This window comes from Trachypithecus francoisi, unplaced genomic scaffold, assembly GCF_009764315.1.
Source record: "Trachypithecus francoisi isolate TF-2019V2 unplaced genomic scaffold, Tfra_2.0 Lachesis_group10, whole genome shotgun sequence".
NCBI lineage: Eukaryota > Metazoa > Chordata > Mammalia > Primates > Cercopithecidae > Trachypithecus > Trachypithecus francoisi.
Window position 1 is genome coordinate 42,721,690 of NW_022681455.1, and position 246,680 is coordinate 42,968,369.

Sequence of the window (246,680 nt, forward strand, 5' to 3'; positions counted from 1 at the left end):
ATAGAAATCAAATCAGTTTACACTACAGAATCACCCAAAAGGCTCAGGAATGGATGGAACCACTTATCTTTGGAAATGAAAGAGAGATAAAACAAAGCGAACTGATGGAAATACCATTGAAGAAGCAGTTAGAGGCCTGGTACAGTGGCTCACACCCGTAATCGCAGCACTCTGGGAGGCTGAGGTGGAAGGATCACTTGAGGCCAGTAATTCAAGACCAGCCTGGGCAATATAGTGAGACCCCTCTTGTCTCTACAAAAAAAAATAGCACACACCTGTAGTCCTAGCTACTAGGGAGGAGGAGGTGGAGAATTGCTTGAGCCCAGGAGTTCAAGGTTACAGTGGGTTATGATTGTGACACTGCACTCCAGCCTGGGTGATAGAGCAAGACTCTCTCTCTAGTTAATAAATAAATAAATAAATAAATAAATAAATAAATAAATAAATGCAAGCAGTTAGAGCCTTAGATACCCTCCCAACTCCCTGTCTCCCCACAGCAACGGATTGGTGGTAAATTGCCTAAAAAGTGTAAACTGGGGGTGAGGTTGAGGTAGATGTCTGGTCTGGAGGACACTAGGCATACTTGACACTATACAGAAAACAGGATGCCCGGTGCGGTGGCTCACACCTGTAATCCCAGCACTTTGGGAGGCCGAGGCAGGCAGATCACGAGGTCAGGAGTTCAAGACCAGCCTGACCAACATGGTGAAACCCCATCTCTAGGAAAAATGCAAAAAAAGTAGCCAGGCGTGGTGGCGCATGCCTGTAATCCCAGCTACTCAGGAGGCTGAGGCAGGAGAATCACTTGAACCTGGGAGGCAGAGGTTGCAGTGAGCCAAGATCGTGCCACTGCACTCCAGCCTGGGCATCAGAGACTCCATGAGGAAGAAAGAAAGAAAAAGAAAAAGAAAGAAAGAAAAGAAAGAAGGAAGGAAGGAAGGAAGGAAGGAAGGAAGGAAGGAAGGAAGTAAAGAGAGAGGGAGAGAGAAAGAAAGAAAGAAGAAAGAAAGAAAGAAAGAAAGAAAGAAAGAAAGAAAGGAGAAAGGAAAGGGAGAGAGAAAGAAAGGAGGGAGGGAGGAAGGGAGGAAGGAAGGAAGGAAGGAAGGAAGGAAGGAGGAAGGAAGGAAGGAAGAAGGAAGGAAGGAAAGAAAGAAAACAAACAGGATTAGGTATAAGCACTAGAGGCAGAAACTCTTGCCTTCTTCCGCCTGTGCTCCTAGAACATTGGCAGCCTGGCTTGCACCCTTCCAGACAGAGTTGGGAAAGGACACATCTGGGGAATCTGATCAGCTGACAAGTAAAGACATAAAGGTATAGACCTCAAGAGTTCCTCCAATGAAACCATCCAACCGGAACACTCTATAAATCCTTCCTTGCACTGTCAAAGCTTCCAATCAGCTTAAATAGGAGCAAACTACCGAGGATCACCTGTGGCATCTGAGGAAAACTTCTAACATGAATCACTAGAAACTAAAATGTGCAAATAGAAAAAAGAAACTTGGAGAAAATGAATTATGCAATTACACAAGGAGAAGAAAACAAAAACAAAACATCTTATCATTAATGCGAATATTAGGATTCTCCAGAGAAACAGAAACAATAAGGTAGATGGATGAATAGATAGATAGATGGATAGATAAATACATAGATACATAGATAGATATTTACCTGGTTGTTCCTGCTAGTAGCAATAAATAAATAAATAAATAAATAAATAATAAATAGATGTAGATATATAAAGCAGAAATTATTATAAGGAATTGGCTTACACGATTATGGAGGCTGAGAATTCCCCATATCTGCAGTCTGAAAACCTGAGAACCAATAGAGCTGATGATATAAGTTCCAGTCCATGTCCAAAGACAGAAGCCCAATGTCCCAGCTCAAAGACCATAAGGTAGAGAAAGCAAATTCTCTCTTGCTCAGTCTTTTTGTTCCATTCAAATTGAATACCACAGATTGAATCAGGCTTGCTCACATTGGTGAGGGCAATTTGTTTTACTCAGTCTACTGATTCAAATGTTAATCTCATCCAGAAACCCCCTCACCACCCTGCCTGCAGATAACCCAGAATAATGTTTAACCAAATATCTGGGTACCCTATGGGCCCAGTCAAGTTGACACATCAAATTAACTAACACTATGTCCTTAGAAAAGTTAAAAGCAATTGCAATATCATATCCATAACTAAGTATTGAATACTACAAAGAAAAAAATATTCACAGGGAAAAGAATGAGAGAGGGCCCTTGGAAATTAATGACATGATAGCAGAGATTATTTTTAATACACAGAAAGTTTGGAAGATGATGTTGAGGAAATCTCTAAGTATGTAGATTTCAAACACAAAGAGGTAGAAAATAGGAATGAAAAGATAAGAAAATTAGAAGCCTAGTTCAGGTGGAACACGACCCAAATAGTGAGAGTCCCAGAAAGAATAAGTAGTGAACATGAAAGAAAGGAAACCGTTAAAGAAATAGCTCAAAGGAATTGCCCAGAAATGTATAGTATGAGTTTCTAAATTAAAAGCATCCAGCACAAAGAATTAAAATAGACCTATACCAAGGTACATCATGCAGATTTCACAATGGGGACAAAGAAAAAAATCTTCCACATTTCTAGAGGAAGCTAAAGGACCAATAAAAAGATCAGGGACAAAAACGGCTTCTGACTTCTCAACAGGAAGCTGGAAAGCAAAAGAACAATGCCTTCAAAATTCTAGAGTAAAATGATTTTCAATCTAGAGAAACCATGTCCAGTCATTTTTCAAGTATGAGAGGAAAATAAAAACATTTTTAGATGTGAGAAAATTTACCTCCCATGCACCCTTCCTTACGAAGGTACTGAAGGGTATGCTTTACCCAAACATGGTAGTAAACAAAACAAAACAAGGAAGACAGAATGTCCAGGAAACTGGAGCTCTATCACAGGAGACAGGTTAAGGGAATCCCAGGACACCAGGACAGAAGACAGAGGGATACAAAATGTGCACCCATCAGGGAGAGCGGCAAGCCCAGATTTTTTTTTCAGGGAGACAACGTTGAGAAGATAATCAATCTTGCAAAGAGATTTAGAAGCTAGCGAAGAGTTTGAAGTTGAATGAATGATAATGACATTAAGAAAAACAACAGGAAATGGAGGGAAAAAATGACAATTATTAACTCCAGGGAAAACAAATACTAAATACTAAAATGCATTAAAAATCTACCTTATTTGTAGCAATTTGGTGCTGGTTCAGAAATATGGACCACTGTAACAGATTAAAGAATTCAGGAAAAGTACCATATACAAATGAGGATTTAAAGTGTGATATGAGCTGCGCTTCAAATTAGTGGGAAAAAACAGATGTTTTTAATAAATCATGTTGGCTAGTCATTTCAAGGGGAAAAAAGTCTTTCTTACTCTTTATTCACACACACACACAAATCCCAGATGAATTTAAATAGAGGAAATAAATCCATAAAGGTACTAGAAGGTAAACAGCATATAAACTTGTTGTAAGAAAGATCTTTCTATATGAAATATAACATTTAGTGTCATAAAGGAAAATATTGATAACTTTGACAATGTAAAAACGTAAAGCATTTCTTCAGGGGAAAAAATCATTAAAAAGTCAAAAGATAAACAAATCAGGGATAATATCCACCACATATGTAATAGCCAGAGAGTTGTTTTTAAAAAACTTATCCAAAGAGTATTAGCAAATCGGTAAGAAAAAGACCAATAGTTGACTTTGAAAAATGAGACTAGGGATTTACTCATAGAAGAGCATGGTATTTATTGCTTTATAAATGTACAGGAAGATAAAAGTTGTTTAACCTTGTTCATAATTAAGAAATAATAATTAAACAAAAATGAAATACTATTTCATCTGTAAGATGAGCAAAGATTAAAAAGTGCCACAATTTTCAATATTGTCAAGAATATGGAGAAACAGTCATACTCACATACTTTTAGTGGGAGTGTAAACGGATATATTATCTTGGGAGAGGAAATTGGCTATATTTATCCAAACTTGTAATGCACATATCATTTGGACCAGGAATTTCACTTATTGAAACTTACGCTACAGATATATATTTGTATGTTCACGAAAGCATATATACAAATTTTGTCGTGTTAGAGAGATCCCTTCAGGATTGACTCCCAGGAATAAATTCCTGAACCTTGTTACACATGTGATGTGGATTGAAGAATAGGCTTTAATGGAGAAAGATCAGGGTCAACAGGAGAAGGCCTATGACTCCCTTCAGCCCATTAACCACTGGACAGGTATGCTGGAATCAAGTAGCTTACTGTATATGCAATACGGGGCTGTGTTTCATGGGAGGAACCCCATTCTTTGAAGGGCTCCCTTCTTTCAAGGCAAGCACCAGAACCACTTTATTTATTTAATTTTATTTATTTATTTATTTTGAGACAGAGTCTTGCTCTGTGGCCCAGGCTGGAATGCAATGGCATGATCTTGGCTCACTGCAACCTCCACCTCCCAGGTTCAACCAATTCTCGTGCCTCAGCCTCCTGAGTAGCTGGGATTATAGGTGCACACCACCACAACAGGCTAATTTTTGTATTTTTAGTAGGATGGGATTTTACCATGTTGGCCAGGCTGGTCTGGAGCTCCTGGCCTCAGGCAATCTGCCTGCCTTGTCCTCCCAAAGTGCTGGGATTGAGCCACCATGCCTGGCTAGAACCACTTTATCAATGGTGTTCAAACTTGGACATTGTGCCTGCCATCCAGATATGGTACCAGCCAGAGCCTGGACTTATAAAGAGGCAAATGAGGCGCTCTCCCCTGGTGCAAAATGTAAGGTGGCACTAAAAATCTCAGTAATCAAGATGTTATATTTCAATGAAATAGGATTTGAGTGGGGAGTTGTTTGTTTTTGAGACAAGGTCTTGCTCTGTCACCCAGGTTGGAGTGCAGTGGCACAATCAGCTCACTGTAACCTCAAACTCCTGGACTCAAGGGATCCTTCTGCCTCAGCCTCTCAAGTAGCTGGGACTACAGGTGCATGCCATTATGCCTGGTTAATTTTTAATTTTTTGTAGAAACTGTGTCTTGCTTTGTTGCCCAGGCTTGTCTCAAACTCCTGGCCTCAAGCGATCCTCCCACCTCGGCCTCCCAAAGTGCTGGGATTACAGGTGTGAGCTACCATGCCCAATTCAATGAAGTATTTTTTAAAAATACGAATGAATGTAAAATCCAATATGACTCTGTATGGCACAGTTGTTAATCCTATCTTTAAAAGCTTGTTATTTGTCCATCATTAATTTTGTATTAATATCAATTTTTTAAAATAGTGCGTTAAAATATTACTTATCTTGATTACTGAGATTTTGGTGTCCTCTAAAATTTTGCATCTAAACATCCTAGCCTCAGCCCTTTGCCACTGTTTGCCTTATTGTCTGGAGATGCCAACTGCCAGCACCTGGGTGAGGGAGGCGCTGGCTTTGCTGACAGTGATAAACTGCAGCCCTGGGTACTGGAAAAAAGTGAGGGAGGGGGAGCTCTGAGTCCTGGCTGGCTCATTGTCCAGACTACACAGAGGAAGCACTTTCATACAATCATTTCACCACAAGCGTGTTCACTGCAGCAATATTCAGATAGAAATGTGTTGAAAATCGGAGCTCCAGTGGTGCAATCGGTTAGCACACACGGTACTTATACAGCAGTACATGCAAAAAAGTGTTGAAAATAAACTAAATGATCAATAGGAACTAAGTTTTTAAAAAAGTAATCATATGTATCCGTGAAAAAGAATAAACAAGATAAAACTTGAAAAAAGCAAGGTATACAACAATTCATAGAATATGCCTCCATTTTCAAATTTTTAAGACATCATATATATTAGTGATATTATTTGTGTATGTTGTGTGTGTGTGTATGTTTGTTGTTGTTGTTGTTGTTTTGAGGCAGAATCTCACTCTGTTACCCAGGCTGGAGTGCAGTGGTGTGATCCTGGCTCACTGCAGCCTCCGTTTCTCGGGTTCAAGAGCTTCTCATGCCTCAGCTTCCAAGATGGGGTTTTGCCATGTTGGCCAAGCTAGTCTTGAACTTCTGACCTCAAGTGATCCGTCTGTCTTGGCTTCCCAAAGTGCTGGGATTACAGGCTTGAGCCACCGCGCTCGGTCTAGTTGTCATTATTGATAATAATTATTGATAACAGACAATCATTCAGTGCCTTCTAAATGCCAGACTCATTTAACCCTCATTAACACTCTATGAGACAGATACTACTATTATCCCCATTTTACAGGTAAAGAAACTAAGATCCAGAGAGGTTAGGTAACTCTTCCAAGGTCACTCAGCTAGCAATCGGAGGAACCAGGATTTGAACATACATAAATATTTGTGTATATTCATGAATAGTTTATGGAAAGACATACCCAAGCCAGGTGCAGTGGCTCATGCCTGCAATCCCAGAACTTTGGAAGGCTGAGGTGGGTGGATCACCTGAGGTCAGGAGTTCGAGACCAGCCTGGCCAACATGATGAAACCATGTCTCTACTAAAAATATAAAATTAGCTGGGTGTAGTGGCGCATGCCTGTAATCTCAGTTACTCGGGAGGCTGAGGTAGGAGAATCGCTTGAACCCAGGAGGCAGAGGTTGCAGTGCGCCGAGAACGCGCCATTGCACTTCAGCCTGGGCAACAAGAGTGAAACTCCATCTCAAAAACAAAACAAAAAAGGGAAAGACATACCCAAAACTCTTAATGGTGATGATCTCTGTACAACGGTACTGAAGTTCTAAGGTATTTTAAATTGTTTGAATTCTCTTTTATAGTTAGGGTTGCCAGATAAAATACAGGATGCCCACTTAAATTTGAATTTCAGAAAAAGAACAAATTGATTTTTAGTATAAGTACATCCCATGCAATACTTGGAACACACTTAAATAAAAAATTGTTATGTCTCTAAAATCAGAATTTCACTGGGTGCCCTCTATTCGTATTTTCTAAATCTGACAACCCTACTTTTAGCTCGCCTTCATTTGGCGAGGCCAGCAATTCCCCTCATAGTGAAATATCCATTCTCCGGCAATGTGCCATAATCTGATAAAGCAGGATTTTAATAGGTGGCCTAATTCAGATACTGACGTTCCTCAGTACAATGATGACAAATTAATTAGGGGTAATTCAGAAACAACTGTGGTGAAGCTCTGTCTTCCCTTGATTTTTTTTGACTGAAAGGGATGTGCCATCAATCACGAGAAAATTCAGGCGCCCTCCTAGATGCAGTTTGGCTCTGCCTCTACCCGCTAGAGGAATTCACCCTGGACCAGATAGAGGCTTTTGTTTTTCAAGCCCCCTACCACTAAAAAGTAGGCATGGATATTAATGGGAATCTTGGATCCACATCTGGGTATTAGATTATTAGAAGGGCATCAGAATTTGCATGCGGTCCAAACCAGCCACTGCCTCCAAAGTCTTGCAGACCACAGTGCCCGCTGCCCTTCCTCTGGATCCATATCACAAATCAGAATATGAAGTGTGTCTCCTTAACTGCTGGTGACTGGAGCCTTCTGGGAATTCCTGAGGGAGAGGAAAGGCTTAGCCTGTGGCTTCTAGTCCTGAGGATGCTCCCTTTGAATGTCAGCTACCAGCTGCTTATGGAACTTAAGACAACAAGGGACATCAAGTACTTCGGGGTTCCAAGCTGTACAACGGGAATCGGTCACGTTCAAACAAAAGCTAGCTCCACTGCCGAAGAGGAACTCCAGGGATCGGAAAGCTCAGCCCGACGAAAGCTGGTCCCGCCTCCGGTGCTGCGGAGGCCAACCTGGGCAAGGGCGCCCCCTGCAGGCTCCCGGCATCAGTGCCGGAGAAGCACGGTGGACTCTGAGCTGCCGCCGGGCTTGTGGGTGGCTTTGCCTGTCTCACTTCTAAAACCTCCAGCGGTGGCAGTCCCCTTACACCCTGCCTGGGGGGGATACTTGGAGAGGAGAATGAGGGGCTTCTTCCCAGTGGCCAGAACCAAAGGCAGTACCGATGACTTGAACCTGGGCTCTAGAGAGCAAAGAGGACTTTCCTCTATTCAAATTCCCAGGCAGTGATTTAGGTTTAGGCCACTGGCTTGGCTGCCGGCTGTAGATTCCATTGACTGGCTGACAAAATTAAGCTCCTGGTTCCTCACGTGGATGCCATCAGATCCCTAGTGAAGAATCCCGTGGAACAAAGCTGTAGAGGTTCTGATAAGATGAGAGAGGCAGACAAGTGGTCACATGAACAGAGAGACTGTGGAGGAATGGTTGCTGCCCTGGCCTCGGGGAGGACCCAAGGTATTTAGCAGTCCACTCACACGTGCTACTCACAGCAGCCCTGTGAGTAAAGAGCAAGCCTTGGCCTTTCCCTACCCTCTTCTGTGCCTGGAGGCACCGACCTAAAGGTAGGTTATATTTCACTGCTGCCCAGTCCATCAGAGCCAAAACTATGTTGTCACAATTAGTGCTGAATTCGGCAAAAGTCACCATTAAGGAGCTGCACAGAAAAACAGCATTCCTGATTTCTTAGCATCTGATTTGTCAAGAATGGGTGTATCATCTGAATATAAAATGGCCCTTCCAACTTGCCCATCTCCAAGTAAAGGAGGATGGAGGCATTGACTCCTCACTTTGTAGTGAAGGATTTTCACTGACTCAGGAACATGCATGAGGAAGCCTACAGTTCTATCACAAGGCATTTACTCTCCTAATTGCTTCCAACATACAACTCCATGGTGACCGACCAAAGAGTGAGTAACAATAACAGGGACAGGTAAGAGTCCCATCAATAAATTGACAAACCCCCAAGTATATCTGGTGATGCTACCTATGAAGGGATATGATAAATACAAATAAGGAATTTTGAACTTTGCTTTGATAAATACAAGTGAAGGATTGGGACAAAGAGTGGGAAAAGAAGGGAAAACTAACAAGTAAACATATGAGTCTAAACTAACAAGTAAAGATATGAGTCTAAAATGAAAATTCCCTACACCTTTTGGGTTATACATGATGATGGTGACCAATCTGATGAAAATTCACTAAGTAAACTGGGACAGAAACTTATAATTTCACAATTCACCGGAAAGATGAAAAGTAAAAATGAAAACTCTTTTTAACTAAATGGTAAATTATGAACAAACTATCTGGGAATCAAATCATAAAGGGGAAAAGGAGGGAGGCCGGGGAAGTACTGAATATGACGATAAACACACATTTACTACCATCAATTAAGAGATCTTTGATTGAATTTATTTTTTCCAGATCAGAGCAGGGGTTTTTTTGTTGTTGTTTGTTTGTTTTGTTTTGAGATGGAGTCTTGCTCTGTCACCCAGGCTGGAGTGCAGTGGCATGATCTCAGCTCACTGCAATCTCCACCTCCTGGGTTCAAGCTATTCTCTTGCCTCGGCCTCCCTAGTAGCTGGGATTACAGGCACACACCGCCCTGCACATCTAATTTGTGTGTGTGTGTGTGTGTATTTTCCGTAGATACGAGGTTTCACCATGTTGGCCAGACTGGTCTTAAACTCCTGACCTCAAGTGATCCACCCGCCTCAGCTTCCCAAAGTGCTGGGATTACAGGCATGAGCCATCATACCCAGCCTGATCCTGTTTCTTTTTGTAATGGCACCTCCTAGTCAAAGATCAGCCCTCAATAAGCATGGGGTTATTCCTTCCAATAGGGGGCAGCACAAGCTACGACTCTAAGAGACTCCTCATGTAGCACTTGGGAACAGACTGAACCCAAAAGGAGCAGACTGGAATCTGTGTACAGAATAGCCACACTCAAATAATGCTAATTAACACTCAATCATATAGTATTTGCAGACCATATAGGTATAAACTCAACTATGGAAGAGTTCAACTATTAGCCATTGGCAAAAGCAATTGATGGAAACAAATGCCAATAAAAATTGGTGGGTAAAAATCCTAAATGACTGGGCCGGGCTTGGTGGCTCACGCCTGTAATCCCAGCACTTTGGGAGGCCAAGGCAGTTGGATCACGAGGTCAGGAGATCAAGACCATTCTGGCTAACACAGTGAAACCCAGTCTCTACTAAAAAAATACAAAAAATTAGCCAGGTGTAGTGGCAGGCGCCTGTAGGCCCAGCTACTTGGGAGGCTGAGGCAGGAGAATGGCATGAACCTGGGAGGCGGAGCTTGCAGTGAGCCATGAGTGCGCCACTGCGCTCCAGCCTGGGCGACAGTGCAAGACTCTGTCTCCAAAAAAAAAAAAAAAAAAAAATTTGACTGGGTATCAATTTTTAAGTACACGACTGCCCTTTCGGTAGTTTTTTAAAAAATGAACACATTTATCACTTGTCTACAGTAAGTTTGCTTAACTGACTCAATTTGGGAGCCTAGGAATTCTGTTCCTGCAGATTCTGACAGTGGGTGCCATATTGGATTACTTTTCTAACAGTGAGAAAAGATAGGACAATTTTACCATCCAGGCAAAAGACCAAGTATCTTCTCTGAGAAATCTGACTAGACTAAGAGGAAAGACCAAAAGATATTGGCACTATAGATTTCCTGATGAAACATCCCAGACAGATCACCCCACAGAACATTTCATAATTGATAAGCTCTACCCATGATTTCAGAGCATTTCATCAGGTTGTTAGTCTCTCATTCTTAAAAGTGAACCAACAACAACAGATCGTAGTCTCTGATGTGAAAGACAGAGTCCAAAACTAACAGAAAAAAAGAAATCTGGATAAAACAGAAACTACAGGAGGGAAGAAAACTTCAACAATACAACAACAACAACACAAAAAAATCTCCACACCTATATTTGAAATCCTCAGATAAGATATTGAAACCTCAAAATAAGAAAAATATGTTGTTTCAGAAAATAGTCAAGAAAAAAACTGAGTCCTTGGAAATTAAGAATGGAAACAAAAGGTGAAAAACTCATTAAAAGGATTGACGATGGATTCCAGGATATCTCCCAGAAAAAAAAAGAGACCAAAAGGTAGAAATAGAAGAGAAAAGATAAGGAAAAGAGAAGATTAGCCTGGGAGTTCCAGGAAGAGAGAAAAGAGAAAAACAGAGAACATTATTTTTTAAATAAATTCTTTAAAATTTTCCTAACCTGGTCGGGCGTGGTGGCTCACACCTGTAATCCCAGCACTTTGGGAGGCTGAGGCGGGTGGATCATGAGGTCAGGAGATCTAGACCATCCTGGTTAACACGGTGAAACCCCGTCTCCACTAAAAATACAAAAAATTAGCTGAGTGTGGTGGCAGGCGCCTGTAGTCCCAGCTACTGGGGAGGCTGAGGCAGAAGAATGGCATGAACCCGGGAGGCGGAGCTTGCAGTGAGCCGAGATCACGCCACTGCACTACAGCCTGGGCGACGGACGAGACTCTGTCTCAAAAAAATAAATAAATAAAATAAAATAAAATAAAATAATATCCCTAATCTTAGAAACACAGGTTTTCAGATTGAAAGGTCCCACTTAGTACCCATAACCAATAGATGGAAATTAACTCACGTCAAGTCACATTATCATGAAATTTCAGAATTCTATGGATAAAAAGATCCTTTACATTTCCAGAGACAGAAAAATAGATCATACATACAAGATCAGAAATCAGAATGTCTTTAGATTTCTCAGTAGCAATACCGGAAGCTAGAAGACAATTGGGAAATGCCTTCAAAATTCTGGAGGAAAATTATTTTCAACCTAGAATTCTATACTCAGGCAAACTATCAATCAAGTGGGAGAATAGAATAAAAATCATTGCATGATTATAATAAATTCAAAAATGAATTTCTTATGCAACCTTTCTTGGAAAGCTATTGGAATATATGACCCACCAAAATGAGGATGAATTCAAGAATGAAGAAGCTAAGGAGACATAGGATCCAGTAAATGAAAGCTTCAACACAGGAGGAATGAAGGGAATCTTAAGGATATGGAGACTGGAAATTCCGAAGTGAGAGTGAAAAGAGCTTTGAGAATGTCAGCTGTGTACCAGGCAGGAGTGGATCCAGGTCTTGTGGGGCCTGAAGCTTATACAATTTGAGGGTTCTCTTAAAAGTAAAATGCAAAATTGCAAATACAAAATTAGGTATGAAAATGAATATTTATTTACAATGAGAAAAGAAATCACAACAAATTACAAAATTTTAAAAGCTAACAAAAATACCACAGACATCACAAAATCTAGAAAGATAGAATTTATTTATTGATTGATTTATTGATTTATTGATTTTGAGATGGAGTTTTGCTCTTGTTGCCCAGGCTAGAGTACAATGGTGTGATCTCGGCTCACTGCAACCTCTGCCTCCTGGGTTCAAGCGATTCTCCTAGCTCAGCCTCCTGAGTAGCTGGGATTACACGCCCAGCTAACTTTTTGTATTTTTAGTAGAGACGGGGTTTCTCCACGTTGGCAGGGCTGGTCTTGAACTCCTGACTTCAAGTGATCCACTCATTTGGCCTCCCAAAGTTCTGGGATTACAGGCGTGAGCCACCACGGCCAGTGGAAAAATAGAATTTTTAAATGAATTAACTGCTTGATCCCTGTCTATAATACTTTTTTCCTTTGTTTTTCAGCTATATACTTTTCCTCCAACAGTGTTTCTTTTTTTTTTTTTTTTTTTTTTTGAGACGGAGTCTCGCTCTGTCACCCAAGCTGGAGTGCACTGGCCAGATCTCAGCTCACTGCAAGCTCCGCCTCCCGGGTTCACACCATTCTCCTGCCTCAGCCTCCCGAGTACCTGGGACTACAGGCGGCCGCCACCTCGCCCGGCTAGTTTTTTTGTATTTTTTAGTAGAGATGGGGTTTCACCGTGTTAGCCAGGATGGTTTCGATCTCCTGACCTTGTGATCCGCCCACCTCGGCCTCCCAAAGTGCTGGGATTACAGGCTTGAGCCACCGCGCCTGGCCTCCTCCAACAGTGTTTCATGAAAATTTTCAAACCTATAGGAAAGTTAAAAGAACTTTACAGGCCGGGAGGATGGCTTGAGCCCAGGAAGTGGAGGTTGCAGTGAGCCGAGATGGTGCCATTGCACTCCCACCTGGGCAACAGAGCCAGACCCTGTCTCAAAAAATAAATAAATAAAATAAGTATAACAAAATGTTTTTTTTTTGTTGTTGTTGTTGTTGTTGAGACAGGGTCTGGCTATATCGCCCAGGCTGAAGTGCAGTGGCACAATCTCAGCTGGGCTCAAGCCATCCTCCCACCTTAGCCTCCCAAGCAGCTGGGACTACAGGCGCACCTTTATGGTGTATATTCACTCTTGCACCCAGGGTGAATTACGACAGTAAGAGGTGGGAATATTTCTGGAGGCAATTCCTACTGGAATGGCTGACAATAACCCAACTTTATGTAGCTGTGACTGTGAACTACGTAAATAATCTAACTAAACCCATGCTAATAGATCTCCAATTTATTTCCCATTGGTCTGATCCCAAAACAGTGATGTGAGAGGAAATGTGACTGAGGAAAAGCTGGATAGGAAAGAGACAGCAGTTTAGCCAATCACAGTTAAAATATCTTACTTTGCAAATTTTATGAAACTTATGACCATGTAAATTCATTGCTGAGGCCAGTGAGAGCCCCGAAGCTTAACCTTTACTAGTTTCATGGTAAATCTACCTCTGGAACTAGGTCAACAGGGTAACCAATCCATTTTGGAGTAGGTCAGAAAACTCCAGGAGAGATCTCTACAAAATTGGGGGTAAAAAAAATGGCCGGGCACGGTGGCTCACACCTGTAATCCCAGCTACTGGGGAGGCTGAGGCACAAGAATTGCTTGAATCCAGGAGGCAGAGGTTGCAGTAAGCTGAGATTGCACCACTGCACTACAGCCTGGGTGACAGAGCAAGACTCTGTCTCATAAAAAAAAAAAAAAAAAAGAAAGAAAGAAAGAAGAAAGACAAGAAAAGAAGAAAGAAAGAAAGAGATTTTTAAAATTTTGTTTTTTTGGCTGGGCGTGGTGGCTCAAGCCTGTACTCCCAGCACTTTGGGAGGCCGAGGCGGGCGGATCACAAGGTCAGGAGATCGAGACCATCCTGGCTAAACGGTGAAACCCCGTCTCTACTAAAAAATACAAAAAACTAGCCGGGCGAGGTGGCGGGCACCTGTAGTCCCAGCTACTCAGGAGGCTGAGGCAGGAGAATGGCGTGAACCCGGGAGGCGGAGCTTGCAGTGAGCTGAGATCTGGCCACTGCACTCCAGCCCGGGTGACAGAGCGAGACTCCATCTCAAAAAAAAAAAAAAAAAAAATTTGTTTTTTTAATCTTATTTTAAAAAGAGTGACAAAGACAGGGTCTCGCTTTGTCACTCAGACTGGAGTGCAGTGGAGCGATCTCAGCTCTTGCAACCTCCACCTCCCAAGCTCAAGAGATCCTCCCACCTAAGCCTCCGGAATAGCTGGGACCACAGGTGTGCACCACAATGCTCAGCCAATTTTTTAAGGTTTCTGTAGAGACAAGGTCTCACTATATTGCCCAGGCTGGTCTCGAACTCCTGGGCTCAAGAAATCCTCTGGCCTTGGCCTCCTAGAGTGCTGGGATTACAGGCCTGAGCCACACGCCCGGCCCAAGATATAATTTATAGACAACTGGATGTGTCTCAATACAATGGGAGATTTAGACAATTGACAGAGAATTCAAATTTCATTCCCAGGAGATAATTTATATCAGTGACAACAGGTACAGAAAACAAAAAATGTTCTTCAGAATCTTTTTAGTTTATATTTATTTATATAAAGTATTTGTTTACTTTTTTATTGCCTGAGAGCTTGTTGTATACCAGCTGCTTTAGAATATTCCTACTAGAGACTAGAGGAAAACCACTTTCAATGCCCCCCAATGAGAAGAAAAAAAATTGCAATTGGCTGTCACCAAAGCCAATGTCCCTATAAAAGAGGAAGGTGGGTAACCTTGTCCCCAAGAAAAGCAGAATGTATGTCTATGGAGTTTAACCATGGATACAACTATCTTGATGTGACCCTCCTAAGAGAAAGACCTCTGTCCAGTGTTTTGAAACAATTCCAGGACAGAAAGTTCTCAATCTTTTACCCATGGCCTTTAAGAAAACCTGGCCAGGCCTGGTGGCTCACACCTCTAATCCCAACACTTTGGGAAGCCAAGGCAGTGGATGGCTTGAGGTCAGGAGTTCCAGACCAGCCTGGCCAACATCATGAAACCCCGTCTCTAAGAAAAATACAAAAATTAGCCAAGTACAGTGGCGAGTGTCTGTAATCTCAGCTACTCAGATGGCTGGAGGCAGAAGAATTGCTTGGACCCAGGAGGCAGAAGTTGCAGTGAATCAAGATTGCACCACAGCACTCTAGCCTGGGCAACAGAGCAAGATGGGAAAAGAAAGAAAGAAAAAGAGAGAGAGAGAGAGAGAGAGAGAGAGAAAGAGAAGGAAGGGAGGGGAGGGGAGGGGAGGGGAGGGGAGGGAAGGGAAGGGAAGGGAAGGGAAGGGAAGGGAAAAGAAAAGGAAACGAAGTCCAACTAATTAGTTTAGGACCAGTCTAGGAGAAGGGAGACTGGGTTTTGGCCTAATATACACGAGCTAGGTTATTTTAATTAGGAAATAAATAATTAATTGGCCTAGAAATAGGCCTCTAGGGGGAACAGCCTGGCTTGGGAAGAACATGAGCCTTGGAGGTGGTGAGACCAGATTTCAAATGCCAGTTCTGCTGCTGATCTAACAATGCAACTGAATTGATTAGCTGCTGTTACATACAAAATCACCTCAAATTTTAGTGACTTAAAAGAACAAGCATTTATTTAGATTACAATTCTGCAGGTCAGCAATTTGGGCCAGTGCTCCTGGTTTCCCTGGCCTCTCTCACATACCTCTGAGGCAGAATAGGGTGCGGTGGTAGAGAACCTAAGGCCGACTTCCTAGAACTAAATCTAAAGAAAAACCTCGGTTGCGGTGAGCTGAGATCGTGCTACCGCACTCCAGCCTGGGTCAACCCCAAGTTTCCACACCCAAGTAACAAAATAAATGACTCCCTTTGCAAGCTTCTCCTCCCCGCTACCACGCCCCGTTTTCTGCCTGGCAGATGAAAAACTGAAAGTATCTCTGATTGGTCTCCTCCTGCAACCAATCAGGCTTGTCAAGGGGCAAGTCTTCATTAGCACTGAAGTATAACTTTGTAACTTCAGCCTCTGATTGGTCACTTTTTGCAACCAATCAGACATTTGCATAGGGTGTAACTTGGCAACTGCACTTCAATCTCTGATTGGTTGTATTTACATAGCATGTATACCAAGTAACCAATGGGAAACCTCCAAAGGGTATTTAAACCCCAGAAAATCCTGTAACCAGGCCCTTCAGCTGCTTGCTCCCATACTATGGAGTGTGGTTTTTTTGTTTTTTTTTGTTGTTGTTTTTTCTCAATAAATCTGTTTTTGTTGCTTCATTCTTGCTTTGTGCATTTTGTCCAGTTCTTTGTTCAAAGCACCAAGAACCTCCACTGGTAACACCTTAAGCTACCCACAGGTCAACTAAGTGACTCTGCTTCTGGGAGTTGGCTGGCTGTCAGCTAGGTGCCTCTGTTCTCTTCCATATGATCTCTCATCCCCAAGTGGGCTAACCTGGACTTGTTCACATGGAGAAAGCAGGGGGGGGTCCTAGAAAGGGTGGAAGCATCCAAGGCCATATTTAGGGATCTAGGTTTAGAACTGTATACTGTCATTTCTGTCACATTCTGTTCTCTAAAGCAAGTCATAAGGCCAGCCCAGATTCAAGGGGTGTTAAAACAGTTCCCACTTCTTGATATAAAGAGTGGCTGAGTCACATTGCAAAGGGAGTGGAGACAGGAATGTTGTTAATTAGGGCCATAAAACTGCAATCTACCACAGTGACTTTGGCCAAGTTACCTTGCCTTTATGAGTCCCAGTTTCATTAAGTTTTTTTTGTTGTTGTTTTTGTTTCTGTTTTTGTTTTTGAGACAGAGTCTTGCTGTGTCACCTAGGCTGGAGTGCAGTGGCACAATCTTGGGCTCGTTGCAACCTCCGCCTCCTGAGTTCAAGTGATTTTCCCGCCTCAGCCTCCTGAGTAGTAGAATTACAGGTGCCGCCACCATGCCCGGCTAATTTCTGTATTTTTAGTAGAGACAAGGTTTCACCATGTTGATCAGGCTGGTCTTGAACTCCTGACCTCAAATGATGAACCTGCCTCGGCCTCACAAAGTGCTGGGATTGCAGGCCTGAGCCACCAAGCCCAGCCTATTTCATAAAGTTTTAACTGAAAATAATAGCACATATCTGAAACAATTTTAGTAAGGAATAGGAATAATATACCTATGCCTATTACTAGTGAGCATAGCATCTGTTAGTTTATCTAAAACGTATTGGCTAAAAGCTGCAGCTATCTTATTGTTCTTGGTTCAAGTTAAGTTCTTTTCACCCTCAGGGCCTTTGCAATTGCTGTTTCTTTTTGCCTGAAATGCTCTCATTTCAGATTTTCACATGATGGGTTCTTCTCACTCAGTACTCAGCTCAGCTCCCCACTTCTCATACACACCTCCCTGACCAACCTATCTAATGCCCTTACCTCCATTTTCACCTTCACCTTTTATATATTTATTGCCTTTTAACTCTTGTCAATATCTAAAAATTATATAATATATTCTTTAGCTTACTTTTTTATTTTTGAGACAGGGTCTTGCTTTGTTGCCCAGATTGTAGTGCAGTGGCATGATCCTGACTCACTGCAATCTCTGCCTCCTGGGCTCAAGCAATCCTCCCACCTCAGCCTCCCAAGTAGCTTGGACTACAAGTGTGTGCCACCGCACCTGGCTAATGTTTGCATTTTTTGTAGAGACAAAGTTTCGCTACGTTACCAAGGCTAGTCTCGAACTCCTGAGTTCAAGCAATCCTCCTACTTTGGCCTTTGAAAGTGCTGGGATCACAGGCATGAGCCACCACACCCAGCCCAGCTTATTATTTTATTGCTTGTCTCTCCCACTAAAGTGCAAGCTCTGTGAAAGGAGTAGCTTTGCCTGTTGTGTTTATTGATGTATATCCCAAAAACAAAAATGTGATTGGTACTTAGCAGGAGTGCAAAAATATTTGTTCAGTTAATTTCTTGGCTAATGGATAGATGAATAAATATGGCATTAGGTTGGGCTCTGAGGAAATGGCATATAGATTGGTTACTTTTGTAGGGGGAGAAATAGGAGGTTGAGTAAATATTTGAAGTTTGAGGTCATAACTAGGTCCAGTGAGAGGCCACAGTAGAGAACCTTAAGCAGAGAGGGGGCCCTGAATGCCTGTGAGTGACAAGTGGTACCCTAATAGGCCTTTTTCATAGTCCTGTAGACTCAGCCTCACTCTCCACCTTTTGCCCTTTTATTGTTTACATTATTCGTTTTGACTTAGCACATTTCCTTGTAGAATTTATCCTTTGGCTATACTTTAAAAGATTTTGCCAAGCTATATGAACAAGGAATTTCATTCAGTTTTTTTTTTTTTTTTTTTTTTTGAGATAGAGTCTCACTCTGTCATCCAGGCTGGAGTGCAGTGGCATGATCTTGGCTCACTGTAGTCTCGACCTCCTGGACTCAAGTGATCCTCCTTCCTCAGCCTCCCATGCAGCTGGGACCACACATGTGCACCACCACAACTGACTAATTTTTTAATATTTTGTAGAGACAGGGTCTCACTTCATTGCCCAGGCTTGTCTCGAACTGTAAGGCTCAAGTAACCGTCCCGTCTTGGGCTCCTGAAGTGTTGGGATTACAGGCGTGAGCCACTGCACCTGGCCAAAAGGAACACTTAAGAACAAAAAAGTTCTCTTAGAAATTTAAATTGTGAAAACTCTGAATAAGAGGAGTCCTGGCCGGGCGCGGTGGCTCACGCCTGTAATCCCAGCACTTTGGGAGGCCGAGACGGGCGGATCACGAGGTCAGGAGATCGAGACCATCCTGGCTAACACGGTGAAACCTCATCTCTACTAAAAATACGAAAAATTAGCCGGGCGAGATGGCGGATGCCTGCAGTCCCAGCTACTCGGGAGGCTGAGGCAGGAGAATGGCGTGAACCCAGGAGGCGGAGCTTGCAGTGAGCCGAGATGGCGCCACTGCACTCCAGCCTGGGGGACACAGCAAGACTCCGTCAGGAAAAAAAAAAAAAAAAAAAAAAGGAGTCCCAGAGAGAACAAATAAAATAAATGGGAAGAAGTTATCAAGGAATAATTTCAAAAAATTTTCCAAGAACTGGACATAAGTTTCTAGATGGAAAGAGCCCTTCCATAGCCAGCACAATGGTTTTAAGTAGAAATAACGTTATGGCAAGTCATTGGGAAATTTTAGAGCAACAGGAACAAAGAAAGAATCCTATAAACTTCCAGGAGAAAACACAAAGACTGCAGAATCAGAATGGCACTGGATGCCTCATCCTTTAAAATGTTCATTTAAGATTATATTTATTATATTTTCACCCAATATTTCTAGGTATTTGTGTTGAGAATGGTGTTGCCACATTTCCTGAATAGCTAAAATGTGAGTTCCATGAAGGCAGGGATCCTCTTTTTTCACATATGTATCCATGTTCTTAGAAAAATGTCTAAAATGTATTGAGTACTCCATAAATATTTGTTAAATGAATAAATAAAGCAGAAACACATTGATGTTTTAACCCAATAATGCTTCTTTTTTTTTTTTTTTTTTTTTTTGAGACAGAGTCTCACTCTGCCGCCCAGGCTGGAGTGCAGTGGCCGGATCTCAGCTCACTGCAAGCTCCGCCTCCCGGGTTCACGCCATTCTCCTGCCTCAGCCTCCCGAGTAGCTGGGACTACAGGCGACCGCCACATCGCCCGGCTAGTTTTTTGTATTTTTAGTAGAGACGGGGTTTCACCATGTTAGCCAGGATGGTCTCGATCTCCTGACCTCGTGATCCGCCCGTCTCGGCCTCCCAAAGTGCTGGGAGTACAGGCTTGAGCCACCGCGCCCGGCTCTTTTTTTTTTTTTTTTTGAGACGGAGTTTCGCTCTTGTCCTCCAGGCTGGAGTGTAATGGCGTGATCTTGACTCACTGCAACCTCCACCTCCCAGGTTCAAGCAATTCTGCTGCCTCAGCCTCCCAAGTAGCTGGGATTCAGGTGCCTGCCACCACGCCCAGCTGATTTTTGTATTTTTAGTAGAGCAGGGTTTCACCATGTTGAACAGACTGGTCTCAAACTCCTGACCTCAAGCTATCTGCCCGCCTTGGCCTCCCAAAGTGCTGAGATTACAGGCATGAGCCACTGTGCCTGGCCTGCATCATAATGTATTTAACCTTACTGATGAGCTCAGTGGCTCTTTCCAATGCTTCAGGTGATTTAAGTAATACTGAATGATGGCCGAGAGCAGTGGCTCACACCTGTGATCCCAGCACTTTGGGGGGCCAATGAGAGCGGATGACTTGAGGTCAGGAGTTCCAGACCAGCCTGGCCAATATGGTGAAGCCCTCTCTCTACTGAAAAAAAAAAAAAAAATTAGTTAATTAGTTGGGTATGGTGGCAGGTCCCTGTAATCCCAGCTCCTCAGGAGGCTAAGACAGAAGAATCAGTTGAACCTGGGAAGTGGAGGTTGGAGTGAGCTGAGATCATGCCACCCCACTCCAGTCTGTATGACAGAATGAGACAGAATGAGCCTGTCTCCAAAAAATAAAATAAAATAAAATAAAACAATTGAGTGAAATTCCTTGGTGACAGGGCAAAACTTTGTCTAAAAAACAAACAAACAAAAAAACTCCTTTTCCCTAGACTCCTGTACTTCTTTCTTGGATATAAAATCTTTGCTTATCTCCTCCAGTGATTTCAATAACATTTGTAAAAGTTCTTTCCAACTTTCTGACTTGTGTCTGTTTCTTCCTTTGTCGTTTTTGTTTTCGTCTCTCTTCCATAGGCTTTGCTCAAATATCTGTACACAACTGCCTGTCTATTCACATTTAAGAATGACTTACTAAAAATATGATTAGAAGTTTTATGCATGGGTGGGGTGGACTATACCATTTTATTTTATTGGGGTCTTATCCTCTACAGATTGTTTGTTTGTTTGTTTGTTTTTTCTGAGACGGAGTTTCACTCTTGTTACCCAGGCTGGAGTGTAGTGGCACAATCTCGGCTCACTGCAACCTCCACCTCCTGGATTCAAGCGACTCTCACGCTTCAGCCTCCCAAATAACTGGGATTACAGGTGCCCACCACCATGCCCAGCTTTTTTTGTATTTTTAGTAGGGATGGGGTTTCATCATGTTGGCCAGGCTGGTCTTGAACTCCTGACCTCAGGCGATCCACCCACCTCGGCCTCCCAAAGTGCTGGGATTACAGGCATGACCTCTACAGATTTTTTTTGGTGGTGGAATAGTCTACCACTCTGGAGAAGACCTCCCAAACTCTTGCCTGGGAGGTATAAGCCTGGCCACTAAGGTTCTCAGAGCCAAATGGGGAAACAGGCTAGGTTATCCCTGTTCACTATGTAGACTTTGATTCACCTCTCTTGAATGCAGTGCAGTATCCCTGTCCTCAGCTGTGTCTGGTGTCTCCCAGTCAAAAGGCCCTCAAGTGTAGTCACTCGAGAGGATGAAGCTCCAGTCTTCTTCCAGAGTAGGAAATGAGACATAACTTCTTGTTACACAGACTTTCAAACAATAAGCTTGCTTTTAGCATTATCTTCACCCACTTTCAGAGTTACATGGTGCCTCACATTTTTAAGTCTTTCAGGGTTCTGCATATTAATTAGCTTGACTCTTAGTGTCTCTACTGCTAGCCGAGGTTTCAGCATTCTCTTAGTTACTTCTCAACCACTTGCTTTCCACCAAATTTTGGTGCTGTCATCCTCTCTTCTTTTCTTTTTTTCTCTCTTTACTGTCATGAGGTATTCAATCTGCCATATTGAACTGGAAGTTGGGGCTTAGCTTTTAATGCCCCCATGGGAACAGAAAACAAGACCCTGGGTCAAAGAAACATTGGAATTGAAACTGAGATCCCCTACATAAAGCCAGGGCTTTCAAAGCAATGTAGTATCAGTGAAAGGGTAGACTAGAAAAAAACCCCACCAACTGGCATACAAAAATGACAAAGAAGCTCTTTACCTTGATTCTGAGTAGGAAAAAGAACTCTCCTTAAAAATTTATAGACAGGCCAGGCACCATGGTTCACACCTGTAATCCCAGCACTTTGGGAGGCTGAGGCAGGTGGAACGCCTGAGGTCGGGAGTTCAAGACCAGCCTGAACAACATGGTGAAACCCCATCTCTATTAAAAATACAAAAATTAGCCAAGCGTGATGGCGCATGCCTATAATCCCAGCTATTTGGAAGGCAGCTATGCTCACCGCTATACCACCAACACATCTAATCCCAGCTACCTGGGAGGCTGAGGTAGGAGAATCACTTGAATCTGGGAGGCAGAGGTTGCCATGAGTCAAGATCGCACCATTGTACCCCAGCCTGGGCAACAAAGTGAGACTCTGTCTCAAAAAAACAAACAAAAATTATAGACAGAGAAATGGCACACAACTGAATTAATACTATTAGGGAATCTTCAAGCCTAGAAACTGATGTACAATTGGTCCTAGATACAGGATACTCCTAGAGTGTCTGGTCCTGAGTATATGATGTTTTCTAGGTTGTCTGGCCTTGCAGAAGCAAATGAAAAAGTATTTTGAAAGTATTAATACATGGAGAGTCCCACCGCTAATGCTACTAATGCTAAGTGAAGATGATCTCCAAATCCAAATTCATAATTATGACACACAAAGGAAACAATCTTTTTTTTTTTTTTTTTTGAGTCAGGCTCTCATTTTTTCACCCAGGATAGAGTTCAGTGATACAATCATAGCTCACTACAGGCTTGAGCTCTCAGGCTCAAGTGATCCTTCCTTCCTCAGCCTCTCAAAGTAGCTAGGACTACAGACATGGGCCACCATACTCGGCTGATTTTTAAATTTTTTTGTAGAGATGGGGTCTTGCTATGATGCCCAGGCTGATCTCAAACTCCTGGCCTCAAGTTATCCTCCAATCTTGGCCTCCCAAAGTTTTGGGATTACAGTTGTGAGCCACCATGCTCGACCTGAAACAAATAATTTTAGGAAGCAAATAATGTTAAGAACAGAAATTGCCTTTACTGTCTATGTTAATGACTTAAATTCTATGTTAGGACACCTCAAGAGATGTTGTTTTTTCTTCTAGGCTGGGACAATCCCAGTTTTCTTCCAGGTTGACTCTGTCCTGAGTGGATCAGTGTAAGGAAGTTGGGCAAAAAAAGAAAAAAAAAATACACAGAAGACTATTTCAAGATATCTCATTATAAATATCTGTACAGATATGTGCATACTTTTTTCAGGACAGAATCATGAGAAAGTGTTAAAAATGATTTTCTTTGGGGACAGAGATTTGGGGTAAGAGGAATAGGAAGTTTTCAATTTTTCTTTTTTAAAAGATTCCTTTTGAGTTTGAATTTCTGATGTTATACACATATATTACTTTTAAAAAGTGATAACAAGGCTTACTTGTATTGTGAGGTTACAGGTATACAGATAATTTATTTCCTTTTTTAAAAAAACTGGTTAATATGATAGTATTGATTTTTTAAAAATCCCAAAACAACATAAACATAAACAAGTCCTAAACCTGGTCTGGCTCAGAACTTTTCCCCCAATATGTAATTTACAACCTACTTCTGGGAATAAATTAACACACTTGACAAAAGGTGTAAACAATTTTCTGACAAACTCCAGAGATTGAAGACTTCTTAGATGCCTAGTCACCCAGCTGTCAGTCAAGAGTCTAATTACCTTTAACTAAACACGGTTTTCTTTGATAGCTAGTCTAACAATGTTTACCTCTTTTTTTTTTTTTTCCTTTTTTGATACAGGGTCTCAGCTGTGTCACGCAGGCTGGAGTGCAGTGGGCCAATCACAGCTCACGATGGCCTCAACTGCCTGGGCTCAAGCAATCCTCCTGCCTCAACTTTCCGAGTAGCTGGGAACTACAGGCGTGCCACCACACCCGGCTAATTTTTTTATTTTTATCAAGAGGGTCTCGCTATGTTGTCCAAACTGGTCTCAAACTCCTGGGCTCAAGCAATCTGCCCCCCTCGACTTCCCAAAGTGCTGGAATTACAGGCATGAGCCACCAAGCTTGGTCTGATTATCTGTAGAAATTAAATGTCTTTATCAAGAGTAAATCTTTGAATTGGCCTAATAGACTCTTTCTCCTTTGCAGCAAGATTTGTGATAAAGTTTGTAAGTGGTCATCACTAAAGTGTTTGAAAAATGTTTTTTGTTTTTGTTTTTTTTTTGTTTTTTTTGAGACGGAGTCTCGCTCTGTGGCCCGGGCTGGAGTGCAGTGACTGGATCTCAGCTCACTGCAAGCTCCGCCTCCCGGGTTCACGCCATTCTCCTGCCTCAGCCTCCCGAGTAGCTGGGACTACAGGCGCCCGCCACCTCGCCCGGCTAGTTTTTTGTATTTTTTAGTAGAGACGGGGTTTCACCATGTTAGCCAGGATGGTCTCGATCTCCTGACCTCGTGATCCGCCCGCCTCGGCCTCCCAAAGTGCTGGGATTACAGGCTTGAGCCACCGCGCCCGGCCTGAAAAATGTTTTTAAACATGTTTTAAACCTTCAAAAACCTGGGTAATGTTTACCTCCATTACTCGTATAAAAGATGAGGGTTCCATGGATGACAGGACATAGAACCACAGGAATAGAATGTAATTCATTCATTCCTTTGACAAGTATTTGAGTGCCTACCCTATGCCAGACTGGCAAGTCCTTGAGGGTCTACCACGTGCCAGGCAGTGTTCTTGAAGCTGGGGATACAAAAAATGAACAAACGAGATTTGGGGAATAAAACTACAATTCCCACAGTGTCTTGCTCTTTGGCTTTTTTCCAGGGGGCCCTACTTTCCACGACTCTCTTCCCATGATTCTCGTTGGGCAGAAAAGCCCCGCCCGCTTATCTGCCATTTAAGCCGCGCCCCTTGGAAATGGACTACAACTCCCACAATGCATTCGAGGGCCCCCGTATCAGGGCGCCACCTCTTTCCCGGCTTTGCTGGGACGACTACAGTACCCAGAACGCTCTGCTTCGCCTCCTGGGTGTTATCGCCCCTTTCCCGGTGCAGGACACGGTAGTGGCTAGCCAGAGTGTCAGGCCTGGGGTTTTCTGTGTCCTTCCCTGGGTCAGGGACGAGCCAGTGACTTGACTCTTGGGCGCTAAGCTTGGGAGGGAGCGCAGGAGGCCGCTGTCCTTCCTTTCCGGTTCACGTCACCCTTCTCTCCCTCTCTTGCGCCACCTGCAGCCACTTGGACGGCTCCGGGACTGATTGCCTGGGGCAGGGGTGGCAGTCGAGGCCGCCGGGGCCGTCGTGAGGCTGCAGCTTCCCGGGCGGCGGTAGCGCAGGGGAGGAGGAGGAGGAGAGAAGATGGCGTCGGAGCTGGAGCCAGAGGTGCAGGCCATCGACCGGAGTTTGCTGGAATGTTCGGCCGAGGAGATTGCGGGGGTGAGTGCCGGGACCCGGGCGGGTACGTCCGCCCCTCGCAGGCCGCGCCCGCGGGGAGGAACCGACTCCTGGACGCCCTGGAGCAGCCCGGCCCAGACTTGGGGAAACAGCTGTGCCGGCCCTCGCCTTGTGGGGTAACAGCCCGGGGAGGCCACCGATCCTGCCCCTCTCTTTCCATTTTCAACAGCTCCCAGAGCTGCGCTGTGCACTAACTGCGTTTACTTTCCCTTCCTGCCCAGGAGAGCGCACGGCTCTTCCATCATACCTCCTTTCCCCTAGCCGCCCATTAAGTCTCCCAACACATGGGCCTTTGCCCTTTATATATATCAGCTGTTGGAAGAGAAGAGACGCTTCTTGTGTTTTTGGTATAATCGCCCTACTTTATCTAGTTGATTGCTTTTCCTGAGACAAGCGGAGCCGTGTGCTCCTCCGACTAAACATGCCACCCTGACCGAGCCCCTACTTTGTTTTTGGGACTGCCCCAGGCACCAAGAAGGTAAACGACACTACCCTTCATTACCTCTTTCAGTGCCCCTTTTTTTTTTTTTTTCCCCACCGGTTTGATTAGTTGACAACGTTGATGCATGTGTGGAAAGTTTACTGAGTATGAGAAAGTAGTCGTGGAGGCTGGGAAATTTTAAAAATATTTTTTCTAGGAGTTAGGGGTAATTGGATGGAGAACAAATGTTATATAACGTTGATAGAGCAGTTTTCAACAAATACTGTATAAGCTAAACGTGAGAATTGGTCACAGAGTAGTAGGAGCAGTTATGCTCCAAACGTAAAACCATTCAAACGCAGTATTGCATTAAAACTGTAATATGAATATTCTAGTGTAAATAGCAGAGTTGTAGAGTAATAAACTCGACAGCATCTTTCCCCAATAAGGACAGGAAACACCCATTAGAAGAGATTGCCCAGAATGATTATGAATGGACCAAGACAGCTTGGGCCCCACCTCTAAGACCTCCAGTTAAAAAGGCTGCTAGGAAGGGAGTGACCCGTGAATAAAACTCAGCAATCTGCATGCTACGAACAAAATTTGGATTGGGGGCACTGTGGAGCTGTTGGTCAGTGAGTAGTTATTTTGCGTGAATTGATGAGGACCTTAAGTCCGGGTAGAAGGAAATGTCAGGAGTAGAGGTGAGAACTTTAAAGAAATACGTTGTTAAATGCTGAATCTTTGCTTGTTTGGGTGTGTTTTGTTGTTATTGTTTGTTTTTGTTTTTGAGATGGAGTTTCGCTTTTGATGCCCAGGCTGGAGTGCAATGGCGTGATCTCGGCTCACTGCAACCTCCGTCTCCCCGGTTCAAGCGATTCTCCTGCTGCAGCCTCTCGAGTAGCTGGGATTATAGGCATACACCACCATGTCCGGCTAATTTTGTATTTTTAGTAGAGATGGGGTTTCTCCATGTTGGTCAGGGTGCTCTCGAACTGTCGACCTCAGGTGATCCACCGGCTTGGGCCTCCCAAAGCGCTGGGATTGCAGGCGTGAGCCACTGCGCCCTGCCTTGGGTGTATTTTTTTAAACCTACTTAGTTGTTTAGCCTAGGTCTGTTTTCATTTACTTTCTACTTAATATTGCACACAACTCGAGGAATTTCTGCCTTTCCTTTATCAGAGATTTGAAAAAAGAAAGTAGTGTTACAAGTAAACTGTTAAATAGTAATGACAGCTGTTTGCTCTCCATGCCTCTTCTAATTGATTATCTGTTGCTTACCTCAAAGTACTGTTATGGGTTTTTTTTCTCTCACTGAATTTTGTGTCTTGGCCCAGTGATAGAGGGTACAAATTCCGTTATCCCATTCTAAAAGTGCAAACTATCAGGTGATAGGAGGTTCTCCCATTTGTAGAGGCTCCTGAGAAAACTGGTTATAAAAGTAGTGCTGGAGGCCAGTGCTCCTAGTTCTTGTTAAGTGAAATTCTCAAGCAGATGCAGTAGGGAAAAATCAAGGGAAATGCAACAAAAAATTATTAATTTGGACTTCATTTGAGTTTGTGAAGATCACAATCTGAGCTACATTTTACCCTGTTTACTTTTTTTTTTTTTTTTTTTTGAGACAGAGTCTTGCTCTGTTGCTAGGCTGGAGTGCAATGCCACGATCTTGGCTCACTGCAACCTCTGCCTCTGGGGTTCAAGTGATTCTCCTGCCTCAGCCTTCCAAATTACAGCTGGGATTACAGGCATGCACCACCACGCCTGACTAATTTTTGTATTTTTAGTAGAGACAGGGTTTCACCGTGTTGGCCAGGATGGTCTCGAGCTCCTGACCTCAGGTAGTCCGTCCGCCTTGGCCTCCCAAAGTGCTGGGATTACAGGTGTGAGCCACCGTGCCCGGCCTACCCTGTTTACTTTTAAATGCCTTCTGAACAATAAAATTTGACCAACACAATTCTCTGAAATAGAGAAGATGCAAACTCTTTTTGTTTTTGGTAAGAGATGGGGTCTTACACTGTTGACCAGGCTAGAGTACAGTGACATGATCATAGCTCACTGCAGCCTTGACCTCCTAGTCTCCAAAGATCCTCCTACCTTGAAAATGAATATTAAAATATAAAATTCCTTCAACTATATGACCTTAATCTTGCCTTACTTTGTGAGGACTTTACTGTCTGTATTAAGTTAAAACACTTAAGATTTAAAACTTTTTTCAGCTTAGGCTTCAGCTTTTTATCACACATTTAAATTAATAAAGTTTTCTCTTAGGTTGAAAGTACATTTTAGGGAAGAGAAACAAGTAGAGAAAACAGTGATTGTAGGCTTCAGACCTCTGTCATTGGTAATTTGTTAGGATCACTTCCATTTAAAAATCACCTAACGAGCACTAGTGTCATCCTTCCCACGTTTCATTTACACATCGCTTTTCTTATTCCTGTTATAAGGAGGAAGAACTTTTTGTGATCCCATCCATTCCAGCTAGTATGCCTCACAAAGAAAAGCATCTAAGCTGACTCTTTAATATTTGTAAGTTTAGGATATTGCAGTGGCCCTCTCTTCTCATTCTTCTCTTGTTAGAATTGATTCCATAAGTATGACTTTCCCAACACTTCTTGACTTGGTTTACTTTCCATACTACATATGGTTATAGTGTATTCCAATGGGTGATTGTGGCTTTAAAAGTAAACATGCCGGGTGTGGTGGCTCACGCCTGTAATCCCAGCACTTTGGGAGGCTGAGGCGGGCAGATAACGAGGTCAAAAGATAGAGACCATGCTGGCCAACATGGTGAAACCCTGTCTCTACTAAAAATACAAAAATTAGCCAGGCATGGTGGTGCACCCCTGTAATCCCAGCTATTTGGGAAGCTGAGGCAGGAGAGCTGCTTGAACCCAGAAGGCTGAGGTTGCAGTGAGCCGAGATCACGCACCTGCACTCCAGCCTGAGTGGCAAAGTGGGACCCCGTCTTTTTCCCCTGAGTATAAAAGAAATATAGGTTGGGAGCACTGGCTCATGCCAGTAATCCCAGCTATTTGGGAGGCTGAGGTGGGAAGACTGCTTAAGTCTAAGAGTTTGAGACCAGCCTGGGCAACATAGCTAGATCCTGTCTCTACTAAAAAAAAAAAAAAAAAAAAGCTGGGTGTGGTGGCATGAACTTGCTGTCTTAGCTACTGAGAAGGCTAAGCAGGGAGGATCGCTTGAGCCCAGGTGTTCAAAGTTATAGTGAGCTATGATCATGCCTCTGTACTCCATCTTGGATGATAGAGACCCTGTCTCCAAAAACAATTTTTTTTAATAAATAGGAATTTGTTAAGTTTTGTAGAGTTTTAGGTCTGTATTAGTTATCTTTTTGCTGTTACATTTTTTAAACCGTTTTACTGAGATGTAACTCACATAATGTACAGTTCAATTTAGTAGTTTTTAGTATATTCAGAGTTGCGCAATCATCACTGTGATCAATTTTAGGACATTTTTATCACCCCAAAAAAGAAATCCTATACCTATTGACAGTCACTTCCCATTTGCACCTAAACTCCTGAGGCCTAATCAACTACTAATTTTTGTCTCCGTAGATTTGCCTTTTCTGGATATTTCGTATAAATGGAATTCAACATACTGTCATTTGTGGCTGACTTCTTTCTTTTAAGATAATGTTTTGAAGATTTATCCATGTTGTACCATGTACAGGTTGAGTATCATTACTCTTGCCACTAGAAGTGTTTTGGATTTTGGATTTTTTTGGATTTTAAAATATTTGCGGCCGGGCGCGGTGGCTCAAGCCTGTAATCCCAGCACTTTGGGAGGCCTAGACGGGTGAATCACGAGGTCAGGAGATCGAGACCATCCTGGCTAACACAGTGAAACCCCGTCTCTACTAAAAAAATACAAAAAACTAGCCGGGCGAGGTGGTGGGCGCCTGTAGTCCCAGCTACTCGGGAGGCTGAGGCAGGAGAATGGCGTGAACCCGGGAGGCGGAGCTTGCAGTGAGCTGAGATCCAGCCACTGCACTCCAGCCCGGGCCACAGAGCGAGACTCCGTCTCAAAAAAAAAAAAAAAATTTGTATTATACCAGTTGAGGATCCTTACTCTGAAATCCAAGTCTTTCAATGAGTACTTCTTTGAGCATGACCTTTGAGCATCATGTGGATACACAAAGTTTCAGATTTTAGATCATTTTGGATTTCACATTTTCAAATTAGGGATGCTCAACCTGTGTCAGTAATTCATTCTTTTTATTGCCAAATGACATTCCTTTGTGTAGATAAACCATATTTTATTTGTTCATCAGTTGGTGAATATTTGGGTTGTTTCTATTTTTTGGGTATTATGAATCATGTTGCTGTGAACATTCTTTTACGAATTTTTGTGGGGACCTATGGTTTTGTTTCTCTTGGGTGCATATATATATATATATATATATATACACTTAGAAGTGAAATTGGTGGGTTATATGTTAACTCTTTTGAGGAACTGCCAGATTTTTCCAAAGCCGTTGCATTGTTTTACATTCCCACCAGTAGTGCATGAGAGTTCCAGTTTCTCCACATCCTTGTCAACACTTGTTTTTGCCTGTGCTTTGATTACAGCCATTCTTTTGGGTGTTGTGCCTTCTCATTGTGGTTTTGATTTGCATTTCCCTCATGAGTCATGTTGAACATCTTTTTATGAGCTTATTGGCCATTTTTATGTCTTCTTTGCCCATTTTAAATTAGTCTTTTGACCTATTAAATTTCTATTTTTATTTGTAAATACTCTCCTTCATTTGTAGAACTCTTAATATAATTTGTTTAAATTTTTTCTCAATATATTCCCCAAAACTCCCAATTGAGCACTAGTGTTTTTATGATTATGAGCACTAGTTGTTTCATGATTAACTTACATGTTGCTTATCCTTGTTTGAAAGCAAAACCATAAGTGGTTAAAGGATACAATTTTAATTGGGTATAGAATAATAGAGACTGTAATAAAAGGCTAACCTCTAGGGATTTTCTTTTTCATTTCATTTTTATTTTATTGTACTTGCTTTCTATCCCAAGGCTTAAATTTAGCATTCAATAGAGGAAAAGCTCCTGGAAGCATTGTCATAACATGTTTACTTTAGAGGGATGAGTTGACAGTTTCTTTACTTCCCTTAAGAGGGACTTCTAATAAGGTAGTGAATGCTTATTACTCTCTTGTGCCACATGGGTGTGACAGCTACAAGTGTCTGAAATAAAGACAAATTAAAATGCCAACCAAACTGGAAATCTCAGTTTTTCATGTTGAAGAAACAGTTGCAGTTAGCATGTGTTAGTGAGAACTAATATGGAAAGCTATAGATTTTATTCTTTGGGGAAATATGTGAGCTACTTCTGAAAGACAGTCATAAATTTTTCTTGCTTTTTATATTAAGTGTATATGTTTAATCAGGTTAAAGTGCCTGTAGTAGAGCCCAAATCTTTTAGGTGATTGTGAATTTTTCATATAATGGTAGTAAAGTTTTTGTTTTTGAGACGGAGTCTCACTCTGTCATCCAGGCTGGAGTGCAGTGGTGCAATCTAGGCTCACTGCAACCTCTGCCTCCTGAGTGCAAACGATTCTTCTGCCTCAACCTCCCGAGTAGCTGGGATTACAGGCACACACCACCACTCTTGGCTAATTTTTGTATTTTTAGTAGAGATGGGGTTTCACCATGTTGGCCACACTGGTCTCGAACTCCTGGCCTCAAGTGATCTGCCCACCTTGGCCTCCCAAAGTGCTTGGATTACAGGCGTGAGCCACCGTGCCCAGCAGTAGTAAAGATTTTAAAAATGGGGAGCATATGCATGCCTTTCTGGAACCAGACTTTTAAATCTTGTTATTTATAATAACATGTAATAAAGAGTGAAATACTTGCTTGTTTTACTAATAATATTTTTATATAAAGTGAGTCGTTTTTTTTGTTGTTATTTGTTTGTTTTTTGAGACAGAATCTCACTCTGTCACCCAGGCTGAAGTGCAGTGAAGTGCAGTGGCATGATCATGCCTCACTGAAGCCTCAACTTCTGAGGCTCAGGTGATCCATCTCAACCTCCTGAGTAGCTGAGACTACAGGCGTGCACCACCATGCCCAGCTAATTTTCTTTTATTTTTAATAGAGACGGGATTTTGCCATATTGCCCAAGCTGGTCTCGAACCTCTGAACTCAAATGAGCCACCCGCCTTGGCCTCCCAAAGTGCTGGAATTACAGGCATGAGCCACTGGGCCCGGCCGATTTTTTTTTTTTCTTAACCAGATGCTGATACTAGTGTCTGAATTTTTGTTGAAGAAATCTGTGAACAAATTTGCTCTCTTGTTACAGTCACTAGACTACATAATTTTTTTAGAAAGCATCCCTTCTAAAGAAACCTTTCATTCTTGTATTAAAATTCTGCAACAGTGAAGTTTTACAGGGATGGGAACATAAAATATAAGAAAAAAACTGGTTTTTAAATACAATCTTTCAATATGTTGTAAATTAAAATAGTCTGAAGCACTTAACTTTCTAGGATCATGGAGGTGAATTATTTTGGTCTTATTGCTTAATTTTTCGTTTATAAAGAGTACATTGAATCCCAGCACCTTTGGGAGGCCAAGGTGGGCGAATCACCTGAGGTCAGGAGTTTGAGACAAGCCTGGCCGACATGGTGAAACCTTGTCTGTACTAAAAATATAAAAATTAGCCAGGTGTGGTGGTGCATGCTTGTAATCCCAGCTACTCAGGAGGTTAGGCAGGAGAATCACTTGAACCCGGGAGGCAGAGGTTGCAGTGAGCTAAGATCGCACCACTGCACTCCAGTCTGGACAACAGTGTGAGACTCAAAAAAAGTTGCTTAGGATAATTTGACTCCCTTCATTCTTGTTTTGATTTGCTGACAACGAGTGAAAAATGAGACATTTAGCTTTGAATGAGGCCAAAAAAGATGTCTTTTAACTCAAAGAATAAGATTCTAGTATGCTTGTTGAGGACTCTGCTTTTTCTTCTTTTTTTTTAAAACTTGTCCTCTTTATAATTACTGAGCTTAAAGGATGTGTATGTATATATAAACTTTTGATTGAATCACTCTGAAGGGAGAGAATACTTAAAACCTGTAGGATTGTCTCCTAAGAAATGCTGCTGCTGTTTTGTTTTGTTTTTTTTCTTTTTTTTTTTTTTTCTCCCCTAACCACTTGTCCACCAGGGAAGAAATGCTGTGGTTTTGAAAGTAATTTGGTCTCTTTCCTACTTGCATAATGTAAACAAACAATGTTAGTAATGTTTGGAAAATAGTGTAGTTTCATCTTAAGTGTGAAAACCCTTTCACTGTTTTTGGTTATAAGCTTCTATCTAGTCCCTTAACTTATGAACAAAATTTTTGCATTTTTAGTAAAAGTTCTCTGAAAACATGAAATTGACTAGAAAGTTAATATACGTCACCTCATGCATATTTAAAATCTCTCTCTGTATGTTATTTTTAGAAGGAGTGGTCTGAAGAATATACAAGTAAATAAAATAGCTAAAATGAAGACCTTATATTGACTTCTTATAATGTAACTGGAATTTAGGTGATAATCCATAGGTAAACACTGGAGGTTTTTTTAAAATTCAACTTTTACTTTAGATTTAAGGAACACATGTGCAAGTTTGTTACATGAATATATTGCACCCGGGTAGTGAGCATAGTACCCAATAGGTAGTTTTTCAGCCCGCTTCCCCCTTCCTCCTCCCCTCCATCTGTGGGTTTTGTTCACAGTTCAGTTAACTGCATTCTAGCAGAAGTGAGTCTTTTATTTTTTTCCCCCTTTGAGACAGACTCTTGCTCTGTCACCCAGGCTGGATCTCAGTTCACTACAACCTCTGCCTCCTGGGTTTAAGCGATTTCTCCTGCCTCAGCCTCTCGAGTAGCTGGGATTACAGGCATGCGCCACCACGCCCGGCTAATTTTTGTATTTTTAGTAGAGGCGGGATTTCACCATGTTGGCCAGACTGGGCTTGAACTCCTGACCTCAGGTGATGCGCTTGGCTTGGCCTCCCAAAGTGCTGGGATTACTGGCATAAGCCACTGCACCTGGCTTCTTTTCGTATGTTTTTTAAATACAAAACCTGGGTATCCACACTGAAAAATCTGAAAAGGAAGCAAAGCTAAAATAGGGAAATGGGGAAAATAACAAATTTTGGTGAAGGATGTGGGGGAGATCATGCATTCAGTTATTGAGTTGGTGCCTATGAGATCTAAGTATAATCATGCTTTAAAATTTGTTTTTAGTGGGGAGAGCAAATGGAAAAGGCCTTATAGAGAGAGGTTGATCAGAGAAAGAAAGCATAGTTGGTACAACAGTCTCTTGTGGACTGACTTATTCATAAGAGACTGGTATATAAACTCATTTATCAATCATTAAGAAATGTAGTGTATTGGCTATTCATGTTCACGATACATATTGGCTGTTCATGTTCACTGTACACTCTTCCTATGGACAAACTGGCAGAATTCGTATCACAGTGAGAATGACATTTGAGCAAAGCATTAGGAAGGATGTCAGATGAGCTCAGTGGTTCATGTCTTATATAATGATTTCTTGTAATTATTTTCTGGTACTGCCTAGAGAAGGTTGCTTCAAGAGTCATTTTGCAGGGAAGGAGGGGGGCTTGTTTCATTTTAATTTTGCTTACACTTAAAAGTAGGATTTAAAAATACTTGGCATTTTAATAGGCTAAATTTCTAACATACGGTGGTGAGTGTTGTAAACAAAATATTTTAACATGCTTTTGCCATTATTTTTGTACCTAAAAGAAAGTAGGGTGAATTTGTTCAAATTAGTGTGTTGGTGTTTCAAACCATTTCTTCTTTTTTCTTCTTTTAAAGAAATGGCTCCAAGCAACTGACCTCACTAGAGAAGTGTACCAGCATTTAGCCCACTATGTACCCAAAATCTACTGCAGGGGTCCCAACCCTTTTCCACAGAAGGAAGACATGCTGGCACAGCATGTTTTGTTGGGACCAATGGAATGGTACCTTTGTGGTGAAGATCCTGCATTTGGATTTCCAAAACTTGAGCAAGCAAACAAACCTTCTCATCTTTGTGGTCGTGTTTTTAAAGTAGGAGAGCCTACATACTCTTGCAGGTAAAATATTTTAATTTTCTTTCTAGGAGGCTCTTGTTTTATTTGACCTCTCTTTTTTTCCCTGAAACCTTAAAATTTTTGTTTAAAAATTATGAAATACCGTATCTGCTTAAAAATCCGTATTACAAATACATGCTGTTTAATACATAATTAAAACGAATATTCTTGTAATTATTCTTGATCAAAAAATATTGTCACCATCATTCTAGAAGCCTACTGTGTGCTTTCTTCCTTGCCCCGTAATTAACTGACATCGTAACTCTTGCAGTAATCACTTTCTTGCTTTTCTTGATATTTTTAGTTACAGTAATTCTGATGTTCAAATTGCCCTAGGTTTGGCTAGTGAGAGCCCTGTCACTCTAGCTTCTTTGTCTTTTTCACATGCCTTCATTAGTTTGTGGGTGCTTCTTTCCTTTCTGGCACAACAAGATGCTCACAGCTCACTTTGTACTTGCTCTGACCCGTATGTAGAATCAGCCATTTCTTTAAGGATTTTTCTTTCATTTGGGAATGGCAGTTAGAAACCAAGATCTGGGTGCTATACATACTTACTGCTATTAGGAAGACTATTCTTTTTTAAATTTCTTGATGAAAATTGAGTATACAAGGGTAGAAGATGGAGAATAAAGTGCCTTGTCCTCTTTTTGACTATCCTATTATCCAGAATTAATAATTGTTAACATTTTCCCATATATCCTTTCAGAAATTTTCCTTTTTTTTTTTTTTTTTTTGAGATGGAGTCTCACCAGGTCGCCCAGGCTGGAGTGCAATGGTGCGATCTTGGCTCACTGCAACCTCCACCTGCCAGGTTCAAGTGATCCTCCTGCCTCAGCCTCCCGACTAGCTGGGATTACAGGCGCCCACCATCACGCCCAGCTAATTTTTGTATTTTTAGTAGAAACGGGGTTTCACCATGCTGGCCAGGCTGGTCTCAAACTCCTGACCTCAGATGATCCACCTCCCTTGTCCTCCCAAAGTGCTGGATTATAGGCATGAGCCACTGCACCTAGCCTCTTTCAGAATTTTCTGTGTATATATAGGCCAAGATACATAGCAATTTTGAACCTGCATACATACACACATAAATACAGATGGGGATATGTTACATATACTGAGCTCAGTTTTCTCTTCTGTATTTAACAATAGCTTAACGTCTTTCCATATCAGCTTATATAGCTAGATAATATTCTTTTGTGTAGATGTGTTGTTGATGGAGACATTATGTAACTTTTTCCTGTAAAATTTAAATTTAATAAGCTAATTTTGGTGAAGGCCTCAGGGTATCTATGGTAGTTTTTCTTTATCAGCGTATTTAGAATATCAATAGAGAACAGTATATATATTGAAAAACTATTAGACCTAGTTTTTTGTTTGCTATTACAGAAACCACTTTGAATATTCTGTTGATGTTTGCAGCAGTAGACCTAGTTGAACCTCATGATTTACAGATAAGAAATTGAGACCCCATTGTTCAGTAATGTTCTTTGTATTCGTAGGATCTAGTTCCAAATTATTCATTTGTCTATCTTATCTTTTAATCTTCAGTCTGGAACGTTTCCTCAGTTTATCTGTGACTTTCATGATCTTGACACTTTTGAAGATTACAGACCAGTTATTTTGTCAATGTCCCCTTAGTTTGGGTTTGTCTGGTTTTCATAATTAGATTCAAGTTGCATCTGTGACAAGAGTACCACAGATGCCTGTGTTTTAACCCTGTCAGGTGGTATATATGATTTTGATTAGTTCTATAACTGGTGATATTGATCACTTGATTAAAGGGATGTCTGCAAGACTTCTCTACTGTAATGCTACTCTTTTCCCCTATGTGATCAATAAGTATGTTATTGGGAAGTACTTTGAGGCTATTAAGTATCCTCTTCATTATCAAACTTTTAATTTATTTATTTGTATCAGTATTTGTGGGGTCTCATTATTATGCTCAAATTGTCCTAGATTTGGCCAGTAGGAGCCCCTTCGAGCTATCTTTGTTCTTTTTCATGTCTCTATCATCCTTCGAGCTCTTTTTCTTTTCCTTTCCTTTTCCTTTCTTCCCCTTCCCTTTTCCCTTCTGTTTTTCCTTTTCTTCCTGGTACAACAAGATGTCCCAGGCACATCTTGAGTTTTCCCCTGCCCCAACGCTGAAATCAACCATTTTGCCAAGGATCCTATTTCTTTTTAGTGGAAAATGGTGTTGACAAATAAGATGGTATGTGTGCTTGTCGCTGTTGGTGTCATAACTCTCAGGCTGTCTCAATGGAGCTGTATTTTATACCTATCTGTATAAGTGTATTGAAATAGATACTGAAAACCGTACATCTGTGGTGATCTCTCCAGTTTTCATCTAAGGTTTTTTCTAGTTTTCTTCTTTTGCATATTTTTAATTTCCTTCTCTGACAAGAGAAAACCTGATTCTCATTTTCCTTAAAGTATTTGCTTATTTAATTATTCTCCTGTATATAGCCATTCTGCTGCTGCCCAATTCTCTCCATAATTGTCCCCCTTTACCCCATTTGGATTTTGTGTTCAGTACTGGGCCACAGTGGCCTTTCCGTCCTCTTTTTTTTTTTTTTTTTTTTTTGAGATGGAGTCTCACCCCATAGCCCAGGCTGGGTTGTAGTGGCATAATCTTGGGTTACTGAAACCTCTGCCTCCCGGGTTCAAGCAATTCTCCTGCCTTAGCCTCCTGAGTAAGTGGGACTACAGGCACACACTGACTAATCTGTCTATTTTTAGTAGGGATGGGGTTTCACCACTTTGGCCAGGCTGGTCTCGAATTCCTGACCTCAAGTGATCCACCTGCTGCAGCCTCTCAAAGTGCTGGGATTAAAGGCATGAGCCACCGCGCCTGGCCTCCCTCCTGTTTTGATAGGGCAGATCCAAAGTAAGTCTTGTTCTAGGATGTATAGTTTTTGTTATTTGTAGGGAGTCCCACAAATAACAGAGACACTCTGATCACATGAGTAATGCCAGGGATTTAGAGATTACCTCCCAGGAACCAGATCAAAGACCAGCCAGGTTCTTCATTACATTGTTGTTGAGAAGGTAAGTGAGATGCTTTGTGTGTAGTACTTTACACAATACTTGACACACAGTAAACTCACAGTAAATGGCCATGCTGGGTGTTGGGGATGAACATCTCATTTTAAAAGTAGGTGCTTCCATGAAACCCAGCGCCCTGGTAAAATGACACGGAGTCTGTTATTTGGAAAGATGAAATATGGTTATTGGAATTCTGGGAAGGTTTCTAAACTAGACCCTTCAGGATAAAGGTGACTGATATCCATAATGTGGAAGGTTTCTTTAATGAGAAAAAAAATGTTATTAAAGTATCTTTTATATATAGTACTTGGGAAAAGGATTTGTGAAGGGCATAGATTAGTTTTGCCATGGGAGTTACTTGTTCATAGTTTCTAAAATTGTATTGGTCACAAATTATTTTTCTGAAGTCTCCATGATGTCAGAAAAAAGCCATCTGGGTGTTCGTAGGCAGTAAGCTACTTTTTATGTACTTATGTACTCTATTAGGAAAAGAGTGGTCAAACTTATCTCTTGTTATTCATTATTAAATAGAAATGGTTTTAGAGTATAAAAAATCTTAGTGGGCAAAAATCTTAGTGTTGATTTTTATAATTGTATATTTTGATATTTTTTATAACCATTAAGAAAAATAAAACATGAGTAGAATATGAAATCATACTTTCATGAGTTAGGTTTTTAGCTTAATACTTCTTTTAAGATACGGAGAAGTGAGATTTTGTCCCTTTTTTTTTAGTGTAGTTAAATTGAGAACATTCTTTTTTAACATTTAAAAACCTATTGCATGAATGTTACAGATAACCAGAAATCGGCACTGGGGGCGGGGGTGGCTTATGCTACCATCAGGAGTATTTTTGTTTCTAGGTAGTATTTTGTGATGCTTTATTAACTATTAAATAATTTTGCTTAGGCTTTTTTTTTTTTTTGCTTTAATGCTGGTTTGTATTGGCATATAATAATTGTATGTATTTATGGGGTATATGTAATATTTTGATACATGCATATAAGGTGTAATGATCAAATCAAGGTAACTAGGATATCCATCACCTTGAACATTTATCATTTCTTTCTGTTGGGATGTTTTAGCTCTGATTCTGTTGGTCATGACGGTTGAGATTATGCTAAAAATGATAACGCTACAATCACAAAGACTTAAGTACCAAGATATATTTGTTACTCAGACTGTGTGACCAATTCAGATGAATGGGGTGATAAGTAGGGGATTCTGCTCCAAGTAGTTTTTTCACACCATATTATGTTTCCACAAGCTTAGTGTAATGCTTTCAAGGTTCACCACAGCAAGAGCAGAATAGAACTGGCGGATCGTGCTCAGCAAATAAATGCTTTGTCTCAGAAATTACGACCTTACCCAAATCTCATTAGGCAGAACTAGTCCTAATGCCTCTGTCCAGCTACAGAACAGGTCGGGAAAGTGTAATTCTCCTAAGTCACAGGGATAGATGAAACTGAGATGTGGATGAGCATTAGAAGTGTCTTTAGCAGTGATTTTTTTACGTTCTTTAGGGTTATTTTTCCTCCCTGAGTCATTAGGATAAAATGAAGTAATGTGTATGAAAGCACATAGGTAACTATAGATATGTGTGAGGTTTTTTTAATTGAATGCTCTCCTTCATATAAATTACTGAGCCATGAGTATATCTCAGGCAGAGGGGCGCAGATAGTTCCAGTTCCTTTTCTGTCTGGAAATAATAAAGCTCTCATATGGAAGACCTACGTATTTCCGTGAAGAGGGGTTGTTCTTTCAGTTTCTTGCTTTTTAGAAAACTTGAAGTCTTTTCTGTACTAAAAATACAAAAATTAGCTGGGCATGGTAACTCATGCCTATAATCCTAGCTACTCAGGAGGCTGAGGCAGGGAATTGCTTGAACCCAGGAAGCGGAAGTTGCAGTGAGCCGAGATCGTGCCATTGCACTCCACCCTGGGCAACGAGCAAAACTCCATCTCACAAAAAAAAAGAAAACAAAAAACAAAAACCACACACACACAAAAACTTGAAGTCTTGATCTCTTGCAGGATTCTATTTTAAAACTGAGTGTTAGACTGTTCTTGTATTGCTATAAAGAAATACCTACGGCTGGATAATTTATAAAGAAAAGAGGTTTAATTGGCTCACAGTTCTGCAGAACTGTACAAGTGTGGCATAAACATTTGCTCGGCTTCAGGTGAGGACCTCAGGAAGCTTACAGTCATCGCTGAAAGGGAAAGGGAAGCAGGCACATCACATGGTGAGAGCAGGAACAAGAGATGAGGAGGAGATGCCACACTTTTAAACAACCAGATCTCATGAAAACTCACTCTTGGGAGAACAGCACCAAGAGGATGGTGCTAAACTGTTCATGAGAAATCCCTCCCATGATTCAGTCACCTCCCACCAGGCCCCACCTCCAACATTGGGGATTACAATTCAACGTGAGATTTAGAGGGGACACATATCCAAACTATATCAAGCTATTTCTTTGTAACGTAAATAGTCCAGAGATTGGAATCAGTGTTGTGTTAGTTTTAAAACCGTTGGTTATTTCTTTTTTTGAGACAGTCCCACTCTGTCACCCAGTCTGGAGTACAGTGGTGTGATCATGACTCACTACAGCCTCCAACTCCTGGACCCAAATGTTTCTTCCAAGTAGCTAGAACTATAGGCATGTGCCACCATGCTTGGCTAACTTTTGTATTTTTGTAGAGACAGAGTTTCCCTATATTGCCCAGGCTGGTCTCAAACTCCTGGACTCAAGGGATTCTCCCATCTTGACCTTCCAAAGTGCTGGGATTATAGGTGTGAACCACTGTACCTGGCCAGCATGTGTGGTACATGCTGAAATTATACTATGTATATTACACATATGAATGAAATTACACTATGTATATTATAATTGTGGCTTACATTTTTTCACTTAACAGTTTGTTTTGGATATCTGTTCATGTCAATATATATAAGTCTACCTCATCCTTTTTTTTTTTTTTTTTTTTTTTTTTTTTCCGCTCTGTGGCCCAGACTGGAGTGCAGTGGCCAGATCTCAGCTCACTGCAAGCTCCGCCTCCCGGGTTTACGCCATTCTTCTGCCTCAGCCTCCCGAGTAGCTGGGACTACAGGCGCCCGCCACCTCGCCCGGCTCGTTTTTGTATTTTTAGTAGAGATGGGGTTTCACCATGTTAGCCAGGATGGTCTCGATCTCCTGACCTCGTGATCCGCCCATCTCGGCCTCCCAAAGTGCTGGGATTACAGGCTTGAGCCACCGCGCCCGGCCTACCTCATTCTTTATAACTGCTGTGTTTTCATAGTTAGGACAGGCCATAGTTTATTTGTTTGACCTAATAGTTAAATTAGAAATGGAGATTTCTAGGTGTTTTTTTCTGTAGCAAACAATGCTACAAGGAATACTCTGAACATGTTTGTGTACATCTCTTTGTACATTTTTCAGTAAATACCCAGAGGTAGAATTTTAATTCTGCATGTTATCATGGGGCCTTCAGTATAATGGAATTTCCCTTGTCTGCACTGCTGTCTCTGACCTGGGAAAATGACAGGTGGTGAGCAGTAAATATATTCTAGATAATTTAGATTTCTGTAGTTGTCTAAAATTAGCCTTATGTTCTTATTTTGGAGATTTGTGATTATTCAGTTTGGTGCAGAATGAAATGTAGAAGTACATGGGGATATCATCAGCTTGGCATATAGCTAGCTGTGTTTGCCTAGATGGTAAGAAATAATAGAACCATGAAGGCTTTGGGGTAATCCATTCAGGTAGGAAACTCAAATTTATATTACTAAAATTTTATCTCTTGGTGCCTGTGTGAGTTTTGAGTGTTTTTTCTTAAGGAAAAATTTACATATGTCAAAAGACAAATCTTAATTGTACTTTTTTTTGTTTTGTTTTTTTTGAGACAGAGTCTCATGCTGTTGCCCAGGCTGGAGTGCAGGGGCGCAATCTTGGCTCACTGCTGCCTCTGCCTGCTGGGTTCAAGCGATTCTCCTGCCTCAGCCTCCTGAGTAGCTTGGACTACAGGTGCATGCCACCACGCCCGGCTAATTTGTTTTGTGTTTGTAGTAGAGACAGAGTTTCACCATGTTGGCCAGGATGGTCTTGATCTCCTGACCTCATGATCTGCCCGCCTCAGCCTCCCAAAGTGCTGGGATTACAGGCGTGAGCCACTGCACCCGGCCTTAATTGTACATTTTTGACAGTAGTTAACTTGATATAATTGATATATTGTCAAGATAGAGAACCTTCCTGTCTCACTAGAAATTTCCCTGTTATTGGCTCCAGCCCCCTAGGTAACCACTATGTTGATATTTTCACCTTAGATTACTTTGGGTGGGTCTAGATTTTTTTTTTTTTTTTTTTTTTTTGACAGTGTTTTGCTCTGTTGCCCAGGCTGGAGTGCAATGGCATGATCATGGCTCACTGCAGCCTCAACTTCCCAGATTCAACCTATCCTCCTGCCCCAGCCTCCCAAGTAACTGGGATCACATGTGTCTGTCACTGTGCTGGCAAATTTTCTTTTTTATTTTGAGACGGAGTCTTGCTCTGTTGCCCAGGGTGGAGTGCAGTGGCATGATCTCAGCTCACTGCAACCTCCGCCTCCTGGGTTCAAGCAATTCTCCCACTTCAACCTTCTGAGTAGCTGGGATTACAGGCATGCACCACCATGCCCAGCTAATTTTTGTATTTTTAGTAGAGACCGAGTTTTGCCACGTTGGCCAAGCTAGTCTCAAACTCCAGGCGTCAAATGATCTGACCACCTCAGCCTCCCAAAGTGTTGAGATTACAGGCATGAGCCACTGCGCCCAGCCAACCTGGCTAAATTTTTGTAGAGACAAGGTCTCACTTTGCTACCCAGGCTGATCTTGAACTCCTGGGGTCAAGTGAGGCTCTCCCCTAAGCCTCCCAAAGTGTTGTGATTACAGCTATGAGCTACTGCGCCCAGCCTGGTTCTAGATCTTATAAAAATGAAATTATAGTCCTTTTGTGCCTGACTTCTTCTTAGCATAATGTCTGTCAGATTTATCCATGATGTAATGATTATTAGAAGTTGGTTCCATTTTATTGCTGAGTGTATTTCATTGTATAAATGTGCCGCAGTTGCCCACAATCTGTTGTTCTGTTGATGAACATTCGAGTTTTTTCTAAGTTTTGGCTATTATGAATAAAACTTCTATGACCTTCTCTTTTTTAAATATGCAACACATTAAAATAGTAGGCATTGTTATTCTGTACTTAACCATATTTTAATGTGTTTTATATACCAAATAACATAAATCTTGCACAGTTAAAAATCTGCAACTTTTAATGATACGTTTTAGGAATGTAAAAAATGTTATTTATATTAAGACACCATAAGATAGGCCTTCTAGACTGTAATAATGCGATGAATACTCTTACTTAATACCTTGGTTTCAGGATATTACTGTTTTTATTCAAGTGTTTTTATGGACATATGTTTTAATTTTTCTTGGATAAATTCCTAAGAGTGGAATTTCTGGGTAAAAGGGCAGGTATATGTTGAACTTAATAAAAACTGCTAAACCTTTTTTCCAAAATGATTTTATCTTCTCCTCTAGTAATGTACAAAAGTTCCTGTTGTTAAATATCCTTACCAATAGGTGATGTTGTCAGGCTTTTTTTTTTTTTTTTTAACAAAACAGGAAGAATGTGTTTAATACAGTATGAAATATTTCTTAATTGCAATTATTGTATTATTCCTTAGAAAACATACAAAGTCCTTAAAATAATAACCTCATTTAAATTTAAGTTTAAAGCATCGTACTATTCTAATTATCTGCCAGCATATACTACATAGACTGTTTTTTTGGGTTTTTTTTTTTTTTTTTCCGCTCTGTGGCCCAGACTGGAGTGCAGTGGGCGGATCTCAGCTCACTACAAGCTCCGCCTCCCGGGTTTATGCCATTCTCCTGCCTCAGCCTCCCGAGTAGCTGGGACTACAGGCGCCCGCCACCTCACCCGGCTAGTTTTTTGTATTTTTTAATAGAGACGGGGTTTCACTGTGTTAGTCAGGATGGTCTCGGTCTCCTGACCTCGTGATCCACCCGTCTCGGCCTCCCAAAGTGCTGGGATTACAGGCTTGAGCCACCGCGCCCGGCCTACATAGACTGTTTAATTTGCCATTCTATTTAATGTTATCTCATTATAGTTCTTTTTTTCTTTTTAAAATTAAAAAAAAAAAGTTCAGTGCTCCTTTGATATCTATAATGATACCCGAATTTTCCTTAAGGACAATTTTCGATGTGCTTATTGCCCATTCATCCAGCTTCTCTTGTGAAGTTATTGTTAAGGTCTTTTGTCCATTTTTAGGTTGTTTATCTTTTCATTATCTTTATTCACTTTTGGAGTTCTTTATGTATTCTGAATACAAGTCCTTCGTCAGACTCATTTTGTGACTATTTTCTCCTAGTCTGTGGCTTGTCTATATGGTGGCTTTTGATTGACAGAAGTTTTTAATTTTGATGTTCAGTTTGCCACTTTGTTTTTCACGATTATTGTTCCTGTGTCCAATAAATCTCTTGTCTTCTCTCAAATGGCAAAAATAGTCTCCATGTTTTTTTTGTTTTTTTTTTTTTTTTTAAAGACAGAGTTTTGCTCCTGTTGCCCAGGCTGGAGTGCAATGGTGCAATCTCGGCTCACTCCAACCTCTGCCTCCCGGGTTCAAGCGATTCTCCTCCCTCAGCCTCCCAAGTAGCTGGGATTACAGGCATGTGCCACCATGCCTTAACTAATTTCCTATTTTTTGTAGAGGTGGGGTTTCCCCATGTTGGTCAGGCTGGTCTTGAATTCCCAACCTCAGGTGATCCACCCGCCTAGGCCTTCCAAAGTGCTGGGATTATAGGCATGAGCCACAGCGCCCAGCCTTTTTTTTTTCTTTTCTTTTTTTTCTCTGAGGCGAGTCTTGCTCTATCACCTAGGCTGGAGTGCAGTGGCACAATCTCGGCTCACTGCAACCTCCACCTACCAGGTTCAAGTCATTCTCCTGCCTCAGCCTCCTGAATAGCTGGGACTACAGGCACGCGCCACCATGCCCAGCTAATTTTTTTGTGTTTTTAGTAGAGACAGATTTTCACCATGTTGGTCAGGCTGGTCTTGAACTCCTGACCTCAAATGATCTGCCCATCTTCACCTCCCAAAGTGCTGGGATTTGCAGGCATGAGCCACTGCGCCCGGCCTCTCTCTAATTTTTTCATGTAAACTTTGTGATTTTAGACTTTGTCTGGGCCTATGATCTGTCTCAAAGTCAATTTTTTATATGGCTTGAGGTAGAGGTTAACTTTCATTTCTCTACATACGGATATTTAGTTGTTCCAGCATCATTTCTTCCTCTCCCCATTGAATTGCCTTTTTGTTTGTTTGTTTGTTTGTTTTTATTTTTGTTTTTGTTTTTTCTGATTTCGCTCTTGTTGCCCAGGCTGGAGTTCAAGCAGTTCTTCTGCCTCAGCCTCCCGAGTAGCTGGGTTATGGGTGTGCACCACCATGCCTGGCTAATTTTGTATTTTTAGTGCAGACGGGGTTTCTCCATGTTAGTCAGGCTGTTCTTGAACTCCCGACCTCAGGTGATCTGCCCCCCTTGGCCTCCCAAAGTGCTGAGATTACAGGCATGAGCCACCCGTGCCTGGTTGAATTGCTTTGATATCTTATAAAAAATCACTTAACCATAAAGTGTGGGTCTATTTCTGAACAGTAATCTAATTCATCCATTGATATATGTAATGTCAAAGACATTACTTTGATTATTGCAGCTTTATAATAAGTCTTGAACTGATTAGTGTGAGTCTTCCATTTTTGTTCGTTTAGAGTTTGTTTTGTCTATTTCATGTCCTTTGCATTTTATAAATTTTAAAATTAGTCTGTCACTTTCTATTTTTAAGAAAGACTGCCGAGATTAAGATTAGGATTGCACTGAATCTATAGATTAGTTTGGAGTACATTGGCATTTTAACAATACTGAGTTTGCCAAATCCATAAACATTTTATCTCTCTCCATTTATTAAGGTCTTCTTTAATCCCTTTTAGCAAAGTCTTATAGTTTGTATATAGAAGTTGTACATGCCTTTTGTTACATTTATTCCTAAGTAATTTATGATATTTTTCCTGAATTTTAGCATCCATTTATTTTCTGCCATTATAAAGAAATACAACTGGTTTCTGATATTAACTTTTACCCTATGACCTTGTTAAATTCACTTACCAGTTCTGGTGTTTTTGTTTTGTTTTTTGTTTCTTAGGATTTTTCTGTATATGTTTTCTATGAATGGAGACAGTTTTACTTTTTCTTTTCCGATCCTTTTGCCTTTCTTTCTTGTGCTTCATTGCTCTGGTAAAAGTGGATATTCTTTCCTTGTTCCCAATCTTAGGGAGAAATTCAGTCTTTCACTATGAAGTATGATGTTAAGTATAATTTTCTCATATAACTTTTATCTCATTGAGGAAGTTCCCTTCTATTCTTAGTTTACTTAGTTTTTTTTTTAAAAAAATCATAAATGACTATTGCATGTTGTCAGGTGCCTTTACTGCATCTATTGAGATGATCTTAGTTTTTCTTTTTTATTCCATTAGTTTGGTTGATTGCATTGTTTGATTTTTCACATTTTTAATTACTAGATGAATCCAGCTCTATTATCATCAGTTATAACTTTTGTGTATTGCTGGATTCAACTCATTAATGTTGTGTCAAGGATTTTTGTCTCTGTGTTCCATAGAATATACCAATCTAGTATTCTCTTGTAATGTGTTTGTCTGGTCTTGGTTGTCAGGGTTATACTGGCCTTGTAAAACAAATTGGGATATATTTCTTCTTCCTTATTTCTGGAAGTATTTATGTAAAATTGGTATGACTTTCTTAAATGTTTGATAGAATGTGCCAGTAAAATAAATCATCAAGACCTAGGGTTCTTTTGCAAGGGAGTATTTGGTAACAAGTCAATTTATTTGATATTTATTAGGGCATTTAATAATTTTATTTCGTCTTCTGTCAGTTTGGTACTATATATTTTTCAAGGACTATATTTCATATAATGTCAAATTGACATAAAATTGTGCATATTTCCTTTTGCTTTTGATGTCTGTGGTATCTATAATGATGTCTCTTTCATTCCTGATAATAGTAATTTGTATTTTGTCTTTTTAATCAATTTAATTAATATTTTCAAACAATCAGTTTCAAGCTTTGTTATTTTTGTCTTTTATCTATTTTGTTTTATTGATTTCTACTCTTATTATTCTTCCTTCTACTTAGTATGGATTATGTTCTTATATTTATTGACCCATGGGTTATTTAGAAGTGCATTGCTTAACTTCCATGTATTTGAGACTTTCTTAGATAACATACTGTAGCTTATTGCTAACAAAGTTACACATTCTGTAAGGTTTCAGTTTTGAAATTTATTGAAACTTGTTTCATGGGCCCAGCAAGGTGGCTCATGCTTGTAATCCTGACACTTTGGAGGGCTAAATTGTGTGGGTAGCTTGAGCCCAGGAGTTCAAGACCAGCCTGGGCAACATGTCGAAACCCCGTCTCTACCAAAAAAATACAGAAATTAGCTGGGCATGGTGGAGCACAACTGTAGTCCCAGCTATGTGGGAGGTTGAGTTGAGCCCAGGAGGCAGAGGTTGCAGTGAACTGAGATTGTACCATTCATTGTACTCTAGCCTGGGTAACACAGCCAGACCTTGTCTCAACAAACAAAACTTGAAACTTGTTTTATGGTTTGGCAACATGGTCAGTCTTATTCCATGTGCATTTGAAAAGAAGGTATATTTTGCAGTTGTTTGATGTAATTGATATGCTTATAATTATTAATGTATTTGTTGATTTAGGTCTACCATTGCTATTTGTTTTCTGTTTGTCTCTTTTTTTTTTTTTTTTTTGTTCCTCTGTTCCTAATTGTATGCTGCCTTTTGGGCTAATTAAAATTATAGCATTTCGTTTTTATTCTTTTTTTGGCTTTTTAGCTGTTCTCTCGCATTTTTTAAAATGGTAATTCTAGGGATTGTAATATGTATCTTTAACTTATCAAAGTCTGTTTTTACAACCTCGTGTAAAATGAATGAACCTTGCATTTATAGTTACATTTATTCCTCTCATCCTTTGTGCTTCTTATCATGTATATTGCACCTATAAACTTTTTTTTTTTTTTTGAGACAGAATCTCACTTTGTCACCCAGGCAGGAGTACAGTGACACAATCTCAGCTCACTGCAACCTCGCCTCCCAGACTCAAGCAATTCTCCTGCCTCAGCCTCCGGAATAGCTGGGATTACAGGCATCCACCACCACACCTGGCTAATTTTTGTATTTTTAGTAGAGACAGGGTTTCACCATGTTGGCCAGGCTGGTCTTGAACTCCTGACCTCAGGTAATCCACCTGCCTCAGCCTCCTAAAGTGCTGGGATTACAGGCATGAGTCACACTGTGCATGGCCAAAATGTTACAAACCTTACAATGCAATGTTACAAATTTTGCTGTCTTTTAAAAGACACGTTAATCTTTCAAAGACATTAAGGAAAGACAGGAAAACATACGTATAACCATTAATAGTGACACATATGTATCTTGTTCCCAGGGATCTTCATTCTTTCCTGGACTAGAGGTTAGGAAGCTTTTTCTGTAAAGATCCAAGTAGAAAATACATTTGCAGTCTTTGTTGCATATTCTTCTTCTTTTAATTTTTTTTTTTCTTTCTTTTTTTGAGATGGGGTCTTGCTCTGTCCATTTCCCAGGCTGGAATACAGAGGCATAACCACAGCTTACTACAGCCTTGACCTCCCAGGTTCAAGCAATCCTCTCACCTCAGCCTCCCAAGTAGCTGAGACTACAGGTGCATGCCGCCGTACCCGGCTACTTTTTAAATTTTTTGTAGAGATGGGGTCTCACCGTTTTGCCAGGACTGGTCTCGAACTCCTGGACTCAAGCGATCCTCCCACCTCGGCCTCTCAAAGTTCTGGGATTACAGGCATGAGCCACCAAGCCCAGCCGCCTTCTTTTTTTAAATAGCTGTTTAAACATGTAAAAATCATTCTTATGTTGCAGGTTGAACCAGAAGCTGTGGACCATTGTTGTTGACTTTTACTGTGGATACTAATTGTTAGTTATCTCAGTTTATGTTTATCTGAAAATGTTTTTGTTGTCTATGGCCATACCACCCTGAATGTGCCCGATTTCATCTGAAAATGTTTTTATTTTGCACTTATTTTTTCTCCCTTTTTTCTGGGAAAAACATACTCTTTCTCTACATTCTCATGGAACACTTCTGACACTAGGTATGTGAGTTTTTTTACTGTAAGGATTTCTCCAACTCTGAATACTGGCTGGGTATCTTAAGATTTAATTCAGTTCGACTCAGACTCTACCTGGTGTTGTCAGAATCCAAAGGCTAAGAGCTCAGTCTCACAAGTCTGACCCCTACTTTAGACACCAGTTGCAATTAATGGTCACCTATACTGCTGATTGACTGGCTATGTATTGGGGTCTCCATTAGCTCTTCCTTGGATTGGATTAAGTTGCTAGGATAGCTTACAGATATTATAAAGGATACAGAAGAACAGCCAGGTGGAAGAGATTTAATAGAGCAAGGTGTGGGAGAAAGGGTGAGGAGCTTCCATGCCCTCTCTGGGCATACCACCTTCCTAGCACCTCAGTCCCAGGGTGAAGTTCCAGCAACTTGGAAGTTCATTAAACCTTGTTGAATTTTTATAGGGGCCAGGCATGGTGGCTCATGCCTGTAATCCCAGCACTTTGGAAGACTGAGGTAGGAGAATCACTTGAAGCTAGAAGTTTAAGACTAGCCTGGCCAATATACCAAGATGCTGCCTCTACAAAGGAAAAATAGCCAGGTCTAGTGGCTTGAGCCTGTAGTTCCAGCTACTCGGGAGGCTGAAGTGGGAGGATTGCTCAAACCCAGGAGTTTAAGGTTGCAGTGAGCTGTGATCAGGCCACACTGCACTCCAGCCTGGGTGGCAGAGCTAGACCTTATCCCAAGAAACAAAACAACAACAACAAAAAAGAGTTTTTGTAATAAAGAGCTTAATCCCCAGCCCCACCCCTCCCCTCTTCCCACATTTTGGTGGGTGAGTCTGAAAGCTCCAGCCCTCTTGGTCATGATCTTTCTGGTAACTGGCCCTATACTGAGGCTGTCTACAGGCCCTACGCAAGTCACCTCACAAGCATAAACAAGCATAAATTTCTCGCCATTAAGTGATATTAGCTGTAGGTTTTTTGTAGATGTTTCTTTTTTTTTCTTTTTTGAGACAGAGCAAGACTCTGTTTACGCCATTCTCCTGCCTCTCAACCTCCCGAGTAGCTGGGACTACAGGCGCCCGCCACCTCGCCCGGCTAGTTTTTGTATTTTTTAGTAGAGACGGGGTTTCACCGTGTTAGCCAGGATGGTCTTGATCTCCTGACCTCGTGATCCACCCATCTCGGCCTCCCAAAGTGCTGGGATTACAGGCTTGAGCCACCGCGCCCGGCCAAGATGTTTCTTATCAAGTTGAGAAATATTCCTCAATATTCCTCTTCTGCCGAGAGTTTTTATTAGGAATGGGCATTGCATTTTGTCAAATCCTTTTTTTTCTTCCAAAGACAAGAGTTAGAGTTGCCCAGGCTGGAGTGCAGTAGCGAGATCATAGCTCACTGCAGCCTTAAACGCCTGGACTTGGGATCCTCCAGCCTCATAGCTAGGACTACAGGTGCACCACCACACCCAGCTAATTTTTATAAACAATTTTTGCAGAGATGGAGTCTTACTTTGTTGCCCCAACTGGTCTAACTCCTGGTTTCAAGCGATCCTCTACCTCAGCCTCCCAAAGTGCTGGGATTACAGGTGTGAGCCACTGTACCGACTATCAAATGCTTTTCTGTGTGTAATTCTTCTTCTTTAGCCTGTTAATGTGATAGATTTACATGATTTTCAGATGTTGAGCCAGCCTAGCATACATGGGATAAATTCTACTTGGTCATAGTGTAGAATTCTTTTTATACGTTGTTGGATTCAATTTGCTAATACTTTATTTTCATGAAGCAGATTGGTCTGTATTTTTCTTGAATTGTCTGTGTCTGATTTTGACATTAGAGCGATACTGGCCTAATAGAATGAGTTAGGAAGTATTCCCTCTGCTTCTGTCTTTAGAAGAGATTGCATAGAATTAATGTAATTTCTTCCTTAACCATTTGATAGAATTCACCAGTGAACCCATGTGAGCCCAGTGCTTTTGGTTGTGAAAGTTATTAGTTATTGACTCAATTTCTTTATTAGATATAGGCCTGTTCAGATTATTTGTACTCATTTTTGAAGGATATTTTTCCTGAATATTTAAGTGTAGATAGACTGTTTTCTGGTTGGTTTCCTTTTCAACATTTTAAAGATCTTGATCCAATGTGTTCTGAACCCCGTTGTTTTGTTGATGTTAGCTGTTACTCGCATATCTTTGTTACCTTGTATGAAATGTGTTGTTTTTTTCTAGCTGCCTTGAAGATTTTCTTGTTATTTTTTAATATTAGCAGTTTGACTATGATAGGCCTAAATATCTTTTTTGTATTTGTTCTTTTGAGGTTTGTTTTTAGCTGATGTCTTCCACCAAATTGGTAAGTTTAGGTTATTATTTCTTCAAATATTTTTTCTGCCTTTGTTCCATTCCTAAGACTCCAGTTACACAGTAGTATAATTGAGTAACTAATTAGTACATGTATTAATATTATATAAAATAATATATGTGTAATAGGAATATATTTACATAGAGGTAGATACTGCATACTCAAAACATTTTAATAAAAGGGTGTATGATTGTAAAAGCTTGGAGATGATGACTTTAGACAAATCACTAAGGTCTCGGGGATCCTTGAGTGCTCTAGATGCACTGGCTTTGGCCCTACATACTTTTAATACAGTAGTCAACAATACTGTAACTGTACACAGTGGTCTTTTCTGTTAAATGATGGCTAAATGAGGACAAGGCTCTAGCTTTTCTTTATATGAAAGCAAAAAGACAGTGACTCTCAGATTGATATTTAAACATCCACAAATATTGTCTGTAAGAGGCAAACTAAAATAGAAAGTCATTGAAAGTAGGAAGAGAAACAGTTAAGAAAAAAAATACCAGGCAAATAATATGATACAAAAGAAAATTAAAGTAGCAGTTTTCATATAAAAGACACAAATAGACATTGTATGCTGGTAAAGAGAACAGTAGGTAAAGAAAAAATATCCATAATGAACATTTATGCACCTAACTGTAGACTGTATACAGCTTTGGTATATATCAAGTGATAACTAGTAGGACAACTAGTAGGACTGCAGGGAGAAATGGAAAAATCAACAATTCTAGTTAAAGACTTTTAACACCTTCCTACAAGAGTTTTAGGAGCCTAGTGTCAGGAACTGGGGCAGGAACTGACATAGATTTCTTATTTTACACTCCCCATTTCATTTCATGGAATTGTCTAGATTCTCTTAAGATATGATCTATAAATGTATCTAACTGGCGGTATGAAGAAAGCAAATGAAACAACTCAGGGCACCCCAAGCAACCTTTTGAAACCCTTACTCTTCAGTCAGGATAGCTCGTGGGCCATATGTGTTGTGCAAATACCAGAAATAGGAGCCATGTGAGGAGACCTATATCATCCTGTGCAGTGAACCCATAGAATGGTTAATTTCCCTTTTTAGTTAATATTTAAGTAGAAATGTAAGTTCAAATATTGTCTTCTTACGTTTCAGTTGATATTTTTGCCTTTCTAGGGATGCATACATACCGCTTTGAAGACCGTTGGTCTCAAATACCTGTTTGGAAGAAGTTATTTGAAATTCCAATATATGAATCTTAAGAATTCATAAATATTTTGAATCTATTTCATATACATCTGTGTGTTTTAATGTGTAATGTGATTTCCACAAATCTATGGGAAAACACACCATTACATTACAATTTACTGTTCTAATAATATGTACACATCCGTTATGGAGAAGCAGTTCCTTAAACTGCTTTCACTGATCAAAAGATCTGACAGATCTTTGGGAATGATACCTTTTTAAAACACCAAAAAACTTCACTATTTTCATTCTTTTAGGATGGATTCCAATTTGAAATAATTCTGTTGTGAAATATGTAGTTATTTTCTGACACTCTGATTTTTTTTTTTTTCTTTAACTTTGCAGAGACTGTGCAGTTGATCCAACTTGTGTTTTGTGCATGGAGTGCTTTTTGGGAAGTATTCACAGAGATCATCGATATAGGGTTAGTAATGTCCACCTAATAACCATGCCCAGTATTGTATTTTATAATAAATATCTTTTCTTTCTTTTCAAAATGCAAAGATTTAACACTAAAATGGGGGGGAGGGGTTTAAACCGTGTGTTTATTTAAATACCACTGGACATAGGATGGCAGTGTAGAAACAAATTATGAATCCACACTTCTTGGAGCATATGATTTAAAAAAGATAATAGAGATATCAGCTCTTCTGCATTGGTTTTCAACTAGTTTGTTTTTGCTATTTTTTAATGTTTATTAAAGAGGTATCTACTACAATGTAGGAGAAGACCCAACTCCAGCACATAAGACCCACCAGTTTATTATTTTTTCACTGCTGTAATGTTGTCAGTACTTTTCAAAAATCAGGTATGTTTGTTTGCTTTTAAGTCAGGGACACAGATAAATACAGATTATTCCAAATCCTGTCCTGGTTCCTCTATTGGAAATTGAAGACAGACCATGGAGATTCAAAGGGTAGGGAACTTCTGTTAGATGGAACTTTTCACCCTAATCGTAAAATAGAATGGTAGAGAAGGAATATTTTAATATTATTCTTAATTCAGGAGCCGTCCTGGGTCAGAACTTTTCCTTCTGTTTGTTTTTATTTACTCTACCCAAGAGTTCATAATAATGAACTAAAACAGCACAGAACCGGGCGCGGTGGCTCATGCCTATAATCTCAGCACTTTGGGAGGCCAAGGCGGGCGGATCACGAGGTCAGGAGATCAAGACCATCCTGGCCAACATGGTGAAACCCCATCTCTACAAAAAATACAAAAATTAGCCAGGCATGGTGGCACACGCCTGTAATCCCAGCTACTCGGGAGGCTGAGGCAGGAGAATCGCTTAAACCTGGGAGGCGGAGGTTGCAGTGAGCTGAGATTGCGCCACTGCACTCCAGTGTAGGCAACAGAGCGAGACTCCATCCAAAAATAAAAAATAAAAATAAATAAATAACCAGCCACAAAATTGGGCTATTTACATTCTTGTCTATTCATTAGTCTCATAAATCAGTAAAAGAGGCCCAGTTTCCTTTAAGCTGTTCTGCCTATGTTTGGTAACTGGAACAAGCACGTGTCATTTTCCAAATGACTCCTGCCCACGTTTCTTGGCATATATCTTTGCATTCCCTGGGAATAGTTGTCATTTATGGGGTTACATTAATTATATTGTGATGTATAACACAAATACTTACTTTGGGCAGAATATAATGGGGCTTATTCTAAAATTTGCTGTATCTAATACCTGTTAGTAAGCTCTTCCTCATACTGTCTTAAGAAAAGCAGAATTTCTAGTCTACTAATTATTAATTCTGGTTCTGTGACGCCAGATTTCTCAAATCATTGCCCTGTCTTAAGGAAGTGTGAATAATTCCTGAACCTTGCAGGTGGTGAAGAGTTTTTATTGTTAGGCAGTCTACTTTTGTATTTCCTGAGCCCCTATTACCTGTCCTTTCAAAGAGTGGCTATTTAGGGAGTATTAGAGAAGAAAAATTAACTATTTCTGTAGTCTTTGTTGGTTAATTTCTCCAAAGCAAATGCAGCACTCTTAGACTCTAGGCAACAACAGCTATAGGAATCTGTATAACCCTCGAGTCTGTTGTGCTTATAGCATCACAACCTGTAGCATAGATATCAGCATTATACCAATTTAACCAAAATCCAGCAGGAAAACCCTTGTGATCCTCATGATTTTCCTAATTAAGGAAGTCATATAGGCAAACATATCCTCTTTTAAATATCTGTAGCTAACATTACAAAGTAGCTTATTTTATTTTGAAATCACTTCGATTAGTTTATAAGCTTATTTAAAATAAACTTTAAAACATTGAGAGATTTGGCATTTTATCTAATTTTATGCCTCCAAAGAAATTAAACACTTAAGCAATGGTATTTCCTTAGCACTTGATATTCTTATTTATTATCTGATAGCCCTCAGTAAATATTTATTGACAAGATACTTTACAATTTTTTTCCAAGATGACAACATCAGGAGGTGGAGGTTTCTGTGACTGTGGTGATACTGAAGCTTGGAAAGAGGGTCCTTACTGTCAAAAACATGAACTTAACACCTCTGAAATTGAGGAAGAAGAGGTAAAAACATTTTCACAAAGTTGTTTTTAACCCGTTTGAAATATTTTTAGAAATAGTCATTAGATGATGTGAGAAATAGATAAGCAAATAGTACTTCCACTATTGATAGCGACTAGTTTACTTTGAAAGTTCTTTGCATTTTGTGGATGCTCTATGGTTGCTAATAGTACACAGTTGAAATTCTGGAAATTTCGTTTAATTCTGATTTTTTATTTGGTTGGGGTTTTGTTTTAAGCATACTTGAAGTTTATTTGAGTACTAATTTACGATTGAGAGGATTGTTTTTCCCATATGCGTAGACTAGTTAACTAAGTTGAGTTTTGTATATCTTTATTATTACGAAGACTTTTGGGGCCAGATAGCTTTCTTTTCTGTTACCGTACATGATAGCCAATCCCAATCATCATCTCCTGGTTTCCATTACCATTGGTTATGCGATGGGACCATGTGTGGTGGTGATAGCTCAGTACAAATAATTCCCACTGCTCACTATGTTTTTCAAATTGTTGATCCTGCATTATTTTTCTTAAATGGATTTCTAATGGAATAGTAGACTCCCACAAAATAAATGCTTAAATCCCTGCTGCTTTTTTTCAACTTCAACTCACATATTTTTCCATATATTTCTAATAACTCACATAACTAAAATTATACAATGATAAAATCTTTCAATGGTATGCTACAATAGATTATGTTTTATTATTTTTAATTGACAATAATTGTATATATTTATGGGATATGGTGTGTTATGGGGCACAGTGATATTTTGATACATATATACAGTGTGTAATGATCAAATCAGGGTAATTAGCATATCCATCACCTCAAACATTTAACATTATGTGGTATTGGAAACTTTCACCATCCGCTCTTCTGGCTATTTGAAAATATACAGGCCGGGCGCCGTGGCTCAAGCCTGTAATCCCAGCACTTTGGGAGGCCGAGACGGGCGGATCATGAGGTCAGGAGATCGAGACCATCCTGGCTAATACGGTGAAACCCCGTCTCTACTAAAAAATACAAAAAACTAGCCGGGCGAGGTGGTGGGTGTCTGTAGTCCCAGCTACTTGGGAGGCTGAGGCAGGAGAATAGCGTAAACCCGGGAGGCGGAGCTTACAGTGAGCTGAGATCTGGCCACTGCACTCCAGCCTGGGGGACAGAACGAGACTCCATCTCAAAAAAAAAAAAGAAAATATACAGTAAATTGTTAATTATAGTCATGCTATAGTGCTATAAAACATTAGAACTCATTCTTCCTGTCTAGCTTTGTTCTTGTATCCATTAACCAACCTGTGGCAGTCCCTCTTCTGCTACATTTTATGACAATTTGTTGTGTAGTTTGAGATCCTTCTTTCAGAAATTATTATTTCTAAATGGCAGGGGAATAGGTACACCCAAGTACTTCTACCTTGTTAGTAGGCCTAATACAGATTTGGGGCAAGTGGACGTTAATAGTCCTTCCTCGGCCGGGCAGAGTGGCTCACACCTATAATTCCAACACTTTGGGAAGCCAAAGCGGGTGGATCACTTTAACCCAGGAGTCTGAGACCAGCTTGGGCAAATGGCAAAACCCCATCCCTACAAAAAATACAAAACTTAGTTGGGTGTGGTGGCACGCGCCTGTGGTCCCGGCCACTTGGGTTGGGGGTGCGGAAGTGGGATCCACTTGAGCCATGGGAGGCAGAGGTTGCAGTAAGCCAAGATCATGACCCTGTCTTTAAAAAAAAAAAAAAAAAAAGAAGTTTTTCCTGGTACCCATACCCTACAGGTCAAATATATTTTATCAGAATGACCAAAGTTTTTGATGTACAAATCAAAATGTGTACAAAATGATTCAGTGCTATGGAAAACATGTTTTGTTTGTGTTTCATTTGCTTTGTGAAAGTGTTCTGTAATTTGCTATAGTAAGATGCCAAATGGTCAAGGTTCCAGATTTTTCCACTTCTATTGGAGAAGCTCCATTTTTATATGGTTGATTGGAGTTCTGTATGTAGAAATACAGGACAAATAAACATATATTTGAAAAAAAAGAATTGTGCTTTAGAAAAAGGTTAAAAACCACTGGTATAAAACTTTAGGACTGTGGGAGAAAGTGTATATATGTATATCCAAGCCATATATCGAATAAGGATCTAGTATCCAGAGTTTATATCTTACAATTCAACAGTAAAAAGATAACCCAATTTAAAAAATGGGCAAAAGACTTGAATGGACATTTTTACAGAGAAGAGATATGAATAATCAACAAACACATGAAAAGATGCTAAATATCATTAGTCAATAGGGAAATGCAAAATCAAAACCACAGTGCGATACTGCTTCACCCTCAGTAGGATGACTATTAAAAGTAATAACAAGTGTTGACAAGGATATAGAGAAATTAGAACCCTTGTATATTGCTAATGGAAATAGAAAATGATTCAGTGCTGTGGAAAACAGTTTGGCTGTTCCTCAAAATATTTAACATTACCATGTGATTCTGAGTTTCACACCTAGATATATACCCAAAAGAACTGAAAACCGAAGTTGAGCAAGTACATGCACACACATGTTGTAGCAGTGTTGTTCACAATGGTCAGAAGGTAGAAACAGCCCAAATGTCCATCAGTGGATGAATGGATAAACAAATTGTGATAATATACATACAGTGGAATATTTTTCGTCCATAAAAAGGAATGAAGTACTGATACATGCTACAACATGCATGAACCTCTAAAACATATTAAGTGAAAGACACTAGACTCAAAAGGTCACATATTGTATGATTCCTTTTATATGAAATATTCAGAATAGATAAATCTGTAGAGAGAAAAAACAGATTGGTAGTTGCCAGGGACTGGGGAAGAGGAAAATGGAGAGAAATGGCTTAGTAGGTAAGGGGTTTTACTTTGGAGTGATGGAAATGTTTTGGAACTAGATTGTAGTAGTTGCACATTATAATAAATGTACCAAGTACTACTGAGTTGTTCACTTTAAAATGGTTAATTTTATGTTCTGTAAATGTCATTTATTTGGAAAAAATTTATTTATTTGGAAAAAATAGGACTTCTGTTACCTTTTTTATCCTTGTGTTAGAGTAGACTTAAAATAATTTTCCAAGAAAAAGTTTTGAATCTGGCTACTTTTACTCTGTTGGCTTTATCCTCATACATTGTCCAACAGACTAAGCTCTGGTTAATTTCCTGAATTTTAAGAAGATGCCAACAAGCTCCCCTGCCTACCGAAAAGTCATACAATCCTTCCTGGAGAATGTGTACTCCTGGAACTAGAAAAAGAATAAAGCCTTCCAAACTCTACCATTTAATTTATATTTAAGAGTTTATTTAAGGCCAGGTGCAGTGGCTCATGCTGTAATTCCAGCCCTGTGAGAGGCTGAGGTGGGTGGGATCACTTGAGCTCAGGAGTTCAAGACCAGCCTGGGCAACATGGCAAATCCCCATCTATACAAAAATTACTAAAATAAGCCAGGTATGGTGGCGTGTGCCTGTAATCCCAGCTACTCAGGGGGCTAAGGTGGGAGGATCACCAGAGCCAGGGGAGGTTGAGGATGCAGTAAGCCATGATCGCACCACTGCACTCCAGCCTGGGCGACAGAGTGAGACTCTGTCTCAAAAAAAAAAAAAAAGGATTTAACAGAAATGAAGTCAGCCAGGCGTGGTGGCTCACACCCTTAATCCCAGCACTTTGGGAGGCTGAGGCAGGCAGATCACCTGAGGTCAGGAGTTCGAGACCAGCCTGACCAACATAGAGAAACCCCGTCTTTACTAAAAATACAAAATTAGCTGGGCATGGTGGTGCATGCCTGTAATCCCAGCTATTCGGGAGGCTGTGGCAAGAGAATCGCTTGAACCTGAGAGGCAGAAGTTGTGGTGAGCCAAGATTGCGCCGTTGCACTCCAGCCTGTACAACAAGAGCGAAACTCCATCTCAAAAAAAAGAGAAATGAAGTCTTCAAGGGTAAGACTATAAGATATTAAGATAGCATTGTGTTTAGCATACCTGTTCCCAGTAACTATTGAACAAAATTTTTTTGTCATACATTTAGCCTACATCTTCAGAAAAAGCTGAGGGAAACCTGCTGATACACTTATAGAAGTACTGTGTAAGAGTTCTACAGGTCTTCTCATATCTTTGCATTTGGGGGTGAGATACTCATTGGATAGGACAGGGTTCAGCAAGCTCTGACTCCTACAGATCACATCTTGTCTGCAACCTGTTCTTGTATCTGTTTTTAAATAGTTGAAGAAAATCAACAGAATTGTATTTTGTGACATGAGAAAATTAGATGAAATCCAAATTTCAGTGTCCATAAATAAAATGTTATTGAAGCACAGTCATGCTTAAATTTTAATGTAGTATTTGTAGCTGTTTTCCCATTACAAACAAAATTGAGTAGTTGCAGCAGAGACTCTATAGCCTGCTAAGACTAATATACTATCTCCTTCACAGAAAAAGTTTGTTGACCCTAGATGTAGGCTATTGAAAGCATTGTGTTTCGCCTACTCAGTTCCCACTCCCTGTATGTCACTAGCATCTTCCACTACAGTGACAACAAAAAATGCCTGGCTAAGTTTTCCAGTGGCCCCTTGGGTGTGGGAGTGAGTGGGGAGGTTGGTGAGTTGTACCTCTCCCAGTTGAGAACCAACACATAGTATGTGGTATCTCCTTTGTTAGTCTATAGGAGTCCATAAGGAATTTCTCTTAGGTCTCTGTATTAAGAAATGTTATGTTTCTCCTGGTGTGAATCTCATAACTGATTGTGTTTCCTTTTGTTGAGACTTCTGGAAAAAGAGCCAAATGGTTGGAAACAGTCTGCCTGTAGTAGTTGTGTGGAAATTTATATGATCTCTACTTATATATAGATGTTACCTTGACTACAGTTTATTTTCCTATCTTTATTTTCCTTTATCTGCTTTTTACATCTTTTTTTATATACCACTCTATTAGGTGCATTCTTTAAAAAAATTATTTTATTTTATTTTTAGAGACATGGTTTTTATTTCTGTGTTGCCCAGGCTGATCTTCAACTCCTGAACTCAAGCAATCATCCTGTCTCAGCATCCTAAGTAGTTGGGATGTAGATGTATTCTTAAATTGCTGTAAATCCTATTTGGAATGAGATTTAGTTAAATAAGAAATATTAACTGAACAACAACCTTAGTGAAGATTTTTTAATCTGAAATTTCACTCACAAATGCTACTTCCATCTATTTGAATTCAGATCAGTAATTATTAATAACTAGATGTTAATGGTGACTACTTGGTTTATCTCATTTAATTCCCAAAACAGCCTCATAAGATAGATAATGCTGTTACCAATATTTTATAAATAATTGACTTTTAGGCTGAGGTGGAGGGTCACTGAGCCCAGGAGTTTCAGGCTACAATGAGATATAAGCCTGGATGAGAGAGACCCTGTCTTTAAAAAAAGAGAAAAAAAGAAAAGAAAAAAAGAGAAACTTCAGTTTAGAAAGATAAAACTTGCCCAAAGTGTCCCACATAGCAAATTATGGGACTGGGATTTAAAGCCATATAGTATAGACTCCAGTAATGATACTCTTAACACAGTACCTTATACTGGTTTTAAAAAGCATTTTTGGTGGAATTATTGCGTGGTTTGGGATTTGGTTTTTTTGTTTTGTTATGTTTTTGTTTTGTTTTTTTGAGATGAGGTCTTGCTCTGTTTCCCAGGCTGAAGTACAGTGGTGCAATCGCAGCTCACTGCAGCCTTGACCATATGAACTCAACGATTTCTCCCACTTCAGCCTCCCTAGTAGCTGCGACCACAGACACATACCACCATACCCTGCTAGGCTGATCTCGAACTCCTGGGGTCAGGCAGTTCTGCCTCGGCCTCCAGAAGTGCTTGGATTACAGGTGTGAGCCACCATGCCCAGCCAGAATTGTTTTTCTAAATGAAAATTTAATTTTAAAAAGTAATAAAGCACATTAAAGTGGTATTAATAATAGATTTATTTTTTGTAAATTGAAATGTGTGTTGTTAGAAAGTCAGTTTATGAGATAAGTGAGGTTGTTTTGGTGACTGCAGCCTCTAGTTTATTTCTATATTTTTAGTTTGGCAGTATGGAGAAAATCCTCATTCATACCTACTTTGCATATGATAACAGTTTAAAATCTTTATTGTAATAATACATGCTTACATTTTACAAATTCAAATATTATAGGAATATACTGCATAAAAGATAAAGTTCTCCATAATTCCTAGTGCCCTCTAAAATAACTACTAACAACCTTTTTAACAACATGCCTTGCATTCTTCCAGCTTGAAAGAATAGTAAGTTAAAGTAGACTCACCAACAGATGAACATTCTGTAGCATAAATATAATCAGAGAGCTAAAATTATTGGTAATAATAGATAATACAACAGGATGTCATTTATTGTTCCAACTGATTTATGCTATGAAAAGGGCAATTTGAGCAGGAATGTCTGTCTTTCCTGACATTTAATTTACCATCATAACATTAGTAGACTTGTACAGGTGTAGCATCTCTTCACTGCAGAAATAATTCTTTATGATGAGTGATACATTTCTTAGAAGTTAAAATGTGTGTATACAGAGATGGCAGAAGAATCTGTCTAGGCCTGCCTCAAACTGGGTTAATGTAGCAAAAAAAAAATTATCAGTTGGTGTTCCAATATGGAATGTAACACATTTTAGAGTGTATTTTTTTCTGTTGCCTAGGGTTGGAGAAGTTGCAGTGTCAAGATCATGGCTCACTTTAGCCTCCACCAGTCAGGCTCAAGCAGTCCTCCCACCTCAGCTTCCCAATCATGCACCACTACTCTCTGCTAATTTTTTAATTTTTTTGTAGAGATGAGGTGTCACTGTATTGCCCAGGCTGGTCTCAAACTCTTGAGCTCCAGCAGTCCTCCCACCTCAGCCTCTCAAAGTGCTGGGATTATAGGCATGAAACCACCATGTTCAGCCTAGAATATATTTTGGAACTGACATTTTTATTCAAATAGGAAACACCTCTGCCAGACCCTGGGATTTTTATAAAATAGAGTTTGGAAACTATTGGTTAGGATTCTCAAGCATTGGTGGTTGTGTCTGTTCCAGGACCATTAAAGTTTTATAAACCCTATTTGTCAAACTCTGCAATCCTTAAATGTTTTTGTCTTATGGGATATAACTGTAAGAAATGGAATGACTGTTTTGTGAGATAGTAGTACCAGGAAAGCTGAATTTTGATTCCACTTTCTATTTTGATATCGTATGAGGTTCCTATTATTATTAATACCTACTCTTGTTTGAATCCCCAGAAGGGAACAGCTCTGATTCTTTTGTATACAAGTGATTTCACCATGTCAGTGATTTCTAAAGACTTCATAACAAATAGTAATAACCTTCTAGCAGAAAAAACAACAACAAAAAAAAACCTGGCTGGGCACAGTGGCTCACACCTGTAATCGCAGCACTTTGGGAGGCCAAGGCAGGTGGAACACCTGAGGTCAGGAGTTTGAGACCAGCCTGACCAACATGAAGAAACCCCGTCTCTACCAAAATACAAAATTAGCCGGACATGGTGGCACATGCTTGTAATCCCAGCTATTCAGGAGGCTAAGGCAGGAAAATTGCTTGAACCCAGGAGGTAGAGGTTGCAGAGAGCCGAGATCGTGCCATTGCACTCCAGCCTGGGCAAAAGAGTGAAACTCTGTCTCAAAAAACAAACAAACCAACCAACCTCAATGGGGCATATAAAGCAGCCTGTATGAGAGGAGTTATAGGTAAAATGTGCTATTAAAATTTGAAAAATCTGCTTCTTACTGAGAAAAGGAAGTTTACCTTCTTCAAGCTCTAGACCCATCTATTTTAGGCATCTTTGTCCTTTTTTCTCCATTCTTTTTTTTTGACGGAGTTTTGCTCTGTTGCCCAGGCTGGAGTACAGTGGCATGATCTCGGCTTACTGCAGCCTCCACCTCCTAGGTTCAAGCGATTCTCCTGTCTCAGCCTCCCAAGTAGCTAGGATTATAGGCACCACCACCACACTCAACTAACTCGTGTATTTTTAGTAGAGATGAGGTTTCACCACTTTGGCCAGGCTGGTCTTGAACTCCTGACCTCAGGTGATCCACCCTCAGCCTCCCAAAGTGCTAGGATTACAGGCATGAGCCACCGTGCCCAGCCAAGCCACCGTGCCTGGCCCATTCTTTTTTTTTTTTTTTCCCCCTTTTCTTTTTGAGACAGAGTTTCACTCTGTCACTCAGGCTGGAGTGCAGTGGCGTGATCTGGGCTCACTGCAAGCTCTGCCTCCCAGTTCACGCCATTCTCCTACCTCAGCCTCCCAAGTAGCAGGGACTACAGGCACCCTCCACCACGCCCAGCTAATTTTTTGTATTTTTAGTAGAGACAGGTTTCACTGTGTCAGCCAGGATGGTTTTAATCTCGTGACCTCGTGATCCACCCACCTCAGCCTCCCAAAGTGCTGGGATTACAGGTGTGAACCACTGTGCCCAGCCTCCCATTCTTTTATTCCACCTTCTCCATTTGTTTTATATCAGTTCCATTAGGCTCATCTTTGGTGTGGGTATGCAAAAATGTTCTGTCTCCACAGATATGTGTTTGTGTGTATGTATATATACATTCACATTAATATATACAAATATATATTTAATTATATATTTATAAAATATGTATTATGTACTTTATAAAATGTAATTATATATTTTATATGAATATTAAATACATATTTCATATTTTCCACTACATTTTATTTTTATGCATTGTGTGTGTGTGTGTGTGTGTGTGTGTGTGTGTGTATTTATTTTCAGGGATCTGCTGATTCCCATCCCATCATGTTGGAACATACTGCTATTTTAATGTGAGAAATGAAAATAATGCTACCTAGCCATTAAACTGAAGAGTTTAGATTTAAGATAAAGCATTAAGATGAAAGATAGTGCAAAACATTTTGCCAACCTTGACTGAAAATTACCTTGATTAAACATAGCATATGTTTAAAGTAATACTTTTTTACATTACCCTAGAAATTCAGTGACTCTTTCACTGTTAAATCTAATGTATGAAGTTGCCTGTTAACATGCATACACGTCTCACCCTGCTGAAAGTAGACAAGTGAGTGCTTCTTACAACATCAACGGGCAGTTTTCTGAAAGTCATGAGTTCTCACCTTTAAAACTGTCAAAATCAAGCTCTCTTTTATACCTATAAAACTCAGTATTGCTTGCCCTTCCTTAGGTAATAGTCCTTTGTGTATTCTAGAAATTGGGGGTTAGTAAGATACGAAGCTATAAAATTGGTTTGATGTTAGGTTTTTGAGATCGTGGAATACCATTCTAAAATGTTTAGATTTGTTCATTAGGCATTTGAGTGCCATTGAATATTTTGATTGAATTGATTGAATAACTGGATTATTCTGAACTAAAACTTTTAAGAAGCTGTATTTGGTAGGGTGGTAATGTATAGGATCAAATTCACTGAAGAGAAGCTGAAGCTGGAAGACCAGCTAACTTTTTACTATACTATTTTGAGGGAGGGAAGCAGAATGAAAATTAATGTACGTGGTTGCCCTTTTATTTATTTTTTATTTTTTATTTTTCCTGTTGTTTCTTTCAGGATCCTCTTGTTCATTTATCAGAAGATGTGATAGCAAGAACTTACAACATTTTTGCTATTATGTTTCGGTATGCAGTAGAAATATTAACCTGGGAAAAAGAAAGTGAATTGCCAGCAGATTTAGAGATGGTGTAAGTATAACCTGTTTATTCTTTGTGTATGAAGAACTGCTAAATTTTAACTTTAACACAACTAGTATAGGGCATAATCATTTTTTAATAATGAGTTTTTAGTAGAAGGATAACTTGATTTTGTAGTTTTAAAACGTGATCCATTTAATTGGTGGAGGTTTCTCTCTGTTTGGTTGGCTGGTTGATTGATTAGTTGGTTTATAGCCAGATTTAAGCTTTGTCGTAGCTTTAGGACTGGTTTTAGGCATAACCAGTTTTCTCTTTGACTGTATGATAAAATGATAGATTAACTTTACAACTTTACTTTTTGTTTTGTTATATGTTAATATCATTAGGGAATGAACTCTTTGATATAAATGAGGTTTCTGGTTTGAATAAATGCTCAAATTCAATTTCAATCATTTTGATTCTGACTTTTAATAAAATGTATTCTACACTGTGCTTTTTTAGTGTACATCTACCATTTTTACTTAAATTATTGAGATTACAAACTTGTGACCAGAGAACTGGATTCTGCCACAGATATGTTAAGATTAGGGCTTTATTTTCCTTGTTAGTGTGCTTGTCTCAAACAACCTTCTTTCTTGCTTAGAAGTAAGACCAAGCTTATTGGAATTAGTCGTAGTTTAGAATGAATACAAGCTGGAATAAGGATCTAAGGGACATTGGTGCCTTTTTTTTTTTTTTTTGCTTTCTCAATTGTGTTTCAGATAAGTTGTAGGTTAAGTGTTTTCTAATAGAGTTGACTATGCCTTTTTGGAAATGATGAAAATGACTTAGTACCTCATGATTTTTACTGTAGTATTGTTGTTGTATAGTATACTATAGTATACTGTAGTATCCTAGTCCAAATTAATTTCATTTGGGGACAGCATGGCCTCCTAACTGGACTGCCATGTACATTCTTACCCCTTACAATTCATTCTCTACACTGCAGCCAAAGTGAACTTTACGACAATTCTGATTATATCTCCTATCTCAAATTTTTTATTGTCCTTAGAATGGCAAAAATCAAAGTATATTATAAGCTGGCTTGGCACAATGGCTCATATCTATGATCCTAGCACTTTGGGAGGCCAAGGCAGGTAGATTATTTGAGCCCAGGAGTTGGAGACCAGCCTGGGCAACATAGTGAGACACCATCTCTACAAAAAATTTAAAAATTAGCTGGGCAGGGTGGTATATGCCTGTAGTCCTAGCTATTCGTGAGGCAGGAGGATCTATCAAACCTGGGTGGTTGAGGCTGCAGTGAGCCATGATTGTGCCACTGCACTCCAACCTGGGCGACAGACCGTATCTCAAAACAAACAAACTAAAAAAAACCATTATAAGCTGTTCAAGATTTCTTTCTCCAGACCAGACTAATGTCATACTAATCTCCCCCTTCTTCCTTATGCTCCATCTCCCAGTGTTTACCTTTGCCACCTTAGCACCTTTGCTTTCACCTTCCTCTGGCCCATGGTTTCTCAACCTTGGCACTATTGGAATTAGGGGCCAGATTAATTTTTTGTTACGGGGGCTGTCTGGTGAATTGCAAGATATTTAGCAACATCCCTGGCTTCTACCCACTAGATGCCAGCAGCACCCCAGGCCCCAGTCTTGACAAGCAGAAGTGTCTCCAGATGTTGCCAAATGGTCAGCTATGAGAGATGGAGGGGAATTTCCCCCAGTTGAGAGCTACTGATAGCCAATTCTGACTTTGGGTCTCAGATTACTTCTCCAAGAGTTCTCTGAGCTCCCAGGCCTGTTATACCCTGCTCTACCTTCTATTCTTGATAAAAACCTGTTTATACAGAGTCATATGTGCAATATATATTTTGCCCACCAGACTGTAGTATCATAGAGCACGGGACCACAGGTGAATTCTTTACAGATATATGTTCAATACCTAGCACATCGCATAGGACAAAGTAGTCTCTTAAAAAGTCAGCCTGGAGCAAGATAATAAACAAATAGGTAATTAATATATCATTAATATTTTATCCCACAGAGAGAAGAGTGACACCTACTATTGCATGCTGTTTAATGATGAGGTTCACACCTATGAACAAGTTATTTATACTCTTCAGAAAGCTGTTAACTGTACACAAAAAGAAGCTATTGGTTTTGCAACTACAGTAGATCGAGATGTAAGTAAATTTACTATGTTGATAATTGAATTTTTTTTCTTAAAATTTCATTTGTCATGCCTGTAATGCCAGCACTTCGGGAGGCTGAGACGGGCAGGTCACAAGGTCAGGAGTTCGAGAACAGCCTGACTAACATGATGAAACCCCATCTTTACTAAAAATACAAAAAATAGGCAGGCGTGGTGGCATGCACCTGTAATCCCAGCTACTCAGGAGGCTGAGGCAGGAGAATCGCTTGAACCTAGGAGGCGGAGGTTGCAATGAGCCAAGATTGCACCATTGCACTCCAGCCTGGGCGAAAGAGCGAGACTCCATCTCAAAAAAAAAAAAAAAATTTTCATTTGAATATTGGCCCAAATGTATGTTGGATATAACTATAAGCTATTGCCAGACAGAAAGTTTAAGAAGACATATAGTTATGAAAATGGAAATTATAGATGTCGAGAAGAATAAATGTTTTGTTCAAGGAAGTATATTAATGGCTTGGAAAAGTTAGCATAGCTTTGAAGGAAAATTTTAACTTATCAATGGGTAGCATGAACATTGTAAATATTGAAAATTGATCAGAGTTGTTATATGCTTAAACATGTTTGTTTACTGGTTTAAAAGTTATTAATATTGAATACAATATTTTTATAGCTTAATTTTAAATATCTTTATTCACAGGGGCGTAGATCTGTTCGATATGGAGACTTCCAGTATTGTGAGCAAGCAAAATCAGTAATTGTGGTAAGTAATTTAAAAACATGCCTATATTATTTTCTTTTAGTTTAAAACTAGCTTCATATTTCAGCATTTATGAACATGTCTTTCTGCTTTTTCGAATGAAAATCAATGTTAACCAAAAACTGTGTTTAAAGATAATGTTTCTTAAATATTGCATTATTATTTTATCTAGTTTTTTAAAGCTGTGTAGGATTGATATAGAAAATGAGTATTTAGATAAGATATATTCCCATTTCTCCATCAAAGCAGTCTTAGAATGTTTTTTTGCTTTTGTTTTGTTTTTAATTAATAGAATATTCTGTTACTTTTTAGAAATTAAAGTGGCCTTAAGCACTATGATTATAATGCAAGCAAAGTTGTTTCTTGGTACCTTATGGCAAAATATATTCCATATCCTCATAGCAATTAGTGTATCATCTTTCTAAAAGCAAACTATTCTCCACATTTGGATTTATTTTTAGAAATTAGAATTTATTTTTCACCACTCCATGTAACTGAATTTTATGTAAATATTCTTTTTAAAAAATAATTTTATCGGCCGGGCACGGTGGCTCAAGCCTGTAATCCCAGCACTTTGGGAGGCCGAGACGGGCGGATCACGAGGTCAGGAGATCGAGACCATCCTGGCTAACACGGTGAAACCCTGTCTCTACTAAAAAGTACAAAAAACTAGCCAGGCGAGGTGGCGGGCGCCTGTAGTCCCAGCTACTCGGGAGGCTGAGGCAGGAGAATGGCGTAAACCTGGGAGGCGGAGCTTGCAGTGAGCTGAGATCAGGCCACTGCACTCCAGCCTGGGCGACAGAGCGAAACTCCCTCTCAAAAAAAAAAAAATAATAATAATAATAATTTTATCTATCTTTTTTTTTTTTCCCCTCGAGGAGTCTCTGTTGCCCAGGCTGGAGTACAGTGGTACAATCTCGGCTAACTCTAACTTCCTCCGCCTTCTGGGTTCAAGTGATTCTGCCTCAGCCTTCTAAGTAACTGGGATTACAGGTGCGCATAGCCATACCCAGCTAATTTTTGTATCTCTAGTAGAGATGGGGTTTCACCATGTTGTCCAGGCTGGTCTCAAACTCCTGGGCTCAAGTGATCCACCTGCCTCAGACTCCCAAAGTGTTGGGATTACAGGTGTAAGCCACCACACCCGGCCTCAAATTTCTTTTAAATATATAAAGTAGTATGGAGGCCCCTGTATTATTATCATTTTGTTGTTGTTGTTGTTGTTTTTGTTGTTGTTTGAGACAGAGTCTTTCTCTGTCACCTAGGCTGGAGTTTAGTGGCATGATCTCCGCTCACTGCAACCTCTGCCTCCTGGGTTCAAGCAATTCTTGTGCCTCAGCCTCCTGAGTAGCTGGGACTACAGGCATGTGCCACCACTCCTGGCTAATTGGTGTTTTTTTTTTTTTTGTATTTTTGGTAGAGAAGGGGTTTCCCCTGTTATCCTTTCTCCTTCCCTAGCAATAATTACTTAATTTACTTTTTTCATTCTTGTGCATTCCTTTATATTTCATATATTAAGTATCCATCAACATTATATAGATTGATTTGGGGGTCTTTAAACATTATATAACAAGATACATACTGAATGTATTACACTGCAGCTTGCCTTTTCAGTGTTGTTTTTAGGTTTATCTGTGTTGGTACACATTGCTGCAGTTCATTCATTTTTTTAAACATTGTATAGTATTTCATGATGATTAAACCGCAATTTATTCTCCTGTTGATAGACAATTAGGATGTTTTCAGTTTTTTGCTGTGACAAATACTCCTGCTATGGGAATTGTTTTGTCTCCTTTTTGCATAGATGCAAAAGTTTCCCTACAGTATATACCAAGAAATGGAATTTCTGAGTTTTTAGGGTATGGACATTCTCAGCTTTACTAGATTTTGCCTAGTTCATCTCCAAAACTGTGGTACCAATATACTTTCCTACCAGCAGTGTATGAGAGCGCCCGTTTCTCCACATCTTTGTTAAAACTATATACTGTCAAAGTTTTAAATTTTGCCAATCTGGGCCAGACACTGTGGCTCACACCTGTAATCCTGTAATCCTAGCACTTTGGAAAGCAGAGGCAAGAGGATCACTTGAGGCCAAGAGTTTGGGACCAGCCTGGCCAACAGAGGAAGACTCTGACTCTACAAAAAAAAATTTAAAAATTAACCAGGCATGATGGTGCGCACATGTAGTCCTAACTACTCAGGAGGCTGAGGTAGAAGGATTGCTTGAGCTCAGGAGTCCAAGGGTATAGTGAACTTTGATTACACAAGTGCACTCTAGCCTGGGTGACAGAACAAGATCTTGTGTTAAGCAAAAAAAAAAAAAGAAAAAAAAAAACTTGCCAATCTGATGTGTGTGAAATTTCATCAGTCAAATTTGCATTTTCCTTGGTTTTTAAATATCTTATATTTATTCTGTTGGTCATTTAAGTTTTCTTTTTGGCAAATTTCCTATTCATATTCTAATTTTTTCAGTTGGATTGTCCTTTTCTTACTCATTTAAGTTTGTTGTGGTGCCTTTCATTGAGCAAAAACTTTAAATTTTAATGTAGCAAAAGATATATTTTTCTTTATAATTTGTATGTTTTGTGTCTTATTTAAGAAATTCTTGGCCGGGCGCGGTGGCTCAAGCCTGTAATCCCAGCTCTGGGAGGCTGAGACGGGCGGATCACGAGGTCAGGAGATCGAGATCATCCTGGCTAACACGGTGAAACCCCGTCTCTACTAAAAAAAAAAATACAAAAGTCTAGCCGGGCGTGGTGGCGGGCGCCTGTAGTCCCAGCTACTCAGGAGGCTGAGGTGGGAGAATGGCGTGAACCCGGGAGGCGGAACTTGCAATGAGCTGAGATCGGGCCACTGCACTCCAGCCTGGGCGACAGAGCGAGACTCCATCTCAAAAAAAAAAAAAAATTCTTCCTTAATGTTTCAACATATTCAATTTAATAATATATCAGAAACTGTACTTACAGATTATCAAGTAGGGAACAAACAATAAAATAGAAAATGGACAAAGGATATGAAAAGACAGATCATAACAGAAAATCTAGCTGGTCAATATACATGAAGTTAGAGTGATAAAATATCTTGCAGAGATGCAGAGACTAGGAATACATGCTTAACAATAAATTGCTGCATTTAAGAAAAACGATCTAGTGACATGTTAAAGCTTTACCTCACCTAGGAATTTATCTCATAGAGATACAAGTACCAGTAAGTGTACATACAGTGTGTTCAGTACAGTACTGCTTTTTTTGTAGTCACAGAGGACTGGAAACAGAGAAGGTGAATACCCTTCTCTGAAGGATGTTTTAATAAGTCCACACCACAGAAAATTATGCAGTCATTAACAGAAAAAATCAATGAAAGCTAAGATGCACAAAAGCATGTGTAGTATTTGATTTTCGTAAGTCAAACTAACAAATCTTTAGAAATGTGTATTTAAATATGTGTAAATGGAGAACATATACAAAAACTTACTGTGTTAATGTATGTTATAGGGAACGGATGGACAGAGAGTAAAAGAACGATCCAAAAATAAAAAGGGGTAAACACATTCTTTAAAAAGTGTTGGCCAAGCACGTCGGCTCACTCCTGTAATCCCAGCATTTTGGGAGGCCAAGGCGGGCAGATCGCTTAAGCCCAAGAGTTTGAGACCAGCCTAAGCAACATGGCAAAATCCCATTTCTACAAAAAAAGTAAATAAAAATAACAAAAGTTAGCCAGGTGTGGTGGCACATGCCTGTAGTCCCAACTATTTGGGAAGCTAAGGTAAGAGGATTGCTTGAGCCCGGGAGGTCAAGGCTGCAGTGAGCTGTTATGACACCATTGCATTCCAGCCTGGGCAACAGAGTGAAACCCTGTTAAAAAAAAAAAAAGATGCTGATAGACTTGAATAGACGTTTCTCCAGAGCAGATATACAGGCAGCTAAGATACCACCTCACACCTATTAGGATGGCTTCTGTCAAATAAATAAATAAACAAGGATAGGCATGCACCTATAGTCTCAGCTACTCTGGAGGCTGAGGCAGGAGGATTGCTTGAGCCCAGGAGTTCAAGGCTGTAGTATGTGATGATGGTACCTGTGAATAGCCTCTGCACTCCATCCTGGGCAACATGGCAAAACTCCGTCTCTAAGGGAAAAAAAGTGTTGGCAAGGATATGGAGAAATTAAAACCTTTGTACACTACTTGTAGGAAGGTAAAACGGTATAACCACTGTGGAAAACAGTCCAGCAATTCCTCAAAACATTAAAAATAGAATTACCATGTGATCCAGCAATTTTGCTTCTGGGTATATTTGTAAAATAACTGAAAACAGGTTTCAAAGAGATATTTTACACCCCTGTTCAAGCACCATAATTCACAATAGCCAAAAGGTAGCAGCAACCCAAGTGTCTGCTAATGAAGGAATGGAGAAACAAAATGTGGTATATACATGCAATGGTATATTAGTCTTAAAATGAAGGAAGTTGCCGGGCGCGGTGGCTCAAGCCTGTAATCCCAGCACTTTGGGAGGCCGAAGCGGGCGGATCACGAGGTCAGGAGATCGAGACCATCCTGGTTAGTTAACACGGTGAAACCCCGTCTCTACCAAAAAATACAAAAAACTAGCCGGGCGAGGTGGCGGGCGCCTGTAGTCCCAGCTACTCAGGAGGCTGAGGCAGGAGAATGGCGTAAACCCGGGAGGCGGAGCTTGCAGTGAGCTGAGATCCGGCCACTGCACTCCAGCCCGGGCGACAGAGCGAGACTCTGTCTCAAAAAAAAAAAAAAAAAAAAGGAAGGAAGTTCTGATACATGCTACAACATGATTGGATCTTGAGAACATTATGCTAAGTGAAATAAGCTGGTAACAAAAAGATAAATACCATATGATTCTACTTATGTGACCTAACTAGCATTGTCATATCCACAGAGACAGAAAGAGACAGAATGGTGGTTGCTAGGTGCTAGGGGAAGAAAGTAGCAGGGACTTGCTCTTTATTAGGTATTATGTAGAGTTTCACTTTTGCAAGATAAAGAGTTCTGGGGACTAGTTTCACAACAGTATGAATGTACTTAATACCGAACTGTACACATAAAAATGGCTAAGATGAAAGTTTTATATGTATTTTACCTTTTTTTTTTTTTTTGTCAGAGTTTCACTCTTGTTGCTCAGGCTGGAGTACAATGGTGCGATCTTGGCTCACCACAAGCTTTGCCTCCCAGGTTCAAATGATTCTCCTGCCTCAGCCTCCTGAGTAGCTGGGATTACAGGCATGTTCCACCAAACCCGGCTAATTTTTGTATTTTTAGTAGAGACGGGGTTTCACCATGTTGGTCAGGCTGGTCTCAAACTCCTGACCTCAGGTGATCTGCCTGCCTCAGCCTCCCAAAGTGCTGGGATTACAGGTGTGAGCTACCGTGCCCAGCTGTGATTAAAAAAAAAAAAAAAAGAAGTTGATAACATGGGCTGGGCACAGTGTTTCATGCCTGTAATCCCAGCACTTTGGGAGGCTGAGGCAGGCGAATCACGAGGTCAAGAGATCGAGACCATCCTGGCCAACATGATGAAACCCTGTTTCTACTAAAAGTACAAAAACTAGCCAGACATGATGGTGTGCGCCTGTAGTCCCAGCTACTCAGGAAGCTGAGGCAGAAGAATCGCTTGAAACTGGGAGGCAGAGGTTGTAGTGAGCAGAGATCGCACCACTGCACTCCAGCCTGGTGACAGAGTGAGACTCTCTCTCAAAAAAAAAAAGTTGGTAACATCACATCTATGCAATAAATTATTTAAATAAGTACATAATTAAGAAATTAAAACCATAAAGCGAGCTAAAACATTTAAATCATTTATTATCATTTATTATTGGTACAGCAGATTTTCAAATATAGGACTAAAGATTCAGATTATTGGCCAGGTGCAGTGGCTTACACCTGTAATCCCAGCACTTTAGGAGACTGAGGCAAGTGGATCACTTGAGGTCAGGGGTCAAGACCAGCCTGGCCAACATAGTGAAAACTGTCTCTACTAAAAATACAACAGTTACCCAGGTGTCGTGACGTGCATCTGTAGTCCCAGCTACTTGGGAGGCTGAGGGCAGGAGAATCACTTGGACCCAAGAAGCAGAGGTTGCGGTGAGCCAAGATTGTACCACTGCACTCCAGCCTGGGTGACAGAGCGAGACTCCACCTCAAAAAAAGGAAAAAAAGATACAGATTACTCATAAACTAGCTGAACCTTCATGTTTTTTTGTATGAATCCTAAGATTTCCTCTAGAAAATTAGGATCCGAATCAAATAAGGCAAGGAGAATGGTGATTTTCTTACATCCATGAAAAATTCTGTGATGATGATGGTGTGGTTATGTTAAGTAAAAATAATAATTTTATTCTGCCAGTAGAATAGCTTTTTAAGTTAATTTTTAAATGTTGCCATTTCTTTTTAAGAGAAATACCAGTAGACAGACAAAGCCACTCAAAGTTCAAGTTATGCATTCGTCTATCGTCGCACATCAGAATTTTGGTTTGAAACTTTTGTCTTGGCTGGGAAGTATTATTGGATATTCAGGTAGGTTCATAAAAGTTCATGCCAAGTGTCTATTAAAAATGAGCTTAGTATACCCTTGCAAAACTGTTTTGGAAAAAATGTCAACTGGAATAATTTCCTGCTTTAATTTTACATTTTAAAATACAATTTCAAAATATCTTTATGCAAGAAAAAATCCTATGTTTAACAAATTTTGTCCTACTGGATATTTTTTATATGCACACAAAGGATTCTCTATTCAAATAAACGCAGGAAACATTGGTTTAAACAATTGTAAGGACATTAATATGCTAATGCAATGCAATGTACATTTCACAAATGATTTTTTTTTTTTAAGTTTTTTTAGTGGAGCATTTTGCGGGACTCTTCTACTGAGTAAGCTGGAAAAATGCTGCTGTAAATAACCTAAGTGATTAGCTGTTTAAATGATAAAACACTAATGTTGATTTCTTTGTTTTGACTCCTACAACTTTTGGTTACCAATAACTTGCAACTCAAAGTTTGCAAATTGGAAGTTACCAATTTGTGTTTTAAAAAAAGTTTTCGACTGGGTGCCATGGCTCATGCCTGTAATCCTAGCACTTTGGGAGGCCAGGGCGGGTGGATAACCTGAGGTCAGGAGTTCAAGACCAGCCTGGCCAACATGGCAAAACTCTACTAAAAATACAAAAATTAGCTGGGTGTGGTGGCATGCGCCTGTAATCCCAGCTACTCAGGAGGCTGAGGCAGGAGAATCACTTGAACCCGGGAAACAGAGGTTGCAGTGAGCCAACATCACGCTGCTTCACTCCATCCTGGGCAAAAGAGTGAAACTCTGTCTCAAAAAAAAAAAAATTCCAGAGTCTAGAAATTCGATCATTTTTCTTTATGTAATGGTAAGAATTGAGAGTCCTCATATCCGCAGCCAAAAATACAAGCCTGGTGTGTAACATAAAGCATAAAACAGAGATTGATGTAAGCTGTTATGCTATTCTTCAGGCAAGACTGTGGATAAGTGACATTCAGATATTTACTGTAAAGAAAAATTTGAATACATTTGTATTGAAGGGCTTTTAAAAAAGAACATTACTACACAGAACTGAGAGTTGAAAATACGGAGGTGTGGAAGATTAAGAGAACGTGTTTACTTTAAAAGATAATTTATAAGTTATCTTTCCAGGCCAGCACGGTGGCCCGCTCCTCTAGTCACAACTCTCTGGGAGGCTGAGGTGGGAGGATCCCTCGAGACCAGGAGTTCATAGACTAGCCTGGGTAATATAGGGAGACCCTGTCTCTATCTAAAACTTTTTTTAAAAGAAAATAAACAAATATCTTTCCAATTATTTTTCTTAGCCCTATATTCTTTATTTTGGTGTTTTCCATTGGATACCTGCATGCCAAGTGTTGTGCTACAGTATTAATGAAGAATATAATGGAAGTAATATCCTGCTGAAAATTTTCTTTGAGATATTTATCAATTATTTATATATTCCTATTTAATACTTACATAGGTCTTCTCTTTAGCCTTTTAAAGGATTTCTGTTTGACAGCTTTTATAATTAAAAGTTACTCCATTTTTTAATTTTTTATTATTTTGCATGCTTGAAAAAAATGAAAACAGTGATTTAAATTATAAAGTATGGGACCAGGTGCAGTGGCTCATGCCTGTAATCCCAGCACTTTGAGAGTCCAAGGCAAGTGGATCACTTGAGCCCAAGAGTTCAGACCAGCCTGTCCAACGTGGTGTGAAACCCTGTCTGTACTAAAAATACAAAATTTAGTCAGGTGTGGTGGCGCATGCCTGTAATCCCAGGCATATGTGTGTATATATGTGTATATATATGTGTGTGTGTGTGTATATATATGTATGTATGGAACAAGTTAAAGTTTTGGTTATTTTAATGCTTGTATTAATATTTGAAGAACATTTCTAAAGTTTACATTTAAAAGGTTGTAGTAATGTGTTTTCCAGGGTCTCTCACATGGCAAGTCCACAATAAGTTTTTGTTTAATGAATGAAGCATTTTTTATGAAACATTAATAAAATGTACTGGTGTATATTATAGTGCAGAAGTCATGCATTCCTCATTTTAAATGGTAGCATGTTTTATATTTCAATTATGGAATGTATAACACTTTTACTGTAATCTGGTTTGATTAGTGCTTAAAGAACAATATTAAGTGGTTTTTGGATGTTTTTCTCTTTAGTTAAATTCATTGAAGCACAAGAGATTATTGCCTTTATGACAGGCATATGTTTTGACATTCAGGAGTAATAGTGTGTGATGTGAGATTTGAAATTCATTTCCTTTTTGTTAAAATATTAATAAAACAGTTAACATGTTTGCTTTTTCTGAATAAATTTGACCTTCAGTAAAATACTTAAAACTCTACAGATCCATTTGAACATCTACTAAAATGTCACTTTAGTATTTGAAGTTGCTATCTCATTACTATTTTTCCTTCTATCTAAAGATGGCCTTCGCCGGATTTTATGTCAAGTTGGTTTGCAAGAAGGGCCAGATGGTGAAAACTCTTCTCTAGTGGACAGACTGATGCTTAGTGATTCCAAATTATGGAAAGGTAAATCTTTTAACTACTTTTAAGGTGTGGAGGAACCTGTATAACTAATTGGGATGTGAAACTTTATCATTTGGGAAGATGTTTAATAAATGTATTTGTACTTTTAAAAATTAACATTGCAGTCTTAGTCTTTGAAAAATATAGATTTGGTGGGGGAGGGGTCCATAATCCAACTTAAATGGATTTTATATTTTGTTACAGAATTATGTTTAGAAAATTTGATTTTATAAACAGATTGCAAATATTTTGTGCTAAGGAAAACAGGTATTTTGCTCCTTTTTTGAAGGAACAGGATCCCACTCTGTTGCCCAGGCTGGAGTGCAGTGGCATGATCATTGATCACTGCAGCCTCGAACTCTTGGGCTCAAGCAATTCTCCCTTCTCAGGCTCCCTAATAGCTGGGACTACACATGCATACCACCATATATGGCTTACTTTTGTTTTTGAGGCTTAAAATACAAGCCAATCTCAGTGGTGTGTGCCTGTAGTCCGAGCTACACAAGAGGCTGAGGCAAGAGGATCACTTGAGCTAGGAGTTTGAGTTCAGCCTGAGCAACAAAGCAAGACCCTATCTCTTAAAAGAAAAAAAAAAAGCTGTGTTGGCTGGGCATGGTGGTTTACACTTGTAATGCCAGCACTTCGGGAGGCTGAGGCAGGAGGATCGCGTGAGCCCAGGAGTTTAAGACCAGCCTGGGCAACGCAGCAAGACACTGTCTCAGAAGTTAAAAAAAAAAAAACCCACTGTAGATCACATAAAACTTGAGAAATCTAATTGTTTGACGTGTCCTTACCTTGTACCATGATCTTTTTCTACAAGGTGCTAGGAGCGTGTATCATCAGTTGTTCATGAGCAGTCTGCTTATGGATTTGAAATACAAGAAACTGTTTGCTGTTCGATTTGCAAAAGTAAGTGGCTTTTCAATTTTCAAAATAGGTTATATATAGAATAACTATGCCCATAATTATATCTAGGCTTCAAAAAATTAACATCTAATAGTAATATGTCAATATGTTGATATTAAATTCTAAGAAACTTAATAAATCTTTTCATTCTCTATCAATAGAATAAAATTATAGCAGTGAGACTTCTTGTTCATCACCTCCTGTGATAACATGAGTATCCATCTATTATGCAGTGTTTATGAAATAATAAATGAAGAGTTTAAACCTATGCCATTGTGAATTGTGATATATTTTCTATTAAAATTCAGGCCGGGCGCGGTGGCTCAAGCCTGTAATCCCAGCACTTTGGGAGGCCGAGATGGGCGGATCACGAGGTCAGGAGATCGAGACCATCCTGGCTAATGCGGTGAAACCCCGTCTCTACTAAAAATACGAAGAAAAACTAGCCGGGCGAGGTGGCGGGCGCCTGTAGTCCCAGCTACACGGGAGGCTGAGGCAGGAGAATGGCGTAAACCCGGGAGGCGGAGCTTGCAGTGAGCTGAGATCCGGTCACTGCACTCCAGCCTGGGCGACAGAGCGAGACTCCGTCTCAAAAAAAAAAAAAAAAAATTCATATAAGGAAACTAATCTCAGTTTAAATGACATATATATGGATATGATTTAATATATTTGTGCATTTTAAAATTAACATTGCAGTCTTAGTCTTTAAAAAAATACAGATTTTTTTTGGAGGGGTGAGCGTGATCCAAATTAAATAGCCTGTATATTTTGTTAGAAAATTATATTTAGAAAACTTTGATTTTATAAATAGATTGCAGCTATTTCGTGCTAAAGAAAACATGTATGTTGCTTTTTTTTTTTTTTAAGAAACAAGGTCTCTTCAAAACTCTAGGTTATTGATATAGTTGAATTAAGTTCTCCATTTTAGCAGCATGTGCGTAAGCTAGCCACTTATTTTTTTGCATTCACCTGAATTAGGAAGTATATGAGAATCACTTGGAGAGCTCTTTCAAAATACATGTGTTGTGTTCCATTCTCAAATCTACTGAAACAGATCAACCAAGAATGGGGGCCCAAGCGTGTGTGCTTTGGAAGAGTCATCAGATGATTCTGATAAGATGCAGAAGTAATGAAAGTCTGACTTCATCAGAAACAGTGTAATGCTGCTGTGGTTTAACTCTACCGGCGTGCAGTGACACCTGGGAGCTTAGTAGCTGTTACTGCCTACTTGGCCTGGTAAATTGCCATTGTGCTCCAGAAGAAAGAATCAGTATTTGTACAGGATTCCACAGATTCCATAGTGAATCAATATCTATACAGGATTTTATTGGTAGAAATCATTCCAGTTATTGTTCTTATAGCAGTATTATCTTCTTGACTTCCTCCAGCACTGACTTTTCATTATAATCCTTAAACATTTGGTCAATGTGGATTAGAGGTAAATCTCCCCCTTGTTGTTTAGAATTACCAGCAGTTGCAGAGAGATTTTATGGAGGATGATCACGAGCGAGCAGTGTCGGTGACTGCTCTGTCTGTCCAGTTCTTCACCGCACCTACTCTGGTGAGTAGTGCTTGCCTTTTCTTTGTAACTGATAGCTGGCACTCCTTGCCTTTTTTTGCCTTCTTAATAGAACTATGAGCGTTTGCAGAGTGATTATGTGACAGATGACCACGACAGAGAGTTTTCAGTCGCAGACCTCTCGGTTCAGATATTCACGGTTCCTTCACTTGTAAGTACTGAAAGACTAGAAGAACTTTCTTGTTTTCCATTACCAGAAGTAAAGCCTTAAAATAATAGAGAACTAAAGTCTGTATATTCCTGAAAAAAATAATATTTTATTAATGGGTGATCAGACTTCAAACACCTTCAACTATTCTTATACTAGAATATAACCTTGAATATCAAAGTAATCTGGTGGGGCGGGGGAAGTCATTTAGACTTAATTTATACTTTCTCTTCAGAGTAAAGGAGAGGGAAACAATCTGTACTTTCTCATAGTGCTTCCCTGAGATTTTGAACTGATTAATTTACATTAAGCTGATTGATTTCACAAATTATCCTTGACATTAGAATTAGACAGCGTATTGTACACCGTCTCACAATTTGAGAAGTCCTCCTCTCAACTCCCTCCCAAAACGGGAGATGTAGCTAAGGCAATTGAATCATGATGATTGGGTGGTCTTTTACTGAGCTTCACGAGTTGCCCATGAAGGCATCATTATGTTTTAGCTCTATATACATAATTAAAATTCATGTGTAATTTGTTCAGCAAATTTAAGAAACACCTATTTATTGGGCACAGTTCTAGACTTTGAGAATGTAACAGTAAACAGTAACAAATGTGACCCTTCCCTCATCAAATTTACATAGTGGGAAAGAGTTATATAAATAGTTAATCAGAATCACAATGAAAATTTGGTTGGTTTGAGAGATAATAACAAGAGACCTGACCTTTTCCCACAGTTCAGGGCTTCTCTAAGAAAGGTGCCTTTATGCAAGGGCATGAGTGAAGGTCCATGCAAAGGGACGAGCAATTGGGAAAACTAGGAGGAGTAGGGGAGCATTACCTCTATGGCAAGTAGAGGAAAATGAGGACACTTGAAGATTCTTGAACCTGGAGTGAAACTGTTTAGGTTTAAGAGCATTTTATAGTTACTTTATTAATAAGGCATATTAAAAATAACTGAATTTTTTCCCATGTTACTTATATGTTAAAGGATATATTCTAATACAGTGGAAGCTGTCTGGAGTCTGTTTACCCGTTAATGAGCTATTATGATAGGCCAAATTAAGGATTTTGCATTTGTCTTAAGAACGTGAGAAGGCATTAAAGAGTTTTAAGTGGTATTTACATAATTACATTTGTGATTTTAAAAGATCATGATGTCTGTAATTTGGAGAATAAATTTGGACGGGGATAAAAGCGAGTGTGGGAAACCTAATTAGATGCTAACGCAATGACCCGGGCAAAAACTGATGGTAACTTGAACTGGGATGCTGAAAATAAATATGAATCATGAGGTATATTTTTAGGTGGTGAAATCTACAGAACTGGCTAAGTGGGTTGAGGGTTGTTGGACTTGCTGACAAATTGGATGCTGGGTTTGAAGGAGGAGTATAAGGATGATTCGAAAGCGTCTGGCTTGCAGCTGAGTAGATGTTGTGCCACTTGCTGAATGATTAGCATTTGTAAAGAGGGAAAGTGATGCTTTTGGTTTAGTCAGGGTTGAGTTCTAGAAGCCTCTGAGATGATCCTATGTGTTTTCGTATCTGTGCTTCCCTCCTCCATTGATCTTTTTGTCCATTTCCATGCCAGTACCACAGTTGTAATAATTATTTATAGCTTAATATTCCATTTTGACATCTTAAATCCCATTTCATTTGATAGCTTAAATCTCCTTTATTATTTTCCAGAATGTTTTCGCTTATTCTTAGGCCTTTTTCAAAAAGATGAAATAAAATCAGATTGTCGGTTACCAAAAACCACATTAGAATTTTGACTGAAAAGACGTTGTATTTGTAGATTAATTTAGGAAGCACCAACATCTTTGCAATACTGAATATCCCAACTAGGAATATAATTTGTCCTTGTTTATTCAAATGTTATTTTATGTTCTTAGTAAAAACTTCATAGTTCTCTCATTACAAATGTGTGTATATATTTTTTTTTTCTTTTTTTTTTTTTTTCTTTTTTTTAAGTTCTTGATCTCGACTGGGCTCAGTGGCTCACCTCTGTAATCCTAGCCAAGGCAGGTGGATCACCTGAGGTTAGGAATCCGAGACCAGCCTGGCCAACATGTTGAAACCCCATCTCTACTAAAAATACAAAAATTATCCGGGCGTGGTGGCGCATGCCTGAGGCTGAGGCAGAAGAATCACTTGAACCCGAGAGGTGGAGGTTGCAGTGAGCTGAGATCGAGCCATTGCACTCCAGCCTGGGCGACAGAGCAAGATTCCGTCTCAAAAAAAAAAAAAAAGTTCTTGATCTGTCACTCAGGCTGGAGTGAAGTGGCATGATCATGGCTCACTGCAGCCTTGACCACCTGGGCTCAGGCAATTCTCCTGCCTCAGCCTTCCAAGTAGCTGAGACCACAGATGCATGCCACCACACCCAGCTAGTCTTAACATTTTTAAATTAAGGTTATATGTTTTGTATTTTTTGATGCTATAGCAAACTTTTTATATTTTTAAACAAGCTATGGTAGTATGTAGGAAAACTACTGATTTTTATATGTTCATCTTATATCTATCTGGTCTATCTAGATATATATGTATTCAGATTAAATAGGTTCTACCAAACTCTTTTCCATAATGGTTGAACCAATTCATACTTCTGTTAATAACGTATGAAAGTGATAGTTGCTCCACATCCTCACCAACACTTGGTTTTACCAGTCTTTTAAGATTTTATCTATTCTAGTGGGACGTAGTGGTTTCTCATGATTTTAATTTGCATTCTTCTGGTGATGATGAAGCTGAATTCCTTTTTATATGTTTATTGGCATTTGGATATACTCCTTTGTGAATCCCTGTTAAAGTTGTCCTTTGATTATCTATTGAGTTGTCTGCCTTTTTCTTACTGATTTGTCAGAGTTTTTCATAGATTCTGCATCCATACTCTTGGTTGGGTATATATACTACATATATTGTTTCTCATACATTGTTTCTACATGTATATATACACTCTGTGTCTTACTTCCTGAATATTAAGGGTCTCCTTTTAATTACTTATTTTATTATTTTTTTTTAAGACAGAATCTCACTCTGTCCCCCAGGCTGGAATGCAGTGGCATGATTTCAGTTCAGTGCAACCTCAGCCTCCCGAATAGCTGGGACTACGTGTGTGCCCAGCTAAGTTTTTGTAATTATTGTAGAGACGGGATTTCACTATGGTGGCCAGGCTAGTCTCAAACTCCTAGCCTCAAGTGATCCCCCTGCCTCAGCTTCTCAAAGTGCTGGGATTACAGGCATGAGCCACTGCACCCAGCCAGGTGTCTCTTAATGAGCCAGAATTCATAATTATACATGTACTAATTTTGTCTTTTTTTTTTGAGACGGAGTCTCGCTCTGTCACCCAGGCTGTAGTGCAGTGGTGCGATCTCCGCTCACTGCAGCCTCCACCTCCTGGGTTCAAGAGATTCTCCTGCCTTGGCTTCCTGATTAGCTGGGACTACAGGCATGTGTGACCATACCCGGCTAATTTTTTTGTGTGTATTTTTAGTAGAGATGTGGTTTCACTATGTTGGCCAGACTGGTCTCAAACTCCTGACCTCAGGTGATCCACCACACCTGGCCATACTTTTTGTATATTGTTTAAACAATTTTTGTGTATCCCAGGGTCACAAAGATATTCTCCCATGTTTTCTAAAGGCTTGCCTTTCCCATTTAAATTCCCAATCCATCTATAATTCATTGTTGTGTATTGTATGAAGTAAGGTCTTGATTTTTTCCCCCCTACATAGTTATTCAGTTAACCTAGAAGTGTTTATTGAAGATATTTTTTCACCTGTTGCATTTCAGGAGCACCTTTGTCATAAATCAAGACCTTTATATGTGTGTGTCTGTCTTGTCTATCTTTGTGCCCCTGCTATACTGCCTTAATTATAGTAGTTTTGTGAGTCTCAGTATCTGATAGTTAAATCTTCCAGACTTATTCCTCAGAGTGCCTTGGCCATTCTTTTTTGTTGTTGTTGTTTTGAAATGGAGTTTTGTCGTTGTTGCCCAGGCTAGAGTGCAATGGTGCGATCTCGGCTCACTGCAACCTCCGCCTCCCAGGTTCAAGCGATTCTCCTGCCTCAGCCTCCTGAGTAACTGGGATTACGGGGCATGCGCCACCACACCTAGCTAATTTTGTATTTTTAGTAGAGACGGAGTTTTTCCATGTTGGTCAGGCTGGTCTCGAACTCCTGACCTCAGGTGATCCACCCACCTCAATCTCCCAAAGTGCTGAGATTACAGGCGTGAGCCACTGCGCCCGGCGAGCCTTGGCCATTCTTAATCCTTTGTATTTCTGTATGAATTTAGATTCAGCATATCAGCTTCCATACACACGAAGAAGCCTTCATATATTTTGATTGAGATTGAAATTAACCTCTCCATCAGTTTAGGAAGAATTAGTATCTTTACAATATTGAGTCTTCTGCCCCGTGAACTTGATGTATTCCTTCATTCATTTAGTTTTTTAAAAAAATGTCTTTCAATAATTTATAGTTTTCATTATAGAGGGCTTCCCACTCTTCTTTTTTTTCTTTTTGAGAAGGAGTCTTGCTCTGTCGCCCAGGCTGGAGCACAGTGGCACAATCTTGGCTCACTGCAACCTCTGCCTCCCAAGTTTAAGCAGTTCTGTCTCAGCCTCCCTAGTAGTTGGGATTATAGACACCCGCCACTGGCACGCCTGGCTAATTTTTGTATTTTTAGTAGATACAGGGTTTCGTCATGTTGACCAGGCTGGTCTCAAGCTCCTGACCTCAGGTGATCCGCCCACCTCGGCCTCCCAAAGTGCTGGAATTACATGTGTGAGCCACGGCGCCTAGCCCCCATTCTTTTTTTGTTAGATTTATTTCTAGGTGCTTGGTTTTTTGGGGAGGGCAGGGAGACACTTTGTTTTTGTTGTTGGTTTTTTTTTTTTTTTTTTTTGAGGCAGAGCTACATTCTATTCCCCCTGCTGGAGTGCAGTGGTGCAATCTCAGTTAACTGCAGCCTCTGCCTCCCGGGTTCCAGTGATTCTTCTGCCTCAGCTTCCCAAGTAGCTGGGATTACAGGTGCGTGCCACCACACTTGGCTAGTTTTTTATATTTTTCATGGAGATGGTGTTCCACCATGTTGGCCAGGCTGGTCTCAAACTCCTGACCTCAGGTTATCTGCCCACCTCGGCCTCCCAAAGTGCTGGGATTACAGGCGTGAGCCACCGCACCTGGCCTGTTTTTGGCTTTTGATGCTATGGGAAATTTTTTTTTAACATTACTTTGTATTTGCTTATAGAAGTACATTCATTTGTGTATATCAGCCGTGTATCCAGCCACTTTTTCCACATTCATTTATTCTAATGATTTATAGATTTTTTTTTTTTTTTTTAAGATGGGGTCTGTATTGCTCAGGCCATTCTCAAATTCCTGGGCTCAAGCTATCATCCTGCCTCAGCCTCCCAAAGTGCTGGGATTACAGGCATGAGCCACTGTGCCTAGCCAGTTTGTATATTCCTTTGGATTTTTCTGTGTACATAATCATATCACCTGTCATCCATGAATAATGGCAATTTTAGTTCTTATTTCCAATATTTATATATTTTACTTCATTTTCTTTATTATACTGGCTGGGACCTCAACTACAGTGTTAAATACAAGTGGTAGATAAAAGCAGAAATCTTTGTCTCGTATCTGATCTCGGGGGAAAACTTAATATTTTATCATAAAGTATGATGTTTTGCTTTGGAGTTTTGTTTGCTTGGTTTTTGTTTGATTGTTTGTAGATACTCTTTTATCAGATTAGAGAAATTTTCTCAATTCCTAGTTTGCTCTAAGGTGGTAGTGTTGTTTAAAAGAGGGAGCCTTGTCATGTTGCCCAGCCTGCCCTCAAATTCCTGGTCTCAAACACTCCTCCCACCATCTCAGTCTCCCAAGTACCTGGGACTACAGGCATGTGCCACTGAGCCTAGCTTGGTTTTTGTTTGGTTTTTGGGTTTTTTTGAGACAGAGCCTCCCTCTGTCGCACAGGCTAGAGTGCTGTGGTGTGATCTCAGCTTTCTACAACCTCCGCCTTCCGGGTTCAAGCGATTCTCCTGCGTCAGCCTCCTGAGTAGCTGGGATTACAGGTGCGCTGGTACCACCACACCCGGCTAATTTTTATATTTTTAGTAGAGACGGGGTTTCACCATGTTGGTCAGGCTGGTGACCTCGTGATCAGGTCAGACTCCTGACCTCGTGATCCACTCACCTTGGCCTCCCAAAGTGCTGGGATTACAGGCGTGAGCCACTACACCCGGCCGGTTTTTGTTTGTGTTAAATCATGAATATGTGTTTAATTTTCATGAATTCAGGAGCAGCATTGGATGGTATGATCAAGTGGTTTTTTCTCCTTTTGTCTGTTAATAAGATTATTTAATTTTTTTCAAATGTTTTATTACTTTTATGTTAAGGAAATAAACCAAACTTGGTTGTGGTTTATTGTCCTTTTTCTATATTGCTTGATTCTATTTGTGCACCCTTATTTGTGAGAGAGATTAAGTGATAATTTTCTTTCCTTGTTATAGCCTTTTGGGGTTTTGGTAGTAAGATTAAAGAGGACTCATTAATTAAATTGGCAAGTATATTCTGTTTTCTGGAAAATTTTATGTAAGATAGGTATTGCTTTTGTTGTTGTTGTTGTTGTTTTGTTTTGTTTTTTGAGACCAAGTCTCGCTCTAGCACCCAGGCTGGAGTGCAGTGGTGCAGTCTCAGCTCACTGCAGCCTCGACCTCCTGTTTGCAAGTGATCCGCCTCAGCCTCCCAAGTAGCTGGGACTACAGGCATGCACTACCACACCTGGCTAATTTTTTTTTTTAGTGTTTGTTAAGTTGGGGGTGGGTGTTGCTTTGTTGCCCAGGCTAGTCTTGAACTCCTGACCTCAAGTGATCCTTCCACCTTGGCCTCCCAAAGTGTTGGGATTACGGGTGTGAACCACTTATTCCTTATTACTTTTGTAATTGCCCAACAGATTCTTCCTGCCCACTGTACAGATAAAATCAATTCACTGAGACCACAGCATTGCGATACAGAGAGAGTTTAATTGACACGAGGCTGGCCACACCACTTGGGAGACAGAGTTTTTACTCAAAATCTCCTCCTGAAGGCTTGGAGGTTAGGGGTTTTCAAGTATAATTTGGTGAGCAGAAAACTAGGGAGGAGGTGATGCTGATTGGTTGAGGAGGGCATCATTAGGGTTTGTGCTGAGTCCACTTGTATGCTGATTGGTTGAGGAGGGCATCATTAGGGTTTGTGCTGAGTCCACTTGTGGCTGAGGGTCAAAGGACTGGTTGAATCATGGATCACAAGTAATGCAAAAGTCTGAAAAGGCATCTCCAAAAGGTCACTCTTAGGTTCTACAATAGTGTTGTTATCTATAGGAGTAATTGTGGAAGTTATAAATCTTGTGATTACTGGTTATCATTTAACTTACATTTTAGCATAATTCAGGCCCCTTTCATCATCTTAACCTTGTGGACTTTCATTAGTTTTATAAAGGCAGTTTCCTTTTGGAAAGGGCTATTATCTTCCTTGCTTTAAGGTTAAACTATAAATTAAATTTCTCCCAAAGTCAGTTTGGCCTACACCCCAGAATGACCAAGGACAGCTTGAAGGTTAGACGCATGATGGAGTCAACAATGTCAGATTTCTCTTACTGTCATAATTTTGCAAAGGCACTTTCCCCACTTAAATATTTAGAAGAATTCTCCAGTGTAACCATTTAGGCCTCAAGATATCTTTCTGGAAATGATTTTATAGCCAGTTAAAAATTTTAATAGGACTATTCAGATTTTCTATTTCTTGTTTCTCTTCTGGTAACATACGTTTTTTTCTTGGGAATTTGCTAATTTAATTTAAATTTCCATTTATATTGATTTAAATGACACCTAATATTTATCTTATTTTCTATTTAATACATTTCAGATCTGTAGGTCTTGTAGTATTTTTTGTAATCCTTTTTTAAATTTAAATTTTTCTGTTTTTCTTACCAGTCTTTCTAGAGATGTATACTATTTTTTTTGAGACAGGGTCTCGCTTTGTCACCCAAGCTGGAGTGCGGTGGCATGATTTCAGCTCACTGCAATCTCTGCCTCCCAGGTTCAAGCCATTCTGGTGCCTCAGCCTCCTAAGTAACTGGGACTACAGGCATGCACCACCACACCGGGCTAATTTTTGTATTTTTAGTACAGATGGAGTTTTGCCATCTTGACCAGGCTGGTGTCGAACTCCTGGCCTCGTGTGATCTGCCTACCTCAGCCTCCCAAAGTGCTGGATTACAGGCATGAGCCACCATGCCCAGCCTAGAGATGTATATGCTTATTAGTTTTTTCAAAGAACCAACCTTTAGTTGCATTCATTTATTTTTCCCCTTTTATGCATTTGCTTTATTATATTCTTTCCCTTTTCGTATTTTCTTTAGATTTATATTGCCATTCTTATGTAGTTTCTTTCCTTTCGTGACCACCAATGTAATTTCTTTATAGATTATTAGATCATTTCCTTTGAACCTTTCTTCTTTTCAGATGATTTAAGGTTTAAGTTTCCATGTAAGCATCTTGTTATACGGCAAATGAGGGTCGTTTAGAAAGGTTTGTTTTGCAAGTTCAGATGAACTTAGGTAATAAAGGATGCCCCTTGCCTTCCTGGAAAGTGAGAGGACACTTTACAGAAGGGAAATGTATGCTCTGTTTTTACAGCTTTTCTTGTGTCTCCTATCATCAGTTGCCTTTGCTCAAAATAATCCTTATGCCAAAGTGGCATATTTTGGAGTGGCATATTGTGTAGGGACCAGCCCCACAGGTCGGTGGGTCGTCTCCGTGTGCGGAGACAAGAGATTGTAGAAATAAAGACACAAGACAAAGAGATAAAAGAAAAGACAGCTGGGCCCGGGGGACCCCACTACCACCAAGACACAGAGACCGGTTGTGACCCCGAATGCCTGGCTGCGCTGTTAATTTATTGGATGCAAGGCAAAAGGGGCAGGGTAAGGAGTGTGAGTCATCTCCAGTGATAGGTAAGGTCATGTGGGTCACGTGTCCACTGGACAGGGGCCCTTCTCTGTTTGGCAGCTGAGGCAGAGAGGGGGAGAGAGAGACAGCTTATGCCATTATTTCTGCACATCAGAGACTTCTAGTACTTTCACTAATTTTGCTACTGTTATCTAAAAGGCAGAGCCAGGTATACAGCATGGAACACAGAAGCGGACTAGGAGTGTGACCACTGAGGCACAGCATCACAGGAGATGGTTAGGCCTCCAGGAAACTCCACAAGAGGTGGAGGAGTAGAGTCTTCTCTAAACTCCCCTGTGGAAAGGGAGACTCCCTTTCCCGGTCTGCTAAGTAGCCGGTGTTCTCCTTGACACTGACACTACCGCTAGACCAAGGAGCCCTCTGGTGGCCCTGTCTGGGCATAACAGAAGGCTTGCACTCTTGTCTTCTGGTCACTTCTCACTATGTCCCTTCAGCTCCTTGGTCACTTCTCACTATGTCCCTTCAGCTCCTATCTCCATATGGCCTGCTTTTCCCTAGGTTATAGTTGTAGAGCGAGGATTATTATAATACTGGAATAAAGAGTAATTGCTACAAACTAATGATTAACAATATTCATATATAATCATATCTATGATCTATATCTAGTATAACTATTCTTATTTTATATATTTTATTATACTGGAACAGCTCATGCCCTCGGTCTCTTGCCTCAGCACCTGGGTGGCTTGCCGCCCACAATATTCAAGTTCTCTTCAGCAGATAGAGTGAAGTGGATCACTTTAGTCCAGTCAAGGATTTAAATGTCTCCAGGTTGTTTTTACAAGACTCAATCTTACCTGTACTTTATCCCCACCCCTGACACATAACTCCCTAAGGGTTCTCAGTTGAGAGCCTGGAGTTCTTCCCTAGAATTCGAGTTCTTTCACTCTATAGGAACTTGAACACTAATGTTGCTTCCTTATGTAACTTCAGAATTTTGTAAATGTCTTTAGGGAAAAACTAGAAGAACGTTGAACTCAGTTCCCCCTGCTCTTTTTCTTACTGGGATTCTGGCCTCTCTAACACCGTGGGATGGCTATAGTCTCAGCAAGTTTTTCTCCCTAATAATGACAGTTCTGTACAGATTTTGTAACCACACAATGGGTTATCTTGCTCGCTGCCCAGATAGAGCCGATTTATCAAGATGAGGGAATTGCAATGGAGAAAGTTTCGTACACAGAGAGCTGGTTAAGTGAGAGACCAAAGCTTTATTATTACTCAAATCAGCCACTCCAACAATTTAGAGCCTAGATTTTTTTTTAAAGATGGTTTGTTGGGCAGGGGGTGCTAGGAAATCCGGGATGCTGTTTGGTTGGGTCTAGGGTGGAATCACAGGGAGTTGAGACTGTCCACTTGTGCTGAGTCAGTTCCTAGGTGGGGGCCGTAAGACCAGATAAGCCAGTTTACCAGTCTGGGTGTCTCCAGCAGGTCCTTCAGAATGCAGGGCCTGAAAAATACCTCAAACACCAATCTTAGGTTTTACAATAGTAATGTTGTCTGTAGGAGCAAGTGGGGGAGGTTAGTGATTTTGTGGCCTCTGGCTGCATGACTTCTGAGCCATAATTTCTAATCTAGTGGCTAATTTGTTGATTTTACAAACACAGTCTGGTTCCCAAGCAAAGAGGGAGTTTGTTTCAGGGAGAGGCCATTACCATCTTTGGTTTTTTTTTTAGTTTGTTTTGTTTTTTGAGTCAGGGTCTCGCTTTGTTGCCCAGACTAGAGTGTAGTGGTGCCATTGTGGCCCACTGCAGCCTCGGCCGCCCAAGTTCGAGCCAACCTCCTGCCTCAGCCTCCTGCGTATCTGGGACTACAAGTGTGCACCACTACACCTGGCTAAGTTTTTTAGCTTTTATTTATAGTAGAGACAATGTCTTGCTATGTTGCCTGGGCTGGTCTTGAACTCCTGGGCTCAAATGATCCTCCCACCCCAGCCTCCCAAAGTACTAGCATTACAGGCATGAGTCACCATACCCAGCCTTTGTTTTAAAGTCTTTAAAGTCTTTGTTTTAAAGTTAAACTGTAAACCACATTCCTCCCAAAGTTAGTTTGAGCTGCACCCGGGAATGAATAAGGGCAGTTCTGGAGATTAAAGGCAAGATGAAGTCAGTTAGGTCAGATCTCTTTAATTGTCATAATTTTCTCACTGTTACAGTTTTTGCAAAGGTAGTTTTGGTTTTTTCTTGGGATCTTTAATCCCCTCTTACCCTACTCCCAGAACAGACAAATGCTGAGGGAAAAGCAGCTGCAGAATGCTGGCTCACCTCCTTGTGCAGTTCCTTTCTCCCTGGTTTTCTCTCCTGGAGTCCTTGTCTCAGCAGCTCTCTAGTGATTTCAAACTTTTTTTTTTTTACTTTTATTAAGCTTTTCTAGGTGTTCTTGGTGGAAGTGTTGGTCAGCCTCAAGCTACTGCATCATGACTGAAAGCAGAAGAGTACTCATAGTTTTTAAAAAAAAAACTCTTAATTATTATGCACACTCCTGGTTAAAAATAACTTGCCCTAGATATTAGTGGAATGTTTTATAGCAGCGGTATCTTTTGAATCACAATTACCTTGCAATTAACACAGTCTTTATTTTTAGTTTAGTCAAGACCTTTGGTCAAGACTTAGTACTGGCTGGGCACAATGGCTCATGCCTGTAATCCCAGGACTTTGGGAGGCAAAGGTGGGAGGATCGCTTGAGGTCAGGAGTTTGAGACCAACCTGGCCAACATGGTGAAACCTCGTCTCTTCTAAAAATACAAAAAATTAGCTGGGCATGGTGGCAGATGCTGGTAATCCTAGCTACTCGGGTGGCTGAGACAGGAGAATTGCTTGAACCCATGAGGTGGAGGTTGCAGTGAGCCAAGATCATGCCACTGCACTCTAGTCTGAGCGACAAGAGTGAGACTCTGACTCAAAAAGAAAAAAAGAAAAGAAAACAGTGCTTATAATTCAAGTGATGAGTATCATAGTTGTTCTCATTTATTAAATATGTGTTCAGTCAGCATTATCCCTGTATGCTATGGCATGTTTAGTTTAAAAGTATAGGCATAGATGATGATTATTATTCAGTTGTGTTTTTCAGAGTCTTATAGGAGAATTTAGCCCATTTTGAATATGCTGTTAAATGGGTCATGAGCCTTGCAATACAAAATTGAATATGAATCATATAAAATGAATAAAAACTATAATATAAGTAAGTCATAGTTTTGTTTTTGTTTTTGTTTTGAGATAGAGTTTCGCTCTTGTCACCCAGGCTGGAGTGCAGTGGCACGATCTCGGCTCACTGCAACCTCCGCCTCCTGGGTTCAAGCAATTCTCCAGCCTCAGCTTCCTGAGTAACTGGGATTATAGGTGCCCACCACCACACCTGGCTAATTTTTTTATTTTTAGTAGAGAGGGGATTTCACGACGTTGGTCAGGCTAGTCTGGAACTCCTGACCTCAGGTGATCGGCCCACCTCAGCCTCCCAAAGTGCTCAGATTACAGGCATGAGCCACTGTGCCTGACTGATAGTGGTAATGCTTTTTAAAGCAAAGTGAATTGTAGGCATAAACATTAAGAAAGGCCAGGCACGGTGGTGCACACCTGTAATTCCAGCACTTTCGGAGGCCAAGGCAGGCGGATCACTTGAGGTCAAGACTTCAAGACCAGCCTAGACAACTTGGTGAAACCCTGTCTCTACTAAATATATATTAAAAATTAGCCAGGCGTGGTGGCACACACCTGTAATCCTAGCTACTTAGGAGACTGAGGTGGGAGGATCACTTGAACCCTGGAGGAGGAGGTTGCAGTGATCCAAAATTATGCCACTGCACTCCAGCCTAGGTGACAAAGCAAAACTCTGTCTCAAAAAAATAATAATAATAATGTTTTAGGGTGTTAAGTACAAGAAATATATGCCAAGAATAAATACCAAATAATGTCTGGTATTTAAGTTGAAAATTACTTTGAAAGGTTAGCAATAATTTCCTGGCATAAGGTGATAAAGCTGAGAACCTAAGGTCTTTTATTTTTCTTTTCTCTTTGTAACTTTGAAAAATATGCTTCTTTTGTTATCTTTTAGAAGTAGAAATGCCTGAATAACTCCGCTGGTTTTTGTTTTGGTTTGTTTTTTTGGGTTTTTGTTTGTTTTTAAGAGTCAAGGCCGGCCGGGCGCGGTGGCTCAAGCCTGTAATCCCAGCACTTTGGGAAGCCGAGACGGGCGGATCACGAGATCAGGAGATCGAGACCATCCTGGCTAACACGGTGAAACCCCGTCTCTACTAAAAAAAAAAAAAAAAATACAAAAAAATTAGCCGGGCGAGGTGGCAGGCACCTGTAGTCCCAGCTACTCGGGAGGCTGAGGCAGGAGAATGGCGTAAACCCGGGAGGCGGAGCTTGCAATGAGCTGAGATCCCGTCACTGCACTCCAGCCTGGGCGACAAAGCAAGACTCCATCTCAAAAAAAAAAAAAGAGTCAAGGCTTTCTTGTTGCCCAGGCTGGCCACGAAATCCTGAGCTCAAGCAGTCCTCAATCTCAGCCTCACAAGTAGCTGGAACTATAGACATGAGCCACTGTGGCCAGCTACTTCCCTGTTTTAATAGAACATTAGTAATGAACCACCCTAGTAGTAGTAGTAGTACTAGTAGTAGTAGTAGTCGTCGTCGTCATAGTAATGAACCACCCTATTATTATTTATTTTATTTATTTATTTTTTTTATTTTTTTTATTTTTTTGAGACGGAGTCTCGCTCTGTCACCCAGGCTGGAGTGCAGTGGCTGGATCTCAGCTCACTGCCAGCTCCGCCTCCTGGGTTCCCGCCGTTCTCCTGCCTCAGCCTCCGGAGTAGCTGGGACTACAGGTGCCCGCCACCTCGCCCGGCTAGATTTTTGTATTTTTTAGTAGAGACGGGGTTTCACCGTGTTAGCCAGGATGGTCTCGATCTCCTGACCTCGTGATCCACCCGTCTCGGCCTCCCAAAGTGCTGGAATTACAGGCTTGAGCCACCGCGCCCGGCCCTATTTTATTATTATTATTTGTTTAATTGAGAGAGTCTTGCTCTGTCATCCAGGCTGGAGTACAATGGCATGATCTTGGCTCACTGCAACCTCTGCCTCCTGGGTTCAAGCAGTTCTGCCTCAGCCTCCCGAGTAGCTGGGATTCCAGGATCCCACCACCATGCCCAGCTAATCTTTGTGTTTTTTAGTAGAGACAGGGTTTCACCATGTTGGCCAAGCTGGTCTTGAACTCCTGACCTTAGGTAATCCACCCACCTCGGCCTCGCTTGCTGGGATAACAGGCATAAACCACTGCACCCAGCCTATTTTTTTTTTCGACACCCCATAAAGACAATTAAAATCCAATCTGGAAGTGTGCAGTATGTGAACCATCTCTGTTAACATTCACCTGAAACTAAAAATGCTAATAAGTGCCTTGATTCGTGGAGGTTTACATTCTAACAATATTAAGTTGTCTCTCCACCAAACTTCCTTTTACTGCCTGCTTTAAGTCCTGAAGTTTTCAAAGGTATATTTAACTGTATAGATTTTCTACTTGTCTACTGACTTTAGAATTTAACATCTATATTAGAATACATTTTTAGTATATTCTTAGACTTCTGTCTTCTGCATTTTTGTTCCTACTTATTTGGGGTTTTTTTGTTTTTTGTTTTTGAGACAGGGTCTCACTCTGTCATGCAGGCTGGAGTGGTGTGATCATGGCTCACTGCAGCCTTGACCTCCCAGGCGCCGGTGATTTTCCCACCTCAGCCTCCTGGGTAGCTGGGAATACAGGTACATGCCACCACACCCAGCTAATTGTTTTATTTTTTATGGAGACAGGGTTTCACTGTGTTGCCCAGGCTGGTCTCGAACTCTTGGGCTCAAATAATCCGCCTGCCTCAGCCTCCCAAAGTGCTGGCGTTACAGACGTGAGCTACCGCACCTGGCCTCGTTCTACTTTTTGATGAAACTTTTTCTGTTGCTAATTACCTGATCTTGACTTATGTGAGACCTGTTTAAGTTGTCACCCAGTATCAATAACACTCTAGAATCCTAGGGGAGATTAGCTATTGAGGCTGGAAAAGGTCAGGGGGAGGATCCATGATCTTTTGTATCAGAGTAAAAAATTAAGTATTCAAAGTAACATTAGACTTTCTGACTCTATTAGGGCAGATTAACACCATCAAAATGGCAAAGAGCAAAATGTTTGAAGTTATATTGTGTTATGGAGGTTATGAAAGGGCATGGCCCACATTGTAGGTAGAAATAGAAATTGTTAAGCCTTTTTGTGGGAACAATTTGGTGATATCATTAAAATTTATTATGTGCATGCTCTTTAACCGATTACTTCCACTTGTAGGAAATTATTCTATAAATATTCCTACAACTATACACAGTGGATATTTGTTGCAACATCTTTTTTAATAGCGTAACACTGGAAACAACCCAAATGTCTGACCAGTGAAAGCCTGGCTAAATTAAATCTGATACAAAAGTAGACCTGGTTAAAAAGAATGACGGACGTTTGTATGAACAATGTATGTAATTTGTAGGTAAAAAAATGTACAAAACAGTATAATATGCTATCCTTTGTGGGAAAGAGATAGATATAATTATATATACTTGTGTATACTTAACATACACTTTATGTATTTATGCATTTTATATATGTGTGTGTTATATAGTATATACTCTATAATTTTATACATATATAAAAACACAAGCTCTGTAATTATATGTATATAAAATACATATACCCATACCATCTCTTCAAGAATATGCAAGGAGCTACTATTAACAGGGTTTGCCTTTAGAAAGAAGACCTCAGGAGCTAGGAGACTTACTGACTTACTTTTCCCTATTGCATTTAGTATCATTTACATATATTTTCTTATTCAAAATAAAATATGTATACACACACACACAGACACAAAGAAACAAAAAATAAATCTCAACTAAGGAAATTAAGAGAAAATATTGCTTCATACTGAGTTCTAGAGAATCTATGCATAAACCTCTGGATCCTAGAATAATTATACCATACCATTGTAGGTGTCTAAATGTCTCAGTTAAGGACAATTTGCAGCCTGATTCAGAGCCCCCACCCTGAATTATCTTTGAATAATGAGCCTTGGAACTGTCTTCTAACATCTTTCTGGCATCTGGTATAATTGTTGCTTCATACACGTGGCAATTGGAGTAAGTAATTGTTATTTAGAAATACACAGTAATACATTTATGATATATAGTTGTGTTAAAAAAGGTTTAAACTGACGGAGCTAAACAATGTTGGTGACTTTTTTTAGTTTTCTTAGTATGTAGTTTTTGATTACCATGCACTCTGATAAACTTTGTTTTTAGGCTCGAATGCTCATCACAGAAGAAAACTTGATGAGCATTATCATTAAGACTTTTATGGATCATTTGAGACATCGAGATGCCCATGGCAGATTTCAGTTTGAACGATACACTGCTTTACAAGCCTTCAAATTTAGGAGAGTACAGAGCCTTATTTTAGATCTCAAGTAAGTTTTCGCTTAATTATTAAACCTATCGCAATTTATAGAAAGTCGATGTTTATGTTAATTGCCACTGTCACTTTTATCTTGTTCAGGTATGTGTTAATTAGCAAACCAACTGAATGGTCAGATGAGCTGAGGCAGAAGTTCCTAGAAGGGTTTGATGCCTTTTTGGAATTACTAAAATGTATGCAGGTATGTAAAAACTATTACACTTTTCTTTTTCCTTTTTTTTTTTCCTCTTTTCTCTTTTTGTTTTATTTTTATTTTTTATTTTTTTTACGAGATAGGGGTCTCCCTGTGTTGCCCAGGGTGGAGTATAGTGGCTAGTCATAGACACAACCAGAGTGTACTATACCTTTGAACTCCTGGGCTCTGGCAGTTCTCCTGCCTCAGCCTCCTAAGTTGCTTGGGACTAGAGGCACAGGCACAGGCCCAGGCCCGGCTTCTTTGTTTTTGTTGTTGTTGTTGTTCGCTGAAATGAACAGCTTTCTGTCTGTGCATCTTTTCATTTTGTGCACATTTCCAAAAGATCAATTTGGTTGGCTGCAATTCGGACCAGGAAGCTCCTCTTTAATTGGAGATTCTTAGAAAGATATGGAGCAAAGGAGATCCCAGCAAAGATTCTGCCATCTACTGCTCTTGGGTTTTTTCTGTGTTGGTTGTTCTGTTTTGTTTTGTTTATGAGATGGAGTCTCACTCTGTCACCCAGACTGGAGTGCAGTGGCACAACCTCAGCTCACTGTAATCTCCACCTCCAGAGTTCAAGTGAATATCCTGCCTCAGCCTCTCAAATAGCTGAGATTACAGGTATACACCACCACACCAGCTAATTTATTGGTTTTTTGTTTGTTTGTTTTGAGACTACTTTTTTTTTTTTTTGAGACGGAGTCTCGCCCTGTCACCCAGGCTGGAGTGCAGTTGCTCAGTCTCGGCTCACTGCAAACTCCACTTCCCTGGTTCACGCCATTGTCCTGCCTCAGCCTCCCAAGTAGCTGGGACCACAGATGCCTACCACCATGCCTGGCTAATTTCTTTTTTTATTTTTAGTAGAGACGGAGTTTCACCTTGTTAGCCAGGATGGTCTCGATCTCCTGACCTCGTGATCCACCCGCCTTGGCCTCCCAAAGTGCTGGGATTACAGGCATGAGCCACTGCGCCCGGCCAATTTTTTGTATTTTTAATAGAAACGGGGTTTCACCAAGTTGTCCAGGCTGGTCTCGAACTCCTGACCTCAAGTGATCCACCCACCTCAACCTCCCAGAGTGCTGGGATTACAGGCATGAGCCACCGCACCTGGCCAGTTTTGGGGTTTCTTTTGTTTTGTTTTGTTTTGTTTTTTGATACAGAGTTTCTCTGTTGCCCAGGCTGGAGTACAATGGCACAATCTTGACTCACTGCAACCTCCACCTCCTGGATTCAAGTGATTCTCTGACCTCAGCTTTCTTAGTAGCTGGGATTACAGGCACCTGCCACCATGCCCAGCTATTTTTTGTATTTTTAGTAGAGGCAGGGTTTCACCCTGTTGTCCAGGCTGATCTCAAACTCCTGACCTCAAGTGGTCCGCCTGCCTCAGCCTCCCAATGTGCTGGGATTACGGGCATGAGCCACTGCGCCAGCCACTTTGTATTTCTTTGGTTTCCACTAATGTTCTTTCTTTAGAGGTTACAAGTTTATTTTTTTAATATGCTTTCTTGGAAGTATAGTCAGGTTATTTGAGAAACTAGTCATTTTTGATTTTGCTTTTTAATGTTTCCATGTTTCTTTTTCTCTCCTTCGTGTGATATTTATATAATACAGTGTAGACCTTTTTCCCCTGTTTAATTCTCTTTTTAGGAAACATCCCTATATACAAAACAGAATCTAGAAGTAGAAACGAACAGGTATATTTAACCAGTTATAACTGTAAGAAGATAGGTGACGTCTCTAAAAATCTGAGCAAGTACTATTATGATTTATTTAGTAGCCACCTGGCTTTCTTAAGAAAAGGAATGACCAAAGTTGACTTATCATTTTTACTTTTATTTATTTTAATTCATTTTTATTTATTTTGGAGGTGTAGTCTTGCTCTGTCACCCAGGCGAGAGTGCAGTGGTGGGATCTTGGCTCACTGCAACATCTGCCTCGTGATTCTTCTGCCTCAGCCTCCTGAGTAGCTGGGATTACAGGTGCATGCCACCACACCCGGCTAATTTTGTATTGTTAGTAGAGACAGGGTTTCGCCATGTTGGCCAGGCTGGTCTTGAATTCCTGACCTCAAGTGATCCACCCACCTTGGCCTACCAAAGGTGCTGGGATTACAGGCCTGGGCCACCATGTCTGGCCTGACTTATCATTCTAGTTCCTAGGTTGGGTGGTAGTTCATGGGTGTTTAATTTGTTATAATACTACTATGTTTTTCATGTATCTATAAAAACAGTAGCTACTTTGGTCATTTTTGATACTTGAAGTATTCTGTATTCTCTATTATTTAATAAGTTCTGACATACTAGAATAGGCTAGTTTCTGAACAGTAATTTTAATTAAAAGCTATTTATTGTTTTGCCTTCTTTCAGGCTCTATGAAAACTTTTAATTGCATATTAGGACATAATATTTAAACTTTAATATATTAAAAATACAGTTATAAATTCAATAACATTTTAAAAGCTTGTCACATTTCTTTTAACAATTTTTTCTATAGACAATAGAGCTAAAAAGGAAGGATTATTGCAGTGAAATATTGAAGTATTTTATTGCCTAAAACAGATCTTGGAAGATACCTCTGAAATAATGCATTTGTTGGGATTTTTAAATTTATATTTTAGAGAATGTTATATAAACACATAATTTTAAAAGCTATTACTTTTCATAGTACTTAAAGTTTCCTGTTAAAACTTATACCTTCTATGTTTTTATAATCAATATATATTTCTTCTACATTACTTCTTAGGTTTCCATGTAAAAGAACAACTATAATTTTCATTCATATATAATTTTTTCACTTCCTTTAAGGGAATGGATCCAATTACACGTCAAGTAGGACAACATATTGAAATGGAACCAGAGTGGGAAGCAGCCTTCACACTACAAATGAAATTAACACATGTCATTTCAATGATGCAGGACTGGTGTGCTTCAGATGTGAGTTTCTTCTAGGTGCGGGAGATAGGAGGAAAGTGGAAGAGGGAGGAATAAGCAGAATCCTAAGTAAATTTCAAGGAGACCTAGAGAAAATAGTGGTGATACTTAGTTCATTAAACAGCGTATTTTCCTTCTCCACCTATAAACTCAGTAAAATTTTAAAATTCTACAACCTTAGGAAAAACTTGAAAAATAGAGAAGGAAATAATCCAAATTGTCTCTTCCTAAAGTAACTATCTTTGTTTTGTTTTGTTTTTTTCATAATCCCTTCTAGACTTTGAGAATATAAAAATGGTAGTTTGTAAATTTATTCAAAAATAAAATTTTATTATTGGTACATTTGTCCTAGGTCTTAAAATTATTTTGGCCTTCCTTGGCGATAAAGTCTAGATGAGAGCCTGTATACGTTATGAGGTTAGGGAAGGTTTCTGTAAGGTCTGAACAATGTGTAAAAGTTAGTGGAACAAAGAGTAAATGATATTCGTGACTGGGAAGACAGCTGCATTATAGTCTGTGATGACAGGGACTAGGGTAGTCCTAGGAGCTATTGAAAGGTCTGTGGTTGGAGCATAGAAGTAGAGAACAGAGATTTGGGCACAGGAGTAATTTTTCAGGGCCTTGGCCATGTAAAGAAGTTTTTAATATAATTCTTTTTTTTTTTTCTTTTTTTTGAGACACGGCTCACTCTGTTGCCCAGGCTAGAGTGCAGTGGTGCAATCTTGGCTCACTGCAGCCTCGACCTCCCCAGGCTTAGGTGATCCTCCCACCTCAGCTTCCCGAGTAACTGGGACAACAGGCTCTCACCACCACACCTGGCTAATTTTTCTATTTTTTGTAGAGACATGGTTTCGCCACGTTGCCCAGGCTGGTCTTGAATTCCTGGGCTCAAGTGATCTGCTTGCCTCGGCCTCCCGAAGTTTTGGAATTACAGGCGTGAGCCACCACACTCAGCCTGCATTTTATTTGAATCGAAGTGGGAAGCGTTCAGAGATTACCGTCTCTCTATTAAATTCCCTGCTTCAACTCTTGCCTCCTTTATTCATTCTCCATACAGTGACATGATTCAATTTACATGTTTTTTTAAAATTGCTCTGTATGGAGAATGGATGAAGGGAGCAAGAGTCAAAGCAGGAATTTAATAGAGAGATGCTTGGCAATGCCTTAGAGTTACTAGAGATACAGAAAAGTAGCAAGTTTTGAGAGAAACTTAGAAGATGAAGTTACCAGCTTGGTAATAGATTGGACAATGGGGAATGGGGGAAAGGAGGGTACTGGAATAACTTCTAGATTTCTGTACTATATGGGTAAATGTATCATTCACTGAGATGGCGGACATTGGAAGAGGGACCAAGTTTGGGAGGGAGAATTGAGTTTGGTTTTGCCCATATTGTTATTTGAGGTACTTACTCATTGAATTTGAGGTGCTTATTCAATGTTGTAGAAACTCAACCTTTTGAGTAGCTTACAGAAAAACCCTCTTTTTTAGGAAAAAGTGTTAATTGAAGCTTACAAGAAATGTCTCGCTGTACTGATGCAGTGTCATGGTGGTTACACTGATGGTGAACAACCTATCACACTAAGCATTTGTGGACATTCAGTGGAAACTATCAGATACTGTGTTTCCCAAGAAAAAGTTAGCATTCATCTCCCAGTTTCTCGCTTACTTGCAGGTAAAGCGTTTCCCCTAAAATAAAACCCTAAAATTATCTTTTAAATTGTTGTTTGTGGTTAATATCTGTGAATACTTTGTGCCAGACGTTATTCTATGATTTCTACATCATTAACTTATCCAATCATCACATCGTCCTGTGAAGTAGGTATTACTATTAAGCTTCCTTCACAGATGGGAAGACAGAGGCATAGAGAGTGACTTGCTTAGTAAGTCACACAACAAGAAAGAATCATTGGCATTATGAGGAAGTTTGGCACCAAAGGCCATGTTTATAGCTGTTACACCGTAGTACTTCTTTAGACTTAACTACAGATACCACACGTTTTATCATTTCACCGAATCCAGCTTCACAGTCTGTGTTAACATTCAAATTAATCTGTCATTTAAGCAATTGCTAATCACTTGAAGCCACCCTACGTTTTCTCTGCTTTTTTTCTCTCCCTCTGAGCTGTTTCGTGTATTTATTGATAGCCTTTTATGCAACAGGTCAAGAACAGGGCCATAATGGGGTGATAATTCTTTTAATTTCAAGTAGTTGATTTATAAGCCACTTGTAATTAATTGCTGGAATGTCTGAAGCTGCCATCTTACGTGGCCAAAGTCTTTAAATATGTACTTATCCATCTCTGCAGACTCATTTCAGTACAGCTTTCATATTTCTTGATTCTAGGTATTCTTATCTTGCTCACACACTGTTGTTTTCTTTAGTTCCATTTTAACTCAAAGAACAGAAAGAAATTTTGAAGGTATTTTTACTCATTGTAAAATATGTAGTTTATGTTAAGTTTGTGGCTCAGTAGCTTAATGTGATGTGAGGGTGTGTTTTTTGTTTTGTTTTGTTTTTTTCTGGAGGAGATTATAGAGAGTTTGTTTCATTTCTTCCTTAAATGTTTGACAGGATTCACCAGTGAAGTCATCTCATCTGATGCTTTAGTTTTTGGAAGGTTACTAATTACTGACTCAATTTCTTTAATAAATATGGGCCTGTTTAGGTTATCTGTTTCTCCTTGTGTGAGTTTTGGTAGTTTGTGTCTTTCAAGGAATTGATCCATTTCATCTAAGTTACCAGATTTGTGGGCCTAGAGTTATTAATATTCCTTTGTTATCCTTTTAATGTACATGGGATCAGTAGTAATGATTCCTCTTTCATTCTGAAGGCATTTTTTTTCATTGTTCTGAGACCTATCACATTATCCCACTGATAGACCCTTGCCGTGGGTATATTATTGAAGTCATGGTAATTTAAGATAATTACTTACTTTGAGGCTTATAAAGTTGTTATTCCTAGACATATGAATATTAAAATGGTACAATAGACCATTACCTAGAATGAAATCATGATCGTAAGAAGAAATCTCTCTTATTTCTATAACTTATTCAGGCCCAGTTTTGTTATAAGTGTTTTGAGCAACTAAACTGTCGATCCTCAACACAAGCAATTGATGGCATGGTGTTGTGGAAAAGTACTGGATAGAAGGCAAGAAAGTGAGGCATGCATGGGGAAGTAGCACACAGGCGCAGTGCGGCATCCCCTGCACATGCGATTAAAAAAAAAAGCAAGAAAGTGAGTAGTGAGTCCTGTCTCCAACTGAGCCACTGATCTCTTCTGCCTTTAAAAATCTGACTGAGACTCTGTCTCAAAAAAAAAAAAAAAAAAAATCTAATTTTATGGGAGGAAGCTAATGCTGATAGTTACCTACAGTGAAAAAAGTCGATACTCTAAAAATGTACTAATTTCTGCCTAGGTTTTTGCTTCCCTCAAAGCTGTTGTGTGAATATTTTTGAGTATTCATTTTCTTATATTTGATAAACCTTAGCCTAACTGCTTATAATCTAATTGGAAATCTAAGTAAACCTAAACAGTTCTTGGACAGTTTGAAGCAAGTGCTAATGGAGTTTGAGCAGTAAATGTTGAGAATAAGCTATTAGAATGGCATTAGTAGTGCAAGTTTTCCTAGATGAAGAAAGCCTCAAACCAGGCTTGAGTAAGTGGCTAGTATATATTGATAAGACTTTAAAGGGTGTCCTCTGTTTAAGCAATAGCATAAACAGAACACATTCAGAATGAACTGAAGGCCAGGCATGGTGGCTCATGCCTATAATCCCAGCACTTTGGGAGGCCGAGGCCAGCAGATCACCTGAGATCAGGAGTTCGAGACCAGCCCGGCCAACATGGCAAAACCCCGTCTCTACTAAAACTAAAAAAATTAACTGGGCATGGTGGAGTGTGCCTGTAGTCCCAGCTGCTCTGCTTGGGAGGCCAAGGCAGGAGAATCGCTTGAACCTGGGAGGCGGAGGTTGCAGTCAGCCAGGATCCCTTGAGGTTAGAAACTAAGGAGGCTTTGATCCTAAATCGGAAGTTCTGGGGAACTTAATTCAAAGGTCAGTATCAGTGAGGACCATGATTCTGGCCAGGGCCAGTTTCTCCATTCAGTGGCTAGAAGGATCTCTCACTGCTCTACTTTAAATGGGAACAAACTCCATGGCCCAGTGAAATACAACTCTTAAAGCTGGCGTAATGTATATATAAATTGTTTTGATAGCTTTTAAAATGTCATCAGTGTATATTAGTACATACAACTAAGACTAGTTCTAAGTGTACCTTTGATAACAGATTCATGAGAAGCATTAAAAAGCCTCTGTTAGCCGGGCGTGGGGGCGGGCGCCTGTGGTCCCAGCTCCTCGGGAGGCTGAGGCAGGAGAATGGTGTGAATCTGAGAGGCAGAGCTTGCAGTGAGCCGAGATCGTGCCACTGCACTCCAGCTGGGCGACAGAGTGAGACTCCATCTCAGAAAAGCAATAATAATAATAATAAGCCTCTTATGAATATAGTTCATTTTATATCTTAATTGGTAATTTGATAGGTTCGTAAAGAGAAAAGAAGTCAGATGTAAAGTTGAGTGAATATTTAGGGTATTTTTCCTAAATGATTTTTACTGATAGAAATACTGTTTTTTGTTTCTTTCATGCAGGTTTACATGTATTATTAAGCAAAAGTGAAGTGGCATATAAATTTCCAGAGCTCCTACCTCTAGTAAGTGGTGCTAACATTTAAAAGTGAATACCTATTTATTATGTTCCTTGTATTTGAAATCACTTTGAAACACATTTTTAGTTTGGGTTCTCCAGAGGAACAGAACCAGTAAGATATTTGTGTGTGTGTGTGTGTGTGTGTGTGTGTGTGCGCGCGCGTGCACGCGCATATACATACTTACACACACACACAGAGGGAGAGGGAGAGAGAGATTTGTTGTAAGGAACTGGCTCATGAAATTACGGGGGCTGAAATCTGGCAAGTCTGAAATCTTCAGGGGAGCCTAGCAGACTGGAGAGACCCAGGGAAGAGTTGATGTTGCATTCTTGAGTATAGTGGCTGTTATAAGGCAGAATTTCTTCTTCCATGGGGGATGTCAGTCCTTTCTCAAGGCCTTCAACTGAATTGATGAAGCCCACCCATGTTTGGAGGGTAATCTGCTTTGCTCAGAGTCTACGATGTGTTTTTTTGGTTTTTTTGTTTTTGCTTTTGTTTTTTTTTTAGACAGAGTCTCACTCTGTCACCCAGGCTGGAATGCAGTGGCACGATCTTGGCTTACTGCAACCTCTGCCTCCTTGGTTCAAGGGATTCTTCTGCCTCAGCCTCCTGAGAAGCTGGGAATACAGGCACCTGCCACCACTCCCAGCTAATTTTTGTATTTTTAGTAGAGACAGGGTTTCACCATGTTGCCCAGACTGGTCTCGAACCCCTGATCTCAGGTGATCCACCTGCCTCAGCCTCCCGAAGTGCTGGGATTACAGGCATGAGCCACCATGCCCAGCCAGTCTATGATTTAAATGTTAATCATGTGTAAAAAATACCTTCATAGCAACATTAGATTGATGTTGACCATAAATGGTATACCATAGCCTTGCTAAGTTGATACATAAAACTGACCATCACACAAACATATCTTAATTAAAATAAATAAGGCCGGGCACAGTGGTCCACACCTGTAATCGCAGCACTTTGGGAGGCTGAGGTGGATGGATCACCTGAGGTCAGGAGTTTAAGACCAACCTAGCCAACATGGCAAGTCCCCATCTCTACTAAAAATACAAAAATTGGCCAGGCATGTTTGCTCATGCCTGTAATCCCAGCTACTTGGGAGCCTGGGGCGAGAGAATCTCTTGAACCTGGGAGACCGGGATCGCACCACTGCACTACCCCCTGGGTGACAGTAAGACTCTGTCTCAAAATGATAATAATAATAATAATTTATATTGTGTTTTATAAAAGCGCTTATCCCTGTCGACCAAACTTCTTTCTAGAACTGATTTTATGTGTGTGGTTTTTTTGTTTTCTGTTTATTTTTTGTATATATAGAGTGAGCTTAGCCCACCCATGTTGATAGAACACCCTCTTAGATGTCTCGTTTTATGTGCCCAAGTACATGCTGGAATGTGGAGAAGAAATGGGTTCTCTCTAGTAAACCAGGTAAGTGTTCTAATTCTATGAAGAGTTTTCGTTCCATTCTTGGCTTCTGTGAAGGTTGTAATTTTCAGTGGACTTAGTGAAAGCTGAGGAACTATATTAAAATTGTTTGAAAAGATTAATGATAAAACAAAAGTTTCTTAAAACTTTTATTCATAGTTTGTCAAGAAATAATATAAAAAGTAGAAATGAACAACAGTGGTCATGATTTTTACTTGAAATAATTTTTTAGAACAAAGTTGGATATTAAAAAACAAAAATCCAGATTTTATCTATTTAAATTAAATTGAATTAAAAGATAAAGTCCTTTTAATATAGCTGTAAAGTTGAGGTTTGACTTTTTATACACCTCACATAGGCTTGGAATGAATTTTTTTTTTTTTTTTTTTTGAAGATCAGACAAGATCTGGCACATTTGGGGTGGTATAGCTGTGAACAGATTTTTTTTTCTCCTGTTTTTGGTAGCTCCTAACCTTCCTGAGACCACAACCTTTTACTTTATTCAGAGACCCAGCAAGTTAGCTGCAAAATGTGAACCATATCATGACCACTGTAATGTGAAAATCTGTAATTAATTAATCTATACTAAGATAGTTGTTAGAAAAACCACATCACACACATGCACACATTCTTGTACAAACTTGTGCTTTTGGGAAAGGATTGGGGGAGAGAGAGCCTGAACCAATAAAAACTATTTACTCAATATAATTACTTATTTTTTTAGATTTATTACTACCATAATGTGAAATGCAGACGCGAGATGTTTGACAAGGATATAGTAATGCTTCAGGTAATGAATTAAAAGCATTGAACTTAAAGGTTGTGGGGAGTCTTTGCTTCTTGTTATTTCCATAGAATTGAGTCACTTGTTGATCACTCCCAAATCTATAACTCCAGCCTAGCCCTATCTCCTAACCTCCAAACTCACATGGCTAACAGCTGTTAGATCATTTCCATCTGTATTTCCTAGACACACTTCAGATTAAATGTGTTCAAAATAACTCCTCATATTTCCTCCATACCTTCTTCCTGTCTTCAGTTCCCTACCTTGGTGAATTGTTCCACAGTCTAACTAGTTGCTAAAGTCATTTACCTGAAAGCCATCCTTTCTTCCTTGTCCTCTGGTTCTTTAACTAATGTTAAACCTCTTAGTTTAAACCCCTTAAACTAATTTTCAAGGACTGCGATACTTAAAGTACATTGAAGTTCCCTGAATTTGCCATATTCTCATACATCTTAAACTCTGCATATTTCTTTTCCTCCCTAAGTTACCCACCCCTTCCTTTTCCATTTACCTAGCTAACTTATTTTCCTGCTTGTCTTTGTGTTTACTTTAGCATTACTTCCTCCAGGATGCCTTCCCTGACACACTAAAACTTGGCTACATGTCCCTTTTGTGAGGACCCTAGCATGGTATTTAACCCTGCCATAGCAATCACAACCTGGATTGTGATTACTGTTTACTCTTCAGCATCCTACCCCCACCTCACCAAACCATGGCAGTTATATCTTGTTTCTTTTTTTGTCCCTTTGGCCTTGCATAGTGCTTGTCACATAGTAGTTGTTCTCTGTTACTGCTGAATGGATTTAGTCATTATAGAAAAATAAAGCTGGCCGGGTGCGGAGGCTCACACCTGTAATCCCAGCCTTTTGGGAGGCTGAGGCGGGTGGATCACCTGAGGTCAGGAGTTTGAGTCCAGCCTGGCCAACATGGCGAAACCCTGTCTCTACTAAAATTACAAAAATTAGCCTGGCGCAGTGTCATGCGCCTGTAGTCCCAGCTACTTGGGAGGCCGAGGCAGGAGAATCACTTAAACCTGGGAGGCAGAGGTTGCAATGAGCTGAGATCACTCTGCTGGACTCCAACCTGGGCGACAGAGTGAGACTTCATAAATAAAGTAAAAAAAAAGTGTATTTCAAAAAAGCATTAGTTCAGAACAAAATCTAGGTTGATTTATAATTTATACAAATGGAATTAAAAGAGAATTGAAACTAATATTTAAAAGCTGTCACTTCAGTTAGTATAATGCTTACCAGAAAAAAATAGGTTAGGAGATCTTGATAATAACTTAATATGATCGATATTTTTAAAATACTAGAAGGTTAATTAATCTGCCACATTTCCGAGTTCAAACAGTGATCAGTGAATGCCAAAATAAAATTTTGGCACTGAATTCATAGGAATACAATTATTTCAAAGCATTAGAAGGAAAGAGAACTCATAGTCCGTATTACTGTGCTGGATGGGCTTAGGTTTGGGGCTTGTGTGTTTGTATTTTGTTTTACCAATTTAGATTCCTTTCCACACTTGTCTGCTACCACAAGTAGGGATTGAGGTTAAATGAGTTTTCATCTTTTGTTGGGATTGGTGAACCTTTTAGGATTGGTAAACTGCTTTCTCTTGTGCAAGCCAAACTATCTCTAATTGTTTCAATAGTGGCCCCTTTGACCTTCCTCTTTTCCTTTATCTCAAACGTTAAAAAAAAAAAAAAAAAAAAAGACAGGTGTCTCCATGATGGATCCAAATCATTTCCTGATGATCATGCTCAGCCGCTTTGAACTTTATCAGATTTTCAGTACTCCAGACTATGGAAAAAGATTTAGTTCTGAGATTACCCATAAGGTAAGAACGTGTTTTATGAAACCACAACACATTGCTAAAGAAGTATCTTTCCTCCTTTTTGGATGTGTTAATCCTTTGAGATTATACAATATGCCTATTCTTATCTCTGAACTTTATCTTCCCTCACTCGTTATAGGATGTTGTTCAGCAGAACAATACTCTAATAGAAGAAATGCTATACCTCATTATAATGCTTGTTGGTAAGTTTAAATTGAGGCATTTAATAAATTGCACTGACGTTTATAGTAGCAAATAGTTTGGAATTTCTGGCCTGTGTTTCCCTTGTTTTGAGAGGATACTCAGTCTTAGGGGAAGAGAATTGGAATATTTCTCTTTTTCTCCCCTCTGGTTACTGTAATATTGAAAGTAACAGTGCTTTGGAAGAAGGAGAAAATACAACTACTGAAGCAGAATAAACTGGAAGGCTGTATGTTGCAAGGTGGTGGCGGGGGGATTGGGGGACAGGAGAATTTAGCAAGCAAGGAATAGGATATTAAAAATCTATTTACTCTTGATTTATATCTTAACTATGTTTCTCTCCATGGGTTTGTGGTACAAAAGTATCTTCTTGACTTCAGATACAATAATTCCAAGCTAAAGGAGACCTACGGCTAATAGATGTGGATTTCTTTCCTTATTACCTATATTTTCAGTCCTTTACTACTGTTTTAGACCCCCCGTAGTCCACAGAGCAGAGAATCCTGGCTACTGTCAGGAAATTATACCAATGAAGAAGGTCTCCAAAGTTGATATTTTGTTTGCCACTAGATAGAAGGGGAAAGGAAGGCTCTCCCTCCTTGCTGCCACAAGGAGAATGGGGTAAATGCAGTTTCCTTGACCACATTTAATCCCTTCCCACATTTCTGATCCCATTCTTCGGCAACAAGAGCTCTCTCCACTGCCTAAAGCCTGCCCTCATGTGTTGGGTCTGAGACACAGAAGCATGGTCAGGAGCTGCTCTCTCCCTGGCTTATTGCCAGAACAGTCCTTACTTTCCCATTGCTCAGACAGACTTAGAGAAATATAACATGCTGCATGAATTGTAAGTATATATCACAAAAGTATTGTGATTATGTTAAATGTATGTATATATACTTTTTCATTTTTGACAGGAGAGAGATTTAGTCCTGGAGTTGGACAGGTAAATGCTACAGAGGAAATCAAGCGAGAGATTATCCATCAGTTGAGTATCAAGCCTATGGCTCATAGTGAATTGGTAAAGTCTTTACCTGAAGATGTAAGTACCTACATTTCTAAAAAGAAAACTGTAGAAACTTTTCCCTATCAGTCTGGAAGCTATAGGTTTACTTCTATATACCTTTCTTATAATTGTAAAATCTACTATCATGGGATGTGTATAATTCCAGTCACTCTTATTATAAATAATTAGAAGAGCATAGGAGTAGAAAACAGAATAGTAGGCCAGGCGCGGTGGCTCATGCCTGTAATCCCAGCACTTTGGGAGGCCGAGGTGGGTGGATCACGAGGTCAGGAGATAGGGACCATCCTGGCTAACACAATGAAACCCCGTCTCTACTAAAAATACAAAAAAATTAGCCAGGCGTGGTGGCAGGCGCCTGTAGTCCCAGCTACTCGGGAGGTTGAGGCAGGAGAATGGCATGAACCTGGGAGGTGGAGCTTGCAGTGAGCCAAGATGGCGCCACTGGACTCTAGCCTGGGTGACAGAGCAAGACTCTGACTCAAAAAAAAAAAAAAGAATAGTAATAGAATCTTTTCTTTTCCAATAAAGCCTTGAAGAAGATAAGGGCACTAAACAAAAAGTAAGCCCAAACCTCAGAACTAATGTTTGTACCCCATAGAAAGAGATCATTATAGAGTCTTTAGTACAAAGTTACTATGGGTATGGATAATGCTTTATAACCTAGTGTATTGAGGAAGGGAGTCAGAAGTACCTACTCACCTATGTTGAGTAGAATAAATAATGTTTTCCTAAGCTTTTTCCTTTTTGGCCTCCAGAGCGTCTTCTTAATGATGAGCCCTTGTTTCATTTTAGTGAATGTAAAATAATAGTGACAAAGACATTCATAGGTTAAATTGTAACTGTTTTTCCTTCCAGGGGTGATAAGTTCCCCAGCAACCTATATTTCAGCCATGGGGCTTTTCAGAAACTCAACCCTTATAATTGAGAAGGGACTTTATTTTCATTGAGGCTTTTCAAAATGTTTGCCCTAATTTGAAACATAGATCAAAACTTTCAACCTTAACATTTATTTTTCTGAGATTTCAACCTGTCTTATCTTTGTTGCACAGTAATACTTTTAAACTTTGTATTATAAATATTTCAAACATCTATAGATATTTAAAAATGTAGTTTAACAAACCCATCACCGGCTTCAACAGAGGCCAGTCTGGTTTCATCTATACCCCAACCACTAACCTCTGTGCCCCACTGTATTATTTCCTAGAGAATATTGGATTTACCATTTCATCTATAAATAGGACTATATGTATCTAAAACAGTGATTCCTCAACTGAGGACAATTTTGCCCCCCAGGGGACATCTCTGAATGTCACTACTCAGGATGGGGTGTGGGGTGCTACTGGTATCTAGTGGGTAGAGACCAGGGATACTGCTAAACATCCTGCAATACCCAGGACAACCCCCCTACAACATAACCTGATCTGAATGTCAGTCATGCTGAGGTTGAAAAACTGATCTAGAAAATGAGGACTCTTAAAAAAACCCTATCTTTATATTTTCACACTTTTAAAAACAATAATTTATGTATCTATCTCTCTAAATAAATATATAGAGAGAGAGAGACAGAGTCTGGCTGTGTCGCCCAGGCTGGAGTGCAATGGCACGATCTTGGCTTACTACAACCCCTGCCTCCCGACTTCAAGCGATTCTCATGCCTCAGTCTCCCAGGCAGCTAGGATTATAGGCGCACACCACCACGTCTGGCCAAATGATGAATAATTTCTTAATGTCACTAAATAGCTAGTCAAGATAAAAATTACTTGTACCACTTTAATGCAGGAAGTGAATCCCAAGATGTTCAATTAGGAAGCAGTTATAATTTAGCCTAAACTTTAAGGAACAATAAAATTTCAAAAAGGCATTTTTAAAGTGGTTTAAGCCTTATATAAGGTGATTGTCAGCTGGGCACAGTGGCTCACGCCTGTAATCCCAACACTTTGGGAGACCAAGGTGGGCAAATCACAAAGTCAGGAGTTCAAGACCAGCCTGGCCAACATAGTGAAACCCCATCTCTACTAAAAAAAAATAAAAATAAAAAAATTAGCCAGGTGTGGTGGCAGGTGCCTGTAATCCCAGCTACTTGGTAGGCTGAGGCAGGAGAATTGCTTGAACCTGGAAGGCGGAGTTTGCAGTGAGCCAAGATCACACCATTGCACTCCAGCCTGGGTAACAATGCAAGACTGCATCTCAGAAAAATAAAAAATAAAGTGATTGTAACTGCATTTCCCAAACATTTTAAAGAATTATTTATTCACAGAACTCCTATTAATATCTTGTCGTGAATGAGATATGATTTGGGAAGTGCTGTTGTACTGAAAATAGACAAGAAATTAGTGCAACTGTTTCATAAAATACCAGAAGTATTTTACATAAATTTTTAAAAATGTTTTATATAGTTTGTGTTTAATTATTTTAGAAAGCTCTTACCTTGATTCCATATGGTAGTGACTTTTTAAAAATCATAAAGTTTTATCTATTTTATGTATTTAAAAATAATACATCAATTTGAATGAACATCAGCTTACCAAGTAAGTGTGTCTAGTTTTGTATAAATCATTGTGTTTGCTATGGAATCCTTGTCTGTGAAAATGGAGATAAGGTGTATCTACCTTAGGTTGTTATGAGGGTCAATGAGATAAAACGCAGTGCTCAGAGTGCTAGTAGTTATTATTAACATGAAACACACTTGTGTCCTGTACCTTTAGGAGAACAAGGAGACTGGCATGGAGAGTGTAATTGAAGCAGTTGCCCATTTCAAGTGAGTTTACTTCCTATTATTTCACATTCTTTTTTACTTTTCCAGTACATTCATTTTTCTTAGAGTGTTTTCTTTGATGCAACTGAGAATGAAGTTGCAGCTTTCAGAGAGTGACAGACATTTTCAAATTATAGCTCTGAATTAGATCTCTCACTGACATTTCACTTTTCTGATCTCACCCTGTACTCAGCAACGTAAAGTGACATTGTGAGGGTTTTCATCATATTCAGAATAGGTGTTCATAGCTGATGGTTTCAAATAGTAAAAATTAACCTCAGCAGTGATCTAAGTAAATGCATTGTAGTTTCTTAAAACTGCTTTCTTTGTTTTTATTTGAATGTGCACTCTAAATTGTGGGATAGCCTCTCAATGCCGCTTTCTCCAGTGTCCACCGTCTTCCCCAGTCAATAAACTGGTTTATACCCTTAAAGATATTGAGGCAGTTTCTGAAGCCTGTTTTTTCTTTACTTCCTACCCCAATGACAATGTATTCATTTTTTTAACCCACTATAAAATTTTGAAGATAGTGTTTTTATTTTTTGTTGGTTATAAAGCCAATACTTGCTTTTAGAAAAAATATGGAAAAACACAAAGAAAAAATATTACCTATAATCCAACCACTCAGATGATTTCTATTATGTTTGGATGTATATCTTTCTAAATTTTTTTGTATACTTGGAACACATACTTATAACAAAAAATGAGTTCATTTTATATTTACTATTCTATAACCTTTTTTAAAATTAAATAATGTAATGTTTCCATGTATTTGTGTCTTTGCAGGGGTTTTGTTGTTTTTATTGTGTTTTTTTAGTTTTTACATAATACACTTTGTCAGTACATATAGGCATACTTCATCCTTTTTCACTTCAGCCTGGGCGACAAAGTGAGACTCAAGTGCAGTAGCATGATCTTGGCCCACTGCAACCTCTGCCTCCTGGATCCAGGCAGTTCTTCTGCCTCAGCCTCCCAAGTAGCTGGGATTATAGGCACCCCACCACCGCACCCGGCTAATTTTTGTATTTTTAGTAGACATGGGGTTTCGCCATGTTGACCAGGCTGGTCTCAAACTCCTGACTTCAGATGATCGAGCCCGCCTCGACCTCCCAAAATACTGAGATTACTGACCTGAGCTATGGCGCCAGGCCCTTTTTCACGTTCCTGTAGTCATGTACTGTAAGGTATCTAACCTCTTCCCTGTAAGTGTAATACATAACTTACAGATTTTCTCTTATAAACAAATATTGAACATCCTTGTACATACAGCATTAGCAAGTGTATCTTTGACTGTGAAAGTGTCTGACGATTAGCTGGATCAGAATGAAAGCTTGTATTACATTTTGATACATAACTCCTAATTGCCTTCCCAAGAAAAGTCTTCAATTTACACTCTGACTAGCAGTGTATACACGAAGAGTGCCCTGCAACTTTATCAACACTTTAATATGAGCAGTCTTTTAGTACCTTAATTTAATTTGCATTACTCTAATAACAGGGAAGTTGAGCATCTTTTCATGTGTTTATTGGCCATTTGTTTTTTCATACTTGAATGCATTTTTCTTTATGGTTGTTTGTCCCTATCTTCTTGTTCCAAAAGTATTTTTATAGTATATTAGAAATATCAATTATTGTTTAATACATCACAGTACTTTCTTCCAGTCTGTCCCTTGTTTTTTAACTTTGTGTCATTTCTGTTTTTAAAACTCTGTCTCATATCTGACTTCTGGGTTTTATAACTTGCTTAGGAAAGTTCTCTAAACCCCAATAGTGTACCTGCTTTTTTCCACTTAATAAAACTTAACACAGAGATCTTTACATGTGAAAATAGAGAAATTATCATCACTGTTAATGGTGTTCAGTTGTTTGGAGATGTTGTAATTTGTTACTTATTTCCCATTGTTAGACTTTTTAATTGTTGCCACTGCAGTGTCCATTAGGTTCTTTTGTCTAGTTAGGATAAATTCCAAGTGGATGTGCTAAATAAAACCAATGCATGTAAGAACTTGGATTTAGATTGCCAAATCAACCCACTGAAAATAGTTGTAGCTTAACACCCACCAGCAGTATATGAGAGTTCTGCTTTGTTGTTCTAATATCCAAGACTATCTCATAAATTAGTGTATGGCTTTGGTAATAATAATCTAAGGTCCTTTCTTTCATAGGAAACCTGGATTAACAGGACGAGGCATGTATGAACTGAAACCAGAATGTGCCAAAGAGTTCAACTTGTATTTCTATCACTTTTCAAGGGCAGAACAGTCCAAGGTAATTGGGAAAATTAAAAATGTGGCAGGGAAGGGTTGCATTGTTTTTCTTAAGAGATGGGGTTTCACCATGTTGCCCAGGCTAGAGTTTAGTTCACAATGCCATTATAGAGCATTGCGACCTCAAACTGCTGGACTTAAGCAATCCTCCCACCTCAGCCTCTTGAGTAGATGAGATTACAGGCATGCACCACTGTGTCTGGCTTGAATTATTTTTTCCTAAACAACTTTTTATTGCTTTTGCAGCTTGAAAAATGATACATTTTTTTATAGGGAATTTGGAAAATATATAAAGAAGAAAGTGGAAATTACTTAAAATACCCTCACCTAACATTTTGGAGTTTCCCCCTAGCGTTTTGTGCATACATATATAAGATCTGTATAATACATACCTATACATATATGGGTATAGTTTTTCAGAACAGATTTTCAACCTGTATTATAATCAGTTAATCCATTTTATGCACATTTCAGAATTGGTATTATTTAACATGCTTTTTCATAGAGATTCATGAAGCTTTTCTTTTTTTTTTTTTTTTTTTTTGAGGCGGAGTCTCGCTCTATCGCCCAGGCTGGAGTGCAGTGGCCAGATCTCGGCTCACTGCAAGCTCCACCTCCCGGGTTTTTTACGCCATTCTCCTGCCTCAGCCTCCCGAGTAGCTGGGACTACAGGCGCCCACCACCTCGCCCGGCTAGTTTTTTGTATTTTTTAGTAGAGACGAGGTTTCACTGTGTTAGCCAGGATGGTCTCGATCTCCTGACCTCGTGATCCGCCCGTCTCGGCCTCCCAAAGTGCTGGGATTACAGGCTTGAGCCACCACGCCCGGCCTCATGAAGCTTTTCTAATCATTCCTAAGTAATTAAATTTTGCCTTTTTGGCGGGGTATGTAATCCCAGCACTTTGGGAGACTGAGGCAAGCAGATCGCTTGAGCTCAAGAGTTCAAGATCAGCCTGGCCAACATGGTGAAATCCCACGTCTACTAAAAATACAAAAATTAGCCAAGCATGGTGTCATGCACCTCTCGTCCCAGCTACTCGGGAGGCTGAGATAGGAGGATCACTTGAGCCCAGGAGGTCAAGGCTGCAGTGAGCTATGATTGCACCACTGCATTCCAACTTGGGCGATGGCAGTGAGACCCTATCTCAAAAAAAAAAAAAAAAAAAAAAATCTGCCTTTTAGCAGTCTTCTCTTAAAATGATTTTTCAATAAACAGCATAACAGCATTAAACAAAACTTAAACATAAAGCTTTTATTTAGTTTTTGATGAAGTCATAGAGTTCAAACTTAAATTTTTTTTGGTTTGGGGTTGTACATGTTTCCCTTCTAATTTGAAGTAATAGAGAACTCATTTGGAGATTCTTTTAGTTAAAAAAAAAATAACCTTAATGTATCAGTTTGGGGGAGGACTAGAACATTAAGAATAGAATTTTTTTTTTTTTTTTTTTTTGAGATAGGGTTTCACTCTATTACTCAGGCTGGAGTGCAGACCTCGGCTCACTACAGCCTCTGCCTCCCAGGTTCAAGCAGTTATCCTGCCCCAGCCTCCCGAGTAGCTGAGATTACAGGTACGTGCCACCATGCCTGGCTAATTTTTGTATTTTTAGTAGAGATGGGGTTTTTGCCTTGTTGGCCAGTCTACTCCTGACCTCAGGTGATCCACCCGTCTTGGCCTCCCAAAGTGCTGGGATTACAGGTGTGAGCTGCCGCACCCCGGCCTCAGTTGTGTTATCCTCTGATTTTAGATTTTCATCCTTGGCCGGACACAGTGGCTCACACCTGTAATCCCTGCACTTTGGGAGGGCAAGACGGGTGGATCACGTGAGGTCAAGAGTTCAAGACCAGCCTGGCCAACATGGCAAAACCCTGTCTCTACTAAAAATACAAAAATTAGCCAGGCTTGATGGCGGGTGCCTGTAAATCTCAACTTCTATGGAGGCTGAGGCAGGGAGAATTGCTTGAACCGGAAGGTGGAGGTTGCAGTGAGCTGAGATCATGCCACTACACTCCAGCCTGGGTAACAGAGTGAGACTTCGTCTCAAAAAAAAAAAAAAAAAAGGCCAGGCACAGTGGCTCACACCTGTAATCCCAGCACTTTGGGAGGCCAAGGTGGGCAGATCACAAGGTCAAGAGTTCAAGACCAGCCCGACCAACATAGTGGAACCCCGTCTCTACTAAAAATATAAAAATTAGCCGGGTGTGGTGGCGGGCACCTGTAGTCCCAGTTACTTGGAAGGCTGAGGCAGGAGAATCTCTTGAACCTGGGAGTCAGAGGTTGCAGTGAGCCGAGATCATGCCACTGCACTGCAGCCTGGGTGACACAGTGAGACTCCCAAAAAAAAAAGAAAAGAATACAACAAAGATGGATTTATGTCACTAGTTTTGGATATGTTTTATATTACTAATTCCCTGCCCAAATAACTATTTTTTATTAGGCAGAAGAAGCTCAACGGAAATTGAAAAGACAAAATAGAGAAGATACAGGTATTTTTAATCTTTCTAAAAATGTCATGCCCCTTTTTTTACTTGTTAAACATTATTTTCTATTAACTATGATGATTGTCCTTGGTGGAATGAATATTTAAATGTAAGCTTTCCTAGTGAACAACTTCCTATTCAAAGGAATAATAAATATGCTAACACAGAGATAGTTTGTACTAAGTCTCCTCTGGGTTGATTTTATCTCAGATCTTAAAACCTTTCTAAGGGAAAAGACAGACTTTCTTTTGTACTGCTGCTACTTATGTGGCTCATTTTATGGATTTGACCTTGATAACATAAAATAATAGCTTTAAGGTGTGTGTTAATGAATATTTTTGAGTTAAAACTATCAAAAGTAACAAAGGGATAGTTTCTAAAGCATGTTCTGTAAAAGAAACCAATAGTAATAACAACTGTATTTTCAGCACTCCCACCTCCGGTGTTGCCTCCATTCTGCCCTCTGTTTGCAAGCCTGGTTAACATTTTGCAGTCAGATGTCATGCTGTGCATCATGGGAACAATTCTGCAATGGGCTGTGGAACATAATGGATATGCCTGGTCAGAGTCCATGCTGCAAAGGGTAGGTTTGAAGACATTTATTATTTATATTTTAGTATTTTATAGTACAAGCAAAATATTCTTATCTGTATCTATACAGAGGAAAATGAGGCCGAAACATATTGTGTTTTCCTAACTTGAATATATTGTTACTGCTTTTGCATCTGACAGTGAAAACAAGTGCCAGATAGATTTTTTATACCACATGGTTGTTACTACCTCAGTCCCACTGGGCAGTCATTCTCTCCTTGATTGGTCCTGGTCTTCATATATATGTAGTACTCTGATATTGATGTAATGTGTTATCTTTTATATATGTTTCTAATCTAATTATTTTCCAAAACAAAAAAATTTTTTTTTGAATCATCCATATCCTTATGTTGTAGTTGAAGAAACTGGCACTCATAGACTTACGGTCCTTTAGCTAGTTATGTGGCAAGTCTGAAACCTTTTTTGTGTTGTTTTTGTTTTTGTGTTTTTGAGACAGGATCTGGCTCTGTCACCCAGGAAGCTGGAGTGCAGTGGTGCAATCTTGGCTCACTGCAACCTCTGCCTCCTGGGTTCAAGTGATCCCACCACCTCAGTATCCCAAGTAGCTGGGATTACAGGCATGCATCACAAAACCTGGCTAATTTTTGTATTTTTGGTAGAGACAGAGTTTTGCCATGTTCCCCAGGCTAGTCTTGAACTCCTAGACTCAAGCAATCCTTCCCCTTCGACCTCCCCAAGTATTGGGATTACATGCCTGAGCCACCATGCCCGGCCCCTTGTTTGTATTTTACTTTATAGTTTTAATGTAAGCCATTCTTACATTATCTCATTGAATTCACACAACACCCCATGAATAGATATAACTTTCTTCTCATTGTTAGATGAGGAAGCCAAGTTTCGGTAAGGTTCCATTTACTTCCCATATCCCTCTACTAAGTGATATAACAATTATTCATTAAATAGAATGCCTACTTTATGCCTTATTCCATGCTAAGCACTTTTTTTTTTTTTTTTGAGACAGTTTTGCTCTTGTCACCCAGGCTGGAGTACAATGGCGTGATCTCGGCTCACTGCAACCTCTGCCTCCGGGGTTCAAGCAATTCTCCTGCTTCAGCCTCCCGAAGAGTTGGGATTACAGGCGCCTGTCACCACACCCAGCTAATTTTTTGTATTTTTAGTAGAGACAGGGTTTCACCATGTTGGCCAAGCCAGTCTCGAACTCCCAACATCAGGTGATCCACTCGCCTCGGCCTCCCGAAGTGCTAGGGTTACAGACTTGAGCCACCATGCCCGGCCATGCTAAGCACTCTGCATGCAGTATTTGTAATCCTCAGAACTCTAGAGGGAAACTGTTTTTTTCCAGTGTTAAAGATGATGACATGGACTCAGAGGCATTCCCTGAGGGTATATATTAATAGCTTGAAAGCAGTAAAACCAGGATTCAGATTCAAATTTTGGAGCCCTCCTCAGGAGGCTGAGTAGCTATCATTCTTTCTTTTTGTCTCACTGGCTAAGATGTGTGTATTCTTATAATGCCCTCCTAGTTATAAGCCTATTTAAAGTGTAAAAGCATGGAGCTGTGGTATACTAGCTCATTACTAGTGCAGCTGTACTAGCTGTCGTGTACTGTCAGCATTACATGAACAAAAGATTTGTGGGAAATAATGGAGAAGAGAGGTGTGAACAATATTTACCTTACATGTACATTTGCTTTATGTCACCTAGTTCTTCCAAGTCTCTGACAACCACAGTCTTCCCTTGTGGAGGGAAAGATACAGAGACATCACACACATATCTCCTTTAAAAACTGGGGTGTGGGCCGGATGCAGTGGCTCACCCCTATAATCCTAACACTTTGGGAGGCCGAGGCAGGTGGATCACTTGGGGTTGGGAGTTCAAGACCAGCCTGTACAACATGGTGAAACCCCGTCTCTACTAAAAATACAAAAATTAGCCAATCATCATGGCACATGCCTGTAATCCCAGCTACTCAGGAGGGCTCAGGAGAATCACTTGAAACTGGGAGGCGGAGGTTGCAGTGAGCCGATATTGTGCCACTGCACTCCATCCTGGGCAACAAGGGAGACTGTCTCAAAAAACACAGAAAAACTTGGGCATGGGGTAAGAGCAGTAAAAAAACAAATAGGTTAATACACTGTCTTAGAAGTCTGATTGAGAATATTTTGTGAGATACGTTGAAGGACTATAAAGTTTATAAATGATAAGGCATTAGAGATAAAAGTTTGTCTTTCTCAGATGATGAAGATTTAGTCCTTAGAGAGATTAAACTATGTAGTGTCAGAGACTGAATAATTACATAGGGGACACTTTTAGCTTTATACTTACTTGACCACTGATTCTTGGAAGGTTTTTTTAAGTCTGTAGTATAGGTATAGAATAAAACTTACGTATTATGTGAATTGCTGGTCACAGGTGGTGGTAATTTTAGCTTACCCTAAGAATTTGCAATTGAAATTTCTTCCTCATTGAAGTAGAACATTTTGTTTTCCTTGCCAATTATTGTTTGATAGAAAATGAACCTCAGTCTTTTCATTTAATAAAAATTAATACTTCAAGGCCAGGCATGGTGGCTCACACCTTTAATCCCAGCACTTTGGGAGGCCACAGTGGGTGGATCACTTGAGGTCAGGAGTTCGAGACCAGCCTGGCCAACATGGTGAAACCCCATCTGTACTAAAAATGCAAAAATTAGCTGGGCATGGTGGCACACGCTGGTAATCCCAGCTACTGGGGAGGCTGAGGCAGGAGAATCGCTTGAACCCAGGAGGCAGAGGTTGCAGTGAGCCTGGGTTGACAGGGCGAAACTCCATCTCAAAAAAAAAAAAAAAGAAAATTAGTACTTCAAATTGTTTTTAATTGCATTTAGTACTTAATAGTTTGATTTATCTTTTTCAATAATTCTTTTTTGCTATTTCTTATTAAAATATGTGCTTGGTTTTTTAAATTGTTACTAAAAGTTACAAAACATTTATTCAAGGTGTTACATTTAATTGGAATGGCACTACAAGAAGAAAAACAACATTTAGAGAATGTCACAGAAGAGCATGTAGTAACATTTACCTTCACTCAGAAGATATCAAGTATGTATATATCTTTTTACTAAACTAACTCGATATAAATGATTTTAAGGAATCACTTGGCCAGGCGCGGTGGCTCAAGCCTGTAATCCCTGCACTTTGGGAGGCCGAGACGGGTGGATCACGAGGTCAGGAGATCGAGACCATCCTGGCTAACACGGTGAAACCCCGTCTCTACTAAAAATACAAAAAAAAAACTAGCCGGGCGAGGTGGTGGGTGCCTGTAATCCCAGCTACTCGGGAGGCTGAGGCAGGAGAATGGCGTAAACCCAGGAGGCAGAGCTTGCAGTGAGCCGAGATTCGGCCACTGCAGTCCAGCCTGGGAGACAGAGCGAGACTCCATCTCAAAAAAAAAAAAGAAATCACTTAATAACCTCTCTTATTTGGTCATATGGATTCTAAAAGAGTAATATTTAATTTAAATATTTGAGGCTATATGTACTCATTTGTGTAGTAAAGGTACTATGTTAAACCCTGTTATATTTTTATAAAAATATCTAGGGCTAAGTTCAAAGTTACAGTCAGCTGTGGTTGACATAAGATTCTACAGTATTGAAAATAAATAAAAATTATAGGGGATTAGATTGTCATTTCATATAAAGAAATATGACTTTTTAAAAGAAGGCCAGGGAGTTTTTCTAGCTTTTTATTTTAAAAATTTCAAACATATAGACAAGTGGAAAGAATTGTCCAGTAAACATTCATATACCTACTACCTAGATTTAGTAGTTTGCTATATTTGCTTTTATATTTACATACTTTCTTGAACCTTTTGTTGTAGACATAATATTTCACGTCTCAAAGAAAAGCTTTTCATTTACTAATTTTCATAATCAGCCATTGGCCTGATAGTTACCTGCAATTGTGGCAACTTTGAATGTTTTTTGTTTAGAGTTTTTTAAAATATTGTTCATTTTACTTATTAAGTGTTTTGTAGTCACTTATAATGATTATTCCTTTTGATGCTCAAATTATGCCCACTTTGATCAGTGGGAGTTTATTTAGTCAGTTTCTGTGTCCCTTTTCACCCAGCCCCATCTGGGCCAGAAAGTACCACCTCACTTTCTGGCCCAAAAGATGCCCAAGCTCATCTTGTACTTTCCCTGCCACAGACCTGTAGTCAGCTATTTACTCAGGTGTTTTTTAATGAATTTATGGTGCTATGATAGGAGTTTATAAATGCTTTGATTAAAAATGATTATTTCTGTAACTGTGTTCAGTGCCATTTCTTCCTAAATGATAACTGTGAGAATTACGCTACCAGGGGACAGGGAGGAAGTAATTTTGTTTGCTTCTAGATCTCTAGTTTTCCTTTTTGCCCTCATCCAAGTAAATGAGAGAAAGAGGAGAAACCACCTTTCCCCACTGAACATTTTATTCATGAATGCCAGTTTTTACCTATTCTTTTTCTCTACCGTATTGTTTCTATGGATTAATACTGTAGTTTTTGCTTTCTTTGTTTCTGGTGTGTTTATTTTAGGATAACCACACAGAATACTCCCTAATTTCATTCACTCATCACTATAAAATATTAGGTTCTTGGCCAGGCACAGTGGCTCATGCTTGTAATACCAGCACTTTGGGAGACCGAGGTGGGTGAATCACCTGAGGTCAGGAGTTTGAGACCAACCTGGCCAACATGACGAAACCTGTCTCTACCAAAAATACAAAAATATCCGGGCATGGTGGTGGGTACCTGTAATCCCAGCTACTCGGGAGGCTGAGGCAGGAGAATCACTTGAACATAGGAGGTGGAGATAGCAGTGGGCTGAGATCACACCACTGCACTCCAGCCTGGGCAACAGAGTAAGACTCTGTCTCAAAAAATATATATATATATTAGGTTCTCTCTTACTCTCTCTTTCCTTTTTATTAAACGATCATCATTTTCCCTCAACATTACTCTTAATTTGTCTTTAGACATTTTACATAATAAGACACATGATTTATTTGCAAAGAAACCTCTCCCTTATCTAGAGTCACATCCCTAATGCACGCCACAGAGTTTTAGATGTGATAGAATATTAAATAAAGGTCACACAGGTCAATCTCTTCCCTCTTAGGAAAAAGGCATATTTTTCCAGAATGACAGCACCAAAATCAAGAAAATCGATAACTGAACATTTCTGGCTGCAGACTAATAGAAAATATGACTTGACTCTTATATTCAAATAAACAGTGAATTCTTAGGGGAAGAAATTCATTTTATTCTGAATCTAGTTTTTATTAAAGGCAATGGTCAAAGCAAATAAACATTTGTACATATATGCACTCTTAATGCACCTGTAAAATCTCAAGTACACCAGTTATTTTTAGCTGAATTTGCATGTAATTTTGCTAAAATACATTTTAGCAAATTCGTTTGCTATTAAAAGTCACTTTTGAATGCTTAAAGAATTCTAGTTGTTGGCAACTTGTTTGTAAAAGGCACATATGTCACATTCTTAAGAAGTATTGAAAATCTCTTTGGTAGAGTCATAATCAAATTATGGGCAATAGGTGTTATAAGCAACTGCATTTATGTTCCTGTGCATAGGAATAAGTACTATGAAGTGTTAGCTATTGTTACTGTGCCTTTTCTTTTTCTGACATAGAACCTGGTGAAGCGCCAAAAAACTCTCCTAGCATACTAGCTATGCTGGAAACACTACAAAATGCTCCCTACCTAGAAGTCCACAAAGACATGATTCGGTGGATATTGAAGGTAAAATTTCCTACATTCTTCTGCTTTTTGTGAGAAATATTAAATATTTGTTATGTGTACATTGTGATGATATTTCATACAGGATACTGATACTTTTTTTTTTTTTGTAGACTTTTAATGCTGTTAAAAAGATGAGGGAGAGTTCACCTACCAGTCCCGTGGCAGAGACAGAAGGAACCATAATGGAGGAGGTATAAACAGTAAAGTGTGATAATGCTAAAAAATTATAGCAAATTCAGTATGAACAAATTAAATTTATCTACAGTAAGTTGCCAGTTACAACATTTAAATTCCAACAAATATGGCACTATTTATCTCTATTGGTTGTAGCAATTTTTTGTCTGCTTTTTTCCTTTAAAACATGTTAAGGTCAACTTAAGAGTCTTTTCTCTTGTTTAAATAAGTGAGATTATAGAATAGTTTTTTAATTGGTATTTACAATAAAGATATTTCTGCTTTGGAAAAAAATGTGTGTTTTAGCATCTAATGGTCTAATTGAATGGAGCGTAATTTCAGAGTTCAAGGGACAAAGACAAAGCTGAGAGGAAGAGAAAAGCAGAGATTGCCAGACTGCGCAGAGAAAAGATCATGGCTCAGATGTCTGAAATGCAGCGGCATTTTATTGATGAAAACAAAGAACTCTTTCAGCAGACATTAGAACTGGATGCCTCAACCTCTGCTGTTCTTGATAATAGGTATAAAAAAAATTAATTTATTGACCAGTTGTTCCCAACTAGGGGCAGTGTTGCTTTTTTTCCTTGTAATATATTTTTAAACCTAAAGTAATTTATTAGAATTCAGAGGTAAATTTTGTGACCTCTATTTAGAAGATTTAATCTTAGAAATCTCTGAATATAGATATGGTAATATAGTAGGGTATTTTCTACAGAAGATCTTGGACATTCATGAAAGAATGAGTACACTACACTCAGTTACCTAGAGCGTGTGACATCTGTGTTGCAGATTAGATTGCTGTGAGAATTAAAGGAGATGGTTTTGATACATACCAAAGACTTGACAATCCAAGTTATCAAAACCATGTGTTAAATATATACATGCCTGGCCAGACACGGTGGTTCATACCTGTAATCCCAGCACTTTGGGAGGCCGAGGCGGGCAGATCACAAGGTCAGGAGTTCGAGACTAGCCTGACCAACATGGTGAAACCCCGTCTTTACTAAAAATACAAAAAAAAAAAAAATTAGCCGGGCGTGGTGGTGCGCACCTATAATCTCAGCTAGTCAGTAGGCTGAGGCAGGAGAATTGCTTAAACCTGGGAGGTGGAGGTTGCAGTGAGCTGAGATCATGCCACTGCACTCCTGCCTAAGCAACAGAGCAAGACTCCATCTCAAAAAAATAAATAAATAAATAAATAAAATTGGGCCGGGCACGGTGGCTCACGCCTGTAATCCCAGCACTCTGGGAGGCCGAGGCGGGCAGATCACGAGGTCAGGAGATCGAGACCATCCTGGCTGACACAGTGAAACCCTGTCTCTACTAAAAAATACAAAAAGTTAGCCGGGCGTGGTGGTGGGCGCCTGTAGTCCCAGCTAATCGGGAGGCTGAGGCAGGAGAATGGCATGAACCTGGGAGGCGGAGTTTGCAGTGAGCCGAGATCGCACCACTGCACTCCAGCCTGGGTGACAGAGCGAGACTCCATCTCAAAAAGAAAAATAAAAAATTTAAAATATAAAGATATATATGTATATGCACACATACATACATACCTGTAGTCTGCTATTTTATGATTATGTAGAAAGTTTTTGGGATCATTAATTATATTCATAACCTTTGTATTACAGCCCTGTGGTTTCAGATATGACACTTACAGCGCTGGGCCCCACACAAACTCAGGTTCCTGAACAAAGACAATTCGTTACATGTATATTGTGTCAAGAGGAGCAAGAAGTTAAAGTGGAAAGCAGGGCAATGGTCTTGGCAGCATTTGTTCAGAGATCAACTGTATTATCAAAAAACAGAAGTAAATTTATTCAAGATCCAGGTAAGTCATAGCTAGATCCTCATCTTCCCGATTAATAACAACCGCCAGTTAATGTGATTCATGATACATTGAGATTTTTTAAATCTAAGAATGACTCCATAGACTTGGATGGTATCTTTGGCAGGTAACTTAGGCAGGAATTCCCCACTTGGCAGATGTGGAACCACTCCAGAAAGTTATACCTGAATCATATAGCTGATAAATAGCAGGGATTCAAAATAAAGCTTTTCTTTGTGATGTAACATTATATACTTTGGCATTTCACAGTCTTTCCCATGCTTCAGTACACTTGCAAAGCCCTGGTCATTTGTTGAAACACTGAAAGAATAATTGCTTTGTCTTATTGATAGAGCCTGAGTGAAATCTCCTGAGAACAGTGGTGGAGAATTACCTATGTAAGAGGCAATCCTTGAGCCAAATTCTGACTTAGAATAGTGATACCACCACAGATCGGGTTCCCCAGAAAGCAGATTCTTGAGATACAGATTACTGTGCAGGACAGTTGAGGGCCCTCTTTCAGCAACTGAGGGAGTAAAGCAGGGAGATCCAGTCTGTACATGATTTTGTCCACCACTGACACATTTATTTCTCTGCTTGTAGGTTGTGCTCTGTGTGCAGATGCTTGAGCGATACACAGTAATTCTTGAGAGTAGGAACTGTGTCTTGGAAATTCCCAGAGCACTTCTTTAGCCCATGCCTTTCACATTGCAGTGTGAAAGGAGGTTTGAGAGCCACTTTTAGAGTTACCTTCTCTCTATAAAGAAAGTCTTTGTATCCTACTTACAAAAGATTGGTCTGCTTCATCTTTAAAAATGGTCATTTGGGCTGGGCATGGTGGCTCATGCCTGTAATCCCAGCACTTTGGGAGGCCGAGGCGGGTGGATCATCTGAGGTCAGGAGTTCGAGACCAGCCTGGCCAACATGGTGAAACCCTGTCTCTACTAATAGTACAAAAATATTAGCTGAATGTGGTGACGCACAGCTGTAGTCCCAGCTACTCAAGAGGCTGAGGCTCGAGAATTGCTTAAACCTGGGAGGTGGAGGTTGCAGTGAGCTGAGATTGCACCACTGCCCTCCAGCCTGGGCGACGGAGCAAGACCCCATCTTTTTTTTTTTTTTTTTTTTTTTTTAAAGGCCAGGTGCAGTGGCTCACGCCTGTAATCCCAGCACTCTGGGAGACCGAGGTGGGCGGATCACAAGGTCAGGAGGTCAAGACCATCCTGGCTAACACGGTGAAACCCCATCTCTACTAAAAAATATGAAAAAAAAAAAAATTAGCCAGGCGTGGTGGCAGGCACCTGTAGTCCCAGCTACTCGGGAGGCTGAGGCAGGAGAATGGCGTGAACCCAGGAGGAGGAGCTTGCAGTGAGCCAAGATGGCACCACTGCACTCCAGCCTGGGCGACAGAGCGAGACTCTGCCAAAAAAAAAGAAATAGCCATTTAAACTTGGTGCTTTATAAATTTCATTCCAGGCCAAAGACAGAGTTGCTAATTTTATTTAATTTGTTACTTCTTGAAGAAAAAGCATTAGCTGGCTATAAGTGGATTTTCTTAATGCTTTGACATTTGCACTGTTCTAGTGTTAAAGCAAATTAAAACTATTAAAGCAAATTAAAAATAATTCTAGAGTGTTAGGAAATTTCTAAGATTATATTAATTTGTATAAAGAATTCAAAAAATTCCAAAAGAAGCCAGACATCCATCTTGTTTTTCTTGATTTTTCATCCCATTTGAATATAAAAATTAGCACCAGGACACCAGGACAGAAGACTCTGAATTACTTTTTTTTTCCCCATCTGATCTGGTCTGTGCTTAGATTTTTTTTTTGTCACTTCGGCTCTGATGTGATTATTCGCTGTATGAGTGTCGTTAAGCAGTCTGTCCTCTAGGGGGCGCCCCATTACTACCAAAACATTTTTTATTAGAGATCGTTGTAACCCAGCTGTCCTGAACGCACATAAGGCAGCCCCGTGAAGAGAGTAGCTCTTTTACCTGGAGCTCAGGGTACAATGGGAGGAATTGGAATATCTCAGTACCCTGAAAGTGTGAAATGTTCAAAAGACTGGATATATTTAAATTCATAGTTCTAATTTCAGTTTACAATTTGAGAATGTTTAATTAATTTGCTGTGGATGGTGAAAATTAGAGTCCTACTTCCTGAATAATCCAAGGTCTTGCATAAATTATTGGTATCTCAAAAGGAATAAACTAGCATTTCATTTCAAATTTACAAGTCTTTATCAAAGATTTTACAATTTAAAGTTGCACTTTTGTTATAGCAAAATTAAATGCTTCACTTTTTTGTTTTGTTTTTTGTTTTTGTTTTTGTTTTTGTTTTGTAATGCAGAAAAATATGATCCATTATTCATGCACCCTGATCTGTCTTGTGGAACACACACTAGTAGCTGTGGGCACATTATGCATGCCCATTGTTGGCAAAGGTAATGTATATTCTTAATATTTTCAAGAGAAGTTTAAGGGCTCAAAATTGTTAAAATAGAGGAAATTTTATTCTAGAAAAAAGGAACTAAAAATGTTGAAAAAATATCCATATTTTTGCCTAATAAATAAAAAAACTTATTTGCCTTGTCATAGATGTAAAGTATGTCAGATATATTTTTTAATTTAGCTTTATGTCCAAGTCTCTTCTTTATCTTCCAAAGAAGGAAGTGGATCTGTGTCAGTCTGTGGATGAAGAAAAGGGTTTTTACAGTAGGATAAACCCTAGAAGGGTAATGTTGTCTTTCTTTGGGTCCAGGGTGGACAACTCTTGATTCCATAGATGTTAGTATTTGCTTTGTTACTTCCCAAAATTTTAATGGCTCCCTGTGATAAGATGAGATGTCCTGAATTTGTTCTACCTTGGTGTTTTCTATGCTTCTGAAAAACCAACAAATCAATATTATTCTAGAACTATGCTCACCCAGTTATCATGAACTACCCCTAACAACTAGCCACCTTGTTGTAGTCCCAGCTGCTTGGGAGGCTGAGACAGGAGAATTGCTTGAATGTGGGAAGTGGAGGTTGCAGTGCACCAAGATCGTGCAACTGCACTCCAGCCTGGGTGACAGAGCGACACTACATCTCAAAAAAACAAACAAATAGCCACCAGCCTTGGGGAAGTGGCAAGGGAACAGTGACACCAAGAAATTTTTGTTGCTGCTTTGTGAATGCTTTTTTACATGGCAGTCTTTTTTTAATTTTCCTGTTTTAGAACCTTTAATCCGTTTGGATTTTTAAAATCACTCAAAAATCATGTTAAAAATAATTTAGTTTAAGATTTTTCATTTTTGAACTATTTGTGGAAACAAATTATTTAAAATGTTGAAGCTTGTGGCTGTCATTTATATAAATTACCATTGTTTTGATACCTCATGTTCTCTAATTGTAAAGGTATTTTGATTCCGTTCAAGCTAAAGAACAGCGAAGGCAACAGAGATTACGCTTACATACAAGCTATGATGTAGAAAACGGAGAATTCCTTTGCCCCCTTTGTGAATGCTTGAGTAATACTGTTATTCCTCTGCTGCTTCCTCCAAGAAATATTTTTAACAAGTAAGTTTTGGCTCATGACAACTTATAACAAAGTAATAGTTTGCTTTGAAGATAATGAAATAATAAATCAGGGAGGAAGACTTAGCATAGGCAGTTGTGTAGTGTTTTCCAGATACTTTCCAAACTGGTCATTTTCTTCTAGCAGACCTGTGGAATATCATTTTAGTTTTTAGAGAGGAGCAGGTGAAAATTTAAGTTTCTAAGCTATAAAATTCCTGTGTATTTATGAAAACCAAATATCTGGTTTATTTCTAAGGATCCTACTTTTAATATCTTCCATACAGTTTTCAAGAGATGCTCAGTAAACTGGTAGGGGGAGATGGAACAACCCAAACTGACTTTATAGGACAGTCTGAAAATCGTATAAAACTTTTTGCAATGTCCTAGCCATTCATAGTTTCAAGAACCAGGCAAAAAAGTGAAAATCTGTTGCTATATTTTAAATGGAAAAATCTCAGCTGGGTGTTGTGGCTCACATCTATAATCCTAGCACTCTGGAAGGCCAAGGTGGGAGGATCATTTGAGCCCAGGAGTTCAAGACCATCCTTGGCAACATAATGAGACCCTGTCTGTACAAAAAATAAAAAGTTAGCTGGATGTAGTGGCATATGCCTATAGTCCCAGCTACTTGAGAGATTCGGGTGGGAGGCTCGCTTGGGTCAAGGCTGCAGTGAGCTTTGACCGTGCCGTTGCACTTCAGCCTGAGTGACAGAGCAGAACCCAGTCTCAAAAATAAAATAAGTGCTTGCTTCAGTAGCACATACACTAAAATTGGAATGATAAAGAGAAGATTAGCATGGCTCTTTCACAAGGATGACACACAAATTTGTGAAGTGTTCCATATTTTTAGCTCTTTTAGAATTTGTCTAGCAGACTAAAAAAAATAAGAAAAGAAAATGGAAAATTTCTGTAACTTCATAATTTTTTGGATGCTTTTAGTTACGAGTATTGGACATACTCATTTCAAGTATGAATTTGATCATGTCTGCTATTCAAATCTGAACTTCATTTCTCAATGTAGAATTATGCTGTCTACCTTGCATGCATAAATATTAAGTTATGTGAGTATGAATGATCCATTTCTGTGTTACTTGGATTCAGTTCAAAGCAAAGTCAGTTTTTTCTTGTCAGTTTTAGGAGTTCAAACTTTAGTGTCTTAGTCTATGCTACCACAAAATGTTCTTAAAATAGTAGATTTGAGTGTAAGCTCATGCTTTTTAATTTTAGAAGCATATCATGGTACTGACTTACCTGCATTTGAACTGATAAAGAAATTAATTATTGTTAGATTGAGAATTAACTGTGTATAAGAAGAAATCACTCTTGTTGGATTTCACCTGTCACTTTATTGGTCCACTTTTTGGGTTTTGCCCATGAGATTCAATTATGGTTTAGTCATATTCGAATATAATCATAAAAAGACACAGGCTTTGGAATCGTACAGAGCCAAATTTGAATGCTAGCTTCGTCCCTTATTCGGCCTTAGTCAAGTTACATAGCTCTAAACCTCAGTTTCCTCATCTGTAAAATGGGGACAATAATAAAACCTATTACAAAATGTAGTAATACAACCTATACAAATGATACAATATAGGGATACAACCTATACAATAATACTACAGTCTGAAACAAAATGTAGGGATATTTTGAGGATTAAGTCTAATACCATAAGATATTTACAGTAAAATGCTTCACTAAATGCTTGTAACATAATAAGCACTTGGTAGATATTAATAGTGATGGTGATTATGATACTTAAGAAATTCTAGCAAATTCCAGTACTGAAGAGTGAGATTTTTAATACACAGTGTTATTACCGTCATATTGACAAATAATGTATTCATTTTCATTGGCCAGTATCCTGATTTTTTTAATGCAACAAATTTTCCCTTATCTTTTTTGTTTTTAATATTTGGAGTGTGTCTAAAATATGCCTGTGATCATTTAAGGAGTCTTTTGTATCGTAAGGAACAATAATAAAACACTAAATACTCTCTATAATCTTTTCTAGCAGGTTAAATTTTTCAGAACAACCAAATCTGACTCAGTGGATTAGAACAATATCTCAGCAAATAAAAGCATTACAGTTTCTTAGGAAAGAAGAAAGTACTCCTAGTAAGTTCCGGTAACCTGTTTTCATTTTTCCCTAAAGTCCGAGGTCATCAGAAAATGTATTTCCAGAAGAAATTGTTTAAAAGTGAAACCTCCCACTTAAAATTTTGACTCATTCTAATTTTCTTTGTCTTAATAAACTAAATTTGACCTTACTGCATTACTCCTAATTCCTTAAACACACAAGCTCATGTGCAGTTTATAACAAACACTTCTCACTTATTCCCCCATTTTATTGAAGAGCTTCTGGAGGTGGGGGAGATGTAACTGAGTGTTGCAGAGCTAGCTTCAGTTCTCGGTGGGCTAACTCACCTACTGTTAGCATTACCAAAGGCTTCCCAAGTTTCATAGACCATGCACTGCACTTACGACCTTGTGGGAACGTAGTATGAACAGAATTTATATCATTGGTTTTCAGAGAAACAGAATAGCTACTCTTATTTTCGTTTTAGTGGCTGTACTGTAAGGAAAAGCATAGATAAGAAAGGGCCTTGGTCAACTAGAGCAATAATGTTTTCATGCTTCATATGGTTGTTATGCCAGTTTTTATTAGGGAATTTTTTTCCTTTTGTTTTTAATTTCTTTGACCTATATGGCTATACTTTTAGGAATATTGTCATGTATTGAATAATGGTATAAAATGCCTGTTTCTATAGATAATGCCTCTACAAAGAATTCAGAAAATAAGGATGAGTTACAGCTCCCTGAAGGGTTCAGGCCTGATTTTCATCCTAAGTGAGTATATTATTTTACTCCTTTAAAATTTGACCCGTTTGAAATGATTAAGTCAGCAGTTAGGAGGAATATGATTTGGCAAGCGAGGGAGCAAAATGTTATAGGATACTGATCTTTAGTTCTGAAGTTTAAGAAGAGGCTGAGGCAGGAGGTGTGAGCCCAGGAGGTAGAGGCTGCAGTGAGCCTTCATTGTGCCACTGCACTCCAGTCTGGGTGACAGAGTGAGACTCTGTCTCAAAACAACAAAAAACTTTAAGCATTACATGATTGTATCTATTGCAGTACATTAAAAAAATCTAAGAACCATGTGGCGTGGTTAACTCTCACCACCCTCTCCTAGTCAGCATTGCTGACCCCCTCCACACCCCTTTCTTTACCTGGCTCTCCTTGACGACATCTAATCAGTAATTCTAAACACAAACTGCTCAGCTTCCCCGAAGAATCCCACACTTCCGTCTGACTTCAGAATTTCTATGAATGACCTAACCAAGCTCTTGGCAACCCAGGATTAAAACCAGAATATTTTCCACCCTACTTTACCCCATAGCCAGTTAGTTACAAGGTATAGCATAGATTCTGGAGCTAGACTGGTTGGTTCAGTTCCAGCACCACCACTTATTAGCTGTGCAACTTTGAGCAAATTGCTTGACCTCGCTGTACCTCAGTTCCCTCATCTGTTAAGTGAGGATAATTCATAGTTGTTATTAGGATAAAGTGACATAATGTACATAGAGCTACCTGAAAGCTATGCCTGGCCTATACCAAGTAACTCAATAAATACAGACCTAGAAGACTTGAATAGAAAAAACATCACACCTATAATCCCAGCACTTTGGGAGGCCAAGGCGGGCAGATCACTTGAGGTCAGGAATTCAAGACCAGTCTAGCCAACATGGTGAAACCCTGTCTCTACTAAAAATACAAAAATTAGCCAGGCGTGGTGGTGCACGCTTGTAATCCCAGCTACTTGGGAGGCTGAGGCAGGAGAGTCGCTTGAACTTGGGAGGCAGAGGTTGCAATGAGCTGAGATTGCGCCACTGCACCCCAGCCTGGGTAACAGACTGAGATTCCATCTCAAAAAAAAAAGAAAGAGAAAGAAATAACTTCAATCTTCTGTCTGCCACACTCCACCAGTCCTGTCATTTTATTTGTCACTTCTAGTATTTACTTCCATGTTTCTAATTAGATAGTATCTTCACTGTTGACTGGTAAATTATTCCACAATTTTTGGTTAAATCTAGTTGTCAGTTTTTACATTATAATAACTGTGTTTTGGCCGGGCGCGGTGGCTCAAGCCTGTAATCCCAGCACTTTGGGAGGCCGAGACGGGCGGATCACGAGGTCAGGAGATCGAGACCCTCCTGGCTAACACGGTGAAACCCCGTCTCTACTAAAAAAAATACAAAAAAAAAAACTAGCCGGGCGAGGTAGCGGGCGCCTGTAGTCCCAGCTGCTCGGGAGGCTGAGGCAGGAGAATAGCGTGAACCCGGGAGGCGGAGCTTGCAGTGAGCTGAGATCCGGCCACTGCACTCCAGCCTGGGCGACAGAGCAAGACTCCGTCTCAAAAAAAAAAAAAAAAAAAAACTGTTTCTGCTGATACAAGTTGCATATTAGAATTATATTTCCGGCCGGGCGCGGTGGCTCAAGCCTGTAATTCCAGCACTTTGGGAGGCCGAAACGGGCGGATCACGAGGTCAGGAGATCGAGACCATCCTGGCTAACACGGTGAAACCTCGTCTCTACTAAAAATACAAAAACTAGCCGGGCGAGGTGGCGGGCGCCTGTAGTCCCAGCTGCTCGGGAGGCTGAGGCAGGAGAATGGCGTGAACCCGGGAGGCGGAGCTTGCAGTGAGCTGAGATCCGGCCACTGCACTCCAGCCTGGGCGACAGAGCGAGACTCCGCCTCAAAAAAAAAAAAAAAAAAAGAATTATATTTCCTTTCTCGTACAGTTTTATAGTTATATAAAAACTCTTATAGTTAATAATTACCTTGTCTTTTTCATGTATTTGTTTTCTATGTATGTATTTTTTTTTTTTCCTGAATGGTGCAGTAGATCTGTCCAATGTCTAACAACTTTTCTTTTTTTCTTTCTTTTTTTTTTGAGACAGAGTCTCACTCTGTCACCTAGGCTAGAGCACAGTGGCATGATCTCAGCTCCCTGCAGCCTCCCCTCCCGGGTTCAAACAATTGTCCTGCCTCAACCTCCCAAATAGCTGGGACTACAAGCATGAGCTACCACGCCAGACTGATTTTTGTGTTTTTAGTAGAGACGGGGTTTCACCATGTTGCCCAGGCTAGTCTCTAACTCCTGACCTCAGGTGATCCACCCGCCTCGGCCTCCCGAAGTGCTGGCATTACAGGCGTGAGACACCACACCCAGCCTCCTAACAACTTTTCTAAGTGCTCAGATCTGTCAGATGGTCTTCTGTTGCTGGGTCCTCCTTCCCCCACACAGCCTCTGTTCTCCTGCAGGCAGGAGGGGGCACAGCTATCACTTCTCTTGGTCCTGCTGCTCTTACTTTCTGGATTGAGTAATCTTCCTCTTTCTTAAGTACTTGCTCTTTTTGCAGATTCCTAAGAAAGGATACCTGGATGGTATATTTTCATGTTTGAAAATACGTTTATTTTATTTGTATGCTCAATTGATAGTTTGGGTATAGAATTCTAGGTTAGAAGTAACTTTTCATCTAGATTTTGAAGGCATTATTTTACTAAATTCTATATCCATTGAGAAATTAATCCCATTCTAATTCCTGTTCCTTTGTAAATTTTTGTTTTCGTTTTTGTTTTTTTGAGACAGTTTCTCACTCTGTCACCCAGGCTGGAGTGCAGTGGCACAATCTCAGTTCACTGCAACCTCTGTATCCCGGGTTCAAGCGATTCTCCTGTCTCAGCCTCCCGAGTAGCTGGGATTACAGATGTGAGCCGCCACACCTGGCTAATTTTTTTTTTTTTTTTGAGTCAGAGTCTCACTCTGTCACCCTGGTTGGAGTGCAGTGGCGTGATCTCGGCTCACTGCAACCTCCGCCTCCTGGGTTTACATCGTTCTCCTGCCTCAGCCTCCGTAGTAGCTGGGACTACAGGCGCCCACCACCACGCCTGGCTAATTTTTTGTATTTTTAGTGGAGACAGGGTTTCACCGTGTTAGCCAGGATGGTCTCAATCTGCTGACCTCGTGATCCGCCCACCTCGGCCTCCCAAAGTGCTGCGATTACAGGAGTGAGCCACCGCCCCTGGCCACCTGCCTAATTTTTGTATTTTTAGTAGAGACGGGGTTTCACACCATGCTGGCCAGACTGGTCTCAAACTCCTGACCTCAGATGATCTGCCCCCCTCGGCCTCCCAAAGTGCTGCAATTACAGGTGTCAGCCACTGCACCCAGCCACCTTTTTTTTTTTAACTTTTTTAGAGACGAGTTCTATGTTGTCTAAGTTGGCCTTGAACTCCTGGGCTCAGGTGATCCTTACACCTCAGCCTCCTGAGTAGTTGGGATTACAGGTGTGAGCCACCAAACCTAGTTCCTTTATAACTCTATTACTTCTTTTTATTTTTTTTTTTTCTTCTTCTTTTTTGAGACAGAGTATCGTTCTTATCACCCAGGATGGAGTGCAGTGGCACAGTCTCAATTCACTGCAACCTCTGCCACCCAGGTTCGAGGGATTCTCGTGCCTCAGCCTCCCAAGTAGCTGGGACTACAGGCACGTGCCATCACGCCCCACTCATTTTTTGTATTTTTAGTAAAGACAGGGTTTCACCATGTTGGCCAGGCTGGTCTCAAACTCCTGACCTCAAGTGATTCACCCATCTTGGCCTCCCGAAATGCTAGGATTATATGCATGAGCCACTGCACCCGGGCTTGTAACTCTGTTACTTCTGAAAACTGTAAGATATTCTCTTTTTCTCTTCAGTGTTCTGAAATTGTTTATGATATTTCTTGGTATATGACTCTTTTTATTCATTTTGCTAGGCATTCAGTAAACCTATTGAATCTGAACATTCATGTCCTTCATTTCTGAGAAGTTTTTATGTTGTTTCTTAAATAATTTTCTCTTGGATTTTGTTCTTTGAGGTAGTTCTGTTAGCTCACTGTTGCCCCTATTGAACTGATACCCTAATTGTCTTATGAGTTTTTTGCTTTCGATGTTGTCTCTGTTTTCCCTGAGTTCTGTTTCTCTGCTTCTTTGTTTTGGTAATTTATCTCTTTGATGCTTTCCTTAAATGTTTATTAGTCCTTGGATAACTAAGCATAAGGATACCTGGTGGACAGGTGGAGCTTGCTGACTTGTAAGCCTCACAGTCAGGTGATCAGGACACCTCCAGTCTTTTACTTGGTGACCCCCAAATGTCAGTGTGTAAAAACAACTTTCCCCTGAGGATTGTTCACTGGAAAAGCTAATCTCTGTGGCAGTGGGTATGCATTACTGCTGTTCTCAGGATGGGAAACAGGGTCAAGGATCTCACTGTGTAGTATGTAGGCTTTTGCCCAGCACCCTGTTTTCAGCCCTGTGCCTCACCCCTGCTAAATCCAAGAGTCTGACTCCTCTTGGGCAGGAGCAGTTTGCATTATCTCTGATCACTTTGCATACAATTATCTCTGGATATATGTTAAGTGGTTCAATTTCTTTTTTTTTTTTTTTTTTTGAAACGGAGTCTTGCTGTGTCGCCCAGGCTGGAGTGCAGTGGCGCGATCTCGGCTCACTGCAAGCTCCGCCTCCCGGGTTCCCGCCATTCTCCCGCCTCAGCCCCCAAGTAGCTGGGAGTACAGGCGCCCGCCACTGCGCCCGGCTAGTTTTTTGTATTTTTAGTAGAGACAGGGTTTCACCGTGTTAGCCAGGAGGGTCTCGATCTCCTGACCTCGTGATCCACCCGCCTCGGCCTCCCAAAGTGCTGGGATTACAGGCTTGAGCCACCGCGCCCGGCCGAGTGGTTCAATTTCAATGTAGCAAAGAGCTGTTAAGAAACTGAACCATTTGATATGTGCACATTTTCTATGATATTTCTTGGTATATGACTCTGAGCTAATTTATACATATTTACTTCAGGAACCCTTATTCTGAGAGCATAAAAGAAATGCTAACGACATTTGGAACTGCTACCTACAAGGTGGGACTAAAGGTTCATCCCAATGAAGAGGATCCTCGTGTTCCCATAATGTGTTGGGGTAGCTGTGCATACACCATCCAAAGCATAGGTGAGGGATTGACAGCTGTTTCTCTGTACGTCACAAGCATTTGTTGATATGAATTAGGTGTAGAATCTTGTTTTTAAATGAAATGTTTAAAGTGGGTAACAACTTGAAGAAATAATAAAAAGACTTAGAAGCAAGAAATGTAGTGTAGATTGATAGTTCATAAATTAACCACAGCAACAAGAGAACTCTTGGTGGTGATTATAGCTTCTTGTCAGTTGAAGGAATGTACTGTTCATTTTTACTTTGTAACCAAATGTAATTCTTGTGAAATGACTTTGAAGATTCTGAAACTTGACAATATTGTACTTTCTGTAGAATTGGGGGTTTTTTAACCTTTTTTAAAAAATTGTATTAAAATATACATAACATAACATTTACCATTTTAACCATCTTTAATCTGTAGAAAGAATTTTGAGTGATGAAGATAAACCATTGTTTGGTCCTTTACCTTGCAGACTGGTAAGTTCTCAGTTTATTCAGTTCCTGAAAGGGGGGCATGGAAATTAGGTGGTTCTGCTTCTTTTAATCTTACGGACCTGCAGTAGTTACTTACTACATTCACTTCTTTCGTAGTAAAAACCCACTTTCTGTAAGGATATTAGAGAAGTAACATTTGTGGTTTAATCTTTTAAATAAACTTCAAGAGGCCAGGTGCGGTGGCTCGTGCCAGCACTTTGGGAGGCCGCGGTGGGAGGATCACCTGAGGTCGGGAGTTTGAGACCAGCCTGACCAACGTGGAGAAACCTCGTCTCTTCTAAAAATACAAAATTCGCCAGGTGTGGTGGTGCATGCCTGTAGTCCCAGCTACTCAGGAGACTGAGGCAGGAGAATCGCTTGAACCTGGGAGGCAGAGGTTGCAGTGAGCTGAGATTGTGCCATTGCACTCCAGCCTGGGCAATAAAAGTGAAGCTCCATCCCAAAAAAAAAAATAATATTGCAGCCTGGGCAATATAGTGAGACCTGATCTCTACTCAAATTTTAAAATTGGCGAGGAGTGGTGGCATAGCATGTTCCTGCGGTCCCAACTACTTAGGAGGCTGAGTTGGGAAGATCGCTGGAGCTGGGGAGTTCGAGGCTGCAGTGAGCCATGATCGTGCCCCTGTACTCTAGCCTATGCAACAGAGCAAGATCCTATCTTAAAAAAAAAGAAGAAGAAGAATGTATATTCTAGCTCCACTTTCTTGCTAACCATTCGTATTTCAACTCCTGCAATTGGGCTCCACTTCTAACACTTTCTCACTTCCATGAACTATCTCTTTCCAAGTTCACCAAATGATCTCCTAATTATCATTTTGTGTGGGCATTTTTTGGCCCTTTTCTTTGAAACCTCTACTTAATTGCTCGTTCTGAAACTTTTATTTCTCTCCATTCTTTCTTCGTTCTGAAACTCATTTTTTCTCTTAATTTCTGTGACACTCCTGGCTTTCTTTCTACATCTGTGGCTGCTGCCTCTCAGCCTCCTCTCCCTCCTCCATCCTGCAGTTGTCATTTTTAAACCTCCAGAGTTCTGCCATCTAATACTCTTCCCTGATCAGCCCCATCTATGCCTCTGATTTCAGTTATATCCAAATGATCCCCACCTGTGTATCTCCAACCCAGATCTTTATCTTAGGCCTAGGTTTTCTCTGCCTGCTTTATTTTTTCACCTGGATCTCCTACAGGCACCTAAAATTCAACGATCCAAATTAATTTTTCTTCCTATAGTCCCTGTTTTAGTTAATTTCACCACTATTCATCCAGGAGAAACCAGAAAATTGAAGTGTTTTTTTTTTTTGTTTTTGTTTTTGTTTTTATATGGAGTCTTGCCCTGTCACTCAGACTGGAGTGCAATGGCACGATCGTGGCTCACTGCAACCTCTGCCTCCTAGGTTCAAACAACTCTCCTGTCTCAGCCTCCCGAGTAGCTGGGATTACAGGTGCACACCACCACGCCCAGCTAATTTTTGTATTTTTAGTAGAGATGGAGTTTTACCATGTTGGCCAGGCTGATCTCAAACTCCTGATCTCAGGTGATCTGCCCATCTCAGCCTCCCAAAATGCTGGGATTGCAGGCATGACCCACTGTTCCCAGCCTAGATACATTATTTAGCCTGGGCATTCCCATTCACTTGGCCAGCAGAGTCTGACAAATTCTCACCATGCCTTCTGCTACTTGTTTGGTTCAGCCCCACGTCATTTCTTGCCTAGATTATTGTAGCAGTTTTTACCCAGAATCTCACCCTTCTGTAATACATTATCAGAGGGGCTCCTCAAAAGCAATCCTGATCATATTCTTCATACGTTTACAAACTTAACCTGTTTCTCCATTATCACCTCCTGCCAGTTCCCAGCCCTATGGTCCAGACTTGTAGAATCACTGCCAGTTCCTCAGTGCTAGTTCCCACGCCTTTGCACATTCCGTTTCCTCTGCCTAGAGTACCCTAAGCAGACTGCTACTCTTTCAGATGCTGTTCGAGCTTCCCTTCCTTTAGAAAGCCCTCTGAGCCATGTACTGTGAGTTAGAGATCTCTCATCTGTGATGCCTGTCTCCTTCCGACTTTCTTCCTTTCCCACCCCCAGGGCTTTAAGCTCTTTGAGAGCAGGAGAGGGAGAATGGGTTTTATTTGAAGATCTTCAGAACCAGGACCTAATGTATGTAGTAGGACCTCAATATTTATTGAACCAAACATTACAGAAAATTTGGAAAATGAAAAAACAAGCAGGAAGAATAAAGTCATCTACTTATCACATTCCATCTTTTTCCATTAGCATATTTATTCTTGATTTCAGTTGGTACTCACATGTAGCTTTGTTTCTGCGGTATTCTTTAAATCAAGAGTTTTCTTATTACTGCTTATTTAGTCCTCATAACAGTTTCTAATAGCTGCGGGCACCCTCATTTGTGCCACCATCTTCTTGGACAGTTTCCCCAATATTTGGAGTATCTCTTTAGGATACTCTACATTTTAAGAAAGAGTATCCACATTTTAGAGTATCTCTTTAGGATAAACATAAGAAATATACGCTTTAGAGTATCTCTTTAGAATAAACATAGAGAAATATTGCATCCACATCTTGGCTTGTTTATTTGCTTTTTGAGATAGAATCTTGCTCTGTTTTCCAGGCTGGAGTGCAGTGGTGTGATCTCAGCTCACTGCAACCTCTCCCTCCAGGGTTCAAGCGATTCTCCTACCTCAGCCTCTTGAATAACTGAGACTACAGGCGCCCGCCACCATGCCTGACTAATTTATTTTTAGTAGAGATAGGGTTTCTCCATGTTGAACAGGCTGGTCTCGAACTCCTGACCTCAGGTGATCTGCCCATCTCGGCCTCCCAAAGTATTGGGATTACAGGCGTGAGCCACTGCTCTCGGCCTGCATTTGCATCTTGGGAGTGTCCCTTGCTTTCAGTCTGATGCATATATTCTATATTCTTTTCTTTTCCAGAGAAAACCAGCAACATGGTGGCAAAGGGATAGATTTCGTTTATTCAGCATTACACTTAGACATTTCCCATTCCATTTATCCTGTGTTAGAGGCATATCATGGAGATGTCGTAGATTTAGTTCCATACCATCTAGAGCAGTTTCATTGTGCATCCAGCTGTGCTCTGAACTAGCATTCCTGAAAGAGAAATGCTTTGCATGTTGGTTTTTTTGTTAATTGTACTGGTTTCTTTATTTTAGGATGACTGTCTTAGGTCATTGACGAGATTTGCCGCAGCACACTGGACAGTGGCATCACTTTCAGTGGTGCAAGGACATTTTTGTAAACTTTTTGCATGTGAGTATTAATACATTTATATCATGTTATGGTAATTTCTCCTCTGAAATTTTGTTTTTAATGGTACAGCTTCTCTCAATAATGAATTAAATATTTAGTAGTACTGGTTGTCTTATATATATAAATTCTCACGTATCTCACAAGAAGATAAATTTAAAGCAGATTATAAGCATTTTAACATATGTTGGCATATGAAATATCCTAATGTATTTTTCTTTAAATCTCTAGCATTGGTGCCTAATGACAGCCATGAAGAACTTCCATGCATATTAGATATTGACATGTTTCATTTATTGGTGGGTATTTTGTAGTTTGGACTTCTGTGTCATACTATGTAACTTTACCTTAGGTTTGGTGAGCAGTGTAGTGGCAGACAGGAAGGAGTTATATGATTTCCTTACCCCTTCTGAGTAGAATTCTTTTATGAGAAACCTCAAAAAGAAAATATTTAGGAACCTAGTTGAGAGACTTGACCTTGTTGTCGAGACATCCTCTGACTCTTATTTTGCTTTGTGGCCGAGGTCAGTATTTTAACCTCTCTGTGCTTTTAATCTGTAAAGAGATAAAAACACCAGCAACTGGTCAGGTGGTGGTGGCTCATACCTGTAATCCCAACACTTTGCAAGGCTCACCCCAGATCACTTGAGGTCAGGAGTTTGAGAGCAACCTTGCCAACGTGGTGAAACCGTATCTCTACTGAAAGTACAAAAAATTAGCTGGGCACGGTGTCACACGCCTGTAATCCTAGCTACTCAGGAGGGTGAGACAGGAGAATCACTTGAACCTAGGAGGTGGACATTGCAGTGAGCCAAGATTGCACAACTGCACTCCATCCTGGATGACAGAGCAAGACCCCTGCAAAAAAAAAAAAAAACCAGCAACAGAAGCACTGCTGCTGGCCCATACAGTGCTTTTGTACATTTTCAAAATTCTGGCAGTGTGGTCACACTACTTAGCAGCAGAGAGCCCCTTATAATTCAGGGAAAGCTATGTCCTCTGAGCTGGTACATCCTGGTGCTAAGACACATAGCTATCCAAATAGTGGGTAGTCAAATTTCAGCCCTACCTCAGCTGGGTTCCCTTGCACAGGATGTACTACCTGGGTTCCCTTGCACAGAGTTCCCTTGCACTGGGTTCCCTTGCACAGAGTGTACTACCACATCCAGCAGCCCCAAGTGCTGTCCCCTTATTCTCTGGACCTCAGATTCTGCACCTTTAAGTTGGTTAGTACCTACTTTATATGACTATGTCAGAACTCAATCCATGTAAAGCACTTAGAGCAATATATTCCTAATAAATGCTGGCTATTACTGTTCTCATTGTTGCAACTAAAACCACCACCACTTAGAATGCCATGCAGACAGCAGTAGGCCAACAGAGCTAGCATTTGTGTACTTGCCAGCGTTTACATATATTCACACATCTCTACCACTTACATTAACATATTGTCTCTAGTTTACCAATAGGGAAACTGAGGCCTGATCAGAGATGTTAATTTGTATAAAAAAGCTCATAAGAGGAGGAGGTAGGATTCATATCTAGATATTTATGGGTTCAAAACCCATGTTTTTTCAACTGCCTACTCCCTGGAAAGAGTTCAGATATTGTTTTTGTTAACAATAAGCTATGTATAGGGGACCCACTGGATTAATGAAATCATAGTGTCCATCAAGAGTCCTATAACTCTTAAGGCATTTCACGTAACCAGTCCTATTGGATTTTCTAACATACATACCATTTCTTTAAGAACAAAGATTTCTTAAAGGGAGGAGCTGAACTCAGGAGGGATCACAGTAAGAAAATGGAAATGTGACCGGGTGCGGTGGCTCACGCCTATAATCCCAGCACTTTGGGAGTCCGAGGCAGGCAGATCACCTGAGGTCAGGAGTTCGAGACCAGCCTGGCCAATGTGTATTCTACTAAAAATACAAAAAGTCGGGCGTGATGTTGCACACCTGTAATCCCAGCTACTCAGGAGATTGAGGCAGGAGAATTGCTTGAACCCAGGAGGTGGAAGTTGCAGTGAACCAAGGTTGCGCCACTGCACTCCAGTCTGGGCAACAGAGTGAGACTCTGTCTCAAAAAAAATAAAATAAAATAAAAATAAAAGTAAGAAGATGGAAATGTGCTTAGCTGTGAAAGGAAAGGCGATCTGTCTGATGTCCTGTGTTTGGTGCCTAGGTGGGCTTGGTGCTTGCGTTCCCTGCGTTGCAGTGTCAGGATTTTTCAGGGATCAGCCTTGGCACTGGAGACCTTCACATTTTCCATCTGGTTACTATGGCACACATCATACAGATCTTACTTACCTCATGTACAGGTAACTCTTGCCTTTTTGTCAGCTTCTTGAAGGAAATACTTGAGTTTTCTGAGTTTAAAAAAAAGCATTAGAGGAAAAGGTATTTGGATGAGAATAATACATGAATTAGGCTATTTTTTTCTGTGTATCCTCATACGAAAAGTTTTGAAACATTTCTTTCTCTTAAAATTTCCTAGTAATGTGAATCTTTCTAGTTTTAATTCCATACATTGAGTAATATTTGTGTAGGATAGTAATTAAATCTTTTAGAATCTTATGTTTTAGAATGCCAATTTTGTTTTAACTTACATGTTTGCTAATGCCCACATGAATTCATCATTAAATTATGTTTTGCATTCAAAATTCTTGTTTTTCATACACTTTTAAGACTATATTTATTTGATGTTACTTAAAACGTGCCAGCTGACTGTTTGGTTTGATGGAGATCAATACTGTGCTCCCACTTGAGGGATTAAAATTTTGCATGTTTTCTAGGAATACTTCATGTTATATGTGAGTTTATGAATATATTTGCATGTTTAATGTCTTCAGTCCTTTTGGTAACACTTAATTGAAAAATACAGAGTACTAGTATTTCCTTATCTTTCAGAAGAGAATGGCATGGATCAAGAAAATCCCACTTGTGAAGAAGAATCAGCAGTGCTTGCTTTGTATAAAACACTTCACCAGTATACGGGAAGGTGAGCTAGTTATCTTTGCATGATAATGCATTTTCCTAAATATTGTTAGATGACGATAGCATGAGAAAGGAATTCTTTTGTTAATTAGGGGAAATTGTTGTCTGTTGACATGTTTTTAAAAGAAGATGTGAGGTGATCTGCAGGGCTTTTCTGAGCTATTCATATACTAACATAATTGGAAATCTGGGAGAAAGGTGATAATATGAAGAGCTTCCCACATTTATTTGGCTGTGGAACACTACATTTGCTCAGAGGATCTGGCACAGGCTAGAGGATAAATCAAATGTACTTTGGAAAGTTGATATTCTAAAACTTATGTTGTCTCATTCAGAATGGGAATTTAAAACTGCAAGTTAAATTGGCATAATTTATTTTTAAGGTAATATTCAGTAGTGGCAGGAATAAAATGAAATGACTAGAATTTCATGTATGGTTAAGAGTCACAATTTGCTACAAATAGCAGTTCAGTTGTTTGCTTAGCCTTCAACAGTATATATGTCAAGAATCTGTAAAGTCAAGAACCTATAAAAATGTCTGCTCTTGAATAAATTATCCCATTTCTGAGAACCTACATTAACAAAATAATTCAACATACAGAAAAAAATATATAGGCATATAAAGATGGAAACTCCAGCCAGGCACGGTGGCTCACCCGTGTAACCCCAGCACTTTGGGAGAATGAGGCTGGCAGATTACTTGAGCCCAGGTGTTCGAGACCAGCCTGGCCAACATGGTAAAACCCTGTCTCTACCAAAAAAGTACAAAAATTATCCAGGCATAGTGGCATGTGCCTGTGGTCCCATCTTCTCAGAAGGTTGAGGTAGTCAGATCAGCCAGGGAGGTGAAGGCTGCAGTGAACCGTCACACCACTGCACTCCAGACTGGACAACAGAGTGAGACCCTGTCTCAAAAAGAAAAAGATATATATGTGATATTATTTATATTAGCAAAGAATTGAAAGCAATCTAAGTGTTTGCAGGAGGAATAGTTGGATATAGTGATGGATGTGTTCCAAAATATTATAAATCTATTTAAAATATGGCTCCTAGGGGCTGGGTGCAGTGGCATGTGCCTGTAGTCCTAGCTGCTCGGGAGGCTGAGGTGGGAGGATTGCTGGAGCCCAGTAGTTTGAGTCCAGCCTGGACTTTTCATTTTCTACATTTTCTCTTTATGTCACTATATTACTTTTATAAATTTTAATAACAGCATTGGAGACTATGTCACCACTTACACCTAGCGTCCTATAACACACACCCACTTGCCTGTTAACTCAGTCCTTTTAAGCATACATGCCATCAGTTCCAAATGACAGTCAAGTTTGTTTTCAAACCGTGCTATAAGTACAGTGACCTTTTCTTAGTAGATTTCCCAATAATCTTTTTTTTCTTTTTTAGTGCCTTGAAAGAAATACCATCCGGCTGGCATCTGTGGAGGAGTGTCAGAGCTGGAATCATGCCTTTCCTGAAGTGTTCTGCTTTATTTTTTCATTACTTAAATGGAGTTCCTTCCCCACCTGACATTCAAGGTAATTTATACTTTCTTTCAAAACGTAGAGAGAGTTTGTAATCCTTTACTCCAGCAAATATAAAGATCACTTGCAAAAATGAAAATTGACTAAAAGTTCAAAGCATAGCTAATTGACTATGGTGATGTACACATTTATAGCATAAAATGTATGTTTATGCATATGTCTCCATTTATTTGGATCTCAGTGACTGTTAAACTCCTGTGTAAATGTTTTTATACCTGCAAAGCACTTCTCCCGTAAAGATCGTAGTTTTGCTTTCAAATGTTAAAATGTTCAGTTATGTATTATTTATAAACAAGGTTCCTCAGATTTGAAAAGGTGAAAACTGATGATTTCATGTGATTTTTAAATTGAAACGTGCATGACGTTAAAATTTAGAATACCCATAATTGCACATAAATCTGATTTTAATGTGGGAATTCATTTGCTCTTTCGTAGTTGTTTTCCATGTTCTGTTTTGATTCATTCCATAAAAGTAATATGAAGGTAGACTTGACTGTATCTCTGTATCATCACAGTGCCTGGCACTGGCCATAGAATACCTGCATACAGTGCTACTCTCTGAAAGTTTATCAACTGGCATTTCCATTCAGCTAGTTGCTTAGGAACCATATAAAAGAATTTAGTCTTCCAGATTATTTGCAGTGATGATTAGAGTTGGTATTTAAATCCATGTCTCATGGTAAAACCAGCTTGTATTTCTTTATTGGTTGGTCCTTTTCCAGAGCACCCATACATTATTTTTATCATTTAATGTTCACAAAAACCTTGTGCAGTAGATTGTGCAGGCACACCATTTTGCAAATGATAAAGCTGAGACACCAGGACATTGGGACCAGTTTGATGTAGAAGTCGCCTGACTGCTCTCGATGCATTGCGTCATTTTCCGTGGATTCCTTCCATGTGCCATTCTGTTAACTTCCTACAAGTTACGTACCTGGCAAATTGGAACTCTTTCATCCTTTTTTTAAGCCCTGCTATTGCTTAACTCTCATGCGGAATATGCCCTTAGTTGTTATATGCACTCTTTTCTTGTTCTTCATTTGCAGTTCCTGGAACAAGCCATTTTGAACATTTATGTAACTATCTTTCCCTACCAAACAACCTCATTTGCCTTTTTCAAGAAAATAGTGAGATAATGAATTCACTGATTGAAAGGTAATGATTATATACTTTTCTTCATTGTATTAAATAGTTCTATGGAACCAAACTTTAGTTATCACATATGTAGCAAAATTCTTAAATAATGACCCTGGTAGAATTCAACACAAATAATTCAAACTGTAATGAGTAGGCCTTTTTTTTTTTTTTTTTTTTTATTTTTTGAGACAGTCTTGCTTTTTCCCCCAGGCTGGAGTGCAGTGGCGTGATCTTGGCTCACTGCAACCTCCACTTCCCAGGTTCAGGGAATTCTCCTGCCTCAGCCTCCCAAGTAGCTGGGATTACAGGCATACACCACCACACCCGGCTAGTTTTTTTGACCACCATGTTAGGCTAGTCTTGAACTCCTGACCTCAAATGATTCACCCACCTCAGTCTTGCAAAATGCTGGGATTACAGGCATGAGCCACCACACCTGGCCTATGAGTAGGCCTTTTTAGGTAAGGATCTGGCTTTTCGGTAAACTTTTTCCAAGCTAGTGAATAGCATAAACAAATTTGCATGGAAGGGGAATAGTGGTAGAAATGTTGATATCCTTACATGAACTTACTTGTTAAGGACTCTCTTCCATAGGTTTTTTTGTTTTTGTATTTAAGAGATGGAGTTTTGCCATTTTTTCCAGACTGCTCTTGAACTCCTGGGCTGAGACATTCCTCCCACCTCAGCCTCCTGAGTAGTTGGGACTACAGGCACATGCCATCACACTCAGCTTTTCTTTTTTTTTTTTTTTTTTTTTGAGGCCGCGTCTCGCTCTGTCGCCCAGGCTGGAGTGCAGTGGCGTGATCTCAGCTCACTGCAAGCTCCGCCTCCTGGGTTCGCGCCATTCTCCTGCCTCAGCCTCCAGAGTAGCTGGGACTACAGGCGCCCACCACCGCGCCCAGCTAATTTTTTGTATTTTTAGTAGAGATGGGGTTTCACCATGGTCTCGATCTCCTGACCTTGTGATCCGTCCGCCTCGGCCTCCCAAAGTGCTGGGATTACAGGCGTGAGCCACCGTGCCCGGCCTCACACTCAGCTTTTCATAGATTTTTAAAGCCAAAAGAACCCTTAAGGCTATCTAGTCCAATATTCTGAACTTTATATTTGAGAAAACTGAAGTCTAGAGAAATTGGCCTGACAATCGTGTCAAGTTAGTGACTGAATTAAATATATTGCTGTTCTGTCCACAAAATGGGGGAAAATATTTGCAAACCACATATCTGATGAGGGATTAACATCCAGAATAGGCCGGGCACAGTGGCTCACCCCTGTAGTCCCAGCACTTTGGGAGGCAGAAGTGGGAGGATCACTTGAGCCCAGGAGTTCAAGACCAGCCTGGGGAACATGACAAAACCCCATCTCTACAAAAACTTTAAAAATTAATCAGGCATGGTGACATGCACCTGTCAGGAGGCTGAAGTGGGAGTATCATTTGAGCCCTGGAGGTCGAGGCTGCAGTGAGCTGCATGCCACTCCACTACAGCCTGGATGACAGATCAAGACCCTGTATCGAAAGGAAAATTCCAGACTATATATATCCAGAATTCCTACAACGTAACAACAACAAAACCCAATTAAAAAATAGGCAAAGGACTTGAATAGGCATTTCTCCAAAGAAGACAACCAAAAAAGCAAAAGAAAAGATGCTCAACATCAGTAGTCACTGGGGAAATCACACTAAGATACCACTTCACACCCATTAGGTAGGACATTATTTTTTTTAAAGAAGAAAATTACAAATGTTTACAAGGATGTGGAAAAACTGGTATACTGATATCCTCGTGCATGGGATATAGAAAATGCTAGAGCTACTACAGAAAACAGCATGACAGTTCCTCAAAAAGATAAACATGAAGTTACCTTATGATCCAGCAATTCCACTTCTAGGTACAGATTACAAAATAACGGAAGGCAAGAACTCAGATCAATATTATACACCCACATTTAGAGCAGCGTTATTCACGATAGCCAGAAGATGGAAAGAATCCAGATGTTCAACAGATGAATGGATACACAAAATGTGTGTACACACAAACAGTGGACTATTATTCAGTCTTAAAAGTAGGCCAGGGCCGGGCGCGGTGGCTCAAGCCTGTAATCCCAGCACTTTGGGAGGCCGAGACGGGCGGATCACGAGGTCAGGAGATCGAGACCATCCTGACTAACACGGTGAAACCCCGTCTCTACAAAAAAATACAAAAAACTAGCCAGGCAAGGTGGCGGGCGCCTGTAGTCCCAGCTACTCGGGAGGCTGAGACAGGAGAATGATGTAAACCCGGGAGGCGGAGCTTGCAGTGAGCTGAGATCCGGCCACTGCACTCCAGCCTGGGCGACAGAGCGAGACTCCGTCTCAAAAAAAAAAAAAAAAAAAAAAGTAGGCCAGGTATGGTGGCACACACCTATAGTCCCAGCTACTCGGAAGGCTGAGGCAGGAGAATCCCTGGAACCTGGGAGGTGGAGATTCCAGTGAGACAAGATTATGCCACTGTACTCCAGCCTCCAACACTTGCTCCGACAGAGCAAGACTCTGTGTCTCATAAAGAAAAGTAAAGGAAATTCTCACACATGCTACGACATGGATGAACCTTGAGGACATGTGCTAAGTGAAATAAGCCAGTTACAGGCCGGGCGCGGTGGCTCAAGCCTGTAATCCCAGCACTTTGGGAGGCCGAGACGGGCGGATCACGAGGTCAGGAGATCGAGACCATCCTGGCTAATACGGTGAAACCCCGTCTCTACTAAAAATACAAAAACTAGCCGGGCGAGGTGGCGGGCGCCTGTAGTCCCAGCTACTCGGGAGGCTGAGGCAGGAGAATGGCGGAAACCCGGAGGCGGAGCTTGCAGTGAGCTGAGATCCGGCCACTGCACTCCAGTCCGGGCGACAGAGCGAGACTCCGCCTCAAAAAAAAAAAAAAAAAAAAAAAAAAAAAAAGAAATAAGCCAGTTACAAAAGGATAATACTGTATGATTCCACTTCACTGAGGTACCTAGAGTAGTCAAATTCATAGAAACAGAAAGTAGAATAGTGGTTGCCAGGGGGTGGGAGAAGGAATTTTGCATTTAATAATTACAGAGTTTCAGTTGGGAAAGATGAAAACGTTCTGGAGATGGATGGTGGTGCTGGTTGTACAACAATATGAATGTACTTAATGCTACAGAACACTAGACTTTGAAGTGGTTAATGTGGTCATTTTTATGTTATATATATTTTACCACATTAAAAAAGAAAAAATAATTTTATTTTTTAAAGTCTCACTCTGTCATCCAGGCTTGAGTGCACTGGCACAGTCACAGCTTATCCTCCTGGGCCCAAGCAATCCTCCCGCCTCAGCTTCCCAAGTAGCTGGGACTATAGGCACATGTCACCACACCCAGCTAATTTTTGTATTTTCAGTAGAGAAGGGCTTTTGCCATATTGCCTAGGCTGGTCTCGAACTCCTGGGCTCAAGTACTCTTCCCACCTCAGCCTCCCAAAGTGCAGGGATTACAGGCATGAGCACCTTGCCAAAAGAAAATTTTTTTTTTTTTTTTTGAGACAGAGTCTCACTCTGTTGCCCAGGCTGGAGTGCAGTGGTGCAATCTTGGCTCACTGCAAGCTCCGCCTCCCAGGTTCACGCCATTCTGCCTCAGCCTCCCGAGTAGCTGGGACTACAGGTGCCCGCCACCACGCCCAGCTAATTTTTTGTATTTTTAGTAGAGACGGGGTTTCGCTGTGTTAGCCAGGGTGGTCTCGATCTCCTGACCTCGTGATCCGCCCGTCTCGGCCTCCCAAAGTGCTGGGATTACAGGCGTGAGCCACTGCGCCTGGCAAAAAAAAAAAAATTTATTTTTAATATGAGTGTTCTAGCTCTAGATAATGTTAGCTTGGCATTAATATAGATGAATATAGACTAGTTTTTCTAGAGTATCCAAATTAGTAAGATAATGATGTTTTTAGCCACAAATTTTAATATATTTAAGCATTCTTGCTTTTAGAAAATATTCTCCTGATTTTAAAAGTTGTAAGCAAAATAGTATTTCTCCAGGTTTCTTTTGATGAAGTGAGTATGTTAGGTCAAGAATATTATTTTCCTCTTATTGGCTATGGAGGGGAAAAAGTTCTGGTTCTAACCCTTTAAAAGTAAAAGTGTTTTGTGGTTTTTCCCCCTCTGTTTACATTAAAGTTGGTGCCATAACAGTGAAGTTAAAAGATATCTAGAAGGTGAAAGAGATGTTATAAGGTAAGTTAAAGATCCTCAAAAACTTGATTGGGGTGGGAGAAAGGGTGGGATCAGGATGTAAGTGCTGTATTCCTTCAGAAACTCACTTCTCAAGCCTTCAGGGATTCCAAAAGGTTGAGATATGTTGCCTTCATATTTTCTTCTTCATCTAATGAGAAGAGTCTATCAAAGTCAGAATTATGAACATAAATATACTACATTCTTGGCAGAGAAAGCAAATAACAAAGTTATATTTTAGCAAATAACAAAGTTATGTATATTATATATATTATATATTTGCTTTAAAAAATATAATGCATCTCCTAGGTTTTTCTTAGCTCTATTTTTTTCTGTCTTTCATTATTGGAAAACTCTTCAGAAGTGTGAAGAGCAAAATAATGAGGCTCCACATACTTGTCATTCCCCTTCAATAACTATCAGTCAAATCATGGCCAGTCATTTCTTATTATTTTTTCTTCATTTCTTTTTACATTAATTCTCTTCTTTTTTTTTTTTTTTTTTTTGAGACGGAGTCTCGCTCTGTCGCCCAGGCTGGAGCGCAGTGGCCGGATCTCAGCTCACTGCAAGCTCCGCCTCCCGGGTTTACGCCATTCTCCTGCCTCAGCCTCCCGAGTAGCTGGGACTACAGGCGCCCGCCACCTCGCCCGGCTAGTTTTTTGTATTTTTTAGTAGAGACGGGGTTTCACCGTGTTAGTCAGGATGGTCTCGATCTCCTGACCTCGTGATCCGCCCGTCTCGGCCTCCCAAAGTGCTGGGATTACAGGCTTGAGCCACCGCGCCCAGCCCGTTAATTCTATTCTGATTCCGTAGTAAAGTGTGCTCTACCAGATCCTAACAAGATGTGTCTCAACTGTTATTGTACAGGTTGCGCATCTCTAATCCAGAAATCTGAACTTCGGAGTGTCCCCATGCTTTAAGCATCATGTTGGCACTCACAAAGTTTCAAATTATGGAGCATTTCAGATTTCAGGTTTTAACATTAGAGATAGTCAACTTGGATTAACAGTTGAGATGCATTTGTTTTGATCTGGTAGAGCATGCTTTACTACAGAATCCAAAGAGAAGTAATACAAATATTCCAAACTCTAAAAAAATTCAAAACCCGAAGCACTTCTGGTCCCAAGCATCTCAGATAAGGGATACTCAACCTATATCTCTTAGTTCTGATAAATACACCGTCCATAAAAGTCAGAAGACTAGAGATTATCTGTCCTGTTTGTTTGCTTTTACACATCCGGAAATAACACCCCAATTTTATTAGGTTGGACCACATGAAATGTCCGTTTATAAGTCAAAAATGGTTGAATATCACAATTTCATGTGATTCCACCCTGATGTCAGAAAACTCTTAATAAATGGAACAGTAATCCTCAACCAGAAGTATACATCAGAATAACCATGGGAACTTCTGAAAAAATACTCAGGCTACTACCTACTGAATCTGATTTCTCTAAAGTTAAAGCCCTAGCATGTCTGTCCCCTCAAAATTCCCCCAACTGATTTTGATACGATTAAGAACTACTGTCTAAAATAATCCCCCCTTCCGTTTAACTCCATTTCTTGTCTTGGCAATAGGTAAAGTAGTGAAAGGCCACACCGTGTTACCCGGGCTAGGCAGATATGTGCACATGGAAGTGCCGTGTAGCATAATATGACCTAAATTAATGGAGCGTTTTTTTAATTTTTCCCTTTTTTTCAGATATCCAAGAGAATCTAACAAATTAATAAACCTTCCAGAGGATTACAGCAGCCTCATTAATCAAGCATCCAATTTCTCGTAAGTTTTGCTGTTAGCATTGAACATTCCCTGCCACTGGAAACACCTCTTTACAAATAATTTGAAGGATTTTGTTGTTGTTCTTTGTTTTGTTTGGGTAGAGAAATCATGTTTTAGTACTTTATGAGAGGAGGGAGAGAAAAAAGGGAAAAAAGAAGAAACTTGACCAGGCGCAGTGGCTCACACCTGTAATCCGAGCACTTGGGGAGGCCGAGGTGGGTGGATCACCTGAGGTCAGGAGATCCAGCCTGGCCAACTTGGTGAAACCCTGTCTCTACTAAAAATACAGAATTATCTGGGCATGGTGGCAGGCACCTGTAATCGCAGCTACTCGGGAGGCTGAGGCAGGAGAATCACTTGAACCTGGGAGGCAGAGGTTGTAGTGAGCCAAGATCGAGCAATTGCACTCCAGCCTGGGTGACAAAAGCAAAACTCTGTCTCAAAAAAAAGAATAACATCTGTAGTACTCTATACTACGTAACTTATAAAAGCATCATTTCACTGTGTTTCAGAATAAGACATGGAATGGGAGTAGGAGAAGCAAGTTGGATTCATGAATGTTTAATAATTGCACTTAAAGTAATAACAGCCCTTAGTAATTTTTTTTTTTTTTTTTTTTTTTTGAGACCAAGCCTCACTCTGCCACCTAGGATGGAGTGCAGTGGTGCCACCTTGGCTCACTGCAACCTCCGCCTCCCAGATTCTAGTGATTCTCGTACCTCAGCCTCCTGAGTAACTGGGATTACAGGCACGTACCACAACGCCCAGCTAATTTTTTTTGTATTTTTAGTATCACCTCGGCCTCCCAAAGTGCTGGAATTACGGGCATGAGCCACTACGCCCAGCAGTAATTTTTAATATAGTATCAAATATTTAACATACAAGCTGCATAAAGAATAATGGGGGAGGCTGAGGTGAGAGTATCACTTGAGCCCGGGAGTTGGAGTCTGCAGTTAGTCATGATCGTGCCACTGCACTCTAGCCTGGGTGACAGCGAGACCTTGTCTCAAAAAGAAAAGAAGAATATAATAATGTAAGAGCTTAAACATTACCTAGACAGTTGAAGCTCCCCAGCTGTCTCTTCTCTGTTGCCTCTTCCTCCTCCTTCTGAAGATACCTACTATTCTAAATGGAATATTGAGCATTCCATTCCTATACATTAACCATAATAGGTTTCTATTCCTAAGTAGCATATATTGTTATTTTGCATGTTTTATTTTTCACTTTTTTTTTTTTTTTTTTTTTAAGACAGAGTGTCACTCTGTCGCCCAGGCTGGGGTACAGTGGTATGATCTTGGCTCACAGCAACCTTCGCCTCCCAGGTTCAAGTGATTCTCCTGTCTCAGCCTCCCAAATAGTTGGGACTAGAAGTGCGTGCCACCATGCCTGGCTAATTTTTGTATTTTTAGTAGAGACGGAGTTTCACCATCTCGGTCAGGCTGATCTCAAACTCATGACCTCAGTTGATCCACCCACCTTTGCCTCCCAAAGTGCTGAGGTTACAGGCGTGAGCCACTGCACCCAGCCGGTTTTGCATTCATTCAGCATTGTTTCTAAGATTTATCCGCATTGACATGCATAAATTTATTGATTTTTCACTGCTCTACAGTATTTTATTATATGGCAGTGGCACCATTTATCTTTTTCTTCTATTGATGATTTTATTTATTTTTTCTCCAGTTATTGATTCTTTTGAGTGTTTCCAGTACATGGTCTTTCTATATATGTGCAAGGTGTTTCCTATTCCTGATTCTAGGAATAAATTTGCATAGACTGGAGGATATACGCTTCTTTGGCTTTGCTTGATACTGCAGAATTCTTTTCTGGGCTGGTTTTTTCTTCACTAGCTCTTTAGCCACTCTTTAGATCAATGACTTGTGGGTTTTTTATCCCTTGGAGGTGCCCCAAATCAGGTGGTGATAAGAGCAGAGCCCCAACTCTGTGCCTTGTGTGTGGATCTCTGCTGTGCTCCCAGAGTTACTGCTGCCAGACTGAGCTGGAAGGGGAGGATGTAGGAGCCTGCACAGCTCACACCTACTCCTGTGGCTCTGGAGTGGGCATCTTCCTGAGGTAAGGACCTACAGGGGCTTTTTGGCTTTGGATCTGCCTCAGTATCTGACTGTTAAGGTGTCACAGGAAACTACTATATTGCCAGGAATTTTGAGACCACTGTTCTGTGTTTGATTCATTCCAGAAACATGGAGCTCCTCGTCTCCTCACATCTCACATTTGGCCCGTGCCAACTCTGTGTTGGTTCTTTCATTGTCACCATTCCCACTCCTCTTCCCCCAACCATAGGCGACAGTTCTGTTCTACTTTCTTCACATCTCCCGCTAACATGAAACCTCTGATTTTGTGTACAAATCCAGTCAGAATTACTCTTTCCGTTGTGTCCTCATGTCCTCATGGCTTTTGGATTTTACGTCCATTCATACATATTATCACAACTCTACATGCCAGCTTGTGATTAGTGACTACTATGTAATAGGCATTGAGAATGCAGTAGTCCACAGTGCAAAGATCTCTGCCCTCATGGATGGAGCTCGTTTTCTAATGAGAGAGAGGACAAGCAAGACTGACAAGAATTTAGATAGGGATACATGCTAAGGAGAAAAAATAAAGCAGGGAGGGGAATATGAAATGGCAGCTGTGGAGCTAAATTTGAGATTTAATTTTAGTAGATCAGGGAAGGCTTCCTAAGAACACGACTTCTGAGTAAAGCCCTAAAGAAGCAGGAGAACATTCTACTCAGAACATTCTGCACAGTTCCTGAGGTAGAAATATGCCTGCCTGCCCAAGGCAAGGAGGCTCATGTCACTGGAGTTCTGTGCACAGGTGAGAGAATCCAGGACCTGCTGTGTGCTGGTGACGTCTCTGGGCGAGGTGGAAGCCATTCCAGGGTTTGAAGCAGAGGCGTGACATGCGTGTGGGCGCCTCTGGAGCTTAGGTTGTACCCGTAGCTTAGTCATCCCCCCCAGGACCTTGACAATTTCTTATACATATTAGGTCCTCAATAAATGTCTGTTTAATTGCACTGAACTGTTAATGCCAGAAAAAGGCAAATCTCTCAAAGGGATCAGGGGCCACAAATTTGTCTCGATTCAACCTATTTCCTAGTTTGTGCACATTTTTTAATGGATAACTTCCTCATAATAGTGGTTTAAATAGCAGTACTATAAGACTTCATTCTAGGCCGGGCGCGGTGGCTCAAGCCTGTAATCCCAGCACTTTGGGAGGCCGAGACGCGTGGATCACGAGGTCAGGCGATCGAGACCATCCTGGCCTACACAGTGAAACCCCGTCTCTACTAAAAAATACAAAAAACTAGCCGGGCGAGATGGCGGGCGCCTGTAGTCCCAGCTACTCGGGAGGCTGAGGCAGGAGAATGGCGTGAACCCAGGAGGCAGAGCTTGCAGTGACCTGAGATCGCGCCACCACACTCCAGCCTGGGGGACAGAGCAAGACTCCGTCTCAAAAAAAAAAAAAAAAAAGACTTCATTCTATTTGAAACTGAATACAAACGTTGGTTACTAACGTGTAAATGTGTAATGTTTGAATGATCTCTCTACAGAGTACGGGAATGTCAGGTGCTATTTTTAGCCGGGAAAACCAAAGGCTGTTTTTATTCTCCTCCTTACCTTGATGACTATGGGGAGACCGACCAGGGACTCAGGTAAGAACCCATCCTAGTCAGCTGACTCAGGGCCCGCAGCACCCTTCAGGATGTGTTGATGTCCTGAGGGTGGAAGGCTGAGGTGGTTCTGGAAGAGGTGGCTGTGTTATCAGTGGAGTCTTCCAGCGAGGGTGCCCTGGCAGCCTGGTGTGGTGTTCTTTTCCCAGCCTTCACAATGCCATGAGGAACATCAGGATAGGTAAGGGAAGAGAATAGGACAGAGTACAGCTTTATTCCATTTATCACTCCAAAGAACTGTTTGAATTGCCATACGGCATCCCAGCTCAGAGCACTCCAGGGATGGCCCACTCTGACTTGTGTGGCCTTGTATAGAGGAGGCCCAGTGTTTGAGAAAATCTTAATTGCTAACAAATGTGCTTATTACACTAAAATCTGGGGGACAAAGATTTAAAACATAGAACAATATAACAATATTTGAGGCTAAGTTACTTCTACTCTGGTAGCTTTAGTGTATTGTAAGCTAACAATTCCCTTCTCCCAAGTACTACTAAAGAACTTCTTTTAGACCATCTCTTTTGTCTAAAGGAGATAGAAGTTTTAACCTCCATAGATATGCCTGTCCAGCCTTGAGTAGCAGATGTTGAAGGCCTAGAAACCCAAGCAAGGTAAGTAGATGAGCTGCCCCAGGCGCTGGACTGCGAGGCTATGCCCATTTGCCACCCAGTGATGGTGTCTCCCACTGTTCTCAGCATGGGCTGTTAGAGGAGGAGAGTCTGGTTAGTGAGTGAGAGGATGGCTGTGCTCAGAAACAGGAGCAGAGGTACCTGGCTCAGGGCACTGGTCCCAGGCAGGAACCCACCAAAGCTTGCACTTGTGTTTAAATTGGACCTGGAAGTTACTCTCAGTTGATTGCTTCACTGAGAGTGCGGCTGAAAGATTGCATCTGGGGAACATTTCTTTTCTTTTCACTTTTCTTTTCTTATCTTCGCGCTCTTAGTAAAATCTATAAGGAACATTTTTACTCGTATAATTCTTTCACCCTCTCGTCTGCCCCCTCTCCTTTTTACGTGTTACCAACAAAATGGACAATGAATTGGTAGTTTTAGCCTCTCAACCCAGACCCTCCTGATCTCCCGCAACCTCTATTCCCTCACCTCATTCTGGGTAAGTGTGGTTTGTGGATCTTTCCCTCCTCTTTCAGCACTTATTCCCTTTTGCCTGCTCTTGGCAAACAGAGCTGGTATTTTTGTTAATAGCCACAGTCAGCTGCCAGACAGAAATGTTGCAGGGAGTCTAAAACCAATAACTTGTAACCTAGCCTAAGTCAGGAAGGATTGGGTTATAATGGAATAAACAAGAACACATTCTAAGTGACATGTGTCTTCTCTTTCTAGACGGGGAAATCCTTTACATTTATGCAAAGAGCGATTCAAGAAGATTCAGAAGCTCTGGCACCAACACAGTGTCACAGAGGAAATTGGACATGCACAAGAAGCCAATCAGACACTGGTTGGCATTGACTGGCAACATTTATAATTATTGCACCACCAAAAAACAGAAACTTGGATTTTTTTTAGCCCAGTTGGCTTTTTAAGAAACAAGGACGTTCTGCTGAATTTGGAAATAAATTCTTTATTTAAACTTTCCTTCCCAATTTTATAGTTTCTGATAAAAATCATCTTCCATCAGCAGATTTTCTTGCACTGTTTGCTGTGCCCCTCAAATATAACGTCTTGGGTTTTAAGATCGAGCAAGGAGCTTCTTTTCCTAGATTGGATCCCAGCCCTTTTGTGGGGGTCTGACTGCATAGTCCCAGCCATTATGTGATAGTTCACGTGATTGATGGTAGTGAACTGTGGGTCTGCAGCTGATTCAACGGAGGCAGGACACAAAGTCTCTGTGATCTGTTGGGTCATACTTCCTGGTTTCACTGCGTGGCCCAACACTGGGACTGGGTTGGTGTCCCCTCCGCTGACAGGACCTACTCCTAGGAGCAAAGTGTTTGATTTTGAAGGCAGTGTTCCCTTCTCTCTGTTGACTATGAGAGAGTTGGGGGACACGCATGCAGAAGAAGCCCATGGGGAGAAGGTGGCTGGCTGGTTTTTCAGGGCTGTTGGAGGGTTTTTTTTCTTTTTTTTTTTTATGGCAAGACTTTTGGCTTTGAGAAAACTCACTTAAAGGGCTTTCCAAAAACGTAGGATGATCTTAAAAATTAGGATATTCTTTTAGAATTAGGAAGAAAAATTAGGATATTCTAAAAGAGTATGGATTAAAAATTTAGGATATTCTTTGAGAATATCCTAATATCCAGATGAGAGGCCTTCATTCATAAGATCTGGTTGTTTGGGCTGTGGCTGACATAATTGATGTTTATTTTGGCCTCTGTCACATCCAGTTTCTTTAGCTTTTAAGGTAAGCTTCTTTTGGCTTTTTTTCAGATGTTCACCAAGCTTAAGTTTAAAATAATAGGTATTCTAAAAGAGTATTCTAATTTTCTTATCTGTATTCTTTTAGAATATCCTAATGTTTCAGACAGTAATATTCTCTTGTTATTTCTAAGGCTAAATTGGCAGAGTATATCATCTAAAGTCAAACACTAAAGAAGGTGAGAACCCACTCCCACCCAGCCAGCATTTCCTGGAACAGACAAGCTGCTGCTTCCTTGCTGGCTCACTTAGTGCATTCCTGGGATGGTCTGGCACCCAGGCTTTTTATTCTTTTTGAAGATTGTTCTTACTGAGGTGCCTTCCTAGAACAAGAGCCACTTACAAAATAGCTTATAATTATTATGTACCACACAACTGCTATTGTTTGATGTGTGATTGCTGAGAGCTTGAATACATGCAGAGAGTGACTGAAGACTTAGTAGAGGAATAAATTCTGAGCCTGTCTAAGGTGGGGCTAAGGAACAAATGAAGAATAAGAGGCTCTTGGATTTTTTTAACCAATGCAAGTGACCCTTTCAATCAGTTTTCTTTGAATTACAAGTTTTGTTCCACTCAGCTACCAGTCAACTAGGCACGTTCCACAGTATAGCAGGAAGAAGGTCAGAAATCCGGACCTGAGGCTAAAATAAGTGAGGATGTAGAAGCCACATTCCTCTCCAAGGTAGTGTGTGAAAGCACCGCCCCCTCTTTAGAGGAGGATGACCCATCACCATTCTTGCTTGGGACTGACTCACCCAGCTGAGAGGAGAATCAACAGGAAGAAAATTCACATTTGAATCCACCTCTCTCCCCCTTTTTCTGGCCTTCAAAAGATCTGGTTGGTTGGGCTATAGGTGGCATAATTCATGTTTATTTTGGCCTCTGTCACATCCAGTTTCTTTAGCTTTTAAGGTAAGCTTCTTTTGGCTTTTTTTCATATGTTCACCAAGCTAAAATTTAAAATAATAAGACCAGGTTTCTCTTTCTACAAGTGGATTATAAACATTTTCACCAAATCAAAACAATCCTCAGCTTTCCGGCCCAACTTCCTAGGAGCCTGGAGTTAGCAAAGGGTGTCTCTAGACTCCATTCTCTGAGAATATCACCGAGCCTGGGAGAAGACGAATTTACATGAAATTGCACCATACACACCTTTTTATTTTCTGGTGTTGAGGTAGCTGTCTTTCCTACCTTACAAATCATGTTAGTTTTATGATTTGTTCTGCATGTTTTATGTTTATTGTAGAAATGTTTATATAACATATGCTTTCCGCATCAGGGAAAATCATATCTGTTTAATAAATTGGCTATAACTTTAATATCTGTGGACAACTTGTAAAATTTGGAATGTATCATATGTAAAAAGTTTAAAGATATCCAAATAAATGCTTTAGGTGTTGGCATTACTTTTTGTTAGCATATATCTTTCTGTTTCATTTTACACACTTACATGCCACAGCAGTGTGCCCCCTGTCACCTTGCTACAAATATAGTGGGATATCTGCATTAGCTTTAAATTTAAGAGGCTTATATTATTAGTGTCAATTATGGCCATTAGCCAAACTATCTTGACCTTCCCAGATAAAGTGTGATCATCATTTCAGCTGATTAAGTTTCATATTCGTTAGCCATGACAGCGTGTGACCTTTCTGGACCATTTCGGAACTCAAATCACTGGGAAACAGGGCACTCCAAGACCCGTGTCTGGGTTTAAACTCCTGTTCATCCTTACCTGGTGATCTCAAGGTCCGTGTCCTTACATACTCCCCACTTCCTGCTTTTGAGAGAGAGACAGGAAGGCAGCTACACTGTCTTCCTAGGGGAGTCATTGTCCATGAGAATTCTGTTTTTTTGAAATCCTCTTGAGAGCATCAAACTAAAACAGCAGGTTTCCATTGCACTCGCCCTGCCTCCTGGTCATTAACGCTGCTCCCAGCCTACTGCCTTCACTACTCTTGTCTTTAGTTCCAGGAACTCATGAAGCCCCTTCTGACTCGTTCCTCCCTCTCTACCTACTCTTGGTTTTGGTGGTGGTGGTTTGGTTTGGTTTTTTTTTTGAGAGACAGGGTCTTGCTCTGTCCCCCAGGCTGGAGTGCAGTGGCACAGCCTTGGTTCATTGCAGCCTCAACCTTCTGGGCTTGAGCAATCCTCCCACCTCAGCCTCCCCAGTAGCTGGTACTACAGGCACATGCCACCACGCCTGGCTAATTTCTGTGTTTTTTGTTTGTTTGTTTTTTGCTTTTTGTTTTTTTGTAGATATGGTCGTGCTATGTTGCCCAGGCTGGTCTTGAACTCTTGGGTTCAAATGATTCTCAAGCCTCAGCCTCCCAAAATGCTAGGATTATAGGTGTAAACCATTGTGCCTGGCCTGTTCCTACTCTTGTTTTTTAAGTCACATTTATTGAGGTATATTTTACAAACAGATTAACTTTTTAGTGTACAGTTTTATACATTTTAACAAATGCATACAGTTTAACAACCACAATCAAGAAATAGAACAATTCTGTCATCCCCAAAAGTCCCCTTTGTAGTCAGCTTCTTGCCTCATCCTGGCTTCCAGCTACCAGTGCTTTTCTCTCCCTTTGTTTTGCCTCTTCCTGAATGTTATATAAATGGAATTGTATCGTATGTAGCATTTTGAGTCTGGCTTCTCACTAAGGAAGAACGCATCTGGATCCTCCCTGTTGTTCCTTTGGATTGCTGAGTAGCATTCCGTTGTAGACTTTTGGGCAGTTGCCAGATGAAGGGCATTTGGGTGAGTTTGGATGATTGTTTTGGTGATTGCTGCAAACATTCATGGATAGGTTTTTGTACAAACTTGAATTTTCACTTCCCTCAGGTAAATAGCTAGACGTTGTCCCTTACATCTTAATCCTCCTCTTGACGCTATCCTGAGAGCTCAGCATTCTCTAATCTCTAACTTTGCTGTTTACACTTCTCTGTGATGGACAGGATAAAATGCTGTTAGGAGTTAAGGTCGGACATGTTTTTCCCCTTCCAGCCAATCTATCCACTGTGACCTGGGAAGGCACCTCTCTCTTCCCTGGACTTTCATAGTATTCGACAGACGCTTTTCTCTTCCTAACACAGTGCTGCTGCCTGCCTGCGCTGTCATTGAGAGCCATCTTTTTAGCCAGTAGTGGATGAAAAGCCCTTTCTTGGTCCACGATTGCCCCTGGCTAAGCTGCAAACATGCTGGCTTAGCATAACAGGTGCCCGAACGAGGAGGGGCAGGGGAGCGTGCAGAGCGGGCACCTAATCTTATTAACCCATATTAAGGTTACTAGGGGTTTATTTACTGGCAGCTCAGTCCTGGGCTTGAAGCATGTTGTAAAGAAGCTGTGGGTTCTGGAACTGAGGCCAGAAATTCCAGGACATAGCTTCCCAAATATTCAGGATAGTCATCACCTGTTCTTCCCTATGGAGTGAGCATTTAAAAAATGAAAGTCCTAAGGCTCTGTCTTTACCCCTCATCCCCGTCCCAGGGCTATGCTGGCAGAGCTTTAAAAGCTGGCTGGGCCAGGTGCAGTGGCTCACTCCTGTAATCCCAGCACTTTGGGAGGCCAAGGCAGGCAGACCACCTAAGGACAGGAGTTCGAGACCAGCCTGGACAACATGGCGAAACCCCATCTCTACTAAAAATACAAAAATTAGCGGGGTGTGGTGGCCAATGCTGTAATCCCAGCTAGTAGGGAGGCTGAGGCAGGAGAATCACTTGAACCCAGGAGGCGGAGGTTGCAGTGAGCTGAGATCATGCCATTGCACTCCAGCCTGGGCAGCAAGAGCAAAACTCCATATTTGCAAAAAAAAAAAAAGCTGGCTGGGTCCCTCAGGAGAAAAGGATTTACATCAGCCCAAGGAAAGACTGAAGTTACACACAAGCAAAAACCTGACAGTAGAGACTTCATGGGCACTGGTAGGTGACCAAAAGGGATGGTCCAGGTTTCTCTAGCAACTACCGGCTACCTGAGAAGACCTGTTAAAATGCAGTTAACCCTAAGCCTACTCCAAACCAATGAGTGACATATATTGTAGGGTCAATGCACTCTTGGGCCTCTCAACACTCTTCAGATGCTCAGGTTGTTCACATTTGCCCCTATAACCTGGCCCCGTAGACATATTTCCCTGTTTGAGGAAATAACATTTTGGCCAGAGGAGAAGAAAAAATGGCTTGGAGTTTTGCCTAAATTACTACATTAAAATTCCATGTATTCAGCTCTGGTTCAAACTCTAGCAAATGCTGAGATTATTTGGATATAATAATAGTCACTGCTCTAATAGTCACTGTTGTTACAGGTAAGAGATGGCAAGATGGAGTGACGTGATACGCAGGCCATGTTTATAACAATGATCGTTACCAATGCTTCCCTTTAGGGTGGGTTTCTTTTCCTTTTTGGCAAATACTAGCTGTAGTAGGGGATTCTGCGATACATGTTGTTGAATGGGCTTAGTCATTTAACAAAAGTGATTTTCATACAGTATGAATTTTAATATCTATTGACAGCTGTTAACAGCATAGTTACACTTGTGGGCCTAGAGCAGCACTTTCACCAGGGTTCTCGGCACTCTTGAGAGACGGTGAGAGCTCAGGGACCTTTGCCAAAGATGTCTGGCTCAGCATTTTTTCAGTAGGGATCATTCCTTGGCCTCAACGAGACTCAGAAATCTAATTAAACTTGGGACCAACGTCTGACGGGGTGTCCAGACATCTTGGATCTGGTCTTCTGCTTGGGGGGAATTAAGCCCAGAACATACCCCAGGCAGCACCAGTCTTATTTTCTCTACACTGAAGTTCTTAGGACAGCAAAGAACCCAAACTCAGTCCAAAGTAACCTATTCCCAAACACCATCGGTCAGAAGCAGAGGTAAATTATCTACTGTTCCCTTTCTGGTGTTTGCCTTCTGGCTGTAGTCTCCAGCCAGGTAGGAATGAGCTCTCTTGAATATTCATCCAACTGGCGGAATTATGCTGGGCCCTGCCTTGGTCTGGTCACCAGGGTCTGGGAAGTCAGCAAAATCATTCCTTCCCCTGAAAGCTTCTCTTTCCTAAAGAAAGTGAAAACTCATGTATTTGCTAGCTCAGGAAGATGGGCTACCTCAAAGAATCTCCTTAGATGCAGAAGCATTCCAGAAATAGTGTTTTTCAAGGTGGGTATCTGGGGGGAAGAAACAGAAGAAGCTCCCAGAGAATTCCTTGCCCTTTGCTGTGGACAATTAGTGTTGTCCATAGGGCGGTGATGGCCACCTGTGTGGGTGTCCCTGGGCCCACCAAGAGCTGAGGCCTGGTCTCCAAAGGGTGGACTCATGTCTGATTGTTGCTCCTCTTCCACAGCAGGGCAGCAGCCTACCCCAGTGCTTCCACAGATGAGCCACAGGAGATCACCCGGCACTTTAGGGGTGGTGTGGTGCTGGGACACGCCAACAGCCCGACTTCCTCAACCCATGGTTCACTCCAGACTCAGTGACTGAGGGCATGTGAATGGGACACAAAAGCAGGCCTTTAACTGTGTTTTTGGTAGGGGAAATAATCTCCTGCCTTGAAATTCTCTTGCTTCATGATTAAAGAATCCTGTTTAGAGCCCTCAATGCCTTACGAGTCCATTATTCCTAGAAAAGTGTAACTTTCCCCCAACTTCTGGCATTAAGCAAATGGCCAACCTGTCAATCTTGGCATTAAAAAAAAAAAAAAGACAACATGGCCATTTTTCAGACTTCTGTACTTATGCACCAAGTGACACTTTGGATATAGAGTGAAGCAACATGGAGCTCATAAGAGGTAAATTCTAAAAGGGGAGCAGCCCTCGGATACAGCCAGTGGCTGTAGGGTAGGACTAAATCCGTGTGAGAAAGACGGGTCCTGGGCTAGCCATCTGAGAGAGCCCCTGAGTCACCAGAAGGGCATATCCTAGGGCAGCGGGCCTGAAGGGAGCTCGCTCATTCACATTTTGGGCCAGTCATTCAACAACTGTGTGTTAAATGCTTTTAGGGACCCTAAACTTAAATTCCACCATCAGGGAGAGTCTCTGTGAGATGGTGCCCTCCTTGCGAGATTCAGACTTTCAGAGTTGGACGAGGGGGAGATCCGCGTTTCCTGAGTCCACTATTTCTCAGTGTTCGGGAGGGGAGGGGCCCCAGGGCCCTCAGCCAGCCTCTGGGCCCTGGCCTACGTCTGCGCCCTCGGCTTCCACCTGGTTGCCCTTGCCCAGCTTCTTCACGCTCTCCAGAAAGGCCTTCCAGGTCTCTGGCACGCTCTTCTCCAGCAGCCAGCCCTCGCTCTCGCTCTCAGGTTCCTCAGGGTTGGACACACGGTCCAGTGACGTCTGCAGATAGCGCAGCCCAATTGTAATGGTCACCTGATGGCGGGAGAAGAGATTTAGAGACAATCTGGGAGAATCACTGGGAGCTGGATCATTAGGAAACCATAGGAGCCTCAAAATGAGGGTCCCAGAGAGGACTCAACCTGAGCACTGTGGAATGTGGATTGGTGACAGCCTGCCCCACGCTGCCCTGCCCTCAGTGCTCAACACACCTGACTCCTCCAGCCTCATCTCAGACCCCTCTCTTCCTCCCTTTCCAGCCACCCTGGGCTGCTTTGGATTCGCCCATGCCCCATACTCTCTACTCTCTAGGTCTTTACCATCTGCTATGCTCTGCCTAGAACCTTGTTCCTCTCAATGTTCATCTGTTAATTCATCATCAGCCCTTGGTGAGCTCCCCTGCAGCTCATCCTCCCTCCCCACCCCCTCGGGTCGCCCGCATCCCAGGTGCATTATTCCTGGGTTCCTTCACCTTGGTGCCCCTCTACACCCTGTCGCTTGGCACATATTGTGTGGTTCAGTAACTTCTTTGGGTGGAATTAAGAGGTCACCTCCTTTTCTGTATCTGCTGTGTGGTACTGTTTTTCTTTTCTTTTTTTTTTTTTTGAGACGAGTCTCGCTCTGTCACCCAGGCTGGAGTGCAGTGGTGTGGTCTCAGCTCACTGCAAACTCTATCTCCTGTGTTCAAGGAATTCTCGTGCCTCGGCCTCTTGAATAGCTGAGATTACAGGGGCCTGCTACCATACCTGGCTAATTTGGGGGTTTTTTTGTTTTTTTTTTCGTTATTGTTGTAGATATGTGGTTCCCCCATGTTGCCAGCTGGCCTCGAACTCCTGGTCTCAAGAGATTCACCCGCCTTGACCTCCCAAAGTGCTGGGATTACAGGTGTGAGCCACCGTGCCCGGCTCTTCCATTATTTTGATGAGCACAGTGATGAGTGGATGCTGGTAAAAAAATAATTTGGATTTGTTCACTAGCATTCACTGTGTGGCAGAGTTGGTGTTAAAATGCCTAGGTTCAAACCCAGTCCTGGCACTTAGCCAGCCTTGTTACCAGGAAACCTCACTTTATTCATCTGGTTTGCAGATTTTCAGATGAAGTGGTGCCCGCCTTGTGTGGATACTGTGACACTTTAATATGTGTAAAACACACAGGCCGAGTGCATTGGCGCATGCCTGTAATCCCAGCACTTTTGGAGGCCAAGGCGGAGGGAGAATTGCTTGAGCTCAGGAGTTTGAGACCAGCCTGGGCAACATAGCGAGACCTCATCTCTACTAAAAATAAAAATAAAAATAAAAATAATTGCTGGGTGTGGTTGTGCGTGCCTGTAGTCCCAGCTACTCGGGTACTTGTGTAGCCAAGATGGGAGGATGTCATGAGCCCTAGAGATGGAGGCTGCAGTGAGCCATGATCGCACCACTGCACTCTAGCAAACACCACCACAGTACCTGGTGCACAGTAAGGACCAACAGAAGAGTCAGCTGTAGCGGATCATTAGCTTATTGTTTTCACTTTTCTTTTTTTTTTTTTTGAGATGGAGTCTCCCTCTGTCACCCAGGCTAGAGTGCAGTGGCACGATCTTGGCTCACTGCAACCTCCGCCTCCCGGGTTCAAGCGATTCTCCTACCTCAGCCTCCCGAGTAGCTGGGATTACAGGCGTCAAAAACTTGGCACCACGCCCAGCTAATTTTTATATTTTTAGTAGAGACAGGATTTCACCACGTTAGCCAGGCAGGTCTCAAACTTCTGACCTCAGGTGATCCGCCCGCCTCAGCCTCCCAAAGTGCTGGGATTACAGGCGTGAGCCACCACACCGTTTTCACTTTTCTATAACATATTCCATTAGCCACTTGTTTCTATACAAATTCCTGGCTTGCTCTCCTCCACTTCTCTGTATGGCATAGCAAACTCTCAGGGATGAAGCTACTCCCTGAGGGCAGGGATGGCCCTTACTCATCTGGCTCACTCAGAATCCCAGCACCTAGAACAGAATGAGGTGGGGGAGGGCCTCAGTAAATTTCTTTTGAATGAATACTCTGGGACATTTGATAATTATGGTAGTAGATAACAATAACTGAGAGTTTTAGATTTATGTTACTGTCAACTGGAAGTTGAATAAATATTTTTACAGCGGAAAGTCACCTCCTCCATGAAGTCCTCTTGATGTGAACGCATCCACTCTGATCCCCTCCTGCTTTCCTGAAGGAGACTCTCTGCACTGTGAGTTTTGCACTTGGTAATGATCCTCCCTTTCGCTCATAAATTAGACATCATCTCCTGACTAGATTGTGAAGCCTAGGCAGGCACAGCCAAGATCAGACTCCTAACGTTATGCTCAGCCACCCTTGGCCCATCAGACCTCTGTCCATTAAACGCTCCAAGTAAAGGGGGCATTTGAATGCCCTCTTCCCAATAAGCTGATCCTTGTCTAATGCAGTCCACTAAATTCCTGTAATAGTGGACCACTGAGAGGCAGCCAATGGAACCCCATTTTCCCACTGACATTTTCTTTTTTTTTTTTTTTTTGGAAATAGAGTCTGGCTCTGTTGCCCAGGATAGAGTACAATGTTGAGATCATGGCTCATGGCTCATGGCTCCTGGCAGCCTCGACCTCCAGGGCTCAGGTGATCCTCCTGCCTCAGCCTCCTAAGTATCCAGGACTACACGTGTGCACCACCACACATGGCTAATTTTTATGTTGGTGGTGGCGGTGGTGGTGTTTTTTTGTTTTGTTTTGTTTTGTTTTGTTTTGTTTTGTTTTGTTTTTCCTGAGATGGAGTTTCGTTCTTCTTGCTCAGGCTGGAGTGCAATGGCGTGATCTTGGCTCACTGCAACCTCGACTTCCCAGGTTCAAGTGATTCTCCTGCCTCAGCCTCCCAAGTAACTGGGATTACAGGCATGCACCATTAGGCCCGGCTAATTTTGTATTTTTCGTAGAGACGGGGTTTCTCCATGTTGGTCAGGCTGATCGCAAACTCCCAACCTCAGGTGATCTGCCTGCCTTGGCCTCCCAAAGTGTTGGGATTATAGGCATGAGCCACCATGCCTGGCCGTCATTTTTGTGTTTTTTGTAGAGATGAGATCTTGCTATGTTCCCCGGGCTGGTCTAAACTCCTGGGCTCAACTGATCTTCCTGCCTTAGCCTCCCAAATCCTAGCTAACGCCTGCTAGGATTACAGGCGTGAGTCACTGCTCCTGGCTCTGCTGACTTCTTTTATGCCTCCATCTCTGGGGCTCATGAGATCCTCCCATCTTGGCCATCTGAGTACCTGAGCTGAGTAGCTGGGACTACAGGCATGTGCCATCACGTCCAGCAATTTTTTTTTTTTTAGTAGAGATGAGGTCTCACTATGTTGCCCAGACTGATCTCAAATTCCTGAGTTCAATGCTTATGAACTTTTATGACTTCTTTTATATTCAGTCTTCTTTTTGTGTGTTTTCAGGGAATGCGGCCATCTAAATTTCCAGCAGTATGTTTCTCTCCTCATTCTACCCACCCAAGACTCTGTGTCAAGGAGTCAGCAACCAATAAATGGTCATGAATATGCTGTGTTTGCCTCAACATTAAAAGAAGGCTTTGGCCGGGCACAGGGGCTCACGCCTGTAGTCCCAGCAGTTTGGGAGACCAAGGTGGGGGGATCACCTGTGGTCAGGAATTCAAGACCAGCCCAGCCAACGTGGTGAAACCCTGCCTGTACTAAAAATACAAAATTAGCCAGGCATGGTGGTGGGTGCCTGTAATCCCAGCTATTTGGGAGGGGCTGAGGCAGGAGAATCACTTGAACCCAGGAGGCTGAGGTTGCAGTGAGCCAAGATGGCACCACTGCACTCAAGCCTGGGCAACAAGAGTGAAACTCCGTCTCACAAAAAAAAAAAAGTCGGCTTCCTGGACATACAGTCACCCTTTATTTTCATGTGGTGAGTTAAAGGAGGTGTTTATCAGCCACAGGCAGGATGCACTGGCTGATAGCATTAGGACAGTGACTCATTTAAAGGAATCTTTGGGAATCTCCTCAATGGAAAAAGCTTCCTCACCAAATGTTCCTGGCTTTGTACATTGGGATTTTGAGGTTTGGATTTTCTGCTCTCAAGGTAGCTAAAAGCACGTACCCCCAGTCACTGTGCCACCTCATTTACTAACAGTCTCTCATTCAACACTAGAGCAGTGCCTGGCATATGGGTACATGTTTAAGAAATATCTTTGACCGCACATGGTGGCTCACGCCTGTAATCCCACCACTTTGAGAGGCCGAGGCCAAGGCTGGTGGATTACTTGAGGTCAGGAGTTCAAGACCAGCTTGGCCAACATGGCAAAACCCCATCTCTACTAAAAATACAAAAACTGGCAGGGCATGGTGGTGCACGCCTGTAATCACAGCTACTTGGGAGGCTGAGACAGGAGAATCGCTTGAACGAGGTGGAGTTTGCAGTGAGCTGACATCGTGCCAGTGCACTCCAACCTGGGCAACAAAGCAAGACTTTGTCTAGAAAGAAAGAAAGAAAGAAAGAAAGAAAGATCTCTCAGCCAGGTGCAGTGGCACCCACCTGTAATCCCAGCGCTTTGGGGGACCAAGGCAGGAGGATTGCTTGAAGCCAGGAGTTAGAGAGCAGCTTGGGCAACATAGCAAGACCCCATTTCTACAAAAGACTCCACGGAGTGTGACTCAGGGCACCCGTTTTCAGCTACTCTGCGTGTGCCTATAGTCCTAGCTACTCAGAAGGCTGAGGTGGGAAGAGCCCTGAGCCCAGGAGTTTGAGGCTGCAGTGAGCTACAATCATGCCCCTGCACTCCAGCCTGGGCGACAGAGTGAATTTTTCTTCTTGTCTCTAAAAAAAAATAAACAATTTAAAATAATAAAAATTAAAAATGAATATCTCTTTAACCAAGGAGTGAATTCAGCACACTCACTGAGGATTTGCTTACATTGCAAGCCCTATAGCTTACAGAGGAACTGAGCGTTGCGGATAAGATGAGCCGACACATTATTAGACTAACAGGTAAATGGGGACCAGCATCTCAAGAAGCCCAAATCCAAACAGTACCCGCTTCCTGAACACCTGCACATGCTGTTCCTGTTGCCTCCCAATAGTCCCCAAAGCTAAGTGCTGTCACCCCATATAACAGAGAGGTTAAATGACTAAGACCTCAGTACCAAAAAGTGGGGACACAGGATGAACCTCCAAAGCATGCTAACTAAAAGAAGCCAAAAGTAATATGGGTACATTTATATGAAATGTCCAAAATACATAAATCCAGAGAATAGTTGTCAGGGGTTGGGGGCAGGTTGGGAGGTGGTAACTGCTTCACGGGTGTGAGATTTTCTTGGGGGCTGATGGAAAATTTTTGGAACTAGCTAGAGGTGGTTGCACAACTTGTAAATCAACTAGATGACACCAAATTGTTTACCTTTTATAAATCTCACTTTAATTTAAAAAAAAAATGTGTCAGTTGTGTGCGGTGCTAACGCCTGTAATCCCAGCACTTTGGGAGGCCGAGGCGGGAGGATCACGAGGTCAGGAGATCGAGACCATCCTGGCTAACACGGTGAAAACCCTGTCTCTACTAAAAATACAAAAAATTAGCCAGGCATGGTGGCACATGCCTTTAGTCCCAGCTATCGGGAGGCTGAAGCAGGAGAATCGCTTGAACCCAAGAGGGGGAGGTTGCAGTGAGCCGAGATCATGCCACTGCACTCCAGCCTGGGCAACAAAGAGAGACTCAGTCTCAAAAAAAAAAAAAAAATTTAAGGCCGGGCGCGGTGGCTCAAGCCTGTAATCCCAGCACTTTGGGAGGCCGAGACGGGCGGATCACAAGGTCAGGAGATCGAGACCATCCTGGCTAACATGGTGAAACCCTGTCTCTACTAAAAATACAAAAAAAAAAACTAGCCGGGCGAGGTGGCGGCGCCTGTAGTCCCAGCTACTCGGGAGGCTGAGGCAGGAGAATGGTGTAAACCCGGGAGGCGGAGCTTGCAGTGAGCTGAGATCTGGCCACTGCACTCCAGCCTGGGTGACAGAGTGAGACTCTGTCTCAAAAAAAAAAAAAAAAAAATTAAGTGATGGGAAAGAAACCAAAAACTAAATAAATGAATAAATAAATACAAAAGGTGGAGGCACTGGGTGGGGTTCAAGCCCAGGCTAATCTGACTCACAACCTCACTGAAGGCTGTTTCCAAGGAGGGAGGCATGCTCTCTCCAGGCCTGGCTCCCCCACATTAGACCTAAACGGGCCGGAGGCTCTCCCTATCCCCACCCCCAGCTGGCCCAGGGCCTACCTCGAAGAGCCAAACGAGGAGCGTGACGACCCCCATGGAGTTCATGAGGCTGCTGTAGTAGCTGAGCAGGGCAGCCCTGCAGCCACGCACCCACAGGTTGAGCTCCTCGGTCTGGTGGTCGTAACTGTAGTGTGCTGAGTTGTTGGTGATCTGATACTGGATGCAGGGCCTTGGCGAGCTAGGATTGCAGCAGCTGAAGGGGACGCCATCTACCAGGTACCGCCCATCCACGTTGCTTTTGATTCGACTGGAAAGGAAAGAGACAGCTGGAGATGGGCTTCCTGGGCTTCTCACCAGGGCCCACTTCCTCCCATCCCCTGCCTCTGGAAGCCTGGAATAGTCATTCACTCACACGCTTGGTATATATTTGCTGTGCACCTGCTACATGCCAGCCACTGTTCTAGGCACTGAAGACAAAGCAATGAATAAATGCCCCTGCCTTCCTCGACCTTACGGTCTAGAGGGTTGAGGCAGATGGTAATCCAAGACTCAAGTCAATAGGGAATATAGAAATTCACCCAACCATTCTGTGCTGCCAGGCCCTTTCTTGGGGCCATGCCTGGAGGGTAGGAGGAGCAGCAGGACAGGAGCTGTTGATGGGCAAGCATCTGGCTGCCACTGGTGACGCCCCAGCTCCCTCACCAACCTCATCTCCCCCTTACATGTCACTGGTGGCCAAGGCCCTTTCCAGCCAGGTGTTTCCAGAAGGCCTGCTCGGGCCCAGGGCCTGTGCAGAGGCAGGGGATGGAGACCCGAGGCAGGCACAGTCCTTGCCCTCGGAGGACTCCACCCCCAGCCAGGGTGGAGCTCCTGACTCACCTAAGGGACACAACTGCAAGCAGGTTCTCCAGGCTGATGGGCGGGGCTCCCAGCATATCTTCTGCACTTCTATATTTTTTTGTATATTTATTTAGAGCTTACCATACATTCACCAGGTTCAGAATTCAAAAGGGATCTTTACAGTGAAAAGTCTCCCCTTCCCCTCGGGCAGGCTGGGTATGTTCTACCTGACCTGGGTGTGATTACCCAGGTGTTTCATGTGTCAAAACTCACTGAGCTGCACACTTGGGATTTGTGCATTTGGCTGGGCATGGTGACTCATGTCTGTAATCCCAGCACTTTGTGAGGCCGAGGCAGGAGGATCGCTCGAGCCCAGGAGTTCAAGGCAGCAGTGAGCTATGATCACACCACTGCACTCAGCCTGGGCAACAGAACAAGACTGTCTCTTTAAAAAAAAGAAAAAAAAAAAAAGATTTGTGCACTTGACTGTGTAATTGTCATCGAAATAAAAAGTTGCAGGCAGGCGCGGTGGCTCATGCCTATAATCCCAGCACTTTGGGAGGCGGAGGTGGGCAGATCATGAGGTCAAGAGATCGAGACCATCCTGGTCAATATGGTGAAACCCCGTCTCTACTAAAAATACAAAAATTGGGTGGGCGTGGTGGCACACGCCTGTAGTCCCAGCTACTCAGGAGGCTGAGGCAGGAGAATCACTTGAACCCGGCAGGCAGAGGTTGCAGTGGGCCAAGATGGCGCCACTGCACTCCAGCTGGGATGACAGAGTGAGACCCCGTCTCAAAAAAAAAAAAAACGAAAAAGTTGCATGTAGGCCAGGTGCAGTGGCTCATACCTGTAATCTCAGCACTTTGGGAGGCCCAGGTGATCAGATGACCTGAGGTCAGGAGTTCGAGACCAGCCTGGGCAACATGGTGAAACCTCATTTCTACAATTAATAAAAATACAAAAAAAATAGCCAGGCATTTTGATGCATGCCTGTAGTCCCAGCTACTCGGGAGGCTGAGGCACGAGAATCACTTGAGCCCGTGATGCAGAGGTTGCAGTGAGCCAAGATCACGCCACTGTAGTCCAGCCTGGGCGATAGAGTGAGACTCTGTCTCAAAAAAAAAAAAAAAAGAAAAGAAAAGAAAAGAAAAAAAGTTGCAGGTGAACAATGTGTTACATAATAGACTTTTAGAACATAATAGAGAGCATAATTGTTTCCAATAGAGATTATTTTAAACAATGTTCATTGAAATGGTCACGAATCTCTTAAAAGATGTCCATGTTTCGCTTCTAAATAAAATCTCTTTAATACAAAATTAATCCCACTCCTCATCTCTCAGCCTCCAGGTCCTGACCGCTGTGGCCAGTCCCACCAGAGAGAGGCTTCATGCATGGACAAGCAAACATGTTTTCTTTTTTCCTGTTCTTTTTTTATTACTGCAAATGAGAACATTATATACATACTATCTTGAACCTTTCTTTTTACCCTTAGCAATATCTTGGAGATCTTTTTTTTTTTTTTTTTGGCAGGAGTGGAAGATGGAGTCTCACTCTGTCACCCAGGCTGGAGTGCAGTGGTGCACCACCACGCCCAGCTAACTTTTGTATTTTCAGTAGAGACGGGGTTTTGTCATGTTGGCCAGGCTGGTCTGGAACTCCTGACCTCCAGTGATCTGCCTGCCTCAGCCTCCCAAAGTGCTGGGATTACAGGTGTGAGCCACCGTGCCCAGCTGAGATATTTCATATCTGTCAGTGGAGTGTCCTGGATTTTTTTTTTAAAGAGCCACATGGTATTCCCATTGTGTGGATGGCACATGGGTCCTAGCTAGTTCCATACTGATGGAAGTTTCCGTTTTCCCAGTCTCTTGTTAATACAAACATGGAAATCAGTCATTTTGCATATTGTGACTATATGGAGCAGGTAAATTCCTTGAAGATGGATCCTTGCATGAAAGGGTGATCTTGCCAGATACCTGCCATATTTCCCCTCTGGTCTGTCCTGCAGGGGGCTGAGCGGGGAGGGGGCGGTTCACAAACCCCAACCAGCCATGCTCAGGAGAACCCGTCCTCCACAGCCTCATCCACACTGGTCAGACTTGATCTTTGGAAAACAGTATCTCGGGGTTGTTTTCATTTCCATTTTTCTCATTACGAGTGAAGCTGAGCATCTTTTGGTGTGCTCAAGGACCACGGGTGGTTCCATTTCCATGAACCGTGTTGATTTCCGTCTATTATGATTAAGACTTTCTAGGAGGGCTGCATGAGGTGGCCTGGGTCATGGCAAACATATTTCCACACGCCCTGTAATCCCTGCCCTCTACTTCGTGGGCAGAACACGCTGCCCAGAGACCAGATGGCCCTGGGTGGCATGGACAGCACAGGTCGGTGATAAGAGCAGGACAGCCTGGGTTTACTCCTGGCTTGCCCACATGCCAGCTCCATCCCTCTGGACAAGTTCCTTAACCTCTCCCTGCCTCTGCTTCCTTATATTTAAAATAAAGTTGACACGAGGATTGCATGAAGTGATACATGTAAGAGTGCTTGAAGAGTGCTGGTATTAATACATAGTAGCCATGGGCTATGAGCAAAACCACCTCACTGGGCAGCTGGCCAAGCAAGAGCCACCAGGGGCGGTACTCTGAGCACCTGGGAGCTGACATCAGGTTGTAAGAACGGAGCCCGCCACGCGATATCATATCACGGGAGAACCCTCACTGGGGAGTTGGCAGTGCAGTTTCTACCAGCCGTGGTGAAGAAGCTGTCGGCTCCTTGAGGGCAGGATTGTGCGGGGTACCCTCCCTGGTGGTCCCAACATGGAGCACCTGCCGGCTGGCACTGCCTGCCCACCGCTCAAAGCCCCACTCCAGCCACATGCGTGGGGAAGGCAGAAACTGTGTCTTGCTCAGCTGTCCCTCTGCAGCCCCTCGCTGGGGGGCACCGGGCTGTGGATGACGGAATTGGGGCAGGGGTGGGAAGACAAGCTGGAGCAGTGTGGGAAGGGCCTTCGGCTTGGGCCTCCGGCTCCCCTGAGGGCTCCCTGAGGACGGGCTGTGTCTCCCCTCAGACTGGGGCCCCCTGAAGATAGGGCTGCATGTCCCCTCAGACTGGAGCTTCCTGAAGACAGGGCTGCATCTCCCTCACACTGGGAACTTCCCAGGGGCAACACGGGTCAGCCTGGGGCAAAAGGCCAAGCTTGGTGAACACTGGGACTTGCCTGGGTCACCAGCCTGGGAACCCTTGGGGTCTCTCACTTCTGGAGCTATCCCTCCCCGACTCCAAACATCATCTTGTTTACTCAGTGCTTGCCCTCATTCCAACCACAGATTAAGGCTCCTCTCACCCTCTTAAGACAAAGCCAGGCAGAGGAGAGCGCCTTAGTGGTGAGCCGGCTATTTATATCGCAGCGTGTTTCCCAGGCTATGAATTTCACTCTGCGGTGGGGGAGGAGTCACTAGGGTTTGAAAGGGTCTTGAATAAAATAAGGCCTATGTTCTAGGCCACTCTCCCATAAGTAAGGCACATAGAGCCTGGGAAAATGATCATGTCTGAGTTTTTCTGGAAAAACCAACATAATTTAGTAACTGAATCAAATCAGTAAGGCCAGTCGTAGGGCGATGGGCAGGGGTATACCTGACAGGGGGTCACCCCAAGCAGGACGCTGGCTGAGGGACACCTGTGAGACCTTGAGAACTGGCCTAACCTCTCTGAGACTGAGTTTTCTCATCTAAGAAATGAGATTTTAAACACTTGACGGGATGGTGGACATCAGATGGGGCCATATGCGTAGAGCATTGGGTGCGCACTATGTGTTTAGTATGCTTTGAAGATGGCTTTTTTGGGTAGTGCTGTGGTTTGAATGTGTCCCCCAAAGTTCCTGTGTTGGAAACGTGAGGCCCAGCATGACAGTGGCGAGAGATGGACCTTTGAGAGGTGACTGGATTACGAGGGCTCTGTCCTCATGAGCAGATTAATGCCTTTATCACGGGAGTGGGTTCCTGAGGAAAAGGATGAATTCGGGCCTCTCAGCAGATGTGGCCCCTCTACCTTGGACTTCCCAGTCTCCAGAACAGTAAGAAATAAATCTCGGCCGGGCGCGGTGGCTCAAGCCTGTAATCCCAGCACTTTGGGAGGCCAAGACGGGCAGATCACAAGGTCAGGAGATCGAGACCATCCTGGCTAACCCAGTGAAACCCCGTCTCTACTAAAAAATACAAAAAACTAGCCGGGCGAGGTGGCGGGCGCCTGTAGTCCCAGCTACTCGGGAGGCTGAGGCAGGAGAATGGCGTGAACCCGAAAGACGGAGCTTGCGGTGAGCTGAGATCTGGCCACTGCACTCCAGTTTGGGCGACAGAGCGAGACTCCGTCTCAAAAAAAAAAAAAGAAATAAATCTTGCTCTTTATCAACTTTCCAGACTCAAGTATTCTGTTACAGCAGCTCCCAGTGAACTAAGACAGTAAGTCACTGGGCATGAGGTAGTACAGACAGTGAGGGGTGACATGAGGAGGAGACACAGTCCTGTCTTTAGAGACCCCCAGTCTGAGGGAGACACAGCCCCGTCCTCAGGGAGCCCCAGTCTGAGGGAGACGCAGCCCCGTCCTCAGGGAGCCCCAGTCTGAGGGAGACGCAGCCCCGTCCTCAGGGAGCCCCAGTCTGAGGGAGACGCAGCCCTGTCCTCAAGGAGCCCCTGTCTGAGGGGGAAATGCAGCCCCATCCTCAGGGAGCCCTAGTTTGAGGGGAGACACAGCCCTGTCTTCAGGGAACCCCAGTTTGAGGGAAACGCAGCCCCATCCTCAGGGAGCCCGGGTCTGAGGGGAGACACAGCCCCATCCTCAGGGAGCCCCAGTCTGAGGGAGACACAGGCCCATCCTCAGGGAGCCCTGGTCTAAGGGGAGACACAGCCCAGCCCTCAGGAAGCCCCAGTTTGAAAGGGAAACACAGCTCTGCCTTCAAAGAGCTCCCGTCTGAGAGGGGAGACACCCCATCTAGCCAGGTTCTAATCTTCCTGAGATGTGTACGAATTGTTTAAGAAGAGCAAGCAGGTACCTGTATGTAGTCTGTGGGTTCCCTGGGAAGAATGGTGAAGAGCGAAAGCTTGGTGCCAGCTTCTCCCTCAGACTGGGGACCCCTGGCTAGGCCTTCCTGGCTGGTAGTTCCTGGTTCCAAAATGTCTGAGCTCCCTCATGCTCTACCTCTCACCCCGAGATACTACAGCTCTGCTCATCCTGCGACCTTTAAAAGAAGTGTTGTAAACTGACTGAAGACCTCATGTCCTTCCTCATGTGCTGCAGTAAGATGCACAGAGCGGCACTGTAGGAAATGTTCTTGCCACAGCTGAGCCTGATCCAACCACATCTCGACCCAGACTACAGGTTTATGAGGAAATACAGGGAACAGAAGAACAAGTTAGACAACGCCACTTGACTGCAATTGCCCAATTCCAAACTATGGGGGATTCTGCAGGAGAATCCCAGTTTCTCTTACATACATGGCATGAAAAAGGGGCCAGTTTCCTAGTAAAACAGACAGGAAACCAAACAACCAAAGGCAAAGCATGGACTTGGTTTGGATCCTAAATTGACCAACTGTAAAAAGCATTCCGAGACTATCAGGGAAAACTGAACATAGACTGGGTATTGGTTGCTATTGCCATTAATTCTGTTGACTGTGACTGGTCTTGTGCTTATGTTCAGCAGAAACAAAAGGGCAAAAAACAAATAAAGCCTCTTTGTCTGTTGGAGATGCCTATTAAAGTATTTACAGGTAAAAGGAAAGTATATCCAGGATTTGCTTTAGGATATTCAGAAGGGGAGAATGTGTTTGGGGGAGGGTAGTATAATGAAACAGGCAAAATGTTGATATTTGTTCCTAGGTGATGGCTTCTTGTCTTTGGGTCTTTAGTTTTTGTTTTTGTTTGAGACAGAGTTTCTCTGTTGTTGCCCAGGCTGGAGTGCAATGGTGCAATCTCGGCTCACTGTAACCTCTGCCTCCCAGGTTCAAGTGATTCTTCTGCCTCAGCCTCCAAAGTAGCTGGGATTACAGGCGCTTTCCACGACACCCATGCCCAGCTAATTTTTTTTTTTTTTTTTTTTTTTTGTATTTTTAGTAGAGACAGGGTTTCACCATGTTGGCCTGACTGGTCTTGAACTCCTGACCTCAGGTGATCCACCCCCATCAGCCTCACAAAGTGCTGGGATTACAGGCGTGAGCCACCATGCCAGGCCTGTAGTTCTCAAATGATGCTCTTTTATCTTATTTTATTGCATTTCCAACTTCTATTATAGAAAAAACTCAAGCTTTTACAAAATTAGAGAGTTCAGTATAATTAATTCCCATGTAGCCATCACCTAGCCAGGTGTGGTGGCAGCACACCTGTAACTCCAGCTACTTGAAAGCTGAGGTGGGAGGATCACTTGAGCCCAAGGTCTCTTTAAAAAAGGGAAAAACAGGCCGGGCGCGGTGGCTCAAGCCTGTAATTCCAGCACTTTGGGAGGCCGAGACGGGTGGATCACGAGGTCAGGAGATCGAGACCATCCTGGTCTACACGGTGAAACCCCGTCTCTACTAAAAAAATACAAAAAAAAACTAGCCGGGCGAGATGGCGGGCGCCTGTAGTCCCAGCTACTCGGGAGGCTGAGGCAGGAGAATGGCGTAAACCCGGGAGGCGGAGCTTGCAGTGAGCCGAGATCGCGCCACTGCACTCCAGCCTGGGTGACAGAGCAAGACTCCGTCTCAAAAAAAAAAAAAGGGAAAAACAGACTGGGCGCGGTGGCTCATGCCTGTAATCCCAGCACTGTGGGAGGCCGAGGCGGGTGGATCACTAGCTCAGGAGATTGAGACCATCCTGGCTAACATGGTGAAACCCTGTCTCTACTAAAAACACACAAAAAATTAGCCGGGCGTGGTGGTGGGCACCTGTCGTCCCAGCTACTTGGGAGGCTGAGGCAGGAGAATGGCGTGAACCCGGGAGGTGGAGCTTGCAGTGAGCCAAGACTGCGCCACTGCACAGGTGGGTGGATCACCTGAGATCAGGAGTTCGAGACCAGCCTGGCCAACATGGTGAAACCCTGCCTTTACTAAAAATATAAAAATTAGCCAGGTGTGGTGCTGGGCGCCTGTAATTTCAGCTACTCGGGAGGCTAAGGCAGGAGAATTGCTTGAACCCAGGAGACAGAGGTTGCAGTGAGCCGACATGGTGCCACTGCACTCCAGCCTGGACAATAGAGTGAAACTCCATCTCAAAAAAAGAGAGAGAGAGAGAGAACTATACATCTCTTTCACTGATCCCTTGCTCTGAAAAGAGAGAGTCAGTGAGGGAGACAGCATTCCTGGATTTGGCTCCTCCCTCTGAGAGCCTCCTCCAAGTGTAGCAGAAAGTGTGTCCCCCTCTTCCTGGCCCACCCAGGACCACCAGGCCAGGGGAGCGAGATGTGGGAGGTTGAAGCCCAGTGACAACCCCATTTACCACAGGCCCTGCAGAGCCCAGGATGGTGTTTCTAGTTTCTGTGGGGCCACCTCGTGATTATTTGAGATGTTGGCACAGAAGCACTGGAATCCGAACCTAATCCATTCATGTTTTCCAACCCTGCATCATCTCTGTCCACTCCTTTCCCTGTCCTTCTGGGAGAGGAAATGGAGAACAAAAAGACAGGGAAAGGCCGGGAGCGGTGGCTCACACCTGTAATCTCAGCACTCTGGGAGGCCGAGGCAGGCAGATCACCTGAGGTCAGGAGTTTGAGACCAGCCTGGCCAACATGGAGAAACCCCGTCTCTACAAAATTACAAAAATTAGCTGGGCATGATGGTAGATGCCTGTAATCCCAGCTACTCAGGAGGCTGAGGCAGGAAAAGCACTTGAATCTGGGAGGCGAAGGTTTCAGTGAGCCAAGATCGCACCATTGCACTCCAGCCTGGGTAACTGAGCAAGACTCCATCTCAATTAAAAAAAAAAAAAAAAAAAAGACAGTGAAAGACAGGGAGAAGAGGGAGAAAAGCAAGACTTCCCCTACCCCAAGCAGCCTGGGTAATTTGAGGCTTCTGTCACTCAGTGAACAAACACTCATTTAATGCCAAAGGTATACAAGAGGTACTTTAACATCACTGGGAAACAGCAGAGTAGGGTGAAAGGAGCAGAATTAAAATCTGGCATGCTGTATAATGGAATATTATTTCACCATAAAAAGGAATGAAGTTCTGATATATGCTACAACGTGGATGAACTTTGAAAACACTATGCTGGCCGGGCGCGGTGGCTCAAGCCTGTAATCCCAGCACTTTGGGAGGCCGAGACAGGCGGATCACGAGGTCAGGAGATCGAGACCATCCTGGCTAACATGGTGAAACCCCGTCTCTACTAAAAATACAAAAAATTAGCCGGGCGAGGTGGCGGGCACCTGTAGTCCCAGCTACTCGGGAGGCTGAGGCAGGAGAATGGCGTGAACCTGGGAGGCGGAGCTTGCAGTGAGCTGAGATCTGGCCACTGCACTCCAGCCTGGGCGACAGAGCGAGACTCCGTCTCAAAAAAAAAAAAAAAAAAATACAAAAAACTAGCCGGGCGAGGTGGCGGGCGCCTGTAGTCCCAGCTACTCCGGAGGCTGAGGCAGGAGAATGGCGTAAAACCCGGGAGGCGGAGCTTGCAGTGAGCTGAGATCCGGCCACTGCACTCCAGTCCGGGCGAAAGAGCAAGACTCCGTCTCAAAAAAAAAAAAAAGAAAAGAAAACACTATGCTAAGTGAAAGAAGGCAGACACAAAAGGACAAATGTCATATGACTCACTCATATGAAATGTCCAGAACAGGGAAATCTATAGATACAGAAAGTAAATGAGTGGTTACTTAGGGCTAAGGGGAGGGGAGGCTAGGGAGTAAAGCTAAACGATGCAAGGTTTCCCTTAGAAGTGATGAAAATGTTCTAAAATTGATTGTAATGTTGGTTGTCCAACTCTGTGAATATACTAAAAACCATTGAACTGCATACTTTTAATGGGTACATTGTTTGGTATGTGAATTATATCTCAATAAAGCTGTTTTTTCTTTTTGTTTGAGACAAGGTCTCACTCTGTTGCCTAGGCGGGAGTGCAGTGGTGCAATCTCAGCTCACTGCAGCCTCAATTGCTTGGGCTCAGGTGATCCTCCCACCTCAGCCTCCCAAGTAGCTGAGACTGTAGGCACACACCACCACACCTAGTTAATTTTTGTATTTTTTTGTATGGATGGGGTTTGACCACGTTGCCCAAGCTGGTCTCGAACTCCTGGGCTCAAGTGATCCATCCGCCTCAGCCTCCCAAAGTGCTGGGACTACAGGTGTGAGCCACCACAAGTGGCCGAAACTGGTTTTTGTTTTGTTTTGTTTTTGCCTCCCCCACTTCCTATTGTGTGATCTTAGGCATGGCCCTTAACCTCTTGGGCCTCAGATTTCTCATATGTAAAATGGAGATAATAATACCAGCTGGGCGCAGTGTCACTCCTGTAATCCCAGCACTTTGGGAGGCTGAGGCGGGTGGATCACTTGAGGTCAGGAGTTCAAGACCAGCCTGGGCAACATGGTGAAACCCCGTCTCTACTAAAAATACAAAAATTAGCCGGGCGTGGTAGCACATGTCTGTAATCCCAGTTACTCAGGAGGTTGAGGCAGCTAAATCGGTTGTACCCGGGAGGCAGAGGTTGCAGTGAGCCAAGATGGTGCCACTGCACGGCAGCCTGAGCAACAGGGCAAGATTGTCTCAAACAAACAAACAAAAACTAAAAAAATTAAGACAAAAACTTCCAGGAGGGGTTTTGTGCAGGATAAATTTGGGTCTTTTCTCCCTCCCAAATGACTTGGCAACATGGTCATAGGCAGGCTGGGGATGGGGTGCAGTCACTGGGCTACTCCCCCAAGACAGAGCAGCCAAAACTCTTGTAAGGCCAGGTGCTGTGGCTCACACCTGTAATTCCAGCAATTTGGGAGGCTGAGGCAGGCGGATCACTTGAAGTTAGGAGTTCCAGACCAGCCTGACCAACATGGTGAAACCTTGTCTCTACTAAAAATACAAAAATTAGCCAGGTGTGGTGGCATGTGCCTGTAATCCCAGCTACTCAGGAGGCTGAGGCAGAACAGTCTCTTGAACCCAGGCGGCGGAGGTTGCAGCAAGCTGAGATCGTGCCACTGCACCACAGCCTGGGTGATAGAGTGAGACTCCATTTCAAAAAACAAAAACAAAAACAAAACTCTTGTAAATTCCCATAAAAATATGGAATTGTTTCTACCTAATCTTATTCATTAGATCAGGAACCTTCAGGAGCCAGTCCTGGATCTTAAAGATTCCCCTGAGAAATCTCCAAAACCTGCCCACCCCTCCATGCTTACTGAGGCTATGCACTCTATCCTCAGGTTCCTGGGGGCCCCAAGGTGGGGCACAACTGGGGAGGCCAGAATGCAGGCACCTAGCTCCTCCTCTCAGGAGATGGACTGAAGATGCCAGAAGGTGAAGACCTCAACTTTCTCTAGCCCAGTCTAGTGAAGTACCCACTGCACAGAATGGAAAGTTATTCCAGGGACAGAGCCTGCAGAAATGCCTGGAAATCGTGGCACCACACACTGCCCATGCCCCGTCTGTGTCAGCGGAGGATCCCTGTGCATTTTCTCTAGGCTACCCGTGCTCAGACCAGCTCACTTCTCCTAGGATTGCTTCCCCCACAGTCCTCAGGTCAAGCAGGAGAAAGAGGCTCACCCCAAACTCTTTGTTGGCTCATCCAAATTTGATGGGGAGAGGGGAAACAAAAAAAAGGAGAATTCTGCCTGGTATGGTGGTGGGTGCCTATAATCCCAGGTACTCTGGAGGCTGAGGTGGGATGCTTGCTTGAAACCAGGAGTTCAAGACCAGCCTGAGCAACAGAGTGAGACCTCATCTCTTTTTTTTTTTTTTTAAGAAAAGAATTTTTTTTTCTTTTTTTTAAGGCAGGGTCTCACTCTGTCACCCAGCTGGAGTGCAGTGGCGCAATCTTGGCTCATCGCAGCCTCGACCTCCCAGGCTCAAGCGATTCTCCCTCCTCGGCCTTCTAAGTAGCAGGGACCACAGGTGCATGCCACTGTGCCCTAGCTCTTTTTTGTTTTGTTTTGTTTTTGTTTGGTTGGTGTTTCTTTTTTTGAGATGGAGTTTCGCTCTTGTTGCCCAGGCTAGAGTAGAATGGCACCATCTCAGCTCACTGCAGTCTCCGCCTCCCAGATTCAAGCAATTCTGCCTCTGCCTCCCAAGTAGCTGGGATTACAGGCATGTGCCACTGCACCTGGTTAATTTTGTATTTTTAGTAGAGACAGAGTTTCACCAAGTTGGTCAGGCTGTTCTCAAACTCCTGACCTCAAGTGATCCACCCGCCTCAGCCTCCCAAAGTGCTAGGATTACAAGCGTGAACCACCTCACCAGGCGGTTTTTTTTTTGTTTGTTTTTTTGTAGAAGTGAAGTCTTATTATGTTGCCCAGGCTGGTCTTGTACTCCTGGCCTCAAGGGATGCTCCTGCCTCAGCCTCCCAAAGTGCTAGGATTACAAGCATGAGCCTGCACCTGGCCAAAAATTTCTTTTAAAAAGATCTTGGTGGCCAGGAGTGGTGGCTCATGCCTGTAATCCCAGCACTTTGGGAGGCCAAAGAGGGTGTATCACTTGAGGTTAGGAGGTCGAGACCAGCCTGGCCAACATGGTGAAACTCGGTCTCTACTAAAAATACAAAAAAAATTAGCTGGGCCGGGCGCGGTAGCTCAAGCCTGTAATCCCAGCACTTTGGGAGGCTGAGATGGGCGGATCACAAGGTCAGGAGATCGAGACCATCCTGGCTAACACGGTGAAACCCCGTCTCTACTAAAAAATACAAAAAACTAGCCAGGCGAGGTGGCGGGCTCCTGTAGTCCCAGCTACTCGGGAGGCTGAGGCAGGAGAATGGCGTAAACCCAGGAGGGGGAGCTTGCAGTGAGCTGAGATCCGGCCACTGCACTCCAGCCTGGGCGACAGAGCGAGACTCCACCTCAAAAAAAAAAAAAAAATTAGCTGGACCTGGTGGTGGGCACATGTAATCCCAGCTACTTGGGAGGCTGAGACAGGAGAATCAGTTGAACCAGGGAGGCAAGGATGCAGTGAGCTGAGATCGCACCACTGCACTCCAGCCTGGGCAACAAAAAAAGAGAAGGATCTTGTTGGATGATAACCTCACTCTCCCTGCCCTTTTGCTGGCCTCACCTCTTTGCCATCAGAATCCTAGACCCGGGGGTGTGCCGAGATAATCCAGAAGGTAAATGCTTACCATTTCTCAGGGCTTGTGATCTCAAAAATATATATATATATGACTTACATTTTTCATGGATGGGTTTTGGAGAGCTAGCTTTGTCATATAAACTTACTAAACCCTCCAAAATGAAGCCGTGAAAACGTGAACAGAAAAATGTTTTAGTTTTCCTTGGAGGTGGGAGTAGGTGCCATTCCACAGTCTCTCATTCAGTCCTTCTTTCATTCCTTCTACCAACTTTAGATAAGGGCTGTGCTCTGGTCTCAGGCACTGCCCCTCAGGCAAACCCAGCTCTGAGCAGCTTTCTGAACATAACCCCAGGAGCCTCACTTCCCTTGTGGGCCTTGTTCAGTGATGATTCATGTAAAAGTCTGTGGGACTGGGTGCGGTGGCTCACGTTTGGAATCCCAGCACTTTGGGAGGCTGAGGCAGGAGCATCACTTGAGCCCAGAAGTTTAAGACCAGCTTGGCCAACGTGATGAAACCTCATCTCTACTAAATAGAAAAATTAGCCGGAGGCTGGGCAAGGTGACTCACGCCTGTAATCCCAGCACTTGGGAGGTCGAGGCAGGTGGATCATCTGAGCTCAGGAGTTCAAGACCAACCTGGGGGCAACATGGCAAAACCCTGTCTCTACTGAAAATACAGAAAATTAGCCAGCTGTGGTGGCTCACGCCTGTAGTCCCAGGTACTCGGGAGACTGAGGTGGGAGAATCATCTGAGCCTGAGAGGTGGGAGTTGTAGTGAGCCTGGATAGTGAGACCATCTTAAAAAAGTGAGACCCTGTCTCAAAAAAAAAAAAAAAATTAGCCCAGTGTGGTGCCACACACACCAATAATCTCAGCTGCTTGGGAGGCTGAGGCACGAGAATAGCTTGAATCCAGGAGGTGATGGTTGCAGTGAGCCAAGATTGTGCCACTGCACTCTAGCCTGGGCAATAGAGTGAGACCCTGCCTCAAAATAACTATTAATTAATTAATTAAATAAAAATAAAAGTCTGTGGGAAATGATAATGTGATCTTCTCTCGGAAAAGGTGGCCCTATCAGGCTGTACCCTTGGAAGGCAGCCCATTGCGGTATGAGGTCACTGGAGGTTTTGAAAAGGAGAAAAGCATTTCAGTTCTAAGAAACCTGTGTGCTATTTATGTATTTATTTATTTATTTTATTTATTTATTTTTCTGAGATAGGGTCTTACTCTGTCACCTAGGCTGAAGTGCAGTGGCATGATCTCAGCTCACTACAACCTCTGCCTCCTGGGCTCAAATGAGCCTCCTGCCTCAGCCTCCTGAGTAGCTAGGACCACAGGTGCAAGCCACCACTCCTGGCTAATTTTTTTATGTTTTGGTTTTGTTTTTTTGTTTTGTTTTGTTTTGTTTTTTTAGAGTCAAGCTTTCATCATATTGCCCAGGCTGGTCTCGAACTCCTGAGCTCAAGTGACCCTCCCACCTTGGCCCCCCAAAGAGCTGGGATTACAGACGTGAGCCACTGATCCCAGCCCTAATTGTGTCTTAAGACCAACTTTGTGGAAAGTTAAAGCCAAAGGTCCATTTTTTTCCTGGAAATTTAGCCTAAGGGAAATAAAAGACAGAGACAGAGAGAAGTAAAAGGCTCAAAGATGCCTATTCCAGTGTTATTTATAATAGAGGTAAATAAAAATTTGAATGCCTGCCTAAGCATGTACATTCATTCAGTGGACTTCTTTTTCTTTTCTTCTTCTTCTTCTTTGAGACTGAGTCTCACACTGTCTCTCGGGCTGGAGTGCAGTTGCGCGATCTCGGCTCACTGCAACCTCCACCTCCCCGATTCAAGTGATTCTCCTGCCTCAGCCTCCTGAGTAGCTAGGATTACATGTATATGCCACCTCACCCAGCTAATTTTCTGTATTTTTAGTAGAGATGGGGTTTCACTATGTTGGTTAGGCTGGTCTTGAACTCCTGACCTCGTGATCCACCCACCTTGGCCTCCTAAAGTGTTGGGATTACAGGTGTGAGTCACTGCACCTGGCTTCAGTGAACTTCCTATGCAACCATTAAACATGATCATTTTGGACATTATGCAAATGTTATACTATCAGATTACAAAATGGAACACTAAATTGTGTGTGTGTGTTTTTTTTTTTTTTTTTTTTGAGACGGAGTTTCCCTCTTGTTGCCCAGGCTCGAGTGCAATGGCGAGATCTCAGCTCATCGCAACCTCCGCCTCCTGGGTTCAAGCAATTCTCCCGCCTCAGCCTCCTGAGTAGCTGGGATTACAGGCATGAGCCACCATGCCTGGCTAATTTTGTATTTTTAGTAGAGACGGGGCTTCTCCATGTTGGTCAGGCTGGTCTCAAACTCCTGACCTCAGGTGATCCGCCTGCCTCGGCCTCCCAAAATGCTGGGATTACAGGCGTGAGCTACCGTGCCCGGCCCTAAATTGTCTTTATACTATGATTACACTGTATGACTATGTAAATGTGAGCAAGACTAGACTGAAATGTAGAAAAATTAAAGGCATTAATCAAGTTATGGGTGAGAAGCTAGCTTGAATTTGTTTTCCTATTTTGGTTTCTCTTAATATTACTGCTGCATTTTTTGTGTGTGTAATCGAAGAATTTTTCCCAAGTCAATGGAGTTTGGAAAATTTCCCACCAACAAGTTGGTACGGGACATTGAAGGAGTTTTGATTCGGCTAAATATTTGCCTGAAATTTTTGAATCCATTGACCATTGAGAGTGGAGTGACCTAGATCGTTCCTTCACTCTGATACAAAAGGAGACTTGGAGTTACCGAGAGATTTGAATACATCTATCCAAGAACTGACTCTATGCAGGAGACAATCAAGGGAAATGATGGAGGAAAAGATGAGAAGCCCCTTCTCATCTGCTCACAGAGGCTGGTTCTACCACCGGCCTCTCCCACTCCCCAGGAATTCCACTTGTGCCCCTGGCTCTCCTCGGGAGATTTACATAAATCGTGGCATCTTGTGCTGCCCCTGCAGACCTGTCACCTGGGAAGGGCACAGTCCTTTACAATCCTCTCCTGACTGGGGATTTGCAGCAGTAATCTCCATCCACAAGAAAATAAAATCCCAAGAAGTGACCTTCACTTTGACGTCCCTTCCATCTGCAGGGCAGCTAAGCTAGCCATTTGGGCGTCATTAATGTTGTTTTGGGCTTCAGACATGTCCTGCTGCTGGTACCAATGCCCGGAGTTCAAGTTCCCTTTGGACTTACCAGCCTTACTCAGAAGAAAAAAACCACCCCTAGGAATAACTGAACCCCTAACCTCAGCCAGGTAGGGTCGAGTCGGACAGAAAGAAGAGGTGAGTGAGAGCGGCTGCCTCAAGGCAGGCTGCCGTTTCCCTGAGAAGTCACTCAAGCCCCAGGTTGGTGGGCGTGTTGAGAAGAGCAGCCCACTGGAGCCAGCACACAGGCTGTTCCCTCCGACACAGAAGTTGAGAGTCTCTCTTTCACCAGCACCTCCCACAGCCTATATCGCAGCATTTTACTTTTACATATGCCAAGAATACTTTAGAAATGTTTTATCACATTGCACTATCATGACTTACTAAGTAAAAACAGCAGGCATTTGATGAGTACCTGCTGCATGCCAGGTGCCAGCCAGGGCTAGGAGGTGACTTCCAAAATTACCTATTCTATTCCAGTGCCTTCATTTAAAAGGCAAACCACAGCGCAGAGTGACTAGTGACCTGCCCAAGGTCACAAGACCTTGAACAACAGAGTCAAAACTTCAGCCTAGATCTTGTGACTTCCCCTTCCCTTGCTCCTTCCAACATAACCAGACAAACATCTTGGGAATGGATGTTCAGGGTTGAAAGGTTGGAAAACAAGGGAACTAAGTAGGAAATTGTTTTACTTTTTATATTATTATTATTTTTTTTTTTTTTTTTTTGAGGCGGAGTCTCGCTCTGTCGCCCGGACTGGAGTGCAGTGGCCGGATCTCAGCTCACTGCAAGCTCCGCCTCCCGGGTTTACGCCATTCTCCTGCCTCAGCCTCCCGAGTAGCTGGGACTACAGGCGCCCGCCGCCTCGCCCGGCTAGTTTTTGTATTTTTAGTAGAGACGGGGTTTCACCGTGTTCGCCAGGATGGTCTCGATCTCCTGACCTCGTGATCCGCCCGTCTCAGCCTCCCAAAGTGCTGGGATTACAGGCTTGAGCCACCGCGCCCGGCTATTATTTTTATTTATTTATTTATTTATTTGAAACGGGTTCTTGCTGTGTCGCCCAGGTTGGAGTGCAGTGGCGCGATCTCGGCTCACTGCAAGCTGCGCCTCCCGGGTTCACACCATTCTCCTGCCTCAGCCTCCTGAGTAGCTGGGACTACAGGCGCCCACCACCACGCCCAGCTAATTTTTTTGTATTTTTAGTAGAGACGGGGTTTCACCATGTTAGCTAGGATGATCTCAATCTCCTGACCTCATGATCTGCCCATCTCAGCCTGCCAAAGTGCTGGGATTACAGGTGTGAGCCACCGTGCCCGGCCCTAAATAGGAGATTTGAACTTCTGGGACTGAATCCAGCTACTTTGAATGAATGAGACAAATAGCCCAATAGCACCTCAGTATTTGTGATCGATGAATGACCTCCATCCCTCTGTATAAAGCGGACACACATTCCTGCCTGGCTCTTCCTCCCAAGGAGCTCCTATCCAAACAGCTTATATAAATTGACACCTTCCTCCCACCTTAGCCAACATTAGGTTGAACCATATGAAGTTGCCATTCTTTTATGGGTCAAAGAGGTAGAATATTAGCAGTTTCATATGGTTCAACCTGATACACCCTCACGTACGCAGTAATAAGGTGCACACCCAATAGAGAGGAAAAGGCTCTGGGTGTGGGGAGAGGGGATAGTCAGAGGCCTGAGCCTCAGTGTCCCCGATATATTAATAGCTCTGACCCCAGGACTGGAAGCCACTCACTCTTTGACTTCTTTGGAGGAAAAGTCCAGGTAGCGATTGCTGATCCACTGAATCTCAAACCAGTCCCGAAAACCGTTGTTGCCGCAGCATTTGAACTCAATCTGCAGCATGTCGATGGTCTTCTTCATGAAACACCTGCCGGGGGTGTCTGTGTCCCGGTAGTACTTCATACCGTTCTTGAGCCCTTGGCCCAGGGTGTTCTCCAGTGAGCCCCGCAGCAGAAAGCAGCAGAGAGCCACGAGGAAGAGGACGATGTTGAAGAGGACACAGATAGCCAGGTATGGCTTTAGCCAGGGCTTCCATCTGGCATACTTGGCCGGATCCAGGGCGTCGTAGCAGATCTTCCCAGCCAGAGAGTTGAAGACACAGGATAGCACCCCCATCCCTATCAATGAGTTGGGCACAAAATGGCTCTCAGAATTATTCATCACATCGCTCCTCTTTCGGAGTTCAATCTTCAGGAACAGTCCTAGGCTGAAGATGATGATACCAGCCAACACAGAGAACCAGTTCATGAGCCAGAGCCCTTGGGCCAACTTGACCCGCTTCTTCTGGTCAAACTTGACTTTCAGTAGGGCCATGCTTGCCGAGTGTAGTCCGGGTTGCTTCCCACGGCACAGCTCCCACCCCAAACCTTAACGAGCCCAGAGGCGGATGACTTAGGGCCTTGGGAAAAGTGCAGATGGCCCAAGCTGTAGGGAGCTGCCCTGGGGGCTGCCCATGTCGAGCCCTCCTAGCCTGGGATCCCCGCAAATGCAGTAGTGGTGGCAGGGGTCTCAGAATCTCAGCTTGAGCAGGGGCTAGTCCTGGTCCTGGGCGTTGTTTCTTCAGCGCCCTTCCCAGCCAAGAAGGGGCAGCCTGAATGCTGCAGATTAAAAGTGGGATCCACAAGACGTTTTGCTAATCTCTTTAGCCAGGTTCATCCCATTAGATAAAGCCATGCCACTCTCAAAACATGGTCAAAAGCAGCCTCCAGGTACATGCTGGACCAGAGAGCTCTGGGTACAGCTTGCAGAATCAGGAGCAAAGGGCAAGAATGGCCAAAAGAATGGGCTGTATCTGGAGGTCTGGCTCAGACAGTGCTGCTCCCCAAAAGCACATTTCCAGGCCAATCTCCTTCAACATTTAAAACTTTCTGTAGGTCAAATAAATTGTTATCCTCTTTGAAAAAAGAAATGACAGGGCCAAGCACAGTGGCTCATGCCTATAATCCCAGCACTTTGGGAGGCCAAGTTGGGTGGATTGCTTGAGCCCAGGAGTTCAAGACCAGCCTGGGCTACGTAGAAGACCCCCGTCTCCACAAAAAAAAAAAAAAAAAAAAAAATTAGTTGGGCATGGTGGCACGCACCTGTAGTTCTCCCAGCTACCCTGGAGGCTGAGGTGGCAAGTTCACCTGAGCCTGGGGAGGTCAAGGCTGCAGTGAGCCGTGATCATGCCACTGCACTCCAGCCTGGGTGACAGAGTTAGGCCCTGTCTCAAATTAAAAAAAAAAAAAAAGAAAGAAAGAGAAGAAGGAAGGAAAGAAAGAAAGTGACGGATTGTGAGAAAATATTTGCAACTTGTAAAATTAAAAAGTAATATATAGTGGCCAGGCATGGTGGCTCATGCCTGTAATCCCAGTACGTTGGGAGGCCAAGGCAGGTGGATCGCTTGAACCCAGGAGGTGGAGGTTGCAGTGAACTGAGATTGCCCAATTGTGCTCCAGCCTGGGCGACAGTGAGACTCTGTCTAAAAAAAAAAGAATTAATACGCAAAAATGTTTTAAGTCCCACAAATTCACAATAAACAAAAATTCACAATCAAAAGATCAACAATCAACTGGAAAAATAGGCAAAAACCAGGAACAGACAATTCATAATAAAGAAACTTGAAAAGTCCAATAATCTGGAAAAGATCTCAACTTGAGTAATAAGCAGGAAAACGCAAATCCAAACAACAATAAAAGACCAAACTTGGCCGGGCACGGTGGCTCACACCTGTAATCCCAGCAGTTTGGGAGGCCAAAGTGGGTGGATCACTTGAGGTCAGGGGTTCAAGATCAGCCTGGCCAACATGGTGAAACCCCGTCTCTACTAAAAATACAAAAAATGGCTGGGCATGGTGACAGGCACCGGTAATCCCAGTTACTTGTGAGGCTGAGGGAGGAGAATCACTTGAACCTGGGAAGCGGAGGTTGCAGTGAGCCAAGATTGCACCATTGCACTCCAGCGTGGGTGACAAGAGTGAAATGATGTCTCAAAAAAAAAAGACCAAACTTGATCCATCAAATTGAACATATGTCAAAATTGTGTCACCATACATCAACAAAGAGAGTGGAAGTAGAAATGTACACTTTTGGTGAATCTGTAAATTTATTATTATTATTAATTAATGGACTATTTTTTATTTTTTATTTTTTATTTTTTATTTTTTTTTGAGACGGAGTCTCGCTCTGTCGCCCAGGCTAGAGTGCTGTGGCCGGATCTCAGCTCACTGCAAGCTCCGCCTCCCGGGTTCACGCCATTCTCCTGCCTCAGCCTCCCGAGTAGCTGGGACTACAGGCGCCCGCCACCTCGCCCGGCTAATTTTTTATATTTTTTAGTAGAGACGGGGTTTCACCATGTTAGCCAGGATGGTCTCGATCTCCTGACCTCGTGATCCGCCCGCCTCGGCCTCCCAAAGTGCTGGGATTACAGGCTTGAGCCACCGCGCCCGGCCTATTTTTTAGAGTAGTTTTAGGTTTACAAAAAAAATTGAACAGAAAATACAGGGAGTTCCCATTACTCCCCATCTCCCCAACCAGTTTCTCCTATAATTAGTATCTTGCATTAATGTGGTACATTTGTTACAATTAATTAACCAATATTGATGCACTATTATTAACTAAAGTCTATAGTTTACATTAAGGTTCAGTCTTTGTGCGTATAATTTTATCACTTTTACCAAATGCATAATGTCATATATTCATCATTACTGTATCATACAGAATAGCTTCACTGCTCTAATAACCTGCTGTGTTCCGCCTATTCATTCCTCCTTCCCTCACTCCTCAGCCCTGGGAGACCACTGTTTCTATAGTTTTGCCTTATCTAGAATATCATACAGTTGGAATCATACAATATGTAGCCTCTTCAGACTGACTTGTTTCCCTTAGCAATATATGTGATTAATGATTCTCTGTATCTTTTCATGGCTTAATAGCTCATTTCTTCTTATCACTGAATAATGTTTCATCATATGGATGTACCACGGTTTATTTATCCATTCACCTATCAAAAAATATCCTAGTTGCTTCCAATTTTTGACAATTATGAATAAAACTGCTATAAACATCCATGTGCAGGCTTTTGGTGAAAAGTTTTCCATTCATCTGGGTAAATATCTAGGAGGACAATGGCTAGGTTATATAGTAAGACTATGTTTAACTTTGTAAGAAACTGCCAAACGGTCTTGCAAAGTGGCTGTACAATTTTGCATTCCTACCAGCAATTTTTACTCCATGTCCTTGCCAACATTTGATATTGTCAGTGTTTTGGATTTTAGCCACTGTAATAGTTGTGTTGCCGTATCTTGTTTGAATTTGCAGTTCCCTAATGACATTTGATCTTGTCATGTGTCATGTGCTTATTTGCCATCTGCCTATATTCTTTGGTGAAGTGTCTATTCAGCACTTTTGCCTGCTTTTATTTTTTTTGAGTCAGGGTCTATCTATGTTGTCTAGGCTGGTCTCAAACTACTATACTCAAGCAATCCTCCCACCTCAGCCTCCTGAGTAGCTGGGATTAGAGGTACCTGCCACAATGCCCAGCATGCTCACTTTTTTTTTTTTTTTTTTTTTCTGAGACAGAGTCTGGCTCTGTCGCCCAGGCTGGAGTGCGGTGGCCGGATCTCAGCTCACTGCAAGCTCCGCCTCCCAGGTTCATGCCATTCTCCTGCCTCCGCCTCCCAAGTAGCTGGGACTACAGGCGCCCGCCTCATCGTCCGGCTAGTGTTTTGTATTCTTTAGTAGAGACGGGGTTTCACCGTATTAGCCAGGATGGTCTCGATCTCCTGACCTTGTGATCCGCCCGTCTCGGCCTCCCCAAGTGCTGGGATTACAGGCTTGAGCCACCGCGCCCGGCCGCATGCTCACTTTTTAATAATGTTGTTTGTTATCTTTAGAGTGTAAAGTTTCACAGCCCTTTGGAAGGGCAAGTTAGCTATACCTATTACAATTTTCAAAAAAAAAAAAAATTTAGAGATGGAGTCTTGCTGTGTTGCCCAGGTTGATCTCAAACTCCTGGGCTCAAGCAATCCTTCTGCCTCAACCTCCCAAACTGCTGGGATTACAGGTGTGAGCCACCTTACCCACCCTAAAATTTAAAATGCATTAAAATTCCCAAAGACCCAATAATCTCACTTCTCAGAACAGCCTGTGCATAAGTATAAGGGCGTTTAAGAACAAACCAAGGCCACGTGAGGTGGCTCATGCCTGTAATCCCAGCACTTTGGGAGGCCAAGGCAAGTGGACCACTTGAGGTCAGGAGTTCAAGACAAGCCTGGCCAACACGGTGAAACCCTATCTCTACTAAAAATACAAAAAACAACAACAAAAAAATAGCTGGGCACAGTGGCAGGCACCTGTAATCCCAGCTATACTTCCAGAGGCTGGCTGAGGCATAAGAACTGCTTAAACCCAGGAGGCAGAGGTTGCAGTGAGCTGAGATCACACCACTGTACTCCAGCCTGGGCGACAGAGCAAGACTCCATCTCAAAAAAAAAAAAAAAGAGAGAGAACAAACCAATCTTGTCATCGAATTCCTGTCCACCTAATACCAAAAAGGGTTTCATGATCAGAATATGAGGCCTGTGAGCGCTTGGTGGCAAGTGGGTCAAATCTCTAATCCAGAATCTCCTTTCTTCCCTTATGTGCATTGATTCCCCTACACCAGACTCACCACCCACACACTCCTCTTTAACATCTCCAAATCACTATGTAAATCAGAGGAGTATTCTCCACAGGCAGAGGAGGTGTGAGAACTAAGCAATGAGATGTGAGTTTTCCCATCCAACAGTCACCTTGGAAAACAAAGCACTTATTCCATTGCTCAGCTCAAGTCTGGACTCCAATTGGGAGTGACTTCCAAAGCCAGGTCCTGAGCCATATGGGGAAACATTCTTGTTATACTATTGTCACACAGCATTTTGGGTCAAAAACAATATTACCCAAAGTGATCACTCTTCTAACGACCAATGTTGGCTTCTAATAGCTTTGGATTATCAAAGGATTTCAACTCTTTATCATCAAGGACATTGAAAAGAATTGCTGCCATATTTGAAGTTGTTTCGTTTTGTTTTGCTTTTTCCAAAAGAGAATGTTCAGACAACCACAGGACTAATACCTCCTACGGAAAAAAAAAAAATCGGAAGACGATTGTCCTGCAGTAAATAGGATGTAGATGACTGTGACTGCTATCTTAGGAGACAGCCTCTTAGAAGCACACGTGAAGACAAGAGAAAATCAGAGGGAAGAAGAGGAAGAAATATTTAATGTAGAAACCAGAAACAAAAATTTAAAAATAGCTCTACAAGGATAACCCGATTAGTCAGGCACCTCTTTCTCCTGAAATGACCTTGAGGTTGTAAATACGACAAGGAGGGCGGCGCTGAGCCCATAGCAAGTCTGTGGATGCCCCCTGGTGGCCAGAAATAGAATGACTTCAATGGATGGAAATTTAACGTGCTCGCATCCCCAGCATGTTAAATTACCCAGAAAAGTAACAGAAAAAGAACAGACACATCAGAAATGTCACTGGCCAAACCTTTTAAGTACGAATCAAGGCAAGATATGGCGATGAACAAGCAGAGAAAAGTAGACTGCAAAGGAAGCAGTAATTTATCTGTCAGAGAAGGGAGGGCTCCTTCCTGCCTCCGGACCAACGGATATGAGTCTAGATGCGAGACATCTATTATAGAGATAATAGAATAGCGGAATTAAGGATGGTTCACTTTTCTTCTTTAGAAATACCATTAATGCTGATCGCCTTCGCCGCCGCCCGCGTGCTCGCCTTAGCGCCCGGCCAGTCCTAGCCCCCGCCTCTGCCTCCGCCTCGGCCCGCAGAGCTCGCCCCCTCCCCACCCGCAGACACTGTCTGAGTCAAATAACCGCCCCGAGTATGCTTCGTTTTCCGCCGTCATGGGCGCCTCGGCCGCCATGGTCTGCAGCGCCCGGCGCGCTGCCTATGGCACGGTCAAGAGCGGCGCCGGCATCGCGGCCATGTCCCTTATGCGGCTGAAGTCCATCATCCCAGTGGTCATGGCTGGCATCATTGCCATCTATGGCCTGGTGGTGGCAGTCCTCATCGCCAGCTCCCTGAATGACGACATCAGCCTCTACAGGAGCTGCCTCCAGCTAAGCGCCGGCCTGAGCCTGGGCCCGAGCGGCCTGGCAGCCGGCTTTGCCATCGGTATTGTGGGGAACGCCGGTGTACGAGCCACGGTCCAGCAGCCCCGATTATTCATGGGCATGATCCTGACCCTCATCTTCGCCGAGGTGCTCAGCCTCTATGGTCTCATCGTCGCCCTCATCCTCTCCACAAAGTAGCCCCTCTCCGAGCCCACCAGCCACAGAATACGATGTAAAGACCAACCCTCCTCAGTCCAAAACGAAGAGCCTGCCGCACACGCACAGGGCCGCGGCCCCCAGTAGTTGATCTTGTACAGTGTAGTTGATCGCAGTGTCCTAGTGCCCATTGTCTGTTGCCCCGGCCTTGCCCCCGCCCGCCCCGTGCCGTGGACATCTGGGCCCACTCATCGCCCCTCCAGGCCCCCAGCGCCTCACCCCCTAGAGTGCTCTGTGTATGCAGGTGATTTAGAATTGTCATTTCTCTTTACTGGATGCCCGTTTATGAAGATCTGGCCTGTTCCCGCGTCTGCGGAAAGGCCCTGGTCTCGCAGCTGTCTATAACCTTAGCTATAGATAAGTGCCTTGTGGGTTCCTGTTGCTGGGACTTCCCGGATGGAGCCGGCCTCGCCGCCGAGACTTCCTTGGCCCTGCGCGGAGCTCTGTCCAATAAAGTTCTCGAATTTGGGGCGCGGGGGGAGAAATAACCATTAATGCTGTTATAATAACGACATTATACCGTTTTTCTTGGCCAGGCGTGGTGGCCCGGCACTCCTGTAATCCCAGCACTTTGGGAGGCTGAGGTGGGCAGATCGCATGAGGTAAGGAGTTTGACCAGCCTGGCCAACATGGTGAAACCTCGTCTCTACAAAAATTACAAAACTTAGCCAGTGTGGTGTCAGGCTACTCCAGCTACTCGGGAGACTGAAGCACAAGAATTGCTTGAATCTGGGAGGTGGAGGTTGCAGTGAGCTGTGATCAGGCCACTGCACCCCAACCTAGAAAGAAAGAGTGAGGAAGGAAGGAAGGAAGGGAGGGAGGGAGGAAGGGAGGGAGGGAGGGAGGGGCTGGGCACGATGACTCACACCTGTAATCCTAGCACCTCGGGAGGCAGAGGCGGGCAGATCACTTGAGGTCGGGAGTTCAAGACCATCCTGGCCAATATGGTGAAACCCTGTCTCTACTAAAAATACAAAAAAAATTAGCCAGGCATGGTGGCGCACGCCCGTAGTCCCAGCTACTGAGGAGGCTGAGACAGGAAAATCACTTGAACCCGGGAAGTGGAGGTTGCAATGAGCAAAAATCGTGCCACTGCACTCCAGCCTGGGGTGACAGAGCAAGACTCTGTCTCAAAACAAAAAAAGAAAGAGAAGAGAAGAGAAGGAAGAAGAAGAAGGAGGAGGAGTAGAGAGGAAGAAGAAGGAGGAGGAGGAGGAGAAGGAGGAGGAAGGAGGAGGAGGAAGAGGAGGAGAAGGAGGCCGCTGAGGTGATGACGGAAGGGAGGGAGGGAGAGAGAAAGAAAGAGAGAAGGAAGGAAGGAAAGAAGGAAGGAAGGAAGGAAGGAAGGAAGGAAGGAAGGAAGGAAAGAAAGAAAAAAAAGAGAGAAGAGGGGCCATGTGCAGTGACTGATGCCTGTAATCCCAGCACTTTGGGAGGCCAAGATCCAGGGGATCACTTGAGGTCAGACATTTGAGACCATCCTGGGCAACATGGCAAAACCCCATCTCTACAAAAAGTACAAAAAATTAAACAGGCATGGTGGCAAATGCCTATACTTGGGAAGCTGAGGTGGAAGGATCGCTTGAGCCTGGGAGGTGGAGGTTGCAGTTAGCTAAGACTTGCCACTGCACTCCAGCCTGAGTGACAGAGCAAGACCCTGTCTCAAAATAAAAATAAAAATAAAAGGAAAGGAAGAGACCAGAGCTTTCCCCAAGCCAATACTGAGGAAAGGCCATGTGAGGACACCATGAGAACACCCATCTGCAAGCCAGGGAGAGAGGCCTTGACAGAAACCAACCCTGCTGGCACCTTCCTCTTGGACTTCAGCCTCCAGAACTGAGAAAATACATGCCTGGTGCTCAAGCTGCTCAGTCTATGGTATTCTGTCATAGCAGCCACAGCTGACTAATGCACTCTCCCTCTCACTCAAGAGGTCACCATTAATCTGAACACCTTAGCTTTTTCGTTTTCTTTCTTTTTTTTTTTTTTTTTTTTTTTGAGACAGAGTTTGGCTCTTGTTGCCCAGGCTGGAGTGCAATGGCACAATCTTGGCTCACCGCAACCTCCACCTCCCAGGTTCAAGCGATTCTCCTGCCTCAGCCTCCCGAGTAGCTGGGACTACAGGTGTCTGCCACCATGCCCAGCTAATTTTTTAGCAGAGACAGGGTTTCACCATGTTGGCCAGGCTGGTCTTGAACACCTGACCTCAGGTGACCTGCCCGCCTCAGCCTCCCAAAGTGTTGGGATTATAGGCATGAGCCGCTGCACCCAGCCAGCTTTTTCTTTTTCATATAAAAATCATTAAGTGCTTCCCTACAAACAAATTTTTGATGTTTTTGAGATTTACAACAATTGTATGATACTGTGTAGATGGTCTTCAGGGATCTGCTCTTTTTTCAGTCAACATGTTTTAAGAGACACACATGTTGCATGTAGCTATCGTTCATTGTCATACAGAGAACATACCACATAGTACACATTCTTCTGCCAGGAGATACATGGATGATTTCTAGAGTTTTACTTTCATGCATAGAGCTCGTTCAACATTTCTGGCTGGACGCAGTGGCTCACAACTGTAATCGTAGCAATTTGGGAGGCCAAGGCAGGATCATTTGAGCCCAGGGGTTCAAGACCAGCCTGGGCAACATGGTGAAACCATGTCTGTATAAAAAATACAAAAATTAGCTGCGCGTGGTGGTGTGCACCTGTGGTCCCGGCTACTCATGACTGAGGTGTGAGGATCATTTGAGCCTGGGAGATTGAGGCTGCTGTGAGCAGTGATTGAGCCACTGCACTCAAGCCTGGATGACAGAGTGAGACCCCGTCTCAAAACAACAACAACAACCAACCACATTTGTGGCTATCTGCCATTGTGCAGAAGTTTCTCTAGGGTATAACCCTAAGGAGTTTGAGACCAGCCTGAGCAACACAGTGAGATCCTGTTTCTATAAAAACAAAATAAAAATAAAGAAATAAAAAATATAAATATAAAAAAGTTGCACTGTAGTGAGAGAACATAACATGTACAATGCCAAACCTAGAAAAACAAAACTCTGAGACTTGCTCTGTGACCTAGTTTGTGGCCAATTGTCCTGTGGTCAATATTCCACAAGTGTTTGGGGAAAAAAGTGTGTCTCATGTACCAATTGGGTGCAAACCTCTTTTTTTTTTTCTTTTTTTTTTTTGGAGACAGTCTCACTCTGTCACCCAGGCTGCAGTGCAGTGGCATGCTCGGCTCACTGCAACCTCTGCCACCTAGGTTCAAGCGATTATCTGCCCAGCCTTCTGAGTAGCTGGGATTACAGGCGCCTGCCATGGTGCCCAGCTAATTTTTGTATTTTTATTAGAGATGGGGTTTTACCATCTTGGCCAGGCTGGTCTCAAATTCCTGACCTCAGGTTATCCGCCTGCTTCGGCCTCCCAAAGCACTGGGATTACAGGCATGAGCCATTGCACAAGGCCAATGCTCTTTTTAAAATGTGTCACTGTGTTGTTCGAATATTTCTTTCTTTCTTTTTTTTTTTTTTGGAGACAGTCTCACTCTATCACCCAGGCTGCAGTGCAGTGGCACGATCTTGTCTCACTGCAACCTCCACCTCCAGGATTCAAGCAATTCTCCTGCCTCAGCCTCCAAAGTAGCTGGAATTACAGTCATGGACCACCATGCTGGCTAATTTTTATATTTTTAGTAGAGACTGGGTTTTCCCATGTTGGCCAGGCTGGTCTTGAACTCCTGGCCTCAGGTGATCTGTTGGCCTCAGCCTCACAAATGTGCTCGGATTCTAGGTGTGAGCCTGTGTGCCAAACCATAAGTCTTTTTTTTTTTTTTTGTATAAGTCAACATTTGTTTAAACGTGCTACATGTTTATCAATGTTCCTGCTCACTACTTTTTCCTGTGTGTCTCCTTCCCAAGGGTTATTTTCCCTTTTTCTGAAGTTTGTCCTTTAGAATGTTTTTAGTATTGGTGTAAAAACTGTTATGGGCCGGGCGCAGTGGCTCACACCTGTAATCCCAGCCCTTTGGGAAGCTGAGGCAGGTGGATCAGGAGGTCAGAAGTTCGAGACCAGCCTGGCCAACGTGGCGAAACCCCGTCTCTATTAAAATACAAAAGTTGGCCGGGTGCGGTGGCTCACGCCTGTAATCCCAGCCCTTTGTGAGGCCGAGGCGGGCGGATCACGAGGTCAATAGATCGAGACCATCCTGGCTAACACAGTGAAACCCTGTCTCTACTGAAAATACAAAAAATTAGCCAGGTGTGGTGGCAGGTGCCTGTAGTCCCAGCTACTCGGGAGGCTGAAGCAGGAGAATGGCATGAACCTGGGAGGCAGAGCTTGCAGTGAGCTGAGATTGCACCGCTGCACTCCAGCCTGGGCAACAGAGCAAGACACTGTCTCGGAAAAAAAAAAAAAGAAAAAAAAAAAAACACATGCAAAAGTTAGCTGGGCAGCTGGGCATGGTGGCAGGCACCCGTAATCCCAGCTACTCAGGAGACTGAGGCAGGAGAATCACTTGAACCTGGGAGGCGGAGGTTGTAGTGAGCCGAGATCACGCTGCTGCACTCCAGCCTGGGCGACAGAGTGAGACTCTGTCTCAAAAAAAAAAAAAAAGTTGGGATGCAACAGAGTGAGACTCCATCTCAAAAAAAAAAAAAAAGAAGAAAAAAAGAAATCTAGGCTCACTGCAACCTCTGCCTTTCAGGCTCAAGCAATTCTCCTGCCTCAGCCTCCTGAGTAGCTGGTATTACAGGTGCATGCCACCATGCTCAGCTAATTTTTGTGTTTTTAGTAGAGACAGGGTTTCACAGTGTTGTCCAGGCTGGTCTTGAACTCCTGACCTCAAGTGATCCAACACCTCAGCCTCCCACGGTGCTGGGATTACAGTGTAAGCCACCACACCTAGCTCAGACTATTATTCCATTGTTTTCCAGTTCCCATTGTCATCATTAAGAAGTCAGGTAGTACGCAGTGGCTCACATCTGTAATCCCAGCACATTGGGAGGCCCAGGGAGGTGGATCACCTGAGGTCAGGAGTTTAAGACCAGCCTGGCCAACATGGTAAAACCCTGTCTCTACTAAAAATACAAAACTTAGCTGGCATGGTGGTGCACATCTGTAATGCCAGCTTCTCGGGAGGTTGAGGCAAGAGAATGGCTTGAACCTGGGAGGCAGAGGTTGCAGTGAGCAACTTGCAACCTCTTGTTGCCTGGGCAACAAGAGCAAAAATCCATCTCAAAAAATAAAACAAAATAATAAAAATAAAGAAAGAAAGAAAAAAGTCAGCTGTCAGTCTGATAATCATGTCTCTATATGTAAACTGGCTCTTCATTTGAGCCACAAAATTATTTGCTATGTGAGGCCGTCTGGTGCATTCTAGTCACTACTTGTCAGTAGTATCCACCGCCATTCCCTAATTGTGACAACCAAAAATGTCCCCAGACATTGCTAAATATCACCAGCAGGGTAAAATCACCATCGATTGAGAATTACGGTTTTCTTTTTTTTTTTTTTGAGATGGAGTCTTGCTCTGTCACCCAGGCTGGAGTGCAGTGGTGTGATCTCGGCTCACTGCAAGCTCCGCCTCCTGGGTTCACGCCATTCTCCTGCCTCAGCCTCCTAAGTGGCTGGGACTACAAGGACCCGCCACCATGCCCGGCTAATTTTTTGTTTTTTTAGTAGAGACGGGGTTTCACCGTGTTAGCCAGGATGGTCTCAATCTCCTGACCTTGTGATCCGCCTGCCTCAGCCTCCCAAAGTTCTGGGATTACAGGTGTAAGCCACCATGCCCCACCTGAGACCTCTTCTCTATTTAAAAAAATTAAAAAAGAAATAACACAGAAGAAGTCTGGGCGCAGTGGCTCACACCTGTAATCCCAGCCCTTTGGGAGGCTGAGGTACGTGGATCTCTTGAGGTCAGGAGTTCGAGACCAGCCTGGCCAACATGGCAAAACTCCATCTCTATTAAAAATACAAAAATTAGGCCAGGCACGGTGGCTCATGCCTGTAATCCCAGCACTTTGGGAGGCTGAGCCGGGCGAATCACCTGAGGTCGGGAATTCAAGACCAGCCTGACCGACATAGAGAAACCCTGTCTCTACTAAAAATACAAAATTAGCTGGGCATGGTGGCGCATGCCTGTAATCCCAGCTACGCGGGAGGCTGAGGCAGGAGAATCTCTTGAAGCTGGGAGGCAGAGGTTGCAGTGAGCTGAGATCATGCCGCTGCACTTCAGCCTGGGTGACAAAGCAAGACTCCAACTCAAAAAAAAAAAAAAGCTGGTCATAGTGGTGGGCGCCTGTAATCCCAGCTACTCTGGAATCTGAGGCAGGAGAATCGCTTGAACTCAGGAGACAGAGGTTACACTGAGCTGAGATTACACCACTGCACTCCAGCCTGGGTGACAGAGCGAGACTCTGTCCCCTCCGCCCCCATAAAAAAATGAATAAAAAAAAAAGACTGTTGCAAAGGGTACATATAAAAAGGCACAATAAAAAGGTACATATAAAAAAGCATGGGAGAAGGGGTGTGGAGCTTCTGGGCGCTCCCTGGGTGAGGTACTCTCCAGAAACCTCCACATGTTCAGCTACCCTGAAGCTCACTGACCCTATCTTTTTGGGTTTTCTGTTTTTTGTTTTTGCTTGTTTGTTTGTTTTTTGAGACGGAGTCTTGCTCTGTCGCCCAGGCTGGAGTGCAGTGGCGCGATCTCCCCTCACTGCAGGCTCCGCCCCCTGGGTTCACACCATTCTCCTGCCTCAGCCTCCCGAGTAGCTGAGACTACAGGCGCCCGCCACCTCGCCCTGCTAATTTTTTGTATTTTTAGTAAAGACGAGGTTTCACCATGTTAGCCAGGATGGTCTCGATCTCCTGACCTCATGATTCGCCCACCTCAGCCTCCCAAAGTGCTGGGATTACAGGCGTGAGCCACCGCGCCCGGCCTTTTGTGTTTTTTTTAAAGACATTTTTATTTCTCCAAATTTGTTATACATCAGGAGTGACTGAAATAAAAAATATAATTGAGTCCCATCATCGTCATCATGGAAATGGCTTTAAGAGAAAACTAAGGCCAGGCGCAGTGGCTCATGCCTGTAATCCCAGCACTTTGGGAGGCCAAAGTGGGCAGATCATGAGGTCAGGAGTTCGAGACCAGCCTGATCAACATTGTGAAACCCTGTCTCTACTAAAAATACAAAAATTAGCCAGGTATGGTGGTGTGCGCCTGTAATCCCAGCTACTCAGGAGGCTGAGGCAGGAGAATCGCTTGAACCTGGAAGGCGGAGGTTGCAGTGAGCCAAGATTGTGCCACTGTACTCTAGCCTGGGTGACAGAATGAGACTTTGTCTCAAAAAAAAAAAGAGAGAGAGAGAGAGAAAACTGGTCAGATGAATATTATTTCTTCCCATTTCAGCCAGTAAACAGTTGCCACTGATAAATTGACAGCCAGGAGTCTGTCAAGAATGCTCAACATAAGTTATATAACACAACATGCCTATTCACAGTGGGAAAAGTCCTAGGAAATAATTTATGTGTACTTCTCGATTTCATCATACAAGACAAGCACAAAAGCACCACCCATGCCTCTGAGAGCATTGGAACCATGCACCCTTGAAAAATGCTTTGCCTCCTTCATCACCAGCAATCTTCCTCCAGCAGTCAAGCGTGCCTGTATACATGACGTCAGTTCCTTTGCGCCGTGATGCGTCATCACGCGGCAGCGAACGGCGTCAAATGGATAGAAAGTCAACCCAGCAATGGCAGTGACAGTCTGTGCGATCATCCAGCTGATGACAATGTGAGTGTTCTTGGGATCTGGAAGTATTCCCTTTGCAGTGTCATAGATACCAAAGTAGGCAGCTCGGTAGATGATAATCCCCTGCACAGACACGTTAAAGCCTTGGTAAAGGCCCTTAATCCCATCAGATTTGTAGAACTTAACCAGGCAGTCACCGAGGCTTCAGATTCCAACTCCAGCTTTTTTTTTTTTTTTTTTTTTTTTTTTGAGACAGAGTCTTGCTCTGTTGCCCAGGCTGGAATGCAGTGGTGCGATCTCAGCTCACTGTAACCTCCGCCTCCCAGGTTCAAGCGATTCTCCTGCCTCAGCCTCCTGAGTAGCTGGGTTTACAGGCATGCACCACCACTCCCGGCTAATTTTGTATTTTTGGTAGAGATGGGGTTTCTCCATATTGGTCAGGCTGGTCTCAAACTCCTGACTTCAGGTGATCCGCCCGCCTCAGCCTCTCAAAGAGCTGGGATTACAGGTGTGAGCCACTGTGCTCGGCCTCAGCTCCAGCTTTATTAAACTACATCAGCTGCTAGACGGGTACAGGCAAAATTAAGAGGGTACACAAAACACAAGGATGTGGCCCCAGCAGCACCACCTGATGCCAGATTCCCTGCAAAGTAGCCCCAAAACTGGGTCCTCTTGTTCACACCACCCAGGAAGATCTGCTTGTATTTATCTTTGAAGGCGAAATTGAAAGCCTGGGTGGGGAAGTATCTGATGATATTGGACAGGTTACCATACCAGAAGGATAGGACTCCCTGCTCCTTGGGAATACAGATCACGCAGTCTATAATGCCTCTGTATTGCTTATCTGCAGTGATCTGTTTGCTGGCATGCTGCACCTGCAGCAGCAGCTTGACCTGCTCGATGGGCTCTACCGCTGTTTTGGAGATGGCTGGGGCCACTCCACCCGCCAGGAAGTCCTTGGCGAAGGACACAGCAGCTTCTGTCATGTTGAAAGGAAAGGGGAGGCAGGCTGCTTCAGGATGGGACTGGGCCAGGAACCAGCTTTGACTCCAGGGCTGCTGGGTCTTTTTGGGGTTTTTTTGGAAGCTTCATGACAACAGTATTCCTTCCCCCACAGTACAGGGCAAGATCGTCTCTTGGGAAGGTCTTAGGATCCACAGTCAGAGAGGTGGGGAAACATTCGAGTGGAAGGTGGGCAGGAGAAGGTCAGAGACTTGCCCCTGAGGCCCAACACACCCAACATTATAACGAAACACCAGAACAAGGGCTATGGGAATTATGACCCAGGAATGTGGATGAAAACCAACAAATATCATAACATCACAGCAAGGAGCATAGACATTCAGACCACAGCATACTCTTACATTGAAGATGGGCTCAGTAGACTCTGCCCTTTGGAAGTCTCAGTTTTTGGTTTCTGTCTGCCTTCTTGTCTCCTCTCTCCAGTGTCATTAAAATGAAATTCAAGGTTACAAGAGTTCAAGAGCTCTCCCAGCCCCACAACAAAGTCAGTTTTAGAATGAGCTCACATCAGCCGGGTGCAGTGGCTCACGCCTGTAATCCCAGCGCTTTAGGAGGCTGAGGCGGGTGGATCACCTGAGGTCAGGAGTTCGAGACCAGGCTGACATGGAGAAACCCCATCTCTACTAAAAATACAAAATTAGTCGGGCCCAGTGGCACATGCCTGTAATCCCAGCTACTCGGAAGGCTGAGGCAGGAGAATCGCTTGAACCTGGAGGCAGAGGTTGAAGGAAGGCAGAGGTTGCGGAGAGCCAAGATCACGCCACTGCACTCCAGCCTAGGCAACAAGAGCAAAACTCTGCCTCACAAAAAAAAAAAAAAAAAAGAATTACCTCACATCACTGGATTAATTTTGATCTCCACCAGGTGTGGTGACTCACGCCTGTAATCCCAGCACTTGGGGGGGTCGAGGCAGGTGGATCACCTGAGGTCAGGAGTTTGAGACCAGCCTGACCAACATGGTGAAACCCTGTCCCTGCTAAAAATACAAAATTAGCCAAGCGTGATGGCGCATGCCTGTAGTCCCAGTTACTCCGGAAGCTGAGACAGCAGAATCGCTTGAACCCGAGAGGTAGAGGTTGCAGTGAGCTGAGATCCTGCCACTACACTCCAGCCTGGGTAACAGAGTGAGACTCCGTCTCAAAAAAAAAAAAAAAATTTTTTTTTGATCTCCACATGTAGGATCCAGCCCTACGGGGCTTAGCGGGTGTTTTCCCCGTGTACGGAGACGACAGATTGTAAGAAATAAAGACACAAGACAAAGAGATGAAGAGAAAACAGCTGGGCCCGGGGGACCACTACCACCAAGACATGGAGACCGGTAGTGGCCTCGAATGACTGGGTGCGCTGTTATTTATTGTATACAAGACAAGGGGGCAGGGTAAGGAGGGTGAGTCGTCCAAGTGATTGATGTCAAGCAAATCACGTGATTATAGGACAGGGGGGCCCTTCCCTTACAGGTAGCTGAAGCAGAGGGGGAAGGCAGCGTACCTCAGTGTTTTCTTCTAGGCACTTATCAGAAAGATCAAAGACTTTAAGACTTTCACTATTGTTTCTACCGCTATCTTCAAAGAACTTTAAAGAGGAACCAGGAGTATGGGAGGAACATGAAAGTGGACAAGCAGCGTGACCACTGAAGCACAGCGTCATGAGGAGGGGTTTAAGCCTCTGGGTGACTGTGGGCAGGCCTGGACAGTATCCAGCCTCCCACAAGAAGCTGATGGAGCAGACTCCCTTTCATGGTCTGCTAAGTAAAGGGTGCCTTCCCAGGCACTGGCGTTACCGCTCGACCAAGGAGCCCTCAAGTGGACCTTATGTGGGCCTAACAGAGGACTCACCTTTTGCTTTCTTGGTTACTTCTTACAATGTCCCTTCAGCACCTGACCCTATACCCGCCGGTTATTTTTTGGTTATATTAGTAATACAACAAAGAGTAACATTAAAAGCTAATGATTAATAATGTTTATACTAATGATTGATAATGTCCATGATCATTCTCTATGTCTAACTTGTATTATGACTATTTTTATTTTAACTATTTTTTTTTATTATACTGAAACAGTTCGTGCCTTCAGTCTCTTGCCTTGGCACTTGGGTAATTCTCTGCCCATATCCACATAATCTTTACTCTCTTTGCAGCTCCATCATGTCTTTTTACAAGTATTTTGATATATTTTATCTAGCATTTATAGTTGTTTTCAGTGAGATAGCTGTTTAAGGAATCCAGTACTCTTTACTGCCAACTACTTTTTTTTTTTTTTTTTTTTTTTTGAGACAGAGTTTCGCTCTTGTCACCCAAGCTAGAGTGCAGTAGTGTGATCTTGGCTCACTGCAACCTCTGCCTCCCATGTTCAAGTGATTCTCCTGCTTCAGCCTCCCAAGTAACTGGGACTCAGAGACTACAGGCGCCTGCCACCGCACCTGGCTAATTTTTGTATTTTTTGTAGAGACGGGGTTTCTCCATGTTGGTCAGGCTGGTCCCAAACTCCTAACCTCAGGTGATCCACCCACTTCGGCCTCCCAAAGTGCTGGAATTACAGGCATGAGCCACCACACCTGGCCCTTATCTACTTTATTTATTTTATTTTTATTTTTTGAGACAGTCTCACTCTGTTGCCCAGGCTGGAGTGAAGCAATACAATCTTGGCTCACCACAGCCTCTGCCTCCCAGGTTCAAGCAATTCTTGTGCCTCAGCCTCTCTAGTATCTGGGACTACAGGTGTGCACACCACGCCTGACTAATTTTTTGTATTTTTAGTAGAGATGGGGTTTTACTGTGTTGGCCAGGCTGGTCTCAAACTCCTGACCTCAGGTGATCGCCCACCTCAGCCTCCCAAAGTGCTGGGATTACAGGCATGAGCCACCATGCCAAGCCTCTGCTACCATCTACTTTCAATGTTCCATAATTTTCTTCATTTCCTATTCCTCTCCCCAGGGGCATAACTAGGAAAAAGAAGTCCCAATGTGAAATCTGTGTGGCCCCTATCTTTTCAAAACAAAAAGATCTGGCCAAGAACCATGACTCACACCTGTAATCTCAGCACTTTGGGAGGCCACAGCCAGGGGATCACTTCAGGACAGGAGTTCAAGACCAGCCTGGACAATATGGTGAAATCCCATCTCTATCAAAAATACAAAAAAATATAGCTAGGGATATGGTAGCACATGCCTGTAGTCCCAGCTACTTGGGAGGCTGAGGTAGGAAGATCCCTTGAACCTGGGAAGCAGAGATTGCAGTGAGCTGTGAACGCGCCACTGAACTCTGGCCTGAGTGACAGAGTGAGACCCTGTCTCAAAAATAAATAAATAAATATAAAATAAAATGTCTAAAAAGGGTCTTTATGGGAGTGATAATGAAAAAAAAAAAAAAAAGGTCGAGAAACACTAAAAACGCTACCCTAAACTGGGAGTGAAAGTAGTTAATTGGCTGGGTGCGGTTGCTCACACCTGTAATCCCAGCACTTTGGGAGGCTGAGGCGGGCGGATCATGAGGTCAGGAGATGGAGACCATCCTGGCTAACATGGTGAAACCCCGTCTCTACTGAAAATACAAAAAATTAGCCGGGCATGGTGGCGGGCGTCTGCAGTCCCAGCTACTCGGGAGGCTGAGGCAGGAGAATGGCGTGAACCCGGGAGGCAGAGCTTGCAGTGAGCCGAGATCGCGCCACTGCACTCTAGCCTGGGCGACAGAGCGAGACTCCATCTCAAAAAATAAAAAGTAGTTAATTGGAGAGATTCAGATAACACCCATGGAGAGGTGGCAAAGCGGTACAGGAAGGCAGCCCACAAGACTGTGCTATTACACCAGCTTCTACTGTGGAGAAGGAAAGCCCTGGGGGGAAACACATCTCAGAATTATCCTGTCTCCGATGAGGGAGCTGAGCTATTTATTCAACTAACTCTGGAGAGTCATTTATCTGAGAGCTGTTCCCAGGATAAGTCCCCACCTATTACACAAGGACAGCAGCAAGGGTTTCCGCAAGAGGAATCACAACTGTCAGACACTTAATACTATCATGCTGGGCACAGCGGAAAGTTCAAGCCATGTGGATGGTCAAGTAGCACCCTCTATTACACTACTATTCCTTAAAACATAGAAAGTGCGCCGGGCGCAGTGGCTCACACCTGTAATCCCAGCACTTTGGGAGGCCGAGGTGGGTGGATCCCTTGAGCCCAGGAGTTTTATACCAACCTGGGCAACATGGTAAAACCCTGTTACAAGAAAAAATACAAAAACTTAGCCGGGTGAGGTGGCTCACACCTGTAGTCCCAGCTGCTCCAGAGGCTGAGGTGGGAGAATAACTTGAGCCTGGGAAGTTGAGGCTGCAGTGAGCCCTGATCCTGCCACTGCACACAAGCCTAGGCAACAGAGCAAGATCCTATCTTAAAAAAAAAAAGTGCTATTAGAAGAAACTTTCTGATCGAGAAATCACAAAAGCAGCACTTTTTAAAAATTTATTTTCATTTTCATTTATCTATTTTTTAGGACAGAGTCTCACTCTGTTGCCCATGCTGGAGTGCAGTGACATGATTGGGGCTCACTGCAGCCTTCAACTCCTAGGTTCAAGCAATCCTTTCACTTCAGCAAAGATATCTTGAGCACAGGCAACCCCACAAGCACAGGCAACCACAACAAAAATGAACAAATGGTAACTGGGTGCAGTCCTAATGCCTGTAATCCCAGCACTTTGGGAGGCCGAGGTGGGTGGATCACCTGATGTCAGGAGTTTGAGACCAGCCTGAACAACATAGTGAAACCCCATCTATACAAAATTAGCTGGGGGTGGTGGCACATGCCTGTAATCCCAGCTACTTGGGAGGCTGAGGCAGGAGAATCACTTGAACCCGGGAGGTGGAGGTTGCAGTGAGCTGAGATGGTGCCAATGCACTCCAGCCTGGGTAATAAGAGTGAAACTCTGTCTCAAAAAAAAAAAAATATATATATATATATTTAGAAAAAATGAATCAGGGCTGAGCACAGTGGCTAACTTCTGTAACCCCAGCACTTTTGGAGGCCGGAGTGGAAGGATCACTTGAGCCCAGGAGTTCAAGACCAGCCTGGGCAACATAGGGAGACATTGTCTCTAAAAAATTTAAAAATTAGCCAGGCATGGTGGTGCAGGCCTATAGTCCCAGCTACTGGGGAGGCTGAGGTGAAAGGATCATTTACACCTGGGAGATCAAACCTCCAGTGAGCCAGGATCACACCACTGCACAGCAGCCTGGGTGACAGAGCGAGACCCTGTTTGAAAAAATAAAAATAAAATCAATCAGACCTAGTATTTGCTAGCACAGCTGGGTGACTATAGTCAAAAATAATTTAATTGTACATTTTAAAATAACTAAAAGAGTATCACTGGATTGTTTGTAACAAAGGATAAATGTTTGAGGGGATGGACACCCCATTTACTCTGATGTGACTATTACTCATTGCATTACTATTACTCATTGTATCAAAATATCTCATGTAATCCATAAATTTATACACCTACTATTTATCCACAAAAATTAAAAATTAAATTAAAAAATCCTCCTATGGCCAGGCACGGTGGCTCAAGCCTGTAATCCCAGCACTTCGGGAGGCCGAGACGGGCGGATCACAAGGTCAGGAGATCGAAACCATCCTGGCTAACACGGTGAAACCCCGTCTCTACTAAAAAATATACAAAAAAACTAGGTGGGCAAGGTGGCGGGCGCCTGTAGTCCCAGCTACTCGGGAGGCTGAGGTAGGAGAATGGCGTAAACCCGAGAGGCAGAGCTTGCAGTGAGCTGAGATCCGGCCACTGCACTCCAGCCTGGGTGACAGAGCGAGACTCCGCCTCAAAAAAAAAAAAAACCTCCTACTTCAGCCCCCTGAGTAGCTGGGACCACAGATATGTGCCACCATGCCTGGCTAATTTTTAAATTTTGTGTTGGAGACAGGGTCTCATGTTGCACAGGCTGGTCTCTAACTCCTGGGCTGGAGTGATCCTCCTACCTCAGTCTCCCAAAGTGCTGGCATTACAGGGGTGAGCTACTGCCCATACAGTACTTTTTATTAAGGCCCCTGGGGACGTATCCTAGTCTTTTTTTGTCTTTTTTTTTTCCCTTGAGACAGAGTCTTGCTCTGTCCCCCATGCTGGAGTGCAGTGGCGCGATCTCAGCTCACTACAACATCTGCCTCCCAGGTTCACATGATTCTGCTGCCACAGCCTCCTGAGTAGCCAGGATTACAGGCATGCACCACACCCAGCTAATTTTTCTATTTTTAGTAGAGACTGGGTTTCACCATGTTGGCCAGGCTGGTCTCGAACTCCTGACCTCAGGTGATCCTCCCACTTCAGCCCCCCCCAAGGTGCTGAGATTACAGGTGTGAGCCACCACGCCTGGCCCCAATATCCCAGTCTTACAGCTGTTACTGGACTGAAGAAGTCAGTTGGTTCTTTAACATCAGTCACAGTTGAACCCAAGTCAAGTCTAGCCCATAGTTTCCAGAGATGCAATGTTATAGTCTGGGTTTCCATGTCAGGAAACATACTTCATGCCACAACCATATCAAAATTGAAGATTAAGAGAAACTAAAATCAGCCAGGCACTGTGGCTCCTGCCTGTAATCCCAGCACTTTGGGAGGCAGAGGTAGGTGGATCACCTGTGGTCAGGAGTTGGAGACCAGCCTGGACAACATGGTGAAACCCCGTCTCTACTGAAAACACAAAAATTATCTGGGCGTGGGCTGGGCACGGTGGCTTATGCCGGTGGGCAGATCACAAAGTCAGGAGATCAAGACCATCCTGGCTAACACGGTGAAACCCTGTCTCTACTAAAAATAGAAAAAATTAGCCGGGTGTGTTGGCAGGTGCCTGTAGTCCCTCCCAGCTACTCAGGAGGCTGAGGCAGGAGAATGGCGTGAACCTGGGAGGCGGAGCTTGCAGTGAGCCCAGATCGCACCACTGCACTCCAGTCTGGGTGACAGAGCGAGACTCTGTCTCTATATAAATAAATAAATAAATAAATATTAGCTGGGCATGGTAGCGCGCACCTGTAGTCCCAGTTACTCCAGAGGCTGAGGCAGGAGAATTGCTTGAAACCAGGAGGCAGAGGTTGCAGTGAGCCGAGATCACGCCACCGTTCTCCAGCCTGGGCAACAGAGAGAGATTCCGTCTCAAAAAAAAAAAAAAAGAGAGAGAGAGAGAAATTAAAATAAAATAAAATACAAATAAATAAACATAAACTAAACATGTACCCAGTCAAAAAGTAAAATTGGCTTATTCTTACTTGTAACCTCAATACTTTGGGAGGCCAAGGTGGGAGGATCCTTGAGCCTAAGAGTTCAAGACCAGCCTAGGCAACATGGTGACACCCCAACTCTCCAAAAAAAGTAAAAAAACTAGCCGAGTGTGGTGGCTACTCAGGAGGATAAGATAGGATAATTGCTTGAGCCTGGGAGGTTAAGGCTGCAGTGAGCCATGATTGCACCACTGCACTCCAGCCTAGACAACAGAGTGAGACCCTGTCGTAATAAGCAACAACAAAAAAGCTAAACTGTCAATGCTCCTTGGGGGAAATTTGTGCATGAGCTGGATTTGCCAAGGTTTATTAAACTGCAACTTCTTTTTTTATTTTTATTTTTATTTTTATTTATTTTATTTTTTTATTTTTTTTGAGGCAGAGTCTCGCTCTGTCGCCCGGACTGGAGTGCAGTGGCCGGATCTCAGCTCACTGCAAGCTCCGCCTCCTGGGTTTAGGCCATTCTCCTGCCTCAGCCTCCCCAGTAGCTGGGACTACAGGCACCCGCCACCTCGCCCGGCTAGTTTTTGTATTTTTAGTAGAGACGGGGTTTCACCGTGTTAGCCAGGATGGTAAACTGCAACTTCTATGGAATGTTCTTGTTAATGTCCATAAGCATTCCTCTGCTCAAGGACATTGAGTCATCCAACTTTCTAACCATCTTTCTTGGAAATTACCATATCTGATGAGATGTGCGTGAATGGCCCTCCCCGGAGAATTTCAATAACCAAAGCCGGGGAAAAGGCGGTTACTCCTCCCTCCTTCATTTCCCCTCCTCAAATATTACAGCTAACTTTTATGTAAGTCTTTAGTACTTTTTGATTGACCAGAAGTTTCCCCTGGTCCCCATAGTGGTCGTTCCTTGGTCTCTCTTTAAACTTTTTCTTTTTTTCTTTTTTTTTTTTTGAGATAGAATCTTGCTTTGTCACTTAGGCTGGAGTGCAGTGGCACGATCTAGGCTTACTGCATTCTCTGCCTCTTGGGTTCAAGTGATTCTCGGGCCTCAGCCTCCCGAGTAGCTGGGATAACAGGTGCATACCACCACACCCAGCTAATTTTTCTATTTTTAGTAGAGACTGGGTTTCATCATGTTGGCCAGGCTGGTCTCGAACTTCTGACCTCAAGTGATCTGCCCACCCCAGCCTCCCAAAGTGTTGAGATTACAGGCGTGAACCACCGCACCCAGACTCCTCATTTTTTTTTGAGACAAGTTCTCACTCCGTCGCCCAAGGTGGAGTGCAGTGGCACAATCACAGTTCACTGTAGCCTTGACCTCTAGGTTCAAGCAATCATCCCACCTCAGCCTCCTGAGTAGCTGGGACCACAGGCGTGTGCCACCATGCCTAGCTAATTTTTGTATTTTTTGTAGAGACAAGAGTCTTGCTCTATCTTGAACCCAGGCTGGTCTTGAACTCCTAGGCTCAAGTGATCTTCCCGCCAAGGCCTCCCAAAACGCTGAGATTACAGGCATGAACTACCAAGCCTGGCCCATGCCTCATTTTCAAAGAGACTAAGGAAAATCACAGATTCTCAGAGGAAGTGACATTTGTCTTGTATGAAATTTTGGCAAGTGCGTGCGGACCCAATCTGTGTGGGCACTGCTTGAGAAAAGGCCAGGAAATACGGCAAAAACTATTTGCACTGAAATTTTTTTTTTTTTTTTTTTTTTTTGAGATGGAGTTTTGCTCTGGCACTCAGGCTGGAGTACAGTGGTATGATCTCGACTCTCTGCACCCTCCGCCTCCCGCATTCAAGCAATTCTCTTGCCTCAGCCTCCCACGTAGCTGGGATTACAGGTGCCTGACACCATGCCCAGCTAATTTTTGTATTTTTAGTAGAAATGGGATTTCACCAAGTTGGCCAGGCTGGTCTCGAACTCCTGACTTCAGGTGATCCACCCGCCTTGGCCTCCCAATGCAAATCCCAAAGTGCTGGGATTACAGGCGTCAGCCACAGAGCTGGCCTGCACTTAGTATCTTCTATTTCCTCCTCCAGATCTATTCTTCATTTTTCTCCACCCTGTTCTACATCCTGGGAGCTGACTCACATGGACTGCAGCAGCAGATTTCTTTGCCCTGAAATTTCCAGATGGGCTCCAACAGGAGGGACCAGTAAAAGAGAATGACATTGTTTAATTCCCATAGCTCTCTCCCTGCCAGGTCACCATGCATTGGCAGAATCCCTCCACTGAGGACTGAAACTCCTGTCGGGTAGCTGGATAACTCTCTCTCTGCATTCTGGTAACATTTTTGTCTCTTCAGCCTTAAGGATGGTAACAGATAGTGTACCATCTCTAATTGCTTTTCCTATACTCTGCCCACAGCTTTGTAAATAGCTCCTGTATTAAGCTCTTCTCAAAGTATCCATTTTGAGCATGCCATCTGTTTCCTGCCAGAGCCCTGATTGATAGTGTGTTTGATTAATGGGTATTATTAGTTCAGACTAGCTGGTGCATGAAGGGTGTGTGATGAAACAGTAAAACATCATGTAAGAACAGTAGGCTGAAACAGATGGTGGAGGGGCTTGTCTTCCAGGCCAGGAAGCCTATCAGATAATAAGAATCTCACAAGGTTTTAGATCAGGAGTGACATACTTTAAGAAAACTAATTTAGTAGCTGTATGCAGAATAGTTTATAAATTGGAGATGTGGAGATGAGTTAGGAGATGATTACTATTACTAGTAGAGGAAGGTAACATTTTTTAACCATCAAACTGGCAAAGACCCAAAAATTTCCTTTTTTTCTTTTTTTTTCTGAGATGGAGTTTTGCTCTTGTCGCCCAGGCTGGAGTGCAGTGGCACGATCTCAGCACACTGTAACCTTGTAACCTCCGCCTCCCGGGCTCGAGATTCTCCTGCCTCAGTCTCCCCAGTAGCTGAGATTACAAGCATGTGCCACCACGCCCAGCTAATTTTTGTATTTTTAGTAGTGACGAGGTTTCACCCTGTTGGCCAGGCTGGTCTCGAACTCCTGACCTCAGGTGAGCTGCCTGCCTCGACCTCCCAAAGTGCTGGGATTACAGGAATGAGCCACCACGCCTAACACCACCTCCTTTTTTTTTTTTTTTTTTTTGATACAGGGTCTTGCTCTGGAAATGCAGTGGCGCAATAATGGCTCACTGCTACCTCCTCTTGCCAAGTTCAAAGGATTCTCATGCCTCAGCATCCCGAGTAGCTGGGATTACAAACACGCACCGCCACCCAGCACTTGGAAGACCAAGGGGGACAGATTGCTTGAGCTCAGGACTTTGAGACCAGCCTGGGCAACATAGCAAAGCCCTCTCTACAAAAAACACACAAATTAGCTGGGGGTGATGGGGTGCACCTGTAGTCCCAGCTACTCGGGAGGTTGAGGCAGAAGAATCACTTGAACCAGGGAGGCTGAGGTTGCAGTGAGCTGAGATCACACCATTGCACTCCAGCCTAGGCAACAAGAGTAAAACTGTGTCTCAAAAAAAAAAAAAAAAAGTAAAGCGTGATGACTCTCCAAAGGAACTGAATGGCTAGGGACAAAGGAATTACCTATTTTGTTGTTGTTGTTTTGAGACAGAATCTGGCTCTGCTAGGGACAAAGGAATTACCTATTTTGTTGTTGTTGTTTTGAGACAGAATCTGGCTGTCACCCAGGCTGGAGTGCAGTGGCGTGATCTTGGCTCGCTGCAACCTCTGCCTCCCAGGTTCAAGCAATTATCCTGAGTAGCTGGGACTACAGGTGTGAACTATCAAGCCCAGCTAATTTTTGTGTTTTTAGTAGAGACGGGGTTTCACTTGGCACCTGGTCTCCAACTCTTGGCCTCAAGTGATCCACCCACCTCAGCCTCCCAAAGTGCTGGGATTGCAGGCGTGAGTCCCTGGGCTCAGCCCTGGAATTTATTAAACATGTATTTATGCCTCGACACTGTTGGTTCCCGTCTATAATCCAAGTGCTTTGGGAGGCCGAGGCAGGAGAATCGCTTGAGGTCAGGAGTTCGAGACCAGCCTGGGCAACATAAGGAGCGCCCATCTCTAAAAAACACACACACACACACACACAAAACCCATATATTTACCGAAGACCTACTTTATTATGCACCGCGATGTTTCAAATATCACAAACCATTACAAAGCAACATAATCACCCTCCTTCCCCCTTATTGCCTCAACTATTGTGATAAAAATAAATAAATAAATAAAGCCCTGGCGTGGTGGCTCACGCCTGTTACGAATTTAATGGAAATTACAAGTAGGAGCCCATTACAATCTCAAGCCTTAAAATGCTGAAAACATACACAGTGTGACAATAAGTAAACTTCGAGACCCAATAAGGGGGAAAGTCCAACGTGGAAAGTATTTGGTAGGAGTGAAGAACAGAGTGACAACTGCTTAGTCCCACTGGATATTTCGCTCCTCTTCAGGAAGAATACTCCAGTTTGGGGAGGCCATATCCCGGGCCAGCCAGTTAAAATCGTCAACATCGTTCCAGTTATTTTTGCTCCTATCTAAACCAGAGCTCTCGAAGTCCTTGTCGATCTCCGGGTAGCTCCAGGTGTAAGGCGCGAACTGGATCCCACTGCAGTCCTCCACGATGGCCCTGCTGGTCACCTGCAGAAAGATGCGAGTGTCTTTCGTACTGTGTATGCGGAGCTGTTGGCAGGCCACTGCCAGCACGCAGTCACTGCAGTCCTCCAGGAAAACAGAGGTGGACACCGGACCGCAGAGCAGCTTGCAGCTGTGGGTCCTGGTTAGCCGCAGGGTGTTGGGATTTCCATACAGTTTGACTGTGCAGTTGCTCAGTTCGGTCAAAAGGACGTCGCGCTGGTGCAACTCGCTGGCTCTCTTCTCCAAGACTTGGGACTCCAGGTTGGAGAATCCGCAGATCCAGCTGGAGCCAAGGGCTCCTTCCGCCTTCTTGGGCAGCGGGGAGTCCCGTATGCTTTCAACGGCCGGGGGGATGCCAGGAGCCGCGTCTACTTTGGTAGACGAAGCAGCATCCTTTCTCCGGGTCTTGAAAGCGAAACGCTTCTTGGGCTGCAGCTCCCGGCGCCGCTCGTCCAGGGCCGCCTGCAGCCGCGCCACCGCCTGTTGTCCCTGCCGCAGGTCGTAAGCGGCTAGGAAAAAAACCGAGTCGTTGAGAAGTTTCTGTAGCCCCTGGAGCCGAGAGGCCGCCTCCTCCAGCCGCTCGACCGACTCCGCGCGCTCCAGAAGCTCTTCCACGGCCGCTCGCTCCCGAGCAAAGGTGGCGGCGAAAAAGTGGCTGTTCTCCTTCTCTGCCTCCTGGTTCTGCCGCTTTTGTTTTCGCCTTTCCACTTCCAGCTGCCGCTCTTGTTCGCGTCTCTGAAGCCGCTCAGGCACCAGGCTCAGGTCCCGCTGGGACTCCATGTCCCCAGTCCTAACAGCAGCAGCAGAGCAACTGACGGACTCCATGTTGACTTCAAGCTTCCTCTCTCGTCTTCCTTCCTCCGGGTGTGGTCTCTGTGAGGCCTCCCACCAACGCCTCCGGTGATTGGCCTAACACGATGATGTCAGACCCCCGGCCTTATTTTCTTCGCCTATTGGTTTCTCTGCGTCGGAGGGGGTGGAGAGACGGGGCGGGGCCTACTGACTATGGGGGTGGGAAGACAAAGGTTCTTGTGGATGGGTGGGGTGGGAGGCAGGCGGGGGAATCTTTTTTTTCTCTTAAAGGGGCAGGACTTATATCCGGGATTGTGGGGTGAGTTGCAGCAGCGGCAGCTGCACATGTGGGTTTGTTTATAAGAACAAGGTTAGAAACTCGCAGGCCTCCCCCTCCCCCCAGCTCCTCCCTACTACCCCCTTACAGGCCGGAGATCCGCTACTAGGGGTGTGGATGGGAGGGATGAGTGCGTGTGATGGGTTGGGGGGACAGGTAGTGGTGAGAAAGATGGAGGGGGGGGGAATATTGCACCGCCCGGCCCGCGCCGGAGGAAGCAGCAGCTGGAACAGCTGGCTAGGGAGCCGCTTGCATGCCTCCGGTTTTTTCTTTTCCCTTCCACCACCCCTTCCCCCAACCTATTTCTGCCGCCCCGTAGCCCTCATCCTTCTCGCCCCCCTCCCCCCTATCCACTGCAGTTCGGCGCGGCCTGGGGGCTCCTGAACCCCCGCAGGCAGTTACAGGGGCGGGAGAAGGCGAGGGGCACTGCGATGGGAGAGACTGAGTTCCTCACTGCAACCGGGTTCGAGGGGCCCTGGGGAAGTCTAAAAAAGGATTACTATATTTTTGGCCAATTGCTGCAGTCGAAGGGGTGGGGGCGGGGGAAGGTGAGATCCACACCCCCTTCTTCTTTCTTCCCTGCCCTCCCCGAGCTCCGTCCCGGCCACTCCCTCCGCAGCTGGGCGTCGCCGGCCGCGCTGGGGTGAGACCCTAGCCCCGGGCTCTGTGGCTCTCTGGGGCGGTCGGTCTTAGGAAAGCGGTGGGAGAAGCGGTACATATTTCTAGGGGTGGTGGGAGGGATTTGTCACCGGAAGTGAATGGCCTAGCCTAAAGTCGAGACCAACCCGAGGTGTGGGTAGCCAAGACGGCGCAGTCACTGGCAAAAACCCGAGGCAGCGGGCAGGGCAAGAACCCGAGACGCAGCCGCTGCCCGGGCGCGGCAGCCTCGCACGTTTCCTCAGCCCTGCGGAGCTCCCGAACCTCCTTAACCCTGCCCGCCTTTCCAACCCTGGATTTCCTCCTTATATCCCCAGTTCCCAGCCTCCATCGTTTAAATTGGGGTATTTAACGGCCCAAGAAACTTGAAATTTCACCGATCTACTTGCATTTTGATGCAGAGAAAGATGGGAGGAAACGAGAGCCTTTGAATTAAATCTGAATTAAAACTGATCTCCCATTTTCACGCCCCACTCTCTTCCTTTCCTTCCCACTTAAAACAAACAAAACACACATAAATTTCTGGGCCGAGCAGAGTATTTCTCCGCTGAGAGCACAGTTCATACCGCGTGGCAGATTCCGCGCGCAGGCGGGGCGCGGGGGCAGGGGAGAGGCTTGTGTGTCCGTGTGCCTGTGTGCACCCGATGGAAAAGGGGGTGTCGAAAAACAGTGGTGCTTACCCTTGTGCATAGTCATCGTTTTCACTAGTCTTGTTTTATGGACAGATTAGGTGAGGCTTCTGTTTTTTCTTTTTTCTTTTTTTTTTTTGAGGCGGAGTCTCGCGCTGTCGCCCAGGCTGGAGTGCAGTGGCCAGATCTCAGCTCACTGCAAGCTCCGCCTCCTGGGTTTACGCCATTCTCCTGCCTCAGCCTCCCGAGTAGCTGGGACTACAGGTGCCCACCACCTCGCCCGGCTAGTTTTTGTATTTTTAGTAGAGACGAGGTTTCACCGTGTTAGTCAGGATGGTCTTGATCTCCTGACCTGTGATCCGCCCGTCTCGGCCTCCCAAAGTGCTGGGATTACAGGCTTGAGCCACCGCGCCCGGCCCTTTTTTTTTTTTTTTTTTTTGAGACGGAGTTACGCTCTTGTTGCCCAGGCTGCAGTGCAGTGGCGCGATCTCGGCTCACCGCAATCCGCCTCCCGGGTTCAAGCGATTCTCCTGCCTCAGCCTCCTGAGTAGCTGGGATTACAGGCATGCGCCACCGGGCCCTGCTAGTTTTGTATTTTTAGTAGAGACGGGGTTTCACCATGTTGGTCAGGCTGGTCTCGAACTCCCGACCTCAGGTGATGTGCCCGCCTCGGCCTCCCATAGTGCTGGTATTACAGGCGTGAGCCACTGTGGCTGGACTTCTTTTTTTTTTTTTTTTTTTTTCAGAAAAGCAGGTTTATTTCACAAAACTGTGGGTCCTAAAGCTGGTGGATGAAATACAGCTAGTTGTCTTGTCCAAGTCCTGGAGAATTGCAATAGCTGCTTTATTTTATGAATGTTGACTCAAGCAAAGAAGATTTAGAGAAGATTTATTTTTCTAGAAAAAAACAATCTGACCTTTTAAGTTTTTCAGGTTGAACCTGTCTTACTCAAATTAAGAACGTTTGTAGCTAAAGAAGGTTTATTGGACTTGGAGGTTGCAGCTGGAGTGAGATAACATTTCTGTATTAGGCATAGTGAATCTATGGGTGTTGTAAGTGTTGGCTATATCCCAAGTGGAATTGAATGTTATTAAACCCTTTCAAGAACTTCATTTCTGTCCACCAAATGGACAGGTTTTGCTACAATCTAGTAGACTTGGGAAGTTTCTAAATACTTGAAGTTGGTTAGTTTGAACTTTTAAGAAAAGGAAACAGTTAAAAACAGAGCTTGACAGGTCACCCAGTTGACCCAGTGTGTTAGGGGCAGTTTCAAAGACTGATGTGAGGAGGAGTGGAAGGGGGTCAGTAAGTGATGTGGTCATTGTGAAGCATCGGCTTGACAGTTCTTTACAGCCCCCTGCACAGCTGCAGGCTGTGTGGCATGTGGTCAAGAAATGGAGACAAAACTGTTTCTAAGCTCAAACACAGTAGGAAGGCTGCGAAATGGCTGGCATTGCCCGGCTGTATTTGCATCCTCTCTCTGCCATTTGAGGGCACTGGATTCAGCATGCATCTTTGAAATAGATCCCAGCTTGTCAGAGGTAAGTGCCTGTTTTGATGGAAGGAGAGTGGGGAATGCATTACAAGGAAAATGTAGCAAAAGGCAAGCAGCTCTGAGTTCTGCATCCTACTTTCAATGATATCTCAAAGGGCTTGTGAATCAAGGTACTACTCTCTTGTAGACATCTTGAAAAATGAAAGAATTCTAATGTGTTATGGACTTTACTGTTTATTTAACAACAGTTTAGATACTTTATGGTTCTATTTGTTAGATTTAGATCCCCCCTTTAACTTTGTGAAAATTTCCAACATATATAACATGGAGAGAGTATTAGAAGAGTGTTCCAAGGACCGATATACCTATCACCCAGCTTCAACAACTGCCAACTGCTGTTAAGTAAATAAGCCAGGAACAGAAAGAAAAATATCACATGTTCTCACTTGTATGTGGGAACTGAAAAAGTTGATCATATGGAGATGGAGTGTAGAATGATAGTTACCAGAGGCTGGGAAGTGGCGGGAGAAGAAGTGAGATTGGTTAAAGGGCACAAAGGTACAAGTTAGATAGAGGGAATAAGTTATCGTGTCAGATAGCACAGTAGCCTAATTTGAGTTAACAATGATGTATTGTATATTTTAAAATAGCTAGAAGAATTTGAAATGTTCCCAACACAAAGAAGTGATAAATGTTTGAAGTAATAGATATCCCAATTATTCTAATTTGACCATTACATATTGTATGCATGTATCAAAATATCACATGTACCTCATAAATATGTACAATTATTATATATCAATAAAAATAATAACTTTTTTTTTTTTTGAGACAGAGTCTGGCTCTGCCACCCAGGCTGGAGTGCAGTGGCCGGATCTCAGCTCACTGCAAGCCCCGCCTCCTGGGTTTACGCCGTTCTCCTGCCTCAGCCTCCCAAGTAGCTGGGACTACAGGCGCCCGCCTCGTCGCCCGGCTCGTTTTTTGTAGTTTTTAGTAGAGACGGGGTTTCACAGTATTAGCCAGGATGGTCTCGATCTCCTGACCTCGTGATCCACCCATCTCAGCCTCCCAAAGTGCTGGGATTACAGGCTTGAGCCACCGCGCCCGGCCAAATAATAACTTTTTTAAAAACAGTTACCAACTGACAGTCTTGTTTCCTGTAAAACCCTAGTCACTTCCCCACCTCTCACCCTGATTATTTTTTGGCAGATCCCAGATATTATATTATTTCATATTTTATTGTCTATAAATATTTCACTATATACCTCTAAAAGATTGGGAGTTCCCTCTTTTTTTTTTTTTTTTTTTTGAGACAGAGTCTTGCTCTGTCGCCCAGGCCAGAGTGCAGTGGCACGATCTCAGCTCACTGCAACCTCTGCCTCCCAGGTTCAAGCGATTCTCCTGCCTCAGGCGGCCACCACCACGTCCGGCTAATTTTTTTTTTTTTTAATACTTTTAGTAGAGATGGGGTTTCACTGTGTTGGCCAGGCTGGTCTCAAACTCCTGACCTCATGATCTGCCTGCCTCTGCCTTCCAAGGTGCTGGGATTACAGGCGTGAGCCACCATGCCTAGGCCCTTTTCTTATTTTTTAAATTGAAACAGGGTCTCACTTTGTCACCTGGGCCGAAGTGCAGTGGTGCAATTATGGCTCACTGTAGTCTTGACCGCCCAGGTTGAAGTGATCTTCCCACCTTAGCCTCCTGAGTAGGCAGGACTACAGGTGTGCACCACCACTCCCAGCTAATTGTTGTATTTTTTTGGTAAAGACAGGGTTTTGCCATGTTGCCCAGGCTGATCTTGAACTCCTGGGCTCAAGTGATCTGCCCACCTTGGCCCCCAGAAGTCCTGGGACTACATACAGGTGTGAGCCCCGACACCTGGCCACTTCCCTTTTAAGACAGCCACATTGCCATCACCACACTCCAAAAAAGCATAGAAAATATTTTCTTAGTATCAGATTACCAGTCTATATTCACATCTCTCTGATTATCCCATAATTTACTTTTTTTTTTTTCCTTCTCAAGACAAAGTCTTGCTCTGTCGCCCAGGCCGGAGTGCAATGCCGTGATCTCCGCTTACCGCAACCTCCGCCTCTTGGGTTCAAGCGATTCTCGTGCCTCAGTCTCCTGAGTAGCTGGGATTAAGGTACCTGCCACCACGCCTGGCTAATTTTTTGTATTTTTAGTACAGATGGGGTTTCACCATGTTGGCCAGGCTGGTCTTGAACTCCTGACCTTGTGGTCCACCCGCGTCGGCCTCCCAAAGTGCTGGGATTACAGGCGTGAGCCACTGCGCCCGGCCTTTTTTTTTTTTATACTTTTTTTTTTTTTTTTTTTTTTGAGGCGGAGTCTCGCTCTGTTGCCCGGACTGGAGTGCAGTGGCCAGATCTCAGCTCACTGCAAGCTCCGCCTCCCGGGTTTACGCCATTCTCCTGCCTCAGCCTCCCGAGTAGCTGGGACTACAGGCGTCCGCCACCTCGCCCGGCTAGTTTTTGTATTTTTAGTAGAGACGGGGTTTCACCGTGTTAGCCAGGATGGTTTTTTTTTATACTTTAAGTTCAGGGATACATGTGCAGAATGTGCAGGTTTGTTACATAAGTATACATGTGCCATGGTGGTTTGCTGTACCTATCAACCTGTCATCTAGGTTTTAAGTCCCATATGCGTTAGGTATTTGTCCTAATGCTCTCCCTCCCCTTGCCCAATTTCCTTTTTTTTTTTTTGAGACGGAGTCTCGCTCTGTAGCCCAAGCTGGAGTGCAGTGGCCAGATCTCAGCTCACTGCAAGCTCTGCCTCCCGGGTTCATGCCATTCTCCTGCCTCAGCCTCCCGAGTAGCTGGGACTACAGGCGCCCGCCACCTCACCTGGCTAGTTTTTTGTATTCTTTTTTTTTAGTAGAGACGGGGTTTCACCATGTTAGCCAGGATGGTCTCGATCTGACCTCATGATCTGCCCGTCTCGGCCTCCCAAAGTGCTGGGATTACAGGCTTGAGCCACCGCACCAGGCCCAATTTCCTTTTTTTAAAGTTATTTTATTTGAATAAGGATCCAAACAAGTTCCATACACTGCATTTAGTTATTGTGTCCCTTAAATCACTTTTTTTCCAAGTTAGACAGCTTTATTTGAAAGACATGGTCAGCCAAGTCCCCCAGCCTGCCACACCCTAAGGTCCTGGCAGCATTAGCCTCAGGCGTGGGAGGATCCCTGTCCTGGGTAGAGAGCCTTAAATCACTTTCACTGTGTGGGTTCCTTTTTCTCTAAATTGTTTTGTTGAAGCAGCTTGGTCATTTGTTCAGTAGAGTTTCCCACAGTCTGGATTTTGCTGGTTGCATCCCTATACAGTATTTGTTAAATTTTAAATGTCTGTTGTATTTATCTGATCTTTTAATGTTACAAAGGGAATCCCATGAATGTAGTTATGTGCCTCAAGAAGTAAGTAGTGAAAGCGTTTAAGCAAAGTAAAACAGTCTTTAGGTATGGTTAAACAATAAAGGAATAGGCCCTTTGGTGTTCTCTGGAGTTTATCAGAGACCCTGCATTGGTGGAAGATGCCAGCCACACCCAGGCAAATGAAAGGACCCTTTTTTTTTCTTTTCTTTTCTTTCTTTTTTTTTTTTTTTTTGAGACGGAGTTTTGCCCTTGTTGCCCAGGTTGGAGTGCAGTGGCACGATCTTGGCTCACCGCAACCCCGCCTCCCAAGTTCAAGCGATTCTCCTACCTCAGCTTCCCGAGTAGCTGGGACTGCAGGCGCTTGCTACCATGCCTGGCTAACTTTTTGTATTTTTAGTAGAGATTGGTTTCACCATGTTGGCCAGGCTGGTCTCCAACTCCTGACCTCAGGGGATCCACCCACCTCAGCCTCCCAAGGTACTGGGATTACAGGCATGAGCCACCATGCCTGGCCTAATTTTTAAATTTTTTTGTAGAGACAGGGTCTTGCTGTGCTGCCCAGTCTGGTCTTGAACTCTTGGCTTCAAGGGATCCTCTTGCCTTAGCCTCCCAAAGTGCTGGGATTACAGGTATGAGTTACTACACTTGGCCAGTCGTTGCTATAAAAGAAAGAGGTACAAGGAGCCCACTAGTGGTGGGGGTTGGCCTCGTTGGGATGGTCATGGAAAGCTTCGGAGGGGGTTAAACTGACCAGGAAATCATGAGTAGGAATTAACAAGAGAGAAGACATAAAGCACATAAGGGTCCTGGAAAAAGCTAGAGGAAATGGCACCTAAAACGCAGATTCATGGAGTAGCTCTAGATAGGAGGAGGGACATCCTCTCTTTTGCACTGTTGTTTGAACTTTTTTTTGTTTGTTTGTTTGTTTTTTACTTTTTTGGTTTTTTTTGAGATGAGGTCTCACTCTGTCACCGAGGCTGGAATGCAGTGCCGTGACCTTGGCTCAGTGCAACCCCTGCCTCCCGGGTTCAAGTGATGCTCCTTCCTCAGTCTCCTGAGTAGCTGGGATTACAGGTGTGTGCCACCACACCCAGCTAATTTTTGTATTTTTAGTAGAGATGGGGTTTCACCATGTTGGCCAGGCTGGTCTTGAACTCCTGACCTTAGGTGATCTGTCCACCTCAGCTTCCCAAAGTGCTGGGATTACAGGCATGAGCTGCTACACCTAGCCCTGCTTGCATTTTTTTTTTTTTTTGAGATGGAGTCTTGCTCTGTCACCCAGGCTGGAGTGCAGTGGCACAATCTGGGATCACTGCAATCTGTGCCTCCCGAGTTCACGCCATTCTACTGCCTTAGCCTCGCAAGTAGCTGGGACTACAGGTGCCCGCCACCACGCCTGGCTAATTTTTTTTTATTTTTAATAGAGACGGGGTTTCACCGTGTTAGCCAGGATGGTCTGGGCCTCCTGACCTTGTGATCCACCCGTCTCGGCCTCCCAAAGTGCTGGGATTACAGGCGTGAGCCACCGCGCCCGGCCATATACAAACTTTTTGACGTCAACTCTTAGTAACACATGTGTCAAAATTGAAACAGACGTTTTAAGAAACAATAAATACTCTTACTATGTGCAGTGGACCCTATTTTCTATTCTATTTATTGCATTTAAAATGTGCTGATCAAGACTGGGCATGGCAGCTCATGCCTGTAATCCCAGCACTTTGGAAGGCTGGGGCAGGAGCATTGTTTGAGGCTAAGAGTTTGAGACCAGCCTGGACAACATAGTAAGACCCTGTCTCTACAGAAAAGGTTTTTTTTTTTTTTTTTTTTTGAGACGGAGTCTCGCTCTGTCCCCCTGGCTGTAGTGCAGTGGCGCAATCTCGGCTCACTGCAAGCTCCGCCTCCTGGGTTCACGCCATTCTCCTGCCTCAGCCTCCTGAGTAGCTGGGACTACAGGCGCCCGCCACCGCGCCCTGCTAATTTTTTGTATTTTTAGTAGAGACGGGGTTTCACCATGGTCTCGATCTCCTGACCTTGTGATCCGCCCGCCTCGGCCTCCCAAAGTGCTGGGATTACAGGCGTGAGCCACCGCGCCCGGCCAAGAAAATGTTTTTAAAAATTGTTGGGCATGGTGGCATGCACCTATAGTTGCAGCTACTCAGGAGGCTGAGGTAAGAAGCTCACTTGAGCCCAGGAGTTGAGGCTGCAGTGAGCCATGATCGTGCCACTGCACTTCAGCCTGGGCAACAGAATGAGACCCTGTCTCTAAACAAAAGCAAAACCACAGCTGATCAAGACCTCCCTAAGTTAAACTGCAATTTTAAAATGCCGCAACAGCATTTCTTTATAGAAAGGGAAAAGGGGAGTACAGCTGCAGGAAAATGTGTGGTAGTTGGTAGATGACTCTGATGGTTTCTGCGTTCTCAGACAGTGAGGTCTCATGCTGAGTATGAGAAGAAAAGGGTGGAGGTAGGGGGTCTGAAAAGTGTGCAGAAGGTTTGAGACACCTGGGGGAATAGGGAGAGTATGTTGCCCAGAGAAATGGGGCTGGGTATGGTGTGGATGTTGAGCAAATACTTGGAGAATGAAGTTGGGAATGAATGAGTGCTTTCCAGGTGGGGCAATCTGAGCAGGAGACAAGCTCAAGAGAAGACAGTGGGATTTGGGTCAGGTCAGAGGAGAAAAGCTGATGTGAAGAGCCTACTCCTCAGGAGGTGGGGTATCCCTGGAAGGTGGTGTCTCTGTCTCTGAAGAGTCTGGTCTTGACTCCTGCAGCCCCGCATGCATTTCCTATAAAACTCTTCAGGAATGAACACCATTCTCCCCAAGACCCTCACTGCCTGTCAGCAGATGACCTTACATACTCTTCACAGAAAAGAGGCAGCCAGATAGTACCTCCACATGCCCTCCCCTCTCACTTTTAACTTATCTGTGAAGACACACCTCTTTGTCTCTCTCCTTCTCACTCAGGGGAGAGCTCCCACCAGGGTTCTGTGTCCTCTCCCTTCCATTGCCTGGGACCTTGAGCCACCACTCACCTCTTCCTTTTTTTTTTTTTTTTTTTAAGACGGAGTCTTACTCTGTCACCTAGGCTGGAGTACAATGGCACGATCTCAGCTCACTGCAACCTCCGCCTCCTGGGTTCAAGCGATTCTCCTGCCTCAGCATCCCAAGTAGCTGGGATTACAGGCGCACGCCGCCACACCTGGCTAATTTTTTTTTTGTATTTTAGTAGAGATGGGGTTTCACCGTGTTGCCCAGGCTGGTCTCGAACTCCTGAGCTCAGGCAATCCACCCGTCTCGGCCTCCCAAAGTGTTAGGATTACAAGCCTGAGACACCGCACCCAGCCCAGTCATCTTTTTCTTCAGGATTTTTAATCTCTCTCTTCTTTGGCATCTCCTCTCAGCAAGCAAGTGTCCTCAACTTGAAACAATTTACCTTTTGTCTTATCATCCACCCAAGTGATGCTCTTTCTTCCCCTAACAATAGACTTTTAAAACAATAGTCTACCTTTGCTGTGTCCAGTTTCTCAATCTCATTCCCTCCTTAGCCACTTCTGTCCCGCCATTGTATTTGAAATGGAAATTGCCTTATTCTCATTGCTTACTAATTTTCAAATGCATTGCTCTTTGTAGCCCTAAGTATTTGATTACCCCTTCTTCTCACAGCAGGAGTTTATCTCCCTGGTTCTTTCTTGGTTCTTTCTTCATTCCTGATAAACTTCTCTCTGTCCATCCCTTAAATATAAGTGAGGCCAGAATTCTATTTCTTTTCTTGTTCCTCTCACCTCCTTTGGCAAGCTTACCTTCTCCCAGGGTGCCAAGTCCTGTTCATGTGCTGATTGACTCTCAAATCCCCAGCTCCTCCCTCTGCCTCTCTCTTGGGCCCAGACTTGATCTTCCAACTGCTTTCTAGATGTTTCCATGTAACTGTCCACTATCCCAAACACCTCATGTTTAGGATGGCCCAAAATGAAGTTCTTATTGCCTCAGTGATCTTTTTTTTTCTATACATTAAGTCTCAGTTACTGATTGTTGGGTAACAAATCACCCCAAAACTTAACTGCTTACTGGCTTAACACAGCAATAATTTCTCACAATTCTGTGGGTTCAGCTGGGACTGGAGCCTCCAAGATGGCTTCACTCACACTTTGGGGGCCTTGGTGCTGGTTGTGGGCTGGGGCACCTGGCTTTTTCTCCCCATGTGCATATGCTTGTGCTCTCAGCATGCACTCTCTCTCTCCCCCTCCCTCCCCCTCTCTCCCTCGCTCCCTCTCTCTTTGAGCTCTTGTTATTTAGTATTTTTTTGTTTTTTGTTTTTTGTTTTTGAGACGGAGTCTCAAAAAAAAAAAAAAAAAGAGACGGAGTCTCGCTCTGTCGCCCAGGCTGGAGTGTAGTGGCGTGACATCGGCTCACTGCAAGCTCTGCCTCCCGGGTTCACGCCATTCTTCTGCCTCAGCCTCCCGGGTAGCTGGGACTACAGGCGTCCACCACCATACCCGGCTACTTTTTTGTATTTTTAGTAGAGACGGGGTTTCACCGTGTTAGCCAGGATGGTCTCCATCTCCTGACCTTGTGATCCACTCGCCTCAGCCTCCCAAAGTGCTGGGATTACAGGCATGAGCCACCGCGCTCGGCCTCAAGCTTCTTTTCACAGTGGCTGGCTTCAAGGGGGCAAAAACAGTTGCCACCAGGCCTCCTATGGCTTTGGCTGGAATTGGTACGATGACACTAATATTGCATTCATATGGTCAGAGTACATCACAAAGCCAGCCCAGATTCAAGGGAAGGAGAAACGGACTGCTCTTTTTAATGGATGGAGCAAGAGTCACTTAGAGGGATGGAAAGAACTGTTGGCAGCCATCTTTGTGCAGATAATCTACCATGCTCTATATAAATAGTTTTTTAAACTCTTTTTTTTTCAGATGGAGTCTCACTGTCATCCAGGCTGGAGTGCAGTGGCACGATCTCGGCTCACTGCAAACTCCACCTCCCGGGTTCACCCCATTCTCCTGCCTCAGGCTCCTGAGTAGCTGGGACTATAGGCGCCCGCCACAATGCCCAGCTAATTTTTTTGTATTTTTAGTAGAGACGGGTTTTCACCGTTGGCCAGGATGGTCTCGATCTCCTGACCTTGTGATCCACCAGCCTCGGCCTCCCAAAGTGCTGGGATTACAGGTTCTGGCCACCATGCCCGGCTAAGTTTTGTATTTTTAGTAGAGATGGGGTTTTGCCATGTTGACCAGACAGGCCTCAAACTCCTAGCCTCAAGTGATCTGCCCACCTCAGCCTCCCAAAGTGCTGAGATTACAGGCATGAGCCACCGTGCCCAGCCTGTTAACTCTTATGTGCCATTTGCTATATGCCAGGAAATGGCTATTTATGTGCTTTACCTCATTGAATCTTCACAACATCTCTGTGATGTAGATACTATTATTATTCTCATTTAACAGATGAAGACCTGAAGTGAGGCCGACTTCCCCAGGCCTGAGAGCTAGCTAAGTTGTAGAGCTAAGATTTGTACTTGATCTTAGCCAAAAGGCCAAGAAGCAACTAGAGCTAAGATTTGAATGGAGGCAGTCTGGCTCCTGAGTTCAAGCTTCTGACACTGCCTGTGTAATCATGAGACCGCATCTGACCATGCTCATGACACCACATCCATAGTCTTCCAAACGGGGGATCAGAGTCAACCACAGCACCTCCTTCTCTCTCACTGGTCTATCCAGTCGACAAATACTGTTAATGCTCTGTGATCTCTGTCTCTCTGGTCTGGCTCCCTCTCTTCAGGTTTGACTCCTTCCTCATCTTCTCCTCCCGGGGCTGTTGTTTTAGTTTCCCATCTGGTCTCGTTACCCTTGGGCTTCCCTGAATTCTCCAGTTCTCTATACGGCAGCCAGTTATTGCCCTAAAATGCAAGCCGATTACGTCACTTAAAACCTCTGCTGGCTCTATATTGTCTCATACGGTTCAGACTCCTTAGTGAATGCTGGGCCTCTTCCATCTGGTCCATAGTGTACCTCACCAGCCTCATGTCCCACCAGTGCCCTACTCCAGCCACACCAAAGTCGGCTGTCACCCAGCACACCGTGTCTGTTCACTTCCATGTATTCGTGCTGCACTTTTTAAGGCACTTTGCCAGATGGTGCAGGTATATTGGTGAACACACAGACGGGACTCCCTCAGAGCTCAGAAGCTAAGAGATACAGATAATTACAATGTGGTGTGATTTACACTAGAATGGAAATCTTGAGTGCTGAAATTATGCAGAGTAACCTATCTCAGACAAGGAGAATCAGGAGTATCTTTTGGGAAATCTAAGCTGGGTCCTCATGACTGAGTGGGGTCCAAAAAAAAAGAATTGAGTGGCGTCTATCCAGGTGAAGGGTGAAAGCAGAGTCATGTGTTCATTCTTTCTTTCTGCAGATATTTATGGAGTACACACTATGTTCTAGGCACTTTTCTAGGTGTTGGGACTACAGCAGTGAACAAGAGAGACCAAGAAGTCTCTGCCTTTATGGCCCAGAAACTAGGAGAGCTCCAGTGCTTCTAGGAACAGACAGGTCATGTGCAACAAACCTGGACATGAGACAGAGACATGTCAGGCTAAAGTAATGTTCTCAACCCTGGCTGCAAATTGATATCTCATGGAGGCTTTACAGCATCCTAATGCCCTTTGAGTAAATCTGAATCTCTGGGAGTGGGGCCTTGGTATCAGTATTTCTTAAAGCTCCCCAGGTGGTTCTTATGGGCAACCAGGGTTATAAGCCACTGTGTCAGGAACTGAAGCACATCAAAGCTGGAAGTGGAGATCAGAGATGAGGTTAGAGAGGTGAGCAGGGGCCAGCCCACCAAGGGCTTTGTAAATCCTGTTAGGAAGTTTCAGCTTAATCTTGAAGGCACTGGAGCTGCCAAAGGGCTTAAGCAGGATGATGAGAGCATCACATTGTTTTTCCTTTTCTTCCCCTTTAACAAAGGATCAGTCTGGATGCTCTGTGTGAAGTGGATTTACATGGAACAAAAATAAACAGATGTTAGTTTGGAGGCCGTTGCAGGAGCCAGAGAGAAATGGCATTGGGCTGCGGTGATAGGAGTAAGGATAGAGGAAAGAAGGGGGAATGTCTGAGAGATTTGGAAGGAGACTAGACAGACTCAGTGATTAACTGGAAGCAAGAGTTGTAGAAGGTTCCAGTTTGTGGAGCTGGGTCTGTGGTGATCCTGGTGCCTGACAGAGTGAACCTGGAGGAGAAGGTTTGGAGAGGGCTAGTAGGTCCCTTTATACATGCTGCTTGCTCCCTGGTTCCTCTGTGATCCTATGCCTCATCTTCTCTGCATAACAAGGCACCTGCCTCCTACAAGATCTGTTTTATAAATTCCTCCTCTTCTGAGAAGCCTATCTAGGTTTTGCCCTCTGTTGGTTCTGGTTAGATGACTATCAGTGTGTGAAGTCAGTATCTGTTTACAGGTATATCTTCTGCAGCTTGAGCTTCTCCAAGCAGGAATGTGTTTTATTCCATGCGTGTCCCTCACACAGCACGTGGGACACAGGAGGTACACAGTAAGTGCTTGTTAAAGAGATGATTTATGGCCAGGTGTGGTGGCTCACCCCTGTAATCCCAGCACTTTGGGAGACCGGGGCAGGTGGATCACCTGAGGTCAGGAGTTAGAGACCAGCCTGGCCAACATGGTGAAACCCCGTCTGTACTAAAAATGCAAAAATTAGCCAGGCATGATGCTGCACACCTGTAATCCCAGCTACTCAGGAGGCTGAGGCAAGAGAATCGCTTGAACCCGGGAGGCGGAGGTTGTGGTGAGCCGAGATTGCGCCATTACACTCCAGCCTGGACAACAGAAATGAAACTCTGTCCTTAAAAAAAAAAAAAAAAAAAAAAAAAAAAGACCGGGCGCGGTGGCTCAAGCCTGTAATCCCAGCACTTTGGGAGGCCGAGACGGGTGGATCACGAGGTCAGGAGATCGAGACCATCCTGGCTAACACTGTGAAACCCCGTCTCTACTAAAAAATAGAAAAAACTAGCCGGGCAAGGTGGCGGGCGCCTGTAGTCCCAGCTACTCGGGAGGCTGAGGCAGGAGAATGGCGTAAACCCGGGAGGCGGAGCTTGCAGTGAGCTGAGATCTGGCCACTGCACTCCAGCCCAGGCGACAGAGCGAGACTCCGTCTCAAAAAAAAAAGATTTATGGATGAAGATCTCAACCTTCTCCTAGGACTGTGATTAGAAGTGGGTCGGGGGGCTGGGCACAGTGGCTCATGCCTGTAATCCCAGCAATTTGGGAGGCCGAGGCGGATGGATCATCTGAGGTTGGGAGTTCGAGACCAGCCTAAAAATACAAAATTAAGGCTAGGCACAGTAGCTCAAGCCTGTAATCCCAGCACTTTGGGAGGCCAAGGTGAGCGGATCACGACATCAGGAGATTGAGACCATTCTGGCCAACATGGTGAAACCCTGTCTCTATTAAAATACAAAAATTAGCTGGGCGTGGTGGTGCACGCCTGTAGTCCCAGCTATTCAGGAGGCTGAGGGAGGAGAATCGCTTGAACCCAGGAAGTGGAAGTTGCAGTGAGCTGAGATTGTGCCACTGCACTCCAGCCTGCTGACAGAGCGAGACTCCGTCTCAAAAATAAAATAAAATAAAATACAAAATTAGCCGGGCGTGGTGGTGCATGCCTGTAATCCCAGCTACTTGGGAGGCTGAGGCCAGAGAATCACTTGAACCTGGGAGGTGGAGTTTGCAGTTAGCTGAGATTGCGCTATTGCACTCCAGTCTGGGCAACAAGAGCAAAACTCCATCTCAAAAAAAAAAAAAATTGGGAGGCCGAGGCGGGCAGATCACCTGAGGTCAGGAGTTCTAGACCAGCCTGACCAACATGGCGAAACCCCATCTCTACTTAAAAAAAAAAAAAAAAAAAAAGTGGGTCAGGGACCTGTTCTCATTTCTAGGGTAAGGGACAGAAAGAGTCCAGGGGCAGGGGATATTTGCTGAGCTGATCAGGAAAGAGTCCTAAAGAGGTAGGTGCCTTAGCTGTTGACTCTAAGATAAAGTAATGGCCAGGCGCAGTGGCTTATGCCTGTAATCCCAGCACTTTGGGAGGCCGAGGCGGGTGGATCACGAGGTCAGGAGATCGAGACCATCCTGGCTAACATGGTGAAACCCCGTCTCTACTAAAATTAGAAAAAATTAGCTGGACGTGGTGGTGGGCGCCTGTAGTCCCAGCTACTCGGGAGGCTGAGGCAGGAGAATGGTGTGAACCAGGGAGGCGGAGCTTGCACTGAGCCGAGATCACGCCACTGCACTCCAGCCTGGACAACAGAGCAGACTCTGTCTCAAAAAAAAAAAAAAAAAAAGGCCGGGCGCGGTGGCTCAAGCCTGTAATCCCAGCACTTTGGGAGGCCGAGACGGGCGGATCACGAGGTCAGGAGATCGAGACCATCCTGGCGAACACTGTGAAACCCCGTCTCTACTAAAAAATACAAAAAACTAGCCGGGCGAGGTGGCGGGCGTCTGTAGTCCCAGCTACTCGGGGGGCTGAGGCAGGAGAATGGCGTGAACCCGGGAGGCGGAGCTTGCAGTGAGCTGAGATCCGGCCACTGCACTCCAGCCCCGGCGACAGAGCAAGACTCCGTCTCAAAAAAAAAAAAAAAGAGTAATATATTGTCAGCTATATAAATTGCCTTTTGAATGTGGTTTCAACATTATTATTATTATTATTAGAGGCAAGGTCTTGCTATGTTGCCCAGGCTGGTCTTGAACTCCTGGGCTTAAGCGACCTGCTCATCTCAGCCTCCTGAAAAACTGGGATTACAGGCATGAGCCACTGTGTCTGACTGATTTTAAATTACTTTCTTATCAAAAGGTACATAAGACCAGGCTTGAGGCTCCCATCTGTAATCCCAGCAATTTGGGAGGTAGAGGCAGGTGGATCACTTGATGCCAGGAGTTGGAAACCAGCCTGGCCAACATAGCGAATCCCAATCTCTACTAAAAGTACAAAAATTAGCTGGGCGTGGTGGCTGGTGCCTGTAATCCCAGCTACTTGGAAGCCTGAGGCACGAGAATTGCTTGAACCTGGGAGGTGGAGGTTGCAGTGAGCCCTGATCACGCCACTGCATTTCAGCCTGGGTGATAGAGAGAGAGACTCTGTCTCAAATAAAAAAAAAGGCACTTAAATCTCTTAAAACTTTTCTGCACCTGTTCTGTCATGTCTTTTCTTATCAGTGAGATGCAGTGGTGCTAATAAGTGAACAGATCTGAGTTTAAATTCTGATTAGTTGATAGGGCACGGTGGCTCAGGCCTGTAATCCCAGTACTTTGGGAGGCTGAGGCTGGCGGATCACCTGAGGCCAGGGGTTCGAGACCAGCCTGGCCAACATGGTGAAACCCCATCTCTACTAAAAATAGAAAAATTATCTGGGCGTGGTGGCACGTACCTGTAAGCCCAGCTACTTGGGAGTTGGAGGCGAGAGGATGTCTTGAACTTGGGAGGTGGAGGTTGCAGTGAGCCGAGGTCATACCACTGCACTCCAGCCTAGGCAACAAAGCTGGAGTGCAATAAATAAATAAATTCTGATTAGTTGTGCAATACTAGCTGTGTGACATTGGACATGATATTTAACCTCTCTGAGCTTAGTTTCTTTGAACTACAAAGTGCAGATAAAGAAATACATACTTCTTTCATCCGTTGCATGAGATAATTTTTAAAAAGAAAGAAATATTTACTTCTTGGCTGGGCACAGTGGCTCATACTTGTAGTCCCAGAACTTTGGGAGGCTGAGGCAGGGGGATCACTTGAGCCCAAGAGTTCAAGACCAGCCTGGACAATATGGTGAGACCCTGTCATCTCTATAAAAAAATACCAAAAAAATAGTCAGACATGGTGGCACAGACCTGTTGTCCTAGCTACACAGAAGGCTAAGATGGATTACTTGAGCCCAGGAGGTTGAGGCTTCAGCGAGCCATAATGGCACCACTGCACTCCATCCTGGGTGACCTTGTCTCAAAAAAAAAAAAAAAAGAAAGGAAAGAAAAGAAAAAAGAAATACGTACTTATTTCAGGATTATTGTGTTAAATAAAGTGCTTACGGTATGAAAAAGTACCAAGTATTGGGCCATGCCTACAGTAGCTCCTCAAAAATGCCAGGTCTGCCTTCCAGTCACCACAACCTTTTATACTTTTGTTCTTTTGCAGTTCTCAGTCCTCAGGGTCAGTGGTGGAGCCAAATTTGCTTTGTACTTTATGACTTTCTTGGAAAGGGGCCCTTTATTGATTCCCTTATGAATAGGTCTCTGGCTTTTCTGCAATGCTGAGGAATAGTTGGGCAGAATTTACATGTAAATAATGCTGGGAAAAAAAAACAAAACAAAAAAACAGCCGCAAAGAATCCTAGAAAGACAGAGCTGGGCAAACCCTGAGGGTTCCTTTAATGCCAGGACAAAAGTTAACTGGCTTGTAATGAAAGGAAAAGATAAAGATACATTGTGATTTTTGAATGAGTTTAAAAAAATTTTTTTAAAGTATTTTATGAAAGCTTCGCTATCTGTGAAATCTTCAGTTTTGGGAACCACTAATCTAATCTTATCTCACTTTACAGATAAGGGCATGTAAAACACTTGTGTGTTATGTAATATTAGTGGCATATGAGGTGTCTTCACAAAGGCTAAGTATTTAACTGTAAGTTCCTGGAGGGATGTGGTTGAGTCTTCCATTTTTTACACCCCATAATCGCAGTTTATGGCATCATGCATGGCAATGTGAGGCACTCAATAATTATCTAGATGGGCGTGGTAGACACACCTATGATCCCTGCACTTTGGGAGGCCAAGACGGGAGGATTCCTTGAGCCTAGGAGTTCAAGACCAGCCTGGGCAACAATGATACCTTGTCTCTACTAACAGTAAAATAACTTAAGCTGGGTATGGTGGTACACGCCTGTAGTCCCAGCTACCCAGGTGGCTGAGGCAGAGGATTGCTTGAGCCTTGGGAGGTCGAGGCTGCTGTGAGCCGTGATCATACCCCATGCACTCCAGCTTGGGTAACAGAGTGAGACTCTGTCTCAAAAAAAAAAAAAAAAAATCTATTGAATGAATAAATAAAATAGCCCAGCACTCTAGAACCTTAGATTGTAATGATATTTATTCTTATTGATAGAGCTAGTAAACTCCTCGAGGGAGCCTCTGCCCTTTATTGCCCAGTAGAATAGATTCTCTGGGTGAATGATCCCAAAGGTCAAACAGATCAAGCATTTTCAAGAAAAGATAATCCAATAACCTGAATCATAGCAGGAACCACGAGGTACTTCACTTATATTATCTCATTTAATCTTCATGGTAATCTTGCCAGGAGGGTAATCATTTGAAGCAAGAACAGGTTTAAGATTTCTTAAAAGACACAGATGTAAGTCTTTAATACAGATTGGGAAGAGGATTAGTTTTTCTGTCTCAGGTTCTTCTTCAGGATAAAGGATAAAGATTTTGAGATAGTTTAAAAGTTTTTATATAAATGCTCATTCATTGAGTTCAAATACTTTTAAAATGTCCTGGCAGTTGAAAGTTAAATAAGAAGCAAAAAAGTATTCTTCTGCCTAGAATTTTTAAGGTTATCTTCTTTAGGTAGGATTTTATTGTTTACTACAATGTGCCGCTTTTCTTTGAAATACTACAAACCAGTGTTTTCAGCTGGGTGTGGTGGCTCACACCTGTAATCCCAGCACTTCGGGAGGCTAAGGCAAGCAGATCACTTGAAGTCAGGAGTTCAAGACCAGCCTAACTGACATGGTGAAACCCCCATCTCTACTAAAAATACAAAAATTAGCTGGGTATGGTGGCACATGCCTGTAATCCCAGGTACTTGGGAGGCTAAGGCAAGAGAATCACTCAAACCCAGGAGGTGGAGGTTACAGTGAGCCAAGATCATACCACTGCACTCCAGCCTGAGCAACAGAATGAGACTCTGTCTCAAAAAACAAAAAAACAGAAAAACAAGTGTTTACAAAATGCAGGTACCAAGCCAGTGAGGTCATGAAATCTATTTAGTGCATTAAAAAAAAAAAAAAGACAACAGAAAATAGCATATTAAATGTCTGCCAAGGCTGGGCAGTGATTCACACCTGTAATCCCAGCACTTTGGGAGGCTGAGGCAGGTGGATCACCTGAGGTCAGGAGTTCAAGACCAGTCTGGCTAACATGGTGAAACCCCGTCTCTACTAAAAAATACAAAAAACTAGCCGGGCGAGGTGGCGGGGGCCTGTAGTCCCAGCTACCCGGAAGGCTGAGGCAGGAGCGTAACAAACCCGGGAGGCGGAGCTTGCGGTGAGCTGAGATCCGGCCACTGCACTCCAGCCTGGGCGACAGAGCCAGACTCCGTCTCAAAAAAAAAAAACAAAACAAAACAAAAATTACCCAGGTATGGCGGCACATGCCTGTAGTTCCAGCTACTCGGGAGATTGAGGCAGGAGAATCGCTTGAAACGGGGAGGCAGAGGTTGCAGTGAGCCAAGATCACGCCACTGCACTCCAGCTTGGGCGACAGAGCAAGACTTTGTCTCAAAAAAAAAAGTCTGCCAGGTACAGTGACCCACACTTGTAATCCTAGCACTTTGGGAGGCGGAGGTGGGTGGGAGGATTGCTTGAGCCTAGGAGTTCAAGACCAGCCTAGGCAACGAGGCGTAACCTCGTCTCCACAAAAATAAAAAAAATTAGCCAGGTGTGGTGGCACATACCTGTAGTCCCAGCTGTTCCAGAGGCTGAGGTTGGAGGATCACCTGAGCCTGGGAAGTCGAGGCTGCAATGAGCCATGATTGCACCTGGGCAGCAGAGTGAGACTCTGTCTTAAAAGAAAAAAAGGTTTGTGTTGCATATATAGATTTATATTATGTAAACATATTCTATATATACACACACATGAGTTGAGAGATAGGATGTATTTCTTTTTATAGGTTTTTTTTTTTTTGAGATGGAGTCTCGCTCTGTCACTCAGGCTGGAATGCAGTGGTGCGATCTCAGCTCACTGCAAGCTCCACCTCCTGGGTTCACACCATTCTTCTGCCTCAGCCTCCCGAGTAGCTGGGACTACAGAAGTGTGCCACCACGCCCGGCTAATTTTTTGTATTTTTTGTAGAGATGGGATTTTACTGTGTTAGCCAGGATGGCCTTGATCTCCTGACCTCGTGATCCACCTGCCATGGCCTCCCAAAGTGCTGGGATTACAGGTGTGAGCCACCGCGCCTGGCCTAGGTTGTGTTTTTAAAAGGTTAGAAAAACAGTTTTGTGAATAAATGATGCCTTGCACTTTATGGGGCTCAAAAGTGTTTGCTGAATTGGAAGAAGAGCTGTCTTTCTGTCATTACAACGCCGTAGCAATAAGGAACTATGCATGCTGAGCCAACTCCTGTAAAATGTCTTGTCAAGTGAGCACCTATTTGTGCTGCGGAGACTTTTCCCTTCTGTAGTTGGTAATAATAATGAAAGTTTGCTTTTACAAAGTAATTATTACAAAGTTGCATTATTATTGCTAAACAGTGAAAGATGCCGATTTGGAGGAGGGAACAATGGCAGGAAACATTTAGGAATGTGAATGTGTAACAGGGCTATGTTACAAGGGATTTGTAGTTCTGACAATTGGGAGATCTCTCTGGGAGAGATCCCAGTGGTCCATGACATGTAGTAATTTGAAATTTGATGAGGCGCAAATTCAAGTACATCCTAGGAGGCTTGTAGGGAGGGAGACAGTCACTGAGCTAGTGAGTAAGCCACGCCCCCTGCTCCATGTCTGTGTTTAAACATGGCATGCTATTTTTTTCTGTTCTTTGTCTTCACAGCGTAATTCCCTTCAGGTAATAAAAACTCTTTTCATCTGAAGAATGATGATGAAGTGAAAGGTGAAGCTTAAGTGAAAGGTGAAGCTTGAGTGAAACGTGTGATGCAAACATAAGCCAAAGGAGATAGGCTCTTGATAAAGGTGTGATTTCCCCAGAAAGCCAGAGCCAGTACAGGACTTCCTGTATCATACAAGTGGGCGATTCCTGGTGCTCTCTTGTTGGTAGCTGTACAGGCTGTGAGGGATCAAGGCAATATTCTTTGCTGCCTTTTTTAAGAACCTGTAGATGTGAGCATTGATTTGAGGCAATATATAATGATTCATTATATAGCCTGTGGAAGATAGAAACTTAGTGTGTAGAAATCATTTGTTTAAAAAAAGGAGAAACTATATTATATGTATGGGGATTTGTTTGTTTGCTTACTAATTCCAGTGCTTTTTGTTTTTGTTTTCTATTTATTTCTTTTGAGACCAGGTTATGAGACTGGCTAATTTTTGTATTTCTGGTAGAGACAGGATTTCACCGAGGCTGGTCTCGAACTCCTGGTCTCAAGCTATCCACCCACCTCGGCTTCCCAAAGTGCTGGGAATACAGATGTGAGCCACCGTGCCCAGCCTTCCAGTACTTTTTCATCAATTGCTTTAGGAGTGACTTTGTAAAGTTCTCTGAAATTATCTTAGTAGTCAAGCTCTTTAGGATTGTGTCATCGGTCTCAAGTTTGCCCAGAGCTGGGGCTTTTCCACAAATCTTTGGGGTAAGAGAGAAAGATGAAGACTTGGAGGCAGGACAAGGATCGTCAGTGGGCAAATCAGGACCAGATTCTGCTTCTACCTTCATATGTAGATGCTGACTGTTTTGAAAGAACTACAATAAAGTCACCTGCGGATTGACCCACATGCCTTAGCTCTGAAACATGCAAACCAGCTAACTGGGGAATCCACTCTTATCCCATTCTCTAATATTTGTTCACCTGAACATAGTATCCTGTGATGTGCTTGTGAGTCATAATTGGAATTGTAGAAAGACAGAGAAAGAGGCCCGGCATGGTGGGTCACGCCTGTAATCTCAGCACTTTGGGAGGCTGAGGCAGGTGTATTACTTGAGGTTAGCAGTTCGAGACCAGCCTGGCCAACATGCTGAAACCCCATCTCTACTAAAAATACAAAAATTAGCTGGGTGTGTTGGTGAGCACCAGTAATCTGAGCTACTCGAGAGTCTGAAACAGAAGAATTGATTGAACCTGGGAGGCAGAGGTTGTAGTGAGCCAAGATTGTGCCACTGCACTCTAGCCTGGGCAACAGAGTTAAGACTGTCTCAAAGAAAGAAAGGGAAAGAAAAGAGAGAGGAATGTCTATTTAATTAATTGTTTAAAAAGAGGAAAAACTATATTGTATGTATCTCGATTTGTCTGTTTGCTTATTAATTCCAATGCTTTTTGTTTTCTATTTATGTCATTTAATTATTAATTAATGTCATGTAATTTTAAATGAGAAATTATGCCTCATGTAAAAGTTTTTTTTGTAAAAGGTTAGGCTGAGATTCATTTATCACCTCACCATGGATGCCACCATGAGTCTAACTCTGCTCTCTCAGCTCTGCAAACGGATGTGTTTTGCAGGTGAGCATATCATCTGAACATCATTAGGTCCAGGAAACAATTGTCCATGCCACCCTGACTGACTTTAATCAATTCAGTGGGTGTTTGTTAAGTGTCTGCTACCTGCAACACCAGCCAGGTGGCTTGATACGGTAAAGACTCAAGAAATGTTAGCTTAACATATTGATGCAAGCTACTGTAGTTGGCCCTAGGGTGAGGGGAAGTATAAAAATGAACAAAATGTAGTCCTCATCTCCTTGAGGCTTGCAATCCAGGGACAGACATGAGGACAAGTAATTGTTAGTCAAGCTGACCATACTATGTGTTATCAAGGAGGAAAGACGAGGGTAGGAAAAGTGGGAAGGCAGGGGAGGTGTCCATAGGAAAGGAACACCAGGAAACAGGAAGAATACAGGCAGGGCTGGGTGGACACCAATTGAGAAACTTGGGAGTAACACCACATGGCAACAGTGGATAGTGGTCTGGAGCAGCATGGAGGAGGCATGGTGGAAGATGGGGCTGGAGATGCCAGTCATTCTGAGGGTGCTTGGGGACCTGTCAGATGGTTTAGAGCAGGGAGTAAGGCATCAGATTTGTGTTTTAGAAGAAGGTGAAGAGAATGGATTGGAGTAGGGGAAGTGCCATTGGGAGGCTATTATAATGGTTCATTGGATAAATGACAGGGCTTGACTGAGAGCAGTGGAAATGAAATGGAGGTTACTCAAGAATGATTTGTCCTCGAAAGCCAATCTGTGAATTTATAATGGGCATGAACTTACCAACCACTGGAAAGATTAGGTCAGCTGGCCGGAACACTGCTTTTAAAAGTGAAGTCCATTAATAATCAAAAGATTACTGGCTGAAAGTGAAGTTAAGGCAAAAGGAGTTGGATGGTCTGAGAGGACCTTTTACCCCATCGATAGCAGTTTTTACATAGCAGTAACACTAAAGCTTAGTCTCTGGTGGGTTGTTGTTCTCTCTGGAGAGATACTTGGCCTGCCACAAGAGGAGGAGCTGCTCCTCTGGCCAGCAGTGGACAGAAGCTGGCCAGCATATTCCAGGATCTTTGGTTTGCAAGAAAGTGAGCTTGCTCAGATGAGCAGGTAGAATGAGGAATAATTGTATGGAAAGGAAATAGTCCAACTCCAAAGCTAGAAAGCCAGCCAGGCCTCAGGGGCTCAGATATCATCAGGCACTTTCTCCTCCCTTCTCCCCTCCATGCCCAGTGAGAATCTGCTTTCTTCCGCTCTACCCCAATCAGTAGTCCTTCTGAGTCCATGCACTTACATGGGCCCCATTACCACTTCCCCAAAATGCTGGCCTCGCCCCCTAGGCGTTCTAGCCTTGTAGTCTGCTCCTCACAGCTGACCCAGTCTCTGTGTCCCAAGTGCTAATACCCAGAAGAGAGGATCCCAATGGTCCAGGTTGGGTCAGATGTCTTTCTCTAAGCAGGCTAAAGATGTGATGTGACAGATGCTTTGAGAAAAAGCAAAATGGTAGTAAAGAATGGGTAACTCTAATATATTTTAAATGTTTCTAGACTTCATGTTAACCCAGCGTATTGGTTGTCTATTGCTATATAACAAGGCACCCTAAAATGTAGCAGCTTAAAACAGCAAGCATTTATTACATCACAGTTCTGTGGGTCAGGAATGCAAGAATAGCTTAGTTGAGTGTTTTTGTCTCAGGGTCTCTCATGAGTTTATAGTTAAGCTGGCCCCTGGGGCTGCAGTCCTGGGAAGGGTAGGCTGGGGATGATGTTTCCAAGCTTACCGGTGAGGCTGGAGTCGTCAGTTCCTCACCATGTGGGTCTCTCCATAGGCTGTCTGAGTGTCCTCATGACATGGCAGCCAGCTTCTCCCAGAGTGAGTGATCCAGAGAGCACCCAGGATGGGAAGCTTCTGCCCTATCCTGTTAGTCACACAGACCAACCCTGGTACATAGTGGGAGGGAGGATGCACAAGGGTGAGAATACCAGGAGGTGAGGCTTGCTGGGGGCCATCTTGGAAGTTAGTTACCATATCTGGTCAAGAAACATTTCTTTAGTGCCTATTGTGTGCCCAGTGCTGGGACTGGGAGCTACATGACACCGAGTTCCTGCCCTAGAGCATCAAGCTCACTGTCTGGGCTGGAGAAGCCTCACACAAACACAATACCATGTGTGCTCAGAGCCTTCACCTCTGCCCACCGACCTTCCATACTGCTACCACATTTATCCTCATGGAATTCACATCTGTTCATAGCATTCTCTTATTGTGTCCTCTTTGTCTAGAATTTTCTTTATTCAAAAATTTAAAGATCACCACCACAGTAAGAAATACACTTATATTACAAAACAGTGCATACATACACAGACACATTTATAACTGAAACATTTCCCAAGTTTACACCCTTACTGCTTGTATATATTCTGGTATCTTCTGATCTAGGCTGTTTCATTTTTTATAAAAGCTGGTCACAGTCTCATGAATTGCACAGCCTACTGCATTGTGACCTACAGTGTGGAAAGCAGTGGCCTATGGATCATCCACACTCCCTTCCATGATCTGCAAAGCCCCTCATCATCTGCCCTTCTCCCTCATTTATATTTAAGGACTTTGCCACATAACACTCTCTTAGGTTCCTCTACCAGGAGCTCTCTTCTGCCTTTCCCTATGTGATTTGGAGAACTCTTACTCATCCTTTAAAACCCAGCTTTAAAGTATAAAGTATCTCCTGTTCTTCCCTCTCTTAGTTTTTTGTTTTGTTCTGTTTTTTAAGACAGGGTCTCGCTGTGACACCCAGGCTGGAGTGCAGAGGCGTGATCTTGGCTCATTACAACCTTCGCCTCCCGGGTTGAAGCGATTCTCACACCTCAGCCTCCTGAGTAGCTGGGATTACAGGGGTGCGCCACCACACCTGGCTAATTTTTGTATTATTATTTTATTATTGTATTATTATTATTTTTGAGATGGAGTCTTGCTCATATTGCCCAGACTGGAGTGCAGTGGCGCAGTCTCAGCTCACTGCAACCTCCGCCTCCCAGGTTCAAGCGATTCTCCTCCCTCAGCCTCTGGAGTAGCTGGGATTACAGGCACCCACCACCACACCCAGCTAATTTTTTGTATGTTTAGTAGAGACGGGGTTTCGCCATGTTGGCCAGGCTGGTCTCGAACTCCTGACCTCAGGTGATCCACCCGCCTCAGCCTCCCAAAGTGTTGGGGTTACAGGCATGAGCCACCCCACCCAGTCAGTGTTTTTGTTTTTTTAAGTCTGGAGTGCCGTGGCGCGATCTCCACTCACTGCAGCCTCCACCTCCCGAGTTCAAGTGATTCTCCTGACACAGCCTTGCCGAGTAGCTGGGATTACAGGGGCCGCCCCCACGCCCGGCTAATTTTTGTATTTTTAGTAGAGACGGCGTTTTGCCACCTTGGCCACGAACTCCTGACCTCAAGTGATCCGCCTGCCTCAGCCTTACAAAGTGCTGGGATTACAGGCGTGAGCCACCGCGCCAGGCCCTCCCCTCTCTTTGAACAGGATTGCCTACTCTGTCCTCCGACTCCCCAGAGCTTTTCACTGACACCTGGGGACTGCTGGGTCCCTCCTCTCCTAGCCTGCCCAGGGCCACCCCAAGCCTGTAATAGATTTTCATTTATCTCTGTAAGAACGTTTACAAGGACATGGAGCAAATTAGCATCACACAAATTACGATGCTGCAAATGAGCGGTGTACAGGGTTGGCGGGTGTTGCAGGCAGGTTTCCAGTCGTTAGCGCCACGTGCTGCAGAAAGAGGACCCCTCCCCCTGCGGGCCGCCGCTGCGCCCGCGCGTCCGTTACAGGTACAATTCGCACCGGAACTTGCGGCCCGGCTTCATTACATGGTGCATTTTAGCTGCTCTGGTTTCTTTTTGGTTTTTTTTACTTTTCTCATTTGTTTGTGTTGTTAGGGACAGCCTAGTGAGAAATTGAGCTTCAGGCTGCACAGATAGAAAGGCCTCCATATCTGCATCCCCACCCCTGCGGCGGGGGTGGCGGGGGTGGCGGGGGTGGCGGGGGTGGCGGGGGTGGCGGGGGAGGGTTCCTGTCTGAAGTGGTAGGGAAGGAGGGTTTTGAGGTTTTTGACTATTTGCTTGCAAGTATCTAAGTAAGAGATTTGTTTGCCCACATTTGCACTCTCTTGGCTAGCAACCTGACAAAATATTTTCTGATGGTTTTGCGTGTATGTGGTTTTTATTTTTGAGGGAGAGAATAATTTACACCGTGGTTAAATTGTACTGAGATACAATGGCTGTTTTTAAAAATTGCTGTTAACTGGAGGGTTGAAGCTAATATAATTCCCAGGCTCAGCCTCTTGGGAGGCTGAGTCTTCAATAGCATAGTCTCCAATAGACTATGCAAAATAGTCTATCCAATAGACACGAGCAAAAGCAATTAAAATATTTCTTCAGCCAGGCGCGGTGGCTCACGCCTGTAATCCCAGCACTTTGGGAGGCCGAGGCGGGCAGATCACGAGGTCAGGAGATGGAGACCACGGTGAAACCCCGTCTCTACTAAAAATACAAATGAAACTCCGTCTCTACTAAAAATAACAAAAAAAATTAGCTGGGCGTGGTGGGGGGTGCCTGTAGTCCCTGTGACTCAGGAGGCTGAGGCAGGAGAATGGCGTGAACCCAGGAGGTGGAGTTTGCAGTGAGCCAAGATCTTGCCACTGCACTCCAGCCTGGGCGACAGAGCAAGACTCCGTCTCAAAAAAAATAAAAATAAAAGTATTTCTTCTCCAATATTCGCATTTCTGCGTGTGTCAACAGCTGTGGAACTGTCACAAGATATGCCGAATTGGTTGTGGTATGTGCCTATCTGGGGAGGAGAGGAGAAGGGTGAAGGTAGACTGTAAACAGATCATTGTTGTAAAGTGGTCAGTGAGTAATAGAGGTGTGTATCGAGTGCATAGAGAAGGGACTCACTCATTTTAAGCAATGTTTTTCAAATGGGGTCCCCTCCATTAGTGGATCATGAAATCCTTTTACCAAGTGCCTAACAGCATTTGAAAAAATACAATATAGAATGAAATACATCAAGATGCATCCTCCATAGTAAGTTTAGATATTTTTTTCCAAAACCTTTGTTTCAATTATATATCTACTGAATTACAACGTGAAATATATTTCTTGGGATTGAGTCTCAAGCAAAGATGTTTGAAAGCCACTGAGGTAGGTGACGGAAGAAGGCTTCCCAGAGGAGGTGGCATTGGAGCTGGGCCTTGAAGAATGGTGGACCTGTGCCACAGGAAAAGGAAATTCCAGGCAGAAGGGAAAGGATATGTCCAAATCTGGATATGTTTGTTCAGGGGCAGGGTATTCTCTGTAAAGGGACCATAGGTTACTAGGAGAGGACTGACTCGAGAGATGCCTGGGGAGGCAGGTGGAGCCAATTACCGAGCCACTTGAAAGTATATATTCCACTTCTCAGCTTGCCTCAGAAATTCCCATTCTCTGGTTATGGATTTGGGTTTGGGAATCTGTACTTGCAATAAGCATCCCTGGACAGTGAGGTGCTGATGGAGAAGTGACACAACCAGCTCTAGAATCTAGAAAGATGGTCTTTGTAGCAATTTGGATAGGAGATCAATGGGAAGCAATAGGAGGACCTGAATTCAGGTGATGGTAATTGACAAAGAATTACCATCAAGGGAGGATGGTATTCAAGGGAGATTTTGGAGGCGCGTTTTGTAGGGACCAAGGGAAAGCTTCCCCTCCACCCTGTGAAAGTTTGTTGAAAATGAACTGGCAGTAGACAGATTAAGAGGAGAAAAGACATAAAAAATTATTTAATATTTAACATGCATATAGCATGAGGGAATAGCAAGAGAATGATTACCCAATAACCCAGTGAGGTCCAGGTGCCTAAGTACCCTTCTTCATAAGGGAAGGGGAGATGGGGAGTGGAGCAATTTTTTTTTTTTTTTTTTTTTTGAGACGGAGTCTTGTTCTGTCACCCAGGCTGGAGTGCAAATGACATGATCTCAGCTCACTGCAACCTCTGCCTCCTGGGTTCAAGCGATTCTTCTGCCTCAGCCTCCTGAGTAGCTGAGATTACAGGCATTCTCCGCCATCATGCCCAGCTAATTTTTGTATTTTTGTAGAGATGGGGTTTCACCATGTTGGCCGGGCTGGTCTTGAACTCCTGACCTCAGGTGATCCACCCACCTCAGCCTCCCAAAGTGCTGGGATTACAGTCACGAGCCACTGCACCTGGACGCAATTTTTTAAAAAAAAGATACAAAGCATTGCCATGTTGCCCAGACTGGTCTCAAACTCATGGGCTCAAGCAATTCTCTAGCCTAGGCCTCCTAAAGTGCCAGGATTATAAGCAAGACCCACCTTGGCCGGCCTTTGTTTTTTTTTGTGAGACAGAGTCTCGCTCTGTCGCCCAGGCTGGAGTGCACTGGCATGATCTCCACTCACTGCAACTTCTGCCTTCCGGGTTCAAGTGATTCTGCTGCCTCAGCCTCCCGAATAGCTGGGATTACAGGCGCCCACTGCCACGCCCAGCTAATTTTTGTATTTTTGTAGAGATGGGGTTTCACCATGTTGGCCGGCTGGTCTTGAACTCCTGACCTCAGGTGATCCACCCACCTCAGCCTCCCAAAGTGCTGGGATTACAGTCACGAGCCACTGCACCTGGACGCAATTTTTTAAAAAAAAGATACAAAGCATTGCCATGTTGCCCAGACTGGTCTCAAACTCATGGGCTCAAGCAATTCTCTAGCCTAGGCCTCCTAAAGTGCCAGGATTATAAGCAAGACCCACCTTGGCCGGCCTTTGTTTTTTTTTGTGAGACAGAGTCTCGCTCTGTCGCCCAGGCTGGAGTGCACTGGCATGATCTCCACTCACTGCAACTTCTGCCTTCCGGGTTCAAGTGATTCTGCTGCCTCAGCCTCCCGAATAGCTGGGATTACAGGCGCCCACTGCCACGCCCAGCTAATTTTTGTATTTTTAGTAGAGAC

At 42.8% G+C, this 246,680-nt stretch overlaps 4 protein-coding genes, 1 long non-coding RNA gene, 1 other non-coding gene and 1 pseudogene across 11 annotated transcripts; 3 read left to right on the forward strand and 4 right to left on the reverse strand.

Annotated features, from left to right (window-relative positions):
* Positions 1 to 24,992: 24,992 nt before the first annotated feature.
* Positions 24,993 to 159,641, forward strand: UBR2 (ubiquitin protein ligase E3 component n-recognin 2). Of its 5 annotated transcripts, XM_033217180.1 has the most exons (48): positions 25,012 to 25,092; positions 25,246 to 25,446; positions 34,727 to 34,986; positions 53,200 to 53,278; positions 55,276 to 55,389; positions 64,989 to 65,119; positions 67,110 to 67,248; positions 67,915 to 67,977; positions 74,397 to 74,517; positions 76,951 to 77,058; positions 77,876 to 77,964; positions 79,593 to 79,691; positions 96,038 to 96,201; positions 96,291 to 96,390; positions 99,189 to 99,317; positions 100,804 to 100,987; positions 103,962 to 104,023; positions 105,350 to 105,460; positions 106,182 to 106,247; positions 107,958 to 108,080; positions 108,217 to 108,280; positions 109,193 to 109,317; positions 112,008 to 112,060; positions 114,223 to 114,325; positions 116,759 to 116,807; positions 117,230 to 117,384; positions 120,352 to 120,454; positions 123,046 to 123,155; positions 123,266 to 123,346; positions 123,672 to 123,850; positions 124,958 to 125,157; positions 127,506 to 127,599; positions 128,552 to 128,713; positions 130,725 to 130,828; positions 131,482 to 131,560; positions 136,604 to 136,752; positions 137,156 to 137,211; positions 140,417 to 140,513; positions 140,742 to 140,809; positions 142,695 to 142,830; positions 143,420 to 143,510; positions 144,905 to 145,035; positions 146,088 to 146,196; positions 150,342 to 150,398; positions 152,098 to 152,175; positions 154,075 to 154,245; positions 155,747 to 155,848; positions 157,204 to 157,455. In XM_033217180.1, exons 2-48 carry the CDS (start codon positions 25,369 to 25,371, stop codon positions 157,343 to 157,345), a joined length of 5,268 nt encoding a protein of 1,755 aa, XP_033073071.1. In that variant the 5' UTR covers positions 25,012 to 25,092; positions 25,246 to 25,368; the 3' UTR covers positions 157,346 to 157,455. The 5 variants fall into 5 exon arrangements, 4 of the variants coding, with proteins under 4 accessions (XP_033073074.1, XP_033073073.1, XP_033073072.1 ...); XM_033217182.1 differs by having other exon boundaries at positions 24,999 to 25,446; positions 130,728 to 130,828; positions 157,204 to 159,641; XM_033217181.1 differs by lacking the exon at positions 79,593 to 79,691 and adding an exon at positions 79,424 to 79,522 and having other exon boundaries at positions 24,999 to 25,446.
* LOC117088807 lies at positions 129,455 to 129,561 on the forward strand. The gene has a single exon (XR_004439339.1). It is a non-coding gene; the product is annotated as a U6 spliceosomal RNA (small nuclear RNA).
* On the reverse strand, positions 149,942 to 152,525 carry LOC117087224. The gene is made up of 3 exons (XR_004438730.1): positions 152,491 to 152,525; positions 150,485 to 150,560; positions 149,942 to 149,982 (listed from the first exon to the last, which is right to left on the reverse strand). It is a non-coding gene; the product is annotated as an uncharacterized LOC117087224 (long non-coding RNA).
* A 4,292-nt stretch (positions 159,642 to 163,933) lies between the features above and the next one.
* Positions 163,934 to 190,045, reverse strand: PRPH2 (peripherin 2). The gene is made up of 3 exons (XM_033217184.1): positions 188,786 to 190,045; positions 170,828 to 171,074; positions 163,934 to 164,588 (listed from the first exon to the last, which is right to left on the reverse strand). Exons 1-3 carry the CDS (start codon positions 189,364 to 189,366, stop codon positions 164,376 to 164,378), a joined length of 1,041 nt encoding a protein of 346 aa, XP_033073075.1. The 5' UTR covers positions 189,367 to 190,045; the 3' UTR covers positions 163,934 to 164,375.
* Positions 190,046 to 194,785: 4,740 nt separating this feature from the next.
* On the forward strand, positions 194,786 to 195,614 carry LOC117087227 (V-type proton ATPase 16 kDa proteolipid subunit-like). The gene has a single exon (XM_033217185.1). The coding sequence runs from the start codon at positions 194,940 to 194,942 to the stop codon at positions 195,345 to 195,347; it is 408 nt and encodes a 135-aa protein (XP_033073076.1). The 5' UTR covers positions 194,786 to 194,939; the 3' UTR covers positions 195,348 to 195,614.
* A 7,153-nt stretch (positions 195,615 to 202,767) lies between these two features.
* Positions 202,768 to 204,209, reverse strand: LOC117088533 (annotated as a pseudogene). The gene is made up of 2 exons (XR_004439244.1): positions 203,661 to 204,209; positions 202,768 to 203,310 (listed from the first exon to the last, which is right to left on the reverse strand). The product of XR_004439244.1 is annotated as an ADP/ATP translocase 2-like (transcript).
* Positions 204,210 to 215,438: 11,229 nt separating this feature from the next.
* Positions 215,439 to 216,938, reverse strand: TBCC (tubulin folding cofactor C). The gene has a single exon (XM_033217189.1). It carries the CDS (start codon positions 216,795 to 216,797, stop codon positions 215,757 to 215,759), a length of 1,041 nt encoding a protein of 346 aa, XP_033073080.1. The 5' UTR covers positions 216,798 to 216,938; the 3' UTR covers positions 215,439 to 215,756.
* Between the last annotated feature and the right edge of the window lie 29,742 nt (positions 216,939 to 246,680).

Coding starts and splice junctions, on each gene's coding strand:
- UBR2 (XM_033217181.1), top strand. CDS start 25,369: ATGGCGTCGGAGCTGGAGCCAGAGGTGCAGGCCATCGACCGGAGTTTG. Junction 77,059..77,875: donor TGATTCCAAATTATGGAAAG/GTAAATCTTTTA, acceptor TTTTTCTACAAG/GTGCTAGGAGCGTGTATCAT. Junction 137,212..140,416: donor GTCCTTTACCTTGCAGACTG/GTAAGTTCTCAG, acceptor TCTTTATTTTAG/GATGACTGTCTTAGGTCATT.
- PRPH2 (XM_033217184.1), bottom strand. CDS start 189,366: ATGGCCCTACTGAAAGTCAAGTTTGACCAGAAGAAGCGGGTCAAGTTG. Junction 171,075..188,785: donor TCCTCCAAAGAAGTCAAAGA/GTGAGTGGCTTC, acceptor TTTCCTTTCCAG/TCGAATCAAAAGCAACGTGG. Junction 164,589..170,827: donor TCCTCGTTTGGCTCTTCGAG/GTAGGCCCTGGG, acceptor TCCCGCCATCAG/GTGACCATTACAATTGGGCT.
- LOC117087227 (XM_033217185.1), top strand. CDS start 194,940: ATGGGCGCCTCGGCCGCCATGGTCTGCAGCGCCCGGCGCGCTGCCTAT.
- TBCC (XM_033217189.1), bottom strand. CDS start 216,797: ATGGAGTCCGTCAGTTGCTCTGCTGCTGCTGTTAGGACTGGGGACATG.